Source organism: Macaca mulatta, chromosome 5 (genome assembly GCF_049350105.2).
Source record: "Macaca mulatta isolate MMU2019108-1 chromosome 5, T2T-MMU8v2.0, whole genome shotgun sequence".
Lineage (NCBI taxonomy): Eukaryota > Metazoa > Chordata > Mammalia > Primates > Cercopithecidae > Macaca > Macaca mulatta.
The window spans coordinates 8,426,200-8,676,496 of record NC_133410.1 but is presented as its reverse complement, the minus strand read 5'-3'; the positions used below and the strand labels follow the sequence as shown (position 1 = coordinate 8,676,496).

General features: G+C 44.6%; 2 protein-coding genes, 1 long non-coding RNA gene and 2 pseudogenes across 10 annotated transcripts; 4 read left to right on the top strand and 1 right to left on the bottom strand.

The window, feature by feature from the left end:
• Positions 1–70,388: 70,388 nt before the first annotated feature.
• Positions 70,389–104,154, top strand: NSG1 (neuronal vesicle trafficking associated 1). Of its 2 annotated transcripts, XM_015137912.3 has the most exons (5): positions 70,389–70,471; positions 70,877–71,031; positions 74,670–74,786; positions 92,581–92,691; positions 102,332–104,154. In XM_015137912.3, exons 2-5 carry the CDS (start codon positions 70,903–70,905, stop codon positions 102,530–102,532), a joined length of 558 nt encoding a protein of 185 aa, XP_014993398.1. In that variant the 5' UTR covers positions 70,389–70,471; positions 70,877–70,902; the 3' UTR covers positions 102,533–104,154.
• On the bottom strand, positions 104,064–229,638 carry STX18 (syntaxin 18). Of its 5 annotated transcripts, XM_028848103.2 has the most exons (13): positions 186,569–186,612; positions 165,741–166,048; positions 164,568–164,662; positions 157,873–157,940; positions 144,878–144,993; positions 142,921–142,998; positions 142,689–142,755; positions 123,944–124,059; positions 120,317–120,405; positions 110,619–110,677; positions 108,991–109,060; positions 106,004–106,084; positions 104,064–105,221 (listed from the first exon to the last, which is right to left on the bottom strand). In XM_028848103.2, exons 5-13 carry the CDS (start codon positions 144,984–144,986, stop codon positions 105,126–105,128), a joined length of 765 nt encoding a protein of 254 aa, XP_028703936.1. In that variant the 5' UTR covers positions 144,987–144,993; positions 157,873–157,940; positions 164,568–164,662; positions 165,741–166,048; positions 186,569–186,612; the 3' UTR covers positions 104,064–105,125.
• LOC144341119 (RNA polymerase-associated protein LEO1 pseudogene) lies at positions 147,699–148,998 on the top strand (annotated as a pseudogene). Its single transcript, XR_013417761.1, has one exon. The product of XR_013417761.1 is annotated as an RNA polymerase-associated protein LEO1 pseudogene (transcript).
• On the top strand, positions 193,071–195,058 carry LOC712363 (small ribosomal subunit protein eS7-like; annotated as a pseudogene). The gene is made up of 2 exons (XR_013417763.1): positions 193,071–194,297; positions 194,409–195,058. The product of XR_013417763.1 is annotated as a small ribosomal subunit protein eS7-like (transcript).
• A 95-nt stretch (positions 229,639–229,733) lies between the features above and the next one.
• LOC106998236 (uncharacterized) lies at positions 229,734–242,776 on the top strand. The gene is made up of 6 exons (XR_013417766.1): positions 229,734–230,215; positions 236,892–237,058; positions 241,073–241,105; positions 241,403–241,507; positions 241,822–241,993; positions 242,551–242,776. It is a non-coding gene; the product is annotated as an uncharacterized LOC106998236 (long non-coding RNA).
• The last annotated feature ends 7,521 nt before the right edge of the window (positions 242,777–250,297 follow it).

The window sequence follows — 250,297 nt, the reverse complement described above, 5'->3', positions numbered from 1 at the left end:
TGAGCTCCTGATACTTTGCTACTGCAGCCCTAGCAAACTAATGAAGTTACTCAGGTTTGAAGGCTTCAAATGCAATATATCAAGATCCTACAATTTAATTCACCCTGTACCTGGGTCTGCAGATAATGATAATTTCTGAATTCTGAGACAAGGAAGTGCAGAAAAATAAGCAAAGGGATCCAATTGAAAGCTTTTGAGAGTCTGAACTGTCCCGGAGGAAAGTATTCATTCTCTCAGCCACCCCTGCACCATTGGTGATCTCCCTAATTTGGAGTCTTCATGATGACTGGAGGACTCGGGGTCTCTAGGCCCCAGTCAGCCCCTGCTCATGTCTGCAGCCAGGGGAACCCATCCTCGGGGGTCCAAGCTTGCTCAGAGCCAGACATAGGTGTGTCTGCATCTTGTTCCTCACCACCTCCTGCAGGCCTTGGAGCTGGCCATGCCCTCCACCACCCCCTGGCCTGTTGTAATCCTGCACACATACCCAACCTCTGCCAAGCAGCGGCCCCACCTGCCCAGGGGGCTCTCCTCTCAAAACCTGTGGGGCAGTGGCACTAGTGCCCCCAATGCATGGCACCAGTAGTGAGTGCTGAGTGGCCCAGTAAATGAAGCTGCCTGTAATTCTCAAATCCTAGAGTCCAGGGCAGCGAGGCCCATAACAGACAAGTCCTATTGCTAATGGAAGCTGGTCATTTTATTTTCCATCTCCCAGATTCTCAAATTACCAGGTGAATTTATCAGGGCCCTTTGCTGTAGACTGCCGGACCACTGACTGTAAGAAAGAAGAGAGAGCGAGAACTCTCAGTTTTGAGGAGAGACACCTTTTCCTTCTGGCTAAGCTGGTGGTTCTCGTTGGGCTGCAGGCTTTTCAAACACGTATTCGTGACATGTTATGTAGAAGCCCAGTCCACAGGACAGAAAAACTCGATGATCCAGTTGATAGGAGGATAGGAACCCAGAGCCCTATGTGCCTGGCCCCTCATCCGTTTTTCCCCTCTAGGCTTGAGCTCCAAGAGACCCCCAGAAACTTCAAAGAATAACAGTGAAACCACTGACCTCGGGGACAGAAGAGACTGTAGGAAATGACCAATCAGTCATGGGGATGCTGTCCTTCTGGCTTCTATATATCAACTCTGGACAGTTCCACTATTTTGTGTTTATAAACACGTGCCTTGCTCCAAGAAGACTATGGAAATGCCAAGGGAAAATAGAGGTGCAGGATGAGATGAAGCCAGGGGGTATGGTTCCTACATAGAAATGCATAACATGCTGTTATGAGCTGAATGCCTGTGTCCCCCAGAATTCATATGGTGAGGCTCTAGCTCCCAGTATGGCTGTATTTGGAGACAGGCCCTCTAAGGAAGTAATTAAGGTTAAATGAGGGCGTAAGGGTGGGACCCTGATCCAATAGGATTCATGCCTTTATAGGAAGAGATACCAGAACCTCACTCACTCACCTTCCATGAGCACATACCAAGGAAAGGCCATGTGAGGACACGGCGAGAAGGTGGCCATGTCCCACAAAAATTCATATGTTCAAGTCACAAACCCCAGGACCTCAGAATGTGACCCTGTTTGGAAATAGAGTCATCTATATATCATGAGTCAAGTTAAGATGAGGTCACACTGGAATAGGATGGACACCTAATCCAATATAGCTGGCATCCTTGTTATTTTATTTATTTATTTGTTGAGACAGGATCTTGCTCTGTCATCCAGGTTGGAGTATAGTGGTGTGATCCTAGCTCACTGCAAACTTGGCTCAAGTGATCCTCCCGACTTGGCCTCTTAAGTAGCTGCAACTACAGGCACATGCCACCACACCCTGCTAATTTTTTATTTTAGAAGAGATAGGGTCTCACTATGTTTCCCAGGCTGGTCTCAAACTCCCAGACTCAAGTGATCCTCCTGCCTTGGCCTCCCTAAGGTCTGAGATTACAGGTATGAGCCACTGTTCCCAGCCTGGTGTCCTTATTAAAAGGGGAAATTTGGGCACAGACGCACACAGAGCGAACACCATGTGAGGCACCATGTGTGCCACAAGCCGAGAAACTACCAGGTGCTAGAAGAGAGGTCCCTCCCAGCACCTTCAGAGGGAATCTGTCAATATCGCCATCTCATACTTCTGGCCTCTAGAACTGTAAGAATATCAATTTCTGTTAAGTCCTCCAGTTTGTGTTTTGTCATCATGGCAACCCCAGAAACTAATATACATACAGTCCTAACAATACCTGTGAGTTTCACCTTTGGTTATGAGATTCCCGGTGGGCAAGGCAAAGAAGGAAATCTGTTACTGGAATCTCAGCATTTCATGCAGGCTAAGCTGGCAACCTCATCAAAATGGATAGATCCAGGGTGATAAATGCAGTGCCTGGCACCCAGGTGGTACTTAAAAATAAATGTTACCTGGCATTTTTCTCATTTTAAAATTTTTATTATTTTTTAACCACTGACTTTTTTCCCCCATTAAATCAGGCACATTAGAAAACAGTAGACTAGAAGCTGGACGCAGTGGCTCATGCCTGTAATTCCAGCACTTTGGGAGGCCGAGGCAAGTGGATCACCTGAAATCAGGAGTTCGAGATCAGCCTGGCCAACATGATAAAACCCCGTCTCTACTAAAAATACAAAAATTAGCCGGTCATGGTGGCGGACGCCTGTAGTCCCAGCTATTTGAGGGGCTGAGGTGGGAGCATCACTTGAATCTAGGAGGCAGAGGTTGCCCTGGGCCGAGATAGTGCCACTGCACTGCAGCCTTGGCAAGACTCCCTCTGGGGGGAAAAAAATGCAGTAGACTGTAAACTGTCTAAAGTTTCCCTTCGGCCCTGTGGTTTTAAGGTTTTACAATTCTCTTTCAGCAGCTAGTGTTGGTTTTCGTTCCAGAGAAGTAGCTGATATGGGAATGCAGAGGCTGTGGGCTCTGGCCAGACCACAGGACTGGGTCCAGCCCTGTTTCCCAGACGTGTGCTACAGGGACTGTCCCTCACGTTGGCAGATGTGGCTGGTGAGGGCAGCCACAAAGCAAGAAAAAGACACTTAATGCTTCGTATTTATCTGCCCATTTGGCTGACAGAAAAGCCATCAGGCGATTTGTGTTCTGCCCTTCCTGCTGTGCAAGCTTGGGGAAAGCACGTGACCTCTCTGGGCCTTGCTTTTTTTTTTTTTTTTTTTGCTTTGTGAAAACATTTCTGGCTTAGTGCAATGGCTCACACCTGTCATCCCAGCACTTTGGGAGGCTGAGGAGGGAGGATCACTTGAGTTCCGTAGTTCAAGACTAGCGTGGGCAACGTGGCGAAACCCCGTCTCTACAAAAATACAAAAATTAGCCAGGCGTGGTGTTGTGCACCAGTAGTCCCAGCTATTTGGAAGGCTGAGGTGGGAGGGTGGCATGAGCCCAGGAGGTTGAGGTTGCAGTGAGCCAAGATTGCACCACTGCACTGCAGCCTAGATGATGGGTGACAGAGGAGACCCCTTCTAAAAAAATAATGATAAATAAATAATAATGAAGACATTTCCTGCTCACCCACAACCCATGCCCTGGCCTGCCTCGCTTGCTGATTGCAGCATTTTCTTGCGGAGCTCAGGTGGACTCTAGGGTCCTCCTCCACACTGTGCTGCCACATGTTTTCAGCCTGACCAACTGCACCAACGAGGACGGTCTCCAGCATCCCCAGACTCCATCATCTCCAAAGCCCCTTCAGGAACGAGTGTTCTGGAATGCCTTTGTGCTGGGTCTTTGAGTTGGTCGCTGTGCCTCTGTGCCTCTCACTAGGGTGTGGTGCATGCATGGTGGAAGTCTGAGCCTCTGACACCCAGCACCCACTCACTCACGCGTCTGTTGCAGGTTTACGCCCACTGGGCCCCGGGGCTCTCAGGGCAGAGGCCCCAAGAAGGTGGCACCTTCCCGCCCTCACAGCAAAGCCCTGCGCAGCCTTCACTTTCTCATCATGCCTGCCTGCACATCCGCTGTGGCTCTGCACTTAGTGCTCAGAATATGTATTGATTTGTCAAATAAAAAGCAACTATGACTTCACTCCTATTACAATGGCTGCTATTAAAAAAATAAAAAGTAAAAATAGAAAATAACAAGTGTTGGTGAAAACGTGGAGAAATTGGGGCCACCGTGCACTGTTGGTGGGAATGAAAAGTGCTGCAGCCATTGCAGAAAATGTCTCGGAGGTTCTTCAAAATGTTTGACGAATTCTATAGTGTCCAGCCCTACAGGGTCTGTGGGTTTTTCTCCTCATGTGCACAGACGCGAGAGATGTAGAAATAAAGACACAAGACAAAGAGATAGAAGAAAAGACAGCTGGGCCTGGGGGACCACTACCACCTAGACGCGGAGACCAGTAGTGGCCCCGAATGCCTGACTGCACTGTTATTTCTTGGATACAAGACAAGGGGGCAGGGTAAGGAGTGTGAGCCGTCTCCAATGATAGGTAAGGTCACGCGAGTCATGTGTCCACTGGACGGGGGCCCTTACCTGTTTGGCAGCCAAGGCGGAGAGAGAGAGAGGACAGCTTACGCCATTGTTTCTTCTATGCATTTCAAAGACTTTTAGTACTTTCACTAATTCTGCTACTGTTATCTAGAAGGCAGAGCCAGGTGTACAGGGTGGAACATGAAAGCGGACCAGGAGCGTGACCACTGAAGCACAGCATCACAGGGAGACGGTTAGGCCTCTGGATGGCTGTGGGCGGGCCAGGCCTTCCACAAGAGGTGGTGGAGCAGAGTCTTCTCTAACTCCCCCAGGGAAAGGGAGATTCCCTTTCGGTTTGCTAAGTAACAGGTGCCTTCCCCAGGCACTGATGCTACCGCTAGACCAAGGTCTGCTAGGTAACGGGCACCTTCCCAGGCGCTGGCGTTACCGCTAGACCAGGGAGCCCTCTAGTGGCCCTGTCCAGGCGTAACTGAGGCTCACACTTGTCTTCTGGTCACTTCTCACTGTGTCCCTTCAGCTCCTGTCTCTGTAAGGCCTGGTTTTTCCTAGGTTATAATTGTAGAACAAAGATTAGTATAATATTGGAATAAAGAGTAATACTACAAACTAATGATTAATGATACTCATATGTAATCATATCTATAATCTATTTCTAGTATAACTATTCTTATTCTATATATTTTCTTTATTATACTGGAACAGCTTGTGTCCCTCGGTCTCTTGCCTTGGCACCTGGGTGGCTTGCCACCCACGAAATTCAAATTAAAAAACCATGTCAGGCCAGGTGCAGTGGCACATGCCTGTAATCCCAGCACTTTGGGAGGCAGATCACCTGAGGTCGGGAGTTCAAGACCAGCCTGGGCAACATGGTGAAACCCTGTCTCTACTAAAAATACAAAGATTAGTTGGGCATGGTGGCGTGTGCCTGTAGTCCCAGCTACTTGGGAGGCTGAGGCAGGAGAATCACTTGAACGCAGGAGGCGGAGGTTGCAGTGAGCTGAGATCGCACCATTGCACTCCGGCCTGGGCAACAGAGTAAGAATCGGTCTCAAAAAAAAAAAGAAAGAAAGAAAGAAAAAGAAAAACTATATTAAATATTGAAATGAAGGCCGGGTGCGGTGGCTCAGACAAGGCTTAGGCAAAACTAGGTGTGGGGAGTGAGATGGACAGTATCGGGGGAGTGATTAATCAGCGGATGAGAGAATGTCCTTCCTGTGGCCAGCCAAGGGTTTTGGGAGGTGCCACTAGGAGGGGGCATCCACTAGCCCAGGAAGAGGGTAGATCAAAGTTTGGGGACCTGGGGAGAGGAGAGAAGCTGAATTAAACTAGAGTCAATCAGATGAATTAACAAGTCCAGATTGATCAGTGGGGATACACAGTTTAGCTAATCTTTGATGAGGCAAAGAATGAGAATTTGGAAGTTCTGTGCCTGGCTTGTCTCAAACAAACAAGTCGTGGGTGGGCATCTGTGGGTCTTGCCTAAGTCCACTGGGAAAGGTTGGTTCTTTGCAGTAAGCTGTTTCCTGGAACACGAAGCGGGTGAGGGGATTTCCTAATCCTTGTTGTTTTCCGGGAGCACAACCTCAAGTCAAATTCAGCACTGTCCATTCGAATAGGATGGAACTGAGAGGCATTATGGAGTATCTTAACTTTTTTTTCTGGCACACAGGGGGCCACCAATAAACATCCACTGAATAATGAATGAATGGATAAATGAATGAGTTGGCAGAAGGGAGCAACCACTAGGAGCTGGAGTGATCCAAGAAGGCTTCATGGAAGAAGGTGACATTTGAGGCGGACCTTGAGGGAAGGGTACATTCAATGAACAACACATTAAGGATCCCAATAAAACAGTTCCGAGGGTGGGAAGGAAGAAGAATGCTTGTGTATTGGGTGCACATTACACAAGAGGCCTTGCGTGGGTCCTTCAGGAAAACAGAAACCACTCTAGGTTTTTTCAAGCAGAAAGGCGTTAAGACAAGGAGAAATTCGTTGCTGACAGAGCTGTTGGAAGGTGGGGAGGAGCGAATGTCAGGCCCTGCTTTGATGTCTATTCTTCCGGGAACTGTTTCTCTCCTTTTCCCTCCTCTCTGCTTTTGTCACCCTTGGTCAAGAGCAAGTGAGCCTCTGGGACTCAACCTCCTCAAAAGCAAAGCCAGAGTCTAGCCTCTGCCAGCACAGGGCCAAGACGCCCTGCAGGTGCCTTCTGTATCTGAGATGGATTGGAGCTCTGCAATCGCTATCTTGACGCATTCCCTGCCAACACCCCAGGGATGCAATTATGCAACCGCGCTTTTCAAACAGACCTCCCAGCTGTGCAAGCAAAATCAAGGGGAGCAGGGCTCTGATCCAGCGCATCTTCAGGGCCCCACTCCTCTCATCAGCCTGGCAACTTACAGGACTCAGGAGGAGGAGGAAGAGGTGACCTAGAGCTGGCCAGAGACACTGGGCCCTTCCTGGAGCCAGAGATGAGTGGGCAGGGCAGTGCCTCAGATTTCAGAACAATGCTCTGCTCTGAGCAGGTCAAAGTGATGGGTGGGACATCAGAAGCAGCTCAGGATGCCCACAGGTTGTTCCCAGGCAATCCCAAGGCCCAGGGTCAAGCAGCAGCAATGCGGCTGAACAGGAAGTAGAAGCTGGGTCACTCAGAGCCCTCTACACCTGTGCTGAGCCCTGGACCCGGTTCCCAACACCCCTCCCTCCGGCCAGACTGAATCTCTGCAGATCCCACCATCCATGGACCCCCCCCATACCCCTACCACCATGCCTCTGCTCATGTCCCTCCTCCAGGGCATCCCTGCGTTCTTCCCATCCCCTCTACCTTTCTCGGCAATTACTGTACAATAAGCCCTCCTCACCTTCACCCAGGGGACCGGGTCACAACTGGGCAGAACAGCATCGTGGTCAACCTAAAAAAAGACACCAGAGAAAATGATCTCTAAATATGTCGAGCTTACTCGGGAGTAAGAAATAAGGATGATAATCCGGAATGCATGCAAGCCATCAGTGCATTCGGCAAGGGAAGGGTAAAGGGGCGCTTTTATTGGGAAAAAGAGATTTACATAAGCTGCTTAGAAACAGAGTTCACTGGTTCCCGAGGCTCAAAGCCAGAGTTGTTGTCAGTGCTTTGGTGGAGATGCCAGTGCTGGGCGAATGTTCTTCCAAGCGCGCCTTATCTGCGTTCCTGCAGTCCTGCAGAACGTCCAGTGGTAAGCCTCATCAAAGCAGGAGCTGCGTGAAAGTCCTTGGAAACAGTTCTTATCTCAGACATGGAAGTGCGAGCCTCCTTCACGCCTTCCCAGCCCTATTTTGTCTAAGTCTGACAGAAGTGATTTTATCCTGGTATCTGCACCTTTCACAGCGTTTACGGGTGTGACTGACAGTTGCCCAGGTTCACATAGCTGCCGTCGCCATTGCCATGTGATGGGAGGCATGTTCCTCGGAGCCTCAGTTTTCTCCTCCATGCACTGGGGGAGTCACGCTCCTAGCTTGTAGGGTTAGTCTGGGGTGAGCGTGGGACGATCATGCCCACGTTCCCCTGGGGCCTGGCTCAAGTATGTGTGCCGGACTTGCCAGCATTGCCACTCCTCCCCGTGCCCCTCCCTCCAGCAGGGACCTGACCTCCTCGGTTTCCTTGCTTGTCTCACCCACTGGACTGTGAGATCCCTCACTGCAGCGGCTGCATGTTGGCCACTGTTATCCTCAGCCCCCTTTAGTGCCAAGCCTGGCGTTGGTTCCCTGTTCGTGCTTACAGATACAAACGCACCAGGACAAAAGGGAACAGCCACTCTGAAGGACACAGCCTCAGCCTCACCAACGGCCTGCATTCATGATGAGTGTGAACAGGATGGTGGGGGTAGCTGGAAAGATGCCCGGCAGAGACCCCCAGCCCCTGGCCAAGGTTCTGGTTTCAAAATGCCTGAGAGAGGTTCCAGAAACTGACGCATTGTCCATGAGGTCCTGCTGTTGACAAACACATTCACTCCTTGTTTGTGTAAAAGCCTGGTTAGGCCGGGCGCGGTGGCTCACGCCTGTAATCCCAGCACTTTGGGAGGCTGAGGAGGGAGGATCACCTGAGGTCAGGAGTTCGAGACCAGCTTGACCAACATGGTGAAACCCTATCTCTACTAAAAATACAAAAATTAGCTAGGTGTGCTGGTGCGTGTCTGTAATCCCAGTTACTCGGGAGGCTGAGGCAGGAGAATTGCTTGAACTTGGCAGGCAGAGGTTGCAGTGAGCCAAGACTGTGCCACTGCACACTCCAGCCTGGGTGACAGAGTGAAAGTCAGTCTCAAAAAAAAAAAAAAAAAAAAAAAAAAGCCTGGTTACGGTTAGGCTGGTGAGAATCCATGGCCATGCGGGTGCTGCTAACTAGGCCTGATTTTCCAGGCACAGCTGGCACGTCATGCATGCCCAGGGAGAATCCGCTTGTGAAGGAAGGAATTGATGCTCTCCTATAGGGTGGGCGGGGGGCGGGGCGATGGTTGGTGTCATCATCAGCTTTTTCTTTTTCTTTTTTTTGTTTTTGAGACAGAGTCTCGCTCTGTCGCCCAGGCTGGAGTGCAGTGGCACAATCTCGGCTCACTGCAACCTCCGCCTCCTGGGTTTGAGCAATTCTCCTGCCTCAGCCTCCCAAATAGCTGGGAACTACAGGTGCCCACCACCATGCCCAGCTAATTTTTGTATTTTTAGTAGAAATGGGGTTTCACCATGTTGGCCAGACTGGTCTCGAACTCCTGACCTCAGGTGATCTGCCTGCCTCAGCCTCCCAAAGTGCTGGAATTACAGGCTTTTTCTTAAGGTGAGGCCTACTCGAGTCCCCCAGGAGGGAGGATGAGAGCAAAGTCAGTTTATTGAACAAATGGCCACAGTGAAGGGTCATGGAAGCAAGTTCTTCTTTCTCATCTCTGTCCCTTTCAACCCATCTCAGGATGAAATCCTACAGATCCCTTAGCCTTTCCAGCCATGCTCCGGAGAGACGGTGTGAAATGTGCTGTTATCTGGGGATTCAAAGTCAGGTCCAGGTGGTTCTCAAGCCTGAAAGCTCTCATCTGATTTAAAACTTCTCCTCTGCCCCAGGTCTTGGGCATGGAGGAGTGGGCCGGATTTTCCTCTCTCCTGCACTAGGCTCTTCCTGGCTCCCCCAGTGTGTTTGTGATTTAGAAGGGTGCTATGGTTTGAATATTTGTCCCCTCCAAAACTCATGTTGAAACTTAATCCTGTCCAGGTGTGGTGGTTCACACCTGTAATCCCAACACTTTAGGAAGCTGAGGCAGGAGGATTGCTTGAGACCAGCCTGGGCAATATAGCAAGACCCCATCTCTAAAAAATAAAAATAAAAAATAAAGAAAGGAAACATAATACCTAATGTGGCAGTATTGAGAGGTGGGACTTTAAGAAGTGGAGTCATGAGGCTTCCGCCCTTATGAATGAATTACTGCATTCATGAGTTAATGGATGAATGGGTTGTTAAGAGAGTGAGGCTGGTGGTTTTACAAGAGGAAGAGACACCTGAGCTAGCATGCTCAGCCCCCTCGCCATGGGATACCCTGTGCCACCTTGAGGCTCTGCCCTCTCCCAGGCCACATGTCCTCCCAATTGGCCGGATGACGGTGATCAACAAAATGCCTGCCGTGTGTGAGGCCAGCTGTACTGTACAATCCTGACAAAACAGGGAGTTTTTGCGCCTTTTTTTTTTTGAGACAGAGTCTCACTCTGTCACCCCGGCTGGAGTGCAGTAACGTGATCTGGGCTCACTGCAACCTTTGCCTTCTGGGTTCCAGCAATTCTTGTGCCTCAGCCTCCCAAGTAGCTGGGATCACACATGTGCATCAACACGCCCAGCTAATTTGTCGTACTTTTTGTAGAGACAGGGTTTCACCATGTTGGCCAGGCTGGTCTTGAACTCCTGGCCTCCAGTGATGCACCCGCCTCAGCCTCCTAAAGTGCTGAGATTATAGGCATGAGCCACCGCGCCAGGCCTACTTTTGCTCTTGATTGGTTCACTGTCATTTCTTGAATTTCCTCTCCAGGACTTCCGCCCTCATCAGTGGCTCCTAGCTTCCTAGTTTCCTAACTGTACTGTACTTTTTTTTTTTTTGAGACAAGAGTCTCACTCTGTCATCCAGGCTGGATTGCAGTGACATGATCTCAGCTCACTGCAGCCTCTGCCTCCTGGGTTCAAGTGATTCTCCTGCCTCAGCCTCCCTAGTAACTGGGATTGCAGGCATGTGCCACCATGCCCAGCTAAATTTTTTTGTATTTTTAGTAGAGATGAGGTTTCACCACGTTGGCCAGGCTAGTTTCGAATTTCTGACCTCAGGCAATTCGCCTGCCTCCGCCTCCCAAAGGGTTGGGATTACAGGTGTAAACCACCACTCCCAGCCCTTTTTTTTTTTTTTTTTTTTTTAGACAGAGTCTCACTCTGTTGCCTAGGCCAGAGTGCAGTGGTTCAATCGCAGCTCACTGCAGCCTTGATCTCCAGGGATCAAGCGTCCTCATCTGGCCTCTTTAACCCTTCCCTAGGCCACATGCCCACCCAATTGGCCAGGCTACCATGATCAACAAAACTCCTGGCCAGGCTATCCAGCCTCCCCATGCTGGTCCATTGCTAGGTGTTTCCCAGGTCTCCAGGTGAAAAGAATCACCTCGGGAGCTTGTTGAACATGCAGCTTCCCAGGCTCTGTCCCTAGTGAATCCACATTACCTCGTCCTACGTGGAGGTCTGAGACTTTGTGATCAAAGCACGTTTCCTGGGTGAATCTGAGAGTGGTGAGAGGTTGGAAACACCAAATCACAGCTGAACTTTCCCACAACCTTCCTGTGCATACAGCTCACCTGGGGGTCTCATCGCGGGCTCACTCTGAGTCAGCTGCTCTAAGATAGGCCAAGATTCCATGTTTCTATCCGGGATCCAGGCAGTGCTCATGCTGTGGTTCATGGACCCCGCTTTGAAGGGCAAAGTGTTACAGGTCTATAGTCCTTCAACATACAGTAGTTTCAATGTGCTTAACCACTTTTTTTTTTTGGTTTTGTTTTTGGTTTTTTTGAGATGGAGTCTTGCTCTGTTGCCCAGGCTGGAGTGCAGTGGCACGATCTTGGCTCACTGCAACCTCAGCCTCCGGGGTTCAAGTGATTCTCCTGCCTCAGCCTCCTGAGTAGCTGGGATTATGGGAACGTGCCACCACACCCAGCTAATTTTTGTATTTTTAGTAGAGATGGGGTTTCACCATGTTGGTCAGGCTGGTCTCTAACTTCTGATCTCATGATCCACCCGCCTTGGCCTCCCAAAGCAGGTGTGAGCCACCCTCCCCCCCTCCCCCCCTCCCCCCCTCCCCCCCTCCCCCGGCACTTGCTTAACCGCTTTCAAATGAGATCGGGCACGTTCAGAGTGGTATGGCCATAGACTGCTTAACCACTTCCAGATGAGGCCTTCCTACGAGCTGGGGGACAGGTGAAGGACTTTGCACGCAATGTCTCATTTGATCTCTCAATAGCCCCCTTTTACAAATGGGGGGACTGAGGGAAACCGAGGCTTTAAGAGGTTTGTGACTTGCCAAGTCATACTGCTGAGGTGGCAAGGTTGGCCTTGAACCCAGACTGTCTGAGGCTGGGGCCCAGGCTTAAAACGGCAATGGAGAAGAAAAGGAATAACAATATCTGGGCAACTACTATGTGAGAGTCTGGTGTTGCAGGCGTTCATCATCTCCTTCCATTTTTTTTTTTTCTTCTTTTTGATTATACTTTAAGTTCTGGGATACATGTGCAGAACGTGCAGGTTTGTTACATAGGTATACATGTGCCATGGTGGTTTGCTGCACCCATCGACCTGTCATGTACATTAGGTATTTCTCCTTATGTTCTCCTTCCCCTAGACCCCCACCCCCAACAGGCCCCACTGTGTGATGTGCCCCTCCCTGTGTCCATGTGTTCTCATCGTTCAGCTCCCACTTATGAGTGAGACATGCGGGGTTTTTCTGTTCCTGTGTTATTTTGCTGCATCATCTCCTTCAATCCTTATAGCAGCCTCATGGGACACTTATTAGTATCCTCAACTTACAGAAAGGGAAACTGAGGCACGGAGAGGCTACATAGCTGATCCAAAGCCAGTCAGCTCTGGGTGGCAGAGCTGGGGTTGAGTCCAGTCTCCCTGATGCCCCCATGTACCCAGCTCTGCTGCATCTCAGTCCCCTGGCCAACACCATCCTCCCTGCCCCGCAGAGCCATAAGCCCTACATCAGTGTCCTGGGGCTTCCAGAACAAATGACCCCAGGCTGGGTGGCCTTCAGCAACAGACATGTATTCTCTCCCAGGGCTAGAGGCCAGAAGTCCAAAGTCAAGGTGTTGGCAGGGCCATCCTCCCTCTGATGACTTTAAGGGAGGACCTTTCCTCTTCTCTTCCTGCTTCCAGTGGTCCTGGCCCCCCTTGGCTTGTAGCTGTATCACACCAGTCTCTGCCTCTGTTGTCACGTGGCCTTCCTCCCCTGTGTCTGTCTCTGCATCTCTTTTTTCTTTTGAAAAATTTAATCTATTTAATTGAGACCAGGTTATTAGACTGGCTAATTTTTGAATTTTGGTAGAGATGGGTTTTGCCATTTTGCTCGAACTGGTCTCGAACTCCTGGGCTCAAGCTATTCACCCGCCTCGGCCTCCAAAAATGCTGGATTACAGGCATAAGCCGTCGCACCCGGACTCTGCATCTCTTTTCTTTTTTCTTTTCTGCTCTGTTCTTTGAGACAGAGATTCACTCTGTTGCACAGGCCAGAGTGCAGTGGTGCAATCTTGGCTCACTGCAACCTCTGCCTCCTGGGTTCAAGTGATTCAAGTGCCTCAGCCTCCCAAGTAGCTGGGATTACAGGCATGCACTACCATGCCTGGCTAATTTTTGTATTTTTAGTAGAGATGGAGTTTCACCATGTTGGCCAGGTTTGTCTCAACCTCCCAACCTCAGGTGATCCGCCTGCCTCAGCCTCCCAAAGTGCTGGGATTACAGGCATGAGTCACCACGTCAGGCTTTTTGTTGTACTTTTAAGAGGTCAAAAGCCGGGGCAGGGATCAGGGGGAGGTTGGGAGGTGGGTGAGGAATAAAAGACAATATATTGGGTACAGCGTACACTGCTTGGGTGATGGGTGCACTGAAATCTCAGAATTCACTACTAAAGAACTCATTGACGTAACCAAAAACCACCTGTACTCCTTAAAACTAAAATAAAAAAGGTCAGAAGCAAAGAGAATTAACAGGCAACCCACAGGAGGAAATGTTACTAGTTAACAAGCCTGGAAATATTTTCACCCGCTGGTGATCAAATAAATACTAACTGATGTAAGATTCCGTTTCTTGGCCTTCAAATTAGTGAAAGTTTTTGTAAATGGTAATTGTGAATGCTGGAAACTGTGTGTTGAACAGTCACTTTCCTACACTGCTGTGGCCTCTTTTCGGGAAGCAATTGGATAGTGTTTCCCAGGGGCGGCCAAAAGATCCACTCCATTTGATTCCATGATTCCACTTCTAAAACTTTCTCCCAAGGAAATCATCAGAGATGTGGTCACAATTTCTATACAAAGACGCTGTTACAACATCTGGGGGGCGGGAGGGGGAAACCAGTGGTAGAAACAAATTAAAATTAGCTTAAATGTCTACCCATAGGCATTGATAAAAGGGTGTGTGCTAACTTACAAGAATGGTTATGCTAAGTGAGAAGGGATGCGAAATTGTATATCCAGTAGGACCACAAATGTGTACAAATGGTGCAGAATAAAAGGACTTGAGATACTCATGACAAGAGCCGTAAAGAGAAAAATTTCCAAGTACAACAAGGGACTCTCTCTGGGACAGATATGGGGCCATGTCGTATACTATTGTTGGAGCACAGAAAACACCACCCTAATATATGACACTTTCCATGCGGACCCGACGCAGCAGCCTCAAGGTCTCTCTGTTCCCCCTCCTCCTGTCAACCTTGTCTCTCTCAAAGCGCAGGAGGCTATTCTCTGAACCTCCCCTACCTACCTAGAAAACAGACCCCCCGTGAGGAACATAGTTGCCTTTTTTGACTTAAAAGGAAGAAGTTGAGGCAACATTAAGTACAAAGTTTATTTGGGCCAAGCTTGAGGATTGCAGCCCAGGAGCATAGATTCAAATTGCTCTGAATATACACTCCAATTAGCAGCAGTTAAAAACAAATTTTTAAAGGAAAAGAAGAGGCAGTTCTTGAGTTGTTTATCAAGAACTTGTATTAAAACAAGTTTTGATTGGGTATAGATTGTTCTATCACAAATCTCAGGAACATGAAAATAATGAGTGAGGCAGTCAGAAACAAAATAACTTTTTTTCTTTTTTAAGACGAGTCTAGTTCTGGGACCCAGGCTGCAGTACAACGGCGTAACCTCAGCTCGCCACAACCTCCACCTCCTGGGTTCAAGTGATTCTTCTGCTTCAGCCTCCTGAGTAACTGGGATTACTCAGTAACTGGACCACCACACCCCGCTAATTTTCGTTTTAGTAGAGATGGAGTTTCACCATGTTGGTCATGCTGGTTTCGAACTCCTGACCTCGTGATCTGCTGGTCTTGCCCTCCCAAAGTGCTGGTGTGTCCACAATTGGTTCCTTCTGGTGAGTTCTTGGTCTCACCAACTTCAACAATGAAGCCATGGGCCCTCGCAGTGGGTGTTACAGCTCTCAAAGACCGCGCGTCCCCACTTCGTTTCTTCCGGAGGGTTGGTGGTTTCACTGACTTCAGGAGTGAAGCCGCAGATCTTTGCAGTGAGTGTTACAGCTCTTAAAGGCCACACATCCAGAGTTGTTTGTTCCTCCTGATTGGTTCATGGTCTTGCTGACTTCAGAAGTGAAGCCTCACACCTTCGCAGGAAGTGTTACAACTCATAAACACAACTCATAAACACACAAGATACCCAAAAAGTGAGCAGCAGCAAGAGTTGTTGTTAAAAGTGAAACACCACACCTTCCTCAGCCTTCAAGGGGACGCTAGAGGATTGCAGCTTCTGGTTCTGGTGGCCAGCTTTTATTACTTTATTTGGCCCCACCCACATCCTGCTGATTGGTCCATTTTACAGAGCGCTGATTGGTCCATTTTACAGAGTGCTGATTGGTCTATTTTACAGAGTGCCGATTGGTCCGTTTTTACAGAGTGCTGATTGGTGCATTCACAACCCTTTAGCTAGACACAGAGCACTGATTGGTGGGTTTTTACAGAGTGCTGATTGGTGCGTTTACAAGCCTTTAGCTAGACACAGAGTGCTGATTGGTGTGTTTACAATCCTTTAGCTACACAGAAAAGTTCTCCCAGTCCCCACCCAAGCCGAAGCCCAGCTGGCTTCACCTCTTACTGGTTACAGGCGTGAGCCACCATGCCCAACTGGTAGGAACAAAATAACTTCAAACAGTTGTCCCTAGGTGTAGGCACCAGGTGCAGTGGGGCAGGGAATGACTGGAGTTCCAAACCCATGTCTCTCTGGGTCTGCAGATCTCACAGTGCTCAGCCTGCTCTGAGCTGTTTTTCTTTTCTCATTTCCCCCCTGTTGACCAAAACTATTCCCATAGCAGCACTGATGATCAGTCTCTGCTTAGGTGACAGTGATAGATGCCCTTCATCCCTCAGTGCTGGGAAGGCTTATTCCTGGGTAGTCCTCAGTCAAGCCACTAATTTATATAAAGGCTGTCGTTGCTTGTTGAATCATCTCCGCTCTTCAGAATATCATTTTCTGGTTTTCTTGGAAGAAGCAAAACAATGAGAGATACATAGTAACAAAGCCTATTCCCCTGGGTATTCAGTTCAAATTATAGGAAAATAATAAAAGAACTCTAAAACAATGGTCAGGGCCGGAATCTAATAATAGGTATTCTGTAGTTTTCTTCAGGAGCATAACATTTTTCTTCAGTTCCCATTTTTACCAAAGTTTAGTATTATACTTAGCCTGATTATTTGCATAAAGTGCAGCAAGAATAGTGATTGGCCATATAGACCCTTTTAAGTTGACTTTGCTGGAACGTTCAGAGGAATTTCAGATTAGACTTTTAAAAGTCTCAAGGCTAGGAGATCAAACCAAGGATTCACCGCTAGACTGCACCTGTAATACTTGTACAAATTGGGTGAATTTCTCTCTTCCCAAGGTCCCCAAAATATCTTTTGGTTCCTGGGAATATCAGAAAGAGACATTCTTTATTTACTGCAAGATTAGAAACTTTGAAAGGGAACCATGTAGACAAGATAGTAGAAGATAGTAGGCCAGTTATGCCAAGAGGCTTTTTATCAGCTCTAAAAGTCCATTTCAATTCCTCAAAGCAGTGTTATTGTATCTGAAAATATGCCATTCCAGTCAGAATCTTGATTTTTTTTAAAATAGTGTCTCAAATTGTGTCCTGTGACAGAAAACAGATTCTTATTGAACCAATGCAAATAACTTGATTGCCATAAAATAAGAATACTCATGAAGAGTTCCCAAGCTTTGGGGAAATCAGGTAGAGATAAAGGCAAATGTTTCTATTTTGTTTACAAAGGTATATTTTATCCAGTTGCTATAAGCTACAAATAACTCAAAAGAGAAAAGCTGTCTTGACTGTGGAAATCAAAATATAAAAAGAATCAGCAATGTGTCAGACAAAAAAATCACGAAAGTCATTTCAGTCCTCTATCAGTTCAGTCCCATGTAATTAATTCTTGTCATGCTCGATGTTGGGTTAGCAATCTTCATGAATGCATTAGAGTTCTGAAATTTTCTACTTGGTCCAGTGATATGATCTTTGAAGTTATCAAAAACTTGTATTCAAGAGTACGGGCCAGGGTCCTTTTCCAAGAATTTCCTTGAAGAAAAAGCAAATTTGAACTGTAACCAGTTGTAAATCACTTTTTGAGAAGAATCAAAATAGAGCAATAATTGTCTACGAATGGCGAAAGACTTCGGGTAGCCATAAAGATGTAATTAACAAGGAAATTTGATTATTTCTGTGGCATACAACAATTTAACATAAGAACTATAATTATGTGTGACAACGTAGAAAGACGTATCAGCATGTTAGGAATCTCATAACTTGAGAACACACATTAATACCATATCTATACAAATATAACTTAAACAAATTTAAACAGCATTTCTTATCTGACAAAGCTTCCTGTATGACTTTAACATACCAAGGTGGCTCAATATGTTTCTCTAGGGCTTCCAGGAGTTCCTTTTTGAAAGGGAAGATTTAGCACACTTAATTAAAATAGTATTACAGGTCACTGTAAAATAATAGTCATTTATTTTGCCAAAGTGATAATTTAAAGATTTCAAAAAGCCCACCCTTTACTCTTTGAGAGAGAAGAGACTCAGTTTTCCAATCAAAAGACCTAATAAAAGACAGCGTGAAGAATGAGACAAACGGAATCTTTTTTTCTCTTTTTTTTTTTCAGTTTACTCAAAAGGTAAACATGAGTCTTTTATTATCTCTTATTAATATTATATGAAACTCTTGTTCAAAAGATAAAACTAAATTCTACCTTGGTAGAAGCATATTATTAATGCTAAAGGTAATTTAATAAAACCTAATTATCAACAAATCCATCCAATCTCAATCAGCTTTGACCACATAAGATTTCCATAAACCTTTTATAAACTCATATAATTTTATATTAAAGAATAGATGGATGATTCAAGAAAACCCTGTTATTCCAACACCAGGGCCCAGACTCTGACCTTGCATCAATGTGCTTTTCATATTAATGCACAGTTTGCTCGGTTTTTGGAAAAACTAAATAATCCCCTTCTAATTTTAGCCAACTTCAATACACACAAAATTCCTTTCATGAGATTAATCTTCCACAAACCTTTTTTTTTGAAACAGAGTCTTGCTTTGTCACCCAGGTTGGAGTGCAGTGGCACGATCTCAGCTCACTGTAACCTCTGCCTCCCAGGTTCAAGCGATTCTCCTGCCTCAGCCTCCCCAGTAGCTGGGATTACAGGTGTGCGCCACCATGTCCAGCTAATTTTTTGTATTTTTAGTAGAGATGGGGTTTCACCATATTGGCCAGGCTGGTCTTGAACTCCTGACCACAAGTGACCCACCCGCCTCAGCCTCCCAAAGTGCTGCGATTACAGGCATGAGCCACCGCGCCTGGACTCCTGATTTATTTCTACCTTTTTGTGCTTCTATCTTGGATCACCATGCCTGGCCGTATCTCCCACAAACCTTCTACAGCTCATGTAACCTTCAGTTTTGGACTACACTTCCTTTTTCCTATTGGCATTCCCCCTTAGGACGAAAAGTGGTTTCTCCTGCATCTTTTTGACCACACGAAATTCTTTCTCATGTAAAAGAAAACAAATTACTCTCTTTTCAATTTTCTTTTGTTTTCTGTATATAGAATTGCTTCTTTTGTAACTAGTAGTTTTAGTTACTTACATTAACTACCATTTTAACTTTTCTGGTTTTTTGTTTTTTTGAGATGGAGTCTCCCACTGTCATCTAGGCTGGAGTGCAGTGGTGCAATCTCGGCTCACTGCTACCTCTGCCTCGCAGATTCAAGCAATTCTCATGCCTCAGCCTCCCGAGTAGCTGGGATTATAGGCGCCCGCCACCAAGCCTGGCTAATTTTTTATATTTTTAGCTAATTTTTATATTTTTAGTAGATGGGGTTTCACTATGTTGGCCAGGCTGGTCTCAAACTCCTGACCTCAAGTGATCCACCCACCTTGGCCTCCCAAAGTGCTGGGATTACAGGCGTGAGCCACTGTGCCCGGCCACTTTTTTAATTTTTTAAATTTAATTTTTCTTTTTTCATTTCCAGTGGGGTGAATTTTAACTCTTAGTAACCCCAGTTTCCAGTGAAAAACTCAGGAAGTAAGTAATTTTGAATTGTTTTATACTAGTGTTTGTAGATGAAGCCATTTCATAATTTCTGAAAGATGGTTTTCTGATTGTCATTTATTAACACATCTAAATATGTTTAGCTCTTTATACTGTATAAGTGACTTAAACATTTTATGATTATCTATTATTTAATTTAGCATTAACATGACTTTAAGTTACTGAGAATTATGTTTCAAACTATGAAAAGCTGGATTATAAACTTTTATCCCATTTACATTCATTTATTTATTCTTAACAATTATGCTAGAATAGTTCACTAAACAAAGCTACCATCATCTCAAGGTATTTATTTGTTAAGCATTTCTGCAGCCTGGGAAACCCTACAGTTAAATACATGGGTATTTTGCTGATTAGAAGCCGCGGCTGCTTTCATTAAACCAACACACTAGTTTTGTTTGTAAGATTTACCCAAGGCATGTGAACTAAAATGCATTCAAGCTTCTATTTTTCTGATAAAATATTTAAGTGCTTACTTTTTCTTAGGCCAACTAATTAGAGCTCTTTTGGCCAGTGTGGGGGCTCCTGCCTGTAATCCCAGCACTTTGGGAGGCTGAGGTGGGTGGATCACCTGAGGTCAGGAGTTCGAGACTATCCTGGCCAACATGGTGAAACCCCATCTCTACTAAAAATACAAAAATTAGCCAGGCATAATGGCGTGTGCCTGTAATCCCAGCTACTTGGGAGGCTGAGGCGGGAGAATCGCTTGAACCCGGGACGCAGAGATTGCAGTGAGCCGAGATTGTGCCATTGCACTCCAGCCTGGATGACAGTGGGAGACTCCATCTCAAAAAAAAAAAAAAAAAAAAAAAAGAAAAGAAAAAATTTAAATCCACCTATAACCTGGAAGCCTCCCCCACCCACCCCACTTTGAGTTGTCCTGCCTTTCTGAACCAAACCAGTTTATTGTCAATGTATTTTGTTGATATCTCATGTCTCCCTAAAATGTCTAAAACCAAGCTGTGCCTCAATGGCCTTGGGCATATGTTCTCAGCATCTCCTGAGGGCTGTGTCACAGGCCATGGTCACTCATATTTGGCTCAAAATAAATCTCTGCAAATATTTTACAGAGTTTGACTATTTCTGTGGATAATAATTTGGTACCCAATGTAGGGACTGATTTCATCAACAGCCATGATCGCGCCACTGCACCCCAGCCTGGGCAACACAGTGAGACTCTTTCTCAAACAAACAAACAAAGAAGACTTCTCTTGATGTCTTCATGTGGCATCAGAAAATGGCAAAAGGAAGGAGGAGCAGAAGTGAAAGGAAATAGAATAAGTCTTAGAGGAGCTGATTTGGGGAGTTTTTAAGCTTCCTAAAAGACCAATAAAGTTTTACATTTTTCTCAGCAAAAATCATGCCAATGAAATGAAAAGCCAACAGAGGAATCAAACACATTTAAAAAGGGATTTCAGTCAACCAAAAAATTTTCCAGAAACAGGATCCAAAAGGAAAAAGCAGGAAGGCCTTTCTTTTCCAAAAAAAAAAATCACCTAAATATCAGCTTTTAATTAAGCTGACTTCTGACCATGGCACTCAAAAAATAAACAAACAACAATAACAAAAATACCCTTCAAATCTCTTCTGATCAGATTTCAGCCAGGACAAATATAAAGTAAGTTTCCTATTCAGTTTGTCTGGTTCTAAATTAGCCAGCTTTTTTGTTTTTTGTTTTTGACAGGGTCTTGTTCTGTCACCAAGACTGGAGTACAGAGGGACAATCCCAGCTCATTGCAGCCTCTGCCTCCCAGGTTCAGGTAATTCTCCTGCCTCAGCCTCCTGAGTAGCTGGGATTACAGGTGCAGGCCACCACTCCCAACTAATTTTTGTATTTTTAGTAGAGATGGATTTCACCATGTTGGCCAGGCTGGTCTCGAACTCCTGATCTCAGGTGATCTGCCCGCCTTGGCCTCCCAAAGTGCTGGGATTACAGGCATGAGCCACTCTGCCTGGCCCTAAAGCCAGCTTTTATTTTCTCCAATTGTGCATGCAGATGAATTATTTTAGATATTTCAAAGGATTCCTATTTTGGTTATTGCTGCTTATGACTGTCTGGGTTAGGTGGGTTCATTGTCCTAGATATTTATAAGAAGATGCCAGCTGAGCATGGTGGCTCACACCTATAATCCCAGCACCTTGGGAGGGTGAGGTGGGCGGATCATTTGAGGTCAGAAGTTCAAGACCAGCCTTGCCAACAGAGTGAAACTCCATCTCTACTGAAAATATAAAAATTAGCCAGGCATGGTGGCATATGCTACTCGAGAGTCTGAGGCAGGAGAATTGCTAGAACCTGGGACGTAGAAGTTGCACCAAGATGGCACCACTGCGCTCCAGCCTGGGTGACATAGACTCCATCTCAAAAAAAAAAAAAGATGTCCCATAAGTGTTATACATAAATCCAGTTGGTGTTTCCAAAAAGAGCACTCAGATTTTGAAGCTTGATTTCTCATATTTTAGGAACTTTTCAAAAGTGACCAAGGCTAGGAGTGTGTTTAGGGTCAAAGTGTGATGTAGTTTGGACTGTTTCTCACCACCAGGTGGCAGCAGAGTGCTCAAGGTATGGGGGGAACCAGACATACCCACCTAGAAAGGCAAAAAATGGGCACACTTTTCAGTAGAAACAAACTGGAATTGGTCACAAATGAAAGGCTGAGTTCAATTTTCGATTGATACAGCTGCAGGGTTGGGTATGCCTGCTCCTGACTAATCCCAGCAGTTTGGGAGGCTGAGGTGGGAGGATTGCTTGAACCCAGGAGTTTGAGACCAGCCCAGGCAACAAAATGAGATCCCGTCTCTACAAAAGTAAAAAGAAGAAGAAAGAAAACAGCTGCAATCTTTTTTTTTTTTTTCTTAATTTGAGACAGAGTTTTGCTCTTTGTTGCCCAGGCTGGAGTGCAGTGGTGCGAGCTCGGCTCACTGCAACCTCCGCCTCCTGGGTTCAAGTGATTCTCTTGTCTCAGCCTCCTGAATAGCTGGGATTACAGGCGCCTGCTACCACACTGGCTAATTTTTGTATTTTTAGTAGAGATGGGGTTTCACCATGTTGGCCAGGCTGGTCTCGAACTCCTGACTTCAGGTGATCTGCCTGCCTCGACCTCCCAAAGTGTTGGGATTATAGGCACGAGCCACAGCACCCAGCCGACAGCTGCAATCTTAAACGCATGCTAGACAAAATGAAGCCACTGGTGCCTAACTGCCAATCCTTTGACCTGAACCTCAGTTGTGAGACAGAGACATAGAAACCTTTAGATGAACCTCTGGTCCTGAGACAGAAGCAGAAGAAAGACGGTTGTCTGCAGAGCTCTCTACCTACATCTCCTATCCAAAGACAAGAGTCCAAAGCTCTCACTGTTAAAGGAAAGACAGGTGTCACGCACGTGCTTGTGAAGAGAGTCCACCAAACAGGCTTTGTGTGAGCAACAAGGCTATTTATTTCACCTGGGTGCAGGTGGGCTGAGTCCAAGAAAGGAGTCAGCAAAGGGTGGTGGGATTATCATTAGTTCTTATAGGTTTGGGATAGGCGGTGGAGTTAGGAGCAATTTTTTGCAGGCAGGGGGTGGATCTTACAAAGTACATTTTCAAGGGTGGGGAGAATATTACAAAGTACCTTCTTAAGGGCGTGGGAGGATATTACAAAGTACCTTCTCAAGGGTCAAGGAGGGTGTATCACACAAAGCACATTCACAAGGGTCGGGGAGTATCACAAAGTATATTATTACAAGAGTGGGGAGGGTGTATTGTCATAAAGTCAATTGATCAGTTACAGTTGGGCAGGAATGGTGGAATGTCATCAGTTAAGGCAGGAATTGGCTATTTTCACTTCTTTTGTGGATCTTCAGTTGTTTCAGGCCATCTGGATGTATATGTGCAGGTCACAGGGGATATGATGGCTTAGCTTGGGCTCAGAGGCCTGACAACAGGGTTAAAGAAAAGCCCAGATAAAGTCTAGACCTTCCACCAAAGAGTGGGAGGTCCAAATTTAGGAGAACTCACTTGAAATACCCAATGAGACTTCTGAAAACAGAGTTCATGCTAGTACCAAGCGTTGAGGCAAAGTTCATGTAAGTGGAGAGTTCATTTGGGCCAAGCTGAAGGATTGCAACTGGGAGTGTAGATTCAAGTTGCCCTCAATGCACATTCCTCAGTTATCCACAGGTACAAGTGGATTTTTAAAGGAAAAGAAGAGGGAGTTCCTGAGTTGTTCCACAAAAATTTACATGAAAATAACACAAGTTGTGGATTGGCGATACATTGTTCTTTGCATCACAAATTTTAGGAACATGAAGATAATGGAAAAGGCAGCTCATCAGGAACAAAATAAACAATTTCTTTCAGGCATGGATGCAGGGGTGGGGAGGGGAGTGGCAGGGCATAGGAATCGACTGAAGTCCCACACTGATGTGTCTTTCTGGGCCTGCAGAGCTCACAGAGCTCAGATTGCTCTGAGCTATTTTTCTTCTCTCACCTTTGACCCCATCTCTAAAGTTTCATTAACCAGAGAAGATTAAAACTCACATCACAGAGGAAGAGACAAAATTAAACACTGCACCTGGAGCTCTGACGAATTTTGTCCCAAACCATTGTCAGTTCTCGTCCCATTCAATTTCCAAGGGGAATCATTCACAAAATAATGTTTGCCTCCTGGGCGCATTCATTCCCTCTAAAAACCATTGACTATCTCTCCAAATTGCACACTTTCTTCATCTCCCCTTCCTCTATGAAGAACGGTATATATAAGCTTCTGGACTTCATTGGGTTATTGGGTAACCATTCTCCTGCAATTCCCCTGTGCATAAGCCACAGTGCCCAGGTTGGTTTTCTTTTGTTTTGTTTTTTTGTTTTTGTTTTTGTTTTTTGAGACAGACTGTTGCCCAGGCTGGAGTGGAGTGGCATAGTTGGCTCACTGCAACCTCTGCCTCCTGGGTACAAGCGATTCTTCTGCCTCAGCCTCCTGAGTAGCTGGAATTACAAGTGCCTGCTACCACACCCGGGTAATTTTTGTATTTTTAGTTGAGAAGGGGGCGTCACCATGTTGGCCAGGCTGGTCTTGAACTCCTGACCTCAGGTGATTTGCCTGCCTTGGCCTCCCAAAGTGCTGGAATTACAGGCATGAGCCACATTTCCTGAGTGATAGGAGTCTTTTGTTATTCATAATGAGCCCCTTTCAACTCACCCTTTAGTTTGTGCTAAAGGGGCAACTTAGGGTGGGGCCCCTAGATAACTTCAGGATGGGGATGGTCACCAAAAAGACCAAGTGATTAGAGAGTGCCATCTTTCAGCCCTACCCACTGAGTTCTGGGAAGGGAGAGGTGGAGATTTGCTCTAGGAAACTCTTCAACCACAAATTCGATGAGCTTCCAGTGTGCTGAAATTGTGGAGGTGCTGGGAGAGTGGCAGGCCCCAAGAGGGCAATAGGAGTTCCTTGTCCCCTCCAAACCTCCCCAGGCATCCAACTCTTCATCTGCCTGTTCATCTGTATCCTTTCTAATAAACAAGTAAACATAAGAAAAGGGGTCCCTGAGTTCTAAACATTCTTAGTGCAAACTAAAAATGAAATTTTAAGACCCCCACCAAATGAATGGACCCTCTCTTGGCCAAGAGAATCCCCCCAAAATCTTAAAAACTTAGTTTTCAGGCATGATGGGAAGGAAGGTTGGAAACATCTCATTATATCCCTTCCCTTTTGCAGTTTAGACACAACTCACCAGCACCAATGATAAACTATAGCTCATAAACTTGACGGAACAGACATTGTGGCAATAAGATACCCAATTATAAACAGGACCTAATGTCCTGCCAGGCAAGGGTTAAGTCACACACCCCTACACTTAAAGAATAAACTATATTCTTATTCAATGAAACGTATCTATAGGATCTAGGAAATAACCTCGAAAGGGCAAATCTAAGAGTTATTTGCCTTAAAGAGGAGGTAGAGAAAGAGACAGGCTAGAAAGTTTATTCAAAGGGTTAATAACCAACAACTTCCCAAATCTAGAATAAGATATCAATATCCAAGTACAGGAAGGTTATAGGACATCAAACAGATTTAACCCAAGAAGACTACCTCAAGGCATTTAATAATCAGACTCCCAAAGGTTGAGGATAAAGAAAGGATCCTAAAAGCAGTGAGAGAAAATAAACACATAGCATACAATGAAGCTCTAATACATCTGGCAGCAGACTTTTCAGTGGAAACCTTAGAGACCAGGAGAGAGTAGCATGACATATTTAAGGTGCTGAAGGAAAAACTTTCAGACTAGAATAATATATTTAGCAAAAATATCCTTCAAATGTAAAAAAGAAATAAAGACTTTGCCAGACAAACAAAAGCTGAGGCATTTTATCAACATCAGATCTGTCCTACAAGAAATGCTAAAGGAGTACTTAAATCAGAAAGAAAAGGATGTTAATGAGCAACAAGAAATCATCTGAAGGTACAAAACTCACTGGTGGAATAGTAAATACACAGGAAAACACAAAGTATTATGACACTGTAACTGTGGTGTGTAAACTACTCTACTTAGCTAGGAAGACTAAAAGAGACCCAATCAAAAATTATAACTACAACAACTTTTCAAGACATAGATGGTACAATAATATATAAATAGAAACAATGAGTTTCTAGTTAAAGATTGTGGGGATGAAGTTCAGGCATAGTTTTTATTAGTTTTATTTTTGCTTGTTAATTTGTTGATGCAAGCAGTGTTAAGTTGTTACCAGCTTAAAATAATGGGTTATAAGATAGTATTTGCAAGTCTTCCAGTAACTTAAAATAAAAATACATACAACAAATACATTAAAAAATGAAAAGCATGAAATCATACCACCAGAGAAAATTACCTTCGCTAAAAGGAAGACAGGAAGGGAAGAAAGAAGGAAGATAAGACTACAAAACAATGGGGAAACAAATAACAAAATGACAGGAGGAAGTCCTTACTTATCAATAATAACATTGAAAGAAAATGGAATGAATTCTCCAGCAAAAAGATATAGAGTGGCTGAATGGGTGAAAAAACAAGACCCAATGATCTGTTGCCTATAACAAACACATATCACTAATCATGACACACATAGACTGAAAACAAAGGGATAGAAAAAAGAGAGATATTCCATCCCATTTGGAAACCAAAAAATGAGCAGGAGTAACTATACTTACATCTGACAGAACACTTTTCAAGATAAAAACTATAGGAAGATAAATCACTATATAGTGGTAAAGGTGTCAATTCAGCAAGAGGACATAACAATTATAGATATATATTCACCCAACACTGGAGCACCCAGTTATATAAAACAAATATTATTAGAGCTAAAGAGAGAAACAGACCACAGTACAACAATAGCTGGAGACTTCAACACCTCACTTTCAGCACTGGACAGATCTTCCAGATAGAAAATCAAGAAGGAAACATTGGATGTAATCTGCACTTTAGACCAAATGGATCTAATAGATATTCATACAACATTTCATACAATGGCTGCAGAATACACATTCTTTTCCTCAGCGCACATTCTCAAAGATAAACCACATGCTAGGTTACAAAACAACTCTTAAAACATTTTAATAATTTAAAAATTGAAATAATATCATCTTTTCTGACCACAATGGAATAAAACTAGAAATCAGTAACAAAATAAATTTTAGAAACTATACAACCACATGAAAATTAAACCATATACTCCTGAATAACCTGAAGAGATTAAGAAGGAAATTGAAAATCTTTTGGAAACAAATGATAATGGAAACACAACATACCAAAATCTACGAGATACAGCAAAAGTAGCACTGTAAGGAAAGTTTATAGCAATAAATGCCTGCATAAAAAAGTAGAGAAACTTCAAATATATGACCTGACAATGAATCTTTAAGAACTAGTAAAGCAAGAGCAAACCAAACTCAAAATTAGTAGAAGAAATAATAAAGATCAGAGCAGAAATAAATGAAATTGAAATGAAAAACCCATACAGAAAATCAATGAAATAAAAAGTTGGTTTTTTGAAAAGTTAAACAAAATTGACAAGCCTTTAACCAGACTAAGAAAAAAAGAGAGAAGACCCAAATAAATAAAATCAGAGATGAAAAAGAAGACGTTATAACTGACACTGCAGAAATTCAAGGGATCATTAGTGGCTACTATGAGTAACTATATGCCAATAAGTTGGAAAATATAGAAGAAATGGATAGATTCACAGGCACATACAACCTATCAAGATTGAACCAGGAAGGAATCCAAAACCTGAACAGACCAATATCAACTAATGAAAAGTCTCCCAGCAAAGAAAAGCCCAGGACCCACTGGCTTCACTGCTGAATTCTACCAAACATTTAAAGAAGAATTAATGCTAATTGTACTCAAACTATTCTGAGAAATAGAGGAGTAGGGAATACTTCCAAAGTCATTCTATGAGGTCAGTATTACCCTGATACCAAAACCAGACACAGAAGAAGAAGAAGCAGGAGGAGGAAGAGGAGAAGGGGGAGGAGGAGGAGGAGGAGGAGGAGGGGAAGAAGAAGAAGAAGAAGGAGAAGAAGAAGGAGAAGGAGAAGGAGAAGAAGAAGAAATAATCTACAGGCCAAGATTCATGTTAAATATTGATGTAAAAATCATCAACAAAATGCCAACAAACAGGCCGGGCTCAGTGGCTCACGCCTGTAATCCCAACATTTTGGGAGGCCGAGGTGGGTGAATCACCTGAGGTCAGGAGTTCAAGACCAGCCTGGCCAACATGGTGAAACCCCGTCTCTACCAAAAATACAAAAAAATTAGCCAGGCGTGATGGTGGGTGCCTGTAGTCCCAGCTACTAGGAAGGCTGAGGCAGGAGAATCACTTGAACCCAGGAGGCGGAGGTTGCAGTGAGCCAAGATCGCACCATTGCACTCCAGCCTGGGCAACAAGAGCGAAATTCCGTCTCAAAAAACAAAACAAAACAAAACAAATCAAACCTAGCAAACAAAATTCAACAATACATTAAAAAGATCATTCACCATAACCAAGAGGGATTTATCCCAGTGATAGAGGGAGGATGGTTCAACACACACAACTCAACCCATAAGACATATCATATCAACAGATTGAAGGAAAAAAAAAAACATATGATCATTACAATGGATGCTGAAATCATTTGATAAAATTCAGCATCGCTTCATGATAAAAACACTCATAAAACTAGTTATAGAAAGAACTTACCTCAACATAATAAAAGTTATATATGACAGACCCACACTTAGTATACTGAATGGGAAAAACTGAAAGCCTTTCCTCTAAGATCTGGAACATAACAAGAATGACCACTTTCCCTGCTGTTACTCAGCATGGTTCTGGAAGTCCTGTCTAGAGCAATCCTACAAGAGAAAGAAATAGGGGCATTTGCACTGGAAAGGAAGAAGTCAAATTATTCTTGTTTGCAGATGATATGATCTTGTATTTGGAAAAACCTAAAGATGTCACCAAAAAACAATTGGAACAGATAAATTCAGAACAGTTGCAGGACACAAAATCAACTGTGCAAATTAGTAGCATTTCTATATACCAATAACAAAAAATATTTGAAAGAAATCAAGAAAGCAATCCCATTTACAATTGCCACAAAAAAATGTACCTAGGAATTAACCAAATAATTGAAAGATCTCTACAGTGAAAATTATAAAACATTGGTATGACACATTGAAGACAATACAAAAAATGAAAGGATATTTCATGTTCATGGATTGGAAGAATCAGTATTGTTAAAATATCCATACTAAAGCAATCTATAGATTCAATGCAATCTGTATCAAAATAACAATGACATTTTTCACAGAAATAGGAAAAACAATACTAAAATTTACATGGAGCCACAAAAGAACCAGAGTAACCAAAGTTATCCTAAGCAAAAACAACAAAACTGGATTACCTGACATTACCTGACTTCAAATTATACTATAGAGATATAGTAACCAAAATGGCATGATACTGGGATAAAAACAGACACATAAACCAGAGGTATAGAACAGAAAGCCCAGAAATAAATCCATACATCTACAGTGAACTGATTTTGACAAAGTTGCCAAGAACATACATTGGAGAAAAGACAGCCTCTTCAAAAAATGGTGCTGGGAAAACTGGATATCCATGTGCAGAAGAATGAAACTAGACCCCTATCTCACACCATATACAAACATCAAATCAAAATGGATTGAAGACTTCAATCTAAAACCTCAAACTATGAAACTGCTAAAAGAAAACACTGGGGAACGTCTCCATGACATTGGAGTGGGTAAAGATTTCTAGAATAAAACCCCATAAGCACAGGCATCCAAAGCAAAAATTGACAAATGAGATTGCTCAAGTTAGAAACTCCTGCACAGCAAAGGAATAATCAATAAAGTGAAGAGACAACCCACAGAATGGAAGGAAATATTTGCAAACTACCTATCTGACAATGGATTAATAACCAGAATATATAGGGAGCTCAGACAACTCTATAGGAAAAATATCTAATAATCTCACTAAAAAAATGGGCAAAAGATCTGAAAAGTCGTTTCTCAGAAGAAGACGTACAGATGGTAAATGGGTCCATGAAAACGTGCTCAGCATCACTGATCATCAGAGAAATGTAAATCAAAACTACAATGAGATATTATCTCACCCCAGTTAAAATGGCTTTTATCCAAAAGAGATGGAATAACTCATGCTGGCAACGATGTGGAGAAAAGGGAACCCTCGTACAGTGTTGGTGAGAATGTAAATTAGTATAACCACTATGGAGAACAGTTTGGAGATTCCTCAGAAAACTAAAAATAGAGCTACCATATGATCTAGCAGTCCCATTGCTGGGTATATACGCAAAAGAAAGGCAATCAGTGTGTCAAAGAGATATCTGCACTCCCACGTTTGCTGTAGCACTGTTCACAATAGCCAAGATTAGGGAGCAAGCTAAGTGTTCATTAACAGATGAAGGGATGGGGCCAGGTGCAGTGGTTCACACCTGTAATCCCAACACTTTGGGAGGCCGAGGTGGGAGGATCACCTGAGGTCAGGAGTTTGAGACCAGCCTGGGCAACAGGGGAAACCCTGTCTCTACTAGAGGTACAAAACAATTAGCTGGGCACGGTGGCAGGTGCCTGTAATCCAAGCTATGCAGGAGGCTGAGGCAGGAGAATTGCTTGAACCTGGGAGATGGAGGTTGCAGTGAGTCGAGATCGTGCCATTGCATTTCAGCCTAGGCAACAATAGTGAAACTCAGTCTCAAAAAACAAAACCAAAAATGAACAGATGGAAGGATAAAGAAAATGTGGTACATATACACAATGAAGTACTATACAGCCATAAAAAGAATGGTTCTGCCATTTGCAACAACACAGATGGAACTGGAGGTCTTTATGTTAGATGAAATAAGGCAGGCACAGAAAGGCAAACTTTGTATGTTCTCACTCATTTGTAGGAGTTAAAAATAAAAATAGTTGAACTCATGGAGATAGAGAGTAGACAGATGGTTACCAGGGGCTGAGATGGGTACCCGGGGTAGGGTAGGGGAAGTGGGATGGTTAATGGGTACAAAAAAGTTAGAAAGAATAAGACCTAGTATTAGCATTTGCTAGCAAATACCGGAGGAGTAAAAAGTGATTTAATTGTATATTTAAAAATAACTAAAATAGTATAATTGGATTGTTTGCAACACAAAGGCTAAATGCTTGAGGTGAGGGATGCTCCATCACCCTGCTACGATTATTACGCTTTGCATGCCTATATCAAAATTTCACATGGTCACCATCAATATATCTACCTACTCTATATCCACAAAATTAAAAAAAAATTGCCACCTTGCATGAGATCAATAACTGCTACTGACCTGTTAATAAGGGCAACTGATGAAACAGAGATGCGATCTCTCCTCTCTTTGTTTCACACTCAGTGAAAGTGCGTCTACATTCACACCGCTCTCAACACTATCCAGTCAGTAAACTGGCTTCTTACGAAATTCTTCCTTGGGCTCTCCATATTACAATCTCCTGATGTAATCATCTAAACTCCTGCTTCTGCTTTGAGATGAAATGCTGCATGATTGCACCATCTTAACTGATCAGCTTCTCTCGCGTACAATATACCTGCAAGAAACTCCCCTTATTCATGCTGATGTTAGCGGTTTACAGACGGATCTTACTTAAAGGATGAATCTGGAATGTATCATGCAGGATATGCTCCAGCATCTTTGACTAAAGAAACAGAAAGTGCTTATCTTCCAAGAGCCACCTCTGCTCAGCAAGCACAGTTAACAGAATTAATTAGAGCCTGTCAATTGGCAAAAGAAACAACTGCTAATATTTATACGGATAACAGATATGCTTTTGGAGTAGCTCATGATTTTGGAAAGCTATGAAAACAAAGATAATTTTTAGCCTCTTCTGGTCAGTCCAGAAAAAAAAGATGCTTTGTTTTACAATTATTGGAAGCCATAGTATTACCAAAATAATTATCTATTATCCAGATTTTAGGCCATTTGAAGTCAGACATTGCAGAAAACAAGGTAACTCTATTAGCAGAGAGTATACCAAAAAAGACTGCCCTAAAAGTACCTGAATGTGAAAATCAAATCATTTCAGCTTTTAAAGAAGCATTTGATTCTGATATAAAATTAGCTCAATCCAAAGCTCCAAAAGCAGAACAAGAAAATTGGGAAACAAAAGGGAGACTGTACTCTCCTGAGCCTGGGCTTTGGGGTGGACCAAATGGTCTTGTTGTTGTTTTGTTTTGTTTTGTTTTGAGACAGAGTCTTGCTCTGTCGCCAGGCTGGAGTGCAGTGGCGCGATCTCAGTTCACTGCAACCTCCGCCTCCCTAGTTCAAGCAATTCTCCTGCCTCAGCCTCCCAAGTAGCTGAGACTACAGGTGTCTGCCACCACATCCAGCTGATTTTTGTATTTTTAGTAGAGACAGGGTTTCAGCATGTTGGCCAGGATGGTCTCGATCTCTTGACCTTGTGATCCGCCCACCTCAGCCTCCCAAAGTGCTGAGACTACAGGCACGAGCCACTGTGCCCTGCCTTACAGTCGTTTTTCTTAACTTACGTGCATGACTGAACTCACTGGAGCCCTGATGAGATGATTGCTTGGGGAAAAAAAAATTATTGGGAACCTTCTCCAACTGTTACTCATAAGGTGTGAAATCGCTGCCACACCTGCGCATATACCTAACCCAGGGAAGCCCTTACGTAGTTTTCAAGGTTATTCTTCTTTACCAGAAACCCCTTTTGAGCTATGACAACTAGATTTTATTCAGCTGCCTCCATTCCAAGGACACAAACCCGTCCTAGTGATGGTGCATGTTTCCTCATGGGGTAGAAGCATTTCCACACAGAAGAACAATAGCCTTAGTAATAAGTACAATCCTTTTAGGGAAAATTATTCTAAGGCAAAAAAAACAAAGAAAAGAAAAAATTATTCTGACTTGGGGAGTCCCTCTAGAACTTCTCCAGGCAGTATGCAAAATCTGACCTATTCGTCAACATTCCCATTGTGCCTCTCTCCCCTAGTCGTCTGGGTTAGTGGAATGCACAAACGGAATAATCAAAACTCAATTGGCAAAATTAACTGAAGTTTTAAAATTTGGTCAGGGGCAGGCGTGTTTGCTTCCACTTGTAATCCCAGCACTTTGGAAGGCGGAGGAGGGAAGATAATGAGCCTGTAGTTCGAGACCAGCCTGGGCAAGATAGAGAGAACTTGTCTCTACAAAAAATAAAAAAAATTATCTAGGTATGGTGGCACACGTCTGTAGCCTCAGCTACTCAGGAAGCTAAGGTGAGAGGATCGCTTGAATCTGGGAGGTCAGGGCTGCAGATTCAAAGAATCTGCAGAATCAAAGCCATGATTGTACCACTGCACTCCAGCCTGGGTGACAGAGCAAGACCCTATCTCAAATTTAAAAAAATAATAAATACATATAATTTAAAAGTAAATAAATAATAAATATTTTGGGGGGCCAAAAGCTTTTCCATTGGTTTTCTTAAGATCAGACTCTCTTGGTAAACACCGGCAGTCCTCATTTGAAATTGTAAACAGGCAGACCTATGAAAATGTCTCTGGGAAATTGTGAATCTAAGATATTAAAAGGGGATATGTTGTGTTATTGTAGCAGCCTTACAAGGCAGCTAACTAAAAACTAATTTAGCAAAAGACCCTTTCCAAAGTGAGCTTCGAGAAGGTAGAGAACTCAAGGACCATGGACTTCACCCAGGAGATTTCGTCTATTGGAAATGGCACTTTTATTTATTTATTTATTTATTTATTTATTTATTTATTTATTTATTTTTTGAGATGGAATTTTGCTCTTTTTGCCCAGGCTTTTGAGTGCAATGGCACGATCTTGGCTAACCACAACCTCCGCCTCAAGAGTTCAAGCGATTCTCCTGCCTCAGCCTCCTGAGTAGCTGGGATTATAGGCGCCTGCCACCACATCCAGCTAATTTTTGTATTTTTAGTGGAGACAGGGTCTTGCCATATCGCCCAGGCTGATTTTGAACTCCTGACCTCGGGTGATCCACCTGCCTCGGCCTCCCAAATATTTATTTATTTATTTATTATTTATTTACTTTAAAATTTTATTTATTTATTTATTTTTAATTTGAGATAGGATCTTGCTCTGTCACCCAGTCTGGAGTGCAGTGGTACAATCATGGCTTTGATTCTGCAGATTCTTTGAATCTACAGCCTCGGCCTCCCAAAGTGCTGGGATTCCAGGCATGAGCCACCACACCCGGCCTAGGAAATGACAATTTTTAAAGGACTCTCTCCAGCCAAGGTGGAAGGGATCTTATCACGTGCTCCTAAACAGACTTTGTGCCACTAAGCTAAAAGGAATCCATTTATGGACATGTTGCCCATTAAAAGAAAGCTGCTTCACCAAATTGAACTTCATCTCAAACTGGTGATCTAAGATTGCAATTCTCCAGAACCAATAAGAATGAGAAGATGACATCTGAAGCAGTCAACTTTCCCAAGACACCACATCAGGCCTGCAACTAAAGGAATGTATAAGATTTATACTCATATTAGGCCGTTCTTGCATTGCTATAGAGGAATACCTGAGACTGGGTAATTTATAAAGAAGGAAGGTTTAATTTGCCTATGGTTCTGCAGGCTGTACAAGCATGGCGCCAGCATCTGCTTGGCTTCTGGAGAGGCCTCAGGGAGCTGTCAGTCGTGGCAGAAGGTGAAAGGCATGTCACATGGTGAAAGCAGGACTGAGAGACAGTGGGGGAGGTGCCACACCCTTTAAACAACCAGACCTCGTGTGAATGCAGAGTGACAGCTCACTTGTCACTAAGGGGTGGACCGAACCATGAGGAATCTGCCTCCATGAGATCCAAACACCTCCTACCTGGCCCCACTTCCAATATTGGGGATTACATTTCAACATGAGATTTGGGTGGGGACAAATATCCAAACTATATCACTCACTAATAGATGGGGATGGTCTTCCTTTGCAAGTTCTCAATAAATTTCTTATGTGTTGTCACTACTTTCACCAGCTGTTGCCTGTGAAGCAAATCCCTTTTTGCAATGTGCTTAGGAGTATGCTGATAGATTCAAGAGAACACTTGTTGGGTGTGCGGCCTCACGCCTCTTTCTGGTAGTTCTGACCTACCATGGTGGGCATCTCCTCTCCAAGGATAAGATTGGATACAATATCTGAAATATATCTTTTTTTTCTTTTTTTTTTTTTTGAGATGGAGTCTCACTCTGTCAGCCAGGTTGGAGTGCAGTGGCGTGATCTCAACTCACTGCAACCTCTGTTTCTCGGGTTCTCAGCCTTCTGGGTAGCTGGGATTGTAGGCATGCACCACCATGCCCGGCTAATTTTTGTATTTTAGTAGAGTCAGGGTTTCACTATGTTGGCCAAGCTGGTTTTGAACTCCTGACCTCAGGTGATCCACCCACCTTGGCCTCCCAAAGTGCTGGGATTACAGGTGTGAGCCACCGCACCCTGCCAATATCCATATTTTTCAAAAACAGTCATCGGTGCTGAACACTAATGTAACTAAGGATGAGGTTCATACTAATACTCTACAAAGCAAAGGGCACGGGAAGAACTTTTCGGTAAAAGAAACTCATTTGTGAGTTTTTTGTTTGTTTGTTTGTTTTGAGATGGAATCTAACTTTGTCGCCCAGGCTGGAGTGCAGTGGTGCGATCTCGGCTCACTGCAGCCTCCGCCTCCCGGGTTCAAGCGATTCTCCTCCCAAGTAGCTGGGATTACAGGGGCCTGCCACCGCACCAGCTTATTTTTGTATTTTTGGTAGAGATGGAGTTTCATCATGTTGGCCAGGCTGGTTTGGAACTTCTGACCTCATGATCTGCCCACCTCGGCCTCCCAAAGTCCTGGGATTACAAGTGTGAGCCACCGCGCCTGGCCCATTTGTCAGTTTCAACACTGGGGCTGCCTCAACTGAGAAATGAGACAACTCAATTTTGGGATCGTATAACACAAATTTGGGTTGTTTTTTTCTGGTGTACCCCCTATTTTGGTCAGCTTAGCTTGCCCATTTATGTTGGGAACAAAACAATCACACCAAAGATTCCTGCCCCAGTAGCGCTAGAGATATGAGATGGATATCCAGATAAGAGTGTATCCACACCATTATATTACAAGGCACTGATTGGCATCCCACTGAAAGGGCACAGTGACCAGCTATTTATTGGTTATCTCCAAATGGAACATCTTTGCTGTGCAGCACCAACTATGTCCATGGTTACCCACAGGATGGTGAAGACAGTATTTTTGGGGTTATGCCTGGGCACAAGGTTGAATAGTTTATGCTCTTTCAAAGCCCACAAATCCTCCTCACTTATAATCATTGAGTTCATTGGGTTCATTCTGTATTCCATTGGTGTGATCATTTAGCTTCCATCTTTCTGCCACAACTGGGTATTAAGGATGTCATTTGGCATGCAGAGGCCCTAACCATTTATACACAGAATGCCCTAGAGGATAGCCACATGGGCATCTCGTTATTCAACAACAAAGTTACTCTTATGAGAAAGGCTGTATCACGGAACTGTGTGTTGTGCTGAACCCCTATTAACCTCAATAGGGAAGGCACAAGATTCAAGAGGCTAAGAAACCCAGAGCCAGCAAATAAGACACAGGGTTTTATCAGGGGCTTACACACAGGGGAGAGAATCTTTCTAGGTTAGAGAACCTCCTTATGTATAGAAACCATCTAGGCTGGGCGTGGCGGCTCACGCCTATAATCCCAGCACTTTGGGAGGCCGAGGTGGGTGGGTCACCTGAGGTCGGGAGTTTGAGACCAGCCTGACCAACATAGAGAAACCCTGTCTCTACTAAAAATACAAAATTAGCCAGGCATGGTGGTGGGTACCTATAATCCCAGCTACTCAAGAGGCTGAGGTAGGAGAAGAATCGCTTGAACCCAGGAGGCAGAGGTTGCAGTGAGCTGAGATTATGCCATTGCACTCTAGCCTGGGCAACAAGAGCAAAACTCTGTCGAAAAAAAAAAAAAAAAAGAAATAAGAAACGGTCTAGTGGTGGCAGGCCGAGCAGGGAAACCACAAATGCTTGCAAACAGCATGCAGTTCATATAGCATTTTCACTTAACACTTTCTCCCCTTAACAACCTACACCTGGCAGCCTCCATTTAACCCAAAACTTAGAACCTCAGTGCCCTGTATGGCCCATGTTCAATGGGATGGGATGAGGACTCAGATGTTTACCATAGATAAGGAATGAATCTCCAGGTTGTCCACTCCCAGGTTCTCCACTTGATCTTAGCCAAAAGGCCGAGAAGCCATACACTCCCAGGTTCTCTAGCTGGGAATACACATTCAGGTGCATCTTCCACACAGGGTCAGTCTCAGGATATGCTTAAATGTTTGCTGTCAGGTGCATTTACCTGACACCATATGGCTTTAGACATACTCACTGCAGCCCAAGGGGGAACCTATGCTATCATAAAAACTGGTTACTGTATCTATATTCCAGATAAATCAGATAACATCACTAAATTAATGGCTGATATGAAAACCCAAATAATTATCCTTTCAGATCCAATGCCCTCCCTAAATGATTGGCTAAACAGCTGGTTGGGATCTTGGGAAACTTGGTGGCAAAAGCTATTACTTGTTCTAGAAATTATCATCATTGCTGGGTATTGTCTTCTTCTTCTTCTTCTTTTTTTTTTTAAGATGGAGTCTCACTCTGTCACCCAGGCTGGAGTATAATGGCACAATCTTGGTTCACTGCAACCTCAGCCTCCCAGGTTCAAGCAATTCTCCTGTCTCAGCCTCCCGAGTAGCTGGGATTACAGGTGCCCACCACCAAGCCCGGCTAGTTTTTGTATTTTTAGTAGAGACCACTATGTTGGTCAGGCTGGTCTTGAACTCCTGACCTCAAGTGATCCACCCGCCTCGGCCTCCCAAAGTGTTGGGATTACAGGCGTGAGCCACCGCGCCTGGGGGGTTTTGCCTTCTTTTTGTCTTCACTGCTGCTGCAGAATGTATTTGCAATGGAGTCAACTCATAACTGAAAAAACGAAATTAATGGTCACTTGAAGAACTGTATTAACTGAAGATGCAGCTGTGTAGCCTGACTCAGGTCACAAAGTCACTTCCTCATATTGCTTTAAATTAGGCTCCTACCTCATCAGGTTGATAGCCTGACATTCCCCCTGCCATGGACATGACACTCTAGGAAGGAACCTTCTAGCAATAAGGGACTAAGGTCCCGACATAAAAGGAGCCAAAACCATTTGAGTTCATCTATGAAGCTTTCTTGAAAAGATCTTGATGAAAAGGGGGAAATGTGAAGTTAAATAATCCAAGCTTAAAACTGTTGAAACCTCCAATTAACCTGAGCCTTGAGAGCAATGTGGCTATGCAGTCTTGGTCACATGGGTTGCAGCTGCAACTTCTGCCTTTATTTCTTCTTGTTAATAATTAAGAAGACCCAAGCTGCACCAGAGATAAGATCCTTTCAGATCATTGCCCCTCCTCATGGAGTAATAAAGTAATCTTCCTTGGTATGAAGCAATCTGTAACCAATCTGTAACCAGGTGCTGTGATGTATGCACCTGGCCCTGTAGAGTAGCTGATGTAATCTTGCTGGAACTTCTCTACTGATATCATTGAAACCTTAACTCCTCCATGTTGGAAACTCTGAGCCCATTCATTTGGAGTTGGTGCTTTCCCTGGTAGCCATCCTTAAGCTTTGCCCTTGAATAAACTCTATACTCAATCACATTCTCCGAATCTCATTCTTCAAGGTTAACACTTCCTTCCAAAGGCTCTAGGTGACAACTCTTTGCCTCTTTTCAACCTCTGGTGGCTCTGGGTGTTTCTTGACTTGTAGCTGCCTCACTCCAATGTCTGCCTCCATTTCATGTGGGCTCCTCCTCTTTCTTCTACGTGTCTCTTATAAGGTCACTGTCATTAGATTTGGGGTTCAGGATCATCTGGGATGATCTCATCTCGAGATCCTCAATTTGATTATATCTGCAAAGTCCTTTATTCCAAATAAGGTGATATTCACAGGTTCCAAGGGTTAGGACACGGCCATCTCTTTTTGGAGGTCACCTTTCAACTCATTCCATATACTTGTAGTCAGTGTATTTATAATTCATTTCAATTCATCTCATTTCTATTCAGTGTTTCATTTTAATCCAATTCACTTCAATCAATATTGATTTTACACCAGCCGTGTAACAGGCCTGACAATTTCCAGAGATAACTGACCTGGGTCCTCCCTTGGAAATGGTTCCCCCTGTAATAAGGCAATAGGAGAGACAGAGACAGAGACAGACAGAGAAGAGGGGCAGCTAACTCTCCCTGTAGGCCTGGGGTGGAATTTCTAGAAAAGGTGACACAGGAGCACAGTGGTTGGATGAGGAGGAGGCTGTTCTTTAGGAAGCCAAGGGACTAGCCTGCTAACAGCACAGCACTGTGGATGGCTAGTCCTGTGGGGGCCAGTGAGCCTGTGGTGGAGGATGCTGGGAGAGAAGGGGAGACATGGCCCAGGTCACAGCTCAGGGGGAGCAGGACCCCCAGGCCTGCTGGTGGACCGAGTATTCCCAGGGTCTCAGAACATCCCTGGCCAAGCCCTCTCCACCCCCAGCACCTCTTACCCGCACAGGTCCATGGCTGTTAGATGCGGGGTCTGGGGCCTCCTTGGGACTATGAGGCTGGACTCTCTCTTTGCAGTCGGGAAAAATGGCCACCTCGCCTGTAGCATCATATTCACCAGATTAAGGGCGGGCATTAAATGCCTGATCGCCAACGACCTCCTTTATCCCGAGAGCTATTCTCCACTCCTGCCTCCTCCCTGAGCCTTTGTGATTCAGGAAAAGTCAATCTAAGGAGACAGGGCCAAACACAGAAATCTCTCTCTCTCTGCCGTTGTGGCAAGATCTTCTGCTTGGAACACATTCCCTGAGTGTAAATTGGGTCCTTCTCTGGAGAGTTCAGCCCCGTGGCCCCCACCCTCACCCCCACACAGAGCTCTTGCACAGGGCCACCCCTGTGAGCTGCTGGAAGGCAGGAGCGTAACTCCCACACTCCCTGTGCCTTTTGGCTCTGCCTGCTGTCCCCTGCACAACTTCAGCCCTGGCTGCTCAGGGCCGTCCCCAGGCAGAGGCCTCTTTGTCCAGTTGGAGCTGCAGAGACATTTTCTAATGGAGACGAATGTGCTCTGCAGGGCGCTATTTGGCCTTGGACGTGTTACCCTTTCCTGCTTGCCCATGTGCTCATCTGTAAAATGGAGACAATAACTCCTTTCACTCCACTGGGTTTTTTAAATCGAGGTGAAATACATATATAACATAAAATTTATCATTTTATGTTACCATTTTTTAATTTTATTTTATTTCGAGACAGAGTTTCGCTCTTTTTACCCAGGCTGGAGTGCAATGGCACAATCTCGGCTCACTGCAGCCTCCGCCTCCCAGGTTCAACCAATTCTCCTGCCTCAGCCTCCCCAGCAGCTGGGATTACAGGTATGTGCCACCACACCCGGCTAATTTTGTATTTTTATAGAGACGGGGTTTCTTCATGTTGGTCTGCCTGGTCTTGAACTCCCGACCTAAGGTAATTCACCCACCTCGGCCTCCGAAAGTGCTGGGATTACAGGCATGAGCCACCGCACCCGGCGTGTGTTACCATTTTATAATACCATTTCTTGGTATTAATTTCATTCCCACTGTCATATAACCATCATCACAATCTATTTCCAAAACTTTTGCATCACCCCAAACAGACACTCTGTACTGATGAAGCAGTAACTCCCTATGGTCTCCCCCAGCCCCTGTAGCCTCTAATCTACTTTTTGCCTCTTTGAATTTGACTGCCAGGTACCTCCCATGAGTGGAATCACACACTGCTTGTCCTTTTGTGACTGCTTTTTTCATTTAGCCTAAAGGCTTCCAAATTCATCCCTGTTGGCGCATGTGTCAGAATGTCCTTCCTTTTTAAGACTGGACAGTACTTTACTGCATGGCTAGACCACCGCAGTTTATTGATCTATTCGTCCATGGATGGACACCTGGATCGCTTCCACCTCGTGGGTACCGTGAATAATGCTGCTATGAATGTGAGTGCAATGGCTCCACCATTTCACGTTCAGTCATTTTAGCATCTAGAGGCTTTCGTCACCCAGGGCGAAGTCAAGCTTCTAACACAGGGTTCAAGGCCCCCACATGAATTCGACCTTCTTTAGAGACTGTCACCAAATGAAGAGGCCGTTTAGCAATGGGGAAGAAGAGCAAGGATTCTGGAGCCAGGCCACCTGGGTCACCCTGCTGCCACACACTGGCTACACGATCTTGGGCAAATGACTTCTATGTACCTGAGTTTCTTCTTAGTACAATGGGGATGATAACAGTTCCTTCTCCCAGGGTGTCAGAGGATTAAATGAACTAATCTTTGTAAAGCACAGAACGTGCCTGGCTTGAAGGTCGTCCTACCTAAGTGTTGTTAAATAAATAAACTCTCAGGTCGCTGCCTCCTGAAATAACCCCACACCTCATGCTCTTTCTTCCCTGCTTTGGAATCATGCACCATCTCCCCAGCTGCCTGTCCCCCCTGCAAGGGGGAAGGACCTAATTTATTCATAACCAAGGATGCTTTGTTTCACAGCTCACAGAAGCGGGCTGAGCCCTTCGCACATGACTGGAGTCCAAATGCCAATTTTATGGTTTAAAGACCCTAATTTATTGTCTGTGAGGCAATAACGCTGCAGGCTACTGCAGGGGACCTGCTTGTGAAACACAGGACTGGCAGCAGGGAAAGCCCCCAGCCTCAGCCCAGCTGACCCACGGTGCGGCATCCACAACATCATCCTCCTGGAGTGTGGCTGCTCTGCACCTTTGACCTTTAACCTCTCAAGTGGGCTGCACCCCAGCCCACAACCCCCCAGCAGCCTGAGCCTTTGAGCTCTGTACAATTGTCACTTTCACGACAGTCTTTCCAATCTCAGTCCCCTCCCCTCTCAATCCCCTACCCAGTGTAGAGTTAAAGGGACAGGGGTTCAAAACCCACTTTCGCTGCTTGTGGCTGTATGACCTTGACCAACTCACTTAGCCTTGAAGCCGTCCTCACAGGGTTAATAAGAATTCTGCACAGAAATCTAGTTATAATTAAGCTTTCATCAGGCTACACTCTGGCTCACTTCCTTTTTGTTAGAAGTCCTGTAGCACTAGACACTGACCATTTGCATGTAGCACTAGACACTACCCATCGTTCCTAGAGGTAGGATTTCTGACATTAGGGTCATAAGACTGTTTAAGAACCCGTTTGCATCCCCATTGTTCCTACAGAAATTCTATAGGATACAGTTTAGCTGTGTCACCACCCAAATCTCATCTTGAATTGTAGCTCCCATAATTCCCACATGTTGTGGGAGGGACCCTGTGGGAGATAATTGAATAATGGGGGCGGTTCCCCCATCCTGTTCTTGTGGTGGTGAATAAGTCTTACGAGATCTGATTATTTTAATAAGGGGAAACCCCTTTCACTTGGCTCTTATTCTCTCTTGCCTGCTGCCATGTAAGACATGCGTTTCACCTTTTGCCATGATTGTGAGGCCTCCCCAGACATGTGGAACCGTGAGTTCATTAAACCTCTTTTTTATTTTTATTTTTTGAGACAGAGTTTCGCTCTCATTGCCAGGCTAGAGTGCAGTGGCGCAATCTCAGCTCACTGTAAACTTCACCTCCCGGGTTCAAGTGATTCTCCTGCTTCAGCCTCCTGGGTAGCTGGGATTACAGGTGCGCTCTACCACGCGCAGCTAATTTTTTGTATCTTTAGTAGAGAGGGAGTTTCACTATGTTGGCCAGGCTGGTCTCGAACTGCTGACCTCAGTGATCCACCTGCCTCGGCCTCCCAAAGTATTGGGATTACAGGCTCCAGCCACGGCGCCCAGCCCTATTTTTATTTTGAGACGGAGTTTTGCTCTTGTTGCCCAGGCTGGAGGGCAATGGTGCAATCTCTGCTCACTGCAGTCTCTGCCTCCCGGGTTCAATCTATTATCCTGCCTCAGCCTCCTGAGTAGCTGGGATTACAGGCGCCGGCCACCACGCCCTGCTAATTTTTTGTATTTTTAGTAGAGAAGGGGTTTCACCCTGTTGGCCAGGACGGTCTCGAACTCCTAACCTCAGGTGATCCACCTGCCTCAGCCTCCCAAAGTGCTGGGATTATGGGCACGAGCCACTGTGCCCGGCCTAAACTTCTTTTTCTTTATAAATTACCCAGTCTTGGGTATGTCTTCATTAGCAGCATGAGAATAGACTAATAAGCTACACTATCTCGGCTTTCTGATCATTAGGCTTTTGTTTAAGGATCCCTTAAGATGTTTCTCACATCTTGAATTCCAGCAAACACTTTGAAACCCCCTCCAGAGGAACGGGGAGGAATTGCGGGCAGCGGGACGGTGGGATGGGCGGGAGAATGCAGCGGTTCCTCTCCCTGGTCCAGGTTCCACGGCTGTATCCTGCACTCTTCCAGCAATCAACCACCTCCACACATCAGTGCACTCCAAAACCCTGAAAAACCTCAGCCCCAAACTCCCTGGGGAGATGAATTTGAGGTTTCCTTCCATCTCCTCGTTTGGTGGCCCTACGATGGAACCTCTTCCTCTGCTGCAACCATGTCCTGGCATGCTGGTTTGCCACACGCACCGGGCAACAAGCCTATTACGGTTCCAGCCTCTCTGAACTGCTGCCTTCTTCCTTAAAGTGGGAATAATAATACTTTTTGCGACAGAGCACTGAGGGGGATTCAGTGAAGTCAGGAGGAAACAACGTCTTGGTTCCTGTCCTTGAAATGGTTTCCCCATTCAGCTCTCTCACTCTAGACAGCCGCTATGTGAAAGGAAAAGAAACTTGGGGCCTCCAGATCACTAAGCTAAAGGGAAAAGTCAAGCTGGGAACTGCTTAGGGCAAACCTGCCTCCCATCCTATTCCAAGTCACCCCTCTGCTCACTGAGATAAATGCATATCTGACTGCCTCCTTTGGAGGGGCTAATCAGACACTCAAAACAATACAACCAGGCCAGATTACTCCTGTAATCCCAGCACTTTAGGAGCCTGAGGTGGGCGGATAACCTGAGGCTGGGAGTGTGAGACCAGCCTGGCCAATATGGAGAAACCCCGTCTCTACCAGAAATGCAAAATTAACCTGGCATGGTGGCGCATGCCTGTAATCCCAGCTACTCGGTAGGCTGAGGCAGGAGAATCGCTTGAACCTGGGAGGCAGTGGTTGTGGTGAGCTGAGATCATGCCATTGCACTCCAGCCTGGGTAATAAGAGAAAAACTCCATCTCAAAGAAAAAATAAAAAGAATGCAACCATTTGTCTCTTATCTACCTAGGACCTGGAAGCCCCCTCCACGCTTCAAGTTGTCCTGTTTTTGCTTCGAGTTGTCCCACCTTTCCGGACCAAGTCAATGTCCATCTTACATGTGTTGATTGATGGCTCATGTCTCCCTAAAATGTATAAAACCAAACTGTGCTCTGACCACTTTGGGTACATGGCATCAGGACCTCCAGAGGCTGTCATGGGCGTGTGTCCTCAACCTTGGCAAAATAAACTTTCTTTCTTTTTCTTTTTTTCTTTTTTTGAGGCGGAGTCTCACTCTGTCACCCAGGTTGGAGCACAGTGGCGCCATCTCCGCTCACTGCAAGCTCCACCGCCTCCCAGGTTCACGCCATTCTCCTGCCTCAGCCTCACGAGTAGCTGGGATTACAGGCGCCTGCTACCATGCCTGACTAATTTTTTTTCTTTCTTTCTTTTTTTTTTTTTTTTTGGTATTTTTAGTAGAGACGGGGTTTCACCGTGTTAGCTAGGATGGTCTCGATCTCCTGACCTCGTGATCCGCCCGCCTCGGCCTCCCAAAGTGCTGGGATTACAAGCATGAGACACCATGCCCGGCCGGCAAAATAAACTTTCTGAATTAACTGAGACCTGTCTCAGATTTTCAGGGTTCACAGCTCATTCTGTGTGGGCTTTGCACAGCTGCTCACAGGTCAGCTGCCCACGGCAGGATTTGGCCAGCGTCAGCTTTGTGTCCTGCACAGAACCCAGCACATGGAACTGCCCCATTTGATATCAGCCACCAGGATATTCATACCCTTGTCAACACAGGCTCTTCCTACACATGGTTTTCAGAATTTTTTGACGAGAAGCAGTGAATGCTTATTTTTAGACTTGTTTTGTGCCGAGAAATTAAAGACATAAGAAAAGCACCCTGAGTGTGTGTTGAACATGTGGGGAAACACTCGGGAGGGTAAGAAAGAGGCTTCCAGATGATTTGGGATCTGGAGCTTGGACATGACCAAAGCCAAGTCCATATGTGGGGGCTGGGGAGGTGTTACACAGACACAATGCGTGTCAGGTGGGGAAGTGGTACAAAAGCAAGCCCTAACCACACACCAGCATTGTGACTGGAGACACCCTGGGCTCAGCTGATGACGCCACTTATGAGCTGTAGTGGGTTGAATGGTGGCCCCTAAAGAGATGTGTCTGTGCTCAAATCCCCAGAACCTGCGAGTGCCACTGTGTTAGTCTGTTCTCATGCTGCTGCGAAGGACTGCCTGAGACCAGGCAATTTATAAAGGGGGGAAGAGGTTTAATGGACTCACAGTTCTGCATGATGGGGGAGGCCTCAGGAAACTTACAATCATGGCAGAAGGGGAAACAAACACATCCTTCTTCACATGGCGGCAGGAAGAAGAATAAGAGCCTAGCAAAGGGGAAAGCCCTTTAAAAAACTATCAGATCTTAGGCCAGGCGCTGTGGCTCATACCTGTAATCCCAGCACTTTGGGAGGCCAAGGTGGGCAGATCACCTGAGATCAAGAGTTTGAGACCAGCCTGGTCAATAGGGCGAAACCCCGTCTCTACTGAAAACATAAAAATTAGCCAGGTGTGTTGGCACTTACCTGTAATCCCAGCTACTTGGGAGGCTGAGGCAGTAGAATTGCTTGAACCTGGGAGGCAGAGGTTGCAGTGAGCCGAGATTCCACTACTGCACTCCAGCCTGGGCAACAGAGTGAGACTCTGTCTATCATGAGAACAGCATGGGGGAAACTGCCCCCATGATTCAATTATCCCCACCTGGTCCCACCCTTGATACATGGGGATTATTACAATTCAAGATGAGATTTGGGTGGGGACACAGAGCTTAACCATGTCAACTACCTTATTTGGCAATAGGGTTTTGCAGATACAATTCAGTGAAGGATCTCCAGAGGAGATCAACTTGGATCACCCAGGTGGATCCCAAAGACATGACAGGGTCCCTGCAAGAGAAAGGCGGAGGGAGATTTGAGACCAAAGAGAAGGCCTGGAACAGGCAAGGAGGAATTCTCTCCTAGAGCCATCGGGGGCAGCGGCCCTGCTGCCACCCTGATTTCAGACTTCTGGCCTTCAGAACTGTGGGAGAATAAATATGTGTTGTTTTAACCCACCCAAACCGTGGTGTGTGTCATGGCAGCCACAGAAAATGAACGTGAGCTTTGTGACTGAATTCCCAAATCATCTCGGTCTCAGTTTCATCACTGGCAAACAGCCCCTAACTTACACAATTATTTTGAGGATTAACTGAAGGATTTAGGTTGAACTGTATTAAATTGCCACTTTTTGTAGGTCAAAAATGACTGGATGTTGGCAGTTGCATCAGAGCCAACCCAGTGATCTGTGAGAAGTGCCCAACATGGCAGGGAGCTCGCGGTGAATGCACAGGGAGCACCGTGTATGCACGGCGGGTGCTGTCGGGGCTGATTTCTCCAGGGGAGAGTAGCATCTGCACTGGCCCGGAGGGATGGGGAGGAGTTCATGCGGAAGGAAAGGGCTGCTGGGTGCTGGGGGGCACCCACGAGACTGCAGTGTGGTCAGAGCACAGACTGGGGTAGGGAGAGGAAAGGCAGCTCCAGGAGGGGCTGGGAGGGGACAGAGGGTGCAGGAGGGTTAATATATGCACCTACTGAATACACAGCCCTCTGTGCCTGCTCAGCTGCCAGAGGGGGTCTCTCCACCCTGCTACCATGGTGATTTTGCTGAGACATGCCTGAATGCATTACACCTGGTGTCACCTGTATTTCTAGCCTCTGTGAACTTGACACTGTTGACATCCATCCTCCATGCATGGGCCAGAAAGGCCTTGTTCTGAACAACCTGATAATGGCTTAAGTCACCCTGTCTGACCTCCTGCCTGTCTCATCACCTCCCCCACTCCTCAGAGGAGTCCTCTTCTGGGTAGAGGCACTTTTCAAATATAAACCAACCAACCCATAGTCCGTGCTGCAGCCACCTGCTTTTTTAGGCTCCACTGTTCCAGCCACATCTACCTGTCCTCATCAGCCCAGGGCAGGTACCAGACTGGTAGGGACAGCCTTGTGCCCTGGAGCAGCTTCAGTTATTCAAGCTGGCCAATCCTAAGCCTGCCTACCTTTCTTGCTGGTTCTGTCCCACAGCAACACAGTCAAAGTCCCCACTCACAGCTCTCCCCTCTGCCTCCTCCTCCTGACTGCACCCATCTTCCTGTATGGTCCCGGGTGTGGCCTGCTTCCTCCTCTTGGAAACTGTGAGTGAAAAACTATCTTTTTAATGGAGGCATATTCTGATCTGTGGGCCTTCAGGGACTTCAGATGTCCTGTGCATACACTGTATTTTTAAACATCCCTGCTCAAAACTCTTCACTGGGTTATGTATGCTTGGGAGGAAGTTAAAAATTCCCTAGGTTTATTTGTCCATTTTCATGCTGCTGATGAAGACATACCTGGGGCTGGGGAATTTACAGAAGAAAGAGGTTTATTGAACTTACAGCTCCACATGGCTGTGGAGGCCTCACAATCATGGCAGAAGGCAAGGAGGAGCAAGTCACATCTTACGTGGATGGCAGCAGGCAAAGAGAGAGAGAACTTGTGCAGGGGAATGTCTCTTTATAGAACTATGAGATCTCGTGAGACTCACCATCATGAGAAAAGCACAGGAGAATCCCGCCCCCATGATTCAATTACCTCTCCCCAGGTCCCTCCCGGAACACATGGGAATTCAAGACGAGATTTGGGTGGGGACACAGCCAAAACCTATCCCTTAGCCTTGTGTATCAGTGTCCTGTGGCTGCTGTAACAAATTCATTAGCATGTATTCAGTGGCTTAAAATAAGAGCAATGTATTCTTTTGCAGTTCTGGAGGGCAGCGACCTAAAATGAGTTTCATGGGGCTTAAGGCAAGGTGTTGGCAGGGCTGCACTCCTTCTGAGGCCCTGGGAGAATCCATTTCCAGCTCAGGAGCTGCTTTCTTCACATTCCTTGCATTCCTCAGGTGGCAACTCCTTCCTCCACCTTCAAAGGCAGCAGTGTCACCTCTTGCTCCAGTTTTTCTTCTGCATTAAACCTCCCTCTTATAGGGACACCTGTGATTACATTCAGGGGTCGGGTCATCCGATAACCTAGAATAAGCTTTACACCCAAAAACATTTAACTTGGTCTCAGCTGCAAAGTCCCTTTTGGCATATAAAGTAACAACTATAGGTTCTGCAGATTTGGACGGGGGTATCCTTGGGGGCCGTGGTGCAGCCAAACACAGCCACCATTGAAGACTTCTGCTTCCCTCGGCAACATCAGCTCCTCACCTTTCCACATGCCCCATCTAGCCCTGCTTAGATGTGCCAAGGGGCTGCTCCTTCTAGAATGTTCTCCCTGCCCTTCCTCAGGGCCCTTCTGTCTGGAGACCTCATGAATAACCTCCCTGTGGAGATTCTCAGGAACCCCCAGAGCATCGTGTTTACACATCTCACCTCTGATGCAGAATCTGAATTCTGGGCCAGTTCAGGACTCACCCTGGAAGGGGCCCATTGATGAACAAGCACATGTCTTGCCTGGGGTGACCCTGAAGGTAAAAGGTTAGACACGAAGGTGCAGCTAGGTAAAAACAGTTGAAGGTGCCAAGAATGCCTGGAGAAAAGAAATGCCAGGGGTGCACTCTGTGATGGGTTAGCACGAGATTAAAACTCACAGCTGACACTGGGCTCTTACTATGTCCCAGCCACATGGATGATTCTAACTTCATCTTCCCAACATTTCTAAGTGAAACTAGTATTAGGTCCATTTTATAGGTGAGGAAACTGAGGCACAGAGTTTCAGTAACTTCCACAAGGTCACACAGCTGGTGACCTAGGGCAGAGCTGGGCTCTGATCAGGCAGCCTGGTTCCAGGGCTGGCACCATCCAGCATGATATGACAGAGAAGAAGGCATGGAGGTAAGCCTGGAGCCCAAAGGGCCAGAACTCGATAGAGGGGAGTGCCCAGGGAGTGGCTGCCAGAGTCACACATGAGACTCTCACCCAAATAGCCATGTTGCCACTCTTGGTAAGTGGTAGCAGTTATTGCCCTTGATGGGAAAGTTGCCAAAAGTAGAAACAAATGACATGATACAAGAACTCAGGTTCCAATGAGAGGCGCATGGAGGCAGCCTGACCACCAGCCAGTCTTCCTAGAAGCACCCAGGAAGAAGCCTCTACCAGGGGTCACTGAAGGGCCCTCCCAACTTAAGGATCTCCAATTCTGTAGGACAGGAGTGAAACCATCAAGTGCTGAGGCTCAGAGGAGGGTCACTGCCAGAGGAGGAGAAAGGAGGCTGGGAGCTGGAGCATCATTGCTAAGTGGGAGAGAGAGAAGCTTCTAGCAAGACTGGCCAAGGAAAAAGAGAGAAGATATGTTACCAAGACCCAGAATGAAAGATGGGTAAACACTACAGGTCATACAGACATTAGTAGGATAAAATGAATATGTCTCATATGATATGGTTTGGCTGTGTCCCCACCCAAATCCCAAATTGTATTTCCCATAATCCTCACATGTTCTGGGAGGGACAAGGTGGAGATAATTGAATCATGGAGGCAGTTTCTTCCATCCTGTTCTGATGATGGTGAGTTAGTTCTTATGAGATCTGATGGTTTTATAAGGGGCTTCCCCCTTCACTGGGCACTCATTCTTCTCCTTCCTGCCACGATGTGAAGGAGGACGTGTTTGCTTCCTCTTCCAAGATGATTGTAATTTTCCTGAGGCCTCCTCAGCCCTGAGGAACTGTGAGTCAATTAAACCTCTTTCCTTTATAAATTACCCAGTCTTGGGTATGTCCTTTTAGCAGCAGGAGAAGGAACTAATACACCAAAAATTTTACATGAACCAATTCCTTGAAATCTGCAGACTACCAAAACTCATGCATGAGGAACTAGACCATCTGAATAGTCTTATATTTATTCAATACATTAAGTTCAAAATTAAAGATATCTAACAATGACATTTCCAAGCCCAGATGGTTTTGTTGGCTAACTTTACCAAATATTTGAGGATAACTACTCTGCAGAATCTCTTTGAGAAAATAGAAGAACACTTCTCAGCTAATCTCATGAGGTTAGCATGACTCTAATGCCAAAACTAGACAAAGACATAACAAGGAAACAAACCCCTACAAACCAAAATTCTTCATGAACATAGGTGTGAAAATCAACAAAATATAGCCAACGAATTCCAGTGTGATCTGGGCAAGGCACCTAATCTCCCTGAAACAAAATTTTATTTGGCTTAGATGAGGACTGAAGCCAGATGTGGTGGCACAAGCCCATAGTCCCAGCTACTTGAGAGACTGAGGCAAAAGGATTGCTTGAGCCCAGGAATTTGAGACTAGCCTGAGCAACATAGTGAGACTGTCTCAAAAAGGAAAAAAAAAAAAAGAAGGATGATGACATCTTTGTGACATCAACATGAGGTAATAATGCACCTTAGAATACTTAACATAGAACTGGCGTAAGTGCCCAGGGAATTTTGTGTTGCCTTTAGTCTGGCCCAGTAATCTTTCTCACACCACTCTGCTACTTGTCACATGTTGTGCTTGTGAACTTATTGGAAGACAGAAGCTACTGCTACTGAAGTGGCTTTTGCTATTGATGCAGGAGCCCTGGGGAGCCTCGGAGAATCCCTGCAGGTCACTTGAGGAAACCTGGGTCAGAGCCAGGTTCATCAACACTCCTGGGGTGGCACGATTGTCAATTGTGTCATTGGGCAGTCTCTGATCAGTGCTGTTTTATTAGCAAATACTGAATTCCACTCCAAAAGGTATGGCCTGTGCTCAGAGTTTGTTATGGGTGAAATCATTCTTCATGAGCAGTAAATATCTATCTCTGGGAGTGTTCAGCATCTTGAAAGGGCTGGTATATGTCTCCCTGTGAATAGATTTGGGTCAGCCCTACTTCCTACCCCTCATTTCCCTGAGCCCACTACGTACTTAGTTCCCAAAGTCCCCTGATAAATTATTGCACCTGCCTCTCTTGATGGTTTGGGAATCAATAGATTTGCTTTCCTTTCTTCCGCACTGGCTGATATGGTTTGGCTATGCCTCCATTCAAATCTCAACTTGAATTGTATCTCCCAGAATTCCCATGTGCTGTGGGAGAGACCCAGGGGGAGGTAAGTGAATCATGGGGGCCGGTCTTTCCCATGCTATTCTCATGATAGTGAATAAGTCTTACAAGATCTGACGGGTTTATCAGGGGTTTCCACTTTTGCTTCTTCCTCATTTTCCTCTTGCTGCTGCCATATAAGAAGGGCCTTTCACCTCCTGCCATGATTCTGAGGCCTCCCCAGTCACGTGGAACCGTAAGTCCAATTAAACCTCTTTTTCTTCCCAGTCTCGGGTATGGCTTTATCAGCAGCTTGACAATGAACTAATACACTGGCTCAGAGTGCAACTGGGTGATGCCTCTTTTTAAAATACCATAGCCTGAAAAACACCTCCTTAATGTAGGATCCAAACCTGCCTCCCTCCCCCCAAAACCCGCCTCCCCACCCCCAAGGCCATGGCTTTGGTTCACACATCCTGCTGCCCGCCTTTTCCCTTCAGCCTCTCTGACGCAGAGTCAAGCCATTTTCCACCACTGACCCCTTGGTTTGAAAAGGTCCATCCACCCTTACAGTCACTGAGGGCTGGCATGGAGCTGCAGGGGCCTCTCTGGACATGAGTGTTCTCACCTGGAAATTGGAGACACTGATACTCCTCACCTCCTAGAAGGAGCTGAGAATCGTGAGAGATTATTTGGACAAACACTGAGGACAAGACCTGACCCATGGTGGGTGCTTAACGAAGGCTAAGACTTATGATTATTATTGTTTGGGGAAAAATTAATGCTTCCTCTTGTGTCCATAGTGCTTGTGAGTTTGCAAAGTGTTGATTTGTTTTCATTCCCTTCCAGCTGGGAGGCAAGCCTGCAAGGGCGGGTCAAGGAGCAGGAAGGCCTCTGATCACAGACGAGGAAGCAGCGCTCCAGCCCCATGGTGGAGTGGGACGCAGCTGAGCAGCGCTGCAGCTTGAATGCCTGACAGCTTCCCACATTTCTCTAGGGGAAGGACTGGTCAGCCCTTTGAAGAGGGAAACTGGGACTTCCATGATGGAGCTTGGAGAGCAGAGACTGCATCTATTCAGTGTGTTCCTGCTGCCCCATGCTGTGCCTGGTTCGTAAGGATAGACCCTCAGTAAAACATGTTGGATGAATGAATGAGTGAGTGAATAAGGGCAAGGCAGGGTGGCTGAGTCAGGGGTGGGAGATAGTGGCAATGGAGGGCATGTGCTTAGCAATACCCTAAGCCCACTGAGTGCTGGGCATTAAGCCACACTGAGCCAGCTTGCATGACATCATCACTGGGATCATCAGTCCCATTTTACAGATGAGGAAACTGAGACTTGCTTGCCAGCAGGGAGTCAGTAAGTTCTACATCTGAGATTGAGTACAAGCCTGTCTGATTCCCGTCACACTTCCCAAATATCCCAGAGGTGTATATGATGGCAGTTTATCAACGTTCGAATCAGGGCCCTGTTTTCTATATAACTGCAATGATCCAGCTCGTGGGAGCATAAGCCTGAAGCCCCAGACCAAGGCCCGGCAGGGCCCATTTCTGGTGAGGGCTCCTTTCTTGGCTTGCAGACAGCCACCTTCTCACTTTGTCCTCCTGTGGCGGAAAGAGAGGGTACGCTCTGCTGTCTCTTCCTCTTCTTACAAGGGCAGAGCCATATTGGATCAGGGCCCGACCCTGATGACCTCATTTCACCTTTATCACTTCCTCACAGGCTCTATCTCACAGTATGTCACATTGGGGATTAGGGTTTCATCACAGGAATTTAGGGAAGACACAAATATGTAGTCCAGATTGTGAGGTAGGCTGAACAATATCCCCCAAAATCTGTCCATGTCTTAATCCCCGGATCCTACAAAAGGCTCCTTAAATGGGAAGAGGAGCTTTGCAGACATGATTATGTGGAGGATCTTGGAACAGAGAGATGATCCTGGGCTATTCAGGGCGGTCTGATGTCATCCCAAGAGTCCTTATAAGAGGGAGTCAGGAGGAACCAGGCTGAGGGAATGGCAATGTGAAAAGGGAAACAGAAATTGGAGTGATGTTGGCCGGGCATGGTGATTCATGCCTGTGATTCCTGCACTTTGGGAGGCTGAGGTGGGCAAATTAATTGAGATCAGGAGTTCGAGACCAGCCTGGTTAACATGGCGAAACCCCATGTCTACTAAAAATACAAAAATTAGCTGGGTGTGGTGGTGTGTGCCTGTAATCTCAGCTACTTGGGAGGCTGAAGCAGGAGAATCGCTTGAACTCAGAAGGCAGAGATTGTAGTGAGCCGAGATCGTGCCATTGCACTCCGGCCTGGGCAACAGAGTGAGACTCCATCAAAAAAAGAAAGAAGGAAGGAAGGGAGGGAGGGAGGGAGGAAGGAAGGAAGGAAGGAAGGAAGGAAAGAAAGAAAGAGAACAAAGAAATTGGAGTGATGTATTTCGAAGATAGGGGAAGAGCCACCAACTAAGGAACATTAGTGCACCCAGTAGACAGTGAGAAAGGCAGGGAAGCGACTCTATCCCAGCATCTCCAGAAGGAACCGACACCTTGTCTTCAGCCCAGTGAAGCTGAGTTTAGGCTTTGAGCTCTAAACGGTAAGAGAATTCATCTGTACTGGGTTCAGCCTCTGTTTGTGGAAGGTTGTCACAGCGGCAACAGGGAATGAGTACAGCAGGGATTAGTTTTGACGGTGAGAGACAGGAAATCCCAAGTATCAGTGGCTTCAACGAGAGACTTGGCTACAGTCTGTAGGTGGTCCAGGGTCATAGAGGGAGGGGCGCTGCCCCCTGAGGTCCTCAGGCCCACCTCCTCCCAGGACCCTGCTTCACCATCCTGGGTGGGAACCTCAACCTCATGGCCCAAGATGGCATCCACACAACAGGTGGCAGGAGGGAGAAGGGGACAGCAAGACAAGGAGAGGGCTGTGCACCAGTGTCCCTTCCGGAAGGTAACTACTAGAGCTGCTGCGCACTTCTCTCATTCCTCTTGCCAGAATGTCGCTACAGGGCCACACCTTGCCAAAAGGGAGACACGACAAGGGAGTTCTTATTTCCTGCAGACTCATGCCTAGAGGGAATTTTTATTGCAATGGAAGAAGGGGAGAATAGATGTTGGGGATAACCCACATCTCTGCTATATTTCACCTGTCTGAGCCGATGCCATTTAGGAGTGTGCTCAGTCCTGCCCCAAAAGGGCCTAAGTAAGTAAGACTTCGTTTTTCTCACAGAGCAAGAAGTGTCTGGTGGATGGTACAGTGCAGTCGGCCCAAAGATGACCACATTTTGAGGGTTGGTTTCCATCCTCAGATCTGTAGCCTCATGGACGGAAGACGGCTGCTGTGGTTCCAGGTGTCAATTCTTTTCTTTTCTTTCTTTCTTTTTTCTTTTGGAATAGAGTCTTGATCTGTCACCCAGACTGGAGTGCAGTGGCGCCATCTCGGCTCACTGTAATGTCCGCTTCCCAGGTTCAAGCGATTCTCATGCCCCAGCCTCCCGAGTAGCTGGGATTACAGGTGTGCACCATGACCAGATAATTTTTTGTATTTAGTAGAGATGGGGTTTCACCATGTTGGCAAGGATGGTCTCCAACTCTGGACCTCAACTGATCCACCTGCCTCAGCCTCCCAAAATGCTGGGATTACAGGTGTGAGCCACCATGCCCAGCCCAGGTGTCATTTTTACATGGAAGGCAGGAGGAAGGATGAAGAATAATGCCAGACTTGTATGTCCCTCTTCCACAGGAGAACAAAAGGTTTTCCACACACCCCCAAAGACTGCATAGAGTCCCATTGGCCAGGAGGGGATCTCCTGAAACCCCTCTCTGCAAGGGAGTCTGGAAAGCCAAGGATTTAGCTGCCTAGCCTCTCTATTAGATAATAGATGAAAATCCTTGTACCCTTTGAACACTAATTCCATTTCTAGGAATTCCTATACCAACAGTTTCTATCAAAGATGTGCACAGAGAATATGCCCAAAGCTGTTCACTACAGCTTTACTTACTGTGAAGAATCCTAAACATCCCAAATGCTCAACATGCGCTGTTGGGTTGGGTCCCACATTGGGTCCCAGTCATTCAGTGTCTGGCCCCAGCACCTCGGTTACTTAATATGGAAAATAGAAGAAAATGTGTTTTACCTGTTAGGATGATGGTGAGGACCAGAGATAAGAAATAGAGCTTGTGTGTAGCCGGGAGAGGTGGCTCATGCCTGTAATCCCAGCACTTCGGGAGGCCAAGGCAGGCGGATCATGAGGTCAGGAGTTTGAGACCAGCCTGGTCAACATGGTGAAACCCTGTCTCTACTAAAGATACAAAAAATTAGCTGGGCATGGTGGCACGCACCTGTAATCCCAGCTAATCGGGAGGCTGAGGCAGGAGAGTCGCTTGAACCTGGGAGGCGGAGGTTGTGATGAGTCGAGATCACACCATGGCACTCCAGCCTGGGTGACAGAGCAAGACTCCGTCTCAAAAAAAAGAAAAAAGAAAGAAAGAAATAGAGCTTATGTGGTGCATGGTTGCTGCTCAGTCAACGGTCTCCAACCCTTCCAGCCCCTGCGCATCTCCACCAGCCAAAAATATGGGGCAGATGTCAACATGTTCGATGCACCTTGTTCTCCAAGATCTCGGGAGAGTGGAACTCCGCCCTCCGACTCTCTAGACTCTGGAGTGAGAGCTATCTGTGTGACAACGTGGGGACAACACTGGCTTTGGGGCAAGCCACCTAGGCTCAAATTGGTGGTTAGGTGAGTTCATGTTCTCTAATCCTGCAGAGGGGCCGCTCAGTCGTCTCATCTGTATAATGGGGCAACAGTCCTGACCTCACAGGCAATTGTGAGGTTTCACCAAAAAAAAAAAGTACCCCCAGACAGGGTCTGGAACCTAGTAAGCCCAAAGAACCACTGGCCTTTTCACTCCTGACAGCGGATATTGGAGGAAGCGCCCATCTCCTCTGACACAGAGGCACCCACAGTAGCAGGGGGAACGCTGTAACACAAAGGGTTTCCGTTCCAGCTGGAAGTTTCCTTGGCCTGAGATATCCAGGGCTCCTGGCTAAAAGGTGACCTAATTATTAATGAAAACTCCAGAGATGAAAGCTAAGACATAATCCACCCCTGAATGGACTCGGAAGGAGCAGATAATGGGACAATAAAATTAATCTTGTAGAAAAACACAATTAGCTGTATCATTTATAAATCTCATCTCCTTCCACACCGGGCGACGCAGAAGCAACATGGGCAGAGTGTTCTCGGCACGGCCTCCCATTTCGCACGCACAGACGCCCCTTTTCCTGGGACAACATTTTCCTTTCACATTCAGGGGTCATTGTTGGAGGTTTAAAAACAATCTTCAGAAACCAAGATGACCCAGAGAACGAAGTGAATGGCGCTGTCCTGTATCCCCCCATTTCTTGCCTGTTTCCAGTCTCTTCAATGCAATTAAAGAACCATTTAATGAGAACATGGTGGGGAACAGGCCCCACACTAGGCCAAGGCCTGGGGGATGAACGAGCTCCGTCTCTGCCCTTCCAGGGCTCACAGACCAGAAGCGGGAAAGGAGAGGGCACAGAAAGCTGGAGACAGACCCAAACCCAGCTCCTCCCTCCCAGCTGTGTGATTTTGTGCAAGTGCTTCACCTCCCTGGGCCTCAGTTTACTCACAGGTAACATGCGGTGAATGAGGGTGCCTCCCTCACTCCCACAGCTGGGAGGGGATTAAAGGAGAGAAAATCTGCAGATCGCCCACTGGCACAGGACAGGCCCACAGCAGGCTCAGTTGCTGCAAGTTCGGAGTCATCCTCTTCCCTGCCATCCCTCGTCTTCCTCCTCATTTTACTCTGACCATCTCTTTTTAAAAATTGAGATACATCTGAGTTCAGGAGTTTGAGACCACCCTGGCCAATGTGGTGAAATCCCGTCTCTACTAAATATACAGAAATTAGCTGAGCATGGTGGCACGTGCCTGTAGTCCCAGCTACTTGGGAGGCTGAGGCAGGAGAATGGCTTGAACTCAGGAGGTGGAGGTTGCAGTGAGCTGAGATCATGCCACTGCCCTCAAACTTGGCCACAGAGGGAGACTCTGTTTCAAAAAAAAACCAAAAAAAAAAAACAAAAAAAACCACAGAGTCTTTTAAGGACTTATTTAAAAATTTCAAAAAAGAAAAAAATTGAGATATAACAATTCACATACATAAAAACTCACCATTTCAAGGCATGGAACTTACTGGGCTTTTTACAAGTATATTTTAGGGTCATGCACCTATCACCATTATTTAACTGCAGAATAGTTTCATCATCCCCCCAAAACATCCCATACCCAACAGCAGTCACCTCCCACTCCCTCCACTCATCTGATTTTTTGTCTCTATGGATTTGCCTCTTCTGCATGCTTCACATAAACAGAATCATACAGCATGAGGTCTTTTTTGTCTGGCTTCTTTCACTTAGTTGAATGGTTTCATCAGGTCGTAGCGTGTGTCAGTGCTCCATTCCTTTTTTATGGCTGAGTAATATTCCACTGTACAGCTAGACCACATTTTGTTTATCCCTTAATCAGTGGATGGACATCTGGGTTCTTTCCACTTGTTGGCTATTATGATTAATGCTGTCATAAACATTCATGTGCACATTTTGTGGGAACTGAACTTATGTTTCAGTCTTCTTGAGTGTATACCTAGGAGTGGTGTTGCTGGGTCATAGGGTGACTCTATGTCTAACTTTTTGAAGAACTTTGATACTGTTTTCCATAGTAGTTGCACCATTTTACATTCCTATCAACAACGTATGATAGTTCCAATTTCCTTGCATCCTTGTCAACATTTATTATTGGCTGGTGTTTTTGTGGCCATCCTCTGACCATCTCTTGTGTCTCCTGTCCATCTCCATGGCCTTATCCTCATTCCACCCTCACCTTTTCCAGCTTGAACTGTGGGTGCCACCAAGATTTTCTCATTCCAGAACTGAGCTCCTGAGGATCTCAGGGTTCCCAGGTCCTCCCATGGACTTCTCGTGCTTACCTCAAGTAACTGCAAAGGCTTCTGAGCTGCCCAGTCACTCAGCAATCGGTAGCATTGCATGGTTCCTGGAACATGCTCATTTCCTTTTGTGTGCCTCAGTTTCTCTACCTGTAAACTGAGGTATTGAACTCGATGAGGGGCACACTCAAGCACCCACAGGGCCAGGCAGGCTGGGCAGCCAAGGTGAGTGAGGCACAAGCCTCACATCTAAGGCAGGAGAGGGAATGGTGGATGCAGGAGGTGGGCAGTCATTCTCCCAGTGGAGCTGATTTTTGCCACATGGGAACGTCTTTGTTGTGAGGTCTCTTAATTTTTCAGAAGAAGGCAGTAAAGTTGCATGTTTTGTGAAATCTGGTTTTTAAGTTTTCCAATAAAGGCAATTTCCTTTCCCCCTTTTCTCCCTTCCTCCCTCCCTCCTTCCCTCTCTTTCTCTCTTTCTTTCTTTCTTCCCTCCCTCTCTCCCTTCCTCCCTTTCCTCCCTTTCATTTTCTTTTTTTTTTTTTTTTTGAGGCAAGGTCTCACTTTGTTGCCCAGGCTGGAGTATAGTGGCATCATAGCTCACTGTCACCTCAACCTCCTGGGCTCAAGTGATACACCCACCTCAGCCTTCCAAGTGGCTAGGACTACAAATGTGCTCCACCACTAAATTCACCGGATTGTTGTTGTTGTTGTTGTTATTATTATTATTATTATTATTATTATTATTGAGATGGGGTCTCATTATGTTGCCCAGGCTGGTCTTAAACTCCTGGGCTCAAGCAATCCTCCCACCTCGACCTCTCAAAGTGTTGAGATTATAGGCGTGAGTCATCGCACCCAGCTGGCAATTTTCAAAGTATACAAATGAGTACAGCTCACCCTGCAGAATTCCAGTTTACAAACCCAGAACCGATGATTCTGAAACTTAAGTGTGCATCAGAATCTCCCTAGAGGGCTCGTTAAAAAGCAGTGTTCCTGATTCAGCAAGTCTAGGGTGGGGCCTGAGCATCTGCATCTCTAACACGCTATTAGGAAAAGCTCATCTGCTGGTCCAGCCACTGCACTTTGAGAACCAGAGCCCTGGGACTAACGCTTTCTGGGCTCCACCCCAACCCTCCAGTGCAGGTTTATGATTCCAAAACCCAACATAGAGGCACTCTGCTCAGGGAGAAGCAGCACCACATGCTGGCTAGGCTCCAGACAAGTACAGCAAGCCATCCCTGCCCTGTCCTGCAAAGGCCACCAGGGAGGGACAGCAGCATTGAGCGGGGACCACCCACCTTCCCTCTACTGAGCTCTAATCAGTCCGGGGAATTCACACTCGTGAAATGCTTCGAAAACTCTAAACAATGCATATGATGTCCAAATATGTAATATATTTAAACATAAAGGGAAAACACATTAAAAAGTAGAAAAACTACCTGGGCTCAAGAACCTCCGTATTCATTTCCTGGGGCTGTCTTAACAAATTACCATAAACTGGGCAGCTTCAAACAACAGAAATCTATTGTGTCGGAGTTCTGGAGGCTGGAAGTTCAAACTCAAGGTGTCAGCAGGGCTCTGTGCCCTCTGAAGTCTCCATGGGAGGCTCCGTTCCTTGCCTCTTTCCTAGTTTCTGGAGGCTCCTGGGGATCCTCAGCAGCCCTTAGATGTGGCCGCATCCCTCCAGTCTCTGCCTCTCTTGTCCCACAGCCTTTTTCTGTGTGTCTCCCTGTGTCCTTTCATTTTTTCTTTTTTTCTTTTTTGAGAAAGCGTCTTGTTCTGTCACCCAGGCTGGAGTGCAGTGGTGCTTTCTCGGCTCACTGCAACCTCTGCCTCCCGGGTTCAAGCGATTCTCCTACCTCAGTCTCCCCAGTGGCTAGGACTACAGGCATGCACCACCATGCCTGGCTAATTTTTGTATTTTGAGTAGAGATGGGGTTTTGCCATGTTGGCCAGGCTGGTCTCGAACTCTTAGTCTCAAGTGATCTGCCCGCTTTGGCCTCCCAAAGTGTTGGGATTACAGGCGTGAGCCACCACGCCCAGCCATGTCCCTTCTTCTTATAGGGATACCAGTTATTGGATTGCGGTTCACCCTACATCCAGGATGCTCTCATCTCAAGATCTTTACCTTTTCTATCTGACTGGACCTATTTCCATAAGGTCACATTTTGTGGTCCCAGATGGACATGAATTTTGGGGGGACACCTTTCAACCCAATACAGCCTCTTTGGGATGTCATTCTGATAAGTTCGGCAATTTGGACTCTCTGCTCATAGCAGATTAGAAACAGTGCTCTGGAAAGAGTGAGGGGTGCATAGTGAGGATCGCCTCTGCAACCCCTGTGTGAATGGCGGCCACAGAGGCAGCAACAAGGGCAGAGGCAAGTCTAGCCAAGCCCACAGCCTGTGGACAGCCAGTGTGGGGCGCGGGTCCCAGCCCATAGCACCCGACCCCATTTGGTCTATGGTGTTCATGAAACTGACCTGATTCTTCAACAAGAGGTTAAATTCTTTCCAACATCCTCTGTTCTGGAAGGCAGGACAACGTGCCCTGCATTTTAGAATGACTCTGGTCCAAAATGAGGAAAATTAGACCTAGAGGGATAAAAATTCAATCTCTGGAAAATCTGCTCATGAGGACTCCAACCTTATTCCTGAGCTGGGCCTGAGAAACAAGGGGAGAAAAGGTGACACATTATGAACATTAAAAAAAATTTTTTAAAAATCATGTCATGGCCAGAAGTTGCAGGACAGCTCAGGGCCTGGGGATCAGGGCTGACTTAGGGGTTACATGCTAATTTCACTGTGCTGTGGCCACCAAACCCCAGCCCCAGCTGCATGGATGGAGGCATTCCAGACGGAAAAGCCCCATTAGGTCATCGCTGCACCGCCTGCAATGCAGTTCAGCCTTTCGCTGTGTAATCTCCAGCACACTCCGGGGAGCCTGCGAATTTTAGACACTCTCCCAGGGACCCTGGCTCCACAAAGCATGAAATGAATTGCATTCATCCATCTGTGGGCTTTTAAAAAATTCAATAATTAATTCAAGCGTATGGTTGTATTACTGTTATTAGAATCTGGCCTTTCTGTGGTTCTTTACTTTGGCAAAGTGCTTTTATAATCATTTACTGGCTAAATAATTTAATACGAGTTATTGCTACAAGCTAGAAATCTGGTACTTAGCTGGTGCTGAGGTACACCGGACTGCTTATGAAAAAAGCGGGGGGAGGGCAGAATGGAATTATGTGGCCTTCGTTATTTATCCCCCCGGTCATGTGTCATCACTTGCTTGACCTCAGTGTGTCCTCAATAATTTTCTGATTTATCAGGTTCTGATTCATCCTGGGCCATTCTTGCCATCGTGACAGTGAACACAGTGGGTAGGGGGGAGACTTCTCAGGGGGAGGAGAATTAAGTTATTCTAGTCCAAACCCCTCATTTCATGGAAGGGGAAACGGAGGTGGAGGCACGCTTTGCCCAAGGCCACATGACTAGTATGAGGACCAGCATCACCTCAGGACTGGAGGAGAGGATTCGGCTTTAGGGGATCCTCCCTCCCTGCTTTATTAGAGTCAAGAAGGGAAAGAGAGGCATAGCTAGGTCTCCTGTCAACCAGCATGGGCCAAGAGAAGGGCTGGGCCTAGGCACAGTAGGGGACTGCATCGCTGCTCCGGAGTCCACTCCTCTGACCGAGTTCTTTTTTTTTTCCCTTGAGATGGAGTCTTGCTCTGTCACCCAGAGTGGAGTGCAGTAGTGCGATCTTGGCTCACTGCAACCTCCACCTCCTGGTTTCAAGTGATTCTCCTGCCTCAGCCTCCCGAGTAGCTGGGATTACAGGGGCGCACTACCACACCTTGTTAATTTTTGTATTTTTAGGAGAGACGGGTTTTTGCCATGTTGGCCAGGCTGGTATCGAACTCCTGACCTCAGGTGATCCTCCCATCTTGGCCTCCCAAAGTGCCGGAATTATAGGCGTGAGCCACTACACCTGGACTCTGACTGAGTTCTTGAAGTGTCTGATTTTCTCCCTCCTGCCAACATACCTTCCCAGCATCTTTTTTTTTTTTTTAAATGTTTTTATCTGTATTATTATTTTTAATTTAATGTAATTTTAAGTTCTGGGATACATGTGCAGGATGTGCAGGTTTGCTACATAGGCAAACGTGTGCCATGGCGGTGTGCTGCATCTATCAACCTAGGTATTAAGCCCCGCATGCATTAGCTGTTTATCCTGATGCTCCCCCTTCCCTCGCCCCCACAACAGGCTCCACTGTCTGTTGTTTCCCTCCCTGTGCCCATGTGTTCCCCTTATTTAGCTCCCACTTGTAAGTGAGAACACCAGCATCTTGTTAATAATCATCTGTCACCCACGCCTCTGTGGCCTCATCTGAGAGATGGACTATGAATAGAAACAGCCCTAGAATGTGGGTTGAGGGCATTGGAAGAACTAGAAAGCCCTTTGGTGCTCCCTCTGTATTCACTGACGACAGATACTATTAGTACAGTCATTTACACCAATGATCATTGTTACTTTACCTGAAAAACGGGTGTAACAGTACCTGTCCTTTCTACTTCAGAATTTTTGTGAAGCTAAAAAAACTAAGATAATGAAAGGGAAAGTATTTCATGGTCATCTTCATCATCTAATTCTTTGCCTGGAGGATGGTTAAAGAGGGGTTTCCTCCTTGAGGCTCTGGGGGGCTTCAGGGAGCAACAAGTGTTCTCGTCAGCATTAGTATCAGTCAAGATGCCAAGAGGTTGCAGGGGCCACGCCAAATGGGGTCATTTGAGTAGATGGATTTCAAAGAATTGTCTGCAAAGGTGGCCAGAGTGTAGGGCTCAGAAGAAGTGTTCAGTAGCCTGGGCTTGCAGAGAGAGCTGTTGCCATCCCTGGGCCAGCAGGAGGAGGGGAGGGGGTGTGACAGGTTCTGGAAAGGCTGAGGCTGCCTTAGAGGAGGGGTGGCTGCTTTTGTAGAACAGAGCCAGCCTGAGGGAGCCGGGGGGGCAAATGCCTGTTGGCCAGAGGGCAAGGGAGTCCACTGCAGTGGCCACAGTCCATACAGCCCAGCTCCTGTCCTAGAGATAGGATCTGACAGGCCAAGGGCAGAGGCCCGCACAGCACCATTGGTGGATCAGAACCGCGAGGGTGCCTGGGGGTCGGGGGCCTTGCTGTGGCAGCAGGAGTCTGGCCTGGTCTGTGAGCTCCCCTGCCATGGCTCACTGGGGGTAACTGAACAGGCAGAAGCCCAGGGACAGGCTCCACCTCTCCTCTGAGTGGCCGACAACAATGCACCCTGCTCCCTGCTGGCCCAGGTATAAAATGAAGGTGTAAACTAGAAGATTATTGAACCTCGGAAAAACCCTTGACCCTAACATAATCGTTCTCTCAGTCCACATTTCATCCCCTCCCCTCTGCAAGACTTTGTAGAGCTCTATCTTCTGAATTTGACCCTCTCCCCAAAATAGGCGTATTGGATGCACTCTTTAGAAGTTCACATGTGCAGCTGGGCGTGGTGGCTCATGCCTGTAATCCCAGCACTTTGGGAGGCTCAGGCGGGCGGATAACTTGAGGTCAGCAGTTCCAGACCAGCCTGGCCAACATGGCAAAATCCTGTTTCTAGTAAAAATACAAAAGAAATTAGTCGGGCACGGTGGCAGGCACCTGTAATCCCAGCTACTCAGGAGGCTGAGGCAGGAGAATCATTTGAACCTGGGAGGTGGAGGTTGCAGTGAGCTGAGATTGTGCCATTGCACTCCAGCCTGGGTGACAGAGCAAGACTCTGTTTCAAAAAAAAAAAAAGAAAGGAAGGAAGAAAGAAAGAAAAGAAAGAAGAAAAGAAAGAAAGAAAGGAAAGAAGGAAAGAAGGAAAAGAAAGAAAGAAAGAAAAGAAAGAAAAGAAAGAAAGAAAGAAAAGAAAGGAAAGAAAGAAATGAAAAGAAAGAAAAAAAGAAAAGTCCTCACGTGCCTCCCTCCCCTGCCTCTGCTGAGTTTGGGGGCTGGGCTGCTTCTCCTCCCTCCCCTCCTTCCTCTCCATGATGAAAATCCTAGACAGGGAGAACATTTCTTGACCTACATATTTTTCTACTCTAATGTCCTTAATTTTGGAGTTGGACAGGTTGGGTTATTTGAAAATAGCCTGAGTTGTGAGAGGAAAACGAGCAGGCCGGAGGAATTCGGAGCTGCCAGCATCTAGGAGGTGAGTATTCAACAGAAGAACACTCGGCTCCTGCTGCCTTTACACCCCTCGATCAGCCCGCATTGCAAGGCCCTCATCTCAAATCCAAAAGCAGGACTCCAGTGGGGAGCATTTGTAAATCATCTTTTCTTAGATATTAAATCCTGGCGCTGAAAGAAGAAAACACGTGTGACCATTCCTGTCAATTTACAGATGAGGAAACGCAGGCCACAGAGGGCTTTTCACCAAAGCCTTTGGCTGTCTTTTTCTTGCTCACGCTCCCCCAAGGTCAGGCGCCTCACAGCCAAAGCAAAATGGATCTTAGAAATAATTTGGGAAAATCAGGAATTGCTGAGTGGTTCATTAAGACTATAAGACAAAACAGCAACAACAAGCTAAACAAAATCCCCAAACCCCCAAACTAAACACGCAGACACAATTCTGTTTAAATACATCATCAGTCATCAAATGTTTCTGAGCCCCATAATCGTATTTACCCAGTAAAAGCAAAGAAGTAAAGTGAGTCCATTCATTCCTTAGCAATTTACTGAGCGTCTCATGTGGCCAAGCGCTGGGAAACACAAAGGTAAATAAAACCCTGGAGAGCACTAGAAACCGCATTTATGACTTCATTTATATATTATGTATTTTAAATAACAGCATTTGGGGTTTTCCAGAAATGAGCATTTTGCAGTAAGGTCAATTCTAAGAAGAGAGTATCACCGTGATGTCATGGGCAAACCTACCTTCAGTTTTAATTAGACCATGAATTTTCTTTCTTTTTTTTTTTTTTTGTACTTGAGACAGTCTTGCTCTGTTGCTGAGGCTGGAGAGCAGGGTGTGATCACAGCTCACTGCAGCCTTAAACCCTTGAGCTCAAGGGATCCTCCCACCTCAGCCTCCCGAGTAGCTGGAATCACAGGTGTGTGCTACCACATCCGGCTAATTTTCTCCTTCCCTCCCTCCCTCCATCCCTCCCTCTCTCCCTCCCTCCCTCCCTCCCTCCCTCTTTCCCTTCCTTCCTTCTTTTCTTTCTTTCTTTTTCTTTTTCTTTCTTTTTTTTTGGCAGGGTCCACTTTGCTGTCCAGGTGGTTCTCAAACTCCTGGGCTCAAGTGATCTTTCCACTTCAGCCTCCCAAAGTGATGCGATTAAAGGGATGAGCCACCGGCCCTGGCCTGAGTTTCTTACTATGCACTTGAACTCGACTTTACATCCGTGATGTTCACATGCCTTACTTTACTGTAAATGTAAAAGAAGTGGATGCCTATTCAGTTAAGCAGGCCTTTCCTGATTACCAGGCCATGCTCTAGACGGGGGGATATAGAAATGAAAGATTAAGTGATTCTGCCTGATTTGCTCATGATCTATCTAGAAATGTAAATACCCAGACTCCGGGATAGAGAAGCACAAAGAAGGGCCAGGCTTCAAAGTGGAGACAACATTGGATCTGAGCTTTGGAGGATGAGGAGCAGTTTGCAAAATGGATGAGGAGTGGGGTAGGCAATCTAGGCAAGAGAAACAGCATTTGCAAAGGCCTGGAGGCAGGCACTTGGGGGAATGGAGAATTTGCCTAGAGGACAGCATTTAAGGAGAAACAGGGATGACTCCACCTAGGTGGGCTGATTCTTCACACTACAAATGGATTGTCCCATTTGCAGAGAGATGCAGAGCCTCACGTCTCTCCCGCGTCTGTGTCAGTTGCCGAGTGACCCCAGTGTGCTGGCTGATCCCGTGGATTGAGAAGTGGACCTGAGAAACTTAAAACCATCAGAAATGAGGGTGTGTGTGGGGAGTTACTATTGTAGGACTCAGGTTTCTTTACAGGGTGATGAAAATGTTCTGAAATTAGTGGTGATGATTGTGCAACCTCGTGAATACACTAAAACCAGTTAAGCGTATACTTTAAACTGGTGATATCTGTGGCATGTGAATTACATCTCAATCTAAAAACAAGACATTTGGATGAAGCATCTCTGGATCGACATGGCCAGGCTGCAGAAAAACAGAGTAGAACTTCCGCTGATCACCTGCCACTGAACTTCCATAGGCTGATGGCACTGGATGGCCACCTCCGCAGCAGGACCTCATCCATTCTGGCCATCTGGCTGGGTGTGGGAGGCCTGACTAGAGCCTGCTACCCATCCCAGCTCTGCAGGGAAGCCTGTGGCTCGGGATTCATCATTTGACTTCTCTGAGCTGCAAAGAGGCTCACCAGGTCTCTAGGGGAAGAGTCACCTTAGTCACTCTGAATACTTGTCACATAACCAGGAAAAGTGTCTATCACCTCACCCTGGCTCCAGCAGTGGCTGCTAAGAATAGAGACCACAGGAGTATAGAATTAGAGGTCAAAGCAATAGGAATACCTAAAACAAGCACTTAAACAAAATAAGAATAGCTCATTTGATTCTCACAACACTGCTATGATGGAGGTATCATTATCTCCATTTTATAGATGGGGAAACTGAAGCATAGAAAGGTTAAGCAGCTTGCCTGAAGTCACACTGTTAGGAAGAGAGCGACAGGATTCAAAATTGGGCCACGGCTTAGCCACTGTGTCACAATGCCTCTTGCTGTGACAGTCTGGACTTCAACCAGTGGGACAAGGGAAGTTGCTAAAAGGCTTGGACCTGGAAGTACCAGGGTCATTAGAGAGCAGTGCCTGGCTGCCCTGAGGAGAGGGAGCCGGGTAGGGATTACAATCGTACAGGCAGTGACGGTCTGTGCCTGAGATCAGTAACTCTGGAAGTATTCCTAAAAGAGTCATTTAGGGCTGGGCGCGGTGGCTCACGCCTGTAATCCCAGCACTTTGGGAGGCGGAGGTGGGTGGATCACGAGGTCAGAAGATCGGGACCATCCTGGCCAATATGGTGAAACCCCGTCTCTACTAAAAATACAAAAATTAACTGGGTGTGGTGGCACGTGCCTGTAATCCCAGCTACTCAGGAAGCTGAGGTAGAAGAATCGCTTGAACCAGGGAGTCAGGGGTTGCAGTGAGCTGAGATCGCACCACTGTACTCCAGCCTGGCTACAGAGCAAAACTCTGTCTCAAAAAAAAAAAAAAAAGAATCCTTTAGAAAAACTTAGTCTGTGTCAACAATCCTCTGTGGCACTTGGATTTTAAATTGTTGGTGCTGGGATAAAACCAGTCGCAGGGGAGATCACATCCCATTGATTTTCCTTTTTGTATGTTGTGAAAATACCTGACATCTGTTTGACCTGCAACCACCATCGCAGCCTCAGTCATCCCCATTTTGGTGGCTGTGGCTTCTTCAACCTAATTTCTGCCATCCTTTGTGAATGACTTAGGTTCTCCAAATCACCACACCCTTGCAAGCTTAATGCCTGTAGTGAGCTGAATGAGGACCCTTAAAATATATGTCCACATGCTAATCCCCGGAACCTGTGATTTACCTTACATAGTAAAAGAGTGAATATTGTCTTACACAGCAAAGACAGGATTAAGTTAAGGATTTTAAGAGGTAGACCTTACCCTGGATTATCCAAGCAGGCCCTAAATCCTATGATGAGCATCCTTCTAAGAGACACAGAGAAAAGGAGGAGGCAATGTGACTGGAGTAACGTGAAGGCAGAGTTTGGAGTGATGCAGCCACAAGTCAAAGAATGCCTGGAGCCACTGGAAGCTGGAAGGGGAAAGAACAGGTTCTCCTCTGTGGCTTGTAGAGGGAGTGAGGCCCTGCTGGGACCTAGACTTTAGACTGCTGGCCTCCAGGACCAGGAGAGAACGTTTCTGTTGTGTTAAGCCAAATTTGTTCCAACAGCGGCAGGAAGCTTATATACTGTCTTAACACATTCTGTTCCCCTACCTGGAATGCCTTCCCCTCTGCAGCACCTCTCTCAGGCCCACCTGTAGGATGCTTTACCCACAGTCTCTGATGTCCTCCCTCCTGGCAAGAGGCAGAGGCCACTCCCTCCCACAGGGCCACTGCTCCCAGCAAACACTTGCCCTTGTCTATAGCTCCCTGCAGGTGGCTGTGTGTCTCATGCATTTTGCATTGTCCATGCCCTTCACAGGGCCCAGACATAATCAGCAGAGGAAGAAAACCACAGGATGAAACAGTCCCAACAACCAGCACCAGTCAAGATCCAAGACAGCACGAAAAGCCAGCTGGCAGAAACATGATTGTCCGCTGTCCATCTCTGGGACAACCTAGGTCCTTCTTGCCTCTTTGTCCTCCTCAGTTGACAAAGTCGTTGAGGAAGGGGGAGGGCCTCCGCTTTGTTCCTCCCGGTGTGGAATTCTGACCAACTGTGTGTGTGTGTGTGTGTGTGTGTGTGTGTGTGTGTGTGTGTGTGTGTGTGTGTGTGTTGGGTTCTGTTAAATGCTTGAGCCTGAGACGGGAAAAAGCCATTCCCTTGCTTAAGCCCAAGGGTTTCTCCTGACCAGTGAGTCATCCTCATGGCAGATGCCTGGGCAGATTTCTAAAGCGAAGCGAGAGAAATCTCTTCTTCACCTGCTGCAGGGAGGCATCAAAGTGCCAGAAAGGTGGCTTCCGTGGGTCCCTGAGGCCCATGGCAGGGGCCAGAGTCTGACACCTGCTTTCCCTGGGTTGGGGGCGGGGTGCCTCTGCCAAGAGCCCGGGTTCAGACCAGGCTGGCCTGTGGTCAAAGGCACACTTAGACCCTGACTGGAGAGTTGGGGCGAGTTACGAGAGACCCACTAGGTCACCTGTCAAAGTCAGCTAGCCCTCCTGGGGGTTTTGAAATCAGGGCATCCGCGGCAAGTTCCCAGGCTGTGCCTGGGGCTCAAGGCGGTGACTGCTCCTGTGCTCTTGGCTTAATCCCGGGATTCTCAGACGGCTGATGGAAAACGTCCCGGACCCTCCGCAGTGCCACGGGGAAGTCCCCGGAAACGGTGTGAAAAAGTATCAACTTTGGAGGATGCCTCCTCCGCGTCCAGCGCCTGATAGGGCCCAGCTCCTGGCCCAGTTGCCCAGGAGGCACCGATCCCCGCAGCCGGCCTCCTCCTCCGCGGGTTCCAGTCCCATTTCGGCCTCGCCCCCACACCCCATAGTCTTTCATCCCTGAGTCCTGCAGGCAGGTCGGGTTGGAGGTCTGCAAACAAGACCCTCTCTGGGAAGCTGCGACAGCGGCTGCGCTCGGAGTTTGCGGGCGCAGGTCAGGCTAGAACCACCCCCCTTCTCTCTGAGTCCCGGAATCGTCCCAGCGGCCCCTCCTCTGTGCCCAGGATGCTCGGGCGGCGGCTGCGGTGGGACCTCCGCCTTCTCTTCCGACCAGACCGGAGGAACCTTTCCGCCTCCCTCCGCGCGGCGCACTGAGCGCTCTTTGCCCAGAAAGACTTCCCTCCCGCTGCCTGGGGCAGCCTCGCCCTGGGCGCCCGCACCCCAGCCCTGGGAGAGCGCTACTCCGCCTCCCGCACCACCGAAAACCTCCTTCTCCTCCTCTTGGGTACGCGCCCCCTTTATACGCGGACGCGCCCTCTTTTGGTCGCGCCCTCTTTTGGTCGCCCCCTCCCCAACCCAGCGCTCAGGAGCGCCCTGCTCTGGTCTCTGCCACCACCCAGCACCTCCTGGACTCATCCCCACAAACCCTTGAACCTCCTCAGGACCCCCAGGTGAGCGCGGCGCGCTGCGGGCGGGGACCCTCTTTGCACCTCCCCGCACCCCTGGGGGTCGCTGTGTCTCTAGGGTCCCCGCCTCCCCTTTCTCCTTTCTGAGCGCCTCGCGCCCAGGCCGCCGCCCGGGGCGGCGCAGCCCGCAGCCCTCACGCTCCGGACGCCCTCCGCCGCTCCGAGGCCCCCTCGGGGTGCGTCCTCTCCCTGTCCCCTGTTCCCTCCCCCAGCTCAGGGCGGGCGCGAGGTCCCAGGGGAGGCTCCCGCCCAGCCCCGCACTCCTTTGTGCGGCCGGGCGGGCGCTGCGTCAAGGCAGAGGCGCGGCCACACGCGCGCACCCACCCGCGCGCACCCAGCCCCCGGGAGCGGCAGGAAGGGAGGCGGCGGCGCGAGGAGGAGGGAGCGGCCGCGGAGCCCAATCGCTCGCTCCCCTTCCCGGGTCCGCGCGCGGCGCCGCCTCCGCCATTGCTGCGAGCAGGAGCAGGCGACGCGGAGCTCGGTGCGCGGAGCTCCGAAAGCTGAGCTGACCTGCCGGAGCCGGGCGTGGGTGAGTGCGGCCGGCCGCGCCTGGGCTCGCCGAGGCCGAACCTTGCCTGCCCGGGAGTGGGGCCCGGGGGATTCCCATCTCCCCGAGTGCGCGGGACGGGGCTGTGGACGGCGGGTCGCCCAGGTGCGGCTGCCCCAGGACCGGGAACCAGGTCTGGAGGGGCTGGGCAGGGGCGGCGCCCCCTCCCCTGGCTGCTGTGCGCCCTTGGGCCTGGCGCTTGGGTCCTGCGAGATGAAGGTCTAGAAATACCCAGCACCCTCCGACCCCCGCATCAGGCCGTGACCACCGCGTCTCCACGACCCCTCCCCGAGACCAAGCGGGACGGCGGTGGGTGTGGGTGCCCGCTTTCCCCAGCCCCGCCCCGGGTCTTGCTTGCGGTGACTACCCCCGGCTCTCCCTCCGCAGGCTGCAGCCTCGGAGCTCCCGGAACGATGGTGAAGTTGGGGAACAATTTCGCGGAGAAGGGCACCAAGCAGCCGCTGCTGGAGGATGGCTTCGACACCATTCCCCTGATGACGCCCCTCGATGTCAATCAGCTGCAGTTCCCGCCCCCGGATAAGGTAAGCCCCCCCGCCCCTCCACGTTGCCGGGTGCGCACCCCCAAATCTCGCACGGTGGCCGCAACAAAAGAAACGCGCCGCGTGCACTGGGTACGCGAAGTGGGGGCGGGCTCGGGAGGCCGAAGGGAGCGCGGCGAGGACAGTGTACCCGCGCGGGATTCTGCCTTAGATGATATCCTAGTCCTGACAGTGGAACGCGGTGGGGCAAGATTCCTTCGCGTTTTTCCTGGGAGCCCCGCAGCTGCCCTGCTCCTCCCTTGCCCCGTGGCCCCAGGGGCTCTGGATCGGGGGTGAGCCTTGGGGCGGACGAGGCTGCCCCTGTACCTTCCCGGGTGTGGCAGTTTTAGCCCGACTTGCCCCACCGAGGCGGGGGAACGCTCTCCTTGGTCAGATGGCCCCTCCCCAGGGCTGAATTGTTCTCGCCCTTTCTGCCTGCCCCTGCCAGGCGGGCGCTAGGTGCAGGAGGGTGTGCGCGCTCACACAGGGTCTCCTTCCTCTTTGTTCCTTTTGTGAAATCTGCAAATAAGTGCCTGGGCTCGCTCAGTATTGGTGTCACTGGGAACAACCATTCATCAACCTTTCCCCAAAGTGTTTTCTGCTGGATTTAAAGAATCTCCTCGTTTTGAATATAGCATCCAATTAAGTAGTTTCTATTTGCTAAGAATAATATTTCCAGGAGTTAACACTTGAAAATGTAAATAGATCTTTGCATGTCTAGGCAATTGTACTGTAAAACTCATATCTAAGACCGTAGACACAGCATCTGTTCTCAGCATCTTGCTGCCGCTTACAAACCACCACAGCCACGAATAATTCCCGGAAGTGCTTTTCTATTTATTTTCTCATTTAGTCCCTGGTAAAGGGGCTCTGAGTCAGGGCTCTGCCTTCCTTCCAGCAAGTTGGTGATTGCTGGCGGGGCGGGTGTTGTGGGGTGGGGGTGTCCCGGTGGGGGCCCTAACCCCTGTGAAGGTGTCCTCCCAGCTTTATTGTGTGTGTTATCGGGGGAGGGAGGCAGGAGCCGGGAAGAGGCTGGCAGCAGGGGTTTCAGGGCATGAAAGGGGGATCAACTGGCCACACCTGTGCCCCCCAGGCCACGGTGGTGCCACTCTGGGCCGCTGATGGTCCAGGCTAGGCTTTGCAGGAGGGGCAGGGTTGCCTGAGGCCTCAGCTTTCGCTCCACCCCTCCCTGTCTAGGCATCAGACTTGTCCAGTTAGCATTGCCTGGCCCCGAGGCCCCCACGCCCCCTCCTGCCTCGGCCCCCAGCTGCTCGGCTGAGGAGCAGCGGCGCCTGTGCCAGGAACTCCGTGTCCTGAGGCAGCACCTCTATCAGGTGATTCCCCTCACTTGGCCTGAGCTTCCTCTCTCATCCTGGGTCTGTTCCATTCCAGAACCATTTGGCACGGTTGGTTTATACAGGGAGGAGGGTTTCAGGCAGGTATGAAATCCTCACCCACTAATCAGGTGGACCAGGCGTAGCCTAGGCAGCTGGAAAAGGGGTGAGTCTCCTCTCTCTGCAAGTGTCCAAAGGGGGGCAACCAGTCTCAGGTCCAGCCGGGACTTCCAGCCAGGACTGAGTGTGGGTACAGGGTTATGGCTTTGGGATCATTTTCCAGATGGCTTCTAAGGTCACAATGAGGAAACTGAGCCTCGGAGCATTTATGGGACATGCCCAAGGTCACTGGGCTGAAGGTTACAGTCCTCCAGGATGCCAAAGTTTCTGGCGGTGCCTCTGACTCCACCCTGCTTGGAGCCAGATGTCGCTCATGTAAGACCTCTCTTAACCTGAACAACCGCAACGTGTTGCTAACAGTCAGAGTTCAGGGAGGTGATGTCACCTGTTCCAGGTGACATGGCTTCTGAGGGGTGGTGACACAGTTGGACTGTAAACAAGAATCTGTTCTGAGAACGTGTATGGAGTGCTGAGGTGCTGGAGGGGCAGCGGTGACAGCAGTCACAGTGCTGGCAGTAGAGTGGTCTCCCTCACATTTGCGGGACACTTATTCTGCACCAGGAACTATTCTGCCAGTTTAAATTCTATTTTTAGGTTTATTACAGGTTTAAATTCTTTTGATGCGTTGACATGTCATGAGGTCACTACCAATGTTAGCCCCATTTTGCAGGTGTGGAAATGCAGGCACGGAGAGTTTGAGAATTGCCCGAGGTAACCTAGCCTGTTCGTGGCAGGTGCAGATAGAACCCAGGTCGACAGAATATTAATGCGGCCCCCACACAGGATGGAGGTTTCTGTGGGTTTCCTCGTCCTCAGCAGTAGCCTTGTTCCCATTCATTGGCCAGTCTAGGCCTGCGTGCTCAAGGTCACATGGCTAGTTGGGTCCAGTTGGGGTTTAGGAATGACAAGGTGGCACCCAACCACTGCCTCAAGAAATGGGTGCCTCACAGGGGTGGGTGCCCAGGCCAGCCCATGCCAGGCACCCCCTCCCTCTCCATCACAGGAGCACTGGGTGGAAAAGGAGTTGGGGCCGGGGGGCCAAGAGTGTGGTTACAAGGTTTATGGCTCTTGGGATCATTTTTCAGTGACACCTGGAATGGGCTCTGCTGTTCTTTCTCCCCAAGGCTGGCTTTGGGGGTCACAGCGCCGGCTGAGAGGCCCTCTGGCTGCCCGCCGGGGGCTGACCATCCCCGGTTGCTGGGGTCTCTTTGTTCTGCCCTGGGCCCCACCATCGTGGAGAGCAGGTGACGGACCGCCCAATGAAGGGAGCCTTGTCCCTCGAGGGAGAAGAGCTTGGAGGTGGCTGACTGTCTCTAGTGCAACAGCCTCTCCTGGAACCTGGCTTGGGGAATGAAGTTTGGGGATTAGAGATCTATAACGCCTTGACACTGCTCCTGAACACCTCCCAGTCCAGTGGGACAGAGAAGTAAACAGTCCCTGGCAATGGGTGTGGGGAGTGATGAAGGCAGCGCCGCTGAGGCCAGGGTTGTGAGTGTCCCGGGTGGGGAGGCTTCCTGGGTCCATCTGAAGCTGCTCGGGTGTAAGGGCTGGTTTCCAGGTTGGACAAACATCCTTCTGCCTCACAGTAGGGGGTGGAGGGGAATGAGAGCAGGGAGACCCTTTGGGGGCTGTGGCAGGGGCAGAGGGAGAGGAGGATGTGGGGGTGGAGACAAAGAGGTTGATCCTGGATCTGTTTCCTGACAGGCTGGCGACCAGCTTCTCCAGCCAGTCCTGGAGGGCTGTGGACAGTGACCTCAGACTTCCTCTTCTTGTGCCCATGGTGGCACAGCAAGGCCAGTGAAAAAGCAGGTGCAGTCTCCCAGCTTCCTGGGCCAAGCCAGGCTTCGGCTCTGGTGGGTGAAAGGAGCACTGGGTTAGGAGTCAGATGCCAGGCTGCATCCCTGCCCTGCCGCCTATGAGCTGCGTGACCTTGGCCGATAAGCTTACCTTCTGTGGCCCTCGGTTATAATGTTTCCCTCCTGGGACTGCTATCAGGATTATTAATGGGACATTTCTCTGAAAGTCCTGGCACAGAGGAGATTTCCAAAAAGTAGTGGCTGTTCCTGTTCTTCTTGTGAATTTCTTCCTGGCCAATGGTGACTTTGAATGTGGGAGCTCCCAGACCCACCCTCTTTGGGCAGATCGTCTGAATGCATCTGACTTTTGTTTCTCTGTTTCCTGGATAAGGTGGTCGTGAAAACCAAGACCGAGTATGAACCTGACCGCAAGAAAGGGAAAGCACGTCCTCCCCAAATTGCTGAGTTCACCGTCAGCATCACGGAGGGTGTCACCGAGAGGTTTAAGGTGAGTGGTCCTGTGGTGGGGGAGATGCTGCTGTTGCCCCCAGAAGGGGTCCGCTGAGCTGCAGAGATGCCCTGCAGAGAGGCCCAGGGTATGATGCCGTTTGTCTGGGCTGATCCCAGCTGTGCACACCCAGTAGCTTCTGGCTACCTGCCAAGATGTTGTCCTTGTGCTTTTTGAACATTTCTTTCTTCCTTTCCTCTTCCAAAATGATCACAGGGAAAACCCACCCACGAACTGTCTTTTAGACAAAGGTTATAAACATATGAAAAATCACTCACCAAACATTAAAATATTTACTTAACAGTTCCAGGACGGAAGCAGACAATAACAAAAAGATAACGCACAGCGCTGATCACATGCCCGACGGGGGTCCCAGCCCTTTACCTAGTGAGCTCATCTGAGCAACCCTCCTGGCACACCAGTACTATCCGTATAACCCATTTTGCTGATGGAGAGGTTGAGGCACAGAGTGGTCACAGCTCTACACAGCAGAGCCAGGATCCCATCTGCAGGGGATCTGGCTTTGGGCCTGTGTGTATCCTCCATCCTTCCCCCTATCCCGATGGGATGAAGGGGTGCTGCTCAGAGCGGGAGGGTTCCAGCCTGTCTGGGTGGGAGGAGCGTTCTTGCCAGCCTGGCTGCCTTCAGAGGCCGCGTTGGTTGAAGAACAAGCTGGGATGTTTATCAGGAAACTCATTCTTTGGGAAACATGAGAGAGAGGGTAAAGCAGTAGCCTCATCCAGATTCAAGGCGGTGAATTGAGAGACATCAGTGGGCCCCAGGCCTTGCAGAGCGGCCCTGTCTGGCTCTCTGGTCACCCTCCACTTGACAGCGTGAGCAGTTTGCTTGTGCTGGGGGCACAGGAACTCCCACCCCCAACCCCTGCAGTTTCCAGAGCACCTGTGGGTATGGCATCATATTTGATCTCTGTGACAACCTTGTGGATCACAGAAGGGGCGGGACTGGGGGCCATCCCTGGTTACCAGATGAAGCTGGAGCCACAGAGTGACTGGGGAAGCCAGGGCATAATCTGACTTTCAGTCCCTCCTGCTTCCTGTTGCCACACACTGCCTGTCAGGGCCTGCCTGGTCCAGCGGGTCCCGTGAGTGTTGCTGTGGGGCGATTACTTGTGTCAGCTCAGCGAATCCTCCCAGCAGCCCTCTGCCTGCTACCTACTAATAGTAGGTACTATTTGTATCACCGGTATTACGGATGGGGAAGTCGAGGCACAGAGCAGTCTGTGTCTGTCCCTGCTGGTATGTAAGGATGTCGTGTGTGCTGAGAGGCTCTTTTGGTGGCTCCTGGCTCAGCCGTTCATATGGGTTTGAGGTTCATGGCCAGGGCCAAGACATACTGACCCGAGGTCAAACCTGTCTTCTGCGCTGGCCAGTGGGATTAGCGTGTGCCTTATCTGCTGCCACTCACCTGTCCTGCCCCATCTGCACCTGGGTTTGGCTGCTACCCCTGGTTGAGGCAGGAGTGGCCTTGATTTCAAGGTCACGGTGCCCTCTGTCCTGATGGCTAAACGCTGTCTGATGTCTGAGTGTGTCTGGGTTTCTCAGGCCCGCCTTGCCCTTTGCTTTCCCAGCCCCGGCATTTTAGATCCCCACAGAGCAGGGCGCAGTGCGACACTTGAACAGCTATTGCTTCATCTGTTGAGTGTCTATGGTGTGCCAGGCTCTGTCCCCGACCTCTGGTGTTCTTCATTTGTACTTTTCCCACATGACCACCTGAAACAGGTCCCCAGGTCTCTTGCCTAAGGAATGGGTGACGCAAATTTGCCACCACGGCCCTTGACAGCCTTGGCTGGGACTCTGTGGTTACCCAGCCCCTGTTGCCCAGAACCTGAAGGCTCAGAAGACCATGGGCGATTGTGCTTGTCCCAGTAGACTGGCTGCTGGCCGCAGAGGCCCTGCCTCGTCTCCCTGCCTCCACCTCCTGTGGCTGTCTGAGAAGGCGATGTATGCAGTAGGTGCTCAGTACATGACTGTACTGGACGAAGTCCGCTGGGTGTGTTCCTCTGCTTAGTTTTCCTGGCCTCCTTTATGATTCACAACCGCCCTGAAGGGGGTGGCACTGGCCCCTTCACACATAAGGCTGCTGAGCCCCAGGTGGCCCCAGGGCGGCTGGGTGCTCCCTCTGTTACTCTGTGGCTTCAAAGCCAAGCCTTCCCACCATCCCTCCCCACTCCCATGGGATGCCTGCTGCTTCCCAGACCCCATCCCTTCCGTCTCCTCCCAGGACAGGTGCAGATCACACCTCTGCCGGGAAGCCTCCTAGGTCCCTCTCAGTTGCAACAAACCTCAGCGTCCTGTTTCCAGTGCCCTTTGTAGCCAGGCCGCGACAGCATGTAACAGTGACGGAGTGCTGCGTGAGCTGGACTCTGCTTCGCACTCCTATGCTCATATTACCTCATTTAATCTTCATAAACACCTCAGGAAGTAGCCTCATAGCTCCATTTTACATAGAGGGGAAACTGAGGCAGACAGCCTTGGCTGCCTGCTCTCGGCTGTGGCACCAGAGCTCCTTGGCTTCTTGGAGAAGTGGGTTTGTGTGGGAGCCCTCACCCCAGGCGCCATCGCTGTTGAGCCATTCCGCTTCTACAAATCCTTTTCCTTTGTTGATTCCAAACCCTTGCTCTGCTGCCTAGAGCCACACAGAATGTGCGGCGCCCTCCTTCCCCAGCCCCAAGGCCTTCAGAGACCTGGCAGGCTCAGGTATCCCGGAAGCCTCCCCAGTGTACAGCTTCTTTTTCTCATGTTTCTTCCTGAGTCCTGGTTTCCAGACTCCCTTCCCCTAGGTGTCCTCTTTTGAGGGTCTGGGTTGGGTTGTCTTCTCTTTGGGTGCGAAACCTGTGACCAGATGTGTCCTGGCAAGGTCCATTGGTGTGGCCCTTCCAGGCACAGGCCCCTCAGCCTGAACGGGTGACCTGAGGAGGGGAACAAGGCCATAGAGACCCCCTGAGCCAAGAATGTCAGCCAAAAATGAAGGCTTCGGGACTCTTTGTGCAGACAGAACTTACTCATCAGCTGCTCCGTGCCAGCCACGGGAAGAGCTCCTTGATAGCATCTCCCTGGCGCTTCTTGCACGCACAGTAACAGCTTGATAAGTAAATGGATGACTAATCGTGCTGCTGGCCTCCCATGAATGGGGGACTTGGCAAGATTTCCTGGGTCTGCCTGTGGGTCCTTGCTTGTTGAGTAAGTTCAGTGGCAGCTCGTCGGATTGAGCCCTCTCTCGGGGCCGTGCTTGCATGGAAGCCTCTAACAGGTGATGCCTGCCACTTATCACCAAGTCAGACAGGTGACCTGCTCAAGGCCACACAGTCAGTCAGTGGCAGAGGCACAGTAGGAGCTGGGCAGGAGGCTCTAGAAGCCTGTTGCTGTGGCATACTTCAGCCCACTAGCTTGTCCAGGAAGCCTGCAGATGGACTTTTGCAGCTGAACAACTTGCTTTCTAAGGGCGTCTCTTCCCTGTGCCTGCTCCGAGCCCCTTCTCAACTGGGAAGGAGATTTACCTAACTCCCTGCCCACTTGTTGTGGGGTGGATGTGAGAGGCAACCTCCAAAGTGCTGTTTCCCCAGGTGTATCTGGATCTCCTGTCAGCATCAGCTGAAGTTTGATTTTAACACAGGGACCCTGAAGCCCAGGGTGATGCGTTTTAACAAATGCTTTCCAGGTGATCCTAATGTATCCCAAGTTTTTGAACCTTCTCGATGGTGGTCCATTCTGGCACAGAAGCCGGGAAGGGTGAGGAGGGCTGGTGCCTTTTGGGAATGCTAAGGGTGCCTACCTTTCTGGAATGTTCTCCCAGCTTTTTATTGTCCAGGCGGATTTCTGGCATCCCTGAACGTGTGCACACAACGAGTCGTGCTGCTGTTGTGTGAAGCTGCAGCTGGTTGAGGGCTGGGGGTCTCTCTTTCTGAAATGGGAGCACATGGGGAGCAGGCTATGCTGGAGACACGGGCATGATGGAGGGTCCAGAATAGAGATCCGCCTTCCCTGGCTTGTGTGCTCCCCTGCCAGGGCCCAGTCGAAGCTGTGGTTGGGACAGAGCATCTTCCTCGTCCGGCTGGTGACTGGACAGCTTCTGTGCAGCTCCCTGGCCCAGCCATCATCTTAGCTCTTTCATCTCCACGTGTGAATCGCAGGAATGGAATCTCACCTTTCTGACGTTTAAGCGATAGGTAAATCGTTTGTTCCCTCCTGTCTCTAATTTGTGTAGCTCAGGAGACCTCATCTTTATAGGCCTTTGGATGGCATCCTTGAAACGGAGTGTCTTTTTGGATGCAGCTTTCTGATTGTCACTTGGGGATTAATCTCTTGGCTGTGAGGTTGCTAGGCTGGTTGCTAGGTAACTGCTGACTGGGAGAAGGTTCTGAGAGACTCTGCCACACAGGATGGCAGGAGGACTCCCCCAGCGGCGGCCAGCAGCTTGGGCTTCCAAAGAGGTTCTTGTCAACAAGGAAAGCAGTCGCTTAATTAATTGGAGGCATATTTACGTTGAGAATAAACACTGGCTGAGATGTTTCTCAAATGAACCAAACCTAAACATTTTTGAAATTGTGCTTCCCCACTGATGCCTGCAGAACGGCGGGTCGGGGCTGCTGGAGCCGCTGCTTGCGGTTCTTCTGATCTGCAGACAGTCATTAGGGACCGTCATTAGGCAGGTGACAGGAAGGCTCCCTCAGGGCCCACTGCAGCCCTTTGTGCTTCTTGGTGCTGGTGATGACTGGCTGCTGACACTGGAGAGGTCTCCACACCCTGTTTGCCTGTGATGTGAGTTCAGGGTTGGGTGGTCCAGCCATGCCCCTCACCGGCTACCATGTCACCCTGGGGCCATGAGAGATTCCAAGGTTGGCTTTGCACAGGAACACCTTTCACTGCCAGGGCAGAGCTGGGGAGCATATTGGCAGGAGAGACCTCGTCCGTCTGCGTGGTCCTCGTGGTTGGCAGTCCAGACTCTGGTGGGGGTGTCCCTCTGTGTCCTGTCGCAGAGGACTCTGGGGGTGGTTTGTGTCTTTCCTTCACATCCCTAATGACCTTGAGCTTCCTGCGTGCCCATCTGTTTCCACACTCTCCAGTAAGCCCCTGGTGTGTTTCAAGATGCATTTCTTAAATATTTATGAACAGTGATGCCGTTTCCTTGGCATTCAGCAGTGGGAGTCGGGTTTCTTCCTGTGGGAGTGGTATTGGAGACCCTGAAAGTGTGTGTGGACGCCCCCTCACCTTTAGCTATGCGAGCATCTTGTGGGGTCCTCGGGCTGTGGTTGCGGAGCCCACCTTCCCCAGGCCAGCTGTAGTGTGGGGGCTTTGGCTGGATCGGATACCATGTGGGTTGAGTCATCTGTGTGTGTGTGTGTGTGTGTGTGTGTGTTCACTTTTGTGTGGGTTACCTAAAATATTTAGGGCTGTAAACGCTTAAAGATGTCGGGATTCATCTTCTTTTTCCAAGTTTTTTCCTTTTTTTTTTTAACTGCATTACTCAGCAGAAATGCTCATTTCCTTCTCCCGCCCCATTAGGGTAGGAGGATGGGGAGAGTGACAGCAGCCGCCCAGCACCATCGACCTGGCGCCATCGACCCAGTGCACGCCTGGGCTTGGGGTGCCACGAGCACTGTCTCGTTCACTGTTAGTAACAGTCTCTGATGGTTGACCCTGCTGTCCTGATTTTGTAGGTGACGAATTAAGGCCAGAAATGCTAAGGAACAGGCCCAAGGTCACCCAGCTCATGAGGGTGACACACCAAAGCCCACTGTGTGCCGTCCACACCAGTGGGGCCTGTAGGGCGACTCCCCTGCAGACCCTGAGCTGGGCAGCGGCCCCAGACCTGAGAGGGCAGACAGGAGCACAGCCAGTGCTGATGGCGCTCAGGTTTCACTGTCCAGATGGTAAGCGTTCCGAGAACGAGGCCACAGGCCACTGCCTTTCACTTCTGTGACCGTGTAACGCCCAGCCCAGGTGGGGCCCTTCTGTGAGTGACAGCACACACAGTGAGTGGTCAGGATGCTGGGTGACGGCCATCACCCAGGATCCCTGAGCCTCGAGGACACATGTTCCCTCCTTATCAACTTGTTACACACCCTGAGGCCCAGATCCTGTTTGTATTTCTCTGTGACCGGCTGTTCTTTCCAGAAAACACTCCTCAGGTCTCCCTTGCCTTCCGCCAGGGCTCACGGTCTCTTGTCAGCACCCCCACAATAGTTTGCGACACCTTCAGCCTCCTCCCTCTCTCCTCTGGCCCATTCTTTATTTTTTTATTTTTATTTTTTTTTTTATGTTTTGAGACAGAGTCCTGCTCTGTCACCCAGACTGGAGTGCAGTGGCACGATCTCGGCTCACTGCAACCTCCACCTCCCAGGTGCAAGCGATTCTCTTGCCTCAGCCTCCCAAGTAGCTGGGATTACAGGCGCCCGCCACTATGCCTGGCTAATTTTTGTATTTTTAGTAGAGATGGGGTTTCACCATCTTCGCCAGGCTGGTCTTGAATTCCTGACCTCGTGATCCACCTGCCTTGGCCTCCCAAAATGCTGTGATTACAGGCGTGAGCAACCATGCCCGGCCTGGCCCATTATTTAAAGAATGGTCTTTAAATAATTGTGGTAAAATATACAAAATATAAAACTTACCACTTTAAGGTAAGTGCCATATTAAATTCAGTGCCATTTAACACATTCACCGTGTTGTCCAACCATCATCACTAGCTAGTTCCAGCACATTTTTATCACCCCAAAAGGAGACCTGATTCCCATTAAGCAGTCACTCCCATGCCCCTTTCCCCAGCCCCTGGTAGCCACAAATCTGTTTTGTGTCCCTGTGATTTGCCTATTCTAGACATGTCATAGAAATAGAATCTTATAAGTTGTGATGTGAACATCTATCTGGCCTCTTTCACTTAGCTTGCTATTTCAAAGCCCAGCTACATTGTAGCATTTGCAAGTGCTTCATTCCTTTTCACGGCTGAGTAATATTCCATTGTACCAATAGACCACATTTTGTTTATCCATTCATTGGTTGATAAGACATTTGGGTTGTTTCCATATTTGGGCTGTTGTGAGTAGTGCTGCTATGAACATTCATTTACAAGTTTTTGTTTGCATACCTGTTGAATTTTTGGGGATATATGCCCAGAAGTAGAATTGTGGGGCCATGTGGTAATTTGATTTTTAACATATTGTGGAGTTACCAAACTTCTCCACAGAGCTGTACCATTTTACATTCCCATTAGCAATGCACAGTGGTTTCAATTTCTCCACATCCTCACCAGCACTTGTTTTATTTTATTTTATTATAAACATCCTAGTGGATATGAAGTAGTATCTCATTGTGGTTTTGATTTGTATTTCCCTAGTGGCTAATGATGTTCTGCATCTTTTCATGTACTTGTTGGCCATTTGTATCTCTTCTTCAGAGAGATGTCTACTCAAATCCTTTTCCATTTTTTAATCAGGTTGTTTGTGTTTTTATTGTTGTTGTTGTTTTTGAGACAGGGTCTCACTCTGTCACCCAGGCTGGAGTCTGTAGTGGTGGGATCTCAGCTCACTGCATCCTTGACCTCCTGGGCTCAAGTAATCCTCCCACCTCAGCCCCTGGAGTAGCTGGAACTACAGGCATTCACCACCACACCCAGCTAATTTTTGTATTTTTTGTAGAGATGGGGTTTTACCATGTTGCCCAGGCTGCTCTCAAACTCCTGGACTCAAGGAATCCTCTCGCCTTGGCCTCCCAAAGTGCTGGGATTACAGATTGTGAGCCACCACACCCAGCCATGTTTTTGTTGTTGAGTTGTAAGAGTTCCTTATATATTTTAGATACTAAGCCCTTATAAGATATGTGATTTGTTAATATTTTCTACCATTCTGTAGGTTCTTTTTTCACTTTCTTGCTCGTTTCTTTGATGCACAAAATTTTAAATTTTTGGTGAAGTATCATTTATTTTTTCTTCTATTGTTTGTATTTTTGGTGTCATGTCTATCTAAGATAGTGGTCCCCAACCTTTTTGCACCAGGGACTGGTTTTGTGGAAGACAGTTTTTCTACTGACCAGGGAGCAGGGGATGGTTTGGGGGTGAAGCGAGATCATCAGGCTTTAGATTCTCATAAGGATCATTAGGCATTAGATTCTTATAAGGAGAACACAACCTAGGTCCCTTGCATGCACAGTTCACAGTAGGGTTCATGCTCCTATGAGAATCTAATGCTGCCACTGATCTGACAGGAGGCAGAGCTCAGGCAATAATGCTTGCTCACCTGCCATTCACCTCCTGCTGTGCAGCCCAGTTCCTAACAGACCATGGACTGGTACTGGTCTGCAGCCCGGGGGTTTGGGACCCCTGATCTAAGACACCGTTGCCAAATCAATGAAGATTTTTTCCCTTGTGTTTTCTTCTAAGAGTTTTATGGCTTAGCTTTTATATTTAGATATTTGACCCATTTGAGTTAATTTTTGCATATGGTGTGAGGTAAGGGTCAATACCATTCTTTTGCATGTGGTCCTAACACTGTTGTTGAAGAGATTGTTCTTTCCTTATTGAATGAATAGTCTTGGCCCCCTTATTGACAATCAGTTGACCATGGACTCATAGTTTTGTTTCTGGACTCTCCATTGTATTACATGGATTTGTATATCTCATCTTATGCCAATACCACTCTGTTTTGATTACTGTAGCTTTGTAGTAAGTTTTAAAATTGAGAACTCCTCCAGTTTGTTCTTTGTTTTCAAGACTGGTTTTGAAAACAGTTTTGACTCTTTAGGGTCCCTTGTAATTTCCATTTTCTGCAAACAAACAAAAAAGCCTTTGGATTGTTGACAGATGGTTTTGAATCTGTAGATTAGTTTGGGAAGTGTTCCCATCCTAACAATATTAAGTTTTCCAATCTATGAACGCAGGGTGTCTTTCCCTTTAATTTCTTTCAAAAATTTCTTACAGTTTTCAGTGTACAAATTCCTTCACTTTTTAATGTAGGCAGTAAACTACAGAGGTATTAGTAGTACTTGTGAATTTGTCACCCCTGCAAATCACAGGTGTTTTTATATCACAATGCAGTTGTGGGACAATGTGATCTTGGGACAGTGTTTATTGCTCATAGTTCCTTTGAAGCCATAGTATCAGATCTTGTTCAGTGTGTTAATAAATGCATATATATTATATGAAAAATTTATACTTTTGTAATATTTCTATACCAGTATTTCAGTATAATCAGTTTTCTTTGCAAGTGTATGTATTGTGTTTTTTGCATTTAGAACATCATTCTAAGGATTTGTGGTTTCACACAGCTGCCAAAGAGGTCAATGACACAAACCTGGTGGAGCCCTGCACCCACAGCAGTGGGGGCTGGGCCACCTCAGGGCAACTGTGGGACGCACAGCAATGAGTACAAATCCCTGCCCAGCAGCTATAATCCCATTGCTCCTGCTTTAGAGCTTTTACTGCCAGCTGCACAGAAGTGATGTAAATTTCGGGATAATGTAGACCCTGCTGTAATACACACATGCATGCACGTCAGTGATAGGCATCTGTCCTGCTATAATACACACATGCATGCACATCAGGGATAGGCATCTGTCCTGCTGTAATACACACATGCATGCACATCAGGGATAGGCATCTGTCCTTCAGATGACTGCTTGTGCTGTGAGGAAAGCTAGTTTGTCACAAAGTGGCAGTTGCTTCCTGGGGTCCTGAAACACCCAGGAACTGTCTGCTTCCAGTATCTTGATGTGGCAGACGGGCACCTTTGTCGCTGGGCTCGTGTTCCCTTTCCTGCAGGATGTGTGATGCTGCAGCCACACTGGTCATAGACACTGGGTTTTTTTATGCTTCAGGCCTGTGGCACAAACCCTTTCTCCCTGCTGGACTCTCATTTCCCTCCTCCCTGGTAAGCTCCTCCTCCTTTGGGACATGGACCCCTCCTCCCAGAAGCCTTGCCTAGCAAAGTTAGCCGGGCTGGCTCTTTAGCAGTTCTCAGCCTGTGTTGGGAAGAGTTAACACCAGGGTGATGCTGTGGGACCCTACAGCCCTGCAGGGCTGCTCAGCCACATCAAAGCGCCTGAGAATGTGCCCTGGCTGCCTGGGGATTCTGTAAGAAGGAAGAAGGCAGGGACTTTTGGGACTGAGGTGCTTTGGCCATCATGGGCCCCTTCTTTCACTAAAAAAAGAGAAAATTTTGACTGCTTTGCTCTAAAGATCAATACAGTCCAGGCAGAGTTCCTCAGTATAGATTCACCAGCGTCAGTATGATGATGATGATTTTTTGAGACAGGACCTCGCTTTGTCACCCAGGCTGGTGTGTAGTGGCACACCATCTCGGCTCACTTCAGCCTCAAGCTCCCAGGCTGAAGCGATCCTCCCAAATCAGCCTCCTGAGCAGCTGGGACCACGGTGCATACCCCCATGCCCGGCTAATTTTTTGTTTTTTTGGTTTTTTTGTAGAGATGAGTTATCCCTATGGTGCCCAGGCTGGTCTCGAACTCCTGGGCTCAAGTGATCCTCTCGCTTCGGCCTCCCAAAGTGCTGGGATTACAGCATGAGCCACAGCACCCAGCCTGCTATTATTGTTTTCCTTTGATTTTTTTTTTTTCTTCGAGATGGGGTTTTGCTCTGTAGCCCAGGCTGGAGTGCAGTCCACGATCTCAGCTCACTGTATCCTCCACCTCCCAGGTTCCAACGATTCTCCTGCCTCAGCCCCCTGAGTAGCTGGGATTACAGACACCCATGACCATGCCTGATTAATTTTTGTATTTTTAGTAGAGTTGGGGTTTCACCATGTTGGCCAGGCTGGTCTCGAACTCCTGACCTCAGGTGATCTGCCCACCTCAGCCTCCCAAAGGGCTGGAATTACAGGCGTGAGCCATGGCACCCGGCCTTTCTCCTTTGATTTTGAAACAAAATTAAACTTGAACATGTTTGTGGGTTCCTGCAGGCACTGTGGACCCAGGTCCGGGCCCCGTGCTTCCTGTGCTTGATAGAGATAATGTGCCCTGGAAGAAGGTCCCGGCTTCTAAGGAAATGCGCTTCTCCCAACCTAGAGACTGCCTGGCCCACCTGGAGCAGCCAGGCATGAGAGTCAGATACTGTCTGTCAACCCACAGGGCGTGGACAGAAGAGCCGCCCTGGATCTGCTTCCTTCCCAGGCGAGATCACTGGCTTAATAAAACCAAGACAGCCAGCACCTCCTGCAAACTAAATCCATGTTCTGTTCGATGTGTAGACGTTATTCTGGGTCGGCTCCAGGTGCCCAAGAGTTGCTCAGTATGTGCTCATTAGGAGATGGAGTATCTGCCGGTTGTATTCATTCATTCATTCACTCACTCACTCACTCACTCACTCACTCACTCACTCAGTCACTCACTCACTCAGTCAGTCACTCACGCACTGAACGTGCAGGAGGCATCTTCTCTGTGCCAGATGTGTGAATCCTAGCCCTGCCCTCGGGTTCCATCTATGGGGAGATGAACTTGAAGGGAGAAGTGAGTGTAACAAATAACCACCCATGCCATGGCTGAAGACGGTGCACGGGCATTCTCCCCAGGCCTGAAAGTCGGAAGTCCTAAGTCAGTTTCATTGGGCTAAAATCCAGGGGTGTGCAGGGCCCTGCTCTGTCCGGAGGCTGTCAGGGACGCACTGTTTCCCTGCCTCTTCTGTCTTCTGGAACTGCATGGGGCTCATGGTCCCATCCTCTGCCTTCATACCCTGTAGCACAATGTCTTCAAGCTTCTCTCTGCTCTTTTGTCTGTCTTCAAGTCGCCACCTCCTCGGCAGGGGCACCTCCCTCTGCTCCCCTGCTAGGAGGACACCTGTGATTACCTTTAGAACTCACCTAATCATCTGGGATAATCTCCTCTTCTCAAGGTCCTTGACTTGATTGGATCAGCAAAGTCCCTTACCAGGTATGGTTTCGGGACTAGGACCTGGGTGTCTTTAGGGCCATTATTCAGCCACCGACAGCCAGTTTGCCTGGGCCCAGTCATGGACATCTGAACCTCAATTTCCCCATTTATAAAACACGGTCAGTAATACTGCCTTGCAGGTGTTGTATAAGGAGTACGCAGACTTGAAACAATGACCAGACTACAGAAGGCGGTGGACGTCTCCAGAGCTCCTCCTAATGGTAGTGTTTTGTTGTGAGAGTATAAAGTCTGGTGGGGTGTGTAGCTAGAGAGCCCCCAGGAATTCTGCCCAGATGTGGAATCCTTTGTTTATCCCCTTGCTTCCAGCTTAGGCTGCATGCGGGAGGCATCTGGAGTTTTAAACTTGCTATGCCACTGTCACTACTTGGGGTGGAGTCCAGACGCTGGGGACATTAGAGACGCCTATGATTCTCATCGGCAGCCACAGTTGAGTCCATTTGTACCCAGGCTGGAGCCACTGCGAATGGCTGCCACCTCTCTTTTTGCATAGCCAACACCGGCCTCTTAGGATCACCTGGGTCCTGTTGGCCGACTTGAAGGTGCTGCCTTTTCAGTGACAAGGCCTTTGTTATGTGTAAAGAAAGGCATTGAATTGGACGGTCTCCAGCTTCTGCCCAGCATGACAATTGCAACATTGTGTGGGAGTGGGGCTCCCATTGGGTAACAATGGCTCACCCAGCTCACCACGCCCACTGTTTGCTAGCCATGGGGTCTCCTGCACACCCCACCATAGACTTAGGTGCTGGGCCGGCATCCCCCTTTCACAGGAAGCCAGGCGTTGGGGTGGATGCCCTTTGCAGGGTCACTGTGTGCGGCCAAGCAGGCCAGGACCCCAGGGCTACCTCACTGTTAGTCCCTGGCAGTGAATGGCTAGTTTGTCCGTCTTTTAAGTATTTTCCAGTTGGTTGAAAGATGGAGTTGCTGGTGGTCGTGGATCTCCAAGATGCTTACGATCATGGCATGTTGTTGTAGAGAAAGCTTAAAAGATACTGCACGGTCCTGGAGGAAATGCGATGTCTGGCTCAGTAACGTCATCCATTGTTCCAGAATCCTTCTAAGTATCTCATGGGGAGGGGGCAGGGACTTAGGAAAGTCTCCAAACTGTGACACACTTTTATTTCACTTTAATTAGGGAAAAATAGGTGCTGGGCTCCTTGGTGCCTGCATGCACGATTGGTGTCCCGATAGAGGCTGGGATGTTCCAGAGCCTTCCTGGGGCAGGGGGCCTGGCCAGGGCTTTGAAGGGCACGGAGGAGAGATGGCAGGGCAGCCTGACATGGTGCGGAAGGAACGGGGTAATGGCAGAGAGAACAAGTGCAGGGGAGGGGAGCCGGTCCTGAGCCCTCTGAAGTCACTCTGCTATTAGGGCCCCCGTAACAAAGTACCACAAACTGGGGGGACTCAGAGCAACAGAAATTTACTCCCCACTACTGGAGGCCAGAAGTCTGAAATCAAGGCATCGGCAGGGCTGTGCTCCCTTGGAAACCTGCAGGGGAGACTGTATTTGCCCCTCCTAGTTCCTGGAGGTTGCCACCATCCTTGGCTTTGCTGTGTAGACCCAGTGCTCTCTCATCTTCCGTCCTCAGGTGGCCCTCTCCCCATGTGCTTGTCTGTCTGCATCCAAATTTCCCCTCTTTATAAGGACACACGAGTTTGGTTGGATTAGGGCCCACCCTGATGGCCTCATTCGCAAAGACCCTATTTTCAGATCAGGTCTTCACAGATCCTGGGGGCTGACCTTCAGCATCTCTTTTTGAGGGGCCCAGCGTGCTCTCAACTCTTGGTCTCTTGTCCTTCTCCTGAGATGCGCCAGGGTGTGAGGCATGGTGCCCCCACTTGGGCGATGAGATGTGGGGCCCAGAGAGGCCAGATGACCTGTTCAAGATCACACAGTCAGCAGCTTACAGGATTCAACTCCGAGCCAGCTTCTGGCAAGGCCCGTGGCCCTCTCTCTCCTTAGGCCATGGACCCCACGCCGTGCCCTGCAGTGGCAGAGGAGAGCCCAGCCCCGGAGTCTGCACAGGGCAAGGGGAAGAGAGAGCTCAGCCTGTAGGGGAGCGCTTTGCCACACCCCGGGCCACCTGCTGACTCTCCTTGGATGTATTTCTTTGCCTTCTCCCCTCAACTGTTCTAGGGACTCTCACGTTCTCACATTCTCATTGCACGGTTCTGCTGGCTCCTCAGCCATCAGACCCGGGATCCTGTGGGAAAGGCTTGGCTAGGTTTCGGAGGACACGCCCGCGGAGGCTGTTCCCCCACAGCCCTGCAGTAGAGAATGGGGGTTCTTTCTAAACCTAGACAGATGGGGTGCCAGGAGCCAAACTGATGTGGCTTCCCAACTGGAGAAACAGGTTTAATGATGCCTCATCTCTTCAAGGACTTGAATCTTGAAACCCTCTTCGTTTTGTTTTGTTTTTTTTTTTGAGATGGAGTCTCACTTTGTCACCCTGGCTGGAGTGCAATAGCACGATCTCGGCTCACTGCACCCTCCACCTCCCAGGTTCAAGTGATCAGCCTCCTGAGTAGCTGGGACTACAGGTGCCCACCACCATGCCCGGCTAATTTTTTCTATTTTTAGTAGAGACGGGGGTTTCACCATATTGGCCAGGCTGGTCTCGAACTCCTGACCTTGTGATCTTCCCACCTCTGCCTCCCAAAGTGCTGGGATTACAGGTGTGAGCCACTGCGCCCGGCCCCTGAAACCCTCTTCTAACAGGACATCTTCACCTGTGGTGGCTTGGATCTCTTCTCAGAATAGTGTTTTCAGATGCACAGAATAAAATATAAAGGCTTATGAAGGAGGCCAGTTAGATGGAACCAAGTCCTCTGGACTACCCTGAGTGAGGCAGCCCTGCAGTGTAGACTTGGAGAAAGGCAAGGTGGCCCCGGGTGAGCGTGGGACAGGGCAGCTGGTTAGAGGGTTGAGAGCCCGCTCTGTTGCCTGCCAGGCGCCACCCCGGGGCCAGCGAGGAAATGAGAGTGAGGATAACAGCAGTGACAGCAGACGGCTTCGCCGTGCTCCCCCTGCCCAGGCGCTGTCCTCAGCATCCCGGGCCCGTCCCTGGGAGGCGCTCCTTTCACTGCCATTCACAGGCTGGAGCCAGGTGCTGGACTCCCGGCCAGTGAGCTAGAGCCGCAGGGTCTGTGCTTCAGCCCCTGTCCAGAGCCTGTCCTGACCCCAGGCATCATCAGGGCTTGCGGCTGTCATCCTCAGGCGGCCCTCCTCGGCTGGGCTCCTGCCACTGCCTCTGGCCGCCACATGCGTCGGACGGCTGCTCGTTCTTTCTCTGGCCAGCTTTGCCTGCTTCACCACAGCTCCGCGCTCTGCTGCCCTGGCCTTGCGCCGGCCTGTGCCCCGCAGCTGTGATCCGGACTAAACGGTGCCTTTCCCTGTGGGTGCTGCGGCCCTGGGGGGCAGCCTGGCTCCATCCTGTCTGCGTCCTTTGTCAGGCATAGGCTCATATGCACTGTAGGCTGTCCCAGTGGACTGAAGTTTCTCTGGCCCTTAGAGAGGGTGATGGCCCTGAGAAGGCAACCCACAGTCGGTCGGGGTTGGGGGAGTGGAGGCAGGAGTCGTGACTGAGGAACTGGTAGGACTTGGGGACCAGAAGGATGGGCCCCTCAGAGGGGATGTGAATCTGCCTGCCAGGGGCCTGAGGGGTCCCTCCCTGGGTGAAGGGACACAGAGGAGACAGGTCTCATTGGAGTTGTAGTGGGTGTGAGCTGGGGAGACGGGAGGGCGGGCGGTGGGGCATAGCAGGTAGCCAGGTGGCGCTCGAGAGCAGCCTGGGCTGGGGTCTCATGGTCTTGGTGCAGCCCTTGTCCTGCTCCGGGCACAGTGCTGAGAGCGCCTAGGACCGATGAATCTGGCAGCACAATGGACAGGAATCTGACAGCAGAGAGGCCATGTCCCTCAGCTCTGATTCAGAGCTGGTCTTGCGGCTAGGGCTCCCTGCAGTCAAGATGCAGGCTCGGGGACAATTGTGAGGCCTGGAGATGAGGACCCTGGGAAGTGAAGGCAGGGGATGAGCGGCAGTGACTAGTGTGGCTCTCCAGGCATTAGACGGAGAGGTGGTGGAGGTGTCGTCCCATGTTATAGGCAAGGAGTCTGTGGCTCAGAGAGGTTCAGGGGCTTCCAAGGTGGTGAGGCTGGTAAGCTGCAAGGGTGCAGCTGCAGGCAGAATCTGCACCGTGGGCCCTGGTGCTGGGGTCTGGGCTGCTTGCAGGGGGTGCATAGGGGCTCCCAAAGAGAAGGAGGATTGCCCAGAGTGACTGCAGCATTCACGGCAGGGCTGGCCGCCCGTCTTCTAGGTGACCATGCTGCACGGCTGATAGGGCACTTTCTCACGCACATCTCCTGCTTCCCCAGGACCAGTGCCTGGGATGCCCTTGGTCTCTTTCACAGATGGGAACCGGGGGCCCCATGGGGTCAGGGGACTCCAAGCCTAGAGTTCCAGAGGCGGGCAGGGCTCAGGAGGGCACTCTGCTGGAGGGTCTACCCAGCGGAGCTTTGGGACTGCAGCCTTAGGAAGCAGCAGAGCTCCCCGTTCTTTAACCTTGTTGGCTGTAGGGTCTGTATGTGGCCAGGGGAGAGTCCCAGCCCCTTGCAGCCCCCAGGCTGCTGGGAAGGCGGTGGGGAGAGAGCAGCTCTGTGCATGTTCAGACTAAGATTACGGAGGCCCTGCCATGTGCTGGTACCCGGCATCCTCCCACCCAGCCAGGGAGCCTCATCGCTCTCTCTGCCCCTCTGGGCGGGAGGGGGGCCATCTGCACACTGTTTTAGCTTTTTATTGATTTATTTTGAGGTGGAGTCTCGCTCTGTCACCTAGGCTAGAGTCCAGTGGTGCGATCTCAGCTCACTGCAGCCTCTGCCTCCCGGGTTCAAGCGATTCTCCTGCCTCAGCTTCCCGAGTAGCTGGGATTACAGGTGCCCACCAACACGCCCGGCTAATTTTTGTTTTTAGTAGAGCTGGGGTTTCACCACATTGGCCAGGCTGGTGTCGAGTTCCTGACCTCAGGTGATCCACCCACCTCGCCATCCCAAAGTGCTGGGATTACAGGCCTGAGTCACCACACCCGGCCCGTTTTGGCTTTGAGACATACTCTTATCTCTGCCAGGCTCCCTGGCAGCCGGGTGCCTTCAAGGTCCAGGTCCAGTGTCATCTAGTGACCCATGCCCCATGCCCTCCAGCTGGGGCAGGCTGTCCCCCTCCAAGCCAGCTGTCTTGCAGCTGTCATGAGTTCATCTGTAAACCCCAGCTGAACACCTACTGTGTGCTGGGGCTGTCTAGTGCTCAGCACACCATGGTGAAGAAAACCGAATCCCTGTCCTTGAGGACACTAACTAACCACACGGGAAACCACCAAGGGCAAAGGCTGATGGGGCTGCCGAGGTTCTGTCAGGATGGCCCCACGCAAAAGCAGGCTGGTGTCCGTGTGAAACTGCGTCCCAGCACTGAGCCCAGGGCTCAGGACACGTTTGCTGAGCGGATGCTTGGCTGGTAGCTGATGCACCATGGCCGTGTTGGGGCAGTGGGCAGCCAACCCCGCTTCTTAGACATGTGTCTCAGTGGCCCGAGAGCTGCCTGGGCAACAGTGGGGCTTCCTCATATCGGTACCCTGAGCTCTCTGCAGGACCTTGGGTACTAAAAATAACTAATTTAAAATGAAGGTCACTTATTAATATGGTGAAAAATTAAACTGTTACAAAAAATTGCCCAGTGAAAAGTGATGCTCCTAATCTCTTGTCCTCAGCTGCCCTCCCCAGGTTCTTCCAGAGGCAGTCTGTGCACATGCTGTGTATTGGGGGGCCTGCGTGTGCCGGGGTGTGTGTGTCTGTCCTGCTGCCTTCCGACCACCCCTGACGGTCCCGCCTCTGCCCACAGGTCTCTGTGCTGGTCCTCTTCGCCCTGGCCTTCCTCACCTGCGTCGTCTTCCTGGTCGTCTACAAGGTGTACAAATATGATCGCGCCTGCCCCGATGGCTTCGTCCTCAAGGTAAAGCTCCATTTTCCCCCAGAGGCCTTGGGATGTCTTTGCACCCCCTGTTCTCTCCCTTGAACTCAAAGCTGCTCCTGCCGTCTCCCCCAGCTGGCCCAGGCACAGGCCTTAGAGCAGCAGAGGGCCAGTGTCAGGAGTGTCCCTGCGGAAGGCTCAACTGGAGAGCAGGGCAGGTAGGCAGGGGACACATGAGACCCACAGGAAGGAAACTCCTGGACTCGGCCCCTGGGAGCTGACCTCAGCAGTCCAGGGAAGGGCCCTCCTCAAAAGTGGGCCCAGCCAGGGAAATGCCCAGGGTGATACCTACCGGGTCCCAGCGGATTGCTCTGGGGGAGGGAGGGAGAGGGGACCATGTCCGCCACATGAAAGAGAGAGGACATACTGGGGGAAGCCAAGTCCCAGAGAGAGGAAGGCCTTGCCCAAGGCCATGCAGGGACTGGGGAGCAGGGCTGGGGGGCACACCTACCCTCTTGACCCATGTCCCTCTTCTACCTGTCCCACCGTGGGAGCCACACTGGTGCTGGGCTCTCTACAGGCATGGAAATGCTTGCTTTCCATGTATAATGGTCATTCCAGAAAGCCCACAAGTGGCATGCAAGGCAACAGGATTAAAGAAAAGGGAGAGGAGATAAGGGTGGAAAGAGAAGACGGAGCCAGGAGGAGGCCTGGCCATGCATCACTTAGTGACAGGAATAATTCCTGAGAAATGCATTGTTAGGCAATTCTATCATTGTGCCAACCTCACAGAGTGTACTGTACACACCCACACAGCCCAGCCTGCTACATACCTGGGCTGTAGGGTATGGCCGACTTCTCCTAGACTACAAACCTGGACAGCATGTTACTGTACTGAACAATGGAGGCAGTTGTCACACAATGGTATTTGTGTATCTAAACATAGAAGAGGTCCAGTAAAAACAGGGTATAAAAGATAAATCGTCCACCTGAATAGGGCAGTTCCATCATGAATGCAGTGTGCAGGACTGGAAGCTGGTCTGGGTGGGTGTGTGAGGGAGTGGGTGGTGAGCGAATGTGAAGGCCCAGGGGTGACTGTGCACTCCTGTAGACGGAGTGAGCGCTGGACACTTGAGCTACACTCGATTCATAACATATTCTTTCTTCAGTAATAAATTAATCTGAGCTCACTGTAACCTTTTTACTTCATAAACTTTTTTTTTTTTAATGTGACGGAGTCTTACTCTGTCGCCCAGGCTGGAGTGCAATGGCACGGTCTTGGCTCACTGCAACATCTGCCTCCTGGGTTCAAGTGATTCTCCTGCCTCAGTCTCCCGAGTAGCTGGGATTACAGGCGCCCGCCACCACCTGGCTGATTTTTGTATTTTTAGTAGAGACGGGGTTTCACCATGTTGGCCAGGCTGGTCTCGAACTCTTGACCTGAGGTGATCCGCCCACCTCGGCCTCCCAAAGTGCTAGGATTACAAGCGTGAGCCACGATGCCCGGCCCATAAACTTTTAAGTTTTTGACTCTTTTGTAATGACACTTAGCTTAAAGCTCAAACACGTTGCACAACTGTATATTATTTTTCTTCATGTGCTTTTTCTATTAAAAATTTTTCAATTTTTTTTTTTTTAATTTCAACACATTTTTGTTAAAAACTAAGGACACAGACACACACATTAGCCAGGCCTGCACAAGGTCAGGATCAACAGTATCACCGCCTTCCGCCTCCACACCTTGTCCCACTGGAAGGTCTTCAGGAGCAGTGACAGGCGCAGGGCTGTCATCTCCTAGGATAACAATGCCAGGACAGGTGTGGTGGCTCACGCCTGTAATCCCAGCACTTTGGGAGGCCGAGGTGGGAGCATCACCTGAGGTCAGGAGTTCAAGACCAGCCTGGCCAACATGGTGAAACCCCCTCTACTAAAAATACAAAAATTAGCCAGGCGTGGTGGCGGGCGCCTATAATCCCACCTACTCGGGAGGCTGAGGCAGGAGAATTGCTTGAACCCAGGAGACTGAGGTTGCAGTGAGCCGAGATCATGCCACTGCACTCCAGCCTGGGCGACACAGTGAGACAACGTCTAAAAACAAAACAAAACAAAACAAAACATAACATTGCCTTCTTCCAGAATCCCTCTTGGAGGAGCTCCCTGAGGCTCTTTTAAACTTTTGTTTTAATAACTAGGCATACACTCTAAAATACTGATTAAAAAGTATAGTATGGTAACATAAACGAGTAACATAGGCATTTATTATCACTGTCAAGTATTATGTTCTGTATGTAATTTTATGTGCAAGACGTTTATACAGCTGACAGTGCAGGGGGTGTGTTTACACCAGCACCTCCGCAAACGTGAGGCATGTGTTGTGTTCTGTCCATACAGTGGCTGCGAGGTCACCAGATGATGGGAGTTTACAGCTCTGCAATTGTCTTATGGGGCCACCGTGGCACGTGGTCCATCGTTGACCCAAATGCTGTTAGGCCGCGCGTGGCTGTAAAACGCGCTTGCTGTGGGCTCCCATTATCCATACACTCCGTAGCTGGCTCTGAACTTCCCAGAGTCAGTGTGAGATGCTCATTTCCCGGGCTTGGCACTGCTGAGATTAAAATAAAGCAGGAGAAGCCAACTGTTTCTGGCACTGAGCACGTGCACAGGGAAGCCTGGCTCGTCAGCTGTCACTGGGTAACTTAGGTTTGGGTTTCGTTTAGGTTTTGTTTTTTGCTGGTATGAGGACGCAGAGTCCTTACGCAGTTAGCAGGAAAGGCTGGAATTCACGTTGTCCAGCCCAAGTCCCTTTTTCTCCTTTCACATCATGCTGTCCTTCAGGCTCCCGACATTCAGCTCTTCCTTCCTTGGATAGGCATGTACGTGGCACCCACGCCGTGCCAGCAGCTCTTGCTATTGTTCTAGGCGCTGGAACACAGGCGAGAGCCAGTCAGGTGCAGCTCCCTGCCTTCGCGAGGCTCTTACATTCTCAAAAGAGTGGTGAGGAAGTCAATCGCACACTGAATGCAAAGGCTATAGACAGACAGGAAAGAGGGCCCAGGGTTTGGGCATGGGCATGTGGGTGGTAGTTTCTAGAAGGACGGTCCACATTGGAGGAGCGGGTCTCCAGGAGGTAAGCCAGGGCATGTGCGGGTCTTGGGGGAGTGTGCCCAACCAAGGAAAGCCCCCACCCTTTCACTCATGTTTTATTCAGCAAACCCCTGTCCATGCCCTAGGCTGGGGCTGGGAGAGTTTGAGTCTGTTTTGGAGGCTAAGAGGACACCAGGGCTTTACAACAAACAGAAGCAGAGGGTGTGGGCTTCAGGGAAGGAGGGCAGTGCTGGCCCTGACCCAGTGGGAAGGGGTGTGTGATGTTAGAGGAGCACAGAGGGAGCAGTGGGCGGTGGGGGCGTGCTGGTGGGGGTGTGCTGGTGAGGGTGTGCTGGTGAGGGGCCAGCTGCAGGCACAGGGAGGCAGTGGAGGACGAACCAGCTTACGGCCAGACCGGGTGCACCCTGAGTGCCAGACACAGGCCCCTGGAGGAGGGGAAGTGATAGGGTGATCTCTCGGGTAATCTAGGGAGGCTGGAGGTTGGAAGGGAGAGATGGGGCAGTGAGATGACAAAGGAGGCTGCTGCAGTGGCTGAGGGAAGAGAAGACCGGGGCACTGGGGATGGAGGGGAGACTACAGACTGGAGGACTGATTTAATCTGGGAGGCAGAGGGGTAAAAGGAGAGGGCCTTGTGCAGAGCTAGTTACTCAGGGAGGCCGATGTCATGGAGAGGGAGCACGGGCTGGCCCAGGAGCTGGCCCTGAGCAGGAGAGAGGACAGCAGAGGACAGCCTCCTGGGGGCCAGAAGTCCCCACCAAAACCGGCTACTTACAAATAACTGAGGCCAGCGGCTCACCGGCTGCCCTGGACTTCCTTCCTGGCTCATCCTCTCTGGGCCTGGAGCAGGTTCCCCACGGGAAGGAGGGGGCGGCTAAAACTGTCTTTCGCATCTTGCAAGCCCAAGTCCCGCTGGATACCTGGCCTGGGTGGGAGATGACCCAGGAGATGAAGCCCCGGTCCTATGCCCGGCTGCAGATGAGACTGGCGGCCACATTGGAAGGGGCCCCGCACCTGTTGTTTAAAAGGCCCTCCAGGTGATTCCCATTCACAGCCAGCCTTGGGAATGGAGGGTCCCCTGATAAGTTGTTCTGGAGTGATGTCCTGTGGGACTTTGGCATTTTCCACTAGCATCGAAGGAGGGGGTGTCCTTTCCGGAGAAGGCACCTGGGAGGGCCAGGGAGCTGCTGGTCTGTATCCAGCTGCCTTTGGCCGAAGCTGGAGAAAGGGGAGGTGTGAGCTCATGAAGTCCCCCCGCTCTCTTTCTTCCGTATTTGTGAGTGTGCTTGTCAACGCTGGGCAGCTTGTGTGGGGCTTTTATACCAGTTGCTCGTGGAATGCACCCAGAAGCCCTGTGAGGTGGATGGTTATATCCCCATTTTACCGGTGGCCGAGGGTGCACGCTGGTTACATCCCCATTTTACCGGTGGCCGAGGGTGCACGCTGGTTACATCCCCATTTTACCGGTGGCCGAGGGTGCACGCTGGTTACGTCCCCATTTTACCGGTGGCCGAGGGTGCACGCTGGTTACGTCCCCATTTTACCGGTGGCCGAGGGTGCACGCTGGTTACGTCCCCATTTTACCGGTGGCCGAGGGTGCACGCTGGTTACGTCCCCATTTTACCGGTGGCCGAGGGTGCACGCTGGTTATATCCCCATTTTACCGGTGGCCGAGGGTGCACGCTGGTTACGTCCCCATTTTACCGGTGGCCGAGGGTGCACGCTGGTTACGTCCCCATTTTACCGGTGGCCGAGGGTGCACGCTGGTTACATCCCCATTTTACCGGTGGCCGAGGGTGTACACTGGCTCTTTGTGGAGCCCAGGGTCACGCCCTTCAGTTCACTCGGTACAGTCAGCACGTGCGGTATTTACTAAGTGCCTCCTACTGTGTGCACGCTGGGTTCGCTCAAGTGATCCAGCCTCAGCCTCCCAAAGTGCTGGGATTGCAGGCATGAGTCATCGCACCCGGCCCTTAGTGGCTGTTCGTTTCCAGTGCTGACCGAGTGCTGGGTGCTGGTAAGAACACACTTACTTAGCTACCTCAGTCCTCCCATCCCTCACAAGACAGGTCTGTCATCAGCTTCGCTTCATAGGTAAGGGAATGAGGCCCAGAGAAGGTGGGGAGCCTCCCCAACTCCTCCACATGCAGGCCCAGCTGGGCCACGCGCCCCTCGATGCACGCCCCACAGGTGACGGCAGCTCTGTATGAGATGGGAAGGGGGGTGGCAGGAGTGCCGCAGGGAGCCTTCCCCGGCCCATCTGCGCTCACGGCAAGGCCTCTGTGTTCTGCTTCCACTGGGAAGCCCTTCTTCACCCCCTGGGGTGCTTGCCACCACGGGCACCGAGGTGCCTCCCCAGCCTTGCCTTCAGGCAGCCACGTTGTGTGGGAGGCACGTGGGGACTCCATCTGTCCTTCTCCCTGGGCGGGGCACCTGGAGGGCAGGGCCGTTTCTGAGCCATCTCGTATGCCAGCCCTGAGCGGGGCCGCCACTCCACAGGTGTTGGCCACATCAGGTCTTGCAGTGCTCTGCTGGGTGCCAAGGTAGGAGGGAAGAGGGGAACCTGTGGTCCGTTTCCCTGAGGGATGATGAGCGGCAGGTGGAGAGGACAGCGTGAAGGGGCGTGGCGGTGGGCTGGAGGGGAGTTTGGCCTACGGAGCCTTCCTGACGCAGGTGCTGCCGATCTGAATGGGCTGTTTGTTCTGTAGCGTGTCAGGTGCTTCCCAACGTCCTGGTGGGGCTGAGATGAAGACGTTGGTGATAAAAAGGCTGTACTTAGGTGGTGTCTTTTGGCTTTATCTTTTCTGTTCACTCTGTGACCTGAGGCACATCCCGGCTTCTTAACATGAACCACCGTGCATTGACTTGAGTCCTCAGCAACACGGTGGGGTGACTCATTAGCCCCATTTTATAGGTGAGGGACCTGAGATTCTCAGAGAAAGTACTTCCACGTGAACTCAGCTGGTGCGGTGGGCCTGGCCCCAAAGCTTCCCTTCTCCTGTAGTGCTGCCCTCCTGCCAGTGGCAGCCCCTGAACACTGGATGAGGGGCAGTGTTGGTGAGAAGCACATTCCATTTGTCATTTCTCTTCTGAAAATAGCTCTTTGCTCACAAGGGCCTTATAGGTATAAAGTATTCTCATCTTTAGACTTTAGGGTTCAATGAGCTGGTAACAGAGAGAATGGATTCCCCACGGGGCAGGGTGGCATCAGTAGCTGATCCGTGTACACCTGCCCTAAGCCAGTGAAGGTGAGTCACTTACCTCCGAGGACAGGCAGCAGCCACAGCTGCCAAAACAGGGAAAACCCCCCCCGGCGCCGCCTGAACCACAGGGCCTGGCCTGCAGGGAATGGGGGTGTGGATTTGCTGCCAGAATCCACTTCCTGATAAACCTCTGTAAGACCCAAGTGCTGTCTAGCGCACCCCCAACCCACGGCCCCTCCCCCCCCCTCGCCATCTTCCCAGCCCCTAGTCGACCACATAGTGGCTCTGTGTGCCAGCGCTGGGGCACAGAACATCACATCTGATCTGTCAGCCACGACCTAAGGTAGGTACCACCCTCCCTCTGCAGAGGACAACACAGGCCTGCCACTTCCTGATGCTACAGCAGCATGAGCTCGGGTTTTCTGAGTGAAGCCCACGGGCAGGGCAAGGGGACCAGCAGGGCCGATTTCAGCAGTGCTGGGGCCTGGGCTATATCATGCTCCTTTTGGTGGTCCTGGTGCCTAGCACAGAACCGGCATGAGATAAACCTGATGGGCGGCCCACCTGCTAACCTCACCCTGACATTCCTTTTCCTAAACACAGCAGGCATCCAGCATAAGAATTTCCAAATGGAGACAGGAGCTCACTCCCTTAGAGAAAGAACAAGACACGCCAGGTCACACTCAGGCCCCCAAATCTGCTCATGTGAGAACATCTGAGATCCACCTTTCTTCCTCTCTCAGCGAAACGTGTTTCGCCCCGTCTGCTCCTGACACTACATAGCAGCCAGGCAGCGTCACATGAGCCCGCACGTCAGAGGGGCCTCCGGATTCAGAGCATTGGGCCCAAAGTGGCCCCACGTTGGGTAGCAGATATTGTGTAGACTGTGGCCTTAGCCTTGGTTCTATTTGCAGCCCTGACTTACAGGGCAGGTGTAGGCTTCCCTGAACTCAGGTCCCCCTCTATAAAATGAGCTCTGTAATTGCTGTCTTTGAGGGCACCGAAGGGTGAAACCTCCATGAAAGCTCCAGTGAGTGAGATGGTCAAGGCAAGCTGGGATCCACCTCTCAGGCCAGTGTGCCCCACGGCAGGGACTGGATGCATGTTGGCCAGATTTAAGACTGCCAATGGAAAAGATGGTTCTGACCAGCGCCCCCTGGGTAGAGCTTATTGTAAGGCCTTCCTTTTCTCACTCTTCTGTCTTTGGGTTGGGTGGGAAGTCTTGGATCAGTACCTTGGGTGACACGGTATGGGGTCGTGGAGTTGAGGTTGTAGTCACCTGTCTGGGTCTCGCTTCCCCCATCTATAGAGTGGGACTAGTGGAACTCACCTCACAGAGAGAGAATGCCTGAAAAGCATCCTGCACACGGCCAGTATGAGAATGTCAGGAGGGAAATGTGAACCTGGGCAGTTCCCCTTTCCTGCTTGCCACGGGTGGGGGAGATGGGCCTAGACACAGCAGGACAGCCTCAGGAGCTGGCCCCTCAGCTGGGGAGCCCGGTTAACCTGCCTTCAGCTTCAGAGGTAGAGAAAGACCTGCGCTCAGGCGAGGAGGTTCCCCAAGGAGATTCCCTGGTGCGTCGTGGGTAAGCCAGGCACAGATGTCTCCTGCCCGTCCTCACTCACTGGTGCTGCAGCCACCGCTGGGAATCCTAGTGTTGGCCTGAGGTACCTGGAGATGTTGAGTCATCAAAGAGATTCCAGATGTTCACCACCCTGTATTTACTTGGGGCGGGGAAAGGAATCCAGCACTTTCGGTGGCAGAGGTGGAAACTTCAGGGTTTTCTTGTTAAGTACCAGGAGTTGGTGAGTGCTGTGGACTTCGCCACGTACCAGCAAAGTGGCCTTGACCACTTTGGACACTGGACTCAGTAGGGCTGAACCTTAGGCTTATTGGGAAGATGTTTAAAAATACTGATTACTACAGCACAAGTTTGCCGAGTCACACTTTTGTGGGGAGGGCCTGAGAATCTGGAGTTTTTAAACTCTTCCCAGGTGACAGTGGTGGTGGCTAAGGCTGGAGACCCCTGACTCAACTGCAGTCTCACTTTTCCTATTTGATAAAGTGACCCTTCTTGGCTATTAGTGTAATGCTTTGGTTGCTTAGATGCACAAATAGTCGCAGCTTTGACAAGGTGGAAGGTTTATTACGCTCTCACACTAAACTCCAAGCTTGAAGGCAGTGTGGGACCCACAAAGTCATCCCGGAGCTCTGATTCCCTGTCTCCTGCTGCCCTGCCAGCCCCCAGGGCTTTGTCCTCTGCATGGTCAGAGCTGGCCCAGAAGGGGGCAGAATGGCGGAGGGCAGGTAGCTTCCCTTTAAGGGCCCAGTGCAGAACCGGGTTGGTTACATCCACTTGAATCCCATTGGTCAGAAATCAGTCAATGGCTTCATCTGGCTACAAGGCAGGTTGGGAAATGTAGTCTTTTGGTGGGTGCCACATGCCCTGATCAACTCCCTGGGGAAAATGGGTAGACAGCAACCTCTGCACGCCTTCCTTCGGGTGATGGTGTGGGATCTCTGAGCTATATGAGCACACTGACCACCATGCCCACTTAGTGCCCCACCAACACCAGCTCTAACTGTGGGGCAGTGGGTTAGGTCTGCTCCTGTACTGCCAGGCCACCAGCCTTGGCTGCAGGACCTTAACGTTTTTTGGCCCTAGACTCCCAACAAGCTGATGACAGTGATGAACGGTCTCCCTCCAGAATGCCCACACAACAGAATTCCACATACAACCCTAGGAGTCCTTGGCCTCTGCAGGGTTTGTAGCCCGTAGGGGATAGCTTCTGGCACCCCCACCCCTCCTGAGCTCCTCAGCAGCCTCCAGCTGCTTCTTGTGTCACCAGCCCCCACTCCCAGCTCCTTCCAGTACCGCTCTTCTGACTCCTGCCCCAAGGCCTCTCTCCACTCTGGTTTCCTTTGCCTTGAGTGCTGCCCCGCCCTCGTCTCACCTAGCTAAGTTCTGCTGAGAACCTAGCTCAAGGGAAGCCCTTCTCACTTCCCTTCCGTCCTCATTTGAATTGGTTGTTTCTGGACATTTCGGAAGTGTCATTGTTTTCCAATTGATTAAAAATGACAACTAGTGCAAGATCTTCAGTGAAGTAAGGCCTGTTGTCCCATTACACTGGCACCCTTGGAGCCCAAGTGTCCGTCTGCCATGACACTCACCAGCCAGTCTATAAAGAATAATCAAGGCCAGGCTTCCCCTGTGCTGTGCACTCCGAGGGCGAGATCTATGCCCGTTTTTGCTCATCACTGTATGTGTTCCTCCAAGCTCAGGGAAGGTGCTCAGTAACTGCTGGCCGCCAACTGGAGACACACTGGCACCCCCTCTTGCACCGACGCGTGCTCTCAATGGCCTCTTGTCTTTCAGAACACCCAGTGCATCCCAGAAGGCTTGGAGAGCTACTACGCAGAGCAAGACTCCAGTGCCCGGGAGAAATTTTACACAGTCATAAACCACTACAACCTGGCCAAGCAGAGCATCACGCGCTCTGTATCGCCCTGGATGTCAGTTCTGTCAGAAGAGAAGCTGTCTGAGCAGGAGACTGAAGCGGCTGAGAAGTCAGCTTAGCGGGATGGGCAAGTTCCTTACAATGTGTCACTTGCAAGTAACAAAGGGACTTTGAGGGACATTTCATTAAATATAATTACTGATACTTTAGAGGTTACTCATTTATGGTGCAATTGCTTCTGTTTGCTAATGCTGCTTTGCAAATAAAACTTGCTGCCGACCACCCACGGGCATAAAATCAAGTGCATTTCAGCATTGCCTAAAGAGCTCTGACACCACTTTTCATGTTAAGATCTTCATTTAGCTCCTTTACTGGGATTTATTGGATGCTGTCAAAAAATAAATTTACACTGGATATGCCAAGGGTTTGGACCTCAGATAAATGCATTTTGTGGAATTGATTTCTTGAAACCACCCTACTGTCTGCAAACCTTCCTCCATAGCCATATCTAGAGTGATCTCTCGCTGTGCTAAGAGCAAGCCTCCTTCGCATTTCTTCCACTGCCATCAGCAGGTAACTGTGCTGACTGCTGCCAAGATGCACTGTAGTGAGTGGCATAGAGAATGAGGACAGAGACCCACCTGCCCCCCCGTGCTGAGTCCTGAGTTGGGGTGGGACGGCCCTGCAATGTGGCAGGCTCGGTGTGGGTTTACTACTCTCTCCCCTCTGACTCTGGCATCTTGATAAGGAGGGAGGGGCACCACCCACCTGGGTGGCGACAGCTGGGGTTCGCTCCAGTGTGTGTAGACTGGCAGAGCATGTGAGGGAGGGGCTGGGAAGAGATGGCCCTGGGCCCGTGAGGCGCAGAACTCTCTCCCTGCAGGTGGTCTGTCTGCTCTGGGACGAGCTGATGGGAAAGAGCGCCCACCGGCCCTCTCGTTCACTTCTGTTATGAATACATTTGCACCAATAGCCCTGTTAGTTTTTAAAGAAATGAGCTGGGTGGGAAAAGTGGAAATGTAATTTCTATTAAGCTAGGGCTACTTTAATTTTTATTCTATGAAACTGATATCCCTTGATGTGGGAAACAGGCAGGAAAGGCTGTGGGGTGGGGGGCTGGTGTGGCACCGTGCAAACAAAATGACAAATTTCAACTCACGATCTTTGTAAGAAAATTGTTCCAGTTTGAATCTTGATATTAAAGTTTATGTTTACAAGATTGCCAGTTAGATGAACTAAGTGTGTAAAACAATTAAATAGAAAAAAGACATTCACAGACGTTTCTTCTATGTTATTGAATGTGTTGTTTCTGGTGTATATGTCAAAAGTTTCAGTTTTTTAGTAGATCAGAAATAAATGACAAATAGTGTGAGATGTGTTGTGAACAGGCATGGTGACCGTGGTCAGCTCCACTATTGTTTCCTGAAATAGCTTCTAAGACAGAAAATATATTTTATCATCAAGGGTGTCTGGAGACACAGACCGTGACCTTGGCACAGCGGTGTGCATCACAGAGGCATGTGTTGAGAAGGGTGTTGTTAAGCTGTGGAAAATGACTCAAGAGCAATAAATCAGTGCCAAAGCTTCCCTGCACATCTGAATAGAGACAAGTGAAGCCCATGTGCACACAGTGCAGAGGCCGAGCCTGTATTTCCCAGTAGACATGGACTTTATTGACTGTGAATTCATTTACATGTAACTTCTGACATTTCACTCTGTGCAAATAAAGAACACGAGGATACCGGTGCTGCCCAGTGGACTGTCTGTACACACACGCACTTCACCAGGCGCAGTGCCAACTGTCTCATGCCCACGTGGGCGCTGGGATGCTTTCTGTACAGATGTGGTCCAGATGTCTCACGCCTTCAGTTGCCAATAGGTGTTCCTGTTTACACTTCCCGGAAGGTCAGATGCACAGGCACGAAAGCAGCAGGCCCGTTCTTCCTGTGGCCCACTTCCTCCTTTGAACAAAGGCTCCTTGGACCCAGTGGCAGGAAACTGGCCCTCCCACACCCCCTGCCTGCTCTGGGGGCAGCAGCACGCCAGGCAGCCCCTCACTGAGGGCCCCAGTCTCCCCTGCATTTCTTCCCTGATAGGAGATGGCTGGGCTGCCACTGAATTTCTCAACTTAGACTCACTGACAACACATGAAGGGTCTGTAATTGTATTTATTAGATTAACAAGGCAGATGTGAATTTTCTTTTCTATAATCCAGTGAGTCTGTGTATTGGTTGACTCAGACAGACAAGAAGCCACAAGGAAACAAAAGTAATCGTTTGTTGAGAGACGTTACTTTCTTCCCTGAAGCTACCGGATGGGAAAGGTCAGTGACTTCCTTTGAACCCTGAGACAATTAGGGGCTCTTGAGGCCTGCTGTGCCCCTGCTACTGGAGCAGCCCCCCTGCCAAGGCAGCCTCAAGTTCAGGAGCAGCTAATCACCAGCTCCCGCATTCAGTCTGTCTTACCTGATGATGGCTACACAGGCTGCTTCCCATTGGTGTACACTGTTTTCTTTTTCAGCTGCTAAATGGGCTGAACACCATTGGCCCGGGGTATCCCTTTTTGGGGAATGTCTGTCTGTCCGAACCCCTTTCCCTTCAAATGGCACTGTGATAAAATCTGGTCATACCATGCTCCAGCACCGGAGGTACATGGAGCACGCAGTCTGTGAGCGCCCATGCGGACTCTCGTGCTGGGCCCCCGTGGCCCAGGCTAGCTGTCGTACCAGTCGAGGAAGAGCAAAGAGAAGGAGCACATCACGAGGAAGAAGAGGATCCACACACGGAAACCAGCGTTGTTTTTAATGGCCTGGGCAGGGATGGGAGCACAGGGGTTTTTATCACACAGGAGTGTGGTTTGAGCAGCTCTGAAATGCCCCACTCTTCCCACGTGCTCTCCTGATCCTGGCTGTAACTATGGGTGTCACTCCATCTGTGCTTACCTTGAATAGATGGCTTAATTACTAAGCAAAACCAAAACGTGGGTTTGATATCCACCAGAAGACAAATGGGTTCTAGTTCCCTCTGTTTGGCCATCATTTGTGTCCGGCACAGTTCTCCCTCAACACACTCTCGGAATCACTCCTTTCTGTCCCAGGGTTAAAGGCCCCGAGCACAGTGTGACCGCAAGTTTTGTATTTCCCAGTAACACGATGTCTGTAGTGACCCAACCCTGAGGACTGAGCTCGAGAAACAGTCCCTTCAACAGGATGGCTGTAGTGTCCTCTGTAAGGGCCAGGCTCTGACCCCTCGGTGGGGGCCAACAAGCTCGTCCACCTGTGTGCATCCCTGTACACGGGGAGCTGGCCTGAACCTGCCAGGAGTACCCCTACCCACCCTGGATTGCTCCTTTGGAGGCTGGGGAGCCACTGCCTCTCAACAGCAGCCAAGGTGGGCAACGGGTGGTGGGTCTCATGAACACACGCAGCTCCGTTGGAATGGACCATGGCCTCATGGTCACACAAGTTTGTGATCTGCCCTGTGAGCTCTGCCCAGCAAGGCTCCTGGGCAGCTATGCCTGTGAGACTGACACCCACTGCTCGGACTCAGTGCTGCACCACGTCGGACCTGGGGAACCCAAACAGTACCTACCTCTCTGATGTCTTCGTTGCCTTCCTTGATATTTTCAGTTGCCCCCACAACTAACTGGTGAATGCTATCAATCTCAGCTTCCTGTGGAAGAAAAGATAAATACAAGTTGAGTATCCTTTATCCAAAAACCTGAAATACAAAATGCTCCCTCGAGCATTTCCCTTGAGTATCATGTCGGCACTCAGAGAGTTTCCAACAAGCGTTTCCTTTGAGTGTCGTGTCGGCACTCAGAAACTTTCAGATTTTGGAGCACTTAGGATTTCACGTTTTGGATTTTAAGTTTAGGGATGCTTGACCTATACAGCAACTTCCTCCTCCCCGAAGCATATATCATGACAAGAACAGCAGCCGTCAGCAAGGGCAAACGGCTTTACTTGCACAGCCACAAACCCTCACAGCACCCCAAGAAGTAGGTATTACCCCTATTTTCTGAAAGGGAAACTCACGGCTCAGAGAAGTTTACTAACTTGACCAAAGTCATGTCACATAGCAACCAAGTGGCAGGACTGAGATGAGACTTTTTTTTTTTTGAGACAGGGCTTAAATGATCCTCCCACTTCAGCCTCCCAAGTAGCTGGGAGTATGGGCATGCGCCACCACACCTAGCTAAATCTTAAAACTTTCTTGTAGAGATGGGGGTCTCCCTATGTTGCCCAGGCTGGTCTTGAACTCTTGAGCTCATGCCATGCTCCCGCCTTGGTCTCCCAAAGTGCTGGGATTACAGGCGTGAGTCACCGTGCAGGGCTGAGACCCCATCTTGTTGCAGTGCTCCTTCCACTGCACCTACCATCCCTCCTGTGCCACTTGCTGATGACAGGGACAAAAACCTAAGAGCTACTGTTTGTGGAGCAGCCACCATATGCCAGAGGTTTCCCTTCTAGTCTCTCATTTCTTTCTGAAGTCCACAGAAGTAAGCTTTAACATATATGTGTTTCGAAATACATATGCTAGCTTCAAAAACAGTGCTTTGTGTTTTACAATTATATCTTTAAAAACAGGCTAAATTTTAAAATCAGAATAGGATGCAGAATGCTTACATAAAACGTTTACTCCAAACAAAGCCTCGGAAAGCTTGAGGAGCGTGGGATCCTGGTCTAACAAGGGGGCGTCTGGCCCCACAGGAGCAGCAACGGTGCTAGACGGCCTTATGAGCAGGAGTGCCTGCTTCTCTCCTCCTTTTGGTGGTGGTGAAGCTGCTTCCTAACACGGTCGGGGCGGAATGAATGCTAGTGTGGGTTTTTAGAGAAACCTGACACATTTTAGGGAGGAAGGCAGCCTCTGGCCTCTATTCCCAGCAATGAATATTACCGAGATGGCTTTGCCCTGTCATCACCCCATTTTAGAGAATCTCGAAGTGTGAGCTAAGTGACCACTGCCAAGGTTCCAATGAGAGAATCAATATGAACTACAATGTAACACTGATGAAAAAAACAAGAAACACATATCGTTCCTCAGGCCTTAGAAACTCCTGGTGGGCCGGGCCTGGTGGCTCATGCCTGTAATCCCAGCACTTTGGGAGGCCGAGACGGGTGGATCACCTGAAGTCAGGAGTTCGGGATCAGCCTGGCCAAGATGGTGAAACCCCGTCTCTACTAAACATACCAAAATTAGCCAGGCGTGGTGGCATGCCTGTAATCCCAGCTACTCGGGAGGCTGACTGAGGCAGGAGAATCGCTTGAACCCAGGAGGAGGTTGCAGTGAGCCAAGATCACAACACTGCACTCCAGCCTGGGTGACACAGCGAGACTCCGTCTCCAAAAAAAAATTAAAAAAAATAAAAAAAAAACTCCTGGTGAGCCAAGGCAAGGCTCTGCCTGTGCTCTGCACACCCCTTCCAGGCCCCCTGCAGCCGCTGGGAGGTTTGAAGCAGGGTAGTGTTATTCAAAAGAGCAACTCCTATGAACCCGAACTTCCAAACTGCTGTTAGACTTAATGTACCTCATTTACAATGATTTCACTCTGGCTGTGTGGTTTATGGAAAGTCATTTTGAGAGAAGTATTTTAAGTTAAGTAGTTTAACATACTGGAGAAAAATTTGTCTTTCAAACATTCCCATTGTCTTTGGGTGCTAAAAAGAAAAGGGCAAATTTATTAGGTCCCTAAAAGTTTTGCCAGTTATTGGCTGGAAGAATTTCAGAAAATTGACTTGAAAAGAACAATCCTGGCCGGGCGCGGTGGCTCAAGCCTGTAATCCCAGCACTTTGGGAGGCCGAGACGGGCGGATCACAAGGTCAGGAGATCGAGACCATCCTGGCTAACACGGCGAAACCCCGTCTCTACTAAAAACACAAAAAATTAGCCGGGCGAGGTGGCGGCGCCTGTGGTCCCAGCTACTCGGGAGGCTGAGGCAGGAGAATGGCGGAAACCCGGGAGGCGGAGCTTGCAGTGAGCTGAGATCTGGCCACTGCACTCCAGCCTGGGCGACAGAGCGAGACTCCGTCTCAAAAAAAAAAAAAAAAAAGAAAAGAACAATCCTATTTCCCATGCAGGCACCATCCCTGAGGCGGCATGGACCTCGCACTGTGAGAGGCCTGGGCCTGAGCTCCTGTAACTCTACTGACGGAAAAGCAACTGCCCGTCAGCATCGTTCTGTAGTTCTCTCTCAAATGGAGAACAACCCTGCAGGGGTCACTCCAATCTATAGATGGGAAACTGTTGCCTGGCCGGGCTACCTAGCTCACCCAGCACATCCAGAACCCTGACTGCCAGGCCTGGACTCTCCTCCCACATGCCACTGCATGCGCCACCACACGGCGTGGTCAGTGGGGCCAGTGGATCCCCTGTGGGGAGCTTCTCCTCCATCACACGTGTGCAGAGGCAGCTCTGGGTAGTGAGAGCTTTGCCCTGAGGAGCTCTGCGCACGCACACCCGCTAGCAACACATGGCTCTGCTCCTGGCTGCGCAGAGCAGCAGCCTTTGGGAAAAATGTCTCTCAAGTACATTCCCCTTTAAGTTAAAACGTACAGCTACTTTGTTTTTGTTTTTACCTGTTGCAAAACCTTTTCCGTGAATATCTCTTGGAGTCTGGAAATCTCAACCACTCTCCCTTCGATTTGCCTTCATAAAAAGAAGAATAGATTACATATTAACTATTAGTACTTGGTAATCTAACAGGACTGTTACACATTTCTAAAGAAATCCTGTCTTCTACATGAAGGTGGGAGAGACGGGGGAGCATACCATGTTGGCTGGGGGAAGAGATTGGAGAGGAAGGCAAACTCTCCTTACTGGGTCACCTTCCCTGTCTCCCGGTGTAGCCTAGCACGCTGGGCTTTTTGGAAGTCCACTCTACCATGCCAACTGAGCCCAGTCCCAAGAGGTGGGGGTGGGCAGTGCCCTTTGCATTCTGTGTCACTGGTCAAGGACCAGGGAGGGTCTGGTTATGCCCCAGTTACAGAAAGCAGTCTCCAGTAAGTTCTCTGCCTAGCCTTGTCACCATGGTAACACATGGTGGGGATTCAGAAGGTCAGAATATGCTGATGATCCTGCTTTGTTACTGCTCAGCGGGTTAAAGAAAAAAGTGTATTTACCCTCAAACCAACTCCCTGTTCCAAGAAAAAAGCTCCTCTGATTCATTTAGAAAATGCCATGTCTTGGTTTGGCAATGGAGTGTTCTGTCGGATCGGAAACACTTGGGCTAGCCATCTTCCTGGTGTCAGGGGCAGCCTGGGCTACCCTGGGGGACAGGTCGGGGCCCATCTATTTACAAACGGAAGCTGGCCCAGGCTGAAGTTAACTGCTGTTCCAGCACAAAGCAGCGACAGGAAGTGGCAGGAGGCGAAAAGTGGTGGGAGCTGAGCTCCTGGCCAGGTGGAAGCAGACACGAATCCCAACAGTGTCACAGTGGCAGGAGGGCAGGGGAGGAGATGGGGGAAGAAAAGCCCGTGAGTATCTGGGCATGGGGGAGTAGCGGGGACGGACAGTGAAAGGTAGGCTGTTGGAGGAGGACTAGGAGGTCCATCTGAGGGCAGAAGGCGAAGAGCCCCTGGGAGGCTGACACCTACACTGAGAAAATCCTCAGGCTGTGTGAGTGCAGCATCAGGATTGATTTGATTTGGGGGACATGTCCACAATACAACAGGCTCTGCAAAGTCCTGGGCCTTACTTTCAGCATGCTGCAGGCCTTCCCACAGAAACTAGAGTTCAGTGGGTGCACGTGTGGGTGACCAAGGCCTTGCCTTCTGCATTCCTGACCCCCTAGTGGGTACAGGAGCAGGCAGACCCCAGTGGAGCCATTTGCAAAAGAGGGCTTCCCTTGGTCAGCTGTCCTTCACGAGGGCCCCATTTCATTTCAGAGTCGCTGCATGGAAACAGCCCAAATGGTGGTGGAAATTACACGCAGGTAATCTGCAGTCACTCCTGCATCTCTTGGGGTAGAAAGCATCTGGGCCCCCCGCAGCAGTGGCAGCAGGCGGGAGGTAACCCACAGGCCCACAGGCTGAGGGAGTTGTAGATTCAGGCCACATGCCCACCCCAGCCCTGTCAAAATGGCTGAGGGGGGCTGCACCAGCCCAGGGGCCCCATGTGGATGCCTGGGCACCAAGGTAAATAACGTTCCTAGTTCCTGGAAAGTTGTAAAGCAGGCTCTCAGCTCACAGAGGAGCTACAAACATACCTCACTTCATCAAACAAGCTGTTCATTTCACCAATGAGTCGCTGATTTTCCTGTTCAAACTGCGAGGAAACAAACACACTCAGGATGACATCATACTGAACTCAGGCAAGCGTCTAACAAGAAAGCGGACCTGCGCTCCAGGAACCACTGGCGAAGCCCCCATTTCCAGCTGCAGCAACATGGTGGCCGGTGCTGGATGACCGAGAGCGTCAGTGTGAACAACGTCCCTGCTCTCAGGAGAAAATTTTAAAACACAGCTGTGCTGCCTGGTAATCGACTTTTCCATCTCAACCACTGCACTCCAGGGGTGCAAGCTGACTGCTATGGCTGTAGCTGTATCTACTTATGCGCTCTCCCCTGGGCTCCCACGGCCAGCTTCCTGCCTCTGGTACCATTATTAAAAAAATTCTTTTGCTGTTGTTTTCTCTCATGAAGTATACTGAAGGACTACACATATTTTTTAATATGGAGAAGGATCTGGTGTGGGGAGGGTCTGGAGAGGAAGAGGGGGTCGGCAGCTTGGCCAATCTGCCCCTGGGCCCCTCTGACCTCAGAGCCATGCCCCTGGCCACTCCACTGCTCAACAGGGACAGAGGCCCAGAGCCAGACCAGCATGTTTCCCAGTGCTCAGGCTGGGTGAGGCCAGGTGCCCTGACACCAGGGATACATGGGAGCTTCTTGGAGCTGAGTGAGCTTGGCACAGATAGTTGCTCTCTCAGCCATTCTTGCCAGCTTGATATGGGCTAAAGAAAAGGATGGAAGCTCCTGAAACTCAGCACAGAGAATGGACAGGAACAAGGAACAGCTCCTTGCCCTCACCGCAGGCCCCCACAGCCCTGTCCTTGTGGGTCCATTCAACTCCCGGAATGTGCAGGGAGTCAGGGCATCCTGCATTTCCTCCATGGTGCGTCCCGCAGGCCCCACTTCTCCAGGAGACCTACCCGGGCCCCTAAGCTCAAACTTATTTCTCATATTCCTATTCCTGGCCTACCATTTTCTGAAAATATCTTCGGATAGTAGTCCCTTTCTGCCTTGTAATAAACTGCACATCCCAAACTTCCTGTGTCACTCTGAGCTTCCTGAGGGTGGGAACTGTGTGGAACGTAACTTTGCAAAGGCATTCCAGTTATTCTTTCTTTCATATCAATTAAAGCTGCCATCAAATCACAAATGTTTTCCGAGCATTCTGTAACAGGGGTTGGAGGAATAAATACAAGCAAGCCCCCAGAGGCTCCGAATCGACTGAAGATCGGGCTTATCACTTGCTTAGTAAACCAAAAATACAAGGGAAACAATGGTTATGGGAGGCAGCTGACCACCATGGGCTATGTTGGCACTTCCTGCGCTGGGATGCACAGACTCATGCAACAGCCCGACCTTGTTCCCGTTGTCCTAGGGCGGAAATGAGTTGCAGGGCCTCCCCAGCAGTCTCCTTCCCACCCAGAACCCCTCCCCCCAAGTACCCCAGCTGTGCTCTATGCAGGTGCTCTTCACACATGCGCCCCTTCCTAAGTCCACCAGTTTTGCCCCCACACATGCACTTGCTGTATTCAGCCCTTCCCCTACTGTCCACGTTCTACTTCTCATCATTTCTCACTTGCCTCCAGCCTGTTATCCAATCCTTGGTCAAAGTGATCTCAAGTGCTGGTCATGCCAGAATGCCTCATGCTGGCCTTGCCCGTTGCCCCTACAGATCAGGTCTAAGGCACACTGTTATCCATGACCTGGCCACGTGACATCTCCCACCTCAGCTCTGCTCTGCACAGGCTAGCTTCCTGCCTGGCTGAGAACTCCACGAGGTCCCTCAAAACCCCAGGCACCTTCCTAGCGATCTGATACCTCAGGGCAGACTGAATCACCTTCTTTTACTTCCTCACTCTTGTTACCAAGTTCCCCTGTACTTGGCTCTTCAAGGACATTTCTCACACTTGTTCAGGGACCTGTCTTCTCTCTGTGGAGGGCAGCTGTCCTCCTTTGGACCCTGAGCCCAGCCCAGGGCCTCACACATGACAGGACACCAGTTCTCGGCCCCGGCTACTCATCAAAACACAAGGAGGCATCTGCTGCACTCCAGACCTGCCAGGCCAGAAAACAGGGGGACTGGGGCAAAGCTCTGGGAAGGGCGGAAAGCTCCCTGCAGGACCACCTCATCCACAGCAGGCTGCCTTGCTGGCTGCTGACACAGAATTGCTTATGGCCCCTTTAATTAGGCAAGACAAAGGCTATTTAAGAGAATAAAACTTTCACTTTTGAGTTTGAAAGTATCAGCTCTGTTAACTTCAACAGTTACTTAAAAGGACAGTATTTAAGGAAAACATGTAATTACTAAAACATGTAGGCGCCAATTCACTTTGGCTAATTCAGGTACTACTCAGTTTTTCTTGGGCGGGGGGCGGGGGGAGCATTTTCTTGAATTTTTTTAATGACAAAATACAGTCCTGCCCTTTTAAATCCACAGTCCCCTTTATGCTTTGAAACTGTTCCTAAACAAAATTAGTGGTTCGAGGTGATTTATTCCTGGCCTGTTCCTTGGGAACAAAGCTCTTCTTGTTTCCTCCCCAACATGAGGGCGTGTGGCATAAGGCACTTATGTGCGGCACCTCCTCTTAGGCCTCTTCGTAATTGTTACTTCTGATAGCTCCACGTCCGCCCTCCACTGCAGTCAGGAGTGGGATCAGATGCTGGTCCTAATTTCCTTCCACCCCACCTGAAAAATACCTAGTCCCTAGAGGAAGAGAACCAGGTGCCTCAAGGATCAAAGGTGCTAAGGGCTGAGGAGAGAGGTTTGCCAATGGCCAGTTTTAATGGAGAGCCGCCTCTGTGTTTAAAAAACAAAAGGCCTATTTCCCAGACAACTACAAGGTCACTATTACTTAAGGAGGCTGGCAGGGCCCAGGACAATTAGGTCATAGCAAGGCTGCTGACAACACTGACTTGTACCAGGTGTCAGGATGGCTTCCAACACTGTCTAAATGGCAAACCTGTGTGCCTCCCTTCATCTGTTGCCGGGTGGCAGGCGTAGTGGTGCATGTACCAGGTGGATATGGGAGCCAGTTCTGGGGGCCTTGTAGGAACCCTGGGGCAATGCTGGGCCAGTCACTGGCTTCTGGTGGGCCTGTCAGTTTCTTTGGGGACAGATGTGGTGATTCTTATCCTTTTCTGCCTGACCCTGAGGCTGCAAAGCCACAGCTGGACTTCTAGCCTCTCACCTTCTAAGCAGTAAGCTGTTTTGGAGGTAACAATCTCTGGGTGTCTCTGTCTTTGTCACTAAAATGGGGATAGTAACAGTACTTAAGTAGTGGGGTTGTCAGAAGGAATACATGAGTGAATACATGTGAGTTGTCTACCAAAGTGCATGGCACACAGTAAGTTCTCGGTGAATGCTGTCTATCATGATTTAATCTCTTGGGTGTCAGTTTCTGGATATGCAAAGTGAGTGGTCAGATGCTGTGGGGACCACTTCTACCCTCTATTCGCAAACCCTAGAGGCCCACGGTGGCTTTCAGCCAGCTCACTCTCCCAGGCACTGGGAAAGGCACCCACAGCATCTTCTTCCAGAGCTCGCTGAGCCTCACCAGCTAGTATCTGTCTCTTTGTGGTCACACTTTGCAAGGTGCGGTGCTGAATGAAAGACCTGGTCTCCAAGGTCAGCACGACAGACAGGGTATCTAGATGCTTCGTGAAGACAAACCTGAACACAATCAAGGAAATTCTCGTTTCCTATGGAATTGCAAAGGAAGGTGAGAGGCCGAGATGGTGGGTACAGTGGGCAGGTTGGGCCTTCCATGCATGGTGGTTGCCAGCTGCTGCTCTGGGCTCCCTACATTGGTCCGTCTGCTCTACGCTGTTAAGGTCTCTTACCAAAACACGATGCTTTCTCTCAGCTAGACGAGCACTCTCCCCCACCCTCCAACCATGGCAGCACAGCATCATGTTGAACAGCCTAGGACTTGGGAGCTATGTGACCTAGGGCTGGTGACTTAAGCTCTCTGTAAAATGGGGCCAGCAATACTCTCTTCCATATGGGTTGCGTAAATGAACATATGCTGACGGGCTCAGAGCAGTACTTGGCACATGGTATATGTCACATGTGTGTTAGGCAATATCATTTATTCGACTGTTTTATCCCATTTAGAAGTCAGTCAGACTTTTCAACCAAGCCCTGCTAAAAGGTTTCTAATCTGGTTTAATGGATACAAATCCACATTGTGAATATATTGTTACAGAAATCCTTTTCTAAGCTAATCCTCTTTAATTTTCAAAAGAAAATCACTCCTACAAAGGCCTTTGAGTATAAAATGAGGCCAAGAGAAGTATTTGTGTCACAGAGAGCCAAGAAAAGCTAACTGAGGAGCACAGGGGACCATCCCAGAAAGCCCTCTGGCCCTCATAGCTCAGGAGTCCCCTGCCCAGGCCCTTTCTGGACTCTTCCAGACATGCTTTCTCTGTACCAAACCCCTTCGCACTCCTGGCTGTGTGACCCTCACCTCGATCCCCTGTGATCCCCATAATGCGCCAGTAGACGGACCCTGCCACCTCCTTCTGGTGGAAGCCAGCATTTGCTGTGCCTGTAAACCTGGAGCCTCCCCAGGGTCTGTCCAGCTCTCACTATGTGGCATTCAGATTCCACTACTCCTTGTTCTAGATCCATGAGCTGAAACTGGCAAGCCCTGCCAGCCAGCCACTGGGGGTTTCTACGGGCCTACCTCAGGGGACAGGGCCTTGGAAGATGACTTTCATGTGGATTTAAGAAACAGAAGCCACATTCATGTTTTAAAAAATTATCCCAAGGAGTACATCAATAAATGCAGGTGGTTTTACCTGAGGCAAGTAAAGTGACTGTGTTTTTAGAAAGGGAGGCATTTTCTTGATGGAAAATACCTAGTCCCTAGAGGAAGAGAACCAGGTGCCTCAAGGATCAAAGGTGCTAAGGGCTGAGGAGAGAGGTTTGCCAATGGCCAGTTTTAATGGAGAGCCGCCTCTGTGTTTAAAAAACAAAAGGCCTATTTCCCAGACAACTACAAGGTCACTATTACTTAAGGAGGCTGGCAGGGCCCAGGACAATTCCAATTGTTTTGGAAAACAATTTGGTTCCACTCAGCCTGACCACAAACATCTGCGAACTCAAAGGCATTAATATATCTGTATCGTGAATTATATAGGGAAATTTATCGTGCAAATCATATAATACCCTGCAACCATTTTGGAATATGTAATAACTGTTCCTTTGGGTGAAACAATGAATTATATTGCTATATTGGGCTTAATTTATTATTGTACCCTGAGGAAAAATTCCGAAACAGTGATTATGAATTATGACCACGATTTGCTACAACATTTTCCAATTTAAAACCAACAGTGTTATATTTCTTTCTCTTTATTTTCAGAGTTAGGCCTTTTACATAAGATTGGAGTGAGTCAGACTATAAGATACGGTACTTACCTATTATTCCCAATTAAGAAAGAAGTTAACTGGACATTAATTAGCCTGTCATAAAAGTACTGAACATTACAGCCTTCTGCCCGATCCTCTTGCAGTAACACAATAGAAAGTAAGAAGTCTGCTGATTCTGATTGCTTTAGTCATTGATACCTCCATGCTGGAATCACCAGTGTTACTGGGAGTGTCTTTAGACAATGACTCAGGACAGTGGAATGAAACAGAAGCATGCTGCATCAACCTCATTGTGGGAAGAGGAGCCGTACTCTGATACATCAGTTACTAAATCACGTGCTGCACATGTACAGGGCATGCCACCGTGCACAGACATGGCAGTATCTCTCTGGTGGGAGGGAGCCACCATTTGGTCTGCCCTGCCCTCTGCTGGGTGCTCTTACAGGTGCTACTGCATCCAGCACTTGAGACAATTCTGTGGGGTACTGATTCTGAAGAGATCACTGATGGCAGTGATTTCTAGCCTCAGCTTACAAAGACAGTAAGTGGTATAAATTCATGGTCAACTCTGTCTAGTCCCAAAGCCCATGTTCTTTCATCATCCCTCCGCGGGATGGGAGCGCCAGGTGATTGTGGATATCCTCACTGCCAGCCTTCCTCTTGTCCACCTTTCACACCTACAGGCTGCTAAGTCACATAGCTGCAAAGGTCAACATACTTAGCTCACCACTGCCTCCCAGAGAAAGGCAAAAATCCTTGGACAAACAACCCACACCACTGTTATTCTAGCTATTTCCTTTATGAAGAGTGGTGGAGTGCATAAAAAAAATAAAAATAAAAAAGAGAAAGAAAAAGAAAAAGCCCAACACAGAAGGCAAACTCTTCTTAAACACAAATGTATTCTTTCTTAATGAAGAGACAGAGCTGTACACATTTTTTCTCTAGCAAAGAAATGGGGCAATGGTATAATATTTGGGGAAATGACTCATTTCCACTCATAAAAGGATTTCATATAAACTGATGAAAACCTAAGAGATTTTTAAGAAACTTCTGCCATTATTTGGCTGTAAGATGGGAATATGATCCAATCCCTCTTTATGTTCCTTTGTGGGCTTCTCCGCCCCAGCCTCCCTCCAGTGGAGTGTACCCCAGGGTGGTGTCCACAACCCCTTCTCCTTTCTCGCTGTTCATCTTGTTTCCAGAGAGCCTCGCCCAAGCCCATGCTTCAGATATCAGCTGTAAGATGTCTCCCACGTGCTTTTCTCTAGCCCGAGCCCTGGAGCCCATAGACACCTCTCATGAATGTCCCACAGGTGCCTCAAACTCACACCTGTCTACATGAAATTCATCATCTCCTGCTCAGCCCCAGCCTGCCCACCTTCTGTGCACCCTCCCATGGCAGAAAGTGCAAGGTTCCTTCCTCATCTCACACTTCAGTGCAGGCCATTTCCCACGCCACAGCTCTCAACACTACCTTCACTGCCACTCCTGGCTCAAGGCCCTCATCATCTCTCAACCTGACTGACCGCAATGACTGCTTGGAATTCCTGCGGCTGTCTTCCTCTAACCACCCTCTACACAATGTGCACCTCGAGGGTCTAGCTCCCCCATTTGCTGGATTTGGTGAGCACTTAATTCAAGTCATAAGGTGAATTCTGGAACAGGAAAGAAGCTGGAGAGGAAGGCAAGAAACTTGCAGGGCAATTTAAGGTGTTTGAGTCATTTCCTTAGTTCAGAATTATTTTTGTCTATAAAGGATAAAGACAGCTCTGCTTAGTATTCCAAAGAAAGTATCACAGGCTCTGAAGGAGAACCCCCAAAGCAAGTCTCAGGGAAGTCAGGACTAACAGTACCATCACTGGAATCAGTTTCAAGCTTCCAAGGCCATGATTTTAAAGGGGAAACCACTCATCTGGGTGGATAAATCTGTGCGAAACTGAATTGTACATGAAAGGCATATGAAAATGCTCTGAGCTCCAGCTGCCATCCTGCATGCCCTGACCCTGCCATGACAGCATACACGCCACAGTCCTTCCCTACTGATGGCACATGGGCAGCTGTGCCCAATCTCTTCCACCCTGTGCAGGGAGAGGCTGTTTTGCCTCTTTGTATAACCTGCCACTCTGAAGGGTAAAGGAAGGGGAAACAGAATTTTTCAAGCACTGTGTTGCACGCACCTCATGGGCCAGCTCGCTCAGACTTTAGCCCCACCTGTGAGGTGGCCATTATTTGCCCATTTCACAGATGAGGGAACAGAGGTCCCGAGCAGTGAGAGGGCCCAGGGCTGCAATGATGAGAGGCCAGGTGTGGACTCCAGTCAGACGATGCACTGTTCCCACTAGGCTGTGCTGCCTTTTGGATTTTGGCTTTTGGCTTTTTTTTGCCTTCACTTGTTCATGTCATTTTTAGGAAAGAGATTTGGTTTCAGTCTTTTATTTCAGGCATGGAGAAGAATTTTTAGGAAAGAGATTTGGTTTCAGTCTTTTATTTCAGGCATGGAGAAGAAACAGGGGGTCCAGAGAGCAAGAGGATGCTAAGCTAGTCCTCTGCCCTTGGCAGCCAATGCTCACAAGAGCAGACATGTGGACCTGGACATCCCTGGAGGTCCCCAGCCTGCACCACTATGCTTACAATGACACTTCAGTGGGCCGGCGTGGCTGTTCTGACTCCTGCCTGGCTGGCCTATGTCAGTGTGCCACGCTGCTCCTATGCAGCAACACTCACCTAGACCACCAGAACCAACTGGAGAAAAAGCGCAGGGTTGGAGCCAGAGCTTGGTTCTGCTGTTTTACTGGTTCTGTGACGTTGGGCAGGGCTTTAGTTTTTGTGCATCATTTTCTTCAACTGCATAATAGTGATAATTCCTACTTGAGTGGATTGTCATGAAGATTCAACAGGACAACATATGCAAAAGGCTTGGGATAGAGAAGCCATTCATAAGTATCCATAATACTAGTAATAACTGAACACGAGAACATTCTAATAGTTATTACTGATGATTCTGTCTTACTGTTGAAAACAACCTATAGCTTTTATGTTATACTCATCAAAGTCACTCATGTATTCAACAAAGAATTCCCAAACACTGTTCTGGGCTCTAGGAATATGGTGAGGAAAACAAGACAAGATTCTGCTCTCACAGAGCTTGTGCTCTAGTGGGGATATGGGGGGAAAGCAAGTAGGGTCATGGGACACAGTATCTGGGAGCTGCTGCAGGTGGTATCACCGGGCCTCTCTGAGGGAAAAAAACACCTGAGACCTGTAAGACATGCCAGGAGTAGACAGAGAGAACTTGAAATTTCAGGTGGCATAAGTAGCAACACAAATGCCTCAGTCTGAGAGGCTCAAGGCTGGGGAAAAGACTGGATCCCATGCTTCCTCAATAGAGCTGTTTTCACGCTCCACTTCTTACCTTCTTGAGGGCTGGAAATCCAGCTCTTCCCTGATTAACTAGGGGATTCTGGGCAAGACCCTTTGCTGCCTTTTGCCAATGTTAAAATGAGATGCTAATGTTCCACCACCTCTTAGTGCAATTATTAAGAGTATCATGGATAAAATGAGAATCAAAAAGTTCTGTCCACTGCAAACTGCTGCACACTTAAAATGCTGTCACTTGCCAGGCAGAGTCACTGGAGGCATGCTGTGTGGTAGCCACATTCCCCACGTCTTAGGCACAGGACGGTGTCACATCCTAGCAGCTCTAGATGACATCTGTTCTCACACACAGGTAGCATATTCCATTTGGCTTCTGTCACACCAGTATCCAGATGAGCTGCACACACACTGCTGGACATGAGCTGGCAGGGGCTTGGCAGACCTATCAGTTTCCTTTTGAAACCCACCTAGAGATGATAAGCTAAGCAGCTGGAAACTCGAGGGCAGGTAACTAAAAGGAGGTGCTATCAGTAGTTAAGGTAAGATTTCACTTTTCAGTCATTATCTTACTTTTTTCACATTACCATAGCACTAGCAATTCAAACAATTAAAAAGCATCATAGTGGCATTTATAAAAGACCTATTTAGTCTAGACGACTATTTTACTGTTGTTGAAAAGACATCTATTATTAGTAAAATTCTTCCAAGGAAAAATTTATTCTTTAATTATGCTACTGCAAATTTAAAGCATATGAAAGGCACACTAAGAATTAGGAACTCAAATGGGAAAGTGTATATAAGATACACATTTATAATTTTTAAAACTCAGTATAAAAATCAGGGCAAGGGCATTGAGGATGAGTTTCTCAATGAAACAGTCTCATGAAAACCAGTTAAAAATAAATGATTAGGCAGAGAATAGCATTACCATTTGTATTTCTTCTGGGGATAACTCATCTTCACCTTTGCCATCTCCCCAGGTTCCCAATTCAGGTTGTGTTTCAGCCAAAATCTTTTCTGTTCAAAAAAAATTGAAAATAGAAGACCAAATATTCATTTTAGAATAGGCTGGCTTAGGATGTAATCATAACACAAACATGAGATGGAGCAGAATCTTACAGCTTTGTCCATATATGTCATGATCTCTGGGCTAATATTCAGGAACTGCAGACATGATTCTTTCACAACATTTAGGCTGTAAATTGTCTTTGTGCAGGCACATGCATGTGTGCGTGTGGTGGGGAGGGGACCTACACACGGTTTCAATATTGCACCAATGTCAGCAATGGCTGCAAACTAAATGGACATTCTTCAGAATGAGTCTTAAAGTATGTTTTACTTCAGGACACATACATGCCTCTCTACTTGTAAAAACTGTAAGACATATTTTTAATGTAAAAAATACGTATGCATATACATGTATATATATACACACACACACACATATATATATATACAGGAAGTGATATACCGTTCCCCAATCCTATTCCTCTCCCAGAAGTTACTGCTTTGATGTAGCGTCATAGATTTTATCTAAACATATTCACATCCAAAGATATGAGTCCCTGCCTACCTATGAAATTCAAGTAATACACAGTTTTGTGTGTATGGTTGCTTTTCACACAGATATCAATGGTAACATACTGTTCTAAAACTTGCTTTGTATGATTTATTGATACATCTTGGAGATCGTCCAAGTAGATCTACCTTGTTCTTTTAAGTTGCTGCATGATATTCCATCGTGAGGATACACTAGTCTTTAGCCATAACTACACTGACAGACCTCAGTGGTTTCAGACTGTTCACTGGGGTAATAATGGTACTGTGTCCCAGTCTGTGCTTTGTACACATGCTGGAGTGACTCTCTAGGACAGACACCTGGGCATGGAACTGCTGAATGGGAGCGTAGGGACATTTTAATCTGGAGAACTTTTTCATTATGATCAACAAAACATGATGCGTCCTCCATGAAGCATGTCAATACCACAGGCCCCTAGAAAGGACTGCTGCTGCCCAGGATGACAGTAAGAGGTCTGTGCAGTTCATCAATGGGGTGGGGTTGGGAGCGGAGGGGAGAGGGATGGCAGGGATGGATCCTCGGGGGAGACTTTAATGAAATCACTTTGTGTCTGTGTGTCTCAGTGGTGTCTCTGGGCTTATCAGTGAGCTTCCAAGTACTCAAAGGCAAATACTGCTTCTTTTCCTTTTTTCCTCAATCTCAATAAATTTCCTGTAGTCGACCTCAGCCCCATGAGATGGTGACAAGTCCAGATCTTTGAATAGGGGAAGAGAACATAATGATAGCAACAGGGTAGAGAAAGCTGACTAGGCAGGCCATGCCTGAAAGTTATGGTTATTTATTAGAAATATATCTTTACAAAAAAAGTCTCCATGTCATCCACAACTTAGTGCATGCAGGCTTTTAGAAAAATGGCTGTTTTTACCAGAAGTGTCATTATAGAAAAACATGTTTGTAAAAGGTTGGCTAAAAGTATCTTTAGAAATGATCTGGTATTTTCCTGAGATGACATTCTTTGGGTAGGAACATTTGTACTTTCATCTACCCCCCATCCCCACCTTACGAGCTGTCTCCTACTTGTCCTCATTATGGTATCCATTGCAAGCTTTTACTGTTGTTGATTTCTTTTTTAAGGATAAAAACACCAAAATTAGAAACAGAAACCTTGTTCATATCTGAACTAAGCATAAATTAACTCTGAGCTAGAATGGGAAAGTTCTCTTAGCAGAACTCACACTCTACAGCATGCTCATTTGTGGCCATCAGAAGCCTTCTTGACAGGCTGCCATAAGGATCAGCTTGAAGCACAGCACCCACCAAGCCAGTCCTCTGCGCAGGCCACCCGTGCACCCTGGTGCCACAGAGGCAAGTCCAGACTCCCTAGTCTGGCATTCAAGGCTCCACCCACTCTTCCAAGCTTACTCCCACCTCTCCTCCCACTGACGGGCTTCACTGATCCCCAGGGGTCTTCTTTACTGACTACATTCCACCCAAGCTCCAGGCTTTCTGGCCTCTGAGCATTTGCTCATGCTGCTGCCTCTGTCTAGAACTTTCTAAGCTTTCATTTTTTTTTTTTTTTCAGGTCCAGACTCACTTTTTTTTTTTTTTTTTTTTTTGAGATGGAATTCCGCTCTTGTTGCCTAGGCTGGAGTGCAATGGCTTGATCTTGGCTCACCGCAACTTCCGCCTCTTGGGCTCAAGTGATTCTCCTGCCTCAGCCTCCCGAGTAGCTGGGATTACAGGCATGTGCCATCACACCCAGCTAATTTTGTATTTTTAGTAGAGATGGGGTTTCTCCATCTTGGTCAGGCTGGTCTTGAATTCCGACCTCAGGTAATCCACCCACCTTGGCCTCCCAAAGTGCTGGGATTACACGTGTGAAACACCGCGCCTGGCCCAGACTCACTTCTTAGTGCTGCCTCCTCTTGAAGTCTCCCTGGCCCTCTGCCCTCTCTTGAGGTACTACTTACTTTCTCCCAGGGGCTAGAGTATTATCTTTCCCATCAACTGTGAGCTCCTTGAGGGCAGGAATCACATCCCTGAAACTTCCTGAGCTCCATTGTGACACCCAAACGAAATACTCATTGGAGCTTTCCAGATTTTGGTTTTCAGATTAGAGATGCTCAACCGGTAAGTATAATGCAAAATATGCAAAAATTTGAAAAAACTCCAAATCCAAAACACTTCTGGTCCTAAGCATCTCAGATAAGAGATACTCAACCTGTAATTTCTGTGACATGTCCAGGACTGTGCCTAGCATCTGGAAGACAAGAGTTAATAAGAACTGCCATGAGACTATGGAGAAGGATGCCACAGGGGACTCCCAGGTCTCTCCTGGCTCTAGCACGCCATCACCCTGTGATTCACGCAAAGAACCCTGTTCCACTGTCTCTCGGATATAGCAAACTATGCAGGCATCCGTATGTGGGGGTGCCAGCCAGACACACAGATCGCAGACATCCATGACCACATTGTGTATGTGCCCCCACATTTTCGGACTTCATGGAGACCCTGTATTTCTTCTGCATCTCCTGTGCATCAGGAACTGTTCTAAGCCTTGGGCCGTCTAGTATCTGTGGTGACAGGCAGCACATCAACACAGATTTGCATTTTGTCCTGTTGGTTTGACTGGCTGTGAAAGGCCGCTGAGGTTGCACACTCTACCTGGGCGCAGGCCTGTAAGCTCAGAGCTGACATGCAGGGCACGGCTGCCAGGGAGGCAATGCTGCCTCTCCTGAGGCTGGCACACAGGGCTCCTGAGGCAGACAGATCCCGGCCTCACCCCTCTATAGCAGGCCCTTTCTCCTGCACCCCGCCAGCTCCCAGGTGACTGGGTGAAAGCACCTCCTGCCTCCGTGGCAGTCACGAAGATCAACTGTGACAGACACAAAGGCTGCCACCTCCTGCTTCCTTTGCTTTATGCAAATACAAACACCAAAACATGTCTGAGACTGTGCTACTTCGTTCCTGTGGTGTACTCTTGCCAACATGTCAAAAGGAAGAAATGCAAGGCAAGATATTCATCTCAATTCGTACCTGGATGTTCTTCAGTGGCAGGGTTTTCTTCAGAGTCTTTTGAAGGGCTCTGTGAAACTTTCTCAGAAGATGTGGATTCTCTTGTCTTTGTATTTGGTTCTGGTTCCAGCTTAGATCTAAAAATACATAATTAGCAGTCAGGTGTTTTATTTCCATAACAGGATTCCTTTTTGACAACAGAAGAAGTCACATGTGACCCTGCAATTTTGTCCTGTGCCCCCGTACTGGGGAGCAGTCACTGCTTCTGGGCCCAGTGGCTATCCGGACACACCTCCACTGGGGCACTTAACACTGGCATTGTTGCCTGCAGGGTAGAGATTGTGCACGCCCTCTGCATTTGCAGCCATGGCACAGTGACCAGCATGCAGGGGCAGGCTACAGTTGGTATGTGCTGAATATGCTCCATAGACTGACACCACACTCAACAAACCCAGGAAGCTGGATTGATGCTCACCCAGCAGTAGACACTAATGCAAAAAGATTGCTGAATATGTTATTAATTATAATATATAATACATATTATACATATATTCATATGTATATATACCCCCACACATATATACCCCCAACATATGTATACCCACACATACACACACCACACACATATATATACATGTATATACCCACACACATATATATACCCTCCCACATATATACCCACACACACATATATACCACCACACACATACCCACACATGTATACACACAATATATATACCACATATATATACCCCCACACACATATATACCCCCTACATACACACATATCCTCTACAAACTTACATGCATGTATATCCCCCCACATATACACACATATCACATACACATATTCATATATACTCACCCACATACACACACATATATACACACACACATATACACACACCATGTATACACACCCACATATACTACATATATATACCCCCACTCACATATATACCCCCTACACACACATACACACCATATATGTACACATATGCATATATACCCCTCACACATACCCTTCCACACACACATACACCTACACACACATATGCATATGCACACACACTGATATATACTCCCACATGTACACACACATATACCCCCACATACACACACACATACAAACACATGCATATATATCCCCTACCTATATATATACACACACACATACCCCCCAACATATATACTTACACACACACATATATACCTATACCCACACGTGTACATGTTCTAAGTCACATCTTAATATAAGTGAACTCTGAAAGCACAAGTCCTTAAATACCCACTCGAAGGCACAGACTCATTTCAGGACTGAGTCCTCTGCACTTGGCATTCCCCTGCTTCTTCCCCACAGGCTCTTCCCAGGACATCATCTTCCTTCCCGCCTACAGGGCTTGGCTCAGTTTCACCTACTCAGAGAGGCCACCTCTGACTCTTCTATCAAGGAAAGGCTGCCTCCCACTCCTCTGCACCTGTTTTCTCCATAGCAGTTATCACAGTCTATAATCTGTTTATTTATCTGTTGGTTGTCAGCCTTGCTCCTAGATCCCAGATTCTGGATTAGTGCCTGGTATTCAGTTTCATAAATATATGTTGAATGAATGAATGCATTATAAATACAAGTAAATGATTAATAAGAGAAAAAATTTTGGTTATGAAACAACGGACTTTGTAATAGCTTTGCTAGAATCTACATAAACACTATAAAATTATAGTCAGAGTGCTAAAAAGATCTAGGATAAATTCCATATTGTTAGGCAGAGAGACTATAATTAAAGGAACAATGTAAATGCATATTAGGGTGATATTACTAATGCCAACTAACATTTGTTAATGGCTTATATAGTGGACATTTTTTCTAAGCAATATATATGGATAAATTTATTTGATTTCGAATATCCCCATTAGGTAGGTACTAATATTAACAACCTTTTAACAAAGGAGGAAACTGAGGCGTAGAGAAGTTAGGAAACTTGCCCAGGTCACAGTAAGCAAATGGCTGGGCTGGGACATGACCTCAGGGAACCTAGCTCTGACGCCCATGCTTATAACAACTGCTCCATGTGGGGTATATTCTACCCATCCTGGGCTGTGGGAAAGGACTTCTGTGGTCAAATCAGTCTGAGAAAGTTAGGTCAAACCTAGACAGGTGTTTCACTATATAAGTTTTCAGAGCCTTTAATATGCTCAAATACATTCTGAATTTCCAAAAAGGATGGCTTTTGCAAATAACCTGATTGCAGAGACTCTCTTCATAGAGTTTTTTGAGAGTAGTTTTCAAAAAAGATGATTTAGGAAATGCTCCTCTACAAAATTTAACAAAAAAAATTTTCAAAAGTAACTGTGTTATCAATCTTTTTAATTGTTCAGGTTACTACAGTTGAGTCATAAAACTTAGTGCCTTGAAACAGTGAGATTTATTACTGATCAGTGTTTCTGGGGGCAGGAATTTGGGAACACCTTGGCTGGGTGGTTCTGGCTCTGTGTGTCTCAGGAGGGTACAGTTAGAAGGCAACTAGGGCTGCAGTCATCTGAAGGGTTGACCAGGGCTGGAGGGTTCACTTCCAAGGAGGTCACACACATGGCTAGCAAGTTGGTGCTTGCTGGGAGCCTCATTTCTTCTTCATGGAGCTGCATGAGTGTGTTACTGGTGCATGGCAGCTGGCTGCCTGCAGGGCTGGCAGTCTCAAAGACTTTGGTGGAAGCTTCAATGCCTTTCATAACCTTGCCTTAGAAGTCAGAAATCATGATCCTAGCCATATTCTACTGCCCAACGCATTCGCGATGGTCCACTAGGGTTCAAGGGGAAGAAACTCAGACTCCAATTTGCTTTCTCAATGGAGCAGTGATAACATCACTTTTTAAGAAGAGCATGTGGTATGGGATATATTTGGGGGCAGCTTTCTTTGGAAAATACAATCTGCTATTCTAAGTATCAAAATATGCACAAAGATAAAGTTATAAGGATATTCACCACAGCACTGCTTATAACAACAATAACAAAATGACTTAAATGTTCATCATAATGTACCTCATTTACAGTTGGAAGATACAATGAAAGAGACGATTCTACTTGCAATAGCCAAAACAAAACAAAAGATAGAAAACTAACAATATCAACAAAAACTTTAGAATAAACTTAAGCCCAAAGCCCATATGTAAAAAACCAAAAAAGACTTATGAAAGACACAAAGGAAAGAAAGGACACATCATTCTTGATAGAAAAAGAAATATAAAGATGTTAGTTCTCCCTAAGTTAATTTATAAGTGTAATGTGATCTCAATTAAAAAAAAAAAATCACCAGGTCCCATCCTGAAGCTGGACAAATCAACTATGAAATTCATCTGGAAATAAGCAAGAATGGTCAGAAAAAGTGTAAACAAATATTGAACTCTAGTTAATGATATGCATACTAAAGTATTTAAGGGGAAGGGCACTGTTAGAAGTTTACTCTGAAATCTATTTTAAAAAGAGGCTAAATGAATATAGAATGATAGGCAGGTAAAAGCAGCATGTATAGTAAAATGTAAATGCTCAAATCTAGGGTATAGGTATATGGGCGTTCACTGCAAAATTCAATTCTGCCATATGTTTGAAAAGATTTATAATGAAAATATCATGAAGATTAGGAAGGGGAGGGAATAATAGCCAAGAAAACCCTAAAAAACCAAGTGTGGTATTAGGGCATGAAAAGATTGACAGACCAATGAATAGGATATAAAATTCAAAACCGGACTCAATTGCATATGTGTATTTAATATATGATATGGTTTAATAAGTTGCACTGGGATAATTGGTAGTTATATGAAAGAAAAAATGTTTTCCCTTTCCCTATACTATACACCAAGGTAAATTCCAAATGCATCAGAGATACACACATAAAAAAATGAACCACACATGTGAAAAAAAAAAATGCGTGAACCAAGTGTGGTGGCTCACCCCTGTAATGTCAGCACTTTGGGAGGCCGAGGAGGGCGGATCACTTGAGGTCTGAGGCCAGCCTGGCCAATATGGTGAAAGCCTGTCTCTACTAAAAATACAAAAATTAGCCGGGCGTGGTGGCACACACCTGTAGTCCCAGCTACTCAGCAGGCTGAGGTGGGAGAATTGCTTATACCTGGGAGGTGGAGGTTTGCAATGAGCCGAGATCACCCACTGCACTCCAGCCTGGGCGACAGAGGGAGAGTCCATCTCAAAACAAAACAAAACAAAACAAAGCACCATGAGTGGTGGGGGATGTTGACAGTGGCGAAGACTATTGGTGGCGAAGGCTATTAGTGTACTGGCGGGTGGGGGGACAGTGAAGGGGGTATATGGGAACTCTTGGTACTTTTTGCTCAATTTTGCTATGAACCTAAAAACTGCTCTTAAAATAACAAGTTTATTTAAAAAAAAAACAAACCCACCATAGGTAAAGTAAAAAGAGAAAAAGACCAACAGCTCTACAGTAAACTAGGCAAGAAAGTTCACACAAATGTAAATGGCTTTTAAACACATGAAAAATGCTCAATCTTCCTCATAAGATGATGCATATCAACAACTACACTGCGTCATTATTTCTTGCCTACTGGGACTGGTGAAAACACCCAAATGTGAAGACATAATGGGTGGGTCAGGCTGTCAAGCAGGGCACTTCTGTGTATTGATGGTGAGCGTGCCAAACAGTGTGACTCCTATGGAGGGGACCTTGGTAATACCCTGCAAATTAACATGTATTTAATCTCTAATCCAGCAATCCCACTTACGGGACTCTATCCCAAAGATATAATGATAATATGAAAAGGTTATTGATTATAGCAACTTTGTAATTCAATTTTAATATGGCGAAGGCCTAGGAAAAATCCACATGTCCATCAACATGGAACTGGTGGAAGACACTCTGCAGTACTATGGAGCTGTAAAACAGAATGTATACCTTTATATAGTGCTCTAGAGCAATCAAACAAGACGGGAAAAAGCATGTACAGAAGGGATCTTCCTTATCTGATAAACATGTACAAAATCTACAGTGAGCATCATACTTTATGATAAAAGCCTAAGTGTTTTCCCTAGGATGAGGAACAAGGTAAGGACCTGGTAGATGTGAACAACAGAGGAACAGAAAACAATTACAAAATCATTTTATGAGGCCAGTATTACCCAGATTCAGAAACCTATGAAGATATTACAAGAAAATTAGATATATATCTTCATGAACATAAAAGCATCCTTAATACAAGCAAACTGATTTTAGCAATATATAAAGACAATAATGTATCATGACCAAATGGGGTTTAACTCAGGAATACAAAGTTGGCTTAACATTTGAAAATTGATCAATGTAATATATCCCCTTAACAAAAAAAGAAAAAAGCCTACATGATCATTGCATTAGATGTAGAAAAAGCATTTGAAAAAGTCAAGATACCCTGATGATAAAAACTTTCAGCAAACTAGGAAAATAAGGTATGCAATAAAGGGATGACTCAGCAGGTTTGTGGTGTTCAAATTCTGCACATTCCAAGGAAAAAACTGGCCCTTGCTTGGCTCCTGGGAGATAACCTCTAAGCTCCTAGAATATCTTGTCTGATGACAGTATCTGTATACCTGGGGACATTCCAGATAGTTTATGCTAACAGTGTGATTTATGACTGGGGGCCTGGGCCACTGTATCAGTGCACGGCAGACACACTTGATGGCAATTGAAGAAATGAGGGCTGCCATGTGGAGGTTGCTTGGTGGGAGGATGGCTAAGTGAAGGTGCTATATAAACTACATTCTTTTTACAAGCAGTAGTGGTTCTCCTGTGCAGCCCACTGCCACTGGACTGCTCTATAAATAAGCTCCCCCAAATAAACTCCGTTCTGTTTGTTGGCTTGGGGTCTCTTCTTCAGCCTCTCTGAACCAAGTGCCATCCCCACTGAAGTTAACAGGGGTCTGACATGACAATCAATTTGACCTCTGGAGGGGATGGCGACTGAGTTAACTATGGCCTGCTATGCTAGCACTTCACATCTACATCACTGACCCCCAGTGAAGACCCTGAACACCAAGGCTCAGGTGAGCTTCCCTGATTGACAGTACATGGTGACACAGGTATTGGGAGTCACATATTGGGAGAATTAAGTGCGTCTACACTATTCCACTGGGAGAGGACAGCTAGAAGCTTGTACCTGGTCTCTCCTGGACTTTGTCCTATGTTCCCTTTAGCTTTGGTGATTTTAATCTGTATTCTTTCACTATAATATACTGTAACTGTGAGTATAATAGCGTTTCTGAGTTCTGTGAATTCTTGTAGGAAATCCCTCAATAAGAAAGGAAATTTCCTTAACCTGATAAAGAACAGCTACATAATACGTACTTCTGTGATATACACATAAAAAAATGAACCACAAATGTGAAAAAAAAAAAAAAAACCAAACAAACATGGGTGCACTGGGTGCAGTGGCTCATGCCTGTAATCCCAACACTTCATACTTAATGGTGAAGTATTAAATCCTTGTCCCTTAATCAAGAGCAAGGAAAAGATGTCCATCCTAAACACTTCTATTCAATATGGTACCAGAGGTCCAGGCCCTAGCCAGTGCAATAAAACAAGAAAGGAACAAGAAATAAAAGGCATAAAGATTAAAAAGCAAAACTACTGTTATTCACATATGGTATGATTATGTATGTAGAAAATTGATAGAATTTACAAAAAAAGGCTGAGTGTGGTGGCTCACGCCTGTAATCCCAGCACTTTAGGAGGCTGAGGCAGGTGGATCACCTGAGGTGAGGTCAGGAGATCAAGAACAACCTGGCCAATGAGGTAAAATCTCGTCTCTACTAAAATACAAAAATTATCTGGGCATGGTGGCGGGTGCCTGTAATCCCAGCTACTCAGAAGGCTGAGGCAGGAGAATTGCTTGAACCCAGGAGGCAGAGGTTGCAGTGAGCCAAGATGGAGCCATTGCACTCCAGCCTGGGCAACAAGAATGAAACTCTGTCTCAACAACAACAACAACAACAACAAGAATTTACCAAAAAAAGCTACTAGAACTACATGTGAATTACTCACAGTTGTACACAGATCAATATACAAAAAATGTATTTCTATATACTAGCAATGAGAAACTGGAAAATAACATTAACAAAATGGTATCATTTATAAGAGAATAAAAAAATCCAGGAATAAATCTAACAAAAGATGAGCAAGATGTCTACACTGAAAACAACAAAATATTGCTGAGAAAAAGAAATTTAAAAATAAAGTCAAAGACAGAAATAAATGCAAAGATATACTATGTTTGTGGATAGATGTTAAGATGCCCATTCTCCCCAGATTGATCTATAGATTCAACATAATCCCTATAAACATCCTGGCAGATTTTCTGAAGAAATTGAAAAGGTGATTCCAAAGTTGATATGAAAATACACAAAAATCTAAAATAGCAAAAAAAGTACTGAAAAATTAGAAATCTGAAGGATTTACAACTAGCTGATTCCAAGACTTATGATAAAACCACAGTAATCAAGACAGTGTGGCAGTAGAATAAGGACAATCAGACCAATGATACTGAATAGAATCCAGAAGCAGACATATACATGTTTCGGTCAACTGACTTTTGATGATGATGCCAGGTCAATTCAGTGAGAAAAAGAAAGTGTTTTAAACAAACATTGATATAATAAATATTTATATACAATAAAATAAACCTTAATCCCACCCAGATGTTTATATAGAATAAAATAAACCTCAACCCCATCTCATTCTATCAAAAAGTTGGTCTGAGACAGATGATAGACCTCAATAAACATACCACCCAGAATCATAAAGCTTCTAGAAGAAAACATAAAAGAATATCTTTGTGACCTTGGGGTAGACAAACTAAAAATTAATAAAATTCAACTTCCTCAAAATTAAACATTTCTGCTCACCAAAAGACACCATTAAGAAAACAAATAAACCATAGAATAGGAACAAATATTTGCAGCATGTATCTAAGGACGTGTATGCAGAATATACAAAGAACTCCTATACAAATCAACAGCCAAACAATCCTCCAATACAGAAATGAGTAAAAAACTTCAACAGATACTTCACAGGAAGAAAATGAATGGTCAATCAACACATGAAAAGGTGATTAACAATATTAGTCAGTGAGGAAATGCAAACTAAACCCACAATGAAATACCACTCCACATCCAGTAGAATGGCTAGAAAAAATGGCCAACGCCAATCGTGCCATGTGGAGGAACTGTAACTTTCACACATTGCTGGACAGTGTGTCAAATGGTGCTATCACTTTGGAAAACTCAAGACAGTTTCTTACTAAGTCTCTACTATGACAACCCACTTTTAGGTTGTTTACCCAAAAGAAATGAAAAGATAGGTCCACACAAAGGCCTGTAAAAGAATGTTTACAGCAGCCTTATGCATTATAGCCAAAAAAATGGGAACGCTTAAATGTCCACCAACAGGATGGATAAGCCAGTGGAGGTACTTTGATGCAATGCAATACCGTTCAGCAATGAAGAAGAACACAGCCAGGGTAAGTCTCAAAAAAAAATGTGTTAAGCAAAGGAAACAAAGCCAGCTAAAAACATAACTTAAAAGAGAAACCTATTTAAAGATAAACTGAGGATTTGCTCCATGTTTGACACTAGGTATATATATATGCTTATTAAATTTAGCATCTGTGACTTAATATTTTACCTCAAATATTAGTTTGTGGGATGTAGGAATTGAGCAACGTGACACATGAGCAAATTTTTAAACTAGCTTGACAAGATACTCATCTGCCAGAAGTTTCAGAGTTTTTTCCAGTTACTAAACGACAAATAAAATTTCTTAGCCTGTTTTCCCACCTATAAAATGGGGTTCTGACTATCTTTCTTGTTAGAGTTACTGGTTTATATGTGCTTACTCAGCACAGTCTACATCACATAATAAGAGCTCAAAAATTAGCTATTACTACAACGATTACACTACTGCTGCTGCTGCTATTATTACTGTGAAATAACAAAAGGCAGAATGGTTTAATAAGACAATTTTTGTGTGAAGTCTTAAAGGAATATACATTTTTTTCCTCTGACAAGATGCAGACCAATGGAGGAACAGAAGAAAACTGCTGAAACAACCCATAAATAATGCAGATAATTCAGAGAAAAGAGTACACTGGTACAATCTGTACAAGGGACTCGGTAGGGTCTTCAGTGCTGGCCCAACTAGCTACTGATCTTCTGGATGTCACTATGGAGGGGAAGGAGCCTTGACAGAGCAGCAGGGGAGTGGTCTGGGATGGTGACCAAAGGCTACCACCTTTGGTCAAGTGGTGGGGGGCTTTCTCCTTGGTCACATTGCACAGTAGACTGACCTGATGCCCTCCAAGGCTGTCCTGGCTGTCAGATTACTCCAGCAATTCCACAAATCCCATGACAGTCTAGAGGTGAGAGTCCTTAAACCACTGGTTGACTGGATGCCTTGAAAAAGACACATTTACAATGGGATTTGGAGAAAACAAAGGGCTTAAATTCTAGAATGCCACTATTTTTAATGTGGTCTTAGATGGGTTTTATTTTATCCTTTTTTTTTTTTTTTTTGACAGAGTCTCACTCCATCACCCAGGCTGGAGTGCAGTGGCACGTTCTCAACTCACCACAACCTCTACCTTCCAGGCTCAAATGATTCTTGTGCCTCAGCCTCCCAAGTAGCTGGAATTACAGGCGTGCACCACTATACCCAGCTAATTTTTGTATTTTTAGTGGAGACGGCGTTTCACCATGTTGACCAGGCTGGTCTCAAACTCCTGATCTTAAGTGCTCCACCTGCCTCGGCCTCCCAAAGTTCTGGGATTATAGGCATGAGCCACCACACCCAGCCAATTTTATTCTCTTTGTCCAAGTTTTCTTCATCTGCAAAACGGAGAAAATACCACCTTTCTCGAAGACTTATTTCGAAGATTAAATGGGATCACTCATGAGAAAGTGCCTGGCATGAAGCCTGGCACACAGTAGGTGCTCCTCTGGTTTACCACCTAACCTCTAGGCCTTGGTTTTCTTTTCTTTCTTATTTTTTTTTTGACACGGAGTCTCGCTCTGTCGCCCAGGCTGGAGTGCAGTGGTCAGGTCTCAGCTCACTGCAAGCTCCACCTCCCAGGTTTACGCCATTCTCCTGCCTCAGCCTCCCAAGTAGCTGGGACTACAGGCGCCCGCCACCTCGCCCGTCTAGTTTTTTGTATTTTTTTTAGTAGAGACGGGGTTCCACCATGTTAGCCAGGATGGTCTCGATCTCCTGACCTCGTGATCCGCCCGTCTCGGCCTCCCAAAGTGCTGGGATTACAGGCTTGAGCCACCGCACCCGGCCGGCCTTGGTTTTCTTAACTGTAAAATGGCTTTCAGTATCTTTCATTCCAACCCAATACCACAGGGTTCATTCTGGCTTTATCCCTTTCATTCTTCTGAGTGAGAAACCTGGCTTCCAATATCCTTCCAACAATATCTACTACTAAAGTTGTTGCAAATGCTAAAAAAGTAGTAGACCACACTAAAAAAGTAGTAGACCAAAAAGAAGTACCTTATGAAAAATATTATTATATTACTTCCATTTCTCCCTTGGACCCCATTTTTTTTTTTTTTTTTTTTTTTAAGATAAGGTCTCACTCTGTTGCCCAGGCTAGAGTGTAGTGTTGTGATCATAGCTCACTGCAGCCTTGAACTCTTGGCCTTAGGTGATCCTCCCACCTCTGCCTCCTGAGAAGCTGGGACTATAGGTGCATGTCACCACACCCAGCTAATTTTTAAATTTTTTGTAGAGATAGGGTCTCACTATGTTGCCCAGGTTGGTCTTAAACTCCTGGCCTCAAGCAATCCTCCCACCTTGGCCTCCCAAAGTGCTGGGATTATAGGTGTGAGCCACTGTGTGCAGCCCCCCACTCTATTTTGACCGGTTATCTCAATAATATCCTTTATAACAAGAGCATCACACATTGCTCCTAACTAGTACTTCTCTTCAGTCTCCTTTGTTTGGAACAGCTCTTCGGTCTCCTTGAGTTTCATGACCTCAACACACAATCATGTGTCACTTATTCTGTAAGGCTCTCTGAATTTGAGTTTGATGTTTCCTCGCGGTTGGATTCAAGTCTTGCTTCTTTGGCAGAAATCACAAAAGTGATGCTTTCTTCTCGCTGCATCCTATTAGGTTGTGTGTTTTACTTTGCCCACTTGATGAAGGTGGTGACTGCCAGGTTTCTCCGCTGTCAAGTTATTCTCTTCTGCTTTGTAATTAGTAAGTACCAGGGGGAAGAGTGCTTTCACACTATGTATCAATTTCAATCTTTCAATTTATTCATTTACTTACTCCTATTTAGATGGATTCATAATGTCCTATCTCATTGAATGGGTTATAAGGTGCTACTGTCATTTATTTTTATGCTTAAGTTATCTCTGATTTGGCCAGTAGACGCCGCTTCAAATTGATGGCTGTGTCCTTTAGACATGTCCTACCGTTCTGAGCCCTTCCTTGTTCCAGGTTTATTTTATATGTTCCCTGCTCCAGTTTAAGAATCAGCCATTTCTCTAAGAGGCCTGGCTCCCTGAAGGTGAAATTGGTATTCAGAAGACAAGATCTGAGTGCTAACTATGCTTATTGCTATTACAGTGTCACTGTTTCCAGGCCTTCTCAGTGGCCAGAGCAAGAAAATACATGCATGCATTTTCATACATGTGTATAAATGTGTACATATACACACATTTACAACCACAGGTACTTCTGTATTGATCTTTGGAAATTGAAAACTGTGAATTCATGCCAGTATCTTTCATTTCCACCCAAGACCACAGACAAGGCTTTTCCCCTTTCACTTCTCCTATAGTAAGAAACCTAGCTTTCAATATCCTCCTTTATTTATTTAGAGACAGTGTCTGGCTCTGTTGCTCAGGCTGGAGCACAGTGGCTCAATATCAGCTCACTGCCACCTGCGCCTCCTGAATCAAGTGATTCTGGTGCCTCAGTCTCCCAAGTGGCTGGGACTACAGGTCATGCTAATTTTTCTTTTAGTAGAGACAGGGTTTTACCATATTGCCCAGTCTGGTCCCGAACTCCTGGCCTCAAGCAATCCAACTGCCTCGGCCTCCCAGAATGCTGGGATTACAGGCGTGAGCCACCACACCCAGCCGCCTCCTTTATTTATTATTTCATCTATTCTCCTAAATGTAACCACCCGCCTCTAATACCCCCCTCCATTCCTCTCCAGCACGGATCAGTCCCTCTCCCGACTTAGGCTATAACTGCCCATGCTAAGCCACCTTCTTCCTGCTTGGGTCAGGCACCCTGCCCTGGAAAACTGCCGCTCCCCACCACTGCAGACGCCCACCTTACCCCTGCCTCACTGCATGGCTTCAGGACTGACTTCTTCAAGAAGTCAAAGGGCTTCACCGACTTTTAAATAAAGGACTCCTTTAATGTCTGTCATCCTTTGTGTCCAGAGGATGCTAATGTACGAGTTTCCAATTTAAAATGAATCAAAGACTACAGTGCAGCAGACTCAAAGTTGAGTGCCTTTCTTTTTTTAAGTGATAAAAACACATTCTAATTATATACAGAATGTCTACTAAAGTCCTCAGGGAAATTACACATTAACTAGTTGAAGCCAATTTGGGGGAAAGAAAGCAATTTTCAAAAAGCCATCAGAAAGATCGGTTTATGCCCCATGATTTATTTAAACTGATTTCTCTAACTGAAAGCTGAATATTTCAGAACTGCAATCAAACAATTTCTACCTGGCCAGCATCTGTTTCCAGGTCCCTTATTAGAAAACCCTCAGGGTTCTATTTAAAATTTAAAAAGAACCACAAAGAGATAGAAGAGAGGAAGAGAGACAGATTTTTCAGTTTTGAGACAAGAAAATATGTGGGAGGTTTTTGCAAACCTTAAATACAGCCTGCTACAGTCATTAGACAAAAGTAATTTTCCGATTTCAGTGTGACTCTTATACAGCCGTACCTTGTTTCAGTATGCCTTGCTTCACTACACTCTGCGGATACTGCATTTTTCATTTGTTTTTACAAATGGAGGGTTTGTGGCAACACTGCATGGAGCAAATCTACTGACGCCATGTTTCCAACAACATGTACTCACTTTGTGTCTCTGTGTCACATTTTGGTAATTCTCAAAATACTTCAAACTTTTTCATTATTATTATATTTCTATGATCTGTGATCAGTAATCTCTGATGTGACTTTTGTAACTGTTTTGGAGTGCCCAAAGCTCGTTCACATAAGATGGCATACTTCTTAAGTGTTGTGCTCTGAGTGCTTCCCGGCCCAGTTGTTCCCAACTCTCTGCCTCTCCTCGGGCCTTCCTATTCCTGGGGACATAATCCAGGCCAATGAATAAGCCAGCAATGGCCTCTAAGTGTTTAAGTGAAAGAAGAGTTGCATGTCACTCACTTGAAGTCAAAAGCTAGAAATTATGAATCTTAGGAAGAAGGCGGGTCAAAAGCCGAGACAGGCTAAAAGTTAGACCTCTTGTGCCAAACAGTCAGTCAAGCTGTGAATGTAAAGGAAAAGTTACTAAAGGAAATTAAAGCACTACTCCAGTGAATATCCAAATGATAAGAAAGCAAAACAGCCTTATTGCTGATGGGAGAAAGTGTGAGTGGTCTGGAGAGATCAAATCAGTCACAACATTCCCTTAAGCCAAAGTCTAATTCAGCGCAAGGCCCTAACTAACTCTCTTTGATTCTGTAAAGGCTAAGAAAGGTGAGGAAGCTGCATAAGAAAAGTTGAAAGCTAGCAGAGGTTGGTTCATGACATTTAAAAAAGTCAATTCCATAATGTAAAAGTGCAAGGTAAAATAGCAAGTGCTGACACAAAAGCCGCAATATGTTATCCAGAAGATCTAACTAAGATAATTGATCAAAGTGGCTATACTAAACAACAGATTTTCAATTTACATAAAACAGCCTTCTATTGGAGGTAGATCCCATTTAGGACTTCCATAGCTACAGAGGAGAAGTCAATGGCTGGCTTCAATGCTTCAAAGAATAGGCTGACTTGCTTGTTAAGGGCTAATGCAGCAGATGATTTTAAGCTGAAGCCAATGCTCACTTACCATTCCAAAAATCTTGGGCATGGTGGCACATGCCTGTAGTTCCAGCTACTCGAGAGGCTAAGGTGGGAGGACTGCTTGAGCCCAGGAGTTCAAGGCTGCAGTAAGCCATGACTGCCACTGCACTCCAGCCTGGGTGGCAGAGTGAGACCCTAACTCAAAATAAACAAAAAAACCTCACATTTCACAAGGCTACAGTTGCTACAGATAGTGATTCCTCTGGCAGATCTGGGTAAAGTAAATTGAAAACCTTCTGAAAAGGATTCACCATCTTAGACGCCATTAAGAACATTCGTGATTCATGGGGGGAGGTCAAAATATCAACTTTAACAGGAGTTTGGAAGAAGTGGGTTCCAACACTCATGAATAATTTTGAGGGGTTCAAGACTTCAACGGAGGAAGTCACTGCAGATGTGGTGGAAATAGCCAGAGAACTAAGATTGGAAGTGGAGCCTGAAGATGGGGCTGAACTGCTGCAATCTCACGATCACACTTGAATGGATGAAGAGCTGCTTATTATGGATGAACCAAGAAAATGGTTTCTTGAGATGGAATCTGCTCTTGGTGAAGAGACTGTGAACACTGTTGAAATAACAAGGAAGGGCTTAGAATATTGAATAAACTTGGTTGACAAAGTGGCAACAGGGTTTGAGAGGACTGACCCCAATGTTGAAGAAGTTCTGCTATGGGTAAAATGCTATCAAACAGCACTGCACACAACAGAGAAATCTTTCGTGAAAGGAAGAATCAGTTGATGCAGCGAACTTCATTGTTGTCTTATTTTAAAAACTGCTACAACCACCCCAACCTTCAGCAATCCCCACCCTAAATCAGTCAGTAGACATCAACACTGAGGCAAGGCCTTCTACCAGCAAAAAGATTACAACTCACCTAAGGCTCAGACAAACATTAGCATTTTCAGCAATAAAGTATGTTCTGATTAAGGTATGCACATGACTTTTTTAGACATAATGCTATTGCACACTTTATAGTATAAACAAAGCTTTTATATGCACTAGGAAACCAAAATGTTTCTGTGACTTGCTTTATTGTGATATTCACTTTGTTGCGTCTGGAACCACACCTGTGATATCTCCGAGGTACACCTGTACTTCTTTTATGCCTCCAACAAAGGCTCTGGGTAGAAAGAAGATACTTTTGATATATAATATCATGGTACTATAATTTTAAAACTAGCTTTCAGACAAACGTATCCACTCAGGCACAGGTACCGTGAACCCCAAAAGCAGGAGATGTTTCACACTACCTCAGTGACGCCACCTTTACCACTACTCAGTCACTCACTCAATTTACTGGACATATACTACATACTAGGTGACTTTCTAACCCAGCGCTACTCCAAGTGTGGTCCATGGAACAGAACCAAACCATGGACTGTCTGTTACTGGTCTGCTACAAGGTAAGTACAAAAGTGAAGAGTAAGCATCAAGAAACATTTATAGCAATCTGACATTGCCATTTAATCAGTGGTCTCATTTCGCTGGACAGAGCATAGACAAGCTCAGGAGTTGTCAGACTACTGTGGTGAGTTACTGTGGCTGTAGTCCAGGCATCCCGGACCTTGAATGCCATGCTGTTTAGCCTTTGTAAGACATGGAAGCAAGGGAGTGATAAAATCACACGTACATTTTAGTCAGATGCCTTGTGCCTAAAGACGAGGAAAGGACAAGAAGGAGGGCGTTGAATGAACTACACTGTGAAGGGTCACATCATTATTTCCCTCAAGGTCTTTTGCACAAAGTAATTGGCACAGGGCAGCTAACGATGTGGCAGGAGACAAGGCTATACTTTGCTGTCTAAATGAGAACAATTCCCATCTGACCAATTTTAATGTGTATTTTAGTCGAGGCCTCTGCTGAGAAACAGGAACTAAGGTAGCAGCAAAAATCTCTTCTTCCTTTACTTGGGTACCTGTTAAGTCCACTTGGGATAGTGAAGGAGAAATCTGCATTCCTCTCCCAGGTAAGTGTGAGACCCAGTGACCACCACAGCATCTTGATGACAAATCACACATCATCAGAGGCCTACCTCCTCCTCCATAACATCTTGGAGCTAACTGGTCTCACTGTGCCCCAGACCTTCAGCTCAAACTCTTCCCCAGGTCTGGACTGCTTTCTATCTAATTCACACACCCAGATATTTTTGTTTTGACAGCCAACACAAATCCCATTGCTTGAGAAATCTGCTCCAATTACCCTGAGATTCAAATCTTGATTCAGCTGTGATGCTGGACAGCTAACCCAAACTTGCTGAGCCCCAATACCCTAATTCAGAAAATGAAATACTAATATTTATTGATATGGTGGCTTTTTGAGGATTAATGAAATAAAATAATATACTGCCTGGCACATGGTAAATGCTTAATGGTAGAAAATATTAATAGTACAAATTAACATTTATTAACTCACTGTAAGTGTTTTATCTGTATCTTCATTTTGTTCTCACAACAACACTACAAGTTAGGTACTATTAGTTTTCCCATTTTATAGGTAAGGAAACAAAAGCACAGAAAAGTTAAGCAATCTGCTCAAAGTCACATAGTTTTAAAGTGGCAGAGCCAGGATTCAAACACAGGCTGTCTGGCTGCAGAGTCTGGCTCTTAGGCACCATACTATGCCACTTGATTGTACCATTTCCCCCTCTGAGCTTACTACCAACTTTGCTAATTACGACATATCCTGATTAAGCTAATTTTTCATGTTTAAAAGCAACCCAGTCTGCCTCTAAGCTCCCTAAGTGCAAAGACTTAATCTATGGCTTCATTCAATCTACTCTCTCAGTGCATTATATAATAGTAGCTATTGCTGACAGATAACTTGACTGATCTGCTTACTATCTTCCATAAATGCTTCTATTTGTTGGCATTAACAATTTCAAATCTGTTTCACAAATGTGCAGAAAAGGGTTCACATAGTAGGCCTGAGACTGCTATCCTTAGAAAGGCCTGCTTGCAAGGTTAACCCTTGCCTGGTGTCTGAGAAGTTGGACTTTGGCAGAATTTATGCCATCCTAATTGATAAAAACAGGTCACCGTGCCTGAACTGTTTTGCAAAAAAAATGCAGTTTTAATGCAGTTCAGTGCAGTACATCTGCATTCCTCCTGGGAGTCTAGAGTTTTGGTACATGCCAGGTGTGAGGTGCCTACGTGACCAACCCCTAACAGAATTCTTGGGCAGTGAGTCACTAATGAGCTTCCCTGGTAGACAACACTTCACATGCTTTCATAGGTCACGTGCTGTGCGACTCCACTGGGACAGGACTCTTAGAAGCTCATGCCTGGTGTCCTCTGGACTTTTGTCTCACGTGCCTTTTCCTTTGCTGTTTTGCTTCGTATCCTTTCAGTGTGACAAATCATAGATAGGAGCAGGACTGTATGTTGAGTCCTATGAGACCTCCTAGTGACTCCTAGAACCAGAGAGTAGTGCTAGGGACCCCTGACACAATAAGAATTTAAAAAATGTGGGCCGGGCATGGTGGCTCACGCCTGTAATCCAGCACTTTGGCAAGCCAAGGCAGGAGGATTGCTTGAGTCCAGGAGTTTGACACCAGCCTGGGCAACATAGTGACATCCCACCTCTATAAAATAAAATTTAAAAATAGGCAGACATGGTGGCACATGACTGTAATCCCAGCTACTTGGATGGCTAAGGTGGGAGGATTGTTTGAGCCCAGGAGGTCATGCCACTGCACTCCAACCTGGGAGATAGGGTGAGACCCTGTCTCAAAAATAAATAAATAAATAGATAGATAGATAAATAAATAAATGTGTCCCCAAACAGTTACGTGATGCTATCTTCTGAAAGAACATCCTAAAACATTTCCAAAGCTAGTCTAGAAATGGTCCAGGTTTGGACATTTGTTCACCAATATATTCAATCTCCAAGACTGGCCGAGCTGCAGTGGGAACAACCATGAGGACACAGCTCTTGCATTCCAGATGCTCACGTGAGCCCAGAGGGGAAGACAGGCAGGCACCATGGGAAATACAGTAGTCTGGCCCTGCTGCTTCCTGGCTGTGTGGCCTTGGATGGGTCACTTACCCTGCTGGAGAGTCACTGTCCTTACCTGCTGATGGGCCTCCTCAGAGTGCCTGCACAGAACAGGTAGTGGGGTTGGAGGAAGGTGAGCACTCACAGCACGTGGCATCAAGCAAGTCTGTCACAGGTGACCTGAGGACAGCCTCACAGTGGCCTGCTTGCTGTGCCCTAGCTCTTCTCTCAGGAATACACTTTCAGGGACAACAAGAAGGGGTATGGGGGTCAAAGAGATTGAGGTAAAATGGCTCAAAATGTGCCAGCCTCATCAGTTTATTAAGAGACAAAATGGGCAAGAGCACAGATTTTGGACCAACAGCCTGCTTGGGCTGAAACCCCAGCTACGCAGCCTGTGGAACTGTGAGACCTTGGGTGAGTGGCCAAGCCTCCTGAGCCTCAATTTCCTCATTTGTAAAATGAGGGAGGAATCAGTACCTGCCTCATGAGGGTTTGTTGTGGGCTAATAAAGTGACTAGCATGGTGCCTGGCACACAGTGAGTGCCCCATAGCGCTAGCTATGGCATTTTGTGAAGAAGTTCAAATATGGTAAGTTGCATAGGGTAAGTGCTCTACAAACTTTAACTGCTATTATTAGTAGTACTATTATTAAGAAACACCAATGAAAGCAATACTTACAATCTTTTCTTATCCACCACTCTTTTAACTCGGATGGCTCTCTGTTCTGAGTAAAGTTTACAGACTCCTGTTGCAGGGGAAAATACCAGAAGAAAGACTGCTTAAAACAGCTTCTCAGGCAAAGGCATCATTAAATATAATGAGACACTACAGTCTTCAGCTAGCAAAGCTAAATTCTGCATCACATCTATTGTGAAATGCCACATTTGACCTTTAAAAGAAAATGAAATACTTTTTAAGTAATCTTCAATGAAATCCAAAACAGCAGTCCTGTGTTCCTTCACTTGCTGGGAATGTATCTCCTTGTGAGCTGTAACAGAAAAGGACAATGTTCAGGTCTTCGCATTCAATTATCCTAAAGAGCAATTCATCAGCTTCCTCACAACACTTTCTTTATTGAGAGTATTTTTTAAAACACAGCTATAAAACAAGTCTTGTGTCAAGACACTACATTTTTAGAAGAGTAAGATTTATTAGGCTTCACAAGAGTGAAAGATTAAACCTGTAGAAAAACTATAGTCAAATAATTTATGGTTTATCAGAACACTTAAGGATAGTATTTGATGCAGCCACTTCTTGAATGCTGACCCCCATCTGTGTTAACAGCATCCAATGCTCAAGCTGACCTTCAGGGAACATGTTTAAATAATTGAAATCACACACTCCTCCCTGCCTGAACCTGTGCTGCTTTTCAGCCTTTGGTGCCCCATCCTCTCCCCCAGGCCACTCACATTCTGAGGGTCCCTTAGACAATGAGTCAAACTTTCCGTCTCCAGGAAACCTTCTATGACTCCTAGCCACACAGATGCCCTTCTCCTGGGATCCACCACACAGAAATGTGCTAAAAGGCCTTACCAGACCTGAAGTCTGTGCCACTGGTTTTGGTAAGACAGTGACCACTGACTGAGAGATTGACTGCCTACTGTGTGCAGGTGCTCTGCTAGCACTTTACATATGTACTGCTAGTAACTAAAATAGCAATTCCGAGTTTCCTCATTTCACACATGAAGAAATTAAGGTTCAGAGGCAATAAATAGCCCAAGGTTAGATGGTTTCATATGTAAATGTAGGTTTTGTTAATATTCCTGTGTATTTTTTAGGTCTCTCAATGAATATATATGCCCTTAAGGGTAGAGGGCATGATTTCTGTCTTTACTATAGGGCTGCCTAACCCAAGATTCATGTGGGGGACTCAGGAGCTCTGTGAAATTGCATATAGAATTTTGTGTATGTACATTTTTCTGGCAAGAATGCCTATTGCTTCCATCAGAGTCTCCAAGTGGTCCATCAGCATTCTAATAAAAACCTCCCAAACAGAGGTCTGTGTTGTGAGCACAACAGCATCTGGCAGCTTTGAACTCTACTTACTATTTAATGTACTCTGTATCTGCCTAAGCAAATTAAAAAAGAATCAAGAAAGAGGCGTGACTTGGGAAGCCATCTCATTGTCTCAGTGAGAATTAAACATCAATGAAAGTGAGATAATAAGCACCCTAGTGCCAGATATGGTTCTAAGCATGCTGTAAGAATTTAACTTAATTCTCATAACAACCCTAGAGATACATCTCCTAATTGTCTGCATTTCATAGACAAAAAACAAGGCCCAGGGAGACTAAGTGACTTGCAGAGGGCTATATGACTCGGACGGGTGGAGTTGGGGTACCACCTAGGCAGTCCTGGATCCAGAGCCTTCCTAACCTTGAAGGTTTGATAGGAAAGTTTACTTGAATATTACAAGTAGAGAGCTTAAGTACCCCGGGCTGCTGTCAACCCCTATCCCACTAAATGCCACACAGAACAGAGGCACACATAAGCATACACACATACACACCCACACACATACAATTTGCCACACAGAACAGACGCGCACGTGGCGTGCACGTGCGTGCGCGCGCACACACACGCACACGATTTGTCTTCACTGTCCCTGGCCCCTAGGTAAAGTTTTGGTTCTGTTTGGAGAGGTCCTTTCCATCTCCCTGCTCCCATTGGTTTAACTTGAAAGATGCAGCCTTTTCAGTACTTTTAACAGCTTTGGTTAAAACACTGATAAGAAAGAAAAGATTTTAATGTTTTGAAACCTAAATCAACATAAGAAGAGAGAATTTTAACCGGCCACACCATATGAATTCTGTTTAACTACCTGCTATATTCATGGTTGCACGTTTGCATCTTTCAGAGCACTTTACCTTCTGTTCGTAGTTGTTGAATTGCTTCTGAACAGGTCCTCATGAATATCTGGGCATCCTGGTCTATCTGGTCTCGTTCTGTGTCTGTCATCCTCCCATATTCAGACATGGTATGGCTAAAAAAAGACAGCAAAGGAAAGGGCAGCAGCAAATGATAACATAATATAGTCTGAGTGGGATGGGAAGAGAAGAAAAGGCCTCCCTCATCAAGTGACATTTAAGCTGAGACTTGAAGGATGAGAAGGAACAGGCCAGGTGAAAAGGTGAGAGAACCATCTAGATAGATAGATAGTAGAACTAACACATATGAAGGGTGTGTGGTAGAAAACCCTCCGGAATAGACCCAACTGACGTAAGCCAGATGGGGAAAGGGAGAGAGAGAAGGAGCGTGGAGTGAGGGCTGCAGCATAAGCTGGGCTATGAAGAATGTAGGCTCTGCTTTGAGAGCAATGGGGCAGCTACTGAGGGGTCTCACACCACACAATGACCGAATCAGAGGGTGGAGGGTGTTCCCGAAACATTTCAGGCACACTCCCACCTCAGGACCTTTCCATGTGTTGGTTGTCTCCTCCTCTGGAATGTTCTTTCCCCAGATAGCTGCATCAATGGATCCCTTACTTCTTTTAGGTGTTTACTCCACGTTGCCCTCTGAATGAGGCCTTCCCTAATCCTTCTTTACAAACTGTCCCTTCCCTGACATCTTCTATCCCACTTCCCTTCTTCCTTCCCCACAAAGATACTTATCCCACTCTAACATTCCATATATTTTGCGTAATCATTTCTTTTCTTGCCTGTCTCTCCCCCTTGTAAAAATGTAAGTTCCACAAACGCAAGGACTTCTGTTTGTTCACTGCTGTATCCCCATCATCAAGAGCAATGCCTAGCATTTTTAGTAGGCTGATCAATTAATAAATCAGTAATCAAATACTTTTGAATGAACTGAACAAATGAATGAGTTGGAGAATGTGCTTGATACACAGCTACGATTGTGCTGTCTAGTAAGTTCCTCCTGAACCAATTTTTTCCCCCACCTCAAGACGGGTAGGCATGCTGTCCCAAAGCCTTCTCTAGGAAACTTCAGGCACAAACAAACAGGGAATACATCCATCCTGAGGACAGGCCCTTCTAAAAAAGAAAGGGGTGAGATGAGCACAGAGTCCTCACTCCCAATCACCTGATAAGCATCCCCTCCTCCCTTGGAGTCACCCCTACCCCACGACCCCCACCCCACTTCCACATTTTCTGAGGGAGAGTTGAAAAGGAAACCCCATAGCCTCCAGCCTCCTAGGGAATAGACGATCCTCTCTCCATGGAACTTGAAGAGTGACATGGAATTAGTTCCTTATTCCAATGCTCCTTAGGATCTTGTTCTGTTAGTTACTTAGGCTTGGGATGGTAACCATGAGAAAATGCACTCCGTCCAAGGGAAGACCCAACAGTGAGACAAAAGCGCCAAGCCAGCAAGCTCAATCCCCTCTCCCCAGCCCCAGCCCACCCCCAATCCCAGATGAATGGCTCCCCTCTGGGGAGGAGCCAGAGTAACAAGCAGAGGGGCCAAAGCCTCAGGTTCATCCCTACTAGGAACCTTCTCATCGGAAATAGAGGCTAACGGGGTCAGGGACAAATGAATCAGAAAGGTACCAACTTAGTGAATATGTACCCTGCAGACAGAAGAGACCTAGAAATGACTAGTTCCAAGAACATTAGATTAACATCCTCCTACTCTATATTTTGATTTAATGGAAACTCAACTCAGTGAAATTGAAAAGGTCTAAAGGTTAATTTGATAAAACTGATTATTCAATTAAAAGGTAATGTTCCTTTAGGAAACATTATATATATACATTAACCTTCTAAATTGAAAATTGACAGTATGGTTATTCTATTAGTAAGAACAACAGAAACCAAGAAAGTTTTTTCTCCCAGATTGTTTTGTTGCCAGGGTATTGTGGAAAAGGTCCATCTACCAGAAGTGGAGACATTATTTTTAATTAAAATCACTCAGAGATCTAGCCCGAGGCTATCTAGGTTACATGCTGTTCTGCTCTAGTAAAATGTCATTATTAAAAAAAATTAAATGGGTCAATAAAGTCTGAGTTCTACATTCTGGAAAAAATTACAGCTTCCTAATTGTGTCAAACTAACAAAGCCTCATAGGTCTGAAGGCAATATTTCTACACATATTCTTTCAATTCCATGATCATACTCCACATAAAATGTTCCTAGGAGCAGGCCAAGGCCTGCACATTGCATTGGGAGGGCAGAAGAGTGAAAAAGAAAGGCTTTAAGCTGTCTACTACCTTTGGGAGGGAGAACTCGATGAGAGATAGTAAGGGTGGCCTTTCTTCATCTGGACAGAACCTGGGCTACCGGAGGGATTGCTTATTCCCTAATCCTCATGTTTCTATGGGAACCAACTTCCCCGAATGACACCTTGCTTCCTCCCAGAGCCTCCTCCCTCTGGCCCCCCGGCAGAAAGCACGGGGTGTGCATTACTCCTCACAGCTTTCTCTCCTCTCTTTTGCCTACTTAGAGACAGCAGAGGTTCTGCTCTGTTCCTCTCTCTCCTATGTTGCAAAGGGGCCTGTCCCTGCTGTCTGTGCTCCAGGGGCTGCGACTGCTCAGTGGCACTAATGGCTGAGTGAGTGTCTAATTCAGGAGCAGAGTATCAGCAAGGCCACCCGCCTGCAAACCTAAGCTTTGTCTGCCAACCTAGATTTTACCAATGATAAAGGGTCTCCACTGTGTTGATCTGACTCCTGCCTCTGTTTCTTTCTTTCTTTCTGCCTCCTCCCAACTCTCTGGCAGAAAACAGAGGTGGGTTTTGTCTTGTTCAATAACCAATACCCTCCAACCCCCAGGAACCGCATCATAGGTCAAATGGGGTTCCAATTCAATTATCATTCACCAAGAGACTTCTATGTGTCAGGAACTCTCATACCCATCTAATTTAATCCTCACAAGAACATTATCCACATTTTATAAAAAAGAAAACTAGCACAAAGGTGAGTTATAGTCATTCACATGATAAATACATGGCAGGATCGGGATTGGAACTTAGGTATGACTGACCCCAAAGCCCATGCTCTTTCACAGGGACCAAAACAGGGGGTGGAGTAGAATTCAGTATGCATGAGTTGGCAATGAACAACTGGCTTCGGGAAAATGAGTAAAAGACTGAGTTTCTAGCTAAGCACCATGTCATATGCCTACAGTCCCAACTACTCAGGAGGCTGAGGATCACGTGAGCTCAGGATTTTGAAGCTAACCTGGGCAACACTGCAAAACCACCTTTAAAAAAAAAGACTGATCTTCTGTGTCTTTGAACACCTATCTGCAAGCGACAGAGTCATCTTTCTATGTGTGGCACTGTCCGTAGAGTGAGGTCTGAAGGTGAGTTTCGTTTTAAAGACTGCTTGTCCCTGTAGACCAGTACCTTGTCTTATAAAAAGATGATTGTGGTCGCCCTGCAGTGGGGCTTTGTACACATCAAACACTTCATTGCCTAAATGCAGGGACATGCTTTAGAATCTTGTCAATGGCTGGTCGTGATCCTGAATGCCAACGCACAGAAATGATTAAGAAAGAAGAAGAACGTTTGAGGGCTTCCATACGTAGGGAATCTCAGCAGCGCCGAATGAGAGAGAAACAGCACCAGCGGGGGCTGAGTGCCAGTTACCTGGAACCTGATCGATATGATGAGGAGGAGGAAGGCGAGGAGTCCATCAGCTTGGCTGCCATTAAAAACCGATATAAAGGGGGCATTCGAGAGGAACGAGCCAGAATCTATTCATCAGACAGTGATGAGGGGTCAGAAGAAGATAAGGCTCAAAGATTACTCAAAGCAAAGAAACTTACCAGTGATGAGGAGGGTGAACCTTCTGGAAAGAGAAAAGCAGAAGATGATGATAAAGCAAATAAAAAGCATAAGAAGTACGTGATCAGTGATGAAGAAGAAGACGAAGATGATTGAAGTATGAAATATGAAAATATTTTATATATTTTATTGTAGTTATAAATATGTAAACATGAGTTATTTTGATTGAAATGAATCGATTTGCTTTTGTGTAATTTTAATTGTAATAAAACAATTTAAAAGCAAAAAAAAAAAAAAAAAAAAAAAGACTGAGTTTCTAGAATGAGGCGATGGACCTAACAAGACGAAGACTGCCTCGGGGACAACAGTTCAATCTCCTGAAGTTATCTGCCTGTAAGTGGCAGAGCTGGCACTGGCCCCCAGAGAACCTGATCCTCAGTCCTAGCATTTGCTGCCCTTACAGCTGGGAAAGGGGAAGGCTTAGGCCCTCTTTACTGTACTGAGACGAGAGTCCATGCTGCGGTAGTCTGGGAACACCGAAAAACAGTGTGCAGGAGCCTCCTTTTGCTGTTTGAGTATAATAACTGCCTTAACATCACTATTACATTGAAAGCTTAAAACAACTACAAAGTTCCAGAAGAACACCTGGATGCCACTGTGTTGTTCTTTTCACATTGCATTTCAATCATACTGTCTGCTTTGAACCTCTCCACTGCTACCTGAGTGATTATCCCTCCCACTACCGGCTTTGCAAAGCTTTTCTGAAAAGCGCCAGAGAGTAAACATGTTAGACTTTGTGGGCCTTGTAGCCCATCATAGCTACTCAACTCTGCTGTTGTAGCATAAAAGCAGCCCTAGACAATATGTAGACAAATGAACGTGGCTGTGTGCCAATAAAACTTTATTATGGACACTGAAATTTGAATTTCATATAATGTTCACATGTGATAAAATATCGTGACTATTTTTCCCAACATTAAAATATGTAACTACATTTAAATGTATATTTAAAATGTAGATTTGGCCTGTGGCTGTATTTGCTGACCTCTGGTACTGGAGGAAGACACTGAGTTTCACAGATTCATATGGTTTGTAAGGAGTGGTGTGAATCGAACCAGCACTCAAAGCATTTACTTTGCTGGATGTCTTTTCAAGGAAAAGGGAAGTTAAAAAGGGATTTCTATAAAAGATATTTACAACCACTTTGTCAGCCTAAGTTGTCAGATACTAAAGAAAGAAGCTACAAATTGAGAGCTTTATACAAGTTTTGTAACGTTTTACAAAATCCCTGTAGCTTCCATTTTCACAGCCTATCAAATTAGTATTTGATACACATACACACCTTTAGAAATAAAAATGACACTACGATCTAGTGTTAACCAACTATTTTAACTGAGAACTTAAAAATAAGGTTTCCTTGGTACTATGCATCAGAATAATTATATAATTAGTTTAGTATATTCCAAAATAACGCAAATGAAATGCATTTAAAAGCATAAAATTGCCTATGTATGTTAAGTGTAAGCAGACAAAGCATCAAGGATTATTTAAAATTCAACTGGGGTATAATTATTTTTCTCTGTTGGAGAATTTATAGGACATATTTCCATTTTTGCGTATATTGACAAAGTTAAAAAAAAGCAGGATTTATTTTATATTCTCTATCTTTGTGACAGGAAGGCTTCTGAAATACTACCACTCCTTGTTTCATAAAGAGGAAATCCTAAAAAGATGCTCCTAATGATGTTACCTTATCTGTCAAATCCAACTTTTTCATTAATTTACATAACACATTTGAAGATGAGTCCTACGGTAAAATGCCATCCTAAAGCCAGTGCAAATGGAGCTAGGGGAAGAGACAGAGACAAGACACCCGTGCTGCCACTGCCTGTGGAGAGCTGGAGTCTATTCCAGAAATTGTTTTAGAAGTGTTGGTTAGAATGTTTTTTTTCTCTTTCTTTCCAAATGGCATTTTTGATGACTCGCATCATTCCTTCATCTGCTCGCTAAATATTTAGTGCGTGAGAAACTATCTTTTTCATCTCTGCATGTTTCACAATAGGGCAGATGCTGTCCACAGGGTGTACGCATGTGCTAACCCCTTTGCATTTGAATTCCCTTCCTTCCTTCTTGCTTTACCTAGGTAACTCTACTCCTTCAGAGCTCTTCTCAAATGTCACTTCTTCAAGGACACTTTCTCTGACAAGGCTAAATTCCTCAAAAGCTACCTGTTCACATTAGTTTCAAAGAACTTCTTGATTTCTGTCTTAAGTTCACTATTTACCCAAGAGTCATTCAGGAACAGGTTGTTCGATTTCCATGTAGTTGTATTCCTGTGGGGTCAGTGGTGACATCCCTCTTAACATTTCTGACTGTGTTTATTTAAATCTTCTCTGTTTTCTTCTTTATTAGTCTAGATAACAGTCTATCTCATTAATGTTTTCCAAAAACCTGGATTTTTCCAAAAAAATGGCTCCTGGATTCATTGATTTTTTTGAAGGGTTTTTTTTTTTTTTTTTTTTTTTGGCATCTCTATCTCCTTCAGTTCAGCTCTGATCTTGGTTATTTCTTGTCTTCTGCTAGCTTTGGGGTTAGTTTGCTCTTGGCTCTCTAGTTCTTTTAGTTTTGATGTTAGGTTGTTAACTTGAGATCTTTTTAGCTTTTGATGTGGGCATTTAGTGCTATAAATTTCCCTTTTAACACTGCGTTAGCTGCATCCCAGCGATTCTGGTATGTTGGTATCTTTGTTCTGTTGGTGGGAGCATAAATTAGTTCAACCACTGTGGAAGACAGTGTGGCCATTCCTCAAAGACCTAGAGGCAGAAATACCATTTGACCCAGAAATCCCATTACTGGGTGTCTACCCAAAGGGATATAAATCAATTATAAAGATACATGGACAAGTACTTATATGTTCATCACTGCATTATTTACAATAGCAAAGACATGTAATCAACCTAAATGCCCATCAATGAATGACAGGCGAGATTAAGAAAATGTGGAACATATACACCATAGAATACTATGCAGCCATAAAAATGAATGAGATCATGTCCTTTGCAGGGACATGGATGGAGCTGGAATCCATTATCCTCAGCAAACTAACCTAAGAACAGAAAACCAAATACCACATGTTCCCACTTATAAATGGGAGCTGAATTATGAGAATGCATGGACACGAGGCGGTGGGGAACAATAAAAACTGGGGCCTGTTGGAGGGTGGGGGGTGGGAGAAGGGAGAGCATCAGGAAGAACAGCTAATGGATGCTGGGTTTAATACCTAGGTGATGGGATGATCTGTGCAGCAAACCACCATGGCACACATTTACCTATGTAACAAACCTGCACATCCTACACATGTACCCCAGAACTTAAAAGCTGGAAAAATAAAAGGCTACCTGTACTCTGTTTTTGCAGTACCTGTCATATCTGCAATGTTACCTGTTGGCATGAATACTTTAGCAGCTCCATGAAGGCAGGGACAAACATGTTTGTGTTCGTTCACTATTTTATACTCCATGCCTGGCATAGTCTGTGGCACATGGTAGGCACTCAATAAATAACTGCAGAATGAATAAACTGATGAATTAATCAAATTGATCAAATCATGGCACTATAAACATGCAGAGATGAGTAGGACAGTTTTTCACCTCAAGAAATGCGGTAGAGGTGATTATGAACAAATAACTCTTCTACCAGGCACATGTCAGAAGTACCATAAGAAAAGCATAGAAAAAGAGCTGTCAGTATTCAGAGGCAGGAGAGATGGCTTTCAGATAGGAAGGCAGGGCCAGGGCAGGCTCTACTGAGAAGGTGGTGGTGAGAAATGGGTCTCTCAGGATGGAAGCGTGTGAACATGTAATGTGTGGATCAGAGCGAAGAGCAACCAGCCATGATGACAGTGTGAGTAGAGGCCTGGAGGCAGAACAAATATTAACTCTGAATGCAGCTGCAGGGCACGTGAAGGAAAGGGGTAGGATGGAAAAGTGGGTGAGGGTAATGAAAAGTCTTGCTTATCTAAGAAGTATGGATGGGCCACATCCTGCAGGCAGAAAAGGGATTTGAAGAGGGAAGCGTGTGATTCCATCTACGATGATAAGGACTACACCTGTGCCTTCCAGACAGACCAGGAGAGGAAGGGCCAAAGAGCAGGGAGTTGAGAACAAAGATCAGGCAAGTGACAAAGGCTGTACTGAAGCACTCTAGAGCGGATGGGAGGAGTGGGCAGCATGCATGAGAACGGTGCTGCTCACAGGTGCTGGGCGAGCAGGACAGTGGCAATGGGGACTGGGAGAAGCCTGTGCTAATGACATGCATTTTGGAACAACTGTAATCACCTGACAGGTTCATCTTGCCCACTGCCCAGATAGAGCCGATTTATCAAGACAGGGGAACTACAATAGAGAAAGAGTTAAATATACATAGAGCTGTCTAAAAGGGAGACTGGGGTTTTATTATTACTCAAATCAGCCTCCCTGAAGATTTGGAGGCTGGGTTTTTAACGCTAGTTTGGTGGGCAGGGGGCTAGGGAATGGGGAATGCTGATTGGTCGGATTAAGGATGAAATCCTAGGGAGTTGAAGCTGTCCTCTTGCACAGAGTCATTTTTTGGGTGGGGGCCATAAGACCAGATGAGTCAGTGTCCTGGTCTGCATGGTGCCAGCTGATCCATCAAAATGTGGGGTCTGAAAATATCTCAAACATCAATCTTAGGTTTCACAGCAGTAATGCTATCTATAGGAGCAATTGGGGAGGTTAGTGGTCTTCCGGCTTCTGGCTACATGAGTCCTGAGCCATAATTTCTAATCTCGTGGGTAATTTGTTGGTTTTACAAAAGTGGCCTTGTTCTCAAGCAAGAAGGGGGTTTGTTTCCAGGAGGGGCTGTTATCGTGTTTGTTTCAAAGTTAAAACTATAAATTAACTTCCTCCCAAAGTCAGTTTGGCCTACGACCGGTAATGATCAAGGGCATCTGGGAGGTTAAAGGCAAGACAGAGTTGATTAGGTTAGATCTCGTTTGCTGTCATAATTTTCTCACTGTTACAACCTTTGCAAAGGTGGTTTCATTACTGGCATACTGGCAAGAGAGGAAGCCACAGTAGGTAGTAAGAATGTGTGGTGGGGAAGGGCAAGGATTCCATGGCCTGCCCTGGCCAGAGGCTCACCAGCTGTGATCTTCAGGTTATGTCATCACTACGCTTTCATTGCCTGCCTGCCACACAGGCTTAACAGCAGTACCTCCCTCACAGGGTTGATGTGAGGACCAAATGAGATAAAATATGACTAATTGGTGCTTATCAGAGTACCTAATACAGAATAAACATTCAGGATGGAAACATAAGGTGGACATGGGTGGGGGATGGGTGGGAGGGTAGCTAGGTAGGTAGAACTTTTTTTCCTAAGCAAAGTAGAGACAAATAAAAGAAAAGGGCCTGAAACAGAGCCCTGGAGTTCTTAGGGGATAGATGAAGGACAAAGAGGCAAAAACGAGTGGTGAGAGAAGCCAAAAAATACTGCAGTGGAAGTCAAGGAAATAGGAAATTTCAAGAAACTGATGATGGTCAACAGGATCAAAAACTGTGGCAAAGTAGAAGAGCTGAGAAAAAACCATCAAGGCACTTAACACCATTCTCATTAGAGAAGGACATGCTTCAAGTACAGTGACTTGCCATTTCACATTTATCACCGGAATTGGACAGGATAGCCTGAAAGCACACTTTAAAACTTTTTATTCCTTTTTCTCTTTTCTCCCTAGTCTCAAGATGTAATCCTAAGGCTTACTGCAGAAACCCTTTTTTTCCTCCTTAGTCTTAGAATACAGCCTTGAAACATACTTTCTCTGAAACACCACACATGCATATTTACCTAACTGTATCTAATTATGTGCTTACCTGGAAGTTCCAGGGGCTAACTTGAGATAGACTGAGCATGGAGATCTAATTGCAAAATTCCAGAGATTACCTCAAGGCGGGTAGTCTACAACCTGGCCATTGCTGACATGTCGCCAGCCTGAGATGACAGGTACCAGCAGAAAGAGACACACAGACCTAGTACTCAGCACCGCTCCTGCCTTCCCACCGCTTGCTCTGGAAATAAAGTCACCTTCTTTTTGTTCTTGTTATTGGCTTTGCAAGCAGTGAGCAGCTGAGCCTGTGCTCGGTTACATTATCACGGTTAAAATCGAAAAGCCTATTTACACCATATGCTGGCAAGGATAGGCAGCAATTATAACTCTCATGCATTGCTACAAGGAATGAAAAACCACTTTGGGAAACTGCTTGGTAGTTTATTTTAATGCTAAGCATGCACCTACCATTTGTATGACCCACTAATTTCACCCTTAGGTATTTATTCAAAGGAAATAAATCAGTATGTCCACAAAGAGACTTGTGGAAGATGCTACTCACAAAGGCTTTATTCCTACTAGTCTCAAAGTGGAAACAGTCCAGTATTCTCTATTAGATAAATGGATAAGCAAACTGTGGTAACTTCACACAATGGAATATTACAAATAATAAAGCAACAAAAAGGAACAAACTACTGGTATACACAACATGCAAGAACTTCAAAAACATGTGGAGTAAAAGAAGGTAGACACACCAGAGTGTGTACCATACAAGTCTATTTATATTCCCCTTAAGGAAAAGCCACTGGATTTGGTGATTAGGAAGTCACAGAGGAGCATTAGGAGAAAAATTTCAGAAAAATGATGGAAACCAAGCCATATGGTTGGCGTGGAGTAAAAGGTGAGGAAGCAGAGGTCACGTCAACTGCAGTCTGTAGCCCAAGTCTACCCTGCAGGCATGGCTCCCTGTGGTCTGAGAACTAAGAATGGTTAAAGGTTTTTAAAGGTTGTAAAAAAACAAAACAAAACAATATGCAACAGAAACCATACGTGGCCCACAGAGCCTAAACTATACTATCTGGCTCTTACAGAAAGTTGGCTGATCCCTGATTAGACTTTCTCCCTGTGTTTGGCACTGACGTGAAATGAAGTGACAGTGCCTGTGGCTTAAGAAGCAAGCAAGGTCAAACGTACAAGCTAAAAGGAAGAACCAGATGACCAAAAATAGCTGGGAATCATGAATACAGCAGTACCTGGGAGGCGGTGTGAGGGATGAGACAAAGGATGCGCTCGCACCACATGTATAAACTAAAGGGAAGAAGAGAGCCAGATGATGAAAACCGGCCAGGAAATCATGAATACAGCAGTACCTGAGAGGCAGTGTGAGGGATGAGACAAAGGATGCGCTCGCACTGCTTCTCAGGCACCGCTGCACTCATGATTCCCAGCTATTTTTGGTCATCTGGCTCTTTTCTTCCCTTTAGTTTATACACATGTAGGACAGTATCCTTAAAAACAAAGAGAGGGGTTTCTCTATGACAGGTGGAAAGAACGCGATGAGATGAGGAGGGAACTGAGAGATCCTATCAGAGGTTCCAAACTTCACAGAGGAGTAGGCTTTGATGCCACCTCAATGGGGCCTGTCCTGACTACTCTGTGTAAGAATCACGAGCTTTCCCAGCACTCCCGATCCTTGTTACCTTGGTTCCACTCTTCCTTTTCTTTCTGTAGGACCTATGACCTAATGTACTATACACGTAGTGCTTGTCTTTGCCAGCCCACGAGAATGCAAGCGCCATGAGGGCAGGAATACTTGTATTTTATTCCCCGATGTGCCCTAAGCATCTAGAATTCAATAAACCTGTGACGAACCAGGAAGTTTAATCTGGAGTGAGGGGTCAAGCTGGAGCAGGGGATCTCAATGTCAGCACCTCCTCAGTTTGGGGCTGGGTAAGTCCCTGTTGTGGAGAGTTGTCCAGAGTTTTGCACATTCCTGGTCTCTACCCACTAAATGCTTGCAGCACTCCTCTTGGGACAAACAAAAATTTCTCCAGACATTGCAAATGTCCCCTGGGGTGCAAAATCACCACACTTGAGAACTGCTGTGCTAGTCATGGACTTTAGGACTAGGAGGAAATCATTCATTCAACAAGTATTTACTGAGTGCCAAATATGGGTGAGGAACTACGGAAACATGATGGAAACCTGACAAGGTCCTTGACCTCATGACATGTACAGCCTGGTGACGTAAACTATAATTATTAAATAATTACAAATTGTGTTTAGTTACTGAAGAAAATATACAGGGTGGAGAAACTAACAGAAGTGACCTATTTTATAAAGGGTAGTGAGAGAAGGCCTCTCGGAAGAGGGAGTATTAAGTTGAGCCTTTAAGTTTGAAAAGGAAACCACCATGGGAAGAGAAGGAACAGCACACGCCCAGGCCCTGCACCAGGAAAGGGCATGGCACCTTCAAGGAAGGCTGGCATGGCTGGAGCACCATGGTGGGAAGGCGGTGTTTGAAATGAGGCCAGGGGCTAGGTCAGGAGCAAGGAGACCGCAGTGTAGAGGCTGGTATTAATCCTAATTGCAACATGGTATTCATGGTGGGTTTACTCAGGTGGCGACATAATCCAATTAAAGTTTAAAAAAGACTCTGGCTACTGAGTAGAAACTGGAGCTAGCCACCAGAAGGAATGTCACCATGAGTAACATTAGGGGATGAACAGAAGGATTCATCAAAAGTGCCCTAAGAAATGAAGGCTATGCCAAAGTGAGTGTGTAGCTGCCTCTAGCAGGTGTCAAAAGCCCGGGGGAAGGACAAAAGAAGAAAATGGCCATCAGGACTAAGGACTGGGAATTGGTGAGGGAGTCATGACCCAGCGACATGAGGGTAAGGACTGAAATGTGCTCATGAGAACGTCACCAAAACAGCAAAACTGGTGTCACAGACTGGGACAGCAAGAGATGGGCAAAAATAGCTTAGCAGAGGCTTGAAAACTTTGTTCTTCCACAGGTTCAGGGCATACAAATACATGTGTCCCCAACTTCAAATACAGCTCTGTAAGTATTTATGGAGTGAGTTTCATTTGACAGGAGATAATGGTATATATAGAGATACAAATAGACTGGAAGATATACTGTGATTTCATGACTTTGAGGACATGCAGTACTGCAGAGTCTTTTGCTTTGAGGAGATTTTTCCACTGCCAAACTGGTCTTCCTCATTACAACTCTGAGTTATTAACAAAAAGGTGAGGGCAAAAAGCACAAAAGAAACATAGGCATAGAAAAGAGCACAGTCACCAAAGTCCTAGTAAAAAAATATGTACTTACCTATAAGCATTAATATAATCTTTCCTGTGTTCCAGAAGAAAATCTCTCAGTTTGCCAATGTGAGAAATCTAAAATTAAAAAAGAAAGCCAACAGTTTATATAGATAGATATGTTACACTCATGTAATGAATTTTCAATCAATAGAGAATAAAATACAAATTGCAGAAAGATTCTGAAGCTACAAACTGAGCACCGTTGGTTTTAGACTCTCCTACAGTCACAAATTAGTTACCATTCCTGGGCCTCAGTCTCTCATCGATGGTTCCTTCTACCTCTAACTGTTAGGACCTATGACACTACAAGTAGGTGATTTCTAAGTAACTTAAAGATGAAATGAGATAATGCATGTCTAGTAATTACATACCATGCATTCAATAAAGGTTAATTCCTTTTCTTTTCTTATAGCTAAAATTGTACAGCAAGTATTCCTTCTTCCAAGTGTCCTAAGGGACAGTTCTAAAGCTGAAGCTGTTGGGTTTGTAAATAGGGTCCATGCAGAGCAGCAGAGTTAAAGCAAAGATTCAGGGGTAACAATTTATCCCCACATAGCAAATATCTGTCTTTCCTCTGGGCTATTTCCATGGATGAAGAAAAAGAACTCAAACGTACAGGAACAAAGCACTGTGTTTGTGATGGCTGTTTCTAGTATAATAAAAAACCTATTCTAAAGCACCTGTCAGGTACTGTGCATGGAACTAGCAATTCACAAATAAATAAAAAGTGGTGGGAAGAAAGCTCAGACCACAGTCAATGGGGACAAACATGTTTCCAGAGGGAGAATGACTACTAGCCAGTGGCCTGCTGGTCCTCTGACGACATCTTACTTCAGCTTCCGACTCACACACTTTGCACTCGTTTTAAACACGTGGCCCCAGCCTTGCAAGGTCTGCTGAACTTTCGTCTCTTCCATGGAAATTTTTCTGTCAAGGCCAATCCAGGCTAATTTTCACTTTGCTCTGATCTTAAAAGGACTTCTGCACACTACCCTCTTTGGCACTCAATTATTCATGGCCATGTACTCTGACCTAACTTGTAAATACACACTTCTTTGTCAGTGGCAGAACTATGCATGGAGGAACTGCTCAGCTTCCCCTACAGTTGTAAGCACAAGAAGCAGCACAGGGGTGATCAATAAACACTGTGGAATGAATATATGCCTAAATACAAAATAGCACTGATCACAAAAGAAACCATCCATGGTTTGTCTGGAGATATGTCAGTTTGGGTTCAGCTAAATTTCCCACATAGTCTAGACTCTTATTATAAATGTGATTCAGAAAAATATCCTAACGCATTGTAAGCAAACAAATCAAAGAAAAACAATTAAGTATGGTCACAATATTCATTTATTTCACAGATAGCAAATCAGGACTGAGAGACTGTCCACCATCCCTGACATTGCTCAACACTTTCACGTACTTGGGCTATTTCTCTTCCCAACAACCCTGCTGTGCTATGATTCCTACTGTTCTCATTAACCACTTGGGAAAAGCTAAGTGACTAGTCCAAGGTTACATGTTTAGTATGTGAGCTTGGTTTCAAAAGCTCAGGACTAAGTCCAAATTCAGCGTTTCCCAGTGTACCACTGCTTCCTGCCTTACAATCCCTGTTCCTGCTTTCCACTTAGGCTGCATCAGGAAATCTGACTTTTTTTTTTTTTTTTTTTCCTTTTTATGAGACAGAGTCTTGCTCTGTCACCCAGGGCTGGAGTGCAGTGGCGCGATCTCGACTCACTGCAAGCTCCACCTCCTGGGTTCATGCCATTCTCCTGCCTCAGCCTCCGGAGTAGCTGGGACTACGGGCACACGCCACCATGCCCAGCTAATTTTTTTTGTATTTTTAATAGAGACAGGGTTTCACCATGTTAGCCGGGATGGTCCCAATCTCCTGACCTCGCGATCCGCCTGCCTCGGCCTCCCAAAGTGCTGGGATTACAGGCGTGAGCCACCGCGCCTAGTCAGAAATCTGACTTTTAAGTCTGTTGGGGAAAAAAATTAAGAGATACGCAAGCAAGGGGTTAATTGCATCACATACAAGATTTTACCAAGCTACTCTTCTGTTTTAAAACCTTCAATGGTTTCCATCTCCTTACCTCCTCCCCTGCCTACCAGGGGTCAAAAACTCAACTGCTTCCAGGGGCCAGGTGAACAGTATAAATGAGCAAAGCAAGGGAAATGGGTGGGTAGAATATACTTGACAGTGGTGAATTCTGGTTTCAAAATACACTGCAGTTAAAGGAAGCAGCTCTGCAGACTGATTTGTCAAAGGGCAGCCAATGAGTCATCTCAGTGTCTAAACAATGGGAAAAAGTCCAAACTCCCAAATGCAGCACACAAGGCCCTTCATAACTCAGCCTTGAAAGTCCCTGCCGCATACCCTGCACCACTCCAGCCTCCATCCTGCAACACTTCAGCCTCCAAGTCCCAGGCCTTCCCCTCACTTGCATATTCATATGGTTCTCCCTTTCCCTGGAATGCCCAACCCATCATTCTCTCCCAGGCAAATTCTTCCTCCTCGTTCAATATTCTCTTTTCCTCCTCATACTCACCCTACACTCCCAGCTGCAGTCAGATCTCATTCCCGCATAAAATGCTACAAGTGCATCTATTTCAGCACCTGCTCCTTCATGATAACAATGACTAGTTCACAGACGGATTTGCCTTCACCAGACTGCAAGCTCGGAGAGGGCAGAGAGTCCTCTCTCTTTCCCCAGAGCTTGTCAGGCACAGTTCCCGGCACAAAGCAGACCCTCAAAAACTTTTACTAAATATTGAATAAATGGTGGGTGCTGAATAATCCCAGAAGGATTATACCTCCTATGGTAGGCAGAATAATGGTTTTCCAGCTTCCCCAGTCCCATCCCCCTGTAAGATGTCCAACTCCTAATCGCTGGAATCTGTGACTACATGGTGTTACATGACAACAGGGAATTAATGCAGCAGATGAGTTAAGGCTGCCTTAAAGTAGAGAGATTATCCTGGATTATCTGGGTAGGCCCAATGTAATCACAAGGCTCGGTAGATGTGGAAGTGGGAGGCAGAGGGAGAATGAGAGTAAGGCAGTGTGAGAAAGACTCATTCCAATGTTGCTGGTTTTGCAGATGGGGAAAGGAAGCCAAGGAATGTGGGCAGCCTCTAGAAGCTGGAAAGGGCAGGGCAATGGGCCTTCCTTAGAGCCTCCAGAAAAGAACACAGTCCTGCCAACACCTTGATTTTAGCTCAGGGAGTCCCATTTTGGACACCTGACCTATAGAACTATAAGACAATAAATCTGTGTTGTTGTAAGCCACAAGTTTGAGGCAATTTGTTACAGCAGCAATGAGAAACGAACACACCAGCAGCAATGAGAAACTAAGAGCCTTACTATCCACAACAGGTTTTCCTTTTTTTTTTTTTTTTTTTAGAAGTCATAAAGTTTTCCATACAAAGTTTTGAAAAGTCCAGAGGAATCTACTATACAGGTTAGATCCAGCTGCCCACCTCTACTTTTAGTTAGTTCTATTCTACAAGGGAGGGATGGTGCCTGGGGATGAGTGCCAGGAGCAAGCAAGCCCCACAGGAGCCCACAAGCACATACTTATTATACAAGAGGTTGCAGTTAGTCTAACAAATGTGATCCCAACTTCATATGCTCTGTAATGGGAAATTTCTATGAAATAAGGTTATTAAAACAGAGTGCAGCTGGTTCAGGATTAAATGGAATTCTTGACAAGAGGTATGTTAAGTAATTACTGACTAAATAACATCAGCATAATAACTCAATACTTAACAGGAACACATTGTATGATATTTTAAATGCTAAGAATGAAAAAATAAAGGAACATTAAGATTTCTTTAGAAATTCGAGAGCTCTGAATTTTCAATTAATTTCTTTAAAAAAAAATCATGACAAATCAACAGCAAAGAAAAAAGTTCAATAGATCTTTGATTTATCTACATAGGCATACCTAAGTCCCCAAATAGCATAACACAATTATCTCTGTAGAGAATGATTTGACTGTTTAATCACATGACTACCATTAACTTTATAAAGACTCTTGGCCAAGCTTAATCTATTTACTGTTAGGCTTAGTCCTATTTTTCAGAATAAACTGGCAAAGAGAGCATATTATAGTGCATACAATTCTGATGTGCTTGTTACGTTTTCACATTTTTAGAGAGGTTAAGTAGTTGTGCGCTTTGGATTTTTCTTTTTTGCAGATATGGGGTCTTGCTATGTTGCCTAGGCTGGTCTCAAATTCCTGGGCTCAAGTGATCCTCCCCCCTTGGCCTTCCAAAGCGCTGGGATTACAGGCATGAGCCACCATATCCGGCCTATGTTTTGGACTTTAAATGTTTCCATATGTAGTGCTAGTTTTGGAAGAGTCACTTAATATGATAAAGCAGGAATAAGTATATACATAAAGAGAATGCCTCTTACTTCTAAAAAGAGAAAGGCCATTCTGGTGTAAACTTTGATAAGGAAATCAGAGTAAAATAAAAGTGTATTTTAAGGATCTAAAACTAGTGTCAATTTCTAACAGTTTTGATCTCACTGAATGATGTGGGGAAAGGGCACAGGGAAAAAAGGGATCATTGGTGAAGTCTCTGTGGGACCAAGTAGGTAACAAGATGCAAGGGCTAAAAACTGGGAGTGCTTTGGATGCTGAACCCATGTTTTGAGGCACCTCACAGGCCTGGACAGCAGGAGGAACACACCATTTTCACTGCTCTGTGTCTTTGTAACTGCTCTTTCTCTGCCTGGAAAGCCTTCCTTTATCCCAAACCCCATTCCATCTTTCAGGCTATGCTTAAATGACACCTCCTCTACGCAGCCTTCGCTAATACCTCCCTCTATATTTTGTAGATAACTGTTTGCACTTTCCACATTACATTAGAAGTATTTATCTGTGATACCCACTAGACTTCAAGTAAGTTCCTTGAGGTTGGCATCTCTGTCTTGTTCATTTTTGTACACCCACTAGTGCCTAAATGTTGGAAAGGGGTAAAGGGGGGGGAAAGGGAGGAGGAGAAAAAAAGGAGATCCAACAGAAAAGGCTTCAAGATCTGATACATCCTGATGTACTAGGTGTATCAAAAAGGTATCAAATGTATCACATAGACTGCATCTAGATAACTGAGTGAGTTTTAAAAATGAAGAGAGACCCGAGTGAATTTTAAAAATGAAGAGAGACAAGCTAGAGGTCTGTGCAAATAAACAGTTCTCCTAGAAAAGTCAGTGAGGTGGGTTCAGAAGGTGCAGCATCACCATGTGAAATCTACTAAGACTGGGCAACCTAACAGCTTCCCAAGATCATGTGTCCTCACAAGTGCACAGTCTTCCATCAGACTGATGGTCTACCACGGAAAAGAGTTTTCATCAGTGAGCTATGGTTTGATTACACCACCATATTAAATATGTCTCCACCAGAGAGGAAGGGTATGGACAAAGAATAGAGAATTCTGTATTTCTGACATAAACTGTAGTTTAAAACAAGAATTGAACTGTAGGTAAAAGAAAAAGGAAAGGAATGTAATATTTATTTAATGTCTCCTCTCTACTAATGTAAATGAGCTATTTCACTTAACTCTGATTACCTGTGGAAACAGATATTCTTAGTGGAAGGAAACCAAAGCTCAAGACTGACCGAGCCGGAACCAGAACCCTTAACCCTTAACCATTACGCTGAACTAGTATGGGCTCCCTCAGTACTGTTAAATTATGTTGGTGTTTTTTAGTTTCATTTGATGTTGAAGTCATTTTCATGTCCATTGTATATTGTTGTTATTTCACTAAAAAATCTCCTACTTAATATTTAGTGATATTAAGAAATAATAAATTTCATTTAGATGTAATAATGATATTATGTATTAGGATTATGTTTTCATTTATCTTTCTGTTTTTAGAATCCTTATCTTTTAGAGATATACACTGAACAACTTACAAGTAAAATTATACAATGCCCAGGATTTGCTTCACAATAAGACAGGGGGAGGTAACAGATGCAACAGGATGAGTCCTCAGTTGCTTATGGCTGAAGGTGAGTACATGCTTACATGGGGCGTTCCTTGTGCTATTCTACTTTAGTATATATTTGAAATCTTCCATAATAACATGTTATTTAAAAAAATCTCGGGGCTTGGGCAGTGGCTCAAGCCTGTAATCCCAGCACTTTGGGAGGCTGAGGTGGGCGAGTCACTTGAGGTCAGGAGTTCAAGACCAGACTGGCCAACATGGTGAAACCCTGTCTCTATTAAAAATACAAAAAAATACAAAAAAAAACAAAAAACAAAAAAACAAAAAAACAAAACAAAAAAAAACTAGCCAGGCATGGTGACGCACATGCCTGTAATCCCAGTTACTTGGGAGGCTGAGGCAGGAGAATCGCTTGAACCCTGGAGGTAGAGGTTGTAGTGCGCCGAGATCACGCCACTACACTCCAGCCTGGTGACAGAGCAAGACTCGGTCTCAAAACAAAACAAAACAAAAAACAAAACAAACTCATGTAGTACTTTCTTCTTTTTAACATTTTTAGTCATTTTGAGGTAGAGATTTTCTGCTACCAAACTAGGAACAACTCTTACTTAACAACTAAATCCCAACGATCTTTGGCTACTTTATTTCTAAGTACTTGCAATCTTTGCTTAAATTCCATTTAACAGGATCAATGCTACTCAAAAACAACAACAACAACAAAACTTTCACTGAGAACTCACTCCCAGTCAGGCGGAAGTCCAAAAGAGCTCTGCGTGTGCTACTCATCCACTTCTCCCAGCAATGCCCAGGAGGCAGTGACAGCATCATGACTGCCCTATGGATGAGAAAACTGAGTCAGAGGGAAGATAAGAAATTTCCTCAGGGACATGTGGGTTGAAGCCTGGATCCAATCCAGCCAGTCTAAGTACCAGTCTTGAGTTCTTAACTGCCAAATTTACACAAAATCCTGGCAAGTCACAACTACAGTTTTCCAGTACTATATTTGCAAGGAAGCACCTGGGAACTGAGAAAAAGCCTCCATGTGGGCAATATCAACATCAACCTGTTCTTTTCTTTTTGTACTACATCTCCATTCAACATGCAGTACACGCTTGACTTTACCCAATCGTGACCACTACTTACAGAGCACCCTCTACGTGTGTGCCAGGTAGTGCATAAACTGCTTGATGTATGCTCTGTGGTTTCCACCCCTCTATAACGATCGTATGAATCAGATTACCTCCTCCTGCCCCACCTAGTAAACATGGAAACAAACCTATGCAAGGTCACGAGGCTAATAAATGGAAGAATTGGCATTGATCACAGACCTGTATGACTCACAGTGTTCATGTTATGTTTAGCTTAGTTAGGTCTGATTTTTTCTTCATAGAAATAAACTGAGCTTCATGAAAGTATTTGTGAGAGTATTTGTATATGTTGACTTTTTAAAAAATTAACTACACTTGCATACAGAAAGATCGGCAAAAAAAAAAAAAGTTTTCACTGATGGACATTTGTCTCCTCTGAAGTTGGCTACTACTGTTCCTTGTGTTTTACGACATGGGGGGCTTTGGATTGGCAAGCCCATAGGGATATTGAGAAGAAGGTCCACAAATACAAGAAAGGAAAAAGAATGGTCAGAAAGACCAGTGCGTTTTGAGTATCAATCATCAAGCCACCTGAAAACATGGCTTAAACAAGTAATGAAAGCAACACCCAGGATGGTTCGTTCTCCCGTTTGAATTAATCTATATCCAGTTTTTAGCTTAGAATAGGATAGAGGGCAGAGGAGAAATTCTGGGCAAAAGACTGTGGGGGGCTTGGATGAATCAGGGTGGACAAAAGAAAGATGGGCATGAAATCCAGGGAGTTGGCCAAGGTGCCTGGGTTCTACTCCCTGCTTTGCCACTTACTGTGAAGGGATTCCGTATTCCCCACTGCTATGCATTGCGTGGAGGGACTTCAGCTGGACCAGTCTTCCTGGCCTATCTCCCAATCTTTACTGAGTCTTCTTAGAGAGAAGAGGAGAGACCTGTGTTAAGATTTGGAGAAGGGAGAGCATGCTGCCCTGTCCTCTCCTCTTTTCAGATCGGCCAGCCAGCACAGAGGGTATATTCTGGTCCATGCTCCACTCGTATTGGGCCATAACTCTAAAGCCAGGTTCTCCACTTGGCTTTTTCTTGCTGAGTCCTGTATTTTTCTTTCAGGTAGTTCCGCTGAACTGGGAAGAAAGGCATATATTTTACAAGCTCCACTAAAGTTTTAACCTTTGCCAGCTGAAATTTTGAGCAAATTGCTTAATCTCCCTGGGCTTCACTACAAAAGGGAACTGGGTAAAAACTATTTTTAAAAAATAGTAGTGGCACAAGTTAATAGTCAATTTTTGAGTACTACATACTATACGGCAGGTACCAATCTAAATCCTTGCATCCCACTTGCTTCTCCTAACAATCCTTTAGGGTAGATATCATTATTACCCCATTTTGCAGATGAGAAGACAGTAAACTAACACATTCTGTATAAATGGCTTGAAATAAATTCAAAAATAAATTTTTGTTTGGTATGTCTCAAACCGAGTGCCTGTGTGCCTTCAGCTTCCGCAAGTCTACCCACAAAGATGACCCTGCTGTCCTATCTGAGTACAATTAAGTCACTGAAGGTCGCATTTACCGGACCTGTAGAAGGGACATAGTGAGATCTAACTTGTTCAGGTGAAAGGCACTGTCTATAGCTATGGGCCAGCACAGAACTAACAGCCACAATCCAGGATAAGCCAGGCTCTGGCTCCTTCATTAGGCTAATACTTAACCAAACAAGTTATTTAAACGCCATTCTAAAACTACAGGCATTCATTTGACTCATCCCATTATTTCTCCAAAGATAAATCAACTTTACTTTTTAACTAGCTATATTTTAATGAGGCGAATTCCCTAGATCATCAAGACACTGAAATTCTCCATAAAACCCATCTACCATAAAAGCAAATTCATTATAAAACAGCAGTAGTATGGTCCCTACATGAGATGCATTTGACAGGGGAAAAAAAGACTCTCTTACGTTACCTGTTCTTATACACATAAAGGTTTTACTAGGAAAGGACCAAACAAAACAACACAGCATCCCAATAGGCAAACAGTTCTCCTGTGAGAGCTGGTCCTATAAGTGGATCTACACAGTTGACATGGACTCAATACCAGGAACTACTAACATGGATGAAAGTCCCATAAACATATTACCTAGAGGCGAAAAACTGGGACAAAACAGAGGTTGCCCAAAGCATGTATGGTGTGATCCATTTGCGTAAAACATAGGAAATGCATACCTAGAGCTGTATACATATGTAAAGGGGAATCTAAAAGACTGCTCATCAAGGTATCAATGATTGTAGGTGGTAAGATTTGGAGACTGCTTTCTTCTTAATACTTCTTGCACTTTAAAAATTTTCTACAATTACTATGTATAATCTTTATAATCAGATAAAACATGTTATTAAACAATCAAAAAGGGTGAATCTTCCCACATACTTCCTTGACTAAAACTGTACATTACCTTCCCCTTTAACCCAGGATAAGTCCACGTCCTCATGCCCAAGGCCCACCAGTGCCTTACGCTCTGCTGCCATCTCCAGATGCAAAGTCCTCCCCGCTTCCCAATCCTGTCTTCTGACTCAGTCCTACGCGTGAGGCTCTGCTCAGGCGTTACACCTCCTAAAGGCTTCCCTGCTATCTCCAGGCCAGGTTAAGGATCCATCTTGTAAATATATCCCTTGCAGAGATGTCACCATCTTGTGAGTTTCTGAATTGTTTTCATGTCTGTCTGACATAAGCTGCTGAGGCATCTGCCTAGCCCAAAGTGGCTCCTCAATAATTATTTAATGCTCTACGTGGGATTTTCTTTGTTTAAAAAACTTTTTGAATTGATTTTCTATCCCCTTCAAGAATCAGTAATAGGATCCAATAAACTCCAAACATACTAAGGCAGCCACATACTTCCCATTATCCACTAGATGGCAACACAAGCATTAGAGCAGCAGTAGTAACAGGACCTCCCTCAAAAACAGCACAATTTTTTCCCAAAGACTTAAAAAATTTCTCTGATTCTTTCTTTTGATCTGGAATCAAAGGATTAATAAAGGTTCACCATTCTGTGCAGGATGAAGCTGAAATGAGATTGATTTTAAACATACATGTGCACCGCGGATAAGCTGAGTCCAGGAATATTCTGAAACACTGCACTCTAGGCAGATTCCACATAAAGGGAGCTCTGGGAGCATGGCTGCCAGCTGCCATCCCAGGCAGCAGGCCCAGCTTTGTTTTTATGTGTCACCCACAGAACAGCCTTGCTAGCTGTTCCTTCGTGGGTGTTTTATAAATTACCCAAAGCACGATATACTGTAAAACAAAAACCCTGATACAAAATGATGGGATTCTTCTCAAAGAACGACTGCACTCTGACTGTGGGGAGAGTTCAAAGCAGTCGGCAAGTGTCCTTTGCTAATCACAGCAGTGGTTTGACTTGCAACCCCCCTCACCCTTCCCAGGACGATAGAAATTCTGTTCTGCTGGCACTCACAACACTTCCAACAAAGACCTGATTGATTATGGAACACTAAGTACTGATTTGCATAATTTGCCTCTGCAAGAAACAAGCATTGTTCAAGATTAAAGAGACTCCAGTGGGTCCCTCTGGCATATTGTAAAAAGTTCCCTGTAACACAAAATCATTATTTTTTTTTCATTCAATCAGTGGACACAGCTTGCTGTTCAGTTAGTATGCAGCCAAAGGCACAGCCAGAAAACCCACTGCTGTATAACATTTGCCAGCTACTGATAAGTTACAGTGATTTTCACAAGGATCAAGTTTAACCTGGAGCCCACTGACTAAATTTCGAGTCTAACTCCTTTCAGTCTTAATTGAAAAATGCATCAATAGCAATTACTAAGTCAGAGCTAAAAGTTTAGAGCTAACACACCTCTGGAGCACGCTGACCTGCTGAGGTCACAGTGGGGACTGTCTGAGGCCTATCCCTGTGCAAGAGAAACTCCCCAGTGACCAATCGCCCACAAAAGAGGCTAGTACAGCCACAGACATTCCACTGTGCCCGGGACCACAGCAGCGAGTTTGCTGAGGGAATACATAAAGGAACTGTTCCTTTCTCGCTTTCTTCTTTTCTTTCAGCAGTTGTTGAGTAAGCAACTCCTACGGGCTTGGCCTATCTCCTATCACTTTCCCCCTAATTCCTATCGAGGGGGACACTCTTCACCAGGCCTCACCAAACTCAGATGGCTCTCCTCCCTGCTCCTGCCCCCTCCTTCCCTGTCCCCTCCTGAAGCACTAGCCTCCCTCGGGTTCCAGAACACCACTGTCTAGCTTCTTTTCTAAAACCTATGACTCCTTTTCTTCATTCACTCATTCCCCCTCTGCCTTTGTTAATCTCTGAAACTTCTTATAAGTTCAGCCCTTGGCTCTTTCTTTACATGTTCTTGCTGAGCTCACTCATTCCAATCCATAGCTTTATTTACTGTCTACAAGAATTGTCCACCCGGCTGCTGCCTCCCTCCTGTGTTCAAGCTGAGTGTATACAACTGTTTTTTAGACACTGCCACTGTGTGTCCCACTGATGCCTCAAAAGCAGTGTGTCCCAACGGTATCCTCATGTAGCCACTCACACCCTCTGGCTTACTCCTAGTCCCTCCTGTTCTGATGGCCCCGAACAGAAAGCCTTCATTCTCTCTAGATTCCAAGTTAGAATATCTTGGCCATTTTGGACTCTTCTCTCTTTTTCACTCCACAAATGAAATTGAGTGAGTCCCATTCACTCACCTTGTTAAACATTGGCTAAAGGAGCCAGCCCCACCCACCAGCTTCTGTTCCTGCACTTCCTGCAACCACCTGCGTGCCAGACCACAGAGCCTTTCCTTAAGCAACCCTCCTCTTTCCTGCCCTGCACTCTGGCACCTGCTTCTCTCTGCCCAGAATGTCTTCATTCCCATCAGTCAACTTCTACTCAAAATTGCGTGCCCAAGGAGGCTTTAAAATATGGTATTCTGGGTTCACTTTCCACCTTCCTTGAGGCAAGCAATAAGTGATAAATGTTAGCTGAATATATCAAGTTCTTTATTCCATCAGTCTGGAAATCTTATCAGAAAAAATAAATAAGGCCATCTTAACTTAGGAGACTGACTTTTCCATTTCCAACCTTCTTATTTCAGGGAGTCTCAAGTAACTGACAATGGGGCTGGTTAACAGGGGGACACGGGTGGTTAATGCTAGGTAGGTGGATTTAGCAGTCTAATTTCTCATATTAGCAACTAACTTTCTACCTGGAATGTATTGCTTCCTTTCTAATATTAAGCCCCTATCATCTTTAAAGAAATTCAGAAATTAAAAAAACAAAAACCTAGAATCTTAGTGTTGATGACACAAAGAACTCATGATTTAATTTCAAAAGTTGAGTGGCACCATATAGTGCTTAAGTTTCCCATTAAACTCAATGCAACTTCCATTTTAAAAGAGTTCTAGGACTCTTACACCCAAAGAAAAAAACAAATGTACTCAACTCTTCCTCCTCACTCCTTCCAGCCCCAACTTACTAATTTCATTCTAATTAAACATCTTCATTCCCATTCTTCTAGCTCCCCAAACTATAATTATTTGGCATTACTGAGCACATTCCCACTATTTCTGAAGCTCCGTCCACTCCCAGTTTATCTGACCTTACTATTCGCCTAGAACAGGCTAGATGACGCACAGAGCAGTGACTACTTCCCTGCTTGGATTCTCAAGACTAGCAAGGGTCTAGAAGACACCTGCTATGCCAAATGAGCAGCATGATAGGGCACCCACTGCCTCTCCCTGGCCATCCATTTCACCTCAGACAGTACAAAGCTCTTTCTTACTCTGAATTGAGGTCAGCTACTATGATCCACCCCACCTGAGTCTTCTCTCGTCTCCAAGCTAATCATTCCCAATCCTCTCAAGAATTTTTTTTTTTAATATTTTTTTTTTTGGAGACAGTCTTGCTCCTGTTGCCCAGGCTAGAGTGCAGTGGCATGATCTCGGCTCACTGCAACCTCCGCCTCCCAGGTTCAAGTGATTCTCCTGCCTCAGCCTCCCGAGTAGCTGAGACTATAGGTGCGCACCATGCCCGGCTAATTTTTTTGTAATTTTCGTAGAGACGGGGTTACACCATGTTAGCTAGGATGGTCTTGATCTCCTGACCTCGTGATCCGCCTGCCTTGGCCTCCCAAAGTGCTGGGATTACAGGTGTGAGTCACCGTGCCCGGCCCTTGCTCTCAGGAATTTTTTATGTGAAATACATCTGCGGCTTCTGGCCATACTTACTACCTCTGAATATAGTTCATGGGCCTCCCAAATAAAATGCATTTTCCAGAATAGAATCAGTACTCTCCGTGTCAGCAGGAAGTGCCGAGGAAAAGAGAACCATTGCCTCCCTTGTTCCAGGCTCTGGGCTTCCAGTAATGCCGACCCACTGCCTCCCTTGTTCCAGGCTCTGGGCTTCTAGTAATGCCACCTAAGGGCATGCTCACTTCCATGTCACTGAGTCAAGCTGACTTTACATTGACTAAAATGACTTTTTCCATGAGTAATGCTGATAAACTAGGTCTTCATTATATGCACATTTTTCCTGGCTTCCTGTCATTTGGAATTCTGCTCATTATGCCATTAAAGAGATCTATAAATAAAAATCATCATTCAAAAAATGAGATGAAAATGGGATAAAAAAAGTAGCACAGAACCATAGAACCCTCCCTTAGACAGCCAGCTCAACTAGTCACAAACGCCCTATCCCCTTTGCTCTCTTAGAAGCACGAGTGGTCTATTTTAAAAACATTTCCTCCACAAAAACATCACGGAGAGGCTTTGCTAACTACTGCCGTCTAGAAACAAATATTCTCCTCCCCTACCTGCCTAACAACCCAATCCAAAACTACACAATAGCTGGGAGGACATGGCTCAGGCTTCTGAATCTTTGCTGGTTAATAATCACTACTTTCTTTTCTGTGTGCTTGGAAAACTTTCTTTCATTTGTTCACTTGACAAATATGTAAGACCCAGCATGGGCCAGGCACATTAAGGAAGGAGGTAATAAAGAAGAGAGGAAGAGGGGAGGGAGAACAGAACAAGAAGTTCCAACCCAAGGATCCAACCCAACTTTGCACTGCTTTGCGTTTCAATCCAAACCCCATCTGGTCTGGAGGCTGTGTGTGGAGGGTGTGCATGCATGCTGCATTCTTCTGAGTCTCCATACTGCATAGGATGAAACCAGGTCAAACGGACCTGGTTTAGATCCTAGCTCTGCCACTTACTAGTGACATGGCCTTGTGTCGCTTAAACTCTTCCAGCCTTCATCTCTGAGGTATAAACTTGAGACAATTATAACTCTGAAGACCACAAGTCCCTGATGAAAATAACACCTGTGAAGAGTCTGACACTATGTCTGGCACACAGTAGGTGCTCAACTACTCTAAGTCTTCTTCTTCATTTCATCATTATTTCAGTCTCACCCCTAGGGCAAGGTGAACCTCAGTGCATAAGGTGAAAAACATACACAATTCAAGTGACAATTTTAAAAGGCCACAAGGCCACTCTGGACTTCAACTCACTCTTGCAATAGGTTCAAAGCAGCCAGTGCCCCCAGCCCAGTGTTGGAAAAGACTGCCATTTCTTCAGCTGTGCATCAGAGGAAGCGGCTGGTTTGAGTTTAGGAGACAAGATGGCAGTGAAAATGCTAGACTCACAGGCAGTAAGCAAGATACTCTTACTAGAAGAGGCCCTAGGGAACAAAACCAATGATTGGAATGGCAGATTCGCGAGCCCCAGCTCACCCTCACCCCAGAGCTCACACATGCTGGGTGGACGGCAGGCACGTTGAAACAGGCATTTCTTTTCTGCCAAGCACACCCAGTTAATCTCCTACCACTAGATTTCTGTGGGATGCACCTACAGCGTGTAGCCTGTCCCTGCCCCGCCCCCTATGCGCTCTCCTCCATATCTTTTCTCCTGCTCCCAAAGTTTTCCTTTTTCTCGATGCTGCTGGTACTTTCCTGCACGGAACAGTCTTTGACTCACCACACACTTTTTCTGGGATCACTGCTTATACTAGAATTCCATGAGCAGCCTATATCCCCTTTGCTCTCTTAGAAGCACGAGTGGTGGATGGTCAGCACGCAGGCAGAGGGTGGGGAAGGCAACTCCAGGCACATGGTAACCCCCAGCTAGTTCTATGACCTTGGAGTCACCAGGTGATGCACGATTCTCACCTGTGTGCTTCAAAGGTCAGATGGAAAGATCCCCCAAATGCTTTCCAGCTCAGAAATTCTAGATAATTTTTGGGTGTTCAATCAATTTGAAAGCTCCTACCACCAACCCTGTCAGTTTCTTTCTACTTTTATGCTTTCCAAAGCTTCCAAAATCATTCTAAGGCTCCAGGTACATTTGGGATTCTCAGTTACTGAGGCTATCTGACTTAGGGCAATTCAGCTGCAGAACTTTGGAAAGTCTGCTCATAAGAAATTAAAAATATCATTCACATGCCAATAAGATGGAGGTAAAACAGACAAGAAAAGAATTACCTTGACAATTCATAACAGGCAACTAATGTGGATACATTAGAAATGTTTTTGAGTGAATATGCAACAAAAATGATCACAGCAAGCACTATTATAGTACTTACTATATGCCAAGAAGAATTTTAAGGGCTTTTTACAGATTATTGCATTTAATCCTCATTATAAACTTAGGAGGCAGGTACCCCCAGCATTCCTCTTTTACAGAGGAGAGAGGCCAAGTTAACTGGCTTGAGGACTCATTAGGAAGTATCGGAGCTATATTTGAAATTAGGTCCACTCCATAGCCTGTATTCTTAACTTTTTCTTGCTCTTAAAATTCTTCAGAACCTTGACAAGAGGGGCGAGAGGAAAAAACATTTTACTCATATTTGAGTTCCTCAAAATATCAACTCTATCTTTAAAATTATTTACATATCTTCAAAAACAAATAGTGCAAAATTCATATTTGAGTTTCACTTTCTAAGAGGGGACTGTATTTTAAATTTCTCCAGTGGCCTTACACAGAGTCACAGTCATCTAAAGTATAGTTCTTGACCTTTTTAGGGGCACAGATGCCTTTGAGATCCTGACAAAAGCTATGAATCTGATCTCTTCTATAAAAGAAATAAACACATACACAGAAACAAAAAACTTTCTGCCTGTCATCTTGAGCTTCAGAGGCTTTTGGTTCATGGACATCAGGTTAAGTACCTCTGATTGTAAACACTATTCCACACACACACATACACACACACACACACACACACACACGAGACACACGAGGGTATACTCTTTCTGTAAACATCATCTGCATAAGGAAGAACTTTCCAGCTCAGCACTCACAGACATCTGCTGGCCATCAGTGGGGGTTTGCCTGCATGGTCGCACTAACCAGTCACACTAAGTAGGGATCTGGGGCCTGCAGGTGGTGGGGAAAGACTGAGTGTACCATGAGAACCACCTACACTGAATCATCCGAATCATCATCATAATAAACTTCCAAATCATCATCATAATAAATCATATTGAACATTGAGTGTTTCCTATGTGTCGGACACTGTGTTAAACCCATACTGAACATTTAGTGTTTCCTATGTGTCAGATACTGTGTTAAACCCATTGTGTAGACTATCTCATTGAATCCTCACAACAAATGAGAAAACAGATGAGTACACTAGCCCAAAGGCATACACCTGGCAAGTTGAAAAGTCAGGGTCTATACTCTGGAATAGACTCTAAGCCTGTGCTCTTAAATTCTTCACTCTATGCCTCCAAACTTGGGCTCTCCGAGGATAAAACTCAGTGAAGAACGAAACCAAAGAGGTGTTATCTGCAGCCTTCTGACGCCTCCTACCTGCCAAACCCATGAAAACAAATCCATCAATTTTATTTAGCAGTTTCTTCAAAAGCATTTGCCAGATGTCGGAAAATATTAAGCAAACAAATGCATTTATACCCCATCATAGTACATTCCACATCTCAGGAATATGTTCACTCCTTTTTGTGTTGAAGAATTTTAAAACTTTAAAAAATTCTAAGTCCAAAAAGAACTATGTCTTGTTCACTTTGGATTCCCAAAGCCTGGCATAGTTCCTAGCTCAACAAATGTCTAGGAACATTCAACAAACGAAGGGGTGATACATTTTTATCAAGAATTTGACATTCTAAAAAAAATATCAAGGAATGGCTGTACCTAAAATTTGTGGTCATTATGTGTTAAAAGTTGGTTTTTTTTGGTAATGTGGAATTGTTTCATCTAATTTTTGCAAATATTTTAGTACACTCAAAAGGCACATAGTCTCTATAATAAGCAGGCAACAATTTATGACCTACAGTTTATAATCAGCAGCAACTCCTCCTTTTGTGAGGTGAACAGACTATCAGCATAGCATAAAGTTTGTGGCAACAAACAGGTTCTATCCAAAGCCATCTCTTACTACTGAGGTTGAACATGAGCACTCAAAAACACAAAATCCCCAAAGACTAAATACTTCCCTACTGACCAAAAAAAAAAAAAAGCTTTGTTTGAATTATAATATCAGCTTATAAGGAGAAAACGTGGAGATGTCAATCACCAGTACATACACCTATAGCAGTGTGAAAACTACAAAGAAAACTGACGTATCACAACTGCTCCCAATCTCATTCTCCTGGGGTCCTAGCGCTAGTTAAAAACATGTGCTAGGAGGAAGATTAAAAATCACTTATTTGCAAGACAAGGACAAGAGTTACATCAATGTAGATGAAATCTCCTACCCAGCCCAGCAAGTATGGGTCCCATCCACTAGGTGGTGCTCTCCACCACACTGTTCCTCAGTGAGCAGTACCGTACATTAAAATGACAACAGCCTAGTTTTAAGATGATTTGTCTCTAGAGGATATACATTTGGTTTAAGTTTCCACTGCAAAGTTAAAGTTCTTAAGATAGGTCATGCAGATCAATTGCTCCTGTAATCTGAAACTCAAAAGAGCAAGTAATATCTAAACAAGGGGAGGGGGTGGCCCTGAGCTTATAAGGGTCTCTAAGAGCCAGGAGACAGTCAGCCTGGCTACCTCTAATCTCACCATCAAAACCGTTACCTTGTTCAGTTTCTGCTTCACATCAGCAAAGAGAATAGCAAAAGCAACTTCGAGTGGCGCATAGCAAGAACATACGTTCAACAACCATTCTGCTTGATAGATGTCAATAATTTACTCTCAACTGCTTTGTTAACATTCAAACCCCAAAAGTAGAAATGTTTTCGCTTTATTCAAACTGATTTTTTTCTCTTTTAGCAAAAACAAAAGCAAAGGAATGAATGTTCATTTTATCTTGAAGTTCTGAGAAAGAGGGTTTGGTAACAAGATATATGGCCTTGCCTCCAAAGTCATCTTTCAACTAAGTGAATGGGAATAAAATGCAGAGTATGTTGGCCTTGACCAATAATACAAATGTACAAATTCCAAGCAAAAGCCAGGGTCTTGCTTCATCATTCCCTGTCCTCAAAAATATATAGATTCCTTTTTTCCTTTTTCCCATAATGAAGAAAGTCATTATGATCGTCTTTGGAGTAAACAAGGCAAGAAACTCAAAGCACCTCAATACACATGCAAAACAATCTTTTTTTTTTTTTTTTTTTTTTTTTTTTGGTAGAGACGAGGTCTTGCCATGTTGCCCAGGCTGGTCTCAGACTCCTGGGCTCAAGCAATCTGCCTGCCCCAGCCTCCCAAAGTGCTGGGATTATAGGCATAAGCCACCACACCAGCCAGAAAATATTATTTCAAGAAATAAGTTACAGAATGGTCTAACAACATCTTCTTTGCCTGGAAAAAAATGAAAAGGTAAAACTTAGTGGTTTCTAGAATTTAAAGAAACTAGCAAATTGCCAACAGCTTGGTTTTACAAAATGAGGGCTCGTCTGCTAAAAATGGATTGCTACTTAAGTGTTCAAAATAACATAAAATAATCACTCCATAACATTTGCTAGAAAAAAAATGTGTGAAAACTACTAGAAAAATAATAGGTCCTGAGCAGTATATTAAAGCTTTTGATTTTGAGACTCAAATTATATCTTTTCATTCTACATGAGCTCGTACTTTCTTTGAACAAAAAAAATAAGGTCCTGTATCTGAATTCAGCTCACTGTGAAAGCTTTAAATGTAAAACTAGTACATGCAATTTAAACTCCCTTTAACAGTTTTTCAGACAATTAATTAGGTAAAGCATTTGAAACACCATACATACAAAAAATTTCCATTCTTATTGCAATGAATTTCACTCAAAATCACATATCAACTTGTAAGTAATAAATTTATAATAAAAATGTAACACTATCTGCCCCCTACAAATACATATACACTTTTAAGAGATACATATAGTCATGTACCTAAGAAAGGAAAGCAAAACTTCACAATGTTCAAGAAATCTTTCGAAAGCTCTACAGCATTAGTTAGCATTATCTGATCAAATATTAGCATGACCACTATTTTCAAAACGGCCCATATGTAACAATAGCCAAAGGGGGCATCTTCCTACACTTACACTATTACTCTAGTAGAACAGACAAATTTCCTTAAGAATTGGAGTTGTACTGAACACAAAATGCCGATTTGCAATTGTGAGGTCAATCTTATAACAATGAGATTTAAAACAAATTTCAGATTAAGGTTTTAAATTTTTATTCATTCTCTATACTGTGGTATATTTCAATAATTACACAAACTAAAACATTTTCCCTCCTGTTTTTTCTCCAAAAGATTCTCTACAGATGCTTATTTTGTAAAATGCAGCTTAAAACTTATTGGACACTAAGGATTTTGTTTTTTACATGGAATCTATAAATACATGCAAAATTTCTGTGCCCATAATTGGAAAAGGGCACAGAGACTCCTATAACAATCACTAAGGAAGCTCTTAAAAACAAAAAACTTTATCCACGTTCATGCTGAATAATTCACATTTAACCTTTATTTCAAATTACAGCCAAAGTCTTTGTTTCAAATCCACATAAATCACTGTTCTTCTCTCTGCAAATACATTTTTAGAGAAAACATTATTAAAAGTTACATCTGACTTGAATAGAGTTTCCCATTTGCTTTTGCATGTTTATTATCAAACTCTAATCATTACATTTCCAAACTTATTTATACTTTCACACAAACTTCCAAAGTTTTCCCAACTTAAATAAAAACCCACAAAAACTGTGGGAAATGTTTTGCTTGAAAGATAAAAGCAAAGTGGTCCAAATGTACATTTGTAATAATCAGTGTTTACTTTTGTTGTCCAAACATTCAGCTTATAGCACTTTCAATATATGCATTCAACTTAATTTTCTTGTCTCTTAAAAAAAAAAGCGGGAAAGTGTTTTCTTTCCCCGTTTTGCTCTCAAAATATAAACTCATTTAATGCAAAGCATTCCCGGATCAGGCATGTTTTAAACTACAAGCACGTCTAGCCTCAACAGCATTCATCCATATTATATACAAAATGCCATTTCTTTCAAAACTTCACTCTGGACATTTTATAAATCTAATTTCACTTTTCCTAAAAACATGAGGATGTTTTACTATATCAGGCTCAATTAAAGTTTTAGTAAATAAAAATAACAAAAGAAATGATACCATAATACTAACGTAGGAAAAAGGATATATATTAATTTCATTTACTGAAAACGTTGAGGGTTTTTTCCTTGAAGTGTCTCTACTATAGATTTTACACTACATTTATTAAAATATGACAAACCTTTAACCTGGGAACAATTTACCAGTTAACATTATCTACCGAAAGAGGAAGTATACTTTGGGTAAGTAAAACACTGGAAACGATTTATGCTGCCTTTTTTCGAAGCTGCTTAGAAAATGGCTATGTACTTTTAAAAAATAATCATTAAAAACAGTCTAATGGTTGTCTTGTGATATCGTTGATCACAAGCCTAGTGATGCCATCTAATTCTAAAGACTGAAATATGCCTCTCAAAGGGATCTATCTAGTGCATCCACAGTGTAACATAAGTTAAAGGTAAAGAAACTAAAAAGTAAGATTTCCTAATAGAATGAACATATTTTAAAGTTTTTATGATTGACAAAAGACTTCTTTTTTTTAGCCATTAAAAAACTAAAAGTATCCTGACAAGAGATTCTGGTTTTGAAGTATGTCACACCCCGGTTACCCAGCCATGAATCTCAGTTCATTTTTTAAAATGAGGTCTATTTCCTGTAATTTTAGATATTTTAGAGTATAATTATTTTACATTTTTATGATGCCTCTGGGGTATCATTACAAATATTTTTATGTGTTTAAACTTAGGAAAGAAAAATTAAGTAATAGCTTCTCTTATAGGGAGCTGTCAAGTCTCTCCCAAACAAAAATCTTTGTTTTAAAGCAATCTAGAGATTTATATCCCTAGTAACCATAGAAATTAATCTTAAGCTTTAGAGAAAAATTGCATAAAATGCTCTTTATTTAATTAAAATCAGAGCTCGTTCTTAGAAATAAGAACCTTCTTTTGAACAGAAAGAATTTTCCACAGAGTGTAAGTGTTTTAACTCAAGGTGGTACTCTTCGTGATCAATGAATCACACACATGTAATTGACTTTTGAATTGTGCGCATAGAAAGTTAAGTCCTTTGTGGGAAGGGATTCGCTCAGGGATAACTATACTCACTGAAAACCTTTCGTAAGAAAAGAAAGTGAAACACAGCATTCAAACAATGTTGTAGATTATCTGAGTGTGAGCAAGAAAAAAAGCATAAAGAAAAGCATTTAACAATAACAATTAGGAGAATCACTCATAGGGGAACTCACTTTGTTTTTATTAGGAAACTGAAAATAATTTTCAGCGTGTCTTAGTATGACGATCCATCAACACATCATAAATCAAATTTCATTTTGTGATGACTATCACTTTCTATTTCACATGCTTTAAAAAAGAGACATGTTCTGAATTCTGCTTATCACCATATGACTAAGAAGTTTATTTCAGATTTAGAAACCAGTAAAGGATGTCTGGGGCACTCTACAATGCTCTGCTTAGCCACTCTCTTCCCGAGTAGCCTGAAAAAAATGTGTGCATTTAAGAGATGGTAATGACAAACTCCTCAAATATTTTTAAAATGTGAAAGTTTTCAAGGCTTATGAAATTCAGATTCTGGGCAAATCTGCATACTTCCAAATTTAACTTACATGAGATTTAAAATTCATGGCTTCAGATTTTTCTCTGCATAATAAATAATTTTAAAAGTTAGCCACATTCTGATTCCCATTATTATATTTTTAAAAACCCACTTATTTGGAAAAAAAGATACTGCTGATCATGTCATAAAATATTAAATATCCATAAAGTGCTCAGAAAGTGTACTGTAAACACCAAGTAAAGTCAAACTGCAAATATTTCTCCTTTCAGACAATCAAAGTCTTTGGAGAGGCCTGAAGTAGGTGTTTCTCCATACGCATTTAGGCACCACTAAAAATGCTACACATTATCATTTTCTCTACGCAACCCCAATTTTTGGAAAAGGCAAAGGCATTTTCCTCCCACACTGCCCATGGCTAATTCCACAGTCCTACGAAGAGAGAATTTACTAGGCACTGAAGGGAATCAAGGCATTGTGGTACATGTAATGAGGTGCAGAAAGAGACAGAAAGTGATCAGGAATTGTAAATTGTAGGTAGTTTCCACTGTATTTAATTGACACTACAGCATATTCACCTTGGTAGTTCTAAAAACTATTCCTCTATGATAGAAAAAAATTGTTTTTGTTTAGGTGGGAGAAATATTGTTAGGTGGGAGAAATACTGATTCAAATGACGCATCTTATTATCTTCATTGTAGGCTGCACACTTCCACAGCAACTGGTCCTCCAAGTACATATCATGAATTTTCACTTTTAATTCAAATTATAATAATCAACAATACTAGAAATCTAAAAATCTAAAAATCTATACTAAAGCATCAATAGAAAATATTAATAATGGTTTAAAAGTAACTGCAGAGCGTAATGCTGTTTTGAAGTTTTTACAACATGGTTACAAAAACAAAATGTTGGTGTTCTACTAGAAATATAGTTGGAATATCTTCATTCCCCTCTGTTTTTAATCTTATACATGCAAGAAATTATGAAGATACAACAGGCTCATTTTCTTGGGAAAACAGAAGAACTGGAAAGAGGTTCGTGGGCTTTCAAGCACACATGGTTTGAGTGTCTTTAACTCTTTTCCCTCTCATGCAAGAAAAGTCAACAAGGTAAATATATGTTATTTTTCAGTACCTCCATAGGCCCATATCCCATGGTAGTATCCTTAAGGATTTTATCTCAAAGTCTTACACTGGGGTCAGGTAAGCTAGGCCTACAAAATTGTTTTGAGGGTTACATAACATATACATGAGCACACTGAGGTGACAGAGAAGACAAACGCTACGAAGTAAAAACTAATAATGATCACAGCACCAAGAAAGTATGTATTAACTATTTGTACACTACATATTGTACTGTATATATATTTGGGCTCACAGTGTACCCTTGGTCAAGTTCCTTCTCCAGGCTTCAATCCTTGCTAATAAAATGAAGAGACTGCATTCCCTGATCCCTAGGTCTATTCCAGCTCCCCAAATTCCCTGGCTTCTTGCATCTGACTGAAGACTGAACAGTATAGGTTCAAGTGATTTTTCATATCCAAGTCTTCTTGGTGTGCTTCACTCACAAGGGAATGTATTTAGCATTCATTTCTGATGACTACATTACAGAGCGTATTGCATATTTCACTGAATCTCCACAAGGGTCCTCTAATATTCTCACTTCTCCCATTTTATAGGTAAGAACAGTGTGGCTCAGATATGTTAGACTTGCTATTTAATCCTAGATCTATCTTATTAACTATCCATGTTCTTCCCCTGATGCAAAAATAACAATATATTGAATCACATGCTGAGGAATTAACAATCAAGCGCCAGGTTATGTGTAAAATGTTGTGCACAGGTTACATACAGGTGGCAAGCATCTCCCTATCTCCATGGTGCCTGTCTTACAGCGCTAAACCAAAAAGCTGTGTGTCCTTAATTGCACAAGGTCATTAGGAGCCCCACATGTGCCAAGAAATTAAGGCAAGAAGAGATTACAAAGGTCTAGAAAACAGAGACAGAGTAACTTTTAACCTGAAAGCAGAAGAGGGAAGATCTGAGTGGTCTCATGTAGGGCCCTGTAGAAGTTATTTATCCCTTCCCCACCCTGCTCCATGAGGCCCCCAGATGATTCTAATGTACAATCAGGGTTGAGAGCCACTGCTGCAGGAGCCACAGGAAAGTGGCTGAGCATGGACTTTGGAATCAGACTGCCGGGACCTAACACAGGCTGACATTCATGAACTATACAGCATTCCAAACTTACTTAACCTGCCATTGCCTCAGTTTCCTCACTTGTAAAATGGGAAAGATAATAGTACATGCCTCAGAGTGTGTGTGAGGATGAAATGCAAAGGGCCTAGAAAAGTGCCTGGCATATGTAAGTACTAGGCTAATATTGGAAGACCTCAAATGTCTAGTGAAGGAATTCTGTAAGCCAACAATGTTAAAATGTTCTCTTACAAACGATGGAGACACAAGATGGCAGCTTTCTTCTTTCTTTTCTCTTCTCTTCTCTCTCTCTCTCTCTCTTTCTTTTTGAGACAAGGTCTTGCTCCATCACACATGCTGCTGTGCTGTGACATGATCACACCTCAACGCAGCCTCAAACTTCTAGGCTCAAGCAACCCATCCGCCTCAGCCTCCCAAGTAGCTGGGACTACGGGCACGCATGTCTGGCTAATTTTTTTTTTTTTGGAGAGACAAGGTCTTGCTATGTTGCCCATGCTGCTTTCAAACTCCTGGCCTCTGGAGATCCTCCTGCCTTGGCTTGCTTTCTTTTATATTTAAATTGTATACTTAAATGCAAAAAAAAAAAAAAAAAAAGATAATCTTATAGTAGTCCATCTCCAGCACCTCCCCCAGACCAAATTTTTAAACAGGAAAATAACCTAATAAAATTCATTTTTAGGCAAATGAATTTTGTTGAGTTAACTCAAGTTTTTAATCCTAGTGCAAAGAAATCGAACAAGTTAAAATGCAAAATAGAATAGCAGAGCAGTGGTACTATCTGTCCATATTCCCATTACAGGCTCTAAAAATTATTTATGTTTCAAATACTGGGAAGGTGAATAAGAACATCTATGATTATCAGATAATGCAATTTTTTAATCCTATAGTTGAACTATATTTCCTCAAATAATGTACCTTCATTAAGGCACGTTTACATTTTCCATATACACTTTCAAAAACGAGATTTCTCTTTACATTTCCAAGAGAAAGGTAAAGCAAATAATATAAGATCCTCCATTTAAAAATGAAGAAACTGAGTGTCCGAGGGACTTGCCAAGGCTGCCAATAAGTGAGATGAACACTGATTTCTTAAATAGCAATGCCAGTGGTGAGGTAAGGGAGAGGCCTAGGCAGCAGGATGAACTGGCACCCAAAAATCGCTGAGGCTCTCACAACCTGATAATCCCCCATCTCCAAACACAGTCCAGTGAGATCCTGTGTCTTGGTTATGTGAACAGCCTCACAGCTGATCACTGTCTCCTGCTGAACCACTCCAGCCAACCTGCTATCAAGTCCTCCAGCTTCTACATCTTTAAGGGCTCCTAAATTCACTCCCTTTCACTCACCCCATCAGCTTAACTCTTGGATTCCTCACTTGTGGCCCTGTCTTTGCAGTCTCTACCCTTTCTAATGCAACATCCACTCTCCCACACCACCCACTGAGCTTACCCAAGCCTTTCTGCTAAGGAGGAAAAGTTTAGGCCTAACATATTTGTGCTATTTTATAATCAGGAGCTTCTGCATGTCATTCTTAAGCCTTGGATGGTGCCGCCCAATCCAACCGTGGGTAGAAAGGCTGACATCTTCTCTCTAATCCTTTCTATGCTAAACAGCTGTCTCACCATGAGTCTGGGGAAAAAACTACCACCAGTCATGTTACACTATGGTGTCATGCAGGAGACTAAAATTCTGTAAGCCTTAAGCACTTGGGATGCAAAAAAGAACAGATGCCTGAAATAACTAGATGATATGCATAGGAAGCAGCAACTTACATACCCGTCGAAGGAGGTGGGGAGAACTCCTTCATAAGGCCAGGACAAACTAGCCTGCATCTAAAGAAGACTTAAGTAGAGTGCCTAGACAATGTCAGGGTGGGCATCTTCATGTTTTACGTGAAACAAACCCCACAAAGCCAGCGTTTCAACCAGAGCAGTTTGTGAGTATGATGGCTCCAAATCTAGGCCCTGGATTGGCTGTACTGGCCCACGGTGGACACTGCCCAGGATCCTCTCTCCGGCTCCAGGGCCAGGGGCGCGGGGAAGACAAGATGACTCCCACACTCCCCAGTACAAGAAGGTCTCCTTCGTATGGGGTCAGGATAGCTCGACCTCCAATTTACTCTCAGAAGTACAGGCTGAATTCCCAGGATTACTGGACAATATGCCAAGGAGGAGCACAGACTTCTGTTTTCTAAAATGCTTACAATGCACCATCATGGCAGAAAAACCAGGGGGAGAAATATTGTACTTAATCATCACTGACTGATCAGGCCCTGGAACTAGAACATGTTACTTTATTACAACATGTGATTAAAACTGAAAACAGCAATGAATAACTAAATGTCTACTCACTCACTCAAAATCACTTATGTAACACTATGCACCAGAGTTTTATACTGTCCTACAGACATTAACTCATTTAATCCTCATTAATGACCTAATAAGGTTGTCATTATTTTATACATGAGAAAACTGATTATCCCGATTTTACACAGGAGAAAACTGAGGCCCATAAAGGTTAAGTACTGTGCTCAATGTCCCTCAGCTAGTACACAGTATAAATGGATTAAAACCCAGTTAATCTGTCTCTAGAATCTTCGCACCTAACTCCTGTCCATACTGCCTACCATGTTATCACTGCCCTAAACACAAATAAGATCTGCCGATAAAAAAATTGTTCGCCGATCCTCAGAATCACCTTGTCCTATTTTCCTAAGATGTATCAACTGTATTTAGGATAAAATTTATCTTGTTCCTGCAGAGGTAAACTAACATCAACTTTACCTTCCAAGACACAAGAATATAAGGAGATAATATGCCTCTGTCCAGAGAGCATGTATTCATAGGTGTTTCTATCTAAGGTCTATGGTCTGTCAAAGAAAGGGATGATTACCAATTCATGTAAAGAGCGATGTTGTGTTTTCCTACATACTAAAATTAGTCACGTAAGACTTTAATAACTATATTAATTAGGAAATTCAAACTTAGTCATCCTTTTCTAGATAAGGGGAATTCTTGTTCCACAGAAACTCAGTGCATGCTGTTTTTCATAAAGAAAAACTTACAACTCATGTATGTATGTCTTCCCTAAAGTTGAAAGCTTTTTTTCTTTTTAGATTTTTTTTTTTTTTTCCTGAAGGGAGGCACTCCCAGCAAAAAGAAGCAAGTAGATTTGCAGTGACTTTTCTTCGCAAAATCGTACTGGATAATAAGATCAATGATGATAATAAACCGCCCAAAATAATTTTACTGCCAAGATATCAGAAACGTGTCCCTATTAGACTTGCTACATCTTAAAACACTAAATTAGAACACAGTAGCACTGGTGGTTTTTGTTTGTTTGGTATCTTCAATCCTCAGCCCAAAGACTGGCACATAATATGTACTCCATTAATATTTACTGAATAAGTAAATAAAAATAAGCACCTGTGTTTGGACTATCTATATCATTGGTCCAATCCAAAATCAAAGACTTCATAATCTCTCCAAGGAGAACAGTTTTGTGATACTAATTCACTGGTGTACAAACACTATTGTCAGAGCAAAACCATCAGCTAACACAAAATAGGAAATCAGGACATTTAAGGAGCATAATAAAAGATTATATTAATGTAAGCATAAATCAAATAGCAAAGCAGTTTAAGTTTTAAGAAAAAGATCTAGGTTTTTTTATTCAATAAAAAGAGAAAGAAAGATGTAGACAAAGAAAGAAACTAAACACTAGGAAGAATACAGAATTTCTATCTCTGAAGGTCCTTAAGAATAAGTAAGACATCACCTATTTCATAGAACTTAGGGTTATTTTTGCAAGAAGACAAAGTTCACGTAGATAGCATATACTAGCTCTACAATTCCTTGGTTATGGCATATGAAACAAAATATACAACTAAGCCAAATCGGCAAATGAAGAAGCTGAAAGTGCCACTTCTTAGGAGAGGAATAACAATTTGAGGCTATCATGAATTTACGTAAGACAAACATTTCAAAAATTTATCCTAGTGCCTAACAAACTTTCCTTAAAAGATCTTTTCTTTCAAATTAAAAACAGTAGCTTTATTAATGCACAACCCATTTCAAATTTGAAACACAACCCTAAACCATACCTTGTGGAATGGAAAGCCATGATTGTAATGTGGAATGAGACCAACTGAAATCAATATCAGAAATGTGAAGTAAGTAAATACTTTTTTTCCTGGGGGTAGTATAAAACGTATGAAATTACAGTAGTAAGAAGTTATTAATTTGAAATTATAAAGTGGAATGGAGGACTTCAAAATATTCAAAGATTTTTCAAAGAATTCTGAAAGCAAAGAAAACCATACTGTGCTCTGGAAAAACTTACCTTTTAGAAAAACAGCATTTCATTTGCACAGCTGCTTGCCCATGTTGTACTGCAAAGAAACAGCAATATGGATCCAACCAAGCCTAGCACTGATTAAAGCTGCATTTTTGGATTCACAGGTATTCACTGATTGGCTTCTACACAAACATTCATTATTCAATAGTTAATCCAACTTAATCATTAAACCCGAACCAGGTGAGAACAGGAACTGTCAAGTTACTTATACAATAGAACATTCTGTCAAAGAGATTTATGAAAATTTCAACAATCCCTGGGCAAAAAAATCACTAGTAGCAGAATGTTATCTTCAAGTCAGAGGAACTAACGAGTAGGCACTCCGAACTGCTTGCTAAATGAAAGAATAAAGGAATGTTCGTTCAGTGGGGGGAAATGGCTTTTCAAATCGACTTTTTTTTTTTTTTTTTCAAATAAAATGACGGCTGTTTAAAACAGTTATTTGTGGATTTGACCCAACTGCTCATGTTCCAAATGGGTCACTGTCCCCAACCACTGGGATCCTCACCATGGGGGCAGAGGTGAGGCAGCCGTGTGTGACTATAGCAGAACAGGCATCAGGGACTATGTGTCTATGATCCTATCTTCAATGGGATTTTCAGAGTTTTCTATCACTTGGTGTCACAAAAAAATTTAGCTCTTCAATTATGTTTAAAATTTCTTTTCTCCAACCTTATTTTCTGCTTATAGTGGAGAGTTTATGAGATATGCAAAATACAAGGAGGAAAATAAAATCAGTCCATAATAACATCACCTAGAAAGAAACTCTTTCATCACTGTAATATATTCTTTTCCATTTTATGCACATAACTTGACCCTGTGTGGCCATGGGTTCCACATCCAGATCCGTGGATTCAACCAACCACGGATGGAAAATATTTTTTAAAAAAGATGGTTGCACCTGTACTGAACATGTGTAGATTTTTTTCTTGTTACTATTCTCTAACCAAAACAGCATAACAACTATTCATGAAGTACATACATTGTATTGGGTTTTATAAGTAATCCAGAGAAATAAACAGGAGGATGTCTGTAGGTTATACACAAATACTACACCTTTTTATCAGCGACCTGAGCATCCACAGAGTTTGGTGTCCACAGGCAGTCCTGACACCAATCCCCTGAGGATGCCAAGGGATGACCGTATGGCCCTCATATAAGCAAACCACATGACATGTAATTTCTATATTCTACTTACTTTACTCAACACCATAATGAGTACATCCCCTTGTAGTTACAAATTCTTCTAAAAAATTACCTTTAATGGCTACATAACATTTCATTGTTTAAATTTACCATAATTTAGCCAGGTGCAGTGGCTCACACCTGTAATCCCAGCACTTTGGGAGGCCAAGGCGGGTGGATCACCTGAGGTCAGGAGTTCAAGACCAGGCTGACCAACATGGTCAAACCCTATCTCTACTAAAAAACACAAAAATTAGCCAGGCATGGTGGTGGGCGCCTGTACCCTCAGCTACTTGGGAGGCTGAAGCAGGACAACTGCTGGAACCCAGGAGGCAGAGGTAGCAGTGAGCTGAGATGGCACCATTGCACTCCAGCCCAGGCCAACAACAGCAAGACTCTGTCTCAAAAAATAAATAAATAAATAAATAAAAATTTTACCATAATTTAACAGTTTCTCTGTTGTTGGACACCTAGTTTGTTTCTTCTAATTTTTTATAAGGACAAACTATGCTATAATGAACATCTTTTTGCCAAACTATACCAGAGTATTTTTATACACTGAACCTTTGTCTGATTTTGTCATTCCTTAACATAACAGCTTTAAAAAGGAGTTACAAAGTTAAAAGTTAGGAGCATTTCTGAAAACAGCCACATTTTTGCTACATGGTTTCTCATTCTGTTTGCCTCACAGTACCGCCCCCAGCCTCCGAGGCAGGCAGGCCACACTCTGGGACCATTGCTGCCAACTCCCTCTCACTGTCTGTCAGAATGACTGCATTTTAAAACAGTGAACAACATGATTATTCCAACGCAATTAAACCCAATTATTTCACTCGTTAGTAATTATTAATATCTTCTCTACACGATAAGACCTCAGTTTCCTCATCTGGAAAATGAGGGGAGTCACACTACATGACCTCTCAGGCTGTTTTGCGTTCTAACATTCTATGATTCTTATCTTTTGCTGTGGAGACACTGAGTTTAGGTTCACAAGACACTAACAGAAGAATATAATGTAACCTATTCACTTAAAGCTGTTCAGCTGTTATTTAATCTTGCTTCTCTGGAAGCAGTTCATGAACAATAATTCTGCAAATTGGAAATACTTAAATTGTCATGCTGTTTTATAAAAAGAAAGATAACATTTACTTCTGGTATTTTAATACGTAACCCAGTTTTTGATTCTCAATTCAGGATCCATAAAACTAGATTGCACAGCTGGAAATTCTGATTCAAACTTGTAACTTCACAGAAAACCAGATGCTATATTAAAGATAAGGTTTCCTAGAGAAGTATAGCATTTTAAAAGGCAACTGAAAATCTGTATTAGATTTTCTCAGAAAAACAGAAACCTCCAGGATACTCCTAAGCATTAAGAACCTGCACATTATCGGAAAGATGAAGCTGCCAATCTGCAGTTAATATGTCTAAACAGCATAGAACATACTCATTTGACGTACACACAAAGACCTCTATTAGGTGTAATATACCTAAAAGTATCTGCCAGATACCTCGAAAGCACTATAGGGCAAAGGGAAACAAATGACAACACTATTTTTTTAATCTTGTGAAAATTACATTAGTATAAAATGTACCAAAAACACCCTAACATTGTTTTAGTAAAGAATTTGAGTGGAGCCTTACTACTTGAAAAACAGTAAAAAATAACTAAAACAATGCAATTGGGAAAACAGAGAAAAAGAATTTAGGGAAATTGGCAGTGTTACTAAGTTAGCAAGAAGCTAGGAGTCAATAAAAACTTTACTTGTAAAAGAATATTTCTGTTCTTGAAAATTAACTTCATGGCATAAAAGACTACTCAAGGATAAAACTTTCCCTTTTATATCTTTTCAAATGAAACTGAAAAGGTTCACAGGTTTGGAGTCAAATTTTACATAAAAAGTTTTTCCCAGTATTCAATATCAGTGAAAAAAAAATTTATTGAGTTATTACTAGATGCCTTGAGTTGAGGAAATTGCATTGAAGGGAAAAAAAAAAATACACAGCTCTTTTCCCTGTTGTAGCTTTCAGCAGCAGTCCACACAGTGGAGGGATGGGGATCCCTGGAAGTGGAGGCTGAATTGCTAAGGTGTATGGGGCACATGTAATTTTAAGGGAACTGATGTCTAGATCCCCAACCTTCATCTGTCTTCTTCCTACGCAGCTCTGCATGAGAACCTGCCATAACCCACATTTCATTGGCTCTACTTTCCCACATGCTCGATGCAATCTCCTTCTCCTACTTCAGAACACAAACACAGAGTTCTCACCAAACCCGCCCCCACTATGCTGCACTGTCCTGGATATAAAAACCTCAACCATAACGACGCTCAGAAATCCTGGGGAAGCTGAGAACGTGAATGACTCTAATGACTGGACAACAGAGCCTCTCACAAGTCAAGGGCTCCCAATTTTTTTCCATCCAACAAAATTAATAGAGAATCTAACTGAGTTGTCATCTGACAGGTCACTAAAAAAAGTTAATGCAGTTTTGGCTTGTAATTCAGAGGAAGTTCCAAGAAGTGAGTGGAGTGGCAGTGCCCTAACAAAAGCTCCCTTCTTATCTCCTTGTTTACGTAAACCAGGGTTCTCAGCTCTTAGGTCTCTAAGAAATGAAAGCTAAGAATGAAATTGATATTAAACCTTGTCAGATTCTTTAAAAAAGTGATATTCGTCTACTTGCACACAACCTAGGTAGCAAAAACTAAACCCATGCATCACCTTGAGAGGCTCTACTGATAAAATAGTGTATTTTTACTGTTGTCGTTTAATCCACATACACTAGTAATAATTACAAAGGTAACTCAACACGGAACAACACAACATACAACACTTAGAGACTTTTGGTCATCATTGGAAATTTTTTTTAAAATTAAATTTCAATTTGCATATCTATTTCTGTGGCACAAAAATATGATAAAATGATCAAGAAAAGATTTCTGGGTGACAGGAGCACCAAAATCTCAGAAATCACCACTAAAGAACTTATCCATGTAACCAAAAACAAGCTGTTCCCTAAAAATTACTTTAATAAAAATTTAAAAAACATTTCCAAGCATAAACTGGGATAGGAAATTATGTGGGGAAAATGAAATGGAAATGTGAGTTCAAGAAGAAAAAGGTTGTAAAACTGATGACTGTAAAGTTTTTTTAAGAATTTTTTTTCAACAAATGATGGTGGATATCAAATATGGTATTCAGATTCCATGAGATATATTTAAAAGAGTGGAACTTTTTAGTTCCGCTTAAAATGTCAAGTTTTATAGTGCACTGAAAATTATATCCTTTGCAATTATTTAAACTTACAATGAAGAATTATAGATGTCAGATTGATAGATACATATGAGAGGTTACTCAGTTTTTTTTCAAAATTCTTTTAGGGGATACATGAATAAAAATGTGTAAAAGTCACTGACTTACACATCTAGTAGGGAGAAAAACACTAAACAAATATTTACAAATAAAATTCTATGAAGCAAAAACATAAGCATACCATGAGAGCTCTCTGAAACAGAAGAACAGCATATGTAAAGGCTGTGAGGTGGAGGAGAACATGATATGTTCAACAAATCAAGCTGGATCATGCCATGCTTTCTAATCTATAGTAGATATTATTATTTTTTTTTTTCTAAAGAGATGCCTGGAAGGAAATGTTGTAATCTGGAAAATGATCTACTCAGATCTACTTATATATTTATTATTTCTCAGAAAAAAAAAATCTGTTGCTTATCAGTGAAAACAGCGCATTCATTCATTCATTCATTCATTCATCCATTAAATATTAACTGAATATCTGTTTTGTGCCAGACTCTATGAGGCACTCAGGATACAGGAGTACACAGACAATAAAGCTCTGATACCACTCGAAACTCAGCAAGAAGTATTTACTTTCAGAGAAGGAAAAGTGAAGTTAAATGGGAGACTAAGAGAAAATATTTGCAAATTATACACATGACAAAGGACTTGTTGTTCAGAATGTACAAAGTACTCTCAAACTCAAAACTAAGAAAACAAAAAACTAAACTAAAATTGAGCAAAAGATTTGAACAGACACTTCACTAAAGAAGGCAAAGGGGCACATGAAAGATGTTTGGCCTCATTAGCTATTAGAGAAATGCTAATTAACAATGATGTGTCACTACACACCTATTAAAATAGCTGAAATAAAAAATACTAACAATACCAAGTGCTGGTGAGAATGTGGAATAACTAGAATTCTCATACATTGTTGGTGGGAGCACAAAATTGTACAGCCACATTAGAAAATAAGCAGCAGTTTAAAAAATATAGTAGACTTATTGAGCTCCAATTCACATAGCAAACAATTCACCCATGTAAATTGTGCAATTCCATGGTTTTTAGTATATTCGAAAGTTGTGCAATTATATCTCCCCAATCCGTTTTAGAAAATTTTCATCACCCCCAAAATCCCATACCCATTAGTGGTCACTCCCCATTTCCCCCAACATCCACAATTCTGGGCAACCGATTAACTTTCTAACTCTATGGATTTGCCTGTTCTGGACATTTCATATACAGTGATTCCTTCATTTATGGTGGGGTTATGTCCCAATAAATCCATCATAAATTGAAAATATGGGAAGTCAAAAATGCATTTAATACACCTAACCTACCAAACATCACAGTTTAGCCTTGCCTACCTTAAGCGTGCTCAGTACACTTATTGAAGTATTTACCTACAGTTGGACAAAGTCATATTCAAAGAATGCTGGCAACACAGTACACTGTAAAGTATGGGTTGTTTACCCTCATAATTGCATGGTTGACTGAGAGCTGCTGAGGAGCATCAAAAGGGAGTGACATACTGCACATCGCTAGCCTGGGAAAAAATCAAAATCCAAAACTCGAAGTATGGGCTGGGTGCAGTGGCTCATGCCTGTAATTCCAGCACTCTGGCAGGCCAAGGCAGGCGAATCACTTGAGGTCAGGTGTTCGATACCAGCCTGGTCAACATGGCGAAACCCCATCTCTGCTTAAAAAAAAAAAAAAAATCAGCCAGGCGTGGTGGTGCACATCTGTAATCCCAGCTACTCAGGAGGCTAAGGCATGACAATCGCTTGAACCTGGGAGGTGGAGGTTGCAGTGAGCTGACATCAAGCACTGCACTCCAGCCTGGGTGACAGAGACTCTGTCTCAAAAAACAAAAACAAAAAATCAAGTATGGTTTCTACTGAATGCTTATCACTTTTACAGCACTGTGAAAGTTGAAAAATCATGTCCTGAACCTTAGAAAGTTAGAGACTATGTGTAAATGGAATTACGCAATAGGTGGCCCTTGGTTCCTGTTTTTTTTTTTTTTAATTTAGCATATTTTCAAGGTTTATCCATATTGTAGCAGGTATCAGTACTTCATTTTTTATTGCCGAATAATATTCCATTGTATGGATATACATTTTATTTATCCATTCATTAGCTGATGAACACTCAGATGGTTTTCACTATTTGATTATTATGAATGATGCTGCTATGAACATTTGTGTAAGGCAGTTTCTTATACCATTAAACACACACTCACCTAGGAATCTTACCCCTAGGTATTTGCCCTAGAGAAATGAAAATGTATGCTCATGCAAAAATCTGCACACAAACATTTGTAGCAGTTCTATTCATAATTGCCAAAAACTAGATACAACCCAAATGTCCTTCAACAGGTGATAGATAATTGTAGTACCTCCATTTAACGGATAGTACTTAGCAATAAAGAAGGAACTATTGATACACACACATCTAGAATCAACCTTAAAGGCATTATGTTGACTAAAAGAAGTCAGTTTCAAAGGGTATATATGATCCCATTTATATGATGTTATTGAAAAGACAAAATTATAGCAATGGAGAACAGTTTGTGGGTTCAGGGGAGTGGCGGTGACTACAAAACGACAGCATGGGAGTTTCTGAAGGGAGATGGAACTGTTCTGCATCCTAATTGTGAAGTGGTTATACAAAACACACATACACACAAAGGGAGAGAGTACAGAACCCCCAGTGGATGCCTGAAACCAAGGATAGCATTGAACTCTATAGATACTATGTTTTTTCTATACATACATACCTATGATAAAGTTTAATTTACAAATTAGGTACAGTTAGAGAATAAATGCAATAATAATAAAATAGAAGAATTCTCGTAAGTTATATGAATGTGGTCTCTTTCTCTCCAAGTATCTTATTGTACTGTAATCACCTTTCTTTTTGTGATGAACTGAGAGGATAAAATTCAAACCACAGTTGACCACGAGTAACTGAAACTGTGGGAAATTAAACTATGGATAAGGTGGGGGATGGGACTATTGTACATAAAATGCTAAAATTCATAGAACTGTATTAGCAAAAAGGTCAAGCTTACTGTATGTTAATCTACAAATAACACTTAAATTTTTAAAAAGCAGCTCTTCCTAAGCCTGTGCTCAGCAAGGAGAAGGCCATGTTCTCTTGGAGCACCAAGATCGTGAAGCCCAGCGGCGAGAAGCCAGATGAGTTCCAAAGAATGCTGGCAACACAGTACACTGTGTTGCTTGCGATGTGCAGTATGACACTCCCTCTTGATGCTCGGCAGCAGCTCTCAGTCAGCCATGCAATGAGGGTAAACAACCCATACTTTACAGTGTACTGTTAAGAGTCCGGCATCTCCCAGGCTCTTCTGGAGCTGGAAATGAACTCGGACCTCAAGGCTCAGCTCACGGAGCTGAATATTATGGCAGCCAAGGAAATTGAAGTTGGTGGTGGTCAGAAAGCTATCATAATCTTTGTTCCCATTCCTCAACTGAAATCATTTCAGAAAATCCAAGTCCGGCTAGTATGCGAGCTGGAGAAAAAGTTCAGTGGAAAGCATATTGTCTTTATCACTCAGAGGAGAATTCTGCCTAAGCCAATTCGAAAAAGCCACACAAAAAATAAGCAAAAGCATCCCAGGAGCGTTCTCTCAACAGCATGCATGACGCAATCCTTGAGGACTTGATCTTCCCAAGTGAAATTGTGGGCAAGAGAATCCACGTGAAACTGGATGGCAGCCAGCTCAAAAAGGTTCATTTGGACAAAGCCCAGCAGAACAACGTGGAACACAGGTTGAAACTTTTTCTGGTGTCTCTAAGAAGCTCACGGGCAAGGATGTTAATTTTGAATTCCCAGAGTTTCAATTGTAAACAAAAATGACTAAATAAAATATATTCACAGTAAAAAAAAAAAAAAAGTTACAAAGCGGCAGCTAGCTAGAAAAATATACAAGTCTCCTAGTCCCTTATGTTCTAGCCTGTAAAGGAAGCATTCCATATTTACTGCATGCTTACCACTGATCCGTCACCATGCCACAGAGGCAACCTCAGAACAAATGACCTTGGCTATCCTAACACAAAAGTAAAAGGCATTCTGAGTCCAAATATAGGATGTTTTTAACTTCAATACTAGCTAGCTTTCTATCACTGCTCAGGAGAATTATTAATCACCACTAAATAAAATGCATCATGGCTGACACTCCCCCTAGTGCACAAGACACTGAAGTGCCCATGTGAAAAGCACCTGCTTTTAGGACTTCAACTTAGGGCTCATATCTGAAACCACCGTTATTTTGTTTTTGTTTTTTGTCTGTTCATGGTGTCTTAAGTATGTCATATGTGGACCTCACCATATCCCCCAGTTTTGCTTCTCTAGAATACAACAACCTATCTCTGAACTGTCACTTCTTGCCTCCCATTTATGGCACATATCCTGTATTTCACTTGACAGCATCCCAAAAGTTCGGTGAAAATCTTGTTTTTTTCTTGTGTTGCACAAAGATTATATAAAAAATATATATATGAAGTTTGTTACTTGGAGACCAGGAGTGCCATATTCTAAAATGTCAGGATTATTTTGAACTTAACAAGAAGGAACACCTGTGTAACAACAAAAAATTTTTTTTTCTTCAACTTTTATTTTAAGTTCTGGGGTAAATGCGCAGGATGTGCAGGTCTGTTACATAGGTAAACGCGTGCCATGGTGGTTTGCTGCACAGATCATCCCATCACCTAGGAGTTAAGCCCAGTATCCATTAGCTATTCTTCCTGATGCTCTCCCTCCCACCAGTCCCCACTTCGACAGTCCCCAGTGAGTGTTGCTCCCCCAACACGTGTCCATGTGTTCTCATCATTCAGCTCCCACTTACAAATGAGAACAGGCAATGTTTGGTTTTCTGTTCTTGTGTCAGTTTGCTGAGAATAATGGCTTCCAACTCCATCCATGTCCCTGCAAAGGACATGATCGTGTTCCTTTTTATGGTTGCATAGTATTCCATGGTGTATATGTACCGCATTTTCCTTATCTAGTCTATCATTGATGGGCAATTAGGTTGATTCCATGTCTTTGCTATTGTGAATAGTCCTGCAATGAATGTATGCACACATGTATCTTTATAACAGAATGATTTATATTTCTTTGGGTAGATACCCACTAATGGGATCGCTTAGTCAAATGGTATTTCTGCCTCTAGTTCTTTGAGGATTGCCACACCATCTTCCACAATGGTGGAACTAATTTACACTCCCACCAACAGTGTAAAAGTGTTTCTATTTCTCCACAACCTCGCCAACATCTGTTGTTTTTTGGCTTTTTAGTAATCGCCATTCTAACTGGCATGAGATGGTATCTCACTGTGGTTTTGATTTGCATTTCTCTAATGATCAGTGATGTTGAGCTTTTTTTCATATGTTTGTTGGCTGCATGTATATCTTCTTTTGAGAAGTGTCTGTTCATGTCCTTTGCCCACTTTTTAAAGGGTTTTTTTTTCTTATAAATTTGTTTAAGTTCCTTGTGGACTCCGGATATTAGACCCTTGTCAGATGGATAGATTACGAAAATTTTCACCCATTCTGTAGGTTGTCTTGTAACAAAAATTTAACTTGGAATCAAAAGACCCTTATTTAAATGAGCATGGGTTTTGGTTATAATCCAGCCATATTTTAGACAAATAATAAACAATAAGTACAACCAATATGTTAAAATCAATAGTAAGTGTGTTAACAAAGTATGGTAAGTGGTGATAAGTGTTACGGGACAAAAAGCAAAAGTAAAGTAAGGTAAGGGAAACCTAGGAAGCGTGTAGGGAAAAAGTGAATTCTAATTTTCAACAGGGTGGTCAGGATGAACTTATTGAAAAGATGACATACAAAAAAATGTTTGGAGGAGAAGTAAAAGTTATGCAGACAGGTATCTCCAGGCAAATACTTGGGGAAAAACATTCCAAGTAGAGGAAACAATAAGTACAAAGGCCCTAAGACAGGTGTGTATCAAGCATGTGTGATGAACAGCAAGGAGACTGTCTATTAGATCCTCAGGTAACAGAAATAATGTCAGGTAGGAAGACATCTATAGATGTTTCTAAGTGTAGGGTTTCAAAGAGGTCTGACCTGGAAATATAAATCTGGGAGTTACTGGACTACAGAGAATATTTAGAGCTAGGGGACTGCAGGAAATCACCACGCATCATTTTATGAGCATTTTATAATGGGTGCCTACTACGTGTCAACTGTGTGCCAAAGAGAGAGACAGAAAGAGAAACTCAGCTTCACAAAATCCTCTGCTAGTTTAACTTTAGTTTAACCAAAGCAATGGAGGAAGGCAGAGGAAGAGAAACACAGATCATCCCCAGTCACAGTTTTTTTAAAAAAAAATTAAAGAAAGTTAAGAAAAACAGATTGTGTGTAAAATATAAGTAATCTTAAATCTGGGTCTTAATCTAGGTAATTAACTTGCAGGCACCTGCTAAATGTCTCAGATCCTCTTTGTCAAGTCATTCACTAACATTATTTTCATCAATCTGTCCATCAAGAAATCCATGACATGCAATTATTAAAAAGTCAGGAAAAAATAGACGCTGGAGAGGCTGTGGAGAAACAGGAACATTTTTACACTGCTGGTGGGAGTGTAAATTAGTTCAACCACTGTGGGATACAGTGTGGAGATTCCTCAAGGATCTAGAACCAGAAATACCATTTGACCCAGCAATCCCATTACTGGGTGTATACCCAAAGGGTTATAAATTATTCTACAATAAAGACACATGCACATGTATGTTTACTGCAGCACTATTTACAATAGCAAAGACATGGAACCAACCCAAATGCCCATCAATGATAGACTGGATAAAGCAAATGTGGCATATATACACCATGGAATACTACGCAGACATAAAAAAGAATGAGATCATGTCCTTTGCAGGGACATGGAAGAAACTGGAAGCCATTATCCTCAGCAAACTAACATAGAAACAGAAAACCAAACACCACAGGTTCTCACTCATAAGTGGGAGTTGAACAAGGAGAACACATGGACAAAGGGAGGGGAACAACACACACTGGAGCCTGTTGTGAGGTGGGGGACAAGCAGGAGGGAGAGTATTAGGACAAATACCTAATGCATGCAGGGCTTAAAACCTATATGACGGGTTGATAGGTGCAGCAAACCACCGTGGCACATGTAGACCTACATAACAAACCTGCACATTCTGCACATGTATCCTAGAACTTAAAGTAAAATTTAAAAACTTTAAAAAAAGAAATCCATGCCATGGCTTGAACGTGGGTTGGAAGATTAATCAAAGGTACAATGCATTCTGACAGTTTCAAAGAGGAATGTAGCTTGTCCAGACTATGCTAATGTGGACCCTCACAGTTCCTTGTGCCAGCAATACTTTATCACGGACTTCATACGACAGCTATGTTTTGTTCTATGAAACTGAATGTTTGATTTTTTATCATAATCATTCCTAAAAATAGTGATTTCATCTCTAATATATGAGTTGAATATTAATCGTAAAAGAAATCTTAGGGAGGACAGCATAATTTTGATGCAATTCTAGTAGCAATTCCTGAATAGCCTTTGCTTCAATAGTTTGGAATATGTATTGTTTAGGTACCCAAGGCAGGCTAGAAATATCTATTTGAATCTATATGGTAGGGGGATCAATAGTCCTTCTAAACCTGGGTGATGGGATATTTGTATACTAGGGCAGCTATAAACTGAAAAATCTTAAATATGGGACCAAAAATATGTACAATCACCAAACAACACTCATGATTTGTGTGTGTGTGTGTGTGTGTGTGTGTGTGTGTGTGTGCGCCCCCAGGTTAAGGTCCTCTTAAACATAAACTAATTCTAGTTAGCTTTCCAAAGCAGGAGAGAAGATTTGAAAAATACTAAGATAATACATGAAGGATGGGTTAAAGTTCAGGTTTTATCAACCTAAGCCCTATTGACATTTTGGGCTGGATAATTCTTTGTTTGGGGGTGGAGGCTGGGATGTTTGTGGGAGAACTGTACATTGCAGAATATTTAGCAGCATCCCTGGCCTCTTTCTGCTAGATGCCAGTAGCAGCCCCCTAGGTGTAATAACAAAAAATGTCTCCAGATATTGGCAAATATCCCCTAGAAGCAAAATTGCAAGAGCCACTAGTTTAAATGATCAAAAGATGGGAAGGGCAAGGATATTGCTAGCCTCTGAAACAACTAAACCAGATATTTAAAACTCCTCTAGAACTCTCTTAACTCCTCCTTGTTTTGTCTGCATTTTAGCCTTAATTTTCTCATTGCAGCTTAGCAATGAAAACTGGCCACCAACAGCTCCTGCGCTTTGTTTGCTGAAATCCAGGCCTCTGGACTAAGAATAATTCTTTTTTCTAATTCAACTTTAAAAAACCTTAGGAAAGGATTCTGATTGGCCTGATTTGAGTCTGGTTGCTACCTCTGGTCTGTGACCTAGAGGGTAGAAGATATTATGGAAACACAGCAGCTTGTACTGAAACCACTTGATTGAAGCCAGAGGGGGGATCAGTTCCCAAGAAGAAGGAAGGTACTATTGTTGACAGAAGGGTGGTTTCGGGACCAAGGATAGGTATCTGCCACAATCATCTACTGTTGATTAACCAGCACACCATAGAGCAAACAGCCAGGACATTAACAGTCCTTTATAATACTGAACTAGATTTGCTTTTCTGCATTTGAGGCACCTTTGTGAGTCAGTACTCTGGGAAGCATGAGTTGGTAAGCAGATTACACAATATATAAGCTTGAAGGTTTTTTTCACCAACGTATCTTAAAGTGACTTTCTGGATGACACATTTAAGTAATCCACAGATGAAAACTGGGAATATTGTTACTAAATATTGCTCAAAGTTAGACATGGCAAAAAGCTGGCAGTTGGTATGCTTTGTGGGCTATTAATAAAATATACTTTTAACATGTGACTCTGCCTCAATCAATAGAAGACCATAATTGACCAACCATTGCTCAATTTGTGGGCTGACAGAAAACCAACTGTTTGTCTTGAAACTCCAACTGGGTTTGAGAATAAAATCCAGGAATATAATAATAATATACATATCAAAGGGACATAAGGGCATTCAATTTAGAATTTAAAGAAGGAAGCAGTCTAAGTTGAAAAATTTTAAGACTTCCCAAAGAATGAGAGGAGACAGACATAGGAAATTCTTCCCTGATTGTCTCTTTAGGAAATCTCAGAAATTTGGTTCTATGTTAAGTAAAGAAGTACCTGTACTTTGAGAGTGGAGATTCAGATAGAGGATGGGCTCCTGTCTGGCCTGGATCTCAAATCTCAGCTTTGTCTAAGCAAGCCAGGGCTCATGGGGTTTCCCATTCATCTGGGATCCTCCAGTAGAAGAAAGACTCAAGTGCCTGATTACAGTTTTATCCCAGAAGCAGCACCACTTTATCCGGCCAGGAGCCAATCATAATCAAACTACAGAGAAAAAGGTTTGAAGAAGGAAAGGAAAGTGTGGAGGATTTCAACCAACAGAGTTAGACTGCTTTGTGGAAGTCATCTTATGGTCATGGCTCTCACTGCTCTGTTCCTGGATCTTATGGTTGCTTTTAAGGGCCACATTCCCTGGTGAGCAACATAAAGGTATAGTGATATTTTCAAAGGTCATAAGATTACTTAAATGTGACACATTGAAAATCTCTAAAATCAAGTTAGTAAAAATCACACTGCTACATCTTAAACAGATACCTGACAAAACAGCATGGCTGATGAAATTTTTAATGCTGAGTCAAAACCACCCCAGCACTCCATATTGACAGCAAAGCCAGAGGTCTGGGATATCTCCTTGCTAATGCGATAATGAATTGCCAGTTGACTGTGATCAGGCAATCACAAACTTCTGTTTTTTTCTTATAAAGACCGATGTTCCATCACTGCTTTTATAAATGGTGTGATTTCTTCCCTTTTAACCTGAGGGTAGGGGTGTGATAAAGACACTGAAGACCTCAGTGGGGGTAAGGACATGCAATTACGTTAAGAGTCAGTACTGGAGAAAGAACTGTTGAGAGGGCACCTTCCATTGCAGGTGAGAATCCAGCCTAAAGGAGATGTGGTCATCAACCACACACTTCAAAATCCACGTGGCCAGAACTTGTATATTACGGCTTCACTGTATCAAGCGGCACCTTGAAAGTCCTAAGTATTCAATACTGTTTACTGACTCTTTCTGAAGGCTTCTTTATGAATCATGAAGAAAAAGATATACGTAGATACATGAATCAGAAAAATGTTTCTCAGTCTTCTCACTGCAGATGGAGAAAACAGCTGCATAAAAATTGCTGTAAGTAAAGCTATCAACTTCTTAAGCACAGCAACAGATAGTGCAGCTTCCATGGAAAATGGAGACTTCATGAATAAAATTCATTCTATCATTGGTCTCATTAAAAAAATTTAAAGTGAGAAATTTTAAAACGTTCTATTGTTCAGTTATTTGGTTATGGCAAAAAAGAGAGTTATATGTTACTTAGATGTGATTTCTACTAACTTTTAAAAATCCTTCACTCCTACCTTTCAATACTAAGATCTCAAATGGATGATCCACTCTCTCCTCATTTGGTTAACAAGGAGCAAGTGCCTGTCACAAGCCAGGCACTGTGTTTTAAGCAGTAACACAATGGGATAGGATAACATCCATCTAGTCTTTGATCTGAAGGAGCTTACAATCCAGTGGAAGTGGCATAAACAGGTTAATCAACGAATCAACGAATATAAAATCCAAACCACCAAAGGGAGTACCCACACATTAGGCAATGAAAGCAGGAACTAGGAGGGGCTCTGGGCTGTGGGAAAAAAAAAAGAGAAAGACTAGAGAATGCTTTCTTTGGATCAGATAAGGGGGTATATGAAAGAGGATCCAAAGGGTCTCTCAAGTTCCCAGATAGGAAGACTAATCTTTTGCCTTCTCTATGAAGATCCGAAGAAGCACACAACGGAGGCTAATTATAACAATAGTTCCATAAACTATTGTTTGGAATATAGTTGGGAAGGAGGGAAGGAAATCATATTATCCAAGTGTTTGCAAGTAAACGTCTCATGAAAACATTCAACATAAGGTACTTGTAATCCTCTTTAAGTTTCACTTTCTCCATATAATTCTCAGAAAGTACATTCATGCAACCAAATAAAACCACTTCTCTCCCCAATGACAAAGTCCTTAAAAGTTCCAAAGGATAGTGAGACCTAAAAGAATAAAACTTATTAATATAACATACTAGGAAAGGTTGTAAAATTTCTAGAAAAATTCATGGCCTAATATGCAATGATTACTTCTAATAATACCTCAAAACATTTGTTTCCAGTGCTAATTGTAATGTGAAAAACTGCGAATACTAAATAATGGAAAAAAAGAGCTCTGACTACCACATAAGCAGTTCTAAAAATTGTGGTCATCTTTTGTTTACCTTGTGTTTTAAGAAAAACTTGAACAGCCAAGGTTCCCGGATAAAATTTAAATACTTTGAACTGGCTGTGGTGGTTCATGGTAATTAATTCTTACTCAAAGACTCATCAGATCATAAATTGACTTTATTAAGAGAAATTATTTGAAATGGACTTTGAATACTATACACTGTCTCTTATACTGGATACCAGTCTGATTAGTAAATGAAATAAAAATGTGTACCCAGAAAAAACTATAAGACATTTGATAAAAGAGAGACAGATGTGCTTTAGCAGTCTACACATATTTTTGGAGACATTAAGTGTACAAAGCAACTGGAAATTACCTATAGTTTTCTAAATTTAAGAAGAAAATAAATTATTTTTTCCTAGCACATAAAAAAGAGTTATAGTCAGCAGCAACATTTTAAAGGCTACTTAAAAAAAATACTACTCACTGGTAAAATCCCTTCCCCCACCCCATGCAGTCTTTTCTCCAGTGCAAATTATTGATTTGCAGACAAGAATAAGTATTCCGAAAACAGCATCTGATTACAGCATAAGCTATAGCTGATACAAAACCTTTTGTGATGAGAAAAGGCAGTTTCTCAAATCTAAGAAGGTAAAACACCAAGTAGCAAAAATGAATCCTTTAAGAACTATCAAACCAAACAAAAAATAAAATTAGATATAAATTCAAGTTTTAGACTGTGGTCAATTGAGGTCTAGACAAAACCCTATGTTTGTTCACTGCCTAGTCTCCAGTCTGCTCCAAGTTTGAAAAGGTAATTGAACACAGTCTATAATTACTGGATTAGACACAGATGGGCTCTGTACATTTCAGGGGGAAAAAAGCACTGTTTTGATTCATTTTATGATTGCCTGTAAGGTCAGACTTTTCAAAATGTACTTTCATCTGTTAAATGGTTTCTCAAATTCCCTGGGGTATATCTTCAATAACTGTGATGTTTTAAGCAATTTGGGTCTATCAGATCCTGTCTTTGAATATAACTAGCTGCCCATTTTCTAGTATTATAAATGTGCATGTAGGTTAATTGCTACATCTCTTACATATTTTCTGAAGTTGCAGTTTTGGAGGAAAAAATTGAAAAATTATGCCTCTTTTCCAACAGGAATTGGCCATATTGATGATTTTCACATAAGAAAAAAATCTTTAGCTATATACAAAGTCCATGAAAAATATTTTCTAGCTGACTCAAGTGAAAAACAGAAACAAGGAAACATCAACATTCTGCATTTAAGTTGTAAGCAAAGTAATCTTAGATAGATACTTGCAACTGAATAATTTATAAAACAATGCACTCTTGACTAATGTGCTACGCATTTTTATTTAATAACTATAAATAAATAGGAAACATTTTGTCTGTGCTAACATTTAAACGATTTTCCAATTTTAAAAAAAAGAAAAACTCTAAACATAACATTCTGCATCACTTGCAGTAATAATAATGTTATTATATAGCAATATATTATAAATTCATAGTGAAAAATCGTATCTAACTTGGAGAATTCAGTATTTGGTCCCTTCAGTGTAGTGCCTATCTTATTTCCAAACATCCCATATTAAAACAATTTATGCAACAGCACTGACAATACACAAAATTTGGATGAACATTTGTGGCATACTCAGTAGCATCAGTTACAATGCCACAGTCTTCTTTGCTTAGTATACTTTATCACAGAAAGTTGGTTCTAAGGCTGAGATTTGTTCACAGGAACTCCTGACTGTATCAATCAAACAATCCTTTGGAAAATAGCTATAGAATTTCCAGGGCTGTTCCGAACCAGCGGTACTGGGGCTCATCAGTACATTCTTCCCCTTATTCCCACCGACATCATGACATCAGGTGCTTCTGTTTTTTCAAAATCTCCTTTCCAATTATAGCTTCATTTTCTATTCCCAAAATTTACTTCAGTTAGCTACTGTGATACTAAATAGAAACATCCCAACATCAGAAAAATAATAGGAAGACAGTGTAGAATAAAGAATAATCCCCAAAAGTTTGTATATTTTAGGAAGTTGGTTTTTTGTTGGTGTTGTGTTTTCACACATAAGGAAAAGGGGAATTTATAGTCACATAATTAAAACCTAAGTTGACATTCTTCATAAAGTCACACATGTAGGCAGAAAGCTTTATAATTAAAACAAAAAGATTTATAACCATGTTCAAGAAAATCTAGCAATTTTACTAACACTCTTTACAAAATGCATAAACGTGATTTACTTATAACCTCTTCTTGTCATCAAATCAAGAGTTTCTAAACCACACAGATAATCCTGTGTTTTTAAAAACCACTAATTTCAAAAGAAGATAATATTTTACAGAGACAAATGTTCATTTCACTACCTACATGAATATAGCAATCACCATTCTTTATAAGTGTTTTTTAGTTTTTATTTTTTTTGAGACAGTCTCGTTCTGCTGCCCAGGCTGGAGTATAGGCGCGGTCTCGGCTCACTGCAACCTCCGCCTCCTGGGTTCAAGCAATTTTCCTGCCTCAGCTTCCCGAGTAGCTGGGATTACAGGCGCCTGCCACCATGCCTGGCTAATTTTTGTATTTTTAGTAGAGACGAGGTTTCACCATGTTGGCCAGGCTGGTCTCAAACTCCTGACCTTGTGATCTGCCTGCCTTGGCCTCCCAAAGCACTGGGATTATAGGCATGAGCCACCACACCTGGCCTATAAGTGTTCTTATAAAATGTTGCAAATATAATGATCTCGCATGTGCTAAGGAAGTGGCTTTAAAACTTAAATATATTATAAATGTGTTATATCTTTATGCAAAATGAACAACTGCCCCAATTTATATTTCAGATATATATGAATTTTCTTATAACGGTTTGTTAAACGTAAGACATACCTGTATTAAGTGACTAAAAGCACAGAGAACCATGTAAATGCTGTAGAAAATTATTAACAATTTCCATCCTTACTCTCCTTAGGGCTCATGCACAAAGCCAAGATAATATCAGAATAAGGCATTTGTATAGAAAACTATGACAGAACTTTGGCCTTGTTATTGTGCTGTTTAATTCTTTCTTCGAAAGGGTGTATATAAACTGAGTGCAACAAGCCAATCTAAATGGTAAAACTCCCAAGGAAGAAAATTTCTCTAAGTAAATTTATTTGTGAATTTAAATGTGAGTTTCACAGGACTGGTTACCAAAAATTGTGCCTTAATGTAGATTATAAACACATCACTACTTAAGAAAACATAAGGATTTAAAAAAAAAAAAAAGATATACAAGCTATAAATTAACTCCTTCCTCTCTCCTTTCCTTTCTTCCTTAATTTCTTTAATTTCATTTCCAGTCACAGAAAACATATCTTACAAGATTATAAAATAATGAATTTGATATTATCTGCATCAACACCACCCAGTTCTAGCCCAGCTCTAGCTCACAACGGTTTACTTATACACACGTGTACTTTATTTTATGACATTAGCGCTCTAAATAAATTGGGAGCTTAAAAATCATAAAACTGACTATAAGAAACAAAAGAAAGCCTGGAAAGATTTCTTCTTAGCCTGTCTCAAAAAAGGTCTTTCCCTTTTTAAACAATTTACATGATGTTTTATGGTCCTTTTAGAAGAGAATTATAGTAAATGGCACTCCAAGTGGGTTGTGTGAACCCACAAACCACTCTTCATAAAAACTGCTATAATTTTCTAGGACAGAGACAATAAAATATCATACATAAGCCAATGCAAAATCACGGTGTGACCGCAGTAACAAACACATTATTTTCTTGAAAATTAAGCATGATAAAGCTGACAAAAAGATGACAAAGAGAAAAATCCTGACAGTTTACTCAATATACTCAACACACAAGCATTTACAGAATTTTCCTCCATTCCCTAAGTGACTTGAAATACAGGTGCTAATCTAGGACTCAAGTTTTTATACGTAGTTCATCTATTTTTAATAAGAGATTAACAAAAGTATTAACTTCATCTGTAGCTCAAGGAACACTTTAAATAACCTAATCAATCTATCTAAAGCTGCTAACATTTTTGTTTCTAGTCAAATGTTAAGCTTTATGGAAAGTCCTAATGAAATTTTCAGGAGATGCATTTCCCATTTCAGACCACTAGGGACCAATAGGTGCCATCCACTCCTGAGTCAGTAACTGAATAGTTAATAGAATTAACATGCTGCAAAAATAAGCATGTATTACCTTCTCCCTAATAGAACCAAATCATTAGCTGTAAAATAGCTGCGAAGAACTGAATGCTATATAGGCAAAAAAGAGAATGCTCAAATGAGATTTTAAGAGGATGAGTAGTTCAAATGGTGTAATTGTTGAATCATCATCTACTCTAGAAAACTTTCTACTTTCCCTTTCCCCATGGTAGAATTATTGAACAAGAAAACTGAAATACTAAAACCATGCTTTTCTAACTTAAAGGTGGACGAAACTGCAATACCACACTGATACAGAAAAATAAAGCCTGCCTAATACAATTCCCTGTAGCTGATCACAGCAGCTTATTGCTAAGTCAGGCATGATACTGAAATTAGGATTGGTGAGCCAAGCCAAAATATCTATAAAAGAATATCATTTATCTTATGATGCAGTAATAATAGTAAAACGAAACAGCATTTTCTACTTAAACCTGTTCATAATTACAAATTCCAGGTACAATGAACGATTTAAAATACTTGCAACATTCCTTCACAGTAAAACATTGGAAGAGAATTGAAGAGAAATAAACATGAATCCCAGAAACAAGTTAACTGGTACAAACCTTAACAGATACATTTTATTGCTTTTCAGATTCTTACAGTAAAATGGTTGCTCGTAACAAATTATGCTGAAATTAAACAGTATTTTTGCATATAGCTCAAATAACCCAACTCTTTCCCAATAGGGTGCTGTTAAGGAGCATCTCAAATTCCAGGAGAATATGGCAGTCATTTGATTAAATCTGTTAAGATGTCGTACATAGATATTTGGTCTCCTTCCTTCCACACACACAAAATATAGTAAGTGCAATTCTAAAACAGTGAGCTAGAGAACAAAAGTTGAAGACATGAAATGTATACTCATCAAATACTTTCACATAAAAATGCACTTTAAATATTTTTGCTTCTATACAGACTTTAATAAGATACCTAAAAAGCTATACTATTAGATGTAAAGAACAAATAGCCAGTTTTAAGTAATGTGCTATTAAAAATGAATTCATTATTCTTGAAGTTGAAGTTTTGTATTATAAAATACATCAGTGCATTTGTTCAGACAGTCTAGCTGGCCTTTGTTTGTGTTTACTGAAAATGCCTTCCATATACTTAAGGCCCCAAACCAAAGCTTCCCAAATGGAATCTGCAGAGAAAAAAAAAAAAAACACTGATTCCAAAAAGAAGACTGTGCAAACAATACATAGTTCCAAGATAAATAAATCTACTCAAAGCAACAAAACTTCCTCCAGGTTAATCAAAGACTCCTGCCTAGTGAAATATATCTTTCAGAAAACACAAGATGTCCACATGTTGAAGACTTACAATCAAAATGATCTTTAGTATCTAAAAAAAATTCATCATCCCAAAAACAACATTGTAGAATTTATCTAGTCTTCCAAAAAGACTTGAACAATCTTTGAAGATGCAAAACATTTTCACCACATCCTATAAAATCCCACCTGACTTCGTTTACCAAAGACTACTCGCCCACCTAACCCACCCCTCCACCCCACTCTACAGCTTTCACTAGACTCTGTTATTTGTCCAGTAAAATGCAAAAGTCTGGCAAAATCTTCATAGCAAAAAGAAAAAGTTACTGAATCTCTTTTGACTCCAAGGCCTGGTTTCCTTTAGGTCCCCTCACTGACATTTCTTTGGCCCCACAGCATGGGGTACAGGCCGATCTGCATGGCTGGCTATACAGACGTATTATGAAGCCTTTACAATTGACCACACAAACACAATACCACAATGTAGGTCAACTTGTGCACTCAAATGCCAAAGTGAAGCTTATATGGAAGTAAACTACAGACATAAATCTGCGAGGGTAGAATTCCACCCAATGATCCTAAAATTATTTCAAGGAATCAATCTCCAAGTATGCATCATGAAATCAGAAGAGCCCAGTTAAGCTTTTGAGGGGGGAGGATAAAGAAGAAAGAAAGAAAATGAAAGACTTAAGAAGCAGCAAAGCTTTCACCAATCATTATATCATTGAGAGGGCTCAAACTACAGATGAAGTTAGAATACAGAAGATTGTAGAAAGGGTATTTAAAATTATTAACTGATCAAAAATTTGTAGTTGTCATTAAAAAAAAAATACAACTTAGCAATTCAGTTCAGAAAGAAGAATATCCCCAGGAACATACACATCTGTTTAATATTACAAGCCAACTGTCAACATCCTAAGTGAAGTTTTAATTTAATATTTTTTCTTTCTTGATGTTTTACCTTTAATCAATGCCTCATGAGAGTATCAACTTTCTATAAGAAACTGTTAAATATAAAGAAATGTTATTGTAGCATGTTTATAAAATCATAGTTCGAGAACTTTTTATTTTTCCAAAGCCTGACCACAACTTAATTATCTGCAGGACATTCCAGGCTCACAATTGCAAGCTCCAGTTCCCAAGCAATTTTAAACAATATCTACTGTACAGGACACAGGGTACACAAAAGACCGCAACATGGTTATATTTCCAAAAGTCAGCATTAGGCCCTTTAGACATGGTTTTTATTTTCATTAAACAATATTTGTTTCCTCACTAATCATTAAATGGTTTTCATCACTATTGCCTGCTTTCCTTTCACATGTCAGTTGTTAGCATCAGTGTTTGTGTTCATAATAAATATAAAAGTGACCCACCCCATCATTTAAAAATGAACACACATGATGTCTGGTTCAATGAGTGTTAGAGACTCAGCAACATACTCACACCCTGAATACTGTTCTGTTTTAATCTAGACACTTAAAAAAGTGTAATGGAGTAATAGACTATAGAGCCCTCTCCTTTAAATCAGATTTAAGCTTCGTGCCTGCTTATGTTATTGTGGGCACACAGATCTAATCAGTGGTTCAAGACATTTACTTGGGAAAATGAAAGAAGAAGACAGTAAGTTCATATCCCTGACCATAATGGGAAGGAGTTGAGAATACTGCCAATTCCTACAGATGCATGAGAAAAGTAGCCTGATTAAAAGTAACACATTAGAAACTGACTGAAATGTAGAGGAGCAACTCACAGAGCATTCCAGAACTTTAGGAATAATTCTGAGAAAGTAAATTTTAAAAATAAACAAAAGCTGTATGCTATAAAGTATTAGGAACAATAAAAAATATGTGAAGTGTGGAAGAAACAAAGAAAAGTATATCAAAGTCAGAGGAAAAATTAATCGTCAGTAAAAAAAAAAATCCAGTAAATAATCTGGAAAACCTTCAAGAAGTTCAGATACTTGCACTGTTGCATTGGAACTAGTAGAGTTTCCATAAAATCAAATTATTTAAGTCCAAATAAACTAATTTTGGATTTCAGATTAACTGGCCGGTAGCTATGGTGAGTGCAGAGACACAGAAATGTACAAACACATGTGTTTACTGGCACATGTGTTTATCAAACACTCTATAGCACTTCTTATGTGCTAAGCACTTTCAAGGTGCTTTACTCACATTAATCCTCCAAGATTAGGTACTACTTTATTCCCATTACATAGATGAGGAAATAAGGCTAAATATTTTACCCACAGATCAGCCACAGGAGGTGGTAAGAGCCCAGAGTCCATGCTCTTAACCATCAGGGCACAAATCATTCTGGGTGACATTACCTCTAATCCAAGTAAAAACAAGCCTATTACTTGGAGGGATCCACAGGCCTAAGTTCTCCATAGCTGCCTCCTCGGACTTCTTATCCTCTGCTGGCTTCTCAAATGTAGTCTTTTCCCAGGGACTACTCTGAGGCCCTCTTTTCTTCTGACTTGAAATTTCCCTTGGGCCATTCCACTCTTTCCTCAACGCTTCAATCTCCATTTACATTCTGATGTCTTCTCCATTCTAAATTCCTGGCTTAGAAATCTTTCCTCCAGTACATTTCGATATTTACAACTGCCTGGGAAATGTGTCCCTTGGGTGTTCAGCAGGCACCTCAAAAACTACAAAACGGAACGCATCTTAACTACCTACCTAGTTATCCACAATGAAAACCTCAAAGTCATCTATAACCATTGATTTTCATCTCCTACATTGAACAAGTCCCAGCTCTTGTCAAATATATCTTGAGTCTACTCCCTGGCTCTATAGTAACGAGCTGAGTTCAGGTCCTTGCCGTATCTTGACTATACTTGATTACTGCAACAGCTCAACTGGTCCTCCTCCTTGCTGCCAGTCCTTCTCACCTCTGCCGAATCCACCAACTGCCAGCAGAATGATCTTTCTCAAATACATACCTAATCACGTTAGTCTCCTACTGAAAACTTTTTATAGTTCACCATGGCCTTCAAGATAATGCCATTCCTTTCCCATTCTAGGGGAATCCCTTTTTACCCTTCAAGGCTTAACTCAAAACTCACCTCTCCTATTATGCCCTCTCCCTTTAACCCCTCCCAGTGAGTTCTTCACTTCCACCTGTGTCCATATACACTTTGATAGCAGCACTTATTAGAACATGCTTTAGTTATATGCCTCTAAGTCTATTTTTTCCCTAGATTATGTGTTTCTCAAAGTCAGACATTGTCTCACTCATGTTTGTACACCCAATACCTAACCTAGTTGTATACCTGGCATATAGTTGGTGCTTAATAGTAAGTGACTATAAGTGAATGAATAATTCATTCTCAGAGATATCCTTAGTTCAAAGTGATACTTATAATGTCTAAAGCAGAGTGAATGGGCACGATTTTTAATGCAATGTACATCTCTTGTTGGCCACCCACATGCATTGCTACCCTCCTTCTGGGAACAGTTCCCCAAATTTCCTTTGGAAACAATTCTTCCCTGATTCTCGGCCAAAAATGTATTGAGTGGAAGTAACATACTGTGTCAGATGCAGAGCTGGGTCCTAAGTGGACCAAGCTAAGCAGTATGTCCTTTTCCTGGCAATAGGAGTGGATTGAGAATAAGAATATCGCTCAATTTGAGCCCGTAAGAGAAAGTGAATCCCAGTCAAGGAAACAGCCTCTCTCTTCCTCCAGAGGGGGCATTATGAGAAAGTGAGGCCTGCCAAGTGCTGCAGCTCAGTGGCTGCCACAAAGCAAGGGCATTAGAGGCGCCTTAAAGGAGAGGCCAACACTGTGTGTGCAAGAAAGAACAGAGGGAGTAAGAAAAACCAGACCTGTGGTGACACTGTTTGGTTCACCGAATCCAGCCATGCCAGAGGTTAAGTCATACCACTAGACTTTTCAGTAATATAAATCAATAAATTCCTTTGATCACTTAAGCTAATTTGCATTGGGTTCTCTGTAACTTATAACCGTAAGACTTCTGATAAAGCAAGTTAGTGTTTATGGGAAGAAAATCAAGCTACACATTTGAAGAAATGTACAGAAAAAGGAGACAAACAGGGAGAGGGTGAGAGGGGACTGCAAATTAAATGTGATAGGCTATGAAGGAAGGAAGGAAGGAAGGAAGGAAGGAAGGAAGGAAGGAAGGAAGGAAGGAAAGAAGGAAGGAAGGAAAGAAGGAAGGAAGGAAGGAAGGAAGGAAGCAAGGAAGGAAGGAAGGAAGCAAGGAGAAAGAAGAGAAGAGAAGAGAAAAGAAAAGAAAAAAAAAAGAAAAGAAAAAGAAAAGAAAAGCTAACAAGGTACTCTACAACACAAACAGGAGAATGAGATTCCAGATGTGGAAAGAAAGCTTTCCATTCCAGACAGCATCAGTCAGGCCCATATAGGGGTATCCTGTGGTACATTTATGAAAAGAATAAAGATTTATAAAGAGCTAGAAAAAAAATTTAAAAAACCAATGTTTCTTTTTGAAATGGCCTTTATGAGAAAAAAAGAAAACACTTTGGGATAATTTAATCTGGAGAAAGCAAATCCTAGAGGCAATTTAACTTATTGAAGGGTTATTTATAAGGAGGTGACTAAACAGCTGTTCTCCAATTTCACAGGGAAAAGAATGACAGGAAATTGATTTAAATTTCAGTATGAAGCTCAAGGCAGGCAAAGGAGAAGTGCTTGAGGGAGAATGGTTAATGATGAAAAAAACTAAATGGAAAACTGGATTTTTATAGCTTTTAAAAGATGGAAAATTACCTATGTTGATTCTTTTAGTTTGGGGGTAAAACTACTAAACAAATATTTGAGATGTGCCTTCTGTTCATTTATTCAAATGCCATGTATGAATCCCTACTATGGGCCAGATGCTCTGCAAGGCACTGGGAATACAAACACCAAGAAAATATGGTGTCTGTTCCGTCTAAAGGCTATGTTACTTGGTACAAGAGTCACTGTGCTAAATACAAAGAAGCAGGAAAATAGAGTCCTGCTCTCTCCTTTTCCATCCCCCACGCCAAAAATAAGCCCCAAAATCAACAATATCATTTGAGAGATAACACAGTAGCAGCTAAAAGGTTAAGTGACAATGTTATTATTAAATAAAAACACAAAATAATAAGGCAAGGGATGTCACAGGCCATACATATTTCCATAGTAAGGAATACAGGCAGCGAATGCTTTCAATTCAGGAGGAGACAAGTATAGGCTAGAATGTGCCTTTCAAGACCAATGGAATTTGAGAAAGTGAAGGAGAGCAAGCAGTTCAGGCAAGAGAAACAGCAGGAACCAAAGAAGGAGGCAAGAAGCTGAGGGGACTGCTAACAGAGCAGTGTGGTGAAAACTGGTGGGATGACGGAGGAAGTGTGGGGTTTAACACTGGAAAGGTGGCTAGGCTAGCTTTATAAAGACCAAATATCTTAGAATCTTTGCGTGGAGAATGAGTGGTACTACGAGTGCTTCTGAGTCAAAGTAATGATGAAAGCAACATTTTCCACACAGTGGCTTAGCGCGGAAAGGGACTGAGGGCTCACCGTTACTGTGTCAGCTCAGGCACAAGATGGTAGGAGTCTGAACTCCTATGGAAGCAGCAGAATGCATGAGATGGAGAGAAAGTGCAAGTGCTTATTTACTTATTTCATTTCCAAATACTATGTACTGAACTGTGCTCTGTGCTGTGAGGGGAATGGTACACAGTGTCTATCTTCTTGGGCTTGGTAATTAACTGGATAGAGGAGGACAGGAAAAGGGAGAATGATAGATGTAACTGCAAAAATGGCAGTCAGGGTGGAGGAGCTCTCTGGTGAGTTGGAATTCCTAAATTTTTATTCACACAAGCTGGAACAACAACAAAATGTCAAAACGTAAACAGGAAAACCAACCCTCCCAATATACCACTTCATGTGTACCATGGAAGATGCTGATTTTATTGCAGTTGAGTCAATGGAAAAGTACAGAAGCAAATGTGCTTGCACTGGTTGAACTGTGCCAAGTAATGAATATTTTAAAAGACTTCTGAAGCCAGGCATGGTGGTGTATATGCATAATCTCAGCTACTCAGGAGGCTGAGGCAGGAGGATGCTTGAGCCCAAGAGTTTGAGGTCAGCCTGGGCAACACAGTGAGACTCTATCTCTAAAAAAAAAAAAAAAAATTGAAAAAATAAAAAAAGACTTCAAAGATAGGTAGAAGTAAGGCATTTTTTTAGGACTGAAATGTTTCCAGATTTCATCTTTTGACATAAGTGAGATATATTCACAGATTTTCCATCATTTACCCACAGATAGGTATTTAGAAGCTTTCAGGAAATTCATCACCTCTCCTTGATAGTTCTTCTTTTTTCTTCCTTCTCTTAATCTAATTTTGATTTAACTTCCTCTTGTCATTGCTTGCTTACAAATCACTGCCTCTGTGTCTGGAGCCAATTAGGGCTGTAAAGTACCCCACAACGCCTTCATCTGAGGACCAATTTATATATATTTTCTTATTTCAAGAGGTAGAGTTAGCCTGTAACTCCAAAAGTTTCCAATCAACCATCACATTCTATTCTTTGGAAAAATATGCTTCTCTCCACAGTTAAGAAGAAGACATCAAACTACATATATTTTGCAAGAATATTTCCTTTCTACCTGTATAAAGATGAATTGTGCTTTGGGAATTCACTTGCAAAAAAAGGGTTGAGTGTAGGTAATAAATGCTTAATAGCAATAACATTTTAAAAATCTTCCTACCAGTTAAAATTAAATGTAATTTCCTTATTACTTTAATGGAAACCTTTGGAGTTGAAGTATTTAACTAGTCTCTTTTACATCAAGTGTTCATTATGTAATTCTCTTTTAATATTAGGTATGCATACTGTCCATTGACAGAATAAAAACACACATTTCCACTGAAACAAAAACTGGAGAAGGACAAGGCAGCTTGATTCAGAATCTGATAATGGGTTACAGATTTCATTTCAGTTCAGATTTACAGTCAACATGCCACACAGTCATTTACCAGGTCATATTTGGAGGGAAAGTATGAACTGCCACATCACTGAGAGAAAAATCTGTGTAAGCCTAAAATACCTGACTTTTCCCACTGTAATGCTGAGCCTAAGGAAGAGAGGTAGAGAAAAAAAACTATATACATATATAATTATATATATATACATACATACACACACACACACACACACACACACACACATATTTAAAACTACCTTAAATTAAAAGGCAGTGATGATTTGGTCCAAGTTCTGGGCATAGGGAAGACTTCTCTTTGCCACTGTCTTTCAGGGTCACCCTGAGTGAGGCTGCAATGCTGCCTTGTCCATTGCTGGCTGGTTCTAGCCTACTAGCTAAATCATCCTAACCCCCAGGATGCTAGACTTACACAGGGGAAAATTCTAGAGCTGGTGGGCAGACACCTAACCTGAGTCATGGGCTGTGGATGCAAAGCTTCTACCCAGTTCCCAAGCCAACTCCTCTTTTCCAGCCTTCCCATCTCCTGCTGGAGCCTCCCATTAGTTGACCCCTATCAGAAGCCAGGGGGCAAGGAAACCCCACTATGCAGCCCATAAACATCAGCCTCTTGATATGATCCCCAATACTGGAGGTGGGGCCTGCTGGGAGGTGTTGGATCATGGGGGTTGATCCCTCATGAATGGCTTAGCGCTGTCCCCTTGGTGATAAGTGAATTCTTGCTCAGTTCACACAAGATCTGATTGTTTAAAAAGAGTCTGGGACCTCCCCCTTCTCTCTTCTTGCTCTCTCTCACCATGTGACACTCCTGCTCCCCCTTCAACTCCTGCCATGACTATGAGCTTCCTGAGGTTTCACAGAAGCAGATGCCGATGCCATGCTTCTCGTACAGTCTGCAGCATCATGAGCCAAAATTAACCTCTTTTCGTTATAAATTACCCAGCTCCAGGTATTCCTTTATGGCAATGCAAAAAATGAACTAATGCAGGTTGTGTGGCTAAACCACACCTTTCAGAGTGAGGCCCCCAGGTACTAGGAGGACTGCCTGCTGCTGGCTCACAGCCAAGTGAGTCTCAAGCAGCAGGAAGGTGCCTCACCCAACGCTAGCGCCCTTCCCTGGGAGAAGCCCACAGACAATGGCTAGCCAATGCAGTGGTTAAAAAGCCCTGGCCCTTTGCCTCAACTGGGCAATTCTAAAAAGCCATTTCAGCTCCAGAGATCTCCATGGAACTGACTGTTTAATAAACAAATAAAATTAAAAACTGGTATCCCAATAACAGAAAAGGGAATTACAATTTTTCAAATGTCTATAATCCATAAATTGGGTCTCCTTCCCTCTCAATGATTTTACTAACTAAAACCACAAATCTTTTTCCCTTTTCCCCAAAAGTAAACCTCAACACTTATCTTTAAGAAATGCATGGTCGGACAGGCATGGTGGCTCATGCCTGTAATCCCAGCACTTTGGGAGGCCGAGGCGGGAGGATCAAGAGGTCAGGAGATCGAGACCATCCTGGCTAACATGGTGAAACCTCATCTCTACTAAAAATACACAAATTAGCCTGGCGTGGTGGTGGGTGCCTGTTGTCCCAGCTGCTTGGGAGGCTGAGGCAGGAGAATGGCGTGAACCCGGGAGGCGGAGCTTGCAGTGAGCTGAGATCTGGTCACTGCATTCCAGCCTGGGCGAGACCCTGTGTCAAAAAAAAAAAAAAAAAAAAAAAAAAAAAATGCATGGTCACATGGTAATTGTTGATTAAAAGAAAAAGTTTGGTTTGGAAGCAGCCGTATTTCCCCAAAAGGTAGTCAAGCACTTTCAAATATATAATATATGCACCAAAATATGCTCCTAAAGACAGCAGATGATGTGATAACACACTAAGGAGCAAGTCCCCAGAGGCTTGGTCTGTGGAACGCCAAGTGGAGCACAGTTCCCAGCCTGGGACAATCTTGCCACAGGACACCTGTGCATGCCCAAGAGCTGAGAGGCAGCAGGCAACCCGAGAAGCACAGCATACACGTGCCATGACTACTCATCTCACAGCACCAGGGACGTCATCCTGGGAGATAGCTTAACCTTCTGAACCTCAGTTTCTTCATGAATAAAGGAGCCTAACTTGAAAGGATAGTCAAATAAATTATAAAGCTTTTAACAAAGGGCCAGGTAGAGTAGGTGCTCAACAAGTGGTAGCCATTATTATCATTTATTATGCTTTAGAATAACAACCAGAAAGTTAAGACATCAATGCAACATTTGTGGATCATTTTCTCATATAGGTTAAGAAACTCTAGACTGGAAATCCAGCTGAGATACAGGAAAATTACTCCCTTTACAAAAGATTTTACCACAGACTTCCTTAAAATAGCCCCCACCCCTCCACTGCACATTTAATATAGAATTAGATATTGCTTACTCATAATATTTTTCTAATCAAAAACTATTAATTCTCCATTTCCTACCACAGCAAATAAAAACTCATCTGCCAGGAGTTTTACTTGTTCTGTTTTGCTTTTCATTTCAAAAGTATCTGTGTTCATTAAAGAAATTCTGGATGATAGAAGCAGAAAAATAATGGCCGGGTGCGGTGGCTCAAGCCTGTAATCCCAGCACTTTGGGAGGCAGAGGCGGGCGGATCACAAGGTCAGGAGATCGACACCACGGTGAAACCCCGTCTCTACTAAAAATACAAAAAATTAGCCGGGCGCGGTGGCGGGCGCCTGTAGTCCTAGCTACTCAGGAGGCTGAGGCAGTAGAATGGCGTGAACCGAGGAGGCGGAGCTTGCAGTGAGCCGAGATCGCGCCACTGCACTCCAGCCTGGGCAACAGCGTGAGACTCCGTCTCAAAAAAAAAAAAAAAAAAGAAGCAGAAAAATAAATCACCCAAGTCCCATCACTCAGAAAAAGCCATGGTTAACATTTTGGTGTATTCCCTTCCAGTCATTTCCATGCCTAGAGTTTTTTGGGTTTGCATACACAGTTTTAATTGTAACTGGTTTGGGTAGTTATTTTTTTAAGCTAACATAATAACATAAGTATATATTAATTACATATAATAATATATAATTCTCATGTCATGACATACTCTTCAGTATGTCACATTTACCTAACAATTTCTCTCTACTTGGGAATAATGCTAGTGTCTCTACGTAAGGCACTTGTGACAGCTGCCATCACTATCGTCATCAAAATCATTATTATTGTATTATTAAGGCTGCTGCTGTTCTGTGAACATTTCCAAGGCTTCGTGAAAAAAAGAAAAGAAAAGAAAAGAAAACAACCCCTGCTGCTGCAAACTTCGCTTTTTCTTTTTTTTTTTTTTCCTAGCTGGAGTGCAATAGCACAATCTTGGATCACTGCAACCTCTGCTTCCCAGGTTCAAGCAATCCTCCCACCTCAGCCTCCCAGGTAGCTGAGATTACAGGTGTGTGCCACCGCAGCAGGCTAATATTTGTATTTTTTTTATAGCGATGAGATTTTGCCATGTTGCCCAGGCTGGTCTCGAATTCCTAAGCTCAAGCGGTCTACCTACCTCAGCCTCGCAAAGTACTGGGATTACAGGCATGAGCCACCATACCCAGCCAAACTTTTAATCTCAGAAAGACCTCCCACTTCTACAAAGTATGTCAACATTTATCTTCATTTTCTTCAGTTTGGTTGTTATAGTTAAATCTTTAGTTCATCTAGAAATTTATTTTAATATATGTATGAAACAAGGAACTAAAAATTTATTTTTTTTCCCAAAGTGCTAACCAATTATCCGCAATCACTGAATAAATCTTCCTTTTCTTACTGATTTACAACACATCCTTTAGCATGGATAAAATTTACACACACACACACACCCTGGACTAATGGGTTTCACTAAAAAATTCACATATGCATATATTATTTTTTGGTGCTAAAATGTCTTAGTATATGTGCTGCCAAAGCGAGCACTAAAGTAATAATTAATGTGTTGACAACACTTTTCTTCGCTTCCAGGTATCCGTGTTTCTATTCGTCCAAATCTTCTGTATCTGTCTACAAAATTTTGCAGTTTGTTTCAACTAGGTCATTTACATTTCTTTTTAAGGTTATTACTAGAAACTCTTTTTGTTGCTACTATAAATGTTTCATTATATTCTAAATGGTCATTAATTAGATATAGGATCACCATTGACCTTTGCCCACTAATGTTATACAATGGCTCTCAAGGCCTCTGTAATCAGGCCATAGCACCTCCCCGTTTTCACACTGCTGAGTAAGAAGCCCCCACTGGCCTTGTTACGCTGGTTTCCTTACTGTCATTGAGCACGCCAGGCTCATGTTCACCATCCATCCACTTGACTTGCTCTTCAAAGATCTGTTCCCAGGTCAGTCAAAGCTTTCCTAAGTAGTCTGCCTCTAATTACATGCCTTTTTCTATACTCAACCAGAACTGATAATAAGTTCTAAAACATTTAATACTTTCAAATAATGTAGCAATAATTTTCCTTTTATCAATATTAGGACATTCAATTTTTTACGTTTGAGAAAAGATTAAATGAAAAACAAACTATATTTTTTGTCTTTTTTAAGAGGCTATGATCAATTTCAAACTAATTTGGTTAAAAATATAGTTTGCTTACAATACTAATAAACTAGAAGCAGTCTAAATAGCTTTCAACAGGGGTTCAGATAAATCAATTCTTTGTTACTATTTTTAATAGCTATGCAGCCAAATAAACTGGTGGTAAAAGCAATATATACTGATATTTAAAAATTTCCAAAATATATTGTTTTCTACAATACTGTTATGTAACCCCTCTCTACTCCCCCAAGGAAGGAGGGGGGGCATGTGGAGAGGGATTACATAACAGTATTATAGAAAAATCCTGATTTTATTTAATAGAAAAAATGTCTGGAAAGTTAAACACCAGAATTTTAACTATGGTTATTTCCTGACAGTAGTACTAAATGTGAACTATTTTCTTCCTTATTCTATTTAATGAGCACCTACTAATTTTATAATCAGATTTTAAAATAGTCAACTTCAAAAATGTGCCCTGCTGATAAAAGTCCATTATAAAATTATATAACCACTTTTGAATCAAATACATTTGTGAAAACACACCAAATGCTAACTTTGAAAAAAGAACAAACCAAAAAAAAAAAAAAAAAAAAAAACCTCACTCTTTCAGAGAATCTGGGAAAATATCACAAGGTAATGGGCAGTTATCACTGCAAAAAGTATTTAAAAATATATCCTGGGACTTTCAGAAAAAGAGTTCTGAGTCATGCAACCATCTCATTGAAAAGGTCCTTACGGATTATCTAGTCAAAACCTCTCATTTAAAAATCAGAAGAGTGACACCCAGAGAGGTTAGGTGAGTTCTCCAAGATCACACAGTAAGTTACTGGCAAAGCCAAAAGTATTTATAATTCAGAACATACACTTTTTAATTCCTGTCTCAATTCCTCTGATTAAGACATGCTGTAGCCTCTTACTTCTGCTAAGACTACAGAATTCACTGCTGGAGAAAATGTCCAAGAAAAGGCAAGTGTTCATTTCACCAGAGTTTTCTTATCATTTGACTATAAATTAGATAGAAATGTTACAATATTGTGAAATGGAAAGTGTCTCTCTCTTGGTTAAATACAGCTTACAAATTCCATAAGAACATTTTGACAAACAGACATATGTTAGATGGTGATAAGTGGAAGTTGGCAAACTTTAGTATTCATAGACTTTGAGGATCTGAAAGTCTGTAAGAAAGAAAAAAGTATTACCGAATGTAAAATTTCAACTGTGCTGCAAGCTTTCCATATCTGAGTTATTGGGTTCATTCAATATACCATACTTTCATTCTTTTGGTTTATTCACTTTCTTTTAGAGGAGTTTTGAAGGTGCCTCTTTTTAAGTCAATATTAAATGTAATACGTTTTAAACATAAAATGGTTTTCATACCATAAGTTGTAATTAATATTTGTAGACTTCACTGACACTTTACCCACCAGAGGGAGCCCATATGGATTTCCATGTAGTAAGAGACCTCAAACATCAAGTTTATGTGAATTCAACAATTACATTATTCATAATACAATCAATATTATAAAATCACTCAATAATATATTTCTATCCCCTGAAAAAGAGAAAAATTAAATGAAATCGGGCACATAAAGTCCTTAACTGAGTTCCTGACCTACAGCAGAAGCTCAAAAATGACTGAGTTTCCAAAATTTGTATCCTTCTGCACATTACTTATAGTGCTTACAACAAATTAACTGGTATTCTGACTTACACACAGGTTGATATGAGCTTGGCTGATATCTGCCCTGACAGATGGTTCTAGACCCAATATGTAAATAAATCTGGTTCTTGGGCCTCCAAAATGAAGCCAGCCCCTGACGGGAAGAATTCACTAAAAATGTCACACTGAGAAGACGTGTTTCTGAAGCCCTACCCTAGTAGGTGATACACATAATAACTGGTCAACTGCCAACTCAAAAGTGAGGAAAGAGGGAACTCTTTGACACACTCCAGATTCTTCATGGAATGCAGGAGAAAATGAATCAACTATCCCCGAGAATCATGCTTCTACAACATGTGATATAATCACTACCCCCAGGATGAGTTTCATTCAAGAATAAAGAAAGCAGAACTGAGAATAACAGGAGAGAACCTGGCATCCACACGGGCCCTCCTGAGTCTCTACCCCCTTGTACTTCTCGCCACCATAAGGCCCAGCCTAGTGACAGCCGTATTGCTGAGACAGGTCTCAATCTCCATGCAACTGGCTGGGCATAGGTACGTATGCACTGGGTATCTATTTTGTACTCAACTGTCTCCAAGGTCTAAATATAGTAAGGCTGAAGGACCCTATTGAGTTCCAGCTATGTTCTCCAATCCAGATTTATCAGTAAGCACTGCTGCTGGGGAGTTATCCACCACATGCTGTCTTAATAAAACTTCAGTGTCCACTGGGCTCCTTGGATCTATTCTTTACTATTTAGAATTAAGAAGAAGGCATGAATAACTGGCACCCAACTCTAACCCTGAAAATGCTGTTATTGTAATCTTCTACCATTTAACTTTTCCAACCAGAAAACTGGGAATTACTCTACCTCCTCCTCTTTCTATTTCCACTAATTAGTTACTAAGTTTTACTAAGTTTGCTGAGTCTACCTACTAAATACTAAATACCTACTTCATCTATTTTCTCCCACCCAACCCTACCGTCACCGGCCCCTCAGTTTCACCTGAATTACTGCAACAGCATCCTACTTAGCTCCCCATGTCAGTCTTGTTACATTTCAAACCCATCATCAGCACTGCGGATTAGTTTAAGATGCAAACATGATCCATTCATGCCTCTGCTGCATAGCCCAGAGCATAAAGTACAAACTCCTCAGCACTGCTAACAATGCTGTCATTTAAGAGTTGGCAAATTTTTCTCTAAAGGGTCAGACAGGAAGTATTTTTAAGTTTCGCAGGCCTTTGTAGGCTATCGCTCTGCTGCTATAGCACGAAAGTATCCTTGGCCTATATTTAAACAAATGAAAATGACATATTCCAATAAAACTTTATTTACAAAAATAGGCAGTGGGCCAGATTTGGCCTGTGGGCCAGTTTATGGACCCCTGCTCTAACCCACTTCAGCACAACTTCATCCCCTGATACTCTGATCCTCACCCAGATCTCCTCTAGAAAAGGGCTCTAGTCATACCAGTCTTGCTGCTGGTTCCCAAACTGCCCTGCTGTTGTGCGCCACTGCCTTTGCTCACATCCATCCTTTCTACCTACGTCTGGTGGAATGGTTTTTCTCCTTAAAGGCCAAGTTTGATGATCACTTTGAGATTTCCACTGATTCTCCCCCAAAGAGATTTAAGTATCCTTTATCTATATTTTCAAAGAACAGGGACATATGCCTCATACTTTTTTTTTATGGCCCCACAATGCCTGACACACCAGATGTTCAGTGTTTATTGGATGATGGTATAAATTAATTACTGAATAAATACATTTCAAAACTTACAGTCCTCCTAAGTCTTGGGCAAAATTCAGAAGTGTAATCCACACAAAGGATTCACAATCTCATGAAAACTCTGCAGTGCTGAGCTCTCCTTACAGTACACACTTAGTTATTGCAATCCATAAAAACATAGCATCACGAAGCTAAAAGAGGCCCTGGAGAGCATTAAAGCAGTGGTTTTTAAACTGTGTGTCTCTGGGCCCTCTGGTTGGTTCCTTGGGGTTCCTCAAGGAGAGGGGGAAGGTAAGAGAAGGGTAGGCTGGCGAATGAACCTTTCTCCCTAAACCTCTCACTCCAGCTTTTACCAAAGTTGCTCCTTATTTCATTAGCTAAAAGGTTCCTGCCATATTTAAAAAGAAATCTATATTATTCAGCACACTCATGCTCTGTTCACAGCTTGCATTCTAAATCTCCATTGTTTCCTGATCCTACTTCTGTATGGTTTGGCCCTATCTCCTGTCCTTCCTGCCTCTCATGGAATCACTGTACCTGTTGCATGATACTGCTTCTTTGAATCATGCTCCCTCAACTGAAATCCCCTAACTATGATTATACTCAACCCTTGGGTAAAATTTATAACCCAGGTGGTCCCAGCTCAAGCTTTGGGTTCCAACACTTGCACACAAACTCAACACTGCCTCCGAAAAGGAAATCAAGGAGGTTCTGGGGAATCAATGCTAAAAAAGTTACAGTTGTTACTCATACCTGAGTTGTTGTGTACCTGTGCCTGCCTTTTCACTAGAGTGTACACGTGCTGAGGGGGGAACTGAATCTTAGTAATAAAATAAAAGCTACTATATACTGAATGCTTACTCCTAATACTGGACTAAGTATAAACGTGCATCATGTAATATTCAAGAATCATGTGAGGATCACACAGCTTTAGAACTACAATGAGCCTTGGACAGAGATCACCTAGCCCAAAAACTGAGAGAGACACAGTAGATTAACAGTTATTCATTAATTTAAGAAGTATGTACTAAGCACCTGCATCCCTACACTGTTCTAGAAGCTACAGATTCAGTGCTAGCAACACAAAGTTCTTCATTTTCAGAAAACATATATTCTAGTAGACAAACAACAAATAAATGGATATACGATATGCTAGGGGAAGTGACAGAAAAAGGATGCCTCTTTACGTAGGACATTCAAGGAAGCCCTCATGGAGGCAACATTTAACCAGAGACCTGAGGAACTGAGAAATCAAGCCATATGGAATCTGGGAGAAAAGTGTTCCAGGTAGAGGGATGCAAAGGTTGTAAGAGGGGAATGTGCATGATGCATGTGAGAAAATGAGAGGCCAGAGTAGCTGGAGTAGAGTGAGCAAAAGGAGGGGGAGAGGAGGTGAGGCCAGAGAGGTAGCAGAACCAGATCATCTGGCTTTGGGCCACTCCAAGAACTCTGAATTTCAGCCAAAGATTCAAGATAATCAATTCCTAAAAATAAGTAAATAAAAAATGAAGTTTAGCTTCCACAAAAGAATGTATTATCAAGAACAAAATCTCATCTGCATGCCTAATCTGAAAATAGAGTTCCCAGCAATTCAGGATCACTATTACCTTATTTAGAATCAAAATGTCCTTATTCTACAAGAAATCTCTGTAGTTATCTAGTTTAAGCTCTCAGTTTTACTAATGTGGAAACTGAGGCCCAGAGAAATCACATGAGCAGCCCACTTACTGGCAGACCTGCGGCTAGAACATGGGTTCCTGCTTTCCTGTCCAGGGCTCTCCGGTAGCCCCTGCTGCCTCTGCACAGCAGTTCGGTGCTGACAGGTTTCTTGGTTACCTGTGTGGTAACCACCCCTGGCTCCCGTAACCTTTATAAGTCAGTAAGAGAATAGACGAGCTGCCACTATGAGGCATCTCCAGGACTATCCTCACCCCAGAACCTGTCATTATAAACTCCTGCATTTTCTAGTTTCTCATTCCCCACAGAGCTGAATACAGCCAGGCAGACAAGGTGAAGGCACATCAGGCACTGTCCCAGGCACTGTGAGGGATGTTTTTGTTGCTTTTGCTTGCCCAACATTCCTTACTCCCTATTCCCAGACAGGGCACTGCCGTTTCCAAGGTTCTGGTGGGGGCTACATAGTATCCAAGCCACCTATTAACCACAGATTGAGGTGGACATAGACCTGACCAATGAAAGAAACATCCCTCTGGCCATAATTAACACTACAAGAGAGAGCTGAGAATCAAGCAGAAACTAGATTTCCTTCCTGGGCTTTACAGATAAGAGCCAGAGAAAGAAGCTCTATGCCTGGATTTTCCAGTTATATGAGCTAAGGCATTTCCACTTTGTTCAGGTTAGTTTACATTAGGTTACTATTAATTGCAATCAAAAGAACTCAGACTCATGTAGGCATCTACATGATGCCTTCTTATTTCATCTAACAACTTTATAAGGTTGCCATTACTCACTCTATTTTAGACATAAGGAAACTGAATTAAGTGGCTTCCCCAAGTTCATATAGCAGATAAGACACATTCAAATCCAAGTCCTCCTGCCCCACGTTCCATTCAGTATTCAGTATTCAGAATTAACTCAAGAAGAAGAAACTCACTGCCATTCAGAAGCCAAAGAAATTCTGGTTTAAAAATTATAGGAGGATGTAGGGGACACGGGGACAGCAGCATTAAACCAGGTCAAAGGACCTGGCTTCTAGTTCTGGCTCTGTCCTATGACCTCAACTGCTATGACTTAGGGCAAGTAATTTCATTTACTTAGATGTTAGTTTTCTTATCTATTGACAAAATGAACTCGAGGTCCTTTTGAGTGAAAAAAAAAACCATACACACAAACAAACCAACATGGGTCTGCTTTAAGCATACAGATTCTACTGTTACCATATGCCAAGTAGATTTCAACTTGAATGGCAAGCCTAATAACAGGTAATGGCTCCTGGGGGACAATGTTGCAAAGAATTCTGAGCTCTAGGGATCCACGAAGTTATGAGCATTGACTTCCATGATCACAAGGAAGAAAAGAAAGTAACAGCTGCCTACCTGCCACACATCTGCCATCACTGAAAGAGTTTCACCTTGGCAAAGAAATGCTACCGTCTTTTACAAATGCAGACAGTACTTCTGCACCATCACTGATTCATCAGTACCTACCCAGGATTTTCACTCATTCCTCATGCATTTAACTTGGCTCCCCTTTATAAGCAAGGAATGAAAGTGCAAGAAAACTAAGTGGTTTGGAAAATATAGCTTGGTGCCACTAAAGAAAATATGTCTAAATGGCCTACATGAGGAGGGGGGAGGTATTTGAGGGGAACAATAATAATTACTCTGGTTTCTTAAAATATATACATATAGACTACGTGAGTAGGGTAACTCACAAGCTACCCTACTTAGCTTGTGAGTTAGGTAGGGTATTATCATGTCCATTTTATAGAAATGGAAAATGAGAGTCAGACTTGCCCAAGTTCACCCATTTCTAAGTAAGAGAAGCCAGATTTGAACCCAAGGCCCAGGTCTCTTTCCAATCCCACCGTCCTCATTAGTCCCACACTTCAAATGAGTTAACTAATCAAATTCCCATTGCAGAGTGACATATTCATTATTATTTGGAGTTGTTCGAATAATATAAGTTCCTCCCCCAGATAATCTGAAAAGTCATTACTCTCCATTTGTAATTTAATGGGTAGACATGCATTTGAGTACATATAAATTTAGCAAAATTGAACATAAAAGTTAAATGTTTAAAAGAATGATGCAGAAGAAATCAGTCTATTGGTGGGAGGTAGGGAAGGAAGATTTAGTTTCAATGCAATTTTATGAAACTTAATATAACCTTTACAACAATTCAGTGAGATGGAAATCTGGCATCAGGCATGTATTAGAGGAATGGAATGGAAGAACAGAAATTGAACCAGATTAAAACGCATCCTAGAAGTAACAGCAAATGCTTCAAGGAAGGCACTTACCAAAAGGCATACTATAACTTACTACATTTCATTAAGTCTGACAACCAGGGCTAAACCTGAATTAGAATATGTGCTTCTGGTATTGACCAGACTTTTCTGTATAAGGAATCCAGGCCAAACAAAATAACAGGCAAACTTTTGACACATCTAATCATAGTGAAAGCACAGGACATCCATCACTAGCTCTTCTAGTTAAAATTCCCACAAAAGAAGATGGGGAGTGGGGAATGGTTGGAAGAACAGGAGATAATACGCAAAGCAATGACAACACAAAATCAAAATTGCTTACAAGAATGTATGTTTCCTCTACGTCAGGGGGACAGTGTCCCTGAACAACACAGCCCATGTACTCACTTAAGGTAATGTGACACCTACTCACATCAATACATAGCAGAATTGGAAGTTTCACTGTCACGCGGTCCAAACCTATGACATATGCACAAAGTTCTTCTCAAACATCTCTGAAAAGCAGTCATCACTCTGTTTAATTACTTCCAGTGACAGGGAACTCAGCACCCTACAGGACTGTTACTGTCCCTGAGGCCCATTAACTCAAAAGTCTAAAACACATTTTCACCACTCAGGGAGCGGTGGAAGTGATCACAGGGCTATCCAAAGGGCTTGCCAACTCAACTGTGCCTCTTGTCTCGACCATTCCCAAATCCCCCCTTTCCCTGAGCAGGACTCAAAATTAGCACAGTGTTCATAAATCAGTGGTTTCAGAGTCAGAAGGGACCCTTACAACGCCAATACTGTGATATTCATACCACGGTTCTACAAAAGGAACCCCAGGAAGTGCTTAGGCCAAACTGGGAGGGAGAGTGTCCTGTTTCTCTTCCTCTCATTTCAGCCTAGGAAGCTTCCACTTTAATTTGTTATATATAGAGGACCAGGGTAGTTTTTTAAAAGGAGGAGGAGAAAAAAAAAGACCATTTACAGGTAAATAAACTGAGGTCTTGACACTTGCTTAATGAAATCATATAGCTAACAGTTGCAGGGTTCAGACAACAACCTGGTCTCCTGGCTCCTTCTCTGGTACTTTCTCTACCATATAACATCTGACGGCCTAGAGGGCAAAATTCAAACTCCGCAGTGATATACAAAGCCCTTTAAGATCTCTCCCGGTCCAATTTTTATGAGAGTCCCACATACCAGTCTCACTCAAATGTTTATTGAACCAACTTATATCAGACTCTTACACACCTCCACATCTTAGCGCATACTATTCTTTTAGCCTGAGATGCCCTTCTGCACTGCAGCCAACTAATCCTCTTTCAAGATTTGTTTTGGGCATCATCACCTCTATAAAGCCTTTTCTGATCCTCAGGTAGAACTGACCACATTCTTCTTTGTGCCCTACATAACACTTGCAAGGCTTTATGGCACTTGTTTTATGTCTATGTCCGTCTACTCCACTACTCCTTTTACATCATATTACTCTAACATGAGGCTGGTCAGAAAGTAGGTGCTTCATAGATGTTCATCAATAGGGAGAGTGTATTCATCTGGTCCAACCCCTTTCTGATGTTTAAGTATCCTCTGCTAACTGTCATTAATGCATGCATGCATACATTCATTCGAAAACATCTGAGTGTCTATGCAGTGCCAAGTGTATGCCAAGCAGAGTAGGATTTACTGTGAAATTAATGAGGTTTTAGCTTCGGGGTCCCTCACTTCCATCTTCCAAAGCTCTGAATCTCTCTTGGTGATTTTTATTTCTTAAAGACGGCAGACATAACTATAAAAACTTTCGGCCCCACAAAACCTAGATCCCTCCTTGGTGTCACGGACACAAAAGGGAACAAGACAAACATCTCTCCCCTCATGGAATTTTCTGTTTAACGGGAAAGACAGCCATTTTGTTCATTCATTCATTCAACAAACATTTACTAAGCAATGCTATGAGTCATGCATTGTGAGATGAAAACAACTGTCCCTGCCCTTAAGGAAAAGGTTCCTGTTCCCAGAGAAATGAAGGGACACCTGCTCTGATCAGGGAACAGAAAGTAGTTGAGATGACTGTAACACCGTGTTTGCGAAAGATGACCCTAAACTCGTCTCAAGAGGAACTGAGCCCTACTTATCGCGGAGACAAAGAGAAGAAAGAGTTCGGATGAATATGGTTTTTAATCTCATCTGGGGATGGGAGGCAGACAAGTAAAGAGCACAGGCAAATACGGTGTGGTCAGTTCTGCAACAGGAAGTGAAGGACAGTGAGGTTTCCCCTGAGTGCAAGTCTGTAGTGACGGCGAACTCATGACCTCACAAAGCCGCCCGTGCACTTTCCAGATAGAGATTTCTGAGGGTCTCCTTCCTCGTCCCCCAACCCCCGCCGCCGCAGGAGAAATCTGTTCCCCAATATGCGTCCCCCTTCCTTAAAATAAGGCTGTTCCTTCCCCAAAAAGCTGTCCGGTCTCTGAGGCCAACTCTCCTGTCCCCCTTGGGGCCACCTCCTTCACACAATGCTTATGGGACGGGGTGTGGTTTGGGGCTCGGGGTCCCTGTCGCAGGACTGCCCCCTCCTCAACCCGCCGTTTCCATAGCAACCAGCTCACCACTTCGCGGGCCCGGCTGGAGAAGTCGCCCTTGGGCCGGGGGCTCCGGCGGAACAGCTCATCCCGGCTTCCATCGACCCCGCCGCCCACCGCCACTCCCAGCGCCTTGTTCCGCGTCTTCACGGTCTTGACGCTGGCCCGGAATAGCAGCGTGATGTCCACGGCCATAGCGACCCGTACCCGCAGCCCCACACTGGGCCGGCTCACGTAAGCAGCCGGCGACCGCGGCGAGAACCCGGCCGCTGGAGGACTGGTCCTGCCCCGCACTCCTCCCCACCGGCAACTGCGATGCGAGAAGAAAGGTTCCGGCCTGAGCCCCGCTACCGCGGCGGGAGGAAAAAGATTCCGAACTCAGCGGCGCACCTGGCGGAGGAGGAACCCCGCGACGAGCTCACGGGCACCTCTTTCTCCCGGCAAAGCTTGGAGGGTTTAGCAGCGCGGAGAGCTCAGCGAGCTCTCCTGTGCTTTTTTGGGGCGTGTGGGCTCCGGGAGCGTGAGGACCGGGAAGCTGGGAGGCTCCTTCCCTTCTGGTGGCTCCCTCACTGAGAGCGGGCGGTTTGGTTGCGGGGGACGTGGAGGCGAGCCACCCTTGACCTTTGACTGCAAGGACTCACCTTGAGCAGGACAGAGGCACTTGGACGGTGACCCTCGGGGTGCAATAAGTGCTGAGACAGAGCAGATGTGCAAGGCATAGAGCTAGAGGCCAGAGGTCTTTCTTCTCCACCCTTCAGTCACCTCTTTGTAAAGTGAAGCCAGCATCCTCCTCGGAGTTTACTGTGAAAATTAAGTGAGCTGACGCGTGCTGTGTTTTGATGTTGCTTGGCTCCTAGTAAGTGGCCAATAAATGGTAGTAATCGTTAATAATATTATTATAATCACTCGTATTTGTGGTGATGGAAGAGGCTGTAGAGAAAAGGCGTCACCTGTGCAGAGATTTGAAGGATGAATAGGAACTTTAGATGGAGGCAAAGGTGAAAGAGTGGCCCTAATGTCGCTGGATTCTGTTCTTCCTTCATGCATAGTTTTTAATTGTACCGTCTTGAGCCATAGCTATTAAAATTGACAAGTCAGTCAATGAGTTTCTTCTGCATTTTTGGTTCATGGTTCTGTTTTGTGTTGTTTTTTGAGATGGGGGTCTGCTATGTTGCCCAGGCTGGATTGCAGTGGCTATTCAGAGGCGCCATCCTAGCTCATTACAGACTGGAACGCCAGGGCACAAACGATCCTCCGCGGCTCCGCCTCCTGAGTAGCTGGAACTGTAGGCACTTGCCACCATGGCTGGCCTAAGGATATTCAAAATCTCATTGATTTCTTCAAGATTTTTTTTTCCATAAAGAGGATGCACAAGTAGAATGTGTATTAAAATAGTGGTTTTAATGGTCAATATAAAAGTATTTTCATAATACTAAGATGTTATTTGCCTTTTCACTCTCACTTTCTCATGAGTTGCATACAGTTGAGTTTGCTAGACTGTGATATTGCAACGGAATAAATGCAGAACAGCTGTTTTCTATTAAGCCAGACTTCAAAAAAAAGATTTTCAAAAACATCAAAAGTTTTTAATTTCTCATATAGTGAATGTCGATAATGTCAATATAAACAAAAATTGTTTAGAGCCCTTAATAATTTTTAAGTGTGCAAAAGAGTTGAGACCAAAAGTTTGAGAACACTGTGTTAAAGAAATAAAGTTTATCAGAAATAGATGTCAAGAAAGTGTATATTTACCAGAAAGGAGGAAGGAAAAGTTTTTTTTTTTTTTTTTAGACGAAGTCTTACTGTGTCCCCCAGGCTGGGGTGCAGTGGCACGATCTCGGCTCACTGCAAGCTCCGCCTCCCGGGTTCACCATTCTTCTGCCTCAGCCTTCCCAGTAGCTGGGACTACAGGCGCCCGCCACCACGCCCAGCTATTTTTTTTGTATTTTTAGTAGAGATGGAGTTTCACCGTGTTAGCCAGGATGGTCTCCATCTGCTGACCTTGTGATCCTCCCGCCTCTGCCTCCCAAAGTGCTGGGATTACAGGCGTGAGCCACCTCACCTAGCCAGGAAAAGATTATTTAAACCCAAACTGTAGCCACTTCTTGCAGTTTAAGGAAAATGAATTTCCATACAGCTTTCTTCCACCTACTGCGGAAAAGAGAAAGAAATTACAAAACCTCTGCCAATGATTCTATCTTGCATAAATGGCCCTTTGTTTAATCCAGACATTAATCAGTTTTTGGCTATGCAAAGTTAAGCTTGGGGCAGAGTAGAAGGAAAGAGAGATTGCCCTGCATAGTAAAGTGAGGGGGATTGAATTGAGGGGAGAAAAAGAGAAGCCAGAACCCAGGGAGGGGGCCAGGAAAGTACAAAGTAGGTAACTGGGAAGGATCTTTGAGTGGGAGGGAGGCTGAACTACATCAAGCCTTCAGTGAGTGGTGCCTTGTGTGAACAGCGTGTTTGTTGCAGTTGGATATTTTGGGTAGAAGGGTAGGGACAAAAATCTAAGTTTTCTGTCTGGATTTGCAAGAGCAGAGAAGATTGTGGTGGATATAAGACCCAAGTTGAGCTCAAAACATCAGGTTGTAAATCCACAAGTGACCAGAGGGCATAAAATTCCTAGATAAGTCACAAAGATCTTGAGGTGGCTGCTGAACTTTCCACAGACCGTGGGATATGGGGTTGTGCTTTTTAAATTTTGTGTTTATTCTTTAATTTCAAAGAGCAAAATGACTTCAGTTGACAGTTGACTAATAACTATATTAAGCCCCATAAAGCTGAGAGGGGATGTGGATTAAAAGGATGAGCAGAAATATAAGAGTATACTACTGCATCTCCAGGGTTCAAATGATCCTCCCGGCTCAGCCTCCTGAGTGTCTGGGACTATAGGTGCATGCCACCATGCCTGGCCTGTTGGACGTAGTACTCAACTGCCCAGTTGGATGTAGTACACAAATTATGTTTTCTTTATGCGTTCAGCAAACATTCATTGGGCCAGACACTGTTCTGAAAAATACACAGTCGACTCTTGAACAACACAGGTTTGAACTGCATGCGACCACTAATACTCAGACTTTCTTCTGCCTTTGCAACCCCTAAGACAGCAAAACCAACCCCTCCTGCTCCTCAGCCTACTCGATGTGATGATGGTGAGGATGAAGACCTTTACTTTCTGATGATTCACTTCTATTTAATGGATAGTAAATTTATTTTCCCTTCTGATTATTTTCTTAATACCATTTTCTCTAGCTTACTTTATCGATAGGATACAATATCTAATACATATGACATACAAAATATGTGTTAAGTGACTGTTGATGTTATTGATAAGGATTCTGGTCAACAGTAGGCTATTATTAGTTAAGATGTTAGGGAGTCAGAAGTTATACACGAATTTCCAACTGTGAAGGGTGGAGGAGTCATCAAGGATCAACTGTATTGGCATCCCTAAATATTGCTCCCTACAGCAGAAACTCCTATACAAGGAGACTAGATGTAGGCTGCCAGTGAAAACCAACGTCTCATTTCTGGGCAGCGAATTTAGGAGCTAATGTATGATTCACCATGCTCTCTTTTCCCTCTGCTGTGACAACCTCTAATGTTCCAATGTTCCATCAGCTTGAGTCCTTAAGTAAATATGACATGGAGCATAGCCAACCAAGGACATTGTATTGGTCAGAGTTCTCTAGAGGGACAGAACAAATAGGATAGATGTATATATAAAGGGGAGCTTATTAAGGAGTATTGACTCACACGGTCACAAGGTGAGGTCCCACAATAGGCCATCTGAAACATGCGGTGTTTGGTTTTCTGTCCTTCTGATAGTTTGCTGAGAATGATGGTTTCCAGCTTTATGCATGTCCCTACAAAGGACATGAACTCATCCTTTTTTACGGCTGCATAGTATTCCATGGTGTGTATGTGCCACATTTTCTTAATCCAGTCTATCATTGATGGGCATTTGGGTTGGCTCCAAGTCTTTGCTATTGTAAATAGTGCCACAATAAACTTACGTGTGCATGTGTCTTTATAGCAGCATGATTTACAATCCTTTGGGTGTACACCCAGTAATGGGATGGCTGGATCAAATGTTATTTCTAGTTCTAGATCCTTGAGGAATCGCCACACTGTCTTCCACAATGGTTGAACTGGTTTACACTCCCAAAAACAGTGTAAAGGTGTTCTTATTTCTCCACATCCTCTCCAGCACCTGTTGTTTCCTGACTATTTAATGATCGCCATTTTAACTGGTGTGAGATGGTATCTCATTGTGGTTTTGATTTGCATTTCTCTGATGGCCAGTGATGATGAGCGTTTTTTCGTGTGTCTGTTGCCTGCATAAATGTCTTCTTTTGAGAAGTGTCTGTTCATGTCCTTTGCCCACTTTTTGATGGGGTTGTTTGATTTTTTTCTTGTAAATTTGTTTAAGTTCTTTGTAGATTCTGGATATTATCCGTTTGTCAGATGGGTAGATTGCAAAAATTTTCTACCATTCTGTAGGTTTCCTGTTCACTCTGATGAAACTACCATCTTTTGCTGTGCAGCTCTTTAGTTTAATTAGATCCCATCTGTCAATTTTGGCTTTTGTTGCCATTGCTTTTAGTGTTTTAGACATGAAGTCCTTGCCCATGCCTATGTCCTGAATGATATTGCCTAGGTTTTCTTCTAGGGTTTTTATGATTTTAGGTCTAACATTTAAGTCTTTACCACCTTGAATTAATTTTTATATAAGGTGTAAGGAAGGGATCCAGTTTCAGCTTTCTACATATGCCTAGCCAGTTTTCCCAGCACCATTTATTACATAGGGAATCCTTTCCGCATTTCTTGTTTTTGTCAGGTTTGTCAAAATCAGATGGTTGTAAATGTTTGGTATTATTTCTGAGGGCTCTGTTCTGTTCCACTGGTCAATATCTCTGTTTTGGTACCAGTACCATGCTGTTTTGGTTACTGTAGCCTTGTAGTATAGTTTGAAGTCAGGTAGCGTGATGCCTCCAACTTTGTTCTTTTGGCTTAGGACTGTCTTGGCAGTGCAGGCTCTTTTTTTGGTTCCACATGAACTTTAAAGTAGTTTTTTCCAATTCTGTGGAGAAAGTCATTGGTAACTTGATGGGGATGGCATTGAATCTATAAATTACTTTGGGCAGTATGGCCATTTTCACAATATTGATTATTCCTATCCATGAGCATGGAATGTTCTTCCATTTGTTTGGCATTGACACTCAATATTAACCATCACAGACATGTACTAAGATTGAGAATTGTCCACAGATTTGTGGGTGTTTGTTAACTGCAGCAGCATTAGCCTGTCCTGACTGATGACAACCAATATCTAGGTATCTACCAAAACAAGAATGTTAGATGTATTCTACACTCACCATCTTAATAGTATTATTCCTCAGTGAATGAAGCATGGAGAGGAAAGAACAGTTGTGCCTAAACCTAACCAGTGGAAAAGACCAGGCTGGCAGGGTCAGAGTGGCAGAAACCTTGGAAGACTGTGACCATGGCAGGGTAGAATTTATAACGCAAGAGGAAAGGCCTTCAAAAACATATACCTTCACATTAGGAAGTAAACTTAATGAAATTCATTGAAAACCATTTTTTTCCCCTCAAGGACTCTGGAAAGGACCCTGACTCTAGGGATGAGAAGCTCAAAGAAGAAACTTTTGTTCCCAATAGGGAACCTAGATAAAGAATTCAGGGTGGGTTTCTTTTGGTTTTTTTTTTTTTTTTTTTTTTTTTTGAGACGGAGTTTTGCTCTTGTTGCCCAGGCTGGAGTGCAATGGTGTGATCTCGGATCACTGCAACCTCCACCTCCTGGGTTCAAGCAATTCTCCTGCCTTTACTCAGCCTCCCAAGTAGCTGGGATTACAGATGTCCTCCACCATGCCCAGCTAATTTTTGGGGGGAATGTGTATTTTTAGTAGAGATAGGGTTTCACCATGTTGGCCAGACTGGCCTCGAACTCATGACCTCAGGTGATCCACCCACCTCGGCCTCCCAAAGTGCTGGAATTACAGGCATGAGCCATTGAGCTCGGCCCAAGGTGGGTTTCTTCCGGCAGCTCCCCCAGAAGTTTAGCTTTGAAACAGATGTGCGCAAAAAGGGAGGGAAAGGCAGGAAGCAAACAGGAGGTTGTCATGGTCCAGCCCTTTGAGGTGTGGCCTTTGTCCCCCAACCACCCGTTGAAGTAATATGGTTTGGCTATAACTCCACCCAAATTTCATCTCGAATTGTGATCGGAATTATATCCCCATGTGTCAGGAGAGGGACCTGGTGGGAGGTGATTGGATCACGGTGGCAGTGTCCCTCATGCTGTTCTCATGATAGTGAGTGGGTTTTCATGAAATCTGATGGTTTTATAAGGGGCTCTTGCCCCTTCACTCTCTCCTGCTGCCGTGTTAAGAAGGTACCTGCTTCTCCTTCGCCTTCCACCATGATTATAAGTTTCCTGAGGCCTCCCCAGCCATGCAGAACTGTGAGTCAATTAAGCCTCTTTCCTTTATAAATTACCCAGTCTCAGGTAGTATTTTTACAGCAATATGAAAACGGACTAATACACAGAGGGTACCTAAAGGAGGGGCTGCCACTACCTCATTCCTACCTGATTCTTGTTCTGGATCCTGAGCCCCTTGCCCTGGCCTACTGGCTTGTTTTATCCTACTTTCTGTCTCCTCCCACCCTGTAATGAGCTAAATGTTGGCTATGCCCAAAAGATATGTCCATATCCTGATCCCTAGAACCCATGAACCTGACCTTACTAGGAAAGGAAGTCTTTCCAGATATAGTTAAATTAAGGACCTTGAAATGAAGAAATGATTTTGGATTATCCTGGTGAGCCCTAAATCCAATAGCAAATATCTTTAAAACAGACACATAGAATAGAAGACCATGTGAAGACAGAGGCAGATACTGGAGAGATACAGCCACAGGCCCGTGAATCCTGATGACCACCAGAAACCGGAGGAAGCAAGGAAGAATTCTCCCCTGGAGTCTCTGAAGGGAGCGTGGCCCTGCCAACACCTTGATTTTGGACTTCTGTCCTTCAGGACTGTAAAAAACAAATTTCTGCTTGTGGTCATTTGTTACTGCAACCATAGGAAATTAATGTGCACCCTAACTCTTTTCCCTGCCCATCCTTCCTCCATTACCTATTCTCTACTTCCTGGGTGTGGCCCTCAGCCCCTGTTTGGGTTCTCAGCCCTGCAGGTAAGCCACCTTCAGCTTCACTGGGTCTGTACCTTTCTTGTGGTTGATTAGTCCTGCAGCTGCCTAGCCTGGTGCTCTTCTTTCCTTCCCCATCTCTTATTTGATCTCCCCTTGGAGAATCACAACTGACCAGGCCCCCTGTCCCACAAGGAAAACTGGAGGCCAGAATGAACTGAATCTAACCAAAAAGCACACCAAAATGGGCTCTTTTCATCAAATGTGCAGCAGAAAGGGTGTCCGTGCAACAAATATTTCACTCTCCATGTGTGACTCAGAGAAGGTAGACATACTCAACTCTTGTTTCCAACTTCTCTATTTAGGAGCTATTTGAATGCAGAAGATAGGAGAGAGCTTGTATGGCGGTTCTGCCAGCGGCTGTGGCGTCTGGAGTGTCTGCACCCAAGGAGCTGCCCTTCTCAGTCTAGAAAGACCATTCAGCTGGGCACGGTGGCTCACGCCTATAATCCCAGCACTTTGGGAGACCAAGGTGGGTGGATCACCTGAGGTCAGGCATTCAAGACCAGTCTGACCAACATCACGAGACCCCGTCTCTACTAAAAATACAAAAATTAGAGGGCATGGTGGCGCACACCTGTAGTCCCAGCTGCTCGGGAGGCTGAGGCATGTCACTTGAACCTGGGAAGCAGAGGTTGCAGTTGAGCCGAGATCATGCTACTGCTCTCCAGCCTGGGTGACAGAGCAAGACTCTGTCTCAAAAACGAATAAAAGAAAGCCCATTCTAAGCAGTTCAAGTAAGTGCAGAGAGAGGAAGGGGACAGTTGCCCACACAGCCAAGTCAGTCCCAGGGATAGTGAACAACAAGTTGCCTCCAGAACTTCAACATTAGGAGCCACTGGATAACAAGAGTCAGCACAGGGACAAAACAGGTGCCAAGATGTCAAGGATTCTTCTTTTGTCATCCTGAGTCCATCCGACTAAATTTCAAGAGGTCAGGTTAGAAAGAGCAAAGTTGATGGGGCATTTACGTGTGATTTGAACTCTTACCTGTCATATTTCAGGCAATCACCATGAGAAGCTTGACTTAGGAAGTTAAGGAAGACATGTCTTTTTGTTGATTTTCACATGGGAAGACGTGTGTGTGTGTGTGTGTGTGTGTGTGCACGCGCATGTGTGTGTTTGGTTGTGGTGAGACACAAGGGTTAAAAACTAACTGCTTCTCAGTTTGTGGTGTTTCCTGCCATCAGCAATGGCCTTGGGGATGACCCCCACTCCTCCCTTCTAGCCCTCAAGAAGACTCAGTTGTCTCTTGCTCCAAATTAGTATTCAGGAATACAAAGCCCAGCAAGTGCAAGGGGGCTCAGCATGACATGCACACAGTGTGGCACAGCCCAAGAGTCCGGCTTTGGAGGCAGCAATCTCTCAGAACTAAGACCACCCTGAATTAAAACCATCCTGTCAGCATCCCTTTACTCTGACCATGCAGGATGGTCTTCGAGCTCCACAAATATCCTTGAAGCCAAGAGTCACAATTCAGTTGGGAATCACACAAGCCCAGCCAGCAGGCAAAGATGGAGGCCAAAGGGCAGCTGAGCATCCATCATCACTGCTCTCTACTCCCAGAGCTACTCGGAGGTGGGCACTAGCGAACAAAGGCCCTCAGAAGAGAGAAGGGGACATCACTGCCCAATTAACCGCCGTCCTGCCTTTGGCCTGTAGGCCTCTGCACACTGTAAGCCTAGACCAGCCTCAACTATATCACACATTGACTTTTTTCCTCTCAGGACAATGGTAGCCTGGAGTATTGTAATACCCATGGAATTTTTATAGGGTACCTAAGGGATATTTATCAGATCTCTGAGTTCTTTCTAGTTAAAACAGAAGTCCAGGAAACAGTTAACAGAGGATGACTAATAGGAAACAAAAACACAACACCCCTACAACCTGAGATTCAGAGATGGAAAGACTTGGGTTTGAATTCAGCCGCCCAACTCACCAACTGTGTGACTCTGGGCACGTTACTTCACCTCTCTGAGCCTCTGTCTAAAAAATGCAGACAAACCCTTTTAACTGCTCCTGATTTCTGTGAGTAGGGATTTCCTTTTTATACCTCTCCATGGAAGCAGCCTTAGTCATGTAGTTTTGAGGCAACATCGGCCAGTCTGCATTTTTCAGTTGGTCAAAGCAATCTATCAACTGAGGACATTTGGTCTTTTGCCTTCACCCTTTAACCTGAGCCAGTGGGAGGCAGTGACCTGGCTGAGGACTGTGTTCTGCAGACTCATACATTACCTCAGAGAGAAGCTAAAAACCAGAACGCTGCCAGAACTCTTTCTGCCTCTCTCTTCCTCATTGTCATTATCATCTCCTCAAGTCAGTTTTCTGTGCTTCTCTGTTCCTACGGCTGAACATGAGCCCCACTCAACGCCTACATTTATTAATATATGAGATACCCCTTAATACGGTTTGGCTGTGTCCTCATTCAGATCTCAACTTGAATTGTATCTCCCAGAATTCCCACATGTTATGGGAGGGACCTAGGAGGAGGTAACTGAATCATGAGGGCCGGTCTTTCCCATGCTATTCTCATGATAGTGAATAAGTCTTATGAGATCTGATGGGTTTATCAGGGGTTTCCACTTTTGCTTCTTCCTTGTTTTCTCTTGCTGACGTAAGAAGTCCTTTTCGCCTCCCACCATGATTCTGAGGCCTCCCCAGCCATGTGGAACTGTAAAGTCCAATTAAACCTCTTTTTCTTCCCAGTCTTGGGTATATCTTTATCAGCAGCATGAAAACAGACTAATACAGTAAATTGGGATCAGTAGAGTGAGGCATTGCTGAAAAGATACCCGAAAATTTCAATGTGAATTTGGAATTGGGTAACAGGCAGAGATGGGAATTGTTTGAAGGGCTCAGAAGAAGACAGGAAAATGTGGGAAAGTTTGGAACTCCCTAGAGACTTGTTGAATGGCTTTGCCCAAAATGCTGATAGTGATATGGACAATAAAATCCAGGCTGAAGCGGTCTCAGATAGAGATGAGAAACTCCTTGGGAATGTAAGCAAATTTGATTCTTGCTATGTTTTAGCAAAGAGACTGGTGGCATTTTGCCACTGCCCTGGAGATTTGTGGAACTTTGGACTTGAGAGAGATGATTTAGGGTATCTAGTGGAAGAAATTTCTAAGCAGCGAAGCATTCAAGACGTGACTTGGGTACTGTTAAAGGCATTCAGTTTTATAAGGGAAGCAGAGCATAAAACTTTAGAAAATTTGCAGCCTGACTATGCAATAGAAAAGAAAAATCCATTTTCTGGGGAGAAATTCAAGCTGGCTGCAGAAATTTGCATAAGTAGCAAGGAGCCCAATGTTAATCTCCAAGACCATGGGAAAAATGTCTCCAGGCCATGTCAGAGACCTTCATGTCAATCCCTCCTGTCACAGGCCTGGAGGCCCTAGAAGAAAAAGTGGTTTTGTGGTCTGGGCCCAGGATCACCATGCTTTGTGCAGCTTAAGGGCTTGGTGGCCTGCACCCCAGCCTCTCCAGCCATGGCTGAAAGGGGCCAACATAGCTGAGGCTGTGGCTTCAGAGGGTCGAAACTCCAAGCCTTGGCAGCTTCCACTTGGTGTTGAACGTGCAGGTGCTCAGAAGTCAAGAAGTGAGGTTTGGGAACCTCCACCTAGATTTCGGAAGATGTATGGAAATGCCTGGATGTCCAGGAATAAATTTTCTGCAGGATGACAGCCCTCATGCAGAGCCTCTGCTAGGGCAGTGTGGAAGGGAAATGTGGGGTTGGAGTCCCCACACAGAGTCCCTATGGGGCACTGCCTAGTGGAGCTGTGAGAATAGGGCCACTCTTCTCCAGCCCCCAGAATGGTTGATCTACCAACAGCTTGCACCAGGCACCTGGAAAAGCCACAGACACTCAATGCCAGCCCATGAAAGCAGCTGGGAAGGAGGCTGTACCCTGCAAAGCCACAGGAGCAGAGATGCCTAAGACCGTGGGAACTTACTTCTTACATGAGTGTGACCTGGATATGAGACCTAGAGTCAAAGGACATCATTTTAGAGCTTTAAAATTTAGGCCGGGCACGGTGGCTCAAGCCTGTAATCCCAGCACTTTGGGAGGCCGAGACGGGCGGATCACGAGGTCAGGAGATCGAGACCATCCTGGCTAACACAGTGAAACCCTGTCTCTACTAAAAAATACAAAAAAACAAAAACTAGCCAGGCAAGGTGGCGGGCGCCTGTAGTCCCAGCTACTCGGGAGGCTGAGGCAGGAGAATGGCGTAAACCCGGGAGGCGGAGCTTGCAGTGAGCTGAGATCAGGCCACTGCACTCCAGCCCGGGCAACAGAGCGAGACTCCGTCTCAAACAAAAAAAAAAAAAAAAAAAAAAATTTAACTGTCTGCTGAATTTCGGACTTGCATGGGCCCTGTAACCCCTTTGTTTTGTTCAATTTCTCCCATTTGGGATGACTGTATTTATCCAATACTTGTATCCCCATTGTGTTTAGGAAGTAACTAGCTTGTTTTTTATTTTACAGGCTCATGGGTGGAAGGGACTTGCCTTGTCTCAGGTAAGATTTTGGACTGTGGACTTTTGGGTTAATGCTGAAATGAGTTAAGACTTTGAGGAACTGTTGGAAAGGCATGATTGGTTTTGAAATATAAGAACATGAGATTTGGAAGGACCAGGGGCGGAATGATATGGTTTGGCTATGTCCCCATTCAAATCTCAACTTGCATTGTATCTCCCAGAATTCCCATGTTGTGTGAGGGATCTAAGAGGAGGTAATTGAATCATGAGGGCCGGTCTTTCCCATGCTATTCTCATGATAGTGAATAAGTCTCATGAGATCTGATGGGTTTATCAGGGGTTTCCACTTTTGCTGCTTCCTCGTTTTCTCTTGCCACCACCATGTAAGAAGTGCCTTTCACCTCCCGCCATGATTCTGAGGCCTCCCCAGCCATGTGGAACTGTAAGTCCAATTAAACCTCTTTTTCTTTCTAGTCTCAGGTATGTCTTTATCAGTAGCATGAAAATGCACTAATATACCCCTAGTCACAGAAAGGGTCTAACTTGATGTCTCAATCCCAAGTCCCATACTGGCCCAGCTTGAGACAGACCTTCCCCTGGTCTGGTCAGCTAGGCTTTAGCATCTGGGTCCAATGTGACTGTCAGGATACACTCTCTGGCTGGGGATTTGTGGGGAGGGGATATGTTAATATTTTATTGCTGCTATAACAAATGATCACATTGTGGCTTAACCAATGCGAATTTGTTATCCTACAGTTATAGAGGTCAAAGTCTAATGTGGGTTTCACTGGACTAAAATCAAGGAGCTGGAAGGGCTGTGTTCCATTCTGGAGACTCTGAGGGAGAATCCACTTCTTTGCCTTCTCCAGCTCCTAGAGGCTGCCCACGTTCTTTGGTTCACGGCCCTACACTCCTTCTCCGAAGCCAGGTATGATGGGTGGAGATCTCACATTGCATCACTCTGACACTGACTGTCCTGCCTCCCTCTTCCACATTTAAGGACGCCTGTCATGACATTGGGCCCACCCAAATAGTCCAAGATAAGCTCCCTATCTGAAGGCTAGCTGATCAACATCACAGATTCCATCTGCAACCTGAGTGCTCCTTGCCAAGTGAAATACATATTCACACATTCAGGGGTTAGGACTTGGACATTTTTTGGGGGCCATTATTCAGTCTACCACAAGGATGTAGCTCCAATAAAAAGAGAGGGTGATTATGAGCTGGGTAGACACCCCTTTTGTGTCTTCCTGGAAGACAGAGAGATCCACCTACTCTTTTCCATTTCTCAATGTTTGTAGGCCTGCTCTGGTGATATTCCAAGGGTCTACAGAAATTAAGAAAACAGAACCTTTTCCCCTTGAGGATCTAACCTAGTAGGAGACACACCAATATCCAAACACAAGGCAATGTTCTTCTGAAAGCTTCTAGTCCTTTCTGCCTCTTTTAAGGTACTTATCCCACCCTGTTCACCCCATTTTAGAGGCATCAACTCACAACAATGTGATCAACAGTCATCAAAGTTCAAGGCCTCTCTCTCCCCTCCTTCTCCTGGCCCCCAGGTTGGGAAGTTTGGTGCAACTTCTTCCCAGGGCTGACTTCGTCCACCCCAGGAGTTTCATAAAGCACCTCATAAAACCCCATTTACTGGTTTCCCCAACATAATGGCAGAAATAAACTGCTTGATACACACTTGGAAATCCCCTCCAGAGAACGTGTGCATTGTTTTGTTGGCATGGCATCTTGGTTTCCAACTTGAATTTCCACCACCTTTGCTTTTTTGACAGTATCTTCCATGATTAAGATGGCTGAATCCTCCACTTTTTATTGAGTTGGACAGCAAATCACAGAATAAATGCTTTCCCTTGCGCTTTAAAAGGATTTAATAGGAAAATATTTTTCCTACATCCTGTTTCAAGGGGAAAATGTGATTTTAAGGGGCATTTTATAGTTCACAACAGGATATTGAAGGGCATTTGGTTTTGCTTAGTTTATTATGACTGTGTTTCTCCAGCATGAAGTAGTGTTTTTTGTGATTATTTAGATTAGTGTGATTATGGTAGGTAGGCAGCCATAGAATTATGGAAATTTAGTACTGGAAAGAACCTTAAATATCATCCAGGCCAAACTCCCTCATTTTTCAGATGAGAAAACAAATGACTTGTCCAAGATCACATGTTGAGTTGCAGGGGAAAATGAGATTAGAATCTTTATCTTCCAACTGTTTAATGTCCCCCAAATAGTTCTGTGGCGAGAGTAGGAGTAAGGAAAGTAGCATTTATTCGAAGAGATCCCTATGTATCTGTAAGCCCTTCTGAATATGAGAATTGGAGTAACTAGTATGTGTGGATTTGTGTGGATTTCATTCATTCATTCATCCATTAAGCTAGCCAGTCAGTGAATCATATTCTAAACATATTTCTAGTGTCTACTCAGTAGGTGACACGTGCTAGGTGCTGAAAATATAAAAGCAAAGCTGAAGTCCCCGCCTTGGAGCAAGTCAAGGAGTAATGAAAATGGACAGACAAGTATATACAGACATAATAAACATAAATGTGATAATAGAGTTTGTTATTTTTCCATAGCAGCTTCAAAGCATGAAATTAAAAAGCTACAGGACATGATCAGCACTCCAGATATAGAGTTGGAGAGATGCTTTCCTTGTGGTCTATTTCTGGCCCTTTCATTATCTCTGTCTTGATGGAACTCTATGGAGCAGGAACCACCTGTTAGCCTGGCATTGTGGCAAGAGCCTCAGTTCTGTGTCAGACAAGCTTGGGTTCAAATCCCAGTCACTTATTAGGAATGGGTTCTTGCGAGGTTATTTCCTCATCTGTGAAAAAAGATAAAAACACATCCATCAGAGTTGTTGTACATGTGTATTAGTCTGTTCTTACACTGCTGATAAAGATATACCCAAGACTGTGTAATTTATAAAGAGAAAAAAAGAGCTTTAATGGACTCACAGTTCCACATGGCTAGGAAGGCCTCACAATCATGGCAGAAGGTGAAAGGCACATCTTACATGGTGGCACGCAAGGACAGAATGAGAGCTAAGCGAAAGGGGTTTCCGCTTATAAAACCATCAGATCTCATGAGACTAATTCACTACCATGAGAATAGTATGGGGGAAACCACCCCCATGATTCAATTATCTCCCACCGGGTCCCTCCCACAACTCGTGGGAATTATGGGAGCTGCAACTCAAGATGAGATTTGGGTGGGGACACAGCCAAACCATATCAACATGTTAAATGAGATGATCTATATAAAGTGTGTAGCACAGCATCTGGTGCAGTTAGTCATAAAAATTCCAGCTATTGTGGCAATGGGGATTTTGAGGATGAAACTAGACAGAAGAAATTTCAGACTGGCAATGCCAAGGCATCTGGAGGTGGTAAGAAGTCTTCTTTAGATTTTGGAAGGAAGCTTGGTTACTTTCAGTCTTCCGTATCACCCAATGAATGTGTATTGTTCAAGAGAGAAGGCTGAGATGGTACCTTGGACGAGTGTTTGGAATTAAAGGAAGCACTTAGAAAGTAATCGGGCACATGGTTTGGGTAAATCTCAGAGAATGTTTCTGGGATTTGGAATATTTATTCTGGAGAAGAGAAGATTTGGGGGTTGGATGAAATGAAAGTCCTCAAGCACATGAACCAGTGGTGGAGAGCAGCTGTTCCCTATTTCTGTTTTGGACTGAAGGAGAGGAAATGAGCTTACATTGAAGCATGAGGGATTTAGGCTAAACATGAAGAAGAATTTCCTGGATGTGGGTGTTGTTGGACTTTGGAATGAGTTACCAAGGTGTCTAAAATAAGGACAGTGTCTCTCTGGCTGCAGATCTTGAAGTTTGGAAGCCTCGGCTCCATGCAGGAGTGTCTACACTCACACACTCTTTCCAAGTGGGAGAGTCTATGACATTAACGGGATCTTCTAACATGAGGATATGAGTCTCAGTCAACCCCAAACCACTGTCCAAAACCTTGTTCTAGCATAAGAAATGGTTGTGGTAGGAGCTGGATGATTATCTCTGGCATTCTGCAGTTTGACATTCCACAAATACCACGATTGCTTATGTAGGCTACTCCAGTGACCAAACACCTCCCCTCCTTGAAGTTTATTAAGAAATTCTCTGCAGGGCTTCTTTCACCAAAAGTGCATTTAATAGAGCTTGGAATTTCCTCACAATGCATTTATTTTTGTTGATATATTTTTAGGTCTCCATTATTACTTGTCTTCACCTTCCTTTGCTTTGTAGGCATAAGTTATCAATAACCAGGCATTGACCACACCGCAGGGGTTCTCCCCTACCCTCCCAGGGAAGCTAAGTCTTTAGCTGTTAATTTCAGAAGGTTTTAAGCCAACCACTAGTTTTCATAATTGTACATCAAAAAGGCAGGCAAATTGCAGCAGCTCTAAGTTCAAAGTCAGGACACAAAGGTCTCACTGTGAGCATCACAGCGAATAGTTTTGGGTTACCCTCACCCCAAAAGTAGCCCATGATGGGTTAGATTTTTATTTTTAAATAAACTTAGAGTTGAATAACTAGCCCTTGTAAGGGACTTCAACAAAGAGGCTGTATGTTGGCAGATATTAAATATGCCCCATACACCCCAAATTGTTTTGTCCAGAATGTCTCATTTACTATAATTTCATTGATAAAGCCCCTGATTGTAGCCCAGGGACTTTCACATATTGGCTGCCTCCTGTCGGACCCACAGGCCTCTATTGGTGGCTCCGAATCAGCCCTTCAAGGCCTTCGATCCCCTGCTGTAGAGGAACTGGGTGATGGTATCTATAAACCAACAGACTTGCTCTTTTCCAGTAAATCCCCCACAGAGTCCAGAAAAATATGCAAGCAGTCATTTTACTTCAAGTTTCTACTCACACAGGGTCAACAGAGGGAAGAAAGGCAGAGGCAGCTGCCCTAGAAGCAGCCATCATCCCAGCCCCATAGCCAGCATGAAATCTTAGCCCTCTTTTCCTTACACACGGCCGTGGGCACTCTTGTAGTCGGCACCGAAATCTCCTCCCTGAAGACCTTCTTTCTCTTCCTCCCTTCTTCCTTCCTCTGCTTCTTGGTCCACTGAAGTCCCTGGAGATCCCCTGGGTCCTGTCCTCTTTGGGTTGTCATTTGTCTTTGCTTCTGTTGCTCAAGCCAGGGCTGAAGGAAATTTGCTGCGCCCCCCTAGGTACTGTTGTCAGAGTGGACTCTGGGTTGAGTCAGACCTTTCATTTGTGTGCTTCAAGTCTAAGCTTTGCAAGCGCCTTCTCTATGTTACGTCTGCCTCCTTCCTCTTTAGTTTGTCTTTTATTTGTCTTAGTCTTGAGGAGGGAAAGTTTCAGGAAATTGAGGATGGGAATATAATGGAAAATCCATTCCCCACTGGAAAATATTCTGAAATTTCTGGCTTGGGCAACAGCTGTCATTGATAAAGATAGATAATGATGAAGATAATGATAATGATAGCCGATCCTATGTAGTACTCATTAAGTACCAAGCACTATTAAGTGCTTGAGGGAGAATAAATCATATAATCCTATGTGGCTCGTATTCTTGTCATATGCATTTCGTTGATATAAAAAAAAATCAAGGCACAGAATGATTAAGACACATACCTGAGATCATACAGCTAGTAAGTTGCAGAGCAAGAATGGAACCCAAGGCCGGGAGCAGTGGCTGAAGCCTGTAATCCCAGCACTTTGGGAGGCCGAGGCAGGCGGATCAGAAGTTCAGGAGTTCGAGACCAGCCTGGCCAACATAGTGAAACCCTGTCTCTACTAAAAACACAAAAATTAAAATTAGCCAGGCATGGCGGCACACGCCTGTAGTCCTAGCTACTCAGGAGGCTGAGGCAGGAGAATCAGTTGAACCTGGGAGGCGGAGGTTGCAGTGAGCCGAGATCATGTCACTGCACTCCAGCTTAGGCATCAGAGCGAGACTTCGTCTCAAAAAAGAAAAAGGAAAAAATGGAACCCAAAAGGCTGGGCATGGTGGCTCACACCTGTAATCCCAGCACTTTGGGAGGCTGAGGTGGGCAGATCACTTGAGGCCAGGAGTTAGAAACCAGCCTGGCCAACATGGTGATACCCCATCTCTACTAAAAACACAAAAATTAGGCCAGATGTGGGGGCTCACACCTGTAATCCCAGCACTTTGGGAGGGCGAGGCCAGTGGTTTGCTTTAGGTCAGGAGTTCAAGACCAGCCTGACCAACATGGTGAAACCCCATCTCTACTAATAATACAAAAATTAGCTGGGCATGGTGATGGGCGCCTGTAATCTCAGCTACTTGGGAGCCTGAGGCAGGAGAATTGCTTGAACCCGGGGGCGGAGGTTGCAGAAAGCCAAGATCGCGCCATTGCACTCCAGCCTGGGTGACAGAGCAAGACTGTCTCAAAACAAAACAAACAAAACAACAACAACAAAAACAAAAAAGAATGGAACCCAGGCAACTCAGCCCCAAAGTCTCAGGAAGAGTCATCAGGCCACAAGTGTGTGTGGACCAGCCAGGTGGAAAAGTAGAGTGGCAGGGGCAGGGACTCTGGCTTTGAGGCCAAGTGTGACCTGGAGAAGGAGCTTAGGGAGCCGTCTCACCCTTTGGGCTCCTGGCCCCACTGGGCTGCTGCTCCAGCTCTGCCTTGCTGGCTGAATCAACATCTCCTTTTCTCCATTTCAGTTTCATTCCCTCTTGCCCACACATCTTCCTTATTAAAGCCACCCAATCCCACCCCAGGCATCTCCAGGCTTAGTTTATACTTCCTGCCCTTGAAGTTACTCCTGGTGCCAAGATCTCCGTCTCACCATTTTTCTCCTGCCTTCCCATCCTCAAGGCTCACACTGACACGCAGCATCCTTAGGAGGAATTTGGCCAAGACTAGAAAAGCAGGGGCAATGCCGCCTCCTAGGGAAGGAGCATTTTCATGAGGTGGTTTTTTTCCTCCATCCTGCTCTGCCCCATCTCTGCTCCAGCTCCTAGAGCAGGAAAATGCAACAACCTCATTTAGAAAATATAATTTACATAAAATAGTTTCCAAATTTATTAAGGAAGCAGACAGCGAAAGGAAACCCACAATTAAAGAGGCTTTGCACGCATTCGATATCTTTCCACTGGCTGAAGTATATCATCTTCCTGAATTAATGAGGTCTGAGCAAAAACTGTAGCACAAAAGTATGCTTCGCTTTCCAGACTTCAGGGCCTTTATCATCCTGGTGGGGCAGGCAGCAGGGGTGGAACTGGCAGGGAAGACTTAGAGGCCAATCTGGTTTTTTAAGGATGCGTTGCCAGACTGAAATGGACAGGCTGCTACTGTAGGTACAGCCTTTCTCTGTAAAGAGGGGGAGCACTTTATATTCGGGGACACCCCAGTTTGTTCATTCAGCAAATCTTTTTAAAGAAAGTGTTTTAGAGACAGGACCTCACTCTGTCACCCAGGCTGGAGTGCAGTGGTATGATCGTAGCTCACTGTAACCTTGAACTCCTGGGCTCAAGTGATCCCCTTACCTCTGCCTCCCAACACCAGGATTACAGGCAGGGGAAGGAGCGTGTGTTTGTATGTAAGTATCCATCCATTGATTTCACTGTCATGTCTTTATCATTTACCTAACCCTTTATCCAGCCATCCACTGAACACATACTTTTTTGTTCTCAAAGTCATTCAAAGCAGGCTGCCAGAGATCTGGCCCCAAGAGCAGCTGGGGAGGGAAGGGGTAGGGCAGGTTACCGGAGATGCCCAGGATGAGCTTCACTGAAGCCACATGCCACTGTCCCCTTAGTAGCCTGTGATGCAGAGAGAGCCTGGCTTTGGAGTCAGGCAGCACTGGGTTTGAATTCTGACTCATTGAGTTACCACCATCGGCTAGTTCCTTTATCTTATTTCTTGTTTATCTTAAGAACAGAATCACACTTAACCACAAGGGTGTTGGTGGATTAACTAGTAATGTTAGTAATGTGCTTATGATATAATATCTGTCATCAAGGTAGACAGCACATATTTTATTCATTCTCTAAGTATTTATTGAGCACCTACTATGTGTCAGGCATCGCCCTACCTGCAGGAACTGTAATAGAGACTAGGATAGCCCTGTCCTCATTGAAATTTTTTCAAGTACTTATAGGCCTTTTGCTAATTAAAACCCTACGCGAGGTACAAGATCCATGTACAATTTGCATAAACTTTGAAGAGCAAAGCAAATAAAAGATTATCAAGAGCCAGAATTTCAGGGACAGATGCTCATAAGATTTCATTACAAAAAGAAAATAACATGGAAAGGAGGCATGCAGAAAGTAACAAGAGGTTTCGTTGTCTGTTTTTTGTGTTTTAGAAAACCTATGAGCTGTTTGTAGAAAAGAAAAAGTAAATATGACCTAATGTTTCAGCTTCAGGCATAATACCCCAGACATTTTTGAAACCCACAAGGGTAGTTTTTACTTCTTCAGAATGTCTTTTTTTTTTTTTTTTCCTCCTGACTGTCTGGCTTCCTTTTCCCTTCAAAGGAATAACATATACAAACTCTATCTAAGAGTGCTATGTGAAGTACATGCCAGCCTACAAGACATGTCTCTAACCAAGTCGAAAGAGTGCAGTATTCATTCATTCATTCATTCGTTCATTCATTCAACAAATGTTTATTAACAGGTATTGTTTACCAAGCACTGTGTGTTAAGGACAAGATGGTATGAAACAAACAGACCCAGGCCTCAGGAAAGAGAGGCTGTTTCATTCAGAGACAATTACCGTACACTACAATGAATGCCGTGATGAAGGGATGCAAAAAAGGAAAAACAAAACAAAAAAAACAAAACAACAACAACAACAAAAACCCCATAACGGTGTGGATCCCTCCCTGTGGGGGTGAGGAGAAAGGAAAACAGCTTCAGGGATCTCCAAGCCCTTGTGCCGGTCACTCTTCTTTCCCCTCTCCTCTCTTCCTTCCTTCTCTGTCTTTCCTTTCATCCTTCCTCCTCCCTTCTCTTTGGACATCACTAATAAAAGAGAAGTAGATGTCAGAGACGTAGACATGGGGAGGGCTTTAATATCTAGCCTTATGGAACAAAATCCTTGGGACCCAACAGAACTTAGTGTTGCAGAGCTTTCTCCTGAGTTCAGCTAAAACCAGGCTCTTGTCACACGACCAGGGAAGATTAGGCTCTTGGACACATAGAAGGGTGAGGAAAACAGAATGTATTGGGCGAAAAGGAAAAAGAAAGAAAAACTCTCAGCAAAGTCAG

Excerpts from the sequence above, each read along its gene's own strand:
- NSG1 (XM_015137912.3), top strand. The coding sequence starts at position 70,903 with ATGGTGAAGTTGGGGAACAATTTCGCGGAGAAGGGCACCAAGCAGCCG. Across the intron at positions 74,787-92,580 it reads GTGTCACCGAGAGGTTTAAG|GTCTCTGTGCTGGTCCTCTT; the intron begins GTGAGTGGTCCT and ends CTCTGCCCACAG. Across the intron at positions 92,692-102,331 it reads CCGATGGCTTCGTCCTCAAG|AACACCCAGTGCATCCCAGA; the intron begins GTAAAGCTCCAT and ends CTTGTCTTTCAG.
- STX18 (XM_028848104.2), bottom strand. The coding sequence starts at position 229,554 with ATGGCCGTGGACATCACGCTGCTATTCCGGGCCAGCGTCAAGACCGTG. Across the intron at positions 142,756-142,920 it reads CATTGAAGATTACTTAAAAA|GAGTCTGTAAACTTTACTCA; the intron begins GTATTTCATTTT and ends CCCCTGCAACAG. Across the intron at positions 106,085-108,990 it reads CGGAAAAGGTTTTGCAACAG|GAAGCTGAGATTGATAGCAT; the intron begins GTAAAAACAAAA and ends TTTCTTCCACAG.